The sequence below is a fragment of the Pungitius pungitius genome, chromosome 16 (assembly GCF_949316345.1).
Source record: "Pungitius pungitius chromosome 16, fPunPun2.1, whole genome shotgun sequence".
In the NCBI taxonomy this organism is placed as follows: domain Eukaryota; kingdom Metazoa; phylum Chordata; class Actinopteri; order Perciformes; family Gasterosteidae; genus Pungitius; species Pungitius pungitius.
In genome coordinates, this window is record NC_084915.1 from 1170271 (window position 1) to 1418279 (window position 248009).

Sequence of the window (248009 nt, forward strand, 5' to 3'; positions counted from 1 at the left end):
GGAAGCTGCCGGTGTACTGCGTGGCTTGCGTGTGTGTGTGAGTGTGTGTGGAGAGAGGGAGGGGGAGTGCCACAGCTGCAGCCCAACAGTTGATCCTGTCCCGGGAAACAGGATCAGCCAGGTCAGGGCAGGGAGGAGGGGGGGAAAGGTTGTGAACCCGTAGGGGGGGAGCTAAGGAACCGACTTTACAAAGAGGTACATCTTCTAAAGCAAAAGCCCGAACGGGGGAGACCAGTATAAGGTTGGGAAAATAAAGCAGTTTGACCTCCTTTCTGTGAGTGGGAGTTTCCCACAGGTGTTAGCTCGCCTGTTTATTGATGTCTGACTTGCGGCTGCTCTCGTGCACGTCTGCACTGCAGCAGCTTCACGTCACCTACACATATCAAGGCAGTCCTTCATTTTTCACTGGTTTCTGCCGTCGTAACACTCTAAATGGGGTCACGCGACTAATAAAATGCAAATGACATTATGGGTGTGTGTTTACATAACGTGTGAGGTCAGACCATGTGGTCAAAGTTCAAACCCTTGCATGAGGAGAGGGTGATTAAACATCTGTGAGCATATTTATCCCACCAATCACCATGACAACCGGTGTCAGTTGGCTCCGTATGGCCCCCATGTGAACAAACAAAGCCCCTCAACAAGAGGATATCTCATCAACCCTCCAATCTAAGCACAATGCTTTTGCAGATGGGCCTCTGATCCGACCAGGTTAAGTGTGGCTATTTGGGGTTTTTGTGGAAAGAATAAGCATTTGAAACTTCAGGAAATAGGATTTTTTGGAAAGGCCCTGTGGCTCGTGACTATAAAATGCTCGTTTCGGGACTTGCGAGGTCAATGGCCTTGCTCCGCGGCGCTCACATCCTTTGGGCCTCATGCTGAGGTCAGGAAATCAAAGTGAGAAGCCACAGACAAACTGGCGATTGTCAAGTTTTACACCTTGACCTCGGCTTAAACTTGCGAGCCCCCTCCTTCATGTTTGCCGCCCGTCTCGGCATTCAGAGGAAATCAAGGGGTTACTGGCGGTTCAGCCTTGATAAGAATCTTTGAAATGAGAGAAGTTCACAGAGGGGAGAGGTTACCGGGAGTTTAAAGAGAGTGCAGCCAGTCATGGGGAGTATTAAAGAAAAAGGGAAGTCAGGGTTGAGGAACTGTGCTGCGATTCTAAAAGTGCAGCGCAAACAAAAAGCCGTTTGTTCGCTCGCCTGGACTTCATTTTCAAACCCAGCACGAGGGGAAGTTCTGGGGTGAACTCATCTTCACCTTTAGGGACTCTCACAATATGGGAAGAAAAAAAATGATCTCAGAACTGAAGAAGAGTTAAAGTTCTGCAGGGATGGAGCAACAGCATCTATTTAGGTCTCCCTGCTACACATCTGGTGACCTCCGTGTGTCCTCCCTGCTTTCAGCGTCTTTCCTGCCTTTGTTAAGACTCAGCATGCTGAGGGAACAGAAGCAGACGTTTCGGGGCAAATACAGGACATCCTCTCACTCCAATTGAACTTGTCTGTGATTACATAAAGTGCCGTTTGGCTTTGATGTCTCTTTTTGAACAACATCATTCGTTATTCAGATATTGGGACGCTGCCTATTGATATGAAATTGTTGCATTTACTCAAAAGAACTATTAAAGGGACATCTCACATGAAATAGAACTAAGCTGCCATTTGAAAGGAGAATATAATCAAACATAATGTAGGGAGATATAAATGTTTCCCCAACCAACGTGTTAGGATCTAATATACACAGTCCACGTGTGTGCATTGGATAGAAAACATCACACTTCTGAATAGCAAACTAGAAAAAGAGGAACAGATTCATACTAGGTCATGCATTTTAGTACTTTATTTTTGAGATATCAGTGCAAATGAACACCAAAAAAATGAAAACATAAAAAAAAATGAAATTATGTTTCAGGTTTTCACATGAAACAATGAAATCCCATATATATATACGCATATATATATATATGTATACATATATGTATATTTTTTGCTACAAATGTATTTGTCAGATGCACAATGCAGATCTATGATTGTACGTCAACCCCCCACTATCGCTGGAGCTCTCCCACAGCTCGTGTTAACCAGTAACAGAAAAGAAAAATCACAAAAAATATTCAATGCACGTTTATTTTTCACACAGTTCAGAATCAACTTGCTCGACAGTCTGCGGTTATTTAGGGACTGTTGGTATTCTAAACGGACCTCTCTGTGATAAAAAAGACCTACTTTTAAGACTTGACATTTTCCCTCTTCACCAGTAGGGATACACAGGTAGTTCCCATGCGTCTGCATGCAACAGGCAGCAGTGAGGAGAGTCAGACATTATTACACAACACAGCGCAGGATAGATTATTATTTACCACATAGAGACACATGCAAAGAACAAACCAACCAAAAAAAGATGGGCATAGCATCCTCTGCCTTTGTATGTACACTTGTACGCATATAATTCATATTTACATATCAGGGCATTAAAAACTAGGGTAATATCTTTTCTTAAACATTACAAAATAGTCATCTTTCATACTGAAAGTACTATTTACACAAATATATTTAACCATTGTGAAAATGTATTAATAATTGAAGAGACGTACTTCATAGGTATATGTATTAAAAAGATCACAAGACTAAATGGATAAAGCAGTGTGTGACATTAACCAAAAAGAATACAGTACAATCAAAATAAGGAGCTAGATAGCGGATATCCCCCAAGACATCAAATGTCTCGGTGGTTATTGGGGGCAGGTACACACATCCAGCTGCTTGGGAAAAAAAGATGTACCCGTGGTCTTCTCTTAATTACCATGCAATTCTTTTGACATTTTATGAGTTAAGAGGCTGCCACAAATAAAAAAAAAGAGAAAGAAAATGTCCATAAAGCACAACAGTTGAAGAAATGATGAAGAAAAGAATCACAAACCGTCAAATTCTCAACAGATAACAATACTGACATTTCTTTTCTTATTACATGCCGTTAAATGAGTGTGGAAAAGGACACCGAGGGCTCGGCTCGCGATAGTGCAAACTCTAGGTGGTCTTTCACGTGAAATGAAAAGCAACGAAGCAACGTGCTTCCCACTTGGAGTTTTCGTGTGCACGAAGAGAGAAGTGGTGGTTTTGTTTACCAGGGTGGTGAGATAACTTTCAGCCTTTTAACTGTTGCTCCAGAAACCTGTTTACACGCCGTTGCTCAACGGTAAGCACCGCACGCTCCCTGTTGACCCATCTGCTCAGAACGGCACAATCTGCAAACGCGACACCCTGAGTTTGCACTGTCGAATGCCGCCCACAAAACGCATAACTCAACGATGTGAGCATTCAAACCTCCGTAGCTCTATCCCCCTTTCATTGGTAATTATACCACACGGTGAATCTGGAGAAGCAATGCGTCGTGGTAAGATCCTCACTGGAGCTACTGCAGTGTGAACACTTTTCAAGGTCCTCCTTTGAGTGAATTTATCATGTGCGTTGTTGTAATAGAGCGCCACTAGAATGGCTTTATTTGGAATCTTATCTAAAATTGATGGGCCTCTGTCTTATCTGAAAATGTTCTGATGGAGAAAATAAATAAATGTCCAGTGAACTGAGTACTAACATTTTTGGAGTCATCAATAATAAATGTTGCCTGAAATGTTCATTCTAAATGTTTCATGACCGGCAACAAAGGGCACATGGAATAGTGATATGTGTAGAATTCAGGGAAAAAAATAATGGTAAAAGGAGGACCAAATGAAATCTATAGTGCGTGATAATTACTGATGGGAAAGGTTAGCTTTGTGACAGTTGTGCAACGTTGCCAAATATTATTTAAACATTTTGCTATGACAGACCTGTTTTATACCACTCTGTGACGTCGCCTTTTAAAATTGAATAACCAACTTTCTCTATTCCCCCAAAAATGTCCTGTTTGCATTTTTTACTATTTGTCCAATCAAACCAATTTGGCAAGTTGTTAAAAAAAAAAAACGGAAATAGAAACGAGTCAATGAATTCAATTCCACTTTGTATTTTTCTGCAGTTGATACAACTTCTACTCATATGATTGGCTCAGCCCCTGGCTCTCATGGCTGTGCTTGTCACTGTGTTTCGGGGATTGGGGGGTGGAGCTCAAAGTGTGTTCATAAGCATGCATTTCACTGATTGGCTCTTCTTTAACTCTGACCATAGAGTGGGTTCCCTCTGCCTGATCCCGCACCTCCTTCCTCAGCTGAATGCTGCCCTTCTGCAGCATGTAGTACAGGATGGGGTTGGAGCGCGAGAGGCGGGGAGAGTCCGGGTTTGAGTCACAAGCCTCCTCCTCCTCGTCCTCGTTCTCCTGACTACTCCATCTCACAGGGCTCTCGGGCTCCTGTTTGACCAAAGTAGGCGGGTCCCGTTTTTGAGCAACCGGCCATGGAGCTGGCTGGTGGCTCCAAGGGCTGCGGATGGGGCTGTCGCCCGCAGGGGGGGTGGGCAGTGGTCGGAGATTACTCGGGAGCCCTGAGTTAACAGAACCGTGAGGGTGCCAGCCCGGCAGGTGGAGGAAGCTGTGGTTTTGGGCGGGCTGACTGAGATGGCTGCCGTTGGCCTTGCCGTTGGCCTGCAGGACGGAGGGACTTGGCGCCCCTTGGGGCTGCTGGGACAGCTCCTTCAGGCAGTTGTCGGAGAGCAGAAGCTGTTTGAGCACATTGAAGCCCCGACTCTCTCTGGTGAGGGTTTTGCTCGGTGGGCTCCTTGGTGGAGCTTCCTCTTCCTTCACGTTGTTCTGCTGCTCAGGTTCTCTCTGAACAGCAGAAGATGCAAAAACATGTATGTTGCCACTGTTCACTGCTCTTGGACAGCTGGCATGATCATTACTTTCAGTCCGGTCAGAGCAGAGGCGTCTCTTTTTAGGACCTGGGCTCGGGTACTCCCTCTGTTCCTCTTTAACTGGCCTGGGCTGTGCTTCCGCCTGCATAGCAGAGCTGGTATAGTAGGTAGCAGTCTGTTGTTTAAGCAGCTGGCTGAGGAGGCCATATTTTGCAATGACCTCTGTAGGCCGTGGTTCTGTTTTTAAGTCCTGCTGACAATCTGAGGGTGGGCTGCCCTTCTCAGAGCTACTCTTTCTGCCACTAGAGTCCTGAGACACGGCCAAGGAGGGTCGCACGTCCTCCGCAAACTCAGTTTTGACCTTCACGTCCCTAGTGGGCCCATTAGAGCTGTCACAAATAGGGGAGGCACCAGGACCCTTCTCACAGCTCCCCCCTGCCACCTCCGCACTCCTCCTGCCGCTGCCACTGGGCCTCTCTTTGCGGCTGCCTGCAGCAGTGGCCGAGCCGGTTCCTAGAAGGAGCTGAAGCACAGTGCGCCTTTCAAGAAGGTTCTCGATCTGCGTTGAAGGAGGAGAAGCTTCCTTCTGACTGAAAGGTGTGCCACTGCCCGAGGGTCCGTCCGAGAGTGGAGTGGTGGTCCTGTGGATTGGAGCATTGAGCCTTTCCAACAGGGCAAGGGGCCTGCTGGCATCTAGCTCCTGTACAAGCCCTTTGCCAGGGGGGATGGGTGGGGAGGAAGAGGCTGTGCCACACTGAGCCAGATTTTGTAACAGTTTGCTGGCACTGAAAGCAGGCTCTGAAGCCTTCTCAGCAGGGAAGGCTTTGGATTTACACAAATCCAACGGGCTGGACTGGACATGGGGGGAGGGGTAGGAGTACGGGGACAGTGCACCACTAGTGTCCCGGGTGAGTGGGGAGTAGAGGGGCTGGGCTGGCGCTACGGGTCTATCTACGGGGCTTTTTGTCCTGGTCTCCTCCCAGGGGACGTGTCCCTTTGGTTGGCCTTGAGCCATGCTGGCCATAATGATATCAACGGGTGAATTGGGGTTACCTACACTTTTATTAACCATCTCATTATTTCGGCGCTCAAGAAGAAGCTGCATAAGTGTAACTTTAGAGTGTGACTTGAGGTCCTGGCTCATTTCAGGCTCCTTGTTCCTGCACAGCTTTGATCCTGATGGCTCTGGCTTCCACTTGTTTATTAAAGATTCTGTTAGTTTGTCCAGGGAGGAGGTAGACATCGAGGAGGAGGAAGATGAGGAAATAGCAGTGGAAATAGAGGGGACAAGAGTAGAGGAAGGGGAAAAGGTTGTGGCGGAGGATTGAACAGAAGCGTGGGGAGAGAATGCAACTGGGGGGGAGGAAAACACTGTAGTGGAAGAAGAGAGGTTAGACGTGGAAGAGGAGAAGTAGAAGGAGGAAGAAGGGGCGCTAGTTTTCGGCCGCGTGCCTTGTGTGCCCCCCCGGCTTCGTACGGAAAGGTCAATGGGAGAGCAGCTCGAGTAGGAACTCTCTGCATCACTGCTGTCCTTGGCTAGGCTCCTCTCCTGGACGGAGCACTCGCTATCCGACGTGACCGAAGATGAGCCACTGGGCGGCAGAACACCACAGCTGTCCTCTAGGTGCCCATTCTTGGTCAGCTGCTTCTGGCTGTTGTGGTTGTTCAGAAGCAACAGCAGCAAGCTGCTGCAGGTCTGCGGGGGACGGGTCGGACGTGAGTCAAAGCCTCGCTTCTCCCTCGGTGGTTGGCACGGAGTGGGGTTTGGAGCATGTGGGGGGGTGGGCGGGGAGCCTTGGCTGTTGCCACGCAGCAAGGAGGGACTCTGGGGACTGGACAGCACTGTTCGAGGGAGTGTTGTTGTAATTGTGGTTGTTGTCGTCATGCCATTTTGGGTTGTTAAGGAGCTTAGCGCGTCTGGGGCTCCAGGCAGAGTCCCTCCCACACTAGGTGGCCTGCTGTCCTGGCCATACTGCTGGTTGGCCATGGCAGCTAGTCTCTCGCTGGCAGATCTTCCTGAGAGCTGGGCTTTGAGGGCATGCTCTCTGGAGTACTGCTGGAGATGGGCTTCGCTGGACAGCAGCAGGGCCAGCTGACTACAAGCCACACTGGGCTTGGGTGAAGGTGCGGGACTAGAACGAATTTTCACCATGTTTGCCACCGCCTTCAGACGCTCAGCACAGGACACGGATTCAGCAGTGGCTGGGGCGGAGGGAGGCGTTGCACTGTGTGCTGACCGAGGTGATTCTGGAGGCCTGTCCTGACTATGTCCCCTGCGGCTGTAAGGGGTGTTGCTGTGATTTTGAAGTTTGCTCTTCCTCATCAGGCCCTTCAAACGGCTTGAGGCTGTCCCATACACAGGAAGGGGGTCCTTATCTGCGGGCGGAGCCTTGGATGGAGAGGAACACTCACTAGGGGGTTTATTAGAGTGCTGAGACATTGCCACACTCTGAAGCCGTGAGCTGAATGACTGAAGCAGGGACGCCAGCAAGGTGCTTTCTCCGGCGTGAGGAGACCCCTCTAGTGTTCCATTTTGCAGGCCTCCCACTTGGCCATTCAGCTCCACTGGGGGCGAAGTCATCCGCTGGGTCCCTGGATCGTTCCAGACCCCAGACCGCAGTAGGCGGGCCTTCTTCGGGTGCTGCGAAGAACCCAGGGTGGGCCCGTTAGTCCCAGCTTTGGGAGCTGTGGGGCCATGATTGGGCAGTTGGAAAGGCCCGCCCACCTTGTCACCCTGCTCCTGGTTGCTGTGGGCGGCCTCTGACCTGCCGCTCGCCGTGGCCCCAGGGCCGGCTATCACTGGATGCATCAGTAAACCTTCCAGATAAGTTAGAACAGCTGAATCCTTGTGTGTTTCAGGGCCAGGCTCCTCCCCATGAGTCATGTTCAATACTAGGTTCCCCTCGTATGGTTCAGCTCTGCTATTAGGAAACAAATGTCCACTAGGTCATCTGGTTGACAGTGTCATGTACTTCCTAAATACAAAGAAAGAAGAGTCCCTTTCTTTAGTGGGCACAGTCAGCATTGTGGTGAGGCAGCAGCCATAGCTGGAGGCAAACTGGGGCAGGTGGGCCTTCCAGGCATTGTTGTACGCCTTTAAACACTGTGGGACCCCAGAAGGCCCAGCTCCGCGCTCAAACGAGTAGCAAGCGAGGAGTCAGCTGGATTTCACCACGAAGATGTTGACACATTCCGTGGCTTTGGGATTTTTGGGATGTCTGTCCTAAGGCCCGGCGGATGTCCTCTCGGTGGCGCCTTTCTGCTTTGCAGATCTCAATTGGGGGACCTATGGAAGTGAGAGAGGAAAGAGGGAGGGAGAGATGGTTGGGTAGAGAGGAGAAGGAGAAAAGGGAGAAACTGTAAGAAGCAGGGATTTGCACAGCACTCTATCACATTCATTTCACCACCATGTCTGCGATCCCTGTTACTTAGCAACATTTCAGATTGACTGCACACGGCTCTCTCTCCTCTCTGCACTCTCCCCTCACAGCCACCAAGCAGACGATAAATGTAGATTAGGCCTGATTGGATCCAAATTGAAAATGCAAGCCCGCTACCTTGAAAACATTCAGGTCTTGAGCTGTAAGCCCCTCACAGCGATGTCTTTCAAAAGTGAAGGGCCTTGTGAGAGCTGTGAATAATTTCGTATGCAGCTTGTCATTTCAGTAGATTATTCCCCCCACCTCCCCATACCACCTCTCGCTCCTTATGCACTTGAGCAGCATCTCACACGACGCAACCCTCCACACAAAGAAGCAGCCATCCGCCCACACAAGCAAGCAATATGCATGCATGCCTAAGCACAGGGATGAATGTGCATCAACCTACACTACGTAATCTTGCTCCTTTTACCCTGAAAGGTTTTTAAATAAGATACAAAGGCAAAACAAAAAATGATGCAACTCGTGTTTACGGCTTCAGTACAAAGGCAGTGGACGATCACACTGAGGATATAGCCAACAGGCTAGCTGTAGCTCATAGTCGAGTGTGTGTGCGTATTGAGGGGGGGGCTTAAGTATCAGGTGCACCTGTCACACCACACCACTGTCAGGAGGGCAGAGTCGGTGACACTGGGGTGAGCATTGTGCCAGTTGCCATGACAGTGTCAGTGGCGCGGCCCTGGGAGACCTCTGCTCTGAACCCTGTCAGCGTGGTTTCCGTGGATACAGGACACCTCAGACAGTCCTGGCCGCGTCCAGTAAAGGTTAATTAATACAGAGCTTCCCCCTTTGCCTCAGCTGCTGTCCGTCCTTTACCTGATGCCGCCCTCACCTTCGGACCGACATGGCAGGTCACACAACAGGACAGCAGCCGTTGATTACGACCAAAGGCAACGGCAACCCACACGGCCAGCGGCCTAAATACTTCTCAGAGAGCAGTGGCCAAGGCCAAAAACAACAAAGCAACAGGCTTCTAATCAGGCTGAAATCCATCCTGGTGGCCAAGGTCCACAGGTTGTCATGACAGTCAGGGCAATTCTGTGGCACCCTGAAAATGAGCTGGGATTTAGAGCCGTTTTCAAGCTGATTAGTGCGCAATTCAGTCTGAGTTACAGCAGGAAAACAGGAAGGTGCAGCACAGAATGTATGGAATAGCATCATTTTACTGAGATTGGCCCATTAGCGTCAATTACAGTCCGAGGCCATTTTTAAGCGGCTGACCTAAATCCGACAAAAACAAAAGCCAACCTGGTCCTACTGGGCCATCTGACGTCTGCTGTCATGCTAATCTTAGATGCTCAGGATTAGGGCTATTTTCCCGCCAGTGAGCTTAGAGCAATTATAATAGAATGCCCTGTAACAGCACGTTTGATCAGCCCGGTGCACACATGCACATGTTTACCTCCCTCACAGCTCGGCTACGTAACTAATGGGATCCTGGTTAGTGAGAGAAAAAAATGGAAAAGGACAAGAAACACTGCTTCAGACATGGCAATTTCTGTTAATCTTTCGGCAGTCACCCGCAGTGAACCTTTGGAATCACAGCTGACCTGTCGATGTTTTTGCCCAAAGAAATTTCAATACAGAGGAGAAAAGGCAGCGTAGGAACACTATGACACTGCACTATGGTTAATATACAATAGAGCTTTTGCATTCACTATCTCACGGAAAGCACAAATATCTTGAAACAAAGCGGGGACCTTCAGACACGGAATGACGGAGTAGCAAGGGCAAGAACAAATGTGCTCCCCTCAGTGACAGAACTCGGTGAACTTATAAATGACGTTAATATGGGGGAAAGCCGTCCTCTGTGCCGAGCCCCTCCAGCCCTCCTCTACCATTCCCCCAATGTGTGATGTGTGCATTACTATTACATTATCTCCCCCGGCGTATACATTGGAAATGACCTTACACATCTGTTAACATGTCATCTCGTTGGTGGTGGCACCCAAAAAGCTGACCCCCCTCCCCTCCGCTCGCCCCCTCCCTCACAGTGAGACACCACAGCACCGGTTTCTGTGGTGATTATCCATTATCCTTGACAATGTCAGCCAATGACAGAGCAGGCGCCATTCTAAAGTGATTTTTACCCTCACAGTGGGAGAGGGAGGACAAAATGATGTGTGTGGGGGGGGGGGGGAGGGGGGGGGGGGTGCGCTGGGGCTCTGTGCTTTGCTCCTGTTTTGCTTAGCAGACACCGGGAACAGGAAAGGTCACTGCACTCCAGAGCTACATAGAATTACCAGGAGGCATAACACATTACGTGGAGGCCCACGTAAAAACGGGCCGGTGCAGATGTCACCGCTTGGATCTCAATATGTGACCTTCAAGCCCTCCGTTGACCTCCAGACGACAACCACGTGCACACATGAACACACTTCCTCTTTAATACAGCTTAGTTTTTATCTTCAAAAAAGTGACTTCCTGATTGACCTTCATTGTCTGGAATGGTAATCCATTTAAAGTGTATGAGACCAAACAAAAGAATTAAAAAGGGGAAGAGAAAAGAGGAGTGGCAGTTAAAGTCAAGGTCATTCACTCCGCCAAGGCTTTTCCACTTGACGCAACAGCTGGTGTCCGTGCAAAGCGCTGGGCGTTAATAAAAAGTGACAATGCTGCCTAGGCGGTGTGTATTACTAATGTCTGACACTAGCCTGGCAGATGTGTTCTCCCTGCATTTAAGGAGAGTCAAGGTTAAAGGAATTTAAGGAGCGCCGACACCTAAACACTATTAAATCATGTAATCTGCGGCCCAGCTCTGCTGCACATACTCATCGGGGTAGCTCACTTACACATGCGGCGTGACCGTTATTTGTAAATCCAATATGGCCTGACGTGATTAAAGAAGACAAAGCATAAGCTACCTGACCGAGCGCCGGTGCTCCGGGCCTGCAAACAACAAGTGAGCGTGTGCACCGGAGGAAAGTTGAATTAAAAGCTCTTTGTTCACCTTGAGATGGAGCGAGGTAAACAAGAGGAACAACACGCTCCCAAACAGCGGGAGAGCCAGGGCAAGAAAATGTTCCTGCAGATAAGTCAATCAGGACAAAATAACAATGTAACGCAACACACACACACAAACATGCACGCCCACACAATGAGAACGAGGGCACTCTGACCCACTTCTAAGGATGCATTGACCAAACAAGTCATGCATAGCGCACATGCCTCCATGTGCGCATACAGATACACACACACACACACACACACAGAAAGCGTGGATGTAGCCCACATACAGGCGCTGTATACACATATAACACAGAACTGTGGTGTTAAGTAGCAGGGGATCCATTGGGGGGAAAGTCATCCCACTTGCGTGCGTGTGAGGAACAGTGTGTCACGACAGAGCGCCACGGTTTCAGAATTGGACAAAATGGGACGGGAACCAAGAGTTTTTGGGGTCGAGCGAGAGTGTAAAGGAATTTGCGCACGCTGGTGAGTCATCTAAACGTTTTGGAGCCCAGCTGACCGGTGGAGGACACGGTCAAATTAAAGCCAGAGCGACGATGCGCTCATTGCCCTTCATTGCACAAACCCCTTTTACTTGCAGGCTTTGCACAAAGGTGCTTACGAAAAATGTTTGTGTCCACTGTAAATATTTGTGCGCCATTTTGAAGACCCACCCAATGGACGTTTCCTGAGTGGCTGAGAATTAGTGCATTAAACACAGACACACACTCCTTCCTAATGAGCCGTGGCCGCCATCAATCTATACCTCATTCATTTCTATTGGGTTCCGAGGCAATCATCCCCTGCCATCGGCCGCCTAAAATGGAGCTCATTTCCCTCCCGGAAGAACACCCATTTTCCGTTTGTAAACACAGCAGCAGACGAGGGCCCCGTGGCCGGCGTGGCAGCGCGGCGCGGCTCTCGGGCCCGACTGCAGCCGTGTCCGAGGGAAATGGGCCACTGTGCAATCAAGAAGAAATGTCCCACCGTCGGGCGGCCCTGCAAGCTGGATAAAACCAGCTGAAAAGACATGGCCTTTAATGAATCATTTCCATAATATCCTTGGCACCGGCCCTAAGAGAGCTATGCCCGTGAGTCAGCAGGATGGCTGCCTTCATTGGGTTAAAGGAGAACTGGGAGTCATGTCATGGTTTGGAGTAACGCGGTGCGTGGGACGGGTCTAAGTGGCAGAAAAAGGAGAGGACACATCTTTGTTATGATTCTCATTGACCTACTTTCTATTTTTTAAATCACACTAATGCTTACTGAGAATGATAATACAGGGGACATTCCATTACGATCCAATTCACTACTTGGGATTTATTTGAAGGATTCAGTTCTATTCAGAGTCCCACAATTGATGGAATCAATTAAATCAATTGGATACATTTAACCCAACAATTATGTGTAACCTTTTCAGGGGGAAATCTCTCAAGCAGCACCGATCCAGTTGGCAGGGCGGAGCGGAGTGCATGCCAACATACAGGAGACTTCAATGAGGCTGGTCCTACACAGCGCCATGGCTGCCAGTCCTGAGCAAACCCCCCTGCAGAGACCAGCTGGTAACGAGGACAACACTGGATGCGCGGATATTATATGTCTTCATTGTCGTGGAGGGTTATGCATGGGCGCCGTTAAGAGCAACAGGAAAGAAAAGAGAGTAAGTGCCGCTCACTATTCTTTTTTGAGATAAGGTCGATAAAAAGAGGAACAATCTGCTTGCCCTCTCACTGCCCCGAGGGACCTATCCCCACCCTGGTCCCCGCTCCTCCGCAGCCCAGAGAAGACCTCAGGATCAGCTGGAGGCAGGCCACCTCGGCCATTCAGGGTTCAGACTGGTCGCTGCATCTGATTCCCTCTCCAGCAACATCCGTGCCAACCAGTCACTGATTCCATGGGAACCAAATAAGAGCCATTTAGCAGCGAGGAAGAAACAAACATGTTCACCATCTTCTTCTGCAAAGGTGGAGACATTACAACAAAGGACAAAGGATGATGACGATGTCCCTGTATAATTAGAGCTCCAGAAAGGATCTCCACCCTCCAATTGTGACCTGGATATTGCCAGAGATGCCGGAATAAAGAGCAGACCGTTAGAAAACGTGAGCATTGTGTGTACAACAAAGCTTAAGGTTTGCAGGATTTATTGTTTTGCTTGCTTGGTTTAATTTGATATGCTTAAATATTTAAAAACAAATGTTAGTATTGTTTTCCAATGTCTTAATATTCACTGCTAATTGCTTAATTTTTTGATGTAATTATACCAGTGTCTCACAATGATGAGGGAAAAACAAAAGGGAGTTATTGTGACGGGCCTTGTTGTATCACTAGTTTGAACCACTTGACAAAAGATGACCGAAACACTAAGTAAACACAAGCAAACATTATTATTCACAGAAAGTGTGTTACTGCAGGCAGGGGGATACTCAGAAACAAAAAGTGATTCTAAACCACCATATGCCTCTCTTGAAGCATTCCACTGCTTCTGGATCGGATCCCGAGTGACCCACTGCAGACTGGCGCATGCATAGTGACTTACAATGTTAAAACACTGCGGTATGCTGCCCCAATATTGGACATTTGAAGTGCTTCACTTAAAATCCACATCCCCATGTAGCATGACATTCAAAAGGTCCTAAGCAATTACTATTTCTACAAACACAAAATAACATTTGTAATAAATAAATAGAGACTCTTTGTTTCATCCATTTTAGGCTGATGGTATAGCTATGAAAACAAAAGTGTAAGAATATAAACCCATGATATAAAGAGCCTTTTCTAAAAGACAGCTTGGAGTTAAGGTGTTAAGATTTCAAACAAACTCTCTCTTTGTGTGCTTAAAGTCTTCTTTTCCTTGAAGTACGCCAAGATCCCCGTGATCTCCTCTTGAACCGGAGACAAATCCATTTTCTCCAAGACATTAGGGTAGAAGCTACTTTATTTAGCTTGACCTCCTCCGTATATTCACAGGAGAGTGTGAGACACACTTAGTGCTGCATGCCTTCTACTATGAAGAGAGGCCGGTATTTGTGGATGAGCTGTTCTGGTCAGGAACTCATCATTACAAAATATGACCTTATATATGTGCCTTGACTGCCTCTGATTATCCTACACCAGCATCATTTGATTGGGAGAAGACAAATGACGAGTGGAATAAACCACTTTGCTGGAGCGGAGAACATAACTGGGAATCATAATTTGACATTATTTTGACTCGTGTGTTCTGGGCGTAGAAAGTAATCACTAGTATGAAAAGATGGAGCTGTCTCTCTTTCTAATTAGGTCTGGTCTCCAATGATAAAGGTGGAGGGGCAGCTGGTGGTGGTTTGAACCAGTGGTGCCCAAACCTTTTTTCTGCCTCACGGACTGGTTTCATGTTATTTTTCAGTGTGAGTGGCGACCGACTAACGCGGGGTCACACGGAGTAGCAGTTGCTGCGCACCGCGAAAAAGCACTTGGGTGATGTGTGAAGAGGGACAAGCGCAAGTGATTGGGCGAAAATCCCATCATTCAAAAAAAATAAGGTGTCCCGCTGGTCGGGGAACACTGGTTTAAACTCCTGCAGGGAGTGCAGCTTTGGGTTGGTTGGGCCTCCTGTTTCATTTTACTCTCCGTCGCTGGGATACGAGCGGCCATGTGAGCTGTTGAGCACAGCCACAGCTGAAAGAAAATGGTAAATGGACCAGAAGTGTCTGGCGCTCAACTCAAAGCTTCATGTCATCATTCAACCCGTTCACACACTGATGACACGGTGCCACCTGCCCATCAGTAACCAACATGCACACACACTGTAGTCACAGCTACAGGAGCAACTATGGGGTCAAAGGTCTTGACCAAGAACACATCGACACGCAGGCGAGCAGGACCTGGGATCGAACCGCCAACCCTCTGATTGGAGGACAAAAACTAGAAAACTAGGACACATTATTGTGCAATAGAGCAGTCACCCTGCCATTAATCATTAAAAAAAAATGCTTGCTGAATCGCTCCGATAATGAATTTTACAAAAATGATCAGTTTAATCTAAGTCACATGACCTTCCTGGTTTCATAGTTGCGGTGAGGAGTTCAGGATGGGGTGTTCTGGTAAATCCCACCCATTTAGCTTTGTTTTGGTTCCTTTTTTTATGGAAGTGTCACACGTGATGTGTTCAGAGAAATATTCCCATACTAGTTTTTTTTTACAGCATCTGGCTCCATTGGGAAGCTTTCGGGGGTTCAGCAGGTGAGCTAGAGCAGACGTGTGCCCTGATTCAGCAGATGGAATGAAAGGCAACACGGAAAATAAAATACAAATGAATTGCCATAAAAAATGTATTGTTGTATTTTACTGCAACCAAGAGGAACACGGCACACGGACCTGGTAAACAGCACAGAGGCTCGTGGGGGAAAAGAGTCCTCGTTGACAATTAAATCAGAGACAGCACGTGACTATTTCCCTGTAATGAAGGAGACAGAGAGGAGGGGGGGCAAATGACTCGAGGTATATGTGGGGACAAAGTTCCCGACGTACTGTAGGAATCCCCAGTGAGTGTTGTGTTAACGCACAACTACAGACACGCTGCTGCGCACCTTGTCATCCTGGGCTGTGGAGGCCGATACAGGTAAAGTGCAGTAATCAATTTGCTCCACCGGCAGGAGTGCTCCTTTGGAATACTAATCAGGCCTCCTTTCACCCCCCCCCTCCACCTTTCTACTTCCTCATTCACCTTTCTCATGACTTGACCCCCCCCCCAAAGCCTCTCCAGTGCCCTAGACCTGACCAAATGCTAAAGGCGGGCGGGTTGTCTTCTGCACAGATAACTGCTGCCACTAATCAAGCCTACGTGTACCGGGGCGTGGGATTAAAAGAGCTCGCACAGCTTGACTCGGGCACTGAAATGTGTTAGCGTGCATGCTAACACACACACACACACACGCACACACACACACGCACACACACACACACACACACACACACAAGGTCAAAATAAAAACCTAAAGGGAAGCCAGCAGTGTCTTGTTCTAGAAACACACACAACACGGGAGCGAACAGCATAACAAGGTCAACTTAAAAGCTGATGTTGGGTGAACATTCCACGGTGCTACAAAAGAACACACACACACACACGCACACACACACACACACACACACACACACAAGGAGATTAGATCTAAATTTACTCCGCTAGTCAGAGCTCTCGGCTCTATCTCTCTCAGAACACATGTCACGCAGGGAGTTGCAGTGTTGTGCAGTGTCTAGGGGGGCGGGGAGGGGGGTAAGAGGAACAAACCCGACTGTCAATTGACAAGGCTTTAATTTTTGTTCGTTTTTCATTTGGAGGGAGGGCTTACAAGAGGGGGGGGGGGGGGGGGGGGGGGGGGGGCTCGACACCATATCAAACACATACCGGAGTTGCCTGAAGGCTGTAACAAAGCGCTCTCGATGTTACACAATGCGCACATATACCCCCCCCACACACACACACAGGAGACGTGGAGGAAAGTGTGTACCAGCGAGGTGGGGGGGGGGGGGGGAGAGACAACACCAGCCTATGCATCAGCAGGGATATTTCATTATGTACATAACGAGTGCCATTAATCGCTCTTAACAAGAGGACACCTCACCTTGGCAGTCCCGCACACACACAAACACACACACACACACACACACACACACACACACAGCGGGGAAGATGGGGGCAGTGGGGCTTTAGAGGTGGGGGGCATGGAAATAGCTACAGAACGCAGAGAAATTAAAATTCACCACACTGTAAGGATTCTCCGCCTACTTTTGACCGCGTGCACAGCCCTTTCCCCGGGGGGGGGGGGGGGGGGGGGCGGCCGTCACGTACAAGCTGCTCGTCTGATGGAGACGCGTAAACACACATTATGAGGCAAAATGAATGAAGACATACATAAGAGAGTGTGTGGCTGTGGCGGGAAATGCCGCAGTAGCGCTTGCCAACGGGGGCTTGTGCCCTTGACATACTGACACGGGTGGGTGGAGGGAGGGAAGAGGGGGGGGGTGGGGCATAGCCGGCATGTGACACTCTCGTTCCTTGCCTCATCAACCGCCCGCCTTGCCACCTGGCAGGCCCCTCCCCGACACCTTCTTGCGACCTCATCCTCTGCTTTGTTCCCCCCACCCACCTCCTCCTATGCCCACTGCCACCCCCTCCCATCCTGCACCTCTGCAGTCCAGGCACCCTGTCTGCCCCACCCCTAACGCTCTGTATCCCCCCCTCCTTCCCTCTCCCTCCCACCGCGGCTGTGCAGCAAGGTCAGCCGGGTCACCGTGTCCTCATCTGTAATCCGCTGCCATTCGTCATCAGTCCCGGCCCGGACAGGGGGAGAGGGAGAGAGAGAGAGGGGAGGGGAGGGGGGAAAGGCAGGCGCTTCGATGAGGGGAGAATGCCCAATTAGGCAGCTGTCACACACACACACACACACACACAGCTCAGCACAGCAGAGCAGGGAGCTACAAAGAGAGGAGTAGTAAGGCTGCAGAAACAGCGTACTGTCCACAGACGGGGAGGGGGGGTGCAGCGGGTGTACATGAATTCTTTCAGCTGTGAGTGTCTGTGTATTGTTGTGTGTGTGTGTGGGGGGAGAGGAGGGGGGGGACTACAGTTTGGATATATAGGATTGTTTTCATGTCAATGGCTTTTAATGATACAAGTGTCAAAATGACCCGTGGTCTGTTACCACTAGATGAATGAGATGATCAGGGATCCGGAGCTTGGTGCTGCAGGAGAAACACCTGATCCAAAGGATGCAAATATCAAATGGTTGACAAATATCCCATAATTGGATCGTTAATCACCAGCAAACATATCTGTTTTTGCGAAATGGGGAAAGTCAGTCAGTCATATACGTCCTATAGAGTTGACTCCAGCTGGGGGGGGGGGGGTATCCAAAACGACGGGCACACCCTGGACTGGTTCACAGTCATTCAGAGACACACCTACAGGCACTGTAGAGACACTCCCACTGACCTAACCCCCAGAACATGCAAACTCCACACAGATGGGCCGCTGGGGGGGTTCTAAGCCAGGACCTTGTTGCTGTGAGGCAGTAGTGCTACCCACCACACCACCGCGCTGCCGTAAAGGGGCAAGTAATCCAATGATACGGAGGCAACTTGACTGAGGGCGTGGGGGGTGATTTATGGGCCGATTCACAACTTGAGCCTGTAGCTATTGATTGCTTGGTTTAAAACGCTTCCTCAGCAAATCAAAAGGAATAGTTGAAATGGTCAGTGGGGATTGATGTTGCGACGAGACTCTGGTGTTTTCCCGGTTCCACTTCAAATGTCAGAGTTCACAAGGGTTCAGAGCTTCAAATCCAGCATTGAGTGGTTGTTGTTCTCAAGGATTGCATCACTGGAGTGAGGGACACTTATCCCGTAAATCCTGTCTGAGTAGAAAGTACACTTCAGGGGGACTTGGATGCATACGTTGACCAAGGTGTTTGGGAGGTGTCCTCGCAGCTCCTCACACAGAATTGAGGGCAGGCCAGTTGCATTGATGCAGAGAGCATATACACAGTGGCTAAACACTACCCCTCCCCCCCCCCCTCCTTACATACAACGTACAACTGTACCCACCGCAATTGGAATTTGAATGTATTAATTATTGCTAGAAGTGACCTTGTTCCACTACCTCTCACTGTACGTATTGTGTGGATGGACACAAAGGCCTTCACAGTCTACCATTACAGTCAAGTAACATGTTCTTGTTCTGCCATTGATACTCCATTACACTTCCAGTAACGCACCAGGTGCCCTCTCTGCCTACACCAAATAGACTTAGACTATAGCTAGAAGCTATAAAACGGACTTTTTATTGTCAAGCGTTTCCGACAGTCCAAATTTCCACTACTCTCAGGAGAACAAGTCAACAAGTGGGTGATGAAAAACACTCTTTTGCCTAAACTATTAAACTACTAAACTAAACCATTTCATGTGAAAGAAATGTGCTATGAACGAGTTGGCCGGGACAAACAGTCAAAAGACAAAAGCTCAGTGAAAGTTCAACTGACCTGAAGTCTGTTTACACGGAGCAGACAGAAGACGGGAGAAGTGAGCTGAGCTTGCAAAAATGTAATTGTTTAATAAGTTTAATGTGGAGCTTCACCCTGTACTATGAAAAATGCAGTTTTTGAAAAACAAATGATTAAAGATATTCAACTTTTTCTCATGAATGATGTTATATATAAGTTATATTTTAACTGTGTTATGCTGCCCAGTCATTTTTGAGTTTGCTGTACTCGTGTAGCCGTGACTGGGCTGTTTCCATGGAGGAGCTTTTCACACTGCAGGTAAACAAGGCCCTACTGAGCTGAGTTACTTATACAGTGGGGGAATCATCGGGGCTATTAACAGGCCGAGGGTGTGTGTAGCTAAGCTAGCTGTTGACTGTCAGTAAATCCCTCCCAACCGTAGGCTACCAGCTGGCTAAACCTGGGGCTTTGTTTTCTACTAGTGGTACATGCAGAAGATGGGAGGAGGGTATTTCTAAAGGCAATGCTGGGCTTGATGGCAATGCTAAACCTCACTTTTGCTGCCATTAGTTACCATTGAAGTAATGTAATTACTTTTGCTGCTCAGTAGCATGTAATCAGTAATTGATTACAGTATTCAAGTCACATGACCTGACTTAGTGCAACTACTACTAGTTTTGGGTGTATAGAAAGACGTAAGAAGGCAAGGAAAGCTGTGAATATGTTGTGATGTTTATTAGGGGGACTGTAAAAGCCCTATCGGGTCCAGTAGGCACACCACAAGGCCTTCTGGGAATACTTGAGTCATTCCTGTTGCACTCCTCCCACCTCTCTGATTGTTATTATAATGACTCAGTGTTTTGTCGGCCAGATCCTGCTTCGCTCCTCCAGCACTGAAAGTACCTAAAGTGCTCCCAAAGTCTAAAGATTGTGATCTGCGATGTCATATTGATGCATGGCCCGAATCGCCTCCATTAGCGGCTGGGGGGACTGACTTTGTGGGCTCATACGACGTCTGCCTGTACTTTATACATCTACAAGGGACTTTAGAAGATAGTCGAGCCTATTAGCTCTGTTCCGGGAACCGCGGCCTTATCTCCTTCTAAAAAAATCAGCCTCATTACTTTCACAATGTACTTCTTTTCCAATCCATTGTATGTTGGTGTGAAATCATAACTAAGGCAAGTATTCCCATAGTATGCCCTATACTGAAGACAAAGATACTTATTTATTTAGAGATGATGCTCCCATAACATTTCTTCTTTCAGACCAGTGAAAATAGATCATACAAAAGACACATGTAAGTGTTTATTTTAATACCTTGCTTATGTGTGACTGTAAATTTCTCCTAAAGTGACGGAAAGTTACTTCATATTGTATTCTTTCCCTAAAACAGTTTGTTGATCCAGAATTCCTCACTTCAGTGGCTCTGACATTCCCCAACCTTTACAGTCACATTCCTCTCCAGATTCTGAAGCTGTGAATAGTCTTCAACTCTAAATTGTAGACCACTATGCAATGTTTTATTGCTAATAACATGACAACAAAAGGATTGCTCTCACAGGGTGGGGACGCACTGCCTACCTAGTGAAGGAGTTTAGGTATCTCTGATACTGTTCAAATGCGAGAGTACGATGTATCAGGAGATCCAACAGGTGCGATTGCGGAGCAGGTCAACAGTCCGACCCTCAACCATGGTTGCCAACTCTGGGTCGTGACCAGAAGAACGAGGTCGCGGACACAAGGCGCCGAAATGGCCGGGCTCAGCCTTAGAGATAGGGTAAGGAGCTCGGACTTCAGGAGGGCTCTTTGTGTTGAAAGGAGTCAGCGGAGGTGGTTCGGGGATCTAACTCGGATGCCTTTTGGACGTCTCCCACTGGAGGTTCTTCTTCTGGTAGGAGACCCCCGGGGAAGACCCAGGACACGCTAGAGGGATTATATTTCCCCGCTGGCCTGGGAACGCTTCGGCATCCCCCAGAATGAGCTGGGAAATGTTGAAAGGGAAGTCTGGGTCAGCCGGCTGGGCCTGGTGCCACCGTGACCCGACCCCGGATAAGAGGAAGAAAATGGATGAAGAGAAGGAGGATGATTTCTCCTATTGCTTTGTAGGACAGTATTTTCAGATTTATGAAGTGATACAAAGAGATCTCATTTGCACATTTACACACAACATTAAGGAATCACATGTCTTAGTGTCATAGAGACATTTTTCTGAGTTACATAATTCTACCCCATTCAATTGTAGTGTCTGGTCTTACTCATTCAGTAGAACCCTCTGCTGGAAACAGGGATTGACACCCCCCATTGTCTGACACCCCCCCCCCTGACTGCGTGTAGCACAACACCCTGCTCTCTGTGTAATGGGCACTGCAAGTTGATCCGCCATTGAGCGACGGACACACGGATACGATGTAAACAAAAGGTGGACGAGCGAGTTCTCGCGGCTGCTGTTCTCTCAGTGCGACCACATGACCTGAAAGGGTTAGTCACCTGTTGGAGAGTGATTAAGAGATGCTAGGGCTTAGCTAGGAGATCGCATACATACAACAGATATATTGACCAATACGTCCTGTTTCCGTGTTTTGCGAGAGATAAAAAAATCATGTGTATCGTTCATTGTGTTTAACTTATTAGAAAAGACACCTTACAGTACACTAACTTCTCTGCTCACAGATCCTTTTCGTAGGAGGCAAAGCACAGGTTACCGGTGACAGTAACACGGGCAGGACCTTGAGCAGATGAAAGGAAGCCAGCCATCACCCCTTTTGTTACTGAGTGCGGTCTGCTGAAGGCCGTCAAAATACCTCATTTCAAAAAGAGATTCATGTCAACACTTCAGGAACTAACTTGGTGTGCAGGAGAACGCAGCTTTGCATGTTGGGAAATCTTCAAAGAGAGAAGGGAATGCACCTAGCTAACCAATGCTAGCGAGCTTTAGCTGCCATCTTTGGATGGACGCCTGATTGGCTGTAAAATGTTTACATTCACTTCAGCTAAATAACCTCTTTATAGTCTCAACCGCCAGCTGAGGAGCTTTTGGAAGCGTCCACCATTGCCTCTCTGTCCCTTTATATAACTATTTTTCTCTCTCTTCGATACCTCTCCCTATCCCCCTTGAGGTTTATCACAGTGACTCTCTCTTCCATCTCCCCCCCTTGCTCTCCCTCTCTCTCTCTCACTTCCCCCCCCCCCACACACACACACACTGCCTAGATGTGTGGCTGGCAACTACAAAGCAGTTAGCCAAGCATCTCTTGGCTCCGAGCAGAGAGAATAAGACGCTTTCATTACTGCCCTTAAAAAGCTCTCGCCCTCACAAAAACCCCCCCCCCGAAAGTCACGGGAAACAATTGACAAGTTGAAGGACATTCTTTTCCTATGCAACTTAATTCGGTGTGTGTATGCATGCATGTCAGGGGTTGATGGTTTCTGACCCCCCTCCCTCCCAGTTCCCCTTTCCTGTTCCTCTTTAATGTCACAGGGCTGCCTCATATGACCTTGAGAAACAGCGTGGGCACTGCAAGAGCGAGAGCTGCCTCGCCTGCGGGCGCCCTTGAACTGGATCTGTGCGACGAAAAAGAAAAAAAAAACGGCCTGATAGACATCTCAGACCCCCCCCCACCCCCCCGCTTTTCTCCACGGCTCTTTTATTCAATCTTTGCCTTTTCTTATCTGTTCCCCCCGTTAGGAAGACATTTATCAGAATGCTGTATCTTTAACCTCGCTGTTGGACCGAGATAGAAACAGAATTTCAAAATGTCTGACCGGCCTGCACAGATTTATTTTTAAACCTCCTCCTTGAAGGCCGAGTGCTGTGCCGTTCCAGGAAAAGGGTGTTGGTGGTGGGGGTCTTTTTATGGAATACACCTGCGTGATGAGATGGCCATCCCGTCCAGAAGTGTTGTTCACCAGCTTGGACATTCCAGAGTGTTTGTTCCCCCCCGCTCCGAGCTGCTGGCACACGCTGACCTGCAGCGTCAAAACAAACAGTCCTACCCCCTCCGCTCGGCTCCAAGGATGAGCTCGCCGGCCAATCAACATTCTCTGCCTGCGGGAAGGGGTGGAGGGGCATGTTGTGACAGGTTGATTGTGACCCAACAGGTCCCTGACTGAGGACCTTGGATTTTCCAAAGTAAACACATGGTGCAAAGTCCAAAGTCTGCCTCCGCGCTGAGAGCAAAGTCTACTGTAAAAGCACAAAGAGGAGGTTTTTTGTTTTTGTTTTATATCAGCGGGCAAATATTGCGGCACTCTCCTTGCGACGGTGACTGGGCCACCAGGGATCAAGCGATACAGGCGATATTTGCAATGTCCTGTTTCAGGCACTGTGTTCAGTACGGGGTGCGTGGAAATCCAAGGCCTTTTCTTTCTTTTGACCATGTGTGTAGGTGTGTAGAGGACGGCACCGGAGGTCGGGGCACTCTGAGACTGGCTCGGCCTTCCCGCTGGTTCTCTTCATGCCTGACCTTTTCAAAACTGTAATGTTATCACATGTCACACGCAGGCCTGCTGGAAACCATCTGCTAGAGGCACTGTGGCGACTCCCTATCACCCGGAAAAAAAGAGAAAAAACCCACCGGCTGGAGTGGCCTAGTACTGGTCCTGACTGGCTTCGTGCTCAGCGTGTCCCACCTTCACAGACTGCTCACTCCCCCCACAGAGCGACGTGAGCCACGAGCAGTCTCCTCAATTAGCGTTAAAGGGCTTTTGCACAGAGACATGGAGTTCTGGGGCTAAGAATAACACGAGACAGGTCTGCTGCCCCCGCAGCGTCAGGGCTCTGGAGCAGTGGCACCGAGAGGGGCCCGGTGCCTTTAGCTAACCGGAGTCTCGCTGCTGATCCGATCCCCCCCTCCCCCGCTATGTTTAGCCCCACCTCGGGGTATTATGTTATGCTTGCTAGTGCGACACCTTGGCTAAAAGGGATGGGTTTCTTTTTGCAAAAGCATAAAACAGGGGACTTGAATGTAGTTGCAAACAAGAGTGTGGAGGCCAGCTCAGCTGGACCCTGGAGGCAGCTAGTTGGGAACATGTTCTGCCAGAACCGTATATATAAAATGTTCTGTTGTTTTTGAACAGTTTTGAACTTCTTTAATACATTTTCATTTTCCGGTTGAAGCTATAGGGTCCAAGGGGAAACGCAACCAAAACCTAATTCAGAGTTGTGTGGAATGCTGTACATGCTGTGTTTCTTTGCTATTGTAAACCACTTCTTTTTTTAATCGTTGATGGCAGTTCCACATTGACATGAATATGTGCTTGTGAACTCACAGCAGAGAGGCAGGAAATGTTGTTTTGTCAAGGTAAATACTGTGAAATTACCCCAAAATGTAAACAGACAAGATTGTGGAGGCCCCGCAGCTTCCTGGAGAAATAGCATTGCTCCATCAGCAGTCGGATGCAGAAATAAATCCAGATTCTTTGCTCTTTGCTTCAACATCTCAGAACAACAGCCGCATCCTTAGCCATCCACGGCTTGAGGGCAATTTGCAAAAACATCAACACAAGCAAAATTCTTCTTCCACTGCGGATGCCACAAGAAGTTTGGTTGGGTAGCACATGGAAGTGTACAGTGGCACACGTGGGTACCGGGTCAGATCACAATCATGTAGAAAAGACCCATCCTTGACATTTTCCGTGACGATGTGACATGGTCTCATAAAATATTGTTTTTGGCAAAAAAAACCTTTTAATGAATCAGGTTTGTCTGAAGGACATGTTTTCACAGCGATAGAACATATTGAATTGAATTTTGACTCTATCCTAACATCCCTACTCAGACTGGCTTTAAATATGAATTCTGCTTCAGCCGGCGCTGGAGAACTACTGCAGCGCCTTTGAAGGGGAAGCAACATGCAAACTTGAAACATGACCTAACTTTTTTTTTTTTCTTGTTGTTTTGGTGAGACAGAAAATGATTACCTAACGAGGGCGCGTGTATGCAAATGTTCTCCTCAAATGTCTGCCACAGACGATATGCAAAGAGGCGGCTGCATCTGTGTCGGCCCTCTCTGAACACAGTTAAACTCGGCACGGTACATAACCTGACCTGAATTAAAGGGAGAGAGAGCAGCCTTCACTCAGAAACCAGCAGTCGGGGGGGGGGGGGGGGGGGGGTGTGTGAAGAGATCGTCGGGCTACGACTGAAGACAGAGGGGGGGGGGGGGGGCATGTAGGAGCTGGCAGCGCTTCAGAGGCTCCCGCGCTACTGTAAGGCTTACGTGTGTGTGTGTATGTGTGTGTGTGTGTATTGTCGTCTTTATAAGTGTGCGGTTGGGGGAGCGCCGTATAATCTATGGTCCATTTGCAGCTTCCCTCCCCAGTATGACGACCCGTTTACAAGACGCAGCCTCTGCTGCTGACCCACTTCTGAGTGGCTGCGTCCGCGCGACAGGGCCCTGCCTACCCATCAGGCACTGCTCCTCGTCTAACTGACGATAACACCGCCACCCTCTGCCTCCGTGAACTGTGGAAAAAAAAGAAAGAAAGAAAAAAAAATAGGTCGCCCTGACCCACTTTTCTTCTTCTTTCTTTTCTCTCTCTCTCTCTCCTCCCTAACATTGTGCGAGGAGTGCTGCAGAGCATGATCGAGGGAGACAGTACAAGGGAAGAGGAGACAAAGGAAGGAAAGTGGAGGAAAAAAAAGAGAGAGAGAGACTTCTGTGTGATGAGTCCCTGCACTTTGGAGATGCGTTACTGTGGCCTCTGGAACAAGAGGGGCGACCCTTATCAGCGCTTGGCAAAAACACTCCCATGCCTTGATGCAACAACTGCCCCCGGGCTGTGGACATGGCCATCTTCGTTGACCTCCTCGCCCCGCCTCCTGATTTTCACACCTCCTCTTTTAGGTGGCCCTCATCTCACATCTTTCTCACAAAGCTAAATCCTCTGACTAATTTAAAAACACACCGCTTGTCTGCAGGCGTTTAACAAAACAAGAAGGTATGACGTGTCAGAATAGAAATAAATGATGAACCTCTCTCGCTACATCACATGACACAGCCCCCACTCTCGTCAAATGCCTAGAGCTCATGATGAGTCTCATGTCATTCACAGCGCATTCATGCAGCCCCCCCCCTTCTTGTTAGCCACGCACGCTCACATCCATACGCATATCGCTTTTCACTCGATTGTAACAGCGGCACGCCCCTTGCTCCGGCGTCTGGAGCCATTGCGAGGACCCTGATTGACGTTGCACCTTTGCCTGCCGATTGAAATATTAATGCGCTGGCCTCAAGCCATCACTCACTCCTGGGCCTCGGCGTTGCTTGGCAACCATAGTTTAGCTTCTGTTGGAGAAGCGGCTGACATTTAATTAATCACCTCTTACATTTAACTGAGCTGAATAATTTGGTGCACCGCACAGCATAACTTGTTTTTAAAAAAAATGTTGTAATAGACTCGTTAAGTAAGTAATCGTTTGTCCCGCACCGGAACATTAGTCCCACCAGCTGCTAGCCACTACATGTGTTTGCATGAGTGCTCCTTTGCATCAGCCAGTTTCACACTCTGCTCTAAAAAAAAAACAGTGGAGGGGCTGACCTGCTGCTAAACTCTCACCGGCCCGATGCTAAGCCCCTGCGTGCTAATGGTGACCCAGTCCACACAGACACGTTGGTTCCTCAAGCCCGCGGCTCCGCTGCCGGTGCCTTCTTTGGTTTGAAGCATCCAGCATACGACCCGTGGAGAGCAAAATGGCCCTTGGAGAAAGCGGAGTAAGGTTAGAAGGTCTCGTTATTTGACAGAGGGGGCTGGCCACGTTTCTAGTTTCAGCTTAAGGGGGTGGATGTAGTTCAAGCCCTGCCTCCTCATAAGCACCAAGGTCAACGCTGAATGGAAGGGAAGGTGGCTTAGAGAGAGAAAGAGACAGAGTGAGAAACCACACAGCACCAGCCCCAAACATGAAGAACGCCCCAGGTACCATACCATCTTCATGTAAACAATTTGCATCGTCAAGATATCACACACCTGAAATGAGTTTGACACCCCAGACATTGGGGAAACACTGTGGTGTGTAAATGCCATGACGGTAGCTTCCATAACCTTTGACGCCGAACAAAGCTCGACTTAAAAAGAGGTGTACGCAAGCCACACCCGTGCCTCACCGTTTGCTTTTGACACGAGTTCTCATTTGCTGGAAATCAAACTTCTAAAGCTAAAGGTTCCTCTGGGCTGCTCTGTGTGTGTGTGCTTAAGGTGTATTTGGGTGGGCAGCAAATGTCTCTCTGATTTTGAATGTCAAGTCCCAGCAGGCGATCCCCTTTATTTAAGTTTTGTCGAACAAGAAAACTGTCTGAAGACAATCAAGGCAGCTCATGAAGCGCTGGGGGCCACAGGGGAGGGCCCTGCACGAACCATTTGGAGATTGGTTCACGCTGAGGCCATTGTTGGAAAAAGTCCAATAAGAAGAAAAATGTCAATATTTGTAAAAGAATAGACGAGTGTATTCCGGCATGGAGGGCACCACCATTTTTTTAAATCTTGAAATATTATTAATTTTATTGTATGCTTGGCTGAGATGAGGTTCTGCTCCACTGAGGTAGAAAATCCTAGATTAAATCAGCTTCCTCATCACTCCAGTCTAACTTCCACCTGATGTAACCTTCCTCACGTTAACAAATTAAACCAACCTCTAGGGCTGCACGGTATAGCGGTTCAAACGGTATACCGGTATAACATCTCCTTACGGTATGAAATTCTCACGTACCGTTCAAACCACGGTTACGCCATAACAACTGAAGTTGCTCTTCGGCAGGCGGCATATTTTATTTTCACACGTCATTGTGGAGCACCAGGCGGTTGGAGCTAGTTGTGTTACGCGTGCGTGTTGAGATTGAGTCATGGTTATGACAATGAATAACCCACAACAAACTCTCTTTAAAACAGCTTGTGACACATAAACATTTTGTAAAACTAATTGTACATTTGTAAAAAATGTCCCTGCCGAACTGCATGCTGGGTACAGCTCACAACAAGAACTAACTCGGAAAAGAGCGATACAGGAGGAACAACCAGAGACCAGAGATGCACCAACACAACTTGTGTCCAAGAGAGGAGCTGTGTCTGTTTGGAGGGTTTTTGGTTTTGGTAAATCCGGCGTAAGTTACGTTAGATCAGAAAACAATTTATTGCAAAGTCTGTGGTGGCAACACTAGCAGCCAAAACAAGCTAACACGCTAACTCGCTAACACGCTAACAAGCTAACTCGCCGGCCAGTTGCGAGCAAGTTGAAAAAGCAATACCGTGATATACCGGGATACCGTCAGAATGTTTCTTAATCCCGTCATATACAGTAGATTTCTGGCCATATGACTGCCGTTCATTACATCATTATTGACCTCTTCTTCCCACCATTGGATAATGGATCTTTCTAAAAACTCAGAATTTGCAGACTGAAATGAGAAGCGGTCAAACTACTTCCTGAATTCATTGCATCCGAATCACTTATTGTGTTAGACTGACAGCAGGGTGGCTTTATTGAAGTCTTTTCTAAACACGTCACAGCGGTTGAGAATCCCTGACATTCAGCTCCACAGAGTAAAGAAAACAAGAGTGGAAATGATTCTTTGCCTCCTTGTATGGTTGCCTACAGACCCTTAGTGCTAGCTCTCCTGTCAGGCACTGCAATACAGTCATATCAGGGCGTGGATTAACAAATGATCAAATTAACTTTCTTATTATTTATTATCTCAAGTTTACCAACTGACAGTAGTAGCACTGGTTGCATTGTGAGTCGTACAACATTTTAATTCTAATATTTCTATTTATTCCAATTCTTTACAGTACATAACACAACGTCATTCTGATCTTACCTTTAACGTGTTTATTAAAATGTGAAGAATCACATCATTGTAAAAATGTGACGCTGCATTTTCTTTAAATCGGAGGCCTGGATGACATTTTTTGCCTGTAGGGAAACTGTGCCTCCCTCCGATTGTCCAGTTCTAGAGCTACAGTGTATAGACACAGCCGTGTACACTCCTCTGACCCGCATGTCCAGAGACTCCGATGCATTGCATACAAAGTGGGCTATCCCGATTTACTCAGCCATATGCTAAACATATCCAGGGGGGAGGAAATGTTACCGTAGTTGCACATAAAAATACTCTGTGGCGAGACGCGTTGAGCCAGCGCACTTTAAACTGCGGGGCAGCTGCATGGGGGGTGGGGGGGGGGTTTGGGTTTAAGGCAACTGCAACAACACAAATCCAGCTCACGCGGGACATGAATCACTATGGACGTGAGACAACCCGTCCATCACACATATTAGTGATTGAGAACTGAGATGATATCAACCGCCCGGTTTGTCAAAAAGGAAAGGGGGAGGGAGGGGGGGGGGGGGGTGTGGCAGAGACTTGTGCTCATTCTGAAATTCAGACTTTAGAAATCTGCTCTTCCATGACGCGACCTTGACCTCTTTTGACCTTGGAACGGGGAGAGAGGGGGACCAACCCAATTGAAGGTCAGCCCCTTGGCTGCATGCCAGGGTCTCCGCCCCCCTCGTTTTTGTAGACATAGAAGGTCGGGAGGGAGGCTCAGGGGGTGAGGCGTGGGTGAAGGGTGTCACATGATTGGATCTCCTTCTGGAGAGTTGCTTGAAAAGCCTTCTCTGCAATCGGGTCAAGGTCATGCTCTCGCCTTAATGCCACAGGAAAGGAAGAGGAGCGTGTGCATGTGTGTGTAGAGTGCACAAAAAGAGGGAGGGGGTGGGGGGTGCACGTACTCTACATGTTCGGCAGTCCTTGCTAACTTGAAAACACAAGCTATGATTCTATAAGCCGTATTAATCTTCCTGCTTAGTGGACACTTTTATTCAAAGTCACTTACGCGATTATCACTCTTGCACATCTCCCTCCATTGCTGCAGCTGGATATTTACTAGAGGAATCCAGGTTAATTGCTTTTGCTCAAGGGCACAGGGCGAGCAGCAGTATGAGCCAGCAATCTTCTAGTCACCAGTCCATTTTCCCAAAGTAATAGGTCACACGGCTGCCCCGAGTCATCCGCTCCTCCCAAATCGCCTCTTTGCTGCTGGTCTCCTAGCGCCGTTATGTGGGAGCTGCACTCCTGAGCTTCCCGAACTGCAGCCTTTGTGGTCTGTTAAACCAGCTCCACTACCTCACTGACCCCTTCAAAAAAGGAAACGGCATTTTGGGAAATTCCAGAAACCCTTTTCAGGCAAAGAGTGGTATTGCCGTTGTGCCGAATGTTCGGGGTCCACGTTGGAGTGGTTTTCTCTCTTAACACTATTTAACCATGTTGTTCAAAGATTTTATTGAAGTCTTAGGTATTCATTTACACATCTTCTGTAATCCAGTACAAGGCTGGTCTTTCTGCACCTTAGCATCGGTGTGCTCAGAGTAATACAAAATGAGGTATTCAAGAGGGATTCAGCAACATTCCTCCAATAGAAACCAACGTGCTGCGCATCTATCTGAACTGGCACTGCTCCGACTCTCCACCCGGCCACCCTCACAGGTCCCTTGTTGCCCAGCAACCACACAGCTCATCACCAGGAGCCAAAGAGTATCTTCACTTATTGTGTAACATCCAGCTTCTATCGGATGTGGGTCTGAATGAACGCGGAAGAGGGGGGCACCCGGCTCCTGTGATTTTCACCCATCTTGCAGCGCCCAAAAATATGGCAGTGTGAAAAAAAATATATGTGTACACTGAGTGTGAAATAACCATGAGCTAAATGTCAGGCGTAGTGAGGAGAAGCTCTCAGGTACAAAGTTTGACGAGTAATTCCCACAAACTTCACCAGAAATGAAATCCATTCTGCATATGGTTCCCCTGCTCCCGCCCTCTCTCCCCCTGTCATCCCGTGCAATACATCCATCATTCATTCATAAATTCTGAAGACTCCTCTTTAGTTAATTGCCTAGGAGAATTTAATTTCAAACGAAAGCTTTTAAAAAGAAAAGGATATAATTAAGTTGCAGGGCTCGCTCCGCCCCCTCCTTGCCCAGGAGGGCCTCGGGTGGGGTGGGAGGGGTGCCAGCGAGCCGAGCGGTGCTGCACCGCACTGCTCCATGTCAGGGAAGTCATACACCCGTGTTTAAAGCAAAGCATTACGTAAAGCCTCCCCCTCTGCACAGGCTTACTGCACCAGACACTGCGTCCTTGCCTGGGCTGCTCAAGGTTTCCGAAAGGACAGACTGCTAAGAAGTTGGGAAGGACGGGGCCCTGTGATAGCCTGCAAAGAGGGGAGGGGGGGAGCTGCTGCCTGTGACAGCTCTGGACTTTGAATTGAGCGCCAGACAGGCTCATGCATCAATCCCTCAACTTACAAAGACAAGCCACTAACCTTGACGAGGCCAGGGACTCTTCAGGAATGAGTGGCATTTTCACTTAGCCCCCGCTTCTCCCCTGCACTCCCGCCACATAACCTGGTTAAAATAAGAAACAGTTGAGTAACAGCCGGCCTCACTCCCTGGACTTTGTGACCCAGTGTTCCAGCCCGCAAACCCTCAGGCCTCTAAGGCCACGTCAGGGACACATGCATTAATACGCGGGGAGCTTCGGCCTCGCCCGGTACCCGTTAGGAGCAGCCTGGTTTGACGGAGGCCCGACGCAAAATCCTCCAGATCGACACCACGCTTGGTCAACAACATGCAACAACACGGATGCCCGTCATCCAGTGTTCAGAGGCATGTTTGACCCGCCCACACATTGGCCTGCTTGTGTCAGATGGAGAGAACCTTCTCCCGCCGACAAGCACGCTCACCCCAAATGTGGAGGATACCTTCCTGCTGCACCTCCACAGCCTCGGGGGCAGCGAGAGAGGCAAACGGGGAGGGGGTGAGAACCACACCAGCACAGCAAAGACGCGTCAGCCAGGAGGCCTTTGCTCTCTCTCTCTCTCAATCAGTGGAGATCAATCGATGGGGATAATTGAGGGGCCAGGTCATTTCGCCAAGGTGGAGGGGAGGAGAGTTGGAGGTGAGGGGGGAGGAAGGGTTAGGAGAGCGAGGCCATTCAACAGATGCGCTCTGGCTGGTGTCTCACTCTGACGTCGCAGCTGAGGCGTCCATCTTTCTTTCCCCCGAGCACTTCATCATTACAGCGCCTAAGAGCAATGGCAGCGAAGACGCATTTAGCGGTTCCTGCCTTGTCATCAAAATGAGGCCCATTGACTTTGGCTGCCATCCGTTTGTGATAGAAGGACCAACAGAAACTCTGAATGAAATAGCGCTGCTATATCTAAGAGGCCTTCCTGGACGAAAGGGAAACTCACACACACACAGATCCCTCTCTTTATTTAAGTATTTTAGTGGCAAAATATTCAGAAAAAGAAATCCCCATCAATCATAAAGAGATTTTTTTTCCATGCCTGTTAATAGACTGTAATGTAACATGAGCACCGTGGAGCTTAGTATATTCATGAGGGCTGCTCTACTACTAATCATCAGTTGATCACCATCCCCATGTTTTTGGCTTCCCACAATTACACAAACGTCATCAACGACAATAAGAGAAAAGTCTGCTGTATATCAAATCAAGCGCTCCGGTCACTAGCACCAATCCAGATGTTATCCGGCATTCAGCTGCGTAACATACTCTACAGCAACAGCCTGTGAGAACCTTTACTGAATGAGTAGCTATCGAAGGATACTGAATATGACTCTTTGCCAGTCGGCTGAAAATAAACCAAATTCTGGCTAGGAAGGAAAAGTAACTTATTGAAACGTGGAAGTGAAAGCACAATATTCTGTTGATTTAAATGTGAATGTGCCATACAAACATGTTACTCCAAAATCAATGAATAATCATGATAAACTAATTGTGATGTCAATATTGATGAAAAAATAATCAGGGTAATAACTGGCTTAATATTAATTTCCTACTCCTGTAAAGGCTTGGCCTTTTCTCCTCGTCAAGTCCATTCAAAGACATTTCCCATTCAAATGTTATGCAACGTCGCCCTGTTGCGTGTTACACACCAGTGTTGCGTGTCCAACACTGGTGTGTAACACCCTAGATAAGCAGCGAGGAAGAGCTTGAGGCACCCAGAGGAGTCAATACTGAAAAACGATCCTTTCAAACCCTTTGATCAAGCATCATTCACTAATCTCATATTGGGTCTTTGTGTCATCAATTAAAGATAAATGTTTTAGTCCGTTTGGAAAAAACAAGTTAACTGCCACTATTTCTATCTCCTCCCAATACCAGAAACAGCGCTGAGATCTCCTATTTATGGAGTGTCTCCTCAATGAACAAAATATAAATAAAAGAGAAGAATACATTTGGCTTAATAAACGCTCCACACTAACATTATAGCTTGAAACAATTAGAGAAATTAGCTTGCTTGAATCCTCCCTGTGCCAAAGAAAGTAGATGTGAAATGCTTCTCCTCCTCAACATCTACCGTCAAAGTGCCCTTGAACAGTGTTCGATGGCCAATAACAAAAGTGCTGGGCAGCTCCCAGGTCTATAATAAATAAAAAACCCGCAGTAAATGCATGACACTTGTTCTGGTAGGCTGCACATTAGGTTTTTTTCCGTGTGCAAAATCAAAAAGCCACCCAGAGCTCCGTCATGTGCGTGTCTCGCGCTATTGTGTGACTGACGTGTTTACAGACGACGGGGCTCTGGGCTGGAAAAGTGGTAGTGGTTACAGAGATAAGTGCCTCGGCAGGTACTCCTGTATCTGTGGCCTCATCCTGAATAGAAAAAATAAAAAAACATTGTGTCAAATGGGGAGGGGGAAAGTGACTGCTTTTTAATGCGCGCGCCGTCGGATGAAACACAAAAGATGTGCAGAAGCTGCAGCAGCAGCAGCGTTTTGGTGGCAGATAGGATCTGCTGTCACGAGGGGCAGCGGATGAGAGAGGCCAAACTTGTGACTGCTCAGCAGCCTCCACATCATTTGCATTCTGCCATTTGAATGTCCTGTTGCAGGCTAGTGCACATCCCTCAGCAGCAGCAGCAGCTCCCCGGACAATAGCAGACGGCCCAGTCAAATGGAGCAGTGGCCAGCAGAGAGGCTCCTCTTGAGTCACTGGTCAGACACGCACACCAGTTCTTGAAAGTAAAAGTGCTACTTCGAGAAGTCGGGCTATACATGTGCAGGTTTGAGTTATCAGTGGCCAAAGAGGACACACTGAACTACCTTGAACATCTTGTGTAAGTTCAGGTCAAATAATTAAGCAGCTTAAATGCTCAACAAAAGAAGGGCTAAAAGGCCGACCTCCAGACACAGACAGCATTTAGAAGGCTTTAGAAGAAGTTTGACTTCCCTCCACCTTACTTTTAGATTGCCGGGTGTGAAGTTACAGCAGCTCTGTGAAAGTGTAGCAGCGAACAGAGCGCTTTTTGTTTTTCCTCATCCTCCCATTACGACATCCAAACAGGTTTGCCGCCGGGGAGCTCAGTAAATTGCCCTTTTGGAACATGAACTGAAGTTCTCTGATCCCTTTCCTGTAACTTGTGGCAAACCTCAGCCCCTGACCTTTTGCCTCAGCGCCGATCCAAAGTAATGAAGCAATAGGACATTTTAGGAAAAATGAACACATACGCAAAAGGTCATTCAAAAGAACACCCAGGTATTTTGAACTATCCAAATCTATCTGACATAATGGTGCAGCGATGTTGACAGGCTGCATTTTGCTCTCATATCCTTCAAGACATCTGAATGGACCTTCTAGGGGTTACACACCAGCAGTGGAAGTTCTGGGTTTGTTAAGGATTTGGCAGCAATAGAAAAAAAAATGAGCATCATTAAGAAGCCGTGAATCGAGATCATGGCTTCTTAATGATGAACATTTTGAACGGACTAAGACATTAGGTATTCACATTAGGAACTACCTTTGCCTAGACTGTATTTACTGTATGAGTAGCAGTGTCATTGTCACCCCCCCCCCCTCCCTCCCAGTGGGACTGGAACAGAAAATGCCACCGCAAAGGGAATATAAATATACTCAAAGCAAATCTAAGACTCTTTCAGACATGAATGCAATGTAACGTCCAACAGAAAAACCCAAGTGAACTTTGGGTCTGTGCATCAGGCAACCTGATATAGCCAAGGCATATATACATATATAATATACCTATATACACACCTCAATATCCAATAGGACTAGACTCACGGCCTTGACGTTCCTTCAAAACGCTTTTCGTTATTTATTCATGTGTTTTTTATAAAGAGCATTGGCGGTGCCAGCCCAGCTGCGTGCGCTGCCCCGGCGGGGGATGAACCGTACTGCCGTTAACGTGACATCATGCCCCGGTTGGTCCCCATGGGGTGCCGTTGACCACACACCGGGCGGTCGTAGTGACAGAAGCCTATAAATACACTGGGAGAAGGAGCAGCGCGCTCCGGTCGGCCCGTACGTCGCACACTCATTCCCTCGGCTACATACTGACACGGATGAGTACCTGTACCGAAGGCCCGACACGGAGGCTGACTGGGGGCTTCGACACGAGCCCGGAGCGCCGCGCGCACGCGGCTGCATCGGCGGCCGTGTGCGCGCCGTACGACACGCGAAGAAAAAAAAAAACACGCCAAGGTCTAACACCGTCCTGGACATCGCGTGTGTCATCCCCCCCCACCCCCGCCCCCGCCCCTAGGAGCTAATGGTGACCGTCCACATATCACAGTGCGTGTATTTGTTAGCACGCCAGCAGCCCCTACCTGCGATGTCCGCCCCGCACTCAGCCGGAGACGCGCATCGTCCCGGTCCCGGTCGGAGGACAATCCACTGAAAAACGGTGGCGTCCGTCTTCACACTTCAGGCGGCGGAACAAAGATGGCGAGGCAGGCTTTTAAAAAACAAAAATGTTAGTCCAAAAAGATGCTTTGGTGTTTTTGTGTGTGTGTGTGTGTGAGAGAGAGGATGTGTGGGTGGGTGCTGCGACTGCGAGCGAGGCCGATGCGTGTAGCGTGGAACTATTCTGCGGGAATTGTTTATTCTCGCAGTCCCCTCGCGGAGGACAAGTGAGCGGAGACAGCCACACTCCTCCTCCTCTACTGCCGCTGACACCACCCTTAAAGGAACAAGCCCACGATCTCCCACTGCACGCAGTTATCGTGACACCCCCAGCGTTAGAATAATAACAGAAGGAGTAATGATGATAATATCTCAATCCCACAACAATACTCTAATAATAACATAAATGATGGCAGTAGTAAATACTAATATCCCATAACACTGATCATATTGACACAAATGCTCTAATAACAATAATAGTAATAATATTACATCCCGTACTTCTGATAATAATAACAACAATACTGATGATGATAATAACAAGGAACCAGAAATGGGGAACATTTATTGCCAAAGTATGTTAGACAATGAATTTTACATGGTGGGTGGTGCATGGCATTGGACATGATGACAATGAGACATTGGACAACCATACAAATAACACAGTGTAGGAAATATAACTGTTACATTTACAGTACAATTTAGAATATTATAAACATCATTATAAATATAATAGCAGTGGTTATAATAGTATTATCCCAATTGCACTCATAATAATATCAGTTGTAATAATAATGAGATGATCCCAAAACACTGATAATCATAACGAAAATAATTACAGTAAATAGTAATAGAAAATAATAAATAATACCAGTAGCAATATTTAATGTCAATGATAATACTACAATAACACTAATACTTGTGATAACTATACTCTAATGAACAAAGATAACAAAAATAACAATAATAATGGTAGGAGCAATACTTCATTACATTGATGATCACAATAAGACTAAAAGTAAGGACAAATTACTCTTTATTATTGTTTATGTTCATTTAATTGGTATACTTTTTTCATTTTAACTGAATTATCTTTATCTTCTATTTTTATAAAGTAATACTTGTTCCACTAGTGGCAGAAACTGTTACCACGGGCATTACTGTCAGTGTTTGTGGGAAAAGTAACATTACCACACATTAGCAGCTGCAACAGCATGAGCAATATTATATTTTCCACTTTTTTGATGAAACACCGCCAAAAGGGTTTCACAGTAGATATCAGCATCAGACTCAGGTCAGTTGTAAAGGTTCAGGGGTTTACAGAATAACTGGAGGAGCACTCCATCAGTTTAACACATACAGTTTGATATTTGTAAAAACGCTTTAAGGTCTTCTTCAGGTTCCGCAGTTAAAATCTGGAGAAGCTCTCGTAGGAGCAGTTAGTTCTGCTTATAGAGCCCTGGTTGCAGATTGCAACCAACCAAATACCTCCGTTCACTTGGGTAACGTGAGCCACTGTGTTATATCGTGGTAACGTTGCTCTCCTCACTCAGACGACATCCAACGTACAATAACTAACTACAACAACTGATGCGAGCTAGCGGCAACATGGTTACTGCAGTTCCATTAGCATATAGGAGAATATTTAGGTGTGTAAAAACAACCAGTGTTTGGTCAATTGGTTCTGGGCTATTGAACACTATCAAAGTCATAGTTGTTAACATCATATTCAATTTCCGCTAATAGCTTCCTCTAACTGCTACGTACTGGCCCTTTAGGTAAAAAACCCACCCCTCATGATGTCTTCAGAGGAGTCTGGTGTGAGAGTATACCTTTCCAAAGGGAAAGCATGGGTCACACAACAGATGGTGAGCATTTAGGCAGGGAAGTTAAAAGGAAAAAGGCTATTAAGTTGCATTATGGTAAATGTAGGATTTTCTCCTGGGGCTGGGCCCATAGTTAAGACTAAAGATTGAAATATCCCGGCTTCAGCTGCGTCTGTTTTTATCAGTTGATTTATCATATCATGTCAAGTCTCCTAACTTTGTGGTGGTTTAATACTGAATAACCAAATGGGGTCTGCTGAAACGTGACATTTTGAATGGAGGACCTTTTTATTTTCAGAAATAAATATTGCAGAAAAAAATGTATATTTATTCATGATGGAGAGACAACCTAAACCCCAATTGTAGAAAGTTAGATCTTTTGCACACATTCGCTCATATTTAGTTTTATAACAAACAGTCAAATACAAATAAAAAGGCAGCCTGAAACCAAAAGCCTTAATGAAGACCACATAATAATTCATAACCTCCTCGGAACAACAGTAAATGAATAAAACGGCCATATGAAGAATTAAGTAAGAACCTTTCAGTGAGCCTCTCCAGGATATGACAGGTCAAATAATCTATCTGCTACAGCACTGAAGATTTACAAGTTTACAAGTGACCAAAGTGAAAACAGACCCACCGTCGTGGACGTGCCCTTGAACTGGGCACCAAGGCAGCCCCCCAGCTGTGAACGTGTGTTGCAAAGTTGTGAAGCGGGGCGTCACTTGTACAAGAGCAGATGAAAAGCTTGAACATAAGACAATTGTCCGTCTTCGCTGACATCTTATGCTAATCTGTGCTATCAGGTCCACTGGCCTGCAATCGCTCGTCTCAACATGGCCTTGAACAAAATGTCTCTAAGGACCTGGGGAACATCAGCCTTCTCATGAATTGAGAACACAACAACATAACCTACTTCTTCCCATCCCGGTCTCTGTGTCTTTTTTCAAGATGGAGGGAGAGAGAGGGGGGGGGGGGGGTGTCTTCCTCTCCCTCCTACTGCTCTGCTTTATCACATCACGCTGTGTTATTGGCTGCTCTCACTCAGCCAGTTGGATACTGTGCCTCCTAACCTGCTGCAACCTCAGCGTGATGTTTAAATAGTTATAAACAGAGGCAGCACGTAACGTGTCAGTCAGGTAAATTGGATAGTTTTCTTTTACAGGGCTGTTGTTCACAGTAGGTTACCTGCAATTTGCATTTTGATCGCGACAGCAGTTAAAAGTCCGATCAAACTCCTCGCCAAAGTGCCGTTCGTAAAAAGTTGATGTTAGCTGCTGTTTAGCGCCTTCGCCTGATTGCACCACGAGTGCAGCTCGGGACGTTGTTTTTGTTGAGCAGCCTGACCTCAGCATTTTGGAGGCCATCTCGCCTCGTGGCCTTTTGAACCGGAGCGACCTTTCATCTTTGAACTCTGACCCCGAATGCCACATAAATGGAGATACAATATCCTCTCATTCATTCCTTCCCCCAACCAGAACACGTTGAACTTTGTCCCGAGGAGCGTTTCACAGAAGTGTGCTTCAGGAAACTGTCCTTTGACCTCAAGTATACGGACAGATTGTGGCTGACGAAAAGAAGTCTGAGGCCGTGTTTGAACACACTGTGTCGTGATTTGTGTTCACGTATGCGGTTGTTAACCTGCTGGTTACTGATGTTAACCGACTGGTTTCAGTGTGTGGCTGCTGACAAAAGGACTGGAAGCAGAGAATAAAAGGGAAAGTCAATACAGCATTTATGAAAACGGACTTTGTTGTTTTACATCACTGACTTTTTACAATCTTGTTAACAAAGTGGACAGTCCTGGAGGGGGTAACAGCTGCAGAGGACAGTGAGAATGGCCATTTCTAATTTCAGGTGTTTGTCTTTTTAGGGACAAGTGAAAGGCTTGTCTTCCTGTATCAAAAAACGTAGCACTCTATGGCTCATTAATTAAAAGTGATTTTGTGAAGTAACTTCAAAATTCTAAAGGCAGAGGCGTCAGTTGACAAATATTCAAAAATAATGTGACGTGTATCACAGCTTGCTGTGATACAGCGCTCATGTCGGCAGAAGGCCACTGGGCAAGATTATCATTTAAATCTTGGGACGGAAAGTGAAGATTTGATTTGCTCCCTCCTTCCAGGAATAGAGGGATCTGACCTCTGTACACGCACGCACTGTAGTGAGCTGAATGCTTTTAACTGTAAAGAAGAAAGAAAATAGAGGAGAACACATGAATGCGATGGAAAAGGTCAGCCCCCTCAGACGGGGGAGAGCTTTGAATTAGTCGCCTGAGAGTCTCAGAGGGAGGGGGCTGGAGCGTCAGCAGACATTAACCCTCATGACCTTCGACCTATACTCCCCAATTTTTACAGCGGTGACTCCCAAGGTTTTTAGAGTGAAGGAAGGCCCTCATGGGGAGGAGGCAGGTGCGAGCTGCAGTGGGAGGGCCGGCTGGAAGTCACACCACACTGCGACCTTTGAACTGCAATGAGTATGGGAAGGTTGTGACATTCCCCACGTATAAGCGCTGTGGCGGGGGGGGGGGGATCCACTGCAAGCATGTGACGCTGCATCGAGACAATTTGGATTTTCTGACAGCTTTTGTTTGGGTGGAAGCCTGCCGGAGGCACGTATTTGATTCAATAAAGTAAACAAAGCAACAACCCACATTCACTTTTCAACCAGTTTGGACAAGGTCAAACTTGCCACGAATGTGACATCACTCACCACAGACTTGGCGCCGGCGTTTGTGATGAGCGGGTTACTCATTAACGAGCTAACTTGTCCTTATTGGCGCAACAAACTGTGAACGCAGACAGAAAATACGTGACCTCTGTTCAAAATAAACAGAAGGGAGTGATTATGACTGGATTACGGCAGACATGCTAAACAGCCATCTCGCTCATCTTGGTAAATATATTCCACTTTTGTCCTTGACGTGTGTCGGGGAGATGAAACCACGTCTGATGGACAAGAGAGATAATTCCTGCGCTAAGAGAGGAAAAAGCCACAGCTGCCACAGTCAGGCAAGGTGTGCCAAGCTGCTGATTCAGTGTGATGACCCCGTCTCACACCATCACATTTTCCCCTCATCAGACTCATAATCAGTTCGCACTGTGAGTTATTTAAGTTCAGGAAAAGTGCAGCAGAAAGAGCCCCATTTTGTTTGACTGAGGTCATCATGGGACGCAGAGGGACGCTCAGACAGTTGATGCTAGGCTCACAGTCGAGGTACGTCAGTGTTAGTTAGCGCAGCCCGTTGCGTGTTGAGTTTCTCTGGTGAGCCCTGCGGATGGATATCACGATGGTAGGCCTCACAATAGAGATGGTGTCCGCTTTCCCGTTCCCATTTGGCACCTTCTTCGGTTGGCTACAGAGAACAATAAACACCCATGCTTTCAAAAAAAGACAAAAAGTCTTTGAGGCCACCCTGCCTGGAGCTGTTTTGTTAAGGTATGACTAAGGTGTGACTGTGGCTGAACATTCCACGTGACCTGAACGCACACAACGTCAGGAAAAGTTTAGAGGTGAAACTTTGCGCCAAAGACAGAGATCTTCATGTGTTAAAACTTAATTTCATCATTTCTTTTTTGCCGGGCAAAGCAAACGTTCTGCCAGGGACTCGGCGGCGAGGCTGCTGACAGCAGTGGGAATGTTTACATCTCCCTACGCCTGTCCTCATATCGGATGCTTAACCCACACCCGCTTGCTCTGAAACAGAAAAATCAAGAGGAATTTTGGAGTTGTTTTTGGATAACTGTCAAAGTATGAGGGGGAAAAAAAACAGGTCACCGCGTAAAGCGTGGCAGCCTCCAGTGCTGTGTTAGCGTGTGTGTTTGAGAGAGAGGGAGAGAGAGAGAGAGACACACGGTTCACGCGTGTGAACGGGAAGGAAAGACTAGGTCGACTCGCGCGAGTTGCCTTGCGTCCCCCCCTCCCAAACACGCGCCGGCCCTGCATCTTGTTGACCTAGTTGGTGCTCTTTGACTAATCCCCGACGATTCCGCGGGGGGTCCGGGAGGAGTTCTCCTCCAGTTCCCTTTTCACATTTGAATATCAGATGGCAAGGGCGGGGCGTCACGAGAAAAAAGCCATCTCTGAACCGCCGAGGGATTTGACTGGAACGCCTGCCAACACAACATGCAATGTTTTTTTAGTGCTCCCTGCTGCTCCTCTCTCTCTCTCTCTCTCTCTCTCTCTCTCAGGGGTCTTCTTCTACCACCCACTCGTCAGACACAAAAAGTACCTATTCATTTCGATTGGTTTGATCATAACGACCCACTATTGCTGATACTTTAGTCGTGTTTGTGTGTCCAAGAGTGCGTGTGGGCGATGAGAGGCCGGGCTGTACCAGTGGTGGTCACCACTGGTCTCTCTCACGTGTAACGGTATTATTCCTGACGTCTGGGGGGGATCCGATTACTCTTTCACCTTGGGGTGTACGGCCCTCGTTCGCGCAGAGCCATTAACAAGCATGAGGGGCCACGCCAAATGACTGTCCCACAGCTTCGGAAACTTTCCAAAACACGCCACCTGTCCGAATCAGTGGTCAAGTTTCTGACACAGCGGTCATGTGTGTGTAGGTGACAATTGTAGCAGCAGAGCACCGCATAGTGTAGCCAAAGCTGCTGTATTGGTTGTTGGGTTTACTCTGGGCAAGCTGCTTTGTTTAACTGGGGCTTTAATGGGAGGACCCAGCAGGGGCGGAGCTAATGAGTCAGATATCAGGGACAGAGCCACCTTACTGTCCCTCATACTCACACACACGCACACACACACACAGATGGCGGTGAGCGAGGACATTGAAAACACAGCTCTGTGTCCCTGGGCCCTCATCCTTCCTCCACCCATTCGCCACGGGCCGTTCCCATGGGGCCCTTAACATCTTATTGACCCTGCTCGTTCATTAACAAATCAGCATGGAACACACTCAGGCACTTTAACCCCCGTGAATACGCATACACACGGACACACACACACGTCCTGACACTCCACGCGCACACCGGGTGCAGATTACTCTGCTCTCAAAGCAGTATTTTTGGACCTCTGCGTTTCGTAGCAACCCTTCAGAAACCACAGTGGGGCACTAATCCGGCGATTACTCGTCGCTGTCGTTGAGTTACGATGGAGTGCTACGCCAGGAGCTCGATGCCAGCCGGTACGTCCCACGGGACCGCCTCAGCTTCCCTCTGATTGTCAGGGAATATGTTGACGTAAATGTAGTATGGCTACTGCTAATGAGCTGACGACGTAACGGAGGCCGACTTCAGCTCAAAATGTCCAACTAATGGATTTAAACATGAAGATTACGGTGTTTTATTCATTTGAAGATCGGATCGTCGGTGGAGGGGAAACGTCTAACAGACATTAGATTGCAGCGTGGACAAGTGCGGCCTTTGAAGGCCCCCGTTCCGCCAATTGAAATTCACGGCAGGTCCGAGGTAGTGTGATACTCATGTAGGCACAAAGCCTGCTCGTCTAATGTTTATTGATGGCAAAGCCTACATAGGCTGTCATTATTTCCAGGCAGTAAGGGAAGGCTCAGCGTGTGTGTCCGTGCGTGTTTGTTTGTGTCACACAAAAAGCAGATTAGTGAAAACACTGAGGTAAAATAAGCAGCCTGACCTTGCTGTGAAACTGAAAGGCAATCCTCTGAATGATCCGCGGGTCAGTAGCTTTGTCCTTCAGACAGTTAAAGTCTATCCTTCTCATGCACCCCCCTCCAACCCCACCCCACCCCCGCCTGTCTCCTCCTCCGATCATCCCTCTATCTCTCTTTGTCTACGTCTACAGTAGCTACATTCACATTTAATCCCCCGTTTTCCTGCTCCTTATGTAAAACCTATCCTCCTCTGTTCTCCATCCGTGCAAAAACAATCTGTCTCACTGTGGCACGCACATCAACACACACACACCAACATGCACACACCAACATGCACTCGCACAGAAACTTGATTCAGAATTCTTGACGTGCACGTCATCGTTTCATGTCTGTTCTTTTGAACGCGGCTGTTTGTGTTATTTCAAGACACGATTGTTTCCCGTGACAGGCTGTGATGGTGCTGATGCGTCTGATCTGCCGCCTCAAAGGCAGACGAGCAAGACGCGGCGGGAAAGGCAGATACTACCAGCCGTATTAAAGACATCCCCCGCAAACTCTTTGAGCTGTGAAATGTTTGACGCTTTTTAAACCCCCCCCCTCACCCGTCCCCCCACGATGGGAGCTCATTTATGTTTGAAATGGACAGGCTTGTGTTCGTATTGAAAATAAAGGCCCAATTACTTGAATGATCTACTGAATATTAAATTACTGAAGTTTGCTGCCAAATGCCTGCAAATATTAGGTTTCAATTAGTTTTGAACCCATCAATCAATCAGTCAATGAACTAATCAATTCTATTCTTCATTTGTGATTATGTATTGTAAACATGTAATCACACTATTGTGCATTAACAAGAGTTTTCATAGAGTAGCATAAACATGTACATTAATGTGTGGGTAGTGACTCAATTTATTGTCCATACCTTCTTGTCGGACGTCAACATTGGAGAACAGCTGGATCCCTAAAGATTCTCCTGGACATATACTTCTTTAAATATCCTTATTGGGGATGAACGTTCTGCCATATAGTTTTTTGCAAATCTTTTACAAGTCATTGTTTGCTTTAAAAACTCCAAATGATATATATATATATATATATATATATATGGCCACTGCCAAAACCAAACTTCTGTGTTACTCAACTCACTGAAACTGATTGAAAGCTGAAGTGGAGAATGAGAGAACTGCAGCATGTGACCCCGATGAGCAAAGGGTTGAACAGTTGAATCACCAGATAAAGTCTTCCTGTCTTTGTTTTATCCATAGAAATAGGTGGATATCAATGCCACCCAGCACCACCCTCTCTTCCCATTATATGCTGTTTATTTTCAGTGGTATGTTGATGACATAATGGCACATGAAGCTATTGCACTCTGGACCTTTTTTGGAGGTAGGAGGTTCAGAAGAGGGGAAGTGGCAACTTGACCCCCGCCCCCACACCTTATCCCGATCTGGGATCGCGGCTGCTACCAGAACATCGGATAGAGAGTCATTAGTTAGAGATTTCATTGAGGACCACACAAAAACGTACATTGTTTTTAAACTTGACTGGTCAGCTGAAGCATACAACTGGGAGGCCGACATTCTCATCCCTGCTTGCTTTCAGTTGGTTCCCCATTTAACCCCTAATTCCCAGTCATCCGTCCCAGCCTGCCAACCTTCCTTTTCCATCCGTGACCTTTATCTGTGTCACAAAATCCTGCCCCCTGCCCACAAGAATAGCCCTGTCTGACCTATCACAAACAGAAGGCATCCATCACTCTACAATGCAAAGAAAACATAAACACGACTGCGGGAGGCGTGTCCTCAGCCGGAAATCATGTCCGGCCAAACAAAGCCTTCTTCCCTTCTAATCCAGAGCAATAGGACCATCACTGTGTTTGTGGTCACAAATACAGCTGCGTGTGCTGCTGTGTCAAAAAGGGCGCCTGTCTTATGAGAGCACACTGACCCCTCCCCAGCCTTAACCACCCCCCCCTCCCCCCCACCTGCTGTACCACTGCCACAGGATGACGGATCGATTGAAGAGTGACAGCGGCGAGGAAATAGAGAGATTCAGGATTTACATTGTGTCCTTTGACACGTTCATATAAACGCCCCCTCCCCCCCAATGATAAAGAGACTACACTGACAAGGACACTGGTCCTCGTTGGGCTGCTCACAAGTCAAAGATTTGCTATCTCCCCTCCCTCTTTTGCTCTCTGTCTCCCTCTCTTTTAGCAGATTTCAGCGCAAAGCATGTAACCTTTGTGAATTATTTAGTTTATTGACCTCTGCAGGGATTTAATATGAAGGTTGTTTTCTGCTGGCAGAGCGAGCGCCGGCGGGGTCCTCAGGTGACACGGCCAAGGTCGCCCGTCTCCCTCCAGTTAATAATATATTTGTCACACGCAGTGTGTTAGCCCCCAACACGGCGCTGCTGCCTTCCACTTGATTAGTGCAACCAATAAGGACTGCCAAAGATAATAAAGTAGACATTGGCTTAAGGAGATGTGTCAAATGTCCACAGCATCTCTCTCTATCTCCAGCCCACACAGATACTCACACACACACACACACACCAAAATTCACACCCTCTCTTTCTCCCTCCCTCCTCCACCTCCTCCTCTCTGTTCTTGTTTTATTGTTTCCTAGATGAAGGTTAAAGGGAAATGGTGAACAGACAGAACAGCCCGAGGGCCGTGGAGGGCCCGGCTGCGGCAGTCAGTGCTGTGGGTACCAGCAGCCAGCCAACCCCTGAACCCCATCTGTCCCTCCACAAGGCCATGCGCTACTCCGTGTGTGTCAAGGGGGCAAGAGGGTGAGTCGGCCAGGAGCCACAGGGGCAAGTGGGTTACAGGATGTGATGTGCATGGGGGGCAGTCGAGAGCCGGCGGTCCCTGACCGTGCCTGTCACTGATAATAATCACAGAGAGCTACGGGGCCTTATTAGCACTGCTGTTTGGTTGAGACAAAATGGCGCCCCATAGGTGAAAAACAGGTGAATTATGGCAAGGGAAAGGAAAGCATTTACTACAAGGGTGGCAAATGCGTTCTGGCACATTGCTGTAATACAGTTGGTGGAGTCTGGGAAGATATAGAGCATGGGGTTTAAATCTTTAAAGGGTGGAGAAGCCTGAATTGCAACATTATTGATCTGATTGTATGAGTACAGGTGATAATATAGAACACAGGAGGCCCGGCAATCATTATGATGTTGGTGGCAAAAAGATGCCACAGTCAAGGTTGAGCTGCACAATGTCCCTTGTTTTTCCTTTTACTGGAAGGTCACTGGAAGGGAAATCTGACAGTCCTATAGGGCAGACAGACACTTGGAGATAACAGCTGAGAATGTTAGTCAGCTGTTACACTGCTTTTCCTCATTGGGTTCTTCCTGCAGGATCTGAGACAAACACATTAATTATCATCATAGCAATTGCCTCATTTTTTCAGATGGGTGAGGAGTCAACAAATTCTAGTATTAATATGAATTAGTTTAGGTTACAGGGATATAGCAAATGAATGAATACCTAACGTTAAATTGCATTTATTTGTTATATGTAGAGTACACACACCTCCTGCAGAGTAGTACTAGTAGCCTACCAATTTCCAAAGCTACTTAATATTGACAATAGTTAGTACCTCGGTCGGAGGGAGAGAACCAAGCCCATTTGTATTTAAATTGTGTCATACATGCATAGCTAACCTTAACGTGGACACGTCAAACCACCATTAGAAACTCCTGGTTCATTCAGCTACATAAGCCCCGCCCACTATGTAAAAACTCGCAAATGTCTTTATTTGGAGACCAAAACAAGTCTCTGTTTTTGACTTACAATTTTTGTTTGCGATGCAAGAAATTTGCTTGCAAATGATTTTTTTTTGTTTAAATAATAAAGACACAAAGATACCTTCATAACAGACAGATTGAGCACGTTGAAGCTAGCATAGAAACATACAAAGCTAGACCACAAGGCCAACTCTGAATGTGGAGGCTATAACACAAAGGCTGACTCAGGTGAAAATAACTCAGAAAGTAGACAATAGCACACAAAGGCTAACTCTAAAGTGCAAGCTAAAACACGAGGAAAATGGAAGCCAGCAAAAAATGCTGACTCAAAAAAGGAAGCTAGTAATCTTAGCTAGCTAATGGTTGCAGACTAAACTCTACATCCATATAAATATAAATGATATATAGATATATATGTATATATATTGAGCTGAAATCCTAGAAGGCACTAACATTGGACCAACTAAATTACTGCACCCCCATTGTCATTATGAATGAAAAACTTCACAGCCGTTGGAGGTCCATAAAGTAGGAGGTGCAACCATGTCAGTTCATTACTACAAATTCAAAGCATTCTTTTTGGTAACCAAATAAAAACACAAAATGCTGTCTGTTCGTCGGGCTCATTTTTGTAAATGCAACATATGAGGGACTTTCATTACCTCTGGTACAAACATTTACTTGCATCAAGGCTGAATCAATTGAAATGCTTTTGGTCAAACAGCAAAGGTCAAGGCCACCGTGACCTCACGCCCATCCCATTTTAAGGTACACAATGTCTAAGGAAGGCAAATTCTTTATATTTGGCAAAAAATTCTGATGACCTAATCATTTGAATTTGATCAATTGAAGGTCAAAGGTCACTATAACCTCACATCAGTTCCATTCATATGGTTACGATATCACAGGAAGGGAATTACATCAGTCACAAGAAGGATGTAACATTTTTGTATACGTTGCCCAGAGAAAAAAACAGTTTTTGTCCTTTATTGGAATTCTAAAGGTAAAACAAAGCTCCTTTGAACTCAATGCATGTAAGAGTGTGTCAAGAGAAGCTGATGAAATGGATACCGTCCCAAATTAAACAGCTGGAGCTAGTCGGGATGTGAGGTGAAATCTGCCAGGGCATTAGCATGATCTGTGATTGATGGATGGACATGGTACACAATATGAATACATTTGTTGAGTCTATTGAGTCTAATGACCTTCTATTCCAGAACTCATTCTTTATTATCTGAACTGCACAGCGCCGTCCATAATTTGGATTCCTATCTTAAAAATCATTGTTACTCCATCATGACAATTAGGCTCAATCCTCGTGTTTGCTAAATCCAGATTAACTCATCCCACCTCTGTATCTAAGAAACAAATGAGGCGGATTAATGGAAACAATATGCTCCATTATGTTTGAGACTGTCTTGTGTCGGGAAAGGAATTAATATTGAAGAGGCCTTAATTGCCGCAGTTAGTCCTATTGCTAGAAGGTGACTCTCTTTCTATTTACTACAGCCATGCCATAAAATCACTCAACACTAATAGGCCGATATGATGACTGCAATAGCTAGTGAGCATTTTGCTATTTGCTTGCAATTTCTCTCTGCATGTGAAGATAATGACTCTCTCCTTAGGGGATTTCTCCTGAAGCTCCCCCCCCAGGCATCTGCCTGGAGAGGTCACCGGTGCAGACACTTATTGGCCTATTTATTAAGGTAGACCGGCGCAGAAGTCTACGCTAAGGTCTCCACTTCCAAAGTAACTCTGCGGCTCAGACCTCATTTGCAACCAGACAAGCCTATTGTAACACCAAATAAAACAATATTGATCCTCCAAGTGGCAACAGGGCTGTGCATCTTATTGATCAGGATCAAGCACTTATCACTCTCCAGACCCCGAGTGTGCCACTGATAAGCACAGGCACCGGGTCTTAATTACGACAGTGGCCTTTACACGGTTGCTCGCCTTATGATGCACCAATAACACCACTGCGTCTGACCTTTGCCGTCCACCGCTCTGTTCCTCCTACACCAAATAAAATGTTATTGTTCAATGATTTTACAAACCAAACTGACCTTTGTTTGACTTCTGTTCGGCACACTGCTGTTATTTAATCTTCAATGTCCATCCTTGGTGTTGTACCCGCTGTTTATCTCAATCACTCCGTCAGTACAGAGTGAGCAGGGGAGGTGTCATGATAACCTTGTGTGGAAAAGGGACTCCTGTGTCAGAGGAAGGTTACGGTTCTGACGTCACACGTTTGACCCCTACTGAAGCTGCATATTGTGCCGAAGTGCTGCTAGACAGGACCCCTGACTCCCGTAGTGGAAAGTAGCAAAGTATGTACTTAAGTATTGCACTGAAGTACAAATGTGCTGTTTGTCTGTGCTTTTATCCACTGCAAATAATAAATAATATGGTCAAACAGAGGTGCACACTGACTCACAGATCCTCACAAGATCCTTCTGATGAGAAATGATGTCAAATAACTCGATCTTATCATGTAACACAGACACACGCACCATATACTTTTTAGGGCTTTATTAATAATAATTATATGGAAATAATAATAACAATGTCATTGTTGCTAAAAATTGCTCAAAGTTTGCTCAAATGTGGGAACGCGGTGGATTTGAATGGATGAATATTATCAGAATTTGGCAGAAGACACTTGGACACATTGGATACATCAATGCTTTTGTCTTTGCGTGCCAACAACTGCAATATACAGTATGATACCTGCCAGATGCCAGATACATCCCCTAAAAAGTAAAAAAAGTTCAATCAAAAACTGCAGGTTGATAGTGCCCAACCGGCTGTTGGAACGGATTGCTGAGGCTTTCTCTGCCAGTGTTTTGCTTCTATAAGGAGCTGGAAAGGGCTTCAGATCAAAAAACAACTCACTAGTAAGGTAGGTTTTCATGTTTTTCTGAGAGAACTCAAGTTGTTAATACGCTGGGGTCACGATTGGCGAAATGTGTGACTTATATCACCCAAGTTCAACTCCATCTCCATGTCTGCTGTGGGGGAAGCGTTGGCTCAAGACATAATGATAAATGTAAAATGCAAATATCCTTTAATGGTCACCTCACAGCATTACACACACAGGACCGCTGCAGCTTGTAGAGTAATGAAATGCACTGTTTGCATATACATTTATGTTATCTGGTGAGGTAAAAAGGTGTAGTTTGGATTCTAAGAGATGTCATGCTGTGTGAATTATGCATTATGGAGTAAAATAAACCATTCAAAAACTTGTGAGTATATTTACTCAGCCATGCCAGGTCAACTAACCTTGATTAAACTATGAAAGAAATAAACATACTACGTGCACAGCCAACCATAATGACCACTTTCCTAACCAATCAATGTGTTACTCATGGTTATTAACGGCGAGTGCGATGTGACAACAACGGACTCTCACAAGAACAGCTCCATTTCTTTTTCTGAATGTCTCGACATGTCAGGAAGAGAAAAGATTTGGCCTCTGTTGGTAAGGATTTATAAAACAGTGCTCTCTGAATGTAGGGGGGATCTCAGGCATAGATTAGCGGGCTAACAGGGAGCATTGCCACTCAAGGTTCTGCTGTCAATCGTTGAATCTCGGCACTAGGTCAATCAATGGTTTTACCGCTTTCTCTCCATCTCTCTTTTCCCTCCCTCCTTCCCTCCTCTCTCTTTTTCCAGTGATCTTCTCAGATCAGTGGAGGAGGGAGAAAAATCAATGGAATAAAGTAATCACTTGGCGGAAGATACAGCGAAGCCCCGAGGCCTGCCCAGCTACCTGAGTTCCATTTCACGCATCAGCAGCTGCAACACAAACACACCGGCCTGTGCTCCCATCTTAAACAACACAAGCAGCCCGACACTCCGTGACCTATCCCTCCCCGGAGGAAACTCCCAGATTGCACCGCAGCACCCCGCCACTGTCTACCCAATAGCTGGCTATTGATCTGCAGGCCCAAGCGCTCAGGCTCTCTCAGCACCGGCCACACCACATTCCCAAAATGCCAAAGTGGCAAAGGTATGCCTTCCTGCCTGTGACATCATTGCCATCGGCCTCCTGTTTCATCAAGCCATGGTCTTACTACTCTGGGTCTACAAAAGGGTGCAGTGAGCCATTTAATGAATTAAACAAAACCATTTGAATGAAGTCATTCATTGTCGAGTTAAGGAGCGTTTTGCATGTTGATGCAAAGTAGTTCAACTGTTATCCCTTTTGTTTGAGGATTTCTTTCACTCACTTACACAAATGATTCTAAATCTGATCCCACTCGATTGGGCCAACATTTGGCGCAGCCTTCACCGTATGCCGGTTATTAACTTTGGCTGCCTTGACAGGAGAGTGGGTGGAGGATCACAGCGGGGGGCAGGGAGAAGGAGCCATGGGTGGGTATTTGCTTAACAATTCTAAAATGCAAATTCCTCTATATACTGAAGAGCGGCTGTACTAACAAACGACCTAAGGGAGAGGTCAGCAGTGTTTCAGAAGGGCCAGGAAATGGAAGGATGCCCACTGCATTGTCCCCAGGTGTCAGCCCCCATGTTAATGTACAGGGTCAATACTAGTCATTTCTAGTGGGGTTATCCATAATTAGCTGCTCTGGCTTTAGCTTAGCAAGCTTTATTAGTTTGGAGGTAGAAGGGAGGTTGTTGCAGTTGTGAACTATATAATGTTATCTTTGGGAGAGAGTCCGATTTTAATACATTTATCAGACATGCTAAAATTTTGCTTTCAGTAATATTATAAATATGCAATAGCTGGTCTAAGTGGGATGAAAAGGGAATTTAAGATAATGAAATGCAAATTCAAATGCAACATTTTTTTTTAAATCGATCGGCTCTAAAGTTGATCATCCCGAGGCCTCATCCTCTGTCCAAGGTCATTTTCTAATGGCAACTTCTCTTAAAGTCTTTGAGATATTTAAGGCATTGCCATTGATGAAGCCTAGTGATCTTACATTAATTTATGAATGGTTCATTCCTACTACACCCAAAGAGGGAAGAAATAACTTGATCGGTGAGTAGAAGGGAATCAATGTGCATTTCAGGTCATGTCAGGTCTGATCATGTTCACTCCATTTAAGTATGGAGTTTGTGTTGGCTGCATTAAACCTGACATGTATCAAAGCTGTGATATTGTTGCTCATGTTGCTTCCTTCACATCCGCTTTAAATGGAATTCTCTCACCACTTGAGACTGCACAGAGGCTTGTACACTGGGCTAAACATGCTGCGAGAGCATGCCAGGCATCCTGGAGAGCAGCAACGCCACTTTCTGCAGGAACGTTGTCCCCACCGAGGCCAGGAGGTTGACAAAGGAGAGATCGCTCAGGGCAGACTTTGGGTTTCTCCTTCAGCTTGTAGGCAGAACATGCTCCTGAGTGGCGCGAGGTCACCCTGATCTCTCCCTCCCTCTCTCCCTCCCTCTCTCTCTCTCTCCATGTCTGTGTTTTTTTTGTGATGTTATCTTTTCACTCTCCTCCCACTCGCTGCTGTTCCCTGAAGCTGTCTCAGGGATGAACGCATCATTGTTTTTTTGCCCTTGCATCGCCTTACAAAGAGTGCCTTTTCGGAAGTGGATGTCGAGCAGCTTCAAACTCTGTTTGACCTAAAAAAAAAAAAAAATAGGAGGTCATGCCTAGGACAATTGTTTGTTATGCAACTGTACACCTTGATTTGAATACATCCCAAAAAGTTTTCAGATGGGTTTTTAGAAGAGCAGGTTTGTTCACAGTTTGTGGCCCGTTTACTTTATTTCTCTCTTTGTAAAATAAAGACATGGTCATGTTTATGCTTCACACAGCGGAATTTGCAGCTCTGAACTCTATTTTACCACACTATCTGATACTGTACAAACATTATATCTTGGAAATGCATGCTTGGTGTGGTTTGCAGAGCACCATATTGTTTTTGACAACTGCCAAGTTGCTAATCAGTCGCCTTACAGTTGTTGTGAGTTCCCTAGGAGCTGTCTGCCGCCACATGTCGAGGTGCTACCCATCTGTTTACCCAGGTTGAGTCTGTTTATTTTTCTTTATTCCAATCATGCGCGGCACCGAGGCTTCACACAAATCAAATGCACCTTCACATGTCGTTTCTCCACGGGGGGCTGATTGATCGAGGAGGAGACGCAGCGCCTCCTCATGAGGGCTCTAAAATTGATGTGCCCTTTTGGCTCTAGCGAGGGTGACCTTAAAGAAAATCAGAAACACTCAGCGAACCGCAGAGCCACTGTCTTCCAGCTGATCAATCTCACTCCTCTGCTCAGCATCCAGACTCTGGCGCGTTTAAATCTCCGCTGAGGGGAAGCGGCGTAGCTGTGCAGTCAGGTAGTGGACGGGAGTGAAGGTGCACAACCACATGTGTTAGATAGTGAGACAGCTCTGATGGGGGAAAAAAGCTATTAGACAGGATGTATGAAGCAGCAGCTGGGCCCAGAATTCAAATGTGGCAGGTCTTGACTAAGACCGACAAGTATCTTCTCCGACTAGGGATTCTGGAGAAGAGAAGTCGCTCTCCCAGCCAAAGGAAAAGGATGTAATGAGGATTATGCGGAGGGCTGGGGAACAAATATTTTACTTTGGCTAGCTTTGCATTTGGTCATTTGACCACCATTGACATCTTAACTCCAGGCCGCAGCGTGCTTGCATAATGCGCATGCAGGGACACTCTGATGGCATTGTCCGCTGAGGGCCTACTGGAGCAGAAAAAGGCAATGGAGGAGGTTCGGGAAGCGTGGATAAAAAACTGAGTGTGATGAAGTGCTGCAAGGGCAAGACGTCTTCAACGACCCCCCCCCGTGCGTCTCGGCTCCAACCAGAGCGCTGACACACACACACACAAGGTTTAAAAAACGCCAGGACACACACACTCTACTCCCCAAAGCCCATTACCTCAACCTGCATCTCCACCTCCCCCTGACCCTGTCATCCCATCTCTCCCCCCTTCCACTCATTACTCCCTCATCACCTGCATGCCACCGCTCTCCAGCCCTCCACCTGTTCCCTCCCCTGGTCTCGTTGTCTCGCTGGCTCCTTGCAGGTCGGCTCGCTGTGCAGTGAGTAATTCTCCCCGTGGTACCGGTATCCTGACCTTTCATTGCACCTTAAGGAGAGAGGGATTTCTTTCCCTCCTTACTCGCCGTCACTCCTCATCGGCCGTGACGGCTCGCGGTGCATTATGGGTACGTTAGCGGGGGCGGGGGGGGTCTGCTTGTGCTGTCAGGACACACAGTGTCAGGCCTGACCCCCCAAGGTGGCCTACAGGCTGACAGCAGACAGACCTGCTATTTGTTACCTGAAACATGTCTGAGGAAGATGTCAGGCAGCATCACAGCAGCACATCACCTGCCCCGGAGGCCTCACTCTTATGAACAACCTTCATCCAAACACGGTTCGAGTGGCGTACATCCCGTCTGCCGCCTCCACACAGTCAGGGACGTAAATATAGACGGGGCACGCCCTGGGGCTGGCGGAAAGGGGGGGGGGATTAGAGAGTGAGCAATTTTGCAAAGCCACACTAACACTTAGTACACTCCATTGGGAATTGTAGTTAAATTTATGGAAAGGTGAGTTCAGAGAGAAGCAGACCGAAGGGTCTATGTTCTGTTTTAGGAGGATGAATCCAGGATGTTCAGCGGATTGAGGAATGAAAATAGGATAGAAAAATAAAGATCTACAGACCCTGGTGTAAACATGAACCATTACATCCCTTGGACATGAAGACGGAAAGCAAGCAAATTTAAAAGTAGATTTGACTGATTCACTGTTATAATCAATAAAAATCTAAAGCAGCATTCAGTGTGACTCAGTGGCTGACCCTAACCCTAACCATTTCAAGAATTTCAAATAGATACCAGAAATATGCAGTTCAAGACAGAAATAAATTTATATCAAGTTTTTTCCATTTGCTATGTGTATAAAATACCCCCAAGAAATCTGTTTTCACCGTGGCTTTTACTTCTCAATATGCCTGTTCTGCCAAACCGACAGATCACATGGCATGAGGACATGAGGCGAGAGACGTCGAGTGGAACACTGAGGGTGTGTGACTGCAGTACAGTTCACACAGGGGTTAGTTAGTGGAATCTGCAGAGCTAAAGTGTAAGAGTACAAATACATCCCACCAATGTCCTCCCCTCCCCCAGGCCTTCAAAGCTTCTTCTCTGCAGCCTGTCATGGAGGAATGGATAACTGCTGATCAGAAAACGGGTTTATTCTGATATCCCATCCAAAAACACACATGGTGTCGGTGTCCTTCCTGCGTCGCTGTGCATTCAGAGAGGCGGCGCTAATGCTCTCGGATTCACACATTTCAATGCACACGTAGAGGGGGGGGGGATTTCAAAATCAGAAGTGGTATGAAGAGCATTTTCCGTGTCTTTTTTTAAGGATGGTGGTTGTTGTACAAGGTTCTTGTTCAGGAGTCCTAATTTCCTCATGGTCCCTCAGTGACACCCGTTGACAGAGTGGGGCTTTGTAGATATTTAGGTGTCTGGGGAGAGCATTTTTTGTATTGTTTTCATTATTCCAAAAATGAAGCTCACACAGGGACAGAAATGGGTCACAAATGGATTATCTATTTTGCGTTTGTTTGTGTTTTTCGACACCGCTTTTATTCTCTTCTAAATATAGATGCTGTGAGGAAGCGATTCATTTTTGTGCCTTTGATGAAATGGTGGCTGAGAAGTGCCGTCCTAAAATAAAAAATCATATGTGCCATAGGGAATTATATTGACTTAGGCAAAGAGGACTGTGAATATCTGGCCGTGTCTGTTCTAAATTAAAAGTTGGTCATTCAGGATCATTCATTCAATAAGAGCACATATTAAAAATAAATCTACTCCAGTGACCACTATAGGGCAAAAGATGCATCTTGTTTTATAGTGGTGTTGAAAATTTGCACCATTTTTACAGTAGCAGCCGTGTGCCACACTCAACGCATTCATTTTGTCTTTTTAGCGAGATATCCCATTCCAATGGAAATCACATATATAGAGATAAAGATCAGCAATTGGCACCACTTCAGATCCTGGCCAGCTGTGGATATTTTCATCATGTAAGTGAAAATAAAGTACAGAACTTCCTCGGTTTGACTGGTTATGAAAGTATTGAGCAATATCACTTAGAAAATGTTGTCATGACCGTTGATAACAATGACAATACCGCTCATACTGTGTGGCACTATGTGCAGTTGAAAATAAAATCAAAGAAGAGTTAAGTGGCCATACAGTGGAAATTAGGCGGTAAATAAAGCTGTATAAGCTATACATTTACTGGCCACCAGGGGGCAGCACTAACAAACCGAGACCTCGTTGACATATACTTTTTAAATTAAAATGACAAACTTAACCAGCAGTGGACTATTACTCATTGAACAGATGTGGAGCAAAATAAAAAATGCATATAGTCGTGTTCAGGGCCTCTGAACAGCAGGCCCCTGAACCGCCATTCAACCACTGCAGCTCATCCAGAATGCAGCAGCTCGACTGGTCTTCAACCTTCCCAAATACTCCCACACTGATCTGCTCTCTTCACTGGTTACCAGTGGCTGCCCACATCCAGTTCAAAACATTGGTGCTCACGTACCATGCTGTGAATGGATCGGGACCAGTCTACATCCAGGACATGGTAAAACCCCACATCCCAACCCGCACACTCTGATCTGCATCAAGCGGCTTGTTCCTCCCTCACTGAGAGAAAAGCACTCGGCGAGATGGCGACTCTTTGCTGTCCTGCTCCCAGATGGTGGAACGAGCTCTCTGATGACATCAGGACCACAGAGAGCCTCTACATCTTCTTTAGACTCTACCTTGACCAAAACACTAACAAACCGTAGCACTAACAAATGGTAGCACTTATACTTATAATGGCACTTTTTCTATAACATGTTTTGAAACTGTTTATTTGACGAAAATTGTACTTTGTTGTTCTTGTGAGTATGCATGGTATGCACTTATTGTACGTCGCTTTGGATAAAAGCGTCAGCTAAATGACATGTAATGTGATGTAATGTAATGAACAGTAAATAGATGAACCATTGGTCACTTTGAAGCTCGGTAGCTTTCAGGGGTCCGTTTTCCGTTTTCTTGCTACACAGAGTTATTTAGTTGAGTGCTTTTTTGAACGTATTGATTACCCATTTGGGTAAATGCTTTCAGTCCTGCCACATTTTCACTCTCTGTTAGCTCAGTTGTCAATGGGTTAAGAATACATTTTTCATCTGGACTTAAATTAATCTAAACTCTGCTTCCTGCATTTTTATTCTATTGCCATTAACACTAGGTCTCTTCCGTTCTGACACGTTGGTACACTCCCACTGCGGCCCACATCTCATTTATCAGAACTAGTGCACCACCACATGAGCACCAGCACCACAGTGTTTGGTCACCCGACCACCATAACTCCGTTTACGATTCTCACAAACAACACGGTGTGTGTAATTAGCTTGTCTGTCACCACACCAGTGGGAATGAAAGGGCACCTCGTGACCCCTTGGGCCGGGCCTGTTCAAAGGTCACCAAAGGGTCAGCTGTGTGACCAGTGAACACACATCATCTGTGAGCGTGAGCCTCGCACAAGCAAGCTCACACAGGTCGTCGGAGGCTCATTCGAGTTTCCAGTGCGTCTTTGAGTTTAACGACCCACAGTGACACAGGGGATGATGTAAAAGAAGGCTAAACAGCCGCCTATGTGGGCCGGACACGAGGTCTGGCCGCCCTCTCCTCTTTGCTGCACTACTGTAAGGTTGAAGGGGTGAATGTGGCCCTGGGGACGGGAGCCAGTAGATGATGATGGGCTTTATTGAGAGTGACATTTAAGATAGGAACGACATCTAGTGTGGCACCGCGGTGCCCTGTGGCAAACCACCACATGGAGACAATGTCAGCACAATCTGACTTAAGCCCTAAAACGCAGCAGATCCACCATCCCCACCACCCCCCCCCCCCCCCACACACACACACGCACACACACATATCTCTTACACATGTCAACCGAATGGCATGTCAAGTGACAGTAAACAAGATCTGCCACATTCCAGATGTGGATGTGCTGTTATTGCCTTGAGGGTGGATTAAGCAGCATGTGATTTGTATGAAATACATAAAAAACTGTTTTATTTATTTTTTTAGCATCAAAATCATCAAAGCTAAATCCCTTTAGGTACATTTGAAAACTGAAGCTAAATTCGGCCAAGCTAAATGTGCTCAGGACGAGCAGAGGTGTCCTACTGCACCAGCAGGTTTCATATCCTACCGGAGCAAAACAGGCAGCGCAACGCAAGGAGCGGCATCACCCGGAAAAGGCACCCGGCACGTCGGCGAGCCTCAAAATCCAATTATGGTATACAGACATGGCCCAGTGACCTTTGACTCAACATTCAAACGGTCAATTTCAGCAGAACTCACAGAGCCACGGGAGACGTGAGAAACACTTCTTTTCCCCCCTCTCGCTGAGAGCTTATCTTGAACCGCAATATTATTTTTATAAGGGATCTGTTTTGTGCCCTACGTAAGTCATCAGAACTACAACTCCCAAGGAGAATGGAGATCAGATAGTGAGGTCTGGGCAACAAGGACGGGGAAACCATTTAAAGGTGACATTTCAGCCAACGCAGCAGATGCTGCCAATCTATCTTCCCTCGGCTCTATCTCCCGCCCCTGTTTCACATCCCTCTCTTTCTCTCTCTCTCTCCGGCTCTATAGCTCCCTTTTTTGGCTTTCTTCTGCTTCCGTCCTCATTCCTCCCGCCGCCCATCACCCCCCGCCCCGTGACGTGCTGACGAGGCAGCAGGGGAGGAAGCGGTGTAATAAAAGGAAGAGCTCATGAAAGGTCAAGCGGGGTCAACGCGCTCACATACCTTTGCCGGATAAAGGGTAAGAGAGGTCATTTATTCCTAGGGGACAAACTGTTTCACTTTTTGACGGGCAGTGGGGGTGTGTTGAAAGTTCGAAAGGTCGCAATAAAGGACGGCGGGGTCATGGCCTATGGACTGAGATTCGGCACGTCCTGTGGTCACAGGTCGTCACAGGAATGCTGGGTAAACGGAAGGTTGAAAGGGGGGCCAAAGGTGTGGTCTCTGTCCCCCGTTTGGACGGACATCTCTACAACTAGAAGTCAGACTATACCTGCAGCAGCAGGCTGAGGGTGTAACTCTGATTTGATATCTTAAACATAACGTGAGATGATGAATGACATTATGTTCAAATCAAGAAGCATTGTCACTGCGTTTTATAAAATGCAACTAATATGAAATCCCTTAACACTCATTCCTCCAAAACTCACAATTTAAAAGATTACTCTTTACAAATGGGAGGGATGATTTAAATAAACCCATGTGGAATATTTAAGATTAAGGAAGACACAGCAAAAGACATGTTCACACACATGTCATTAGTAGGAAGTATTGTTATTACCAGTGTAGAGCTCAGATCTAACGGCAGCTGGAAGGAGCTCACTTTGAATCACTAGGTGCGACACTGCCACCTACAGGACACGTTTGAAACAGGCAGCATGCTGGACCCGACTGTACTGTGTGACACCACATATCAGGGGAATGACACAATGAATGAAGAGAGGTCAATGCAGGGTTTTTTTCTTCAATTTTTAATCACTTAAGAATTGAGAAATCACCTAATTACCAAAATAGTTGTTGTAATTAGGACACCAGGCCCTAATTCAATGCAATGAGCAAGCTAAAAGCGATACACCTGTGCTAGAAGTGGGAAACTCGCGTGGAAGACGGGTATCGCTAAAGCTGGTTTAATCAGGATTCACAGTAAATGAAAGGATTAAAGACCCCAGAATGAATTAAGGTGGGAAAATGTCATACAATTTGTACTTAACATGGCAGGAAAAGGTAATAAACACAATGTAACATTTTGACCACAGAAAATGAGAATTTCCTGACTAAGACTGAAATAACATTATTACCATCAATTATACTTTTAATTTATATAATTTTATATTTTCCAGAGATGAAATCTGTTAAAAAATATTACTGTTTGAAGTCGGGAAACCTGACACTCACAAGAAATTGGTATTACTTGGTTTATTATTTCTTTATTTATTATCCATCCAATTGAATATGTCCTCGTGTTTGACGTACATTACCAGGAAATATGTCTTTACAACATCAGTGGGGACATTTTTAACATTATTGGTTGAGTTATAATATTATTGGGTTTTTGATTGGGTGCAAAGTGCAAATTTTATTATTATTTTTAATGACATTTTTAGCAATGACATAAGCATTTCAATATCCAATTTACTATTGGATTTTGAAATGCTTATGTTATATATAAGAGGATTTGGGGTAACAAGGTGAAAACTATAGCATTTAATGAACAATAAATCTCTTCCAGAAAACAATGAGAGGCAAATATCATTTCCACACATATTATGTCTGTAGGATATAAATATATTGCAGGTATCTTAGCCTCTGCAGCTCTAACTCAAACTAAAACATCCATGCAATATGATTACATTTAGTTGGGCTGACTCATTTCTATCAAATTCATCTCAAATAAAAGAATACCATCAATCAAACGTAATTGATTTGTGTTTGTTAGCAGAGCTCCGATCACAACAACATGAAAGGTCATCTTTGTCTCTAGATGAGAGACAAAAAGACAGAAGGTGGACTGGGAAAAGACGGGGGGGTTCAAGGAGAGATTAACAATGAGCCCAACATCAATAACGATTGTGATAATGTTGTTTTCTGAAGCCTGTTCACGGACTGAAGAGTGAAGAGTCGAGCTGAGAAGAAGCGATGTGAGAGGGTTGCATTTAGAGATTTGATGGATTTGCGTTTCCTGAAGCACTGGGCCGCTACTTATGGAACAGACACATGTTTCTGCCGAATCACTAGTTCTGGGAGATGAATCATACCTGAAAGCTGTTTCCCAATTGTCCTCGGAATGATGGCATCCATGACCTCTACCTGCCAGTGAAAGATGTCGAATTAACAAGTATTCCTGGATTACACGTGCATTATGCAAACGTGTTCAGAGATGTAAAAACAGGTTACCAACCCTGTAGGGTGTTTGTATTATTTGCATGTAAAGTGGTCTTTTTGTGTTTAACCCTGCGTATTAATCTCCATCAGGTCGTGATCATGATCACTTGGGACACATGGCTGTCATTGTCTTGTTGTTCGCGGGCGGACAGCGACGGCTCACTGCATAAATTGGATTATGCGAGGGATTTGAGACCGGGATTAGGTCTTTGGCCCGTGAACAGAGTGGGGGCTGCGTGTGTGTTCGAGTGGGAGGGTGCTGGTGCGTGAAAGTGTGTTTTACGCACCCCAGAGGCCCCGGCGTGTGCGACTTGTCTCCACTCGGCTCTATTGTCTCTTTGGCCGCGGATCATGAACCTTTTCTGCTTCACACTGGTAAGATACAAATGAGTTGAGGTTCGATGTACCGGAGGGGGGGGGTTGGGAATGATGGACGCGCAGGTGAGCGGAGGAGACTCAGCGTGTCCCGCTGCGGGGGGAGACTGCTGATGTGCTGGTTGTTGACAGGGGTCTCCCTGGGGAGTGGGACAAAGCCTCCCCGTCTGGAAGAGTCTTCCTGTGCTGCATTAGGATGGCGGCATACCTGTGCAGGTCATTAAGAGGCCGAGGAGATTATTTCTTTGTATCTGTTCATTGTTATTTGATGGTAATCGTGTCCACGTGACAACATCCCAACTGATCCACAACAAGTTGTAAATCGGCTTATTTGATGAAATGGCACTTTGTTTCTTGTTCCTCTGGGTTTGTAACCTTATGGTTGAAATGCATTTATTGTAAATTGATTTGGATAAAATCATAAAAGAGAAGCCACTCTTAATATGAAAATGATAATGACAAGAAGATCAATGAATGCTAATTGAGCATGAAGTCTTTGTTAATCAGAAAACATGCTATTTAACAAGCCAATCACCTTTGTTTCCCGTGCAGGCATATCAGAAATATGCCACCCACTGCTGCAGGACTACCTTTGCAAAGGTGCACTATATTTTTCTCGCAGGCCAATCAAAGGCTCTGCTTCTTGGGGACAGTGTGGGACAGGCACTAAAACAAGGGCGCAGAGCAGGATGTGAAAAATAAAAACTGTAACACGTAAACATGTTCTACTTTAAATTCACCTGAAAACAAGCAAAAATAATAAGAACCTTAAGTGTGAAATGTGTGTTGCTGTAGAAAATACACTTCTTTTCATGACTCAAAACAGTAATTTGACAAGAAGGATTTATCAGGAATTAAATGGTGATCATTTATTTGCAGGATTGTATATTTGATGATCACAAGAATTCAAGCTGAAATAAATGTGATGATGATGATGAACAAATTTGGAAAAAAATAGTCAAGTTACACATGATGAAGCAATTTTCACTTACATGGCCAGACTTTTTGACTAAACGGATGTGTTGATGGCAGACTGTATACCTCAGACCTAATAAATGAAAAGCAAAAGTTTATTGAACTGACAATTGAACAGGCTGTTGGAGCAGAATAATAACATCAGTGTAGATGCTGGACCACTTGAAGACATGCCGGTCTCTCCTTGATGTAACGCTTTCAATTGATTTCCTATTGTGTAGTTGGACTGATGATTGATTCCAAACAACTTCTCCTTAAGGAGCCATGGCAAGAGGATACATTTAGCTGGAGCATTTGAACGCAGCCCATCTGTGTGGTGTTGTGTTTCAACCAGGCTGCAGTTACCATGCACAACGTATTGTCTCTGTCTCAGGATGGCTCCACAGAAAGCATGTACGAGCCGCCCTACGGGCCATCACTCAAGGAGCCACCCCCCAAGTACCCGTGCAGCCCTTCTCTTCAGAGGTGTAAGCTCGGATGGGGCGGCTCAGATCCAGCCATCAGTTCTGTAAGTTTATCGTCTATATGTTTAATTCAGATTTAACTGTGACAACGCACAAAATGTTTGCTTACTAAACATTCAAACTGCTGGGATTGGAGACTTGTGACACTCCTCAGATCACTGAGGGGCTGCAATACGGCTCAGTGATGGAGGATTTTGTGTCTTTGGGCGAGACACTTAACCCCAAATGCCCCCAGAGGCTTCGCTGATGTTGTGTAAATGTGTTTCTGCTCTGCAACCTCGTACGGTGCCACCTGCCCATCAGGATGAATATCCTCCAGCTCAGGTTAAATCGGCTGAGGTGGTGCAGAGACCCCCCCACGCCTGCTTGGACGATACTAGTGTCCACAGCAGCTGGCTAAATGCTAGTGCATCCAATTATTCATTTATTATTTAGATTTCTCTTTCCTTTTCGATTTTGTGAAGATGTGTGTGTCTTTGTTCTTCCAAGGGCCTAACTCAGGCTACAACAAAAATGAAGAGGAATAACAGAAGGTATGTGAGTTTTGTTCACTTTAAATAATGAAAAGATTTATTTAGATGTCTCTAGTTTTGTTTGTGTTTTACTCATTGGAATAAAATATATGTCATCATCATTCATCATTTAGGTCATGTTTGCCAACATTACCCTCGAAAGATGACACAATAGGTTGGTACAGAGTGTTTGCAGTTCCTTATACTCACATTGCTCCTATTGATTACATTATGTTGAACCTTTCTGTATGCAGTTCAAATGAAACCACTTTCCAACTGCTTTTCCCTTCCGCCACATTGTCTGCTGCAGACAAAGACAGTGACTACACCTGCTGGATGTCAAGAAGAAAGAACTTTTCTCATCATCTGAGAGGTAAAGAGCTAATATACACAAACCATCTATTCAAATTGGAGATTAGAGTAAAGACACGGTTGCATATCAGATCATTTCTCAACCAAAGCACCAACCAATGTATGCAAGCATTCAGCTCAAAGATATAGTATAATACACTACAATCTCTCATGATACACGTAATATACAGTAATTGTGCCAAAAGTAGAATAAAACTCACAAAGCTATCTGCCATCTTAGCAGCGACTCGGTGGCAGACATACAGCAGTATTGGGATGGGCCAGCAGACAGTCGGTGGTGCTGTTAACAGGCAATAAAGGTGTTTTCAGTCTCAAGATGTCCTTGAGCATGCAGCTAGAACTGGGCACCCAAAATACTCATCAGTTTGTTCCAGCTAGATGTAAGAAAAGCCGTGGACAGACACAGAGGTGCACTCTCACTCACATGCTCCTCCTGGCTGGAATAACGCGTTGTCTGATGAGTGTGGATTGATCCTACAGAGATGTGTAAAGCTCCACGTCAGAGCAGCCCGTTGACACGAGACGACGGAGCAGAGGAGCCGAACTCTGACAGGACACGGACAGATCTACCAGCTCAGGTAAAAGCACACGCCTTTTACGATGAAAACATTACAGTATCCATGTTAAAAGTGGTCGAAAACTATGTTCTCCAAAAATAAATCACACCATTGTTTGGAGTTTGTGCATACAGAGCATAAAATGTACTTTTGTCACAGTTCATTCAGTTACTCAAGTACCATAAACAGTAGTTATTCTCAAGGGTGAGATACCTGACATACCTGGATGTTTGTGCACGTTAGTCTGTGGGAGTTCTTCAATGCTCATCCTCCATGCACGGTTTATGTAACAGAGGCAAACATGAACTAGATTGTTACAGTACAGCAAAGCCATGCTAGGTCCTTTTACAGTTGATGATACGGTTTCTTCTGTTATTTGAATGTGCGAAAAGGTGAATCTGAGCAATATTGAATAGTTAACTTGCTGAGAATGTGCATGTGGGATGGACAGAAGTTGGTCTCGTGAGTCTATAATAGCAAGGTCAATTGATAATCACTTTGACTAATGCTCTTATGGCTGCCATGTGTTCTTCTGGATTTTGTACTGTTTGGTGCTTTTCATGCCAATGGCTGATAGTTGAGAGGGGGACAGGACAGCAATTTCTTCCACACAGCAGAGAACAAAAAGATCAGTAAGATAAAGTGACCTTTCACTGAACCTGAGGTTTGGCTATGTCATCAGCTTACTAGTTACATTACAGTCATCAAGAAAAAACACAGAAAAAGGACACATATTAATCATATTAAATTGTTAAAGGTCCCACATTGTAGAAAGGTTCCATGTCTATTTTGATTATAAAGCCGGTCTGGGTACAATTTAGATTCTGTAACGCTCAATCCACAGAGAAATGCAGACCGTCTGTGATTTAGAAGCAGTGTCTTGACTCATGATTTATTTTGTGTCTACTCACCTGTTGTTACCACACATGTACTCAGACGGACAGGACGAGAAGCAGAACGTGTTTTATCAACATTAAGGCATTCAAATGTGTAGAGGAAAGAGTTGTAGTTATTTCTTTTAATACCATTACATACGGCTTATGCTGAAAGGGTGTACTCATATGGTTGCTTCATTGCAGGGCGTTGAAACTTCGGGATCAAAATACACAACAGAAAGACAAAATAAGTCACAGAACCTGGTGCCAACAAATAAGGCCCATCAGGACGGAGCCGGTCGTGGGAAAAGGGCCACGGAGAATAAGGGTGAGTCATCGTGGATGATGTTGCACAACCTGCTCAAGAGGCTGCGTGGAATCCATATCAGTAACTTCTGTTAATCTTCAGATCAATTGGCCGATGTGTTGAGTAACAACAATCCGGTGCTAACCTGCATCGGCCTGGGGAGGAGAGCAGAGAACAAGCCCCCGCTGAAGACTCCATCACCACAGCGGCACCAGCGGCCGACCAGAGATGTCCATGACGCTACAGAAGAGGAAGGGCTTTGTTCGTATCTAGGAAGTGATCAGTGGAGCCCCTTTGAGTGTCCACAGCCCTGGACTCCCCTCTACCACACCTGCCGCCAACCTCCACACCAGACGCCGCTGGCCGGTGGGACCTTGTCGCTGCACCGGACCCCAGAGTGGGATCGCTTTGAGAGTTTGATCCAGGAACTGGACAGCAAACAGTGTGATCTGTCTCCTTCAGAAAGGGTCAGCTCCTTCACAGATGTGCCGCTACCTCACAACACAGTAAGATGTACCTCAGTGACGTTATCACCAGAAGATGAGACCAACGAAAGTAACACGTAGTGCAGTATAGTCCAGCTCCTCTCAGCAGTTTAATAAAGGTCAATGTGGGGAAAGAGCCAAGAGCCAGTTTAACAGATGCTTTGTGGGCAAAGCTGACCGACGGCTCAACTAAAGCTAATGGCAAACAATAGGGAATGACTGTTTCCATTCCATTCATGGAGGAAGATATAAGAGATGCACACAGAGGTGCAGTTTATAGAAATGATGCGGGTTGGAATACTAAAAAAAGTTGACCTCTCCCCTTAAAAAACAGAGATTTTTTGAAAAGCACTAAAAGGTACAAGATCAGCAGGACAAGATCACTGAAATACAAGCTGCAGCATTTATGTATATGAAAAACAACATGTTCACCAACCACATGGCTGCCAGGGTTTGACCTAATTCACAACACACATTATAAACAGGGAATAATGTTTGTGTTGAGTGGTCACACGCAGGCTGATAATGGGCCCATCTGTCACCACTAAAACGCACACGCTAATCTCTCTTTCCCCCAAACAGTTAACTAGATTGGGGGGATCTGACGCCTCCGGCCTGCCTTCGCCTCCAATAAAACCATCGGATAAAGGAAGCGCTCTGGTAAGAGACCCGACATCCTCCATCTGCCGCTGTGTCCATCGAAGAATTTGCACTTTGACGCCCACCATCAACATCATTCACAACCAAATCCGATTTTTAGAGAAAGTGCATCCACGGTTTGCGGGGTAGCCATCTATTTACAGTGTGCTTTGTTTCCAAAAGCTAAAGCAGGGGGGGAAAAGCGACCCAACCAAACCGAGGCTGCAGAGGAGGGAGACGGGGACCTCACCACAAAGTGACAGGAAGCAGGTGGAAGCCTCACCTGAGAAACCGCTGACAGCCATCACTGTATGTCCCGCACTCTGCACAGCTTTTACTAATGCGCCACGTTTTGGGTGCGGTGGCTCCTAATGAAACAACATCTGTTAGCAAGCAGACAGTTGTCAGCCACACACCTGCTCTGCCACAGCGCAAACTATCAATCAAACTACCATTATTTTACACCAGCAGTTAAGCAGAAAAGGCGCCGACAGATCCATGAATGTTCACTTAAATAACTTAAATAAGTAAAAGACTACAGCTGTGATGTATGTGTTAACACAGCAAGGCATCTGGGCATCTGGTGGATCGATGAAGAGACAGACACACACTCTGGGATGACACCTGAGAAGCCATCATTTAGATACCATTAGTTATAATAACAATTTTAAAATCTGAGACATTTTTCACATTTCTTTTTTCTTCCTTTAAAGACATGCCACCTTATGAAACATTGACACTACAAAACATTTGCAATTCATATGAGTATTCCAATCATTAGTTAGAATTAGGAATAATAAGTCACGATGATTTTATCAATAAATAAAATATTTTATTTTAATACACTATTTCACTGGGAATACATGCGTGACAAACACATCCTCAAGCTACATATGTCACCTGCATTTGTCTAATAAATAAAACATAAAAATGAAAAGCTTAAGACGACAACATGTATTTTTTTAATTCTTTGGTATGTTTGAACAATGTTTGCAAGGAAGGAATAAACATATGTGCATTCTAAAAACATGTAATATTACTTTTGGATCTAAGGATATCACATTTTGAGATGCTTTTACAGGAAGTGTGTTAGCACATTTAACATATGCCACGATAACATAAATGGAACAAAGCCACAATCAAGGTTATTAATTACGCCTCTGTTTACCCTGCTCTGACATGTCAACATGGCTGCTGCACATGTTATAAAATCTGTTGGCTCACTGGCAGTGACGGTGTTGCATTTATCACTTTGCACATGTTTAAGTTTTCCTCCACAAGGTTGAGACTAATTTTCGAAAAACGCCAGTGATAGCTATGTCGTTTAGTCAGGCCAACTATTTCCAGCACCGTTTCCCCTCTGAAAATTTGACTCGACAATTCCTGGACCCAATCAAATAAGGTCATATATTTTGCAGTTTAAGTGCAGCTCATCCACATTCCCCCACTTGAGAAACCACACATGACGCATGATGCTGATGCAACATGGCCGGCTGTGGGGACGTCCCCGTACAGGAAGAAGAAGTTCAAACCTGAGCGCAGGTACCGAGGGATTATTCCCGCCGCCGCACACATCCTGTAGGTCTTAGCTATAAAAAGCCAGGCTACCTTTGTGGGATTAAGTGTTTTGCCTTCGTGTCCCAGGGACATTGAGCCTGCTCTGTCGCACGAGGAATCAAACGTGGCCTGACTCAGCGCTGGGGTTGATTAGCTTTCTCTTTTGTTTCCCTGAAGTGGAAGACAACGGACGGCAGGGATCCCTAAGGCACTTGTGGTGTTTTTTACCCTGCAGACACAGAAAGATGGAGCACAGAAGAAGGAAGCTTGTAGGCGACCATTTCGTAAGGGACACGGGCTGTCCAGCAACTCCCTGGAAAGCCTCTACAGCCTCAACAGTGGACAAAGCTCCTCAAGTAAGCACCTTGGTGCACAGATCCCAGTGCTCTCTTCCCATCAGGGCCTGGACAGATGTGCAACCTTTGCTTGTTTACTCAGGTGTCCCGTTACTCTCATTTAGAAGCACTAGTTTGTAGAACCACATCTACCTCGGGAATTAAAAAAATAATCATTTGTGTGCATTTTCTGTAGCTCAGGTAGATAGCTGGCTTGCTCTTTGATGTTTGTCTGCCCCTCCCAAAGGTGGAATCACCAGTGGGTCAGGCTGCTCCAGTAACAGAGACAGTCTGAGGATGGAGGAGGATCTGTTGTACACAAGACCGCTCTGTGTCAGAGCAAAAGTCCACACAGACTTCATGCCAAGTCCATATGACACAGAATCACTTAAACTCAAGGTAAGCAAGTCCGGAGTGTGAATGGAAATAAACAGCCACAGGTTGTAGGATGACAACTAAGGGCCAATATATTTGGGGTTAGCCATGGCCGTGGTGGTCAGTCTGGTTGGTCCACCAACGATAATCTTGGAGATACGAGGACCATGGATTTTTGTCTTCCACCCATATAATTGGAAGCATGTTTATGAAGGAACAAGACTACTTGGTCATGTACTAGCAGTAAGTGTTTGCGTCAGTGAGAGCAAATGGAAAGTAGCTATAGTTGATCTGGTTAAAAACATCTCTTCTTAGTTTTTAAGATCAATAAAGGTAATGAAACTAAATCTAAGCTTCCATTCAGGTGGGAGATGTGATTGACATCATTGCCAAGCCCTCCATGGGAATATGGACCGGCATGCTGAATGGCAAAACAGGAAATTTCAAGTTCATTTATGTGGATGTGCTAACAGAGGAGAGTCCTCAAACCTGCAGCGTGAAGCAGAAATCAACTGTCAAGGAATTTCTGAAGCGTCTCAGTTTGGAGGTTCTTTGATTTTAACGCAGCGATAATCTTCTATACCAGATTGTGATCTTTCAGCTTGTAAACGCTGTCTCCCCCTCGCCCCATCTTGCTTCCTTAGGAGCATTTCTCCTCTCTCCAGCTGAATGGTTTCCAAACTGTGGATGACTTGATGAGGCTGAAGGAGCATCACCTGACGGAGCTGAATGTGACTGACCCAGAGCACAGGCTTCGTCTGCTCAGCGCTGTCCGCTCCCTGCAGAAACTGCGCAGTGAGTAAAGGACACTGTCACACTTAGGCATTTGAAAGGGAAAGGGACAAGTGATATTGCAACTTTCAGCAGATGAGACTGGGATGGTATCCTGGCCACAGATAAACAGGCTAAGGATAACAGGATAACCTTAAAGAGTGTTACTGAGAATAGCGCAGGACTGAGCTCTGATGCACAGGAATAATAGCTGGGAAGGATTACTTGCTTCTCAACCGTTTAACTCTGGGACTGAAAATCCAACCAGCACTTCTTCTCTGCTTCACAGCTGACAGTCAGCCGGAGAACGTGTCCAACCAGGGGGCCGAGACGTCTGTTGAAAACATGAATGCGCATAGGAAGAACTGCCCGAGAGACTCTGGCTGCCACATGCCATCTGACAGCCCCGACATCAGCACAGAGGACACAGAGCTGCATTTGGTCTCTGAGTACTCGCCACAAGCGAAGACGGCCGCTTTATGAGAATAATCAGTCTTCTGTTTGTTATTTATGCTGGTTTTGAGATGACTTGTGAATAAAAACCTGTTTTTGGATGACTCAGAATATTATCATTTCTCATCATTTCTTTAACAGTACAAGTGGCTTGCTGGTCTAGAAATGTAATTGTTTCCTGAAATAAAACATGTTTATTATTTTGTGTTCCTTTTAGTATGCGGCAATTGTAATTTACTGCAGTTGATAAGACGTCCAAGAGAATAATCATGAAATTCAGAAATGCTTTCCATTTCCATTCCATGAACTTGGGGATGACTCCAATGACCCTAACAGCTTATTTAGCTATATTCACCATGCATTTATCCCCACCTTTTTTTTTTAATTTCCTGATTAGTTGGTTAGTCTGTTATACATAATCCTAACTATTTAAACTGATTGTACAGTTGTATGCTTGGACCCAACCATCATCCTCGATAATTATAGGAGAATGTCACCACTTCACAGGAAGTAATAAAATAGGATAAAAGTAAAATACAATTTGCTGCTTACAACTGTCCTAAGACTGCAGAGCGTGTACAGGCAGCAGTGGTGCATGCTAGTGTCATCGTGCCAACATGCTCCCAATGACGCTTTGATCATTGCGGCGTGTTAGCCCGCCAACAGTAGCTTACTGGGACTGTCCTTATTTTTGCAGGTATTTAGTCCCCAAAACTAAGTAAAAGTAAAAGCTAATGGTAGAATAAATGGAAAAGTAAAGCACCTCAGCTTTTTGTATAATAATCCAAGAAATGTTGCTTTGTAACAAAAGACAGACTGGGCATTTTATCCAAAGAGAAAAAAATCATTTTATTGAACAGCCGATGAGTCTTTGGCTGCAAAAGTGTAGCTGTAACTAGAAATATGTACCCATTATTTAAATCTAAAAAAAATAATTACGTTTCGATACTACTACCAATCCATCAATTCAACAAAAAGGCAGTCCTGTGAAAGATGTAATAGCTAATATGACTATACAGTAAACCAATCATGGCATGCAGCAAAGAACATTTATCACAATATGGTCACAATACAGCCAACTTTTCCCAAAAAAGGGTTTGTCTTCCTTATCAGTCACAGTGGTAATACATGGTCACAGAAAATACACCATTCATGTGCAAAGCAATGAAAAAGAGAATAAAAACTCATATTTACATCACCTTATAATAAAGAACACTACAACTCTGTTATAAAACAGTGAAAAATGAAAAAAATTACAACATTACAGCCAGAATTATTTAATCGAACGGATTCTCCGTTCTGTGATCTTCAAATGGATTTTGCCCCAATCCCCGTCACATTACCATATGTATGTGGGGAAAATGTGGATGATAATCTTAAAATATTAGGAATTCCTGATTGATAATTGATTTGGGAATTTGAGAAACAAGAATTCACTTTGCCAAAAGATCAATTTCACAAGCAAATGGCATCTGACTCATGAAACACTGAAGTGATGACGACAAATGCAAACTCCAGCCGTGTTGTCCTCACTGACAACAAGAGAAGGATTCTTTACAACAATCTTGAAGGTAATTGGTGAGCATTTTCAAAAGGAGATTCTGACAGTAGTGAGGAAGAAAATACATACAAAGTGATATTACACATACATGTATTACATGAAACTTACATTAGTGAATTAACATGTTTGTTTTTTAAACGTATGTATTATAGGGCAAATACTTTAGATACAAATTGGTATCAACTCTGTCATAACTCCTGATCTAAGTTGAATAACAGAACGGTTCCACCATCTGTCGTCATCCTCCTTCTTTCCGATGACAAAATATTGTCCAGTCAGCAAAACTCAGAGATCAGAGTTTGTCGTGTATTTGGTTCAGTGACTGAGATCTCCATGAGAGTATGTGGCATAACCGTTCTCAGGGTACAGACACAGCTCCTCTGTACTGCTGAGCCCATTGTTGAGTTCTGAAAAAGATGACAGCGTGATGATTAATGAGCCCACTGACGGCTCGTTGATGGACCTCTAAAACTAGAGGGTAAAAGGCCTTTATTTGACGTCACATTTAGTCACTGTTACAGGTGACTAAATGTGACGTCAAATAAAGGCCTTTTACCCTCTAGTTTTAAGTTTTTTTTAGGAAGGAATGTAGTAAAAGCTGCACCTGAGATTATTAGCTTTTCCTTCATGATGTTCACGTCCCGACTGGACCGACGCGTCACGGCGCTCAGCATGATCTGCTCTGGGTTATAGTTCTGCATTCCTCTCATCCTCCACCTGATCCAGCACACACAGACATAAACAGTAACAAGATGTAGAGGCAAAGGTCTCCATTACATCAAATAAATCAATAGTTATGGGGCCCAGACTGGGCCTTTAAGATACAATTACACCTACATTGAAGGGGATGCACATTGATAAACAAGAAGGAGACAAGAGGAGGGAAAATGTCCCCGGGGCGTCGGGCAGAAAATGCATAAGTAGGACAGACAAGGAAGCAGAAACAAAGGCAGAGGAAGTCGCAGCAGTTACCTGATCATATGATAGCTGACAGATGCCAGGGGGTGCAGCAGAGGGGAGGTTGCATGCAGATCAGGCAGAGCACAGGACAAAGTACAAATGTCAAAGGAGAAAGAGGACTGAGAGGACGGGTTATAGGAAGGCAAAAGACAATAGGAAAGAAAAAGAGTGTCAAAGAAGGTCCAATCCCGCTCAGGGGCTGATGTTGTAGGAACCCCCTCAATGATAGGATCGTTTGGATGTGGTTTTGGGAGTTTCTTCTCCTCTTCTGTATTACTGATGTTGGTGGACTTTGGAGAAACAGACAGAAGAACGTGCTCCGGAGCCGACCAACCCACTGCAATGGATGTGTTTTAGACATCACTTGAAGTGGGAGCTGTTTAAAGTATACCCACCTCTTGTGTGCCAGTGTTTCCCCAACCAATATATATTATATTAGGGGGACCCCGCGCCACCAAAAAGGTACATTTTATTTTATTTTAGCGCCCGATAAAAACCTAATTCATTCATTTAAGGTTACCCTTTGTATAGAACCGCTGTATAGCTTTTTGTAAATATGTGACCCTTACACCCCCTTACACTACACTACTTGTAATATATAAAGTGATGTTCTGCTCTTGTAAACATACGATTTTTGTTCAGTGAAATACCAATTAAAACAAAGTATAAGGAACAGAACATATCTGTGTTTTATAGGTCAAATTGTTAAATTAAATTATACTAAAAACAATACTCAGCCATAAAAAAAAAAACAAGATACTTCAGTGAGGAAAAAAACCAGACTTCTTGAATACCACTGAAAACATGATTTGATTTCCTGTCTTTTTTCCAGTAAATAGAAGTTTCATATTAGTGCTTTAGATGTAATATGCCTGTTCGGTGTTTTCAGCAGCTACTCATAATCACTGCACTTACTTTTGAAAACCAAAAATCCCGATGACCACGGCAATGGAGACCAGATCTGAAGTGATCCAGATGAAGCGGTAAGCATTCCGACTCTGCAAGAGATGTAAAAAGAAAAAGAGGGCAGTTCCCAGTCAGTGCCACCGGAGGTCCCCATTAACATGCATGTCAGCTGAGGCTGCAAACACAAGGCCATCGCTGCACAAAAGCCAGCAAGACAGTTGCTTTTTAGTTCAGATCTGTGGCCTTGTCTCAGGCTTCTTTCCCAGGGTCCCGTTGTTCTCCAACAACACGCTGAACTCGCTCATATTACGCTGCGTCCTTGGCCTCAAGTCTTGCTGGGCCCTAGTCAGTTTCTGTCCTCTCGTCTGTCTCTCTGTGACCTTGTCTGTCGGTGTTGTTGTGTGCATGTGTGTGTGTGTGTGTGTGTGTGTGCGGTGTTAGAGGAGGGACAGGGAGAGGAGAGCTGTTTACCATGAGCCAGATGGGGTAAGGCACCTTTCGGATGACTTGGGGGGCATCGGAGGACACAGAAGGCACCCCGCTACACCACAGGATGGAGTAGAGCCAGGGCTCATTCACTGGGTACACAGTCACACTCACATTATTGGCCAGATACTCCCTGGGGAAAGAAGAAAACACGACTCAGCATTGAGAAGAAAAGGTCGTCTTCCTTTGGAGTGCTTTGTTCCGGTCGCTGGGTTTTGTGAATCAGAAACGTATGCACTGGGAATAGTATTATAATGTGATTACAAGTGTGTTCATGCATTTTCACATGCAATAAAGGCCAAAGACCACGTTGCATAGCCTGCTCAAGGTGGAACAGTTGTTCCGCACCGCCTTTGAAAGGTGAAAGTTCCACGTCACCCACCGGTATCCTCCCCCACTCAAATACACATGCTTAAACCTTAGGGTTAAAGGTAAGGCCTACGGTAGCATTTTTCTGTGAAGCATGGCCTACATGGCCGGACGCTAGCACCTCATTTTCTTCTGGAATGATGGCCAGTTGTTTAGTTCAGTTAAAAAGAAGAGGCCGGCGTAAGGTAGGATCTACTTTATGGTAAGGTTGCAGGATCTCTGTATGGAACAGGCTTGTGACTAATGGGGTTTCATTTTCTGCCAAAGCACAAACAGTTCAGCCCCAGTTTTCAGGTAGGTGAGAATCACTTGGCAAAAGGTGATTTTGAACATTTTAATTCCCCAATCGTTTTAACAATATTGAAATCAATATCTTTAAGTGGTTGGGTCGTTTTTTCACAACTCTTGACGGACAAGTTAGAAAAAATAGAGCCAGTGATATTGTGATTATCCCAAGTCCTCGGCCCGCAGCTGAGGAAACACATTTCTGCTGAAGGAACAAGGGCACCATTTGATATTGGTACAGAAATGCACTCATTTTCTGAGGAATTTAAGTTAAAAGGACAACAATATGGCCTTCTTTTCTCCTTTCTATTTGTTTGTTTGTCACCGCCTACGCGCTTGCTCTTACTGTATGTCTTTGGTGGTCGCCTTGCTGTAGTGGAGGGTGAGACTCGTTAGTCCCCTCTGCTTTATCTCCTCCACGGACAGCTTCTCATTTGCGGTCTGCTGAAGACCTCGCACCCTCCCCCTGTCAGTGTCGGGGGTCCACGTCACCTGGCACAAACACATAGGACATGGACAGACTGCAGTGTGTGCACTTTTATGGTATGACAAAAAGTGCTACATGCAGTATTTAAAACATCAATATCATTTTAACAACATTTATGACCCTGTGTTTAGCAGTCAGAAGTCATAACCATTCCTATTTGGTGTCTTGGTTGAATAGGCGTTTTTGTGCTTTCAATCCCTTGAAACTTTTTTTGGTTTGCTATCAGCTGAAAGAACACTACGGTTTTGTGTCAAAAACTAGTCCTGCAAATGTCCCAGAGTAGTAAATATCTGTTCACTGTGTGACAATCGTAGGTGTAGGTGGTGTAAAGTAGTACAGCCAGTTATTTTAAGCAATCAAAGGATGAATGTGGAATGACCTACAGTCCTCACCCTCTTCTGAGTGATCCCCGCTTTCTGCACTGCCCACAATGTGTCCATGAACCAGGTCCGGTAGCGCGGGTGCTCTGGCGGAGGCCTGCGGACCTTGAGCAGTGCAGAGCTGTTGGCCTTGGATGCCAGACGCAGCATTTCCACCAGACTGCAGACCGTCTGGTTAGCTATTCTGCTGCGGTCCCTCGCTGTGAGGGTTTCTACTGTCCAGTACGGGTCACTCTGGAAGCACATGAGACGCCGACACACCGATTTTACACACACTTCTGAATAGCATTGTGTTCTTGTATGCAGCTTGTTTTATTGACTTTAAGAGAATACATTTTTATGTTCCTTTTTTTGGCATCAATAGTGAGCTGAAAAAAAATGATCACAATCATCTCCAGTACAAACAATGTTGGGTCTGCCAGGCATACGCCTGTGTGGAGATAATGTGTGTGTGTGTGTGTGTGTGTGTGTGTCACCTGGAGGACACTTTTAGCGTCTCATGGCGTGTTACATGACATCTTCAGAATCAGCAGTGTTCCATCGCAATTTGAATGGCTAACCTTAAGAGCTTTGCAAGGTAGACTATTGGAGAAGCTTATTTGATTATTCACTTTTAACATGTTTTATCTTTTCCCTGAATTGTAAGTTTAATCATACTTTGCAGTCAGTGAAATTCCTTCAACTTCCTTCCTCCTGTCCTTGGGCAAGACTTAACTCCAACTTGTCTCCCGTGACTGTGACTACATTGTGTGAATAGCGTGAATGTTAATTACTGATGGGCAGGTGGCAGTGTATGGCAGCTCCTGTCATCACCTTATGAATGGGTGTTAATGATGACATGGTCGGAAGAATACAAATAAGAACTGTAAAATGATTATTCACCATCATTTAAAATTCCTCCAGGACTGCTAAATTGTATTTTTTTTGTGTGTAAACAGAATACGTGTGTGCTGTGCTCAAGTTGATTTCAGTACCTCCAAAAACCACTGGCCTGCATTTAGAGAGCGAATCTCAGTCCAGTTGAAGAAAGAGGCATCATCATACTGTCTGGCTGGAAAGACCTTACTGACGTCTGTTGTTCGCTTCAGTGTGCGGTCCCGCATGAGAAAGGGAACACCATCCACACTGGAAAATGTGGGAATATAGAAAAACATTATTTACTAGATACTTTGATAAAAAATAAGGAGTATAATAACCCAACATCAAAACGGCAGCTCAATAAAAACATCCAAAAACAGAGGAGCAATGTGCAGAGAGCCATTACATCACATGGAAATATTTATGTGCATCTCTCTAATTGTCAGTGCTTCCACCAATCAAACTAAATTAAAGCAGAGGGATCTATAAATGGAACTTCAGTTCATTAAAGATAAATAACCTGGGATTAAAAAGCCAATGTGTGCTGGATAACCTGATTGTGACGTCTGCCTCCAGGGAGCTGGCTCCATACTGCAAGGCTCTGTTAAAGGACACCATGGTGTTTTCTGGGGCCACCTGGAGCAGAGATGGGATAGAAAAGAAGCATAAACAACATTTAAAAAGGAGCCATGTGTAGGATTTAGTGGCATCTAGCCATCCAGGAACAAATTGCAAACAATATGGGCCTTCATTTAATTATGTGCAGTGATATACTGTCTCACAACAACAGCAATCAGACGGTGACGTCTCTCAGAGCACAGACTCACCATCGGGGCTCCGCGTCGACCGATGACGTCTGGTCGCAGTCGGAGGCTGTGGCGGTCCATGATGCAGGGGCAGGTGAATGTAAGCGGTGCCAAATACACCGTCAGGAGGATGACCATGTAGATCAGCAACATCATCACCTGGAAGTCTAAGAGGGAAAAATACTAATAGGTCTTGACCAGTCACAAAAACATACAGAACCCTATTTATCTGTCATTGAGAGAAGAACCAGTAAATATACGGACTAATCCAAGACTGAGACCTTCAAACAACAGTCTTGAATACGTCAACACTTGTTTCTATAAGCCAAATCTAAAGCTGAAGTTGGCCTGGCTGTCCAAACTTACTGGATCTCTCTCTGCGGACCACATATCCAGCTACCAACCAGCTGATGGCTGTGACTGTCGTCAGGGCTCCAATGTGCAGGAAGGGTGCAGTGGACTGGGAACAAAACATAAATGGAGAACATTGATGTAAATTGTAGGTTACAAGGTTAGAGGGATTACAACTTTTAAGACATGTAGATTACAAACATAGGTCAGAAATAGCTTGTAGAGCTATGAAAAGGAGCTCTGTCTGTGTTACAGGAGGAATACAGTGAAGGTAGTCAGGTCTTTCCCTTGTGTGCTGTAGCTTTTCAATCATGTTGGTTGTTGGTACGGTTAATTCACTTCCGGGGATTAAATAGCAATTGTTGGCCTTGAGGCGTTATGGTAGTAAGACCATTTTGTCTTTTAATTTTCAACAGCCAAAGTTTAGTTTGAGCAAGACATCAGTTTTGGAGAGAGGTATTTAGATAACCTTAAAACATCTGGTCTCATATCCGTCTGTTAAATAAACTTAAATAAACGTTAGCAGCTGGTTACCTTAGCGAATACGCAAATCAGGGGGTAAACAGCTAGGCTGGATCTGAACGAAGAATAGAAGGAAATCTGCCAAGTGACCCCATAAAAGATCACTATGTTGTGGTTTTGCAAGGTGTGCCAGGACTACTTCTTGGCTGAGAGCAGTGATTTTAACTCCTCATGCTAAGCCAAGCGACTGCCAGTCCACTGATAATGGCCAGACACGAGAGTGGGATCAAACTTGTCACCCAACTTCTAGAAACAACACAAAAAAGGTGGTAAGAAAAATCATACAGAAGTTTAAATAGTAAGTTAAAGAGTAAGAAATTAAAACAGAATCCAATATCCATGACGAGGGATGAAATTGTGACTTACCTTGTACCATTTTACAGACTGAAAAAGTGGAGACGGTAAGGGTAAAAGACAACTACAAAAAACATGTCCTGATTGTGAACCAACCTGCAGTGAAACTAGAATGATGTCCCACTCATCTCCCCATATGTCGTCGACAGAGATGACGCCAGAGATGGTGGTGAGCAGCAAAGCCAACACTCCAATCTGTGGAGTCATGAGGTTCTTTATTTTAGAAGTAGGTGTGAAGAAAACCCATGGCAGAAATGTGCGATGTAAATCACAGCACCTTGTGGACCCAGTAAAGGTTCAGCTGCTGGCCCAAGGATATGTGGAAAAGTGCTAAAATCTGAAAGAGAAGCAGCATTCAGTCAATTTCGGGATAACTGAGCAATGAGCAAGTTGGCCAAGATCTAGGGGCGTAACCGCTACCAGTAAGAATGTGATGTAGCTGAATCCCACGGTGGTGGATGCGAGGATGGGGATGGTCTCGTCCTTCCATTCTCCAGAGCGGTTGTATACAGACCTGGAGTGGGAAGAGGTGAGGTTTGACTGTCACAGCCTGGACCCCACTAAACAACACTGAAAGTTTCCCTTGCAGTCCTGCGTCGCTGTTGGCAGGTCTGGTTGCCGCCAAAAGGTCAGCACCCTACTTTTCACCCTTATCAAATACGCTGACCAGACAACTTGCAATCTCATAGTGAGATAACTTACTCACCAGTTGAACTCGTTGAAATCATTTTGAGCCACCAACCAGAAGTAGGCCCAAAAGAGGAGAAGGAGAAAGGAACTGCACAAGATGACGAACCATGTACACTCCCACTGTGAAAGAAAGCACAAGCAACAGTTAACTCAGGCATACACGGCCTGTTTCATGAGAACATGAAGTTTGTTCTGGACTAATTGCTCAACAATTAACAGCCGGCTGACTAACAATAGGTGACATTCAGTAACCCCATGGTAGCGACCTCTCAGTCACAAGGTGACAAGGCCAAACCCTAAAGCCCACTGTTTGACTCAAAATGGACCATCATTTAATGGTTGAAACCAGAGATTTATTCCATCAACTCAGGATTACAATGTTTACTTATGGGAAATATCAGGAGATGTATTAGTCATTTTCTCATAACCCTCTGTACCAGTGGTCCCTAACCACCGGCTCTCCAAACGGTACGTGGGCCATTTGGCACCGTGCCACAGCTCGATTCTGCTGCCCTAAAATAACTAATAAAGTCAATAGTATATTTTGGATGCAGAAAAACGTACAACTTGCCAAAAATATTTTCAGAGGAATCCTCTTGAATATTGTCAGGATAAATTACATTCAAATGGTATGAAGTCAGACCCTCACAGGGGGGACAGCAGTCGGTTTTGTAGCTTCATCTGTGTATGCAATGACATGTGAACATTGACATGGTCGCTTTGCACTGCACTTCCCACAGATTACTTTAAAATCACATGGAGTCTTCTCATGTTTGTGGAACTCCTTCCCGTGCCTCTTCATTCATGATGACTATCTCCTTATACAGGCCAAGTGGTCTACTCATTTCGGCTAATTTCTCAAAGCATTTGTCCATGACCTTAACTCCTGCATGCCATCACAAAGAGAAAGATAAGGCCAGAGCCAAGTGTAAACAATAGCATATGAAAAAGTGTAGATTACCTCAGCTAAGAAGGTTGTTTTTTCATCTTGATAAGTTGGTTTATTTGTCTGCGGGATTAAAAAGGATTGATTCTTTCACCGCTCACGCTACACCAAGCCAATCGCATTTTGGAGTGGATCCAAACCCCTCTTTTTACTCGTGGAAACAGCCTTGCTGGAGGTCTGGGCTCACCGAGGGCCCTTCCAGCCATTTAGACATGTGTTCCATTACCAGGTCTTTAACCCCCTGTACTGTCCACATTGCCATGACATGTGGTACAAAGGTACAACAGGGAGCTTATGTAGTACTCAAGGACTCGTCCCCTCAGTAGTTAACAGGATTAGGAGCTAGTGCCATGAAAGGGGAGGCGTACAGTATGATAGGCCACCACTAAATCTTGCAGAGCATTGATCAGCTTTGTGCCACACCGTGCACACCACTCCGTTTTTTCAGGGGCTTATGGGTCTGGGAGCTCATTAGACGTGTGAGCAGGTAAAGAGCATATGGCTGCACTGACCAATCCGTCAAGTCTACACAGAGAGAAAGCTTTCACCTTTTGCCAGGAGGGAATGCATCAGGGACGGCCTTCTATTGTGATGCAGCCACTACCAGTGGCTGTGTTGAACTGGTATAGCAGCAATCTGGAGGTCAGGTGACTGTTCTCGACTATGAGCCACAGTTGTGTGGTCATTGTACCTTGTACACCAATTTAAGCCACTTGTACATGCCCTGGTTGTGGTTAACTTCCCTGTCCAAGAGACCTTGCAGTAGAGGTAAATATCTGAATACAAAAGTGAAAGATTAGAACCTTTTTTCTTTAATACCCTCATATTCTCAGAGAAAAAAACAAAATTCGACATAACTAGTTTTAATTAAAAAATGTGGAATTGGGATTAGACATACCCTAATAATGCTGTACATATCTGTACGGATTCATTGTCATATATTTTTATATTGCCTATAAAAACTCAGAATGTCCTTGATACAGATTCCGGGGCAGTTGCTTCATTGTAAACTGTTGCGTTTGGTCCATTAAATACACAAGGATCAATTTCTCTTTGTACGTCTCCCTTTATTCAGTCAAACTTCCACCACAGCAATCACCTCCAATTCACATTTTCAGACCCTTAGTAGGCCACTCTGGCTGTGCAGTACAAGCCAACCTGCTTTAAGAAGTGCTGCTTGACACCTGACAGTTTCTCCTGAGTGCTACATGGCCCTCAAAGTTCGCTCCTTCTCTCGTATTAAAACTGCTGGTGCACGACCTCAGACAGCGCTCATAAATCCTGATCACGTGCGGGCTAACACCTCCCCCTCCGTCCTTCGTCTGCCGATTAATACTGTACAGACGAGGTCACTGTCTGTGGGAAATGGACCCCGATGAAACAAATACGCCTGGGCGTATCAAAGTCAAAAATATGAAAGGCAGAACAGAAAGGGAAACACACAATAACTACATCATAGGACGGTCATTTGTTGCATGAAAATACTCTCTCAAAAACCATATCCAAGTATTCGTTAAACATCTGGGGGAAGCGCGACAAACTGAAGACAAAACATTGACAGTGTATACTTCAACACTCATTGAACAATTATTGTGAAAATGAAAATATTCCGAATTATACAGGACTCATCGAAACATCCCACTCTGCTGGGATATTGTAAATGGACCCCTGCATCAAGGTATGGGCCCCTGTGTTAGCAGTGCAAGTCAACATCCACATGGCCACTGGTTTTGCCTGCGTTTTAATAGTGGAGCATTGACTTTGCATCATTGACTTTGCATGGAATCTACTCGTGGGAATATTTTTTACTTGGCTTTTGGTGTGCACGCACTTAAGTCTTCTCATGACTCTAAATAACTGGGGACTTGGCATGATAGAGAAATCCAGCACTTTGACGATTGCCTTGAAAAATGACTAGACAAACTTCTTTCTTTGATCCTTTTTGAGAAAAATGGCTTCATGAGCAAAATGTATTTCTAAAATGGACTTCATGTTGCTGAATGATGGTCCAAAGGGGGAATCAGTAAACAACCACACATAGCCACTTGATTTAAGTCTGATTCCATTTCTATCCCAAGCACTTGTTGAAAAAAAAAAAAAAAACCCACAGAAGACGTATAAATTGTCAGAAAAGTGTTTCAGATGTGGTATCGAGGTCGTCTCCTTCCTACATTGTACCTATCGTCGCAGAAAGGCGAAAGCCTTTTGGCATGCTTTTTGTTATCCCTTGACTAAGATCACAGGAGTTACCTTTTGTTAGGCCCTGTGCTGTGCTTACAGGGACATTTCAAATTTCAACAAGTCCCACATTAAAGTAGCAGAAAGCTTTGTGTGTGCCAGGAAATGTATATCAAATGACATGAAAGTCTGCCTCTACAGTCTACAAGTGGTATGTGGAAATGAACAGTTGAATACCTCTTGAAAATATCAAATATAAATAAGCCAGAAAGAAAAGATATAATTTATTGTTGGAAACCTGGAAGCCTTACTTGGTACATGGGTACATTATTAACAGTTCCATAGTGGTAACAATGTGTCAATGTGGTATCTCCAAGTGTTGTACTACTCTATGCGCAGACCTTTTTTGTATTTTAAAAAATATATATAAATTGTTGCTTACTTAACTTAGCTTCCATTCCTACTTAAGTTGCTATGTCATTTTTATGTAACATTGACTGTGCTCAATAGACCCTGCAAGTTACCTTAAGGCTAAAACATGTGGGAAAAATCAAAATAACAAACTGTTTCAGATCAAGGTGCCTGCAGTTGGCTGAAACCCCCCCCAAAAAGGTTTATTTTTAAGATTTCCTATTTTGCAACCCAATCAATGTGTTAACAGCTTATTAACCTGTAATAAATGACTTTTGTAATTTACGGGCCTTGTACAAAAGCAATGACGTAGTCCATGAAAATGATACGAGTTTATGGATAATTACAATCCCCCATTGTCGAGGTTGGGTTATTGCTTGTTACCAGTTGCACGTATGGGTTACACTTATTGGTTTCTCATAGTTCTTTTTGATTGTTTGCTTTTTGGAATTTTAAAAGAATAATGCAGCGCACAGCCCATAGTATAAACCCTTCTGTTCACGTCAGAGCCACACCAAGGGTGAATATTAACAAAGCTCAAACCTCTTCCAAGTGTTAATAAACAATGATTAAGGTATCTTTAATGTGTCAGGAAGCAGAAGAGACTCAGAGTACGGACTGTGTCTGAAACCTAAAACCCTGAGGATTTAATGTGTCCTTAATAATAAAAGACAAAACCAGCCACACATCTCAGTGTTGCTGTGTAAACAGACAGTATTTTAGTCTGTGAATGGTAACCTTTGTGTTACAGTGTAACCACTGTGTGTATGTATGCGTGACTATATGAATCTTTGGAAATGGAGGCCGAGAGGGGAAAGGAGCAGCTGTGCGCTTGTATTTCTTCTTTTGGTCAGCACATCAGTGTCCGCCTCACACATTCAGTAAATGGACTAATTTACGGCAGAGCCGCTGGCTCGCTGTGATAAAGACCGAGTCCAGCAGCAGTTGCTGTGGCTGCCCGGTGGGGGTCCAACACAGCTGCATGTCTGGCTCGGCTTTTACTGCTTCTGCTACTTGCTTCATTGTGGGCGGTGTTGTCCCAAGTTACTATGGCCCCGTTAGAAATCACTGAGGAATTCAGTAAACAAAAAAAAAGTATTCTAATAGAAAAGTACTGTTTTTGGAAAGTATAATAACTATTTAACACTACATCTTTTATGATCAAAATCATTTTAAACTTTATAAAAAAGGACCATCATGCAATAAGCAAAATGACTAAATGCACTGACCTTTTTTCTGGCCATCAGAAATGCAAAATAGAAAATCTAATTCATTCCTGGGGTGCAGTTTCAGCACAGTACATTATGTACAGTAAGACAATGCCTACCCTCAAACGTACGCCTATGTAAATCTACATGATGTAGATATATGTAGCATATTTTGGATATACAGATAAGGATATCTGGTGATATTGAATGAATATTTCATCCTAGAGGACTGCAATTTACATTTCCTTCAAAAAGCAATACACCTTTCTGTTTAGACTTTCCAGTATTTAAACTTGTCCAAGTTACAACTAAACAGCACAAGAATTTAGCAGATAGACTGTAAATATTGTGGCTTAAGCACCTATAACTCTTTATGCCGATAAGCAGTTGAATGATGACACTTTTGGCTTCTTTTGATCAACGTAATGGATTTAGAAGAAAAACATGCAAGTATCAAAAGAAGTATTGTATTGGTAGTAAAGTAGTCTACCCCAACAGCAAGCGACTTGATGCTTGCTTGATGATTTGATAGCCCATTAGCAATATAAAAAGGTTGGGACAGTATTACAGAAAGTAGTTTAGTACTGCACCAAGCAAATCATTTGAGAATTCATGCATTATCAAAAAAAATCCATATTTAATGATTTGTCTTACCCTGGAGCTGTCGTCTTGGGAACGCTGGTAGCGTTTCCAGCGGCAACCATAGATCCCAGTGACAAAGGACACAAAGACCTGTTTCTCATAGACCTGCAAGGGTTGGTGTTTCACCATGCTCCTTCAGCCTCAACGCGCTTCCAGTCCGTTAACATCCCACACGGGACCGGGAACCTTGGAGGAGGAGATGAGAGGGTTACTGAACAGAACCAGCTTTCCGCTGTGCGTACATTTACATCTTTCATCAACACGCTAGGTCATGTTGCGCAGGTATATTTTCACAAAACACAAAGTGTTGACGTTCCTGGCCCCTGTTGAGAGTAACAACACCTACTGGAATAAGTCAACACGCTTTTTAATAGTGAGTCATGTCTAGGACTGAGATAATAATATGGTAAATGGTTTACAGTCACCGAGTCGACCTTTAACCTCTCGAGTTTTATGAGGATAGAAGGCATAGCTAGGTATCCATGAGTGTGACTTGATCCTTCACAAGAAGAGCATAAGCATAAAGGGAAAGAGTAACGTGGAATCATTGTGTTGACTCGGAGCAGGTTGCCTTGGTGGTGGGTGAAAATGTCTTGGCACACAAGTTGTTGTTCTTTTCATGGCTTTGTGGAGGACACGCTGCTGTGCCATATCTTTCATGGACTCCTTTTTCACTTTCTCTGCATCACTTCAGAATATTATTGCATTGCACAGAAGTAGATCAAGTAGCCCACAGTATTTGTATCGAGTAATTATAAATTGGAAACTGGGAGCAAGCTTGTGTTTATGAAGCCCAGGTGCCCTGGTTGAGTGACAGTTCCTGAGAAAATGTTAATTTAGTAACCAAGTATCTCTGGTCCTTTGGTTTTTGTGCAGCACGTCTTAACACTATAGATTTCAATCTCATTAAATACTGTATGGATAGCACAAATGAATTTGACAGAAGTAGGTAGTTTGCCATTTCTTTTTTCTTACCACTACAATGACATGATCCACCTTACTCAGACAGGCTTATACTGAAACTTACTCTAAAGCTGACTTATCTCATGCCTAAATCTAATCAACCAAACAAATGAATGCAAAGTAGTTGGACTAGTAGGACAGAAAACAGAATGGACCGATGATGTCATTCTACATGGATTATTAGTTATGTGCATCTGTTTGTTGTTGGAAAGGGATTCTTTTGGAGCAAGGGGGCTTTCGGCACAATTGCTTTTGGTTTTATGGGCTATGACAAAAAAGGTGATTACATACCTGAAAACTAGGCTAGCTAATCCCTTAATGAATGCAACAATCCAACAAATCCCATATTGCCTCAACATCTCCAACAACTATTTGGGTATCAGGATAGTGGGACGTTAGAACCATAGTACATCCCCATTGTATTCATTGTCTGGTTTATTGGTTGACTGACAATACGGCTGAGGAGGCTAAGGAAAGACGCTTGATGGTCAACAAGCCAAGTTGCCACCTGAGTGCAGGTCTGTGCCATGACAAATCAGTGTCTGGACACTTAGACGTCATGACATCATTTCGACGAGCTCACTCCTTTGATGTAGCACAGATGACTACAGAATGACAGTTGGGAAAATGGATCCAGACTAGAAGAAACATTTGGTTCTGAGGGTCTTGATGTAACCTAATCCACAAGCATGGATAACTACCTACACCTGACCAAAAAGACAAGATTTTTCAGACAAACAAGCAATTTGAATTCAAGACTAGAATATTTTATTTTATTTTGAAAAATGACCAGATTTACTCCCAATTGCATGCGCTTGTCCCTCTTGACACATTCCCAAAGTATCCCCCAAAGTGTTTTTTTTTTTGCCATCCACGACAACTACTACAGCAAATGTCATCAGAGAAAACATAAAGGTATTTACCAGAATGATTGTACACGTCTCTAAACTGCCTCTTTTAACTGTCGGACAGAAACTGCTAAACTACAAATGCTGCTTTAAAAGCTTTCAAAGAATATCTGTTCCATGGCTCAATGTCCATGTACTCCAGTAAAAGTACAATTTGGTATTGTGTGTGTTGCTGTACAGTACTTTAGCTGTGCTTCCTTTGCAGGGGTTCTCATGGGATCAATGTGACCTTTCATCTAGGATTCAGTGTACATTCATCCAAACAACAATCTTCAAGCAGATCTGCATCCTTTCACTAGTGACTGGCTATTTATTATATGAGAACTGTCGAGCCTGAGGGAGCTTCCTCCCAGATTCAGAGGAGTTTGCAGATTCACAGCATTCACATCCTGACCCCATCTTTAAAACAAGGGCCAACTGGAACTGAAATCCTCAGGGCCGTGTTCCAGCCAGATCGACCTGTTGTGTCATTGTGGCTTTTGTAACATTGCAGTGATGGTAAACAAGGCCCGGTCAGGTTTGAGGGGCTTCACTCCTCTATTGCTAGTTGATTTCAAGCTTCTGTGGTGAGACAACCGAGAATACAATCATGTCAAGTTTGTCTTCTCATTTAAACATCATCAGTAGCACAGGATCAGCGTTTTCTGGTGCATGGGCTGTAACTCTTAAAGGGCGATCTTTCTAAAGCAGACCGTCGGTGTGCATCTCATTCAGCTGGCTTTCAGAACAGTTCCCACTCACGCCTTTTACACTTCACCTGCCTGCCAGGTACCTGGTTACTGTCAGCGTGCCCCGAGGCCCCTCGCTGCGGCAGAGTTGTCGGTGAAAGTTGGATTAATTTGCTCCTTGAATGATAATGCAATATAATCCGCTAAGGCTCAGTCGACCAATTGCCACAGAGCTTCCTCCATATGTGCCTATTATTAGCCTTTCTATCTCTGTCGCTTCCATCGTTCACATAATTCATGAATTTTACATATGAATGAATTATTAGTATCATTAATCTTTCAGGAGGATTTTGCCAGAAATACAGTACAGAAAGAATCTTGTTAGATGGCAGAAAAACACTCAACATCCAAAATGTTGTATGGAAATAATGATGGAAATCGAGGAAGATCCAACATTGTTTTTTCTTCCAGGTAACCATTTATCCTTAGCAGCAAAGACTGCTGCGCTTCCTTCTAAAGACACCTATTGTGACCGGAAGTACCACAGAAGAAGTGGGCCAGCTGTTGATAGGTCTTTCACCTGATAGCCGTGTAAGATCCAGTCATGAACCTGGACAGGTGTGCCGTTGAGACCAAAAGATCCCGAGAAGGCTTCCAGCTGTAATAGACTCAGATGTGCAGCAGGTGTCACCGAAGTTCCACTACTGTCAGGCAACCAGTAGACACCTGTAAACCAATCATCTAGTGTCTTCCATCTTCCATATCACACAGAAAACCTCGTGAAGACATGTCATATTAGAAATCATGACACTGTTGCATTACTTGAAGTTATGATAATAAAAACATTTATTCATTTGAAAAAATTCCCAACCAGTGAGGACAGATCAATCCACTGATGAATAAACATACGGTAGAGAAAAGTGTCAGATAATCCGAAAAAGTGCGCACAAACAGCGATTTTACCTCCACGGCGGCCCTACTCCTCGCGGACAGCGTCGGACACGTGACCAGCTCTCGGTTAATCACTTATCTCCGCGGATGTTGACATATTGTCCTCTCTTCACGGTATACCAATTCATAGAAGTCGGTGAAGTGACTCATTGGCCTGCGGTCCAGTCCAGCACAGCAGAGAACTGAACTAAGTCATGTTTTCACGAGGCAGTATAGTTTCTCCTCGAGGACAGACGTACCTTCAGTGGGCACAGAGGAGTTCAAAAAGCTGTAATCCGTCGCACACGGTGTGGGTGGAGCCCTGGAGCACACTGCAAGAAGTGCTGCATTCAGGCGCCTCTGAGCGAGCATACACAGCGTCCTAAAGCGGATCTTTTACAGTGTGCACGACGTCTCAGCCCCAGGTGAGGGGATCAGAGCGGGTAATAAATATTGTGGGTAATGCATTTTGTGTATATCGTATACGCACTAAATACCACACTTAATTATCTGTCACTGGTAGCCAGAATGCACTTGTGAAAACACCTGGGACCTGTCAGATCCCAGAGAAATCACTGGTTTGTAAATTAGTAAATTTATTTGTTTCTATCTTAGTTGAATTTGTAGCTGTCTTTATTCATGCCTAATAAATTGCATTATGCAATGATGTCAGTATTATTTATTTTATTAATATTTCTTTTAGTGTTCACAAATTTCAACTTTTATTCTATGATTCTTCTGTTATTCATCTGTTTGATTGAAGTTCTTTCTCATTTTATTTTTACAATATAATGCATTTGAGAACAATACACTAGTTATGTGTAAAGTTGTGTTGGAAATGTATCACTAGTGGAAGTTGATGTAGTTTTAAATGACGTGTTGATTTTTTAGATTTACGACATTTTGTGTTTATCAAATTGCATGTGTAGCGTTTAAAGTTGCTACTAACACCAGAAAGAACCAGAAGGACCCAATCTGCCAACCCAAAGAGGGTTCATATTCAATTACTTACATCCACATCAGCGATTGCATTTGTTCAGGAACTCTATGGAAAAGGGAAAGACTGTCAAGATGATTGCAACAACAAGGTGATTGCTGATATCAAACAGTATGGAAATGTGAAGCTTTTTAATCGCCAAAACCTTTTTTAGTTTCATATTTCTGGATGCCTCCGGATAAAACGCACGGTTATTGTTTGAAGTCTCAAGAATCATCGCTGCAAACATATATCAGACGTCGGTTTCATTCCTTCCTGCAGACGCCATGTCTCATGTGCTGGAGATGAGGGGTGTGTGTCTTTGAGGTTTGAATCAATGCCATTTTGAAGCATGGAGATGTCCAGAGGGAGAAGTCAAAAAGGAGTAAGAGAGAAATAATTTAATTAAACTTCACTGCGGGGTGCTGAAGACTCCATGGAGCGTTGGCATTCTCCCCTCTATAGGAAATGTTAGTGTTTCCTGGAATGTACCAGGCAGAGCTATGAGGCCAGTGGGTTGGATGGCTTTTACTGTGACGCAGTGTTTCCATGGAGGCCGACATGAAGTTAGAAATGTTCTTATGAGATTCTATCCAAACCACACTCTCAACAGAGTTCTTATTCAAACGGTGCTTGAGCATGACAATGCTGTACTCCTCTCCTTAGTGTCATTAGAACATTGATCTGAGCGGTTGTACCTGACTGTACACGAGCCAGCACAACACCTGGCAAAGAGGTAGAGTAGCGTCCTGTAGCCTCGGAGATCTATTCCAGGCCCAGCAGTCAGGGATTAACCCTCGACCCTGGGATCATTACGTCAGATCCCTTTAATCCTATACTAATTAGTGGCATTGACGGCTGCGCAACTAGAAGTTTCCTTGCACAAAAGATGCACGTTGGTCCTGTGATGGCGTCATAGTGGTAAAGCCACACATCAGGAGAGGCATTTGGACCTGATAAAAAGTCATTGTGTTTAAATTAGGGCTGTCAAAAATAGCGCGTTAACGGCGTTAATCAGCTGTTTGTTGTTAATTACGTCCATTTTTTTGACGCATTTCACGCATGCGCAGTGTGACAAATTATTCAGGTCAGTAAAGTGCCTCTTCCTCTAGGGAATGCACTTCATCCTATACAACACATTACTGCCACCTGCAGGCATATGTCAGGACGTCAGGTTCAGCAAGTCGTTTGCGCCAGAGACCCGCACCCCCCCCCCCCTCCCCGTTCTCGCGCAGCAAAACAGAGAAAAAAAGCTCCGCCCAGCAGAGCTTGGCTAAGAGCAGCGCTGAGGTAGAGGACCATCGGAGAGACCCGTAATACTGTTCTGAAACATGCGGAGGAAGGGAAGCCAATGCGATCTAAATCCTCCCAGGTATGGGGATATTTCACACTGAAATGGGGGGTGGTAGCGGATTTCTTTGCAGCGCCAGTCGTTCTAATCGCCGCGCTCGACTTCAAGGTGTAACCTTTATTATTGTTCGGTCTGAAACGGCGCGCCCAGTGACGGGTGGTGCAGCAATATTGTTGTTCGGGTGGAAATCGGGAGAAAGGTCGGTCCGGGAGATTTTCGGGAGGGGCTTTGAAACATCGGGAGGGTTGACATGTCTGGTCATGTCTGGTCATCGCAGCCCTGAACCATCAGGAGCACAAACTCACAGCAGAGTGGGATAAACTGCAGAGGCTCGAGACCCTTCTAGAGCCATGCAGGGAAATCAGTCTGTGACTTATCAAATAACATTGCTTTGATTATTTTCTGAAATGAATTAAAAAATCAAATATCAATAACATGTATTTATGTAAAAAATAATAATGATGATAATAATGATAATTATGTATCTGTGTCCTGTTATTTATCTTTAGTATGCATTTCAGAAAGAAAAAATGGTTAGGATTCAGGTGTGATTAATCATGATTAATCCCCTGAAAATTCTGATTAATTTGATTAAAATTTTTAATCATTTGACAGCCCTAGTTTAAATGTATACTTTTTATTCAACTCATCACATTGAAATGACTATGTCATTAGTGTAAACTTATAGCATGTTGATCAGCCTATTCTAGTTTCTATTAAATCTCTTATTTAGCCGGGAAGGTCCCATTCAGATTCAGGACCACTTCTTCCCAATGAGTCGTGGTAGAGACTCGGCCGCTCAAGCTGTTCTTCACATTTCTAAAATGAAATGTCACACATAGAGTAAAAAGAGGCCTGTAGGCTATGCCACATATATACATGGCACATTGTAACATCTTTAATGGTGAAAGAATGTAATGAGGTATTGATATTTTGCTGCTCCTTCTAAGCTCTCATCTCACCTTTGGGACATGTGAAATGATTCATTTTGAGATTAAGTCCCGCTGTATGAAAGAAAAGAAGAATGTGGATCAAAGTCAACAATGTTTATCAATGAATAGCAATGTGCCTTTCCTCTTACCCGTACAGAGAGGACCGCCCAACGCATTCATATAAAATGCAATGATGAATGTACAAGTCTGTATTTTTTTTCAATAATAAAAATGTTTGAGCATAAATAAATAACTTTAAGATGCTTAAAACTGGTTTTAAATATATATCTAAATCTGCTTTGCAAAATGTTCTTTCTCTTATGGGAATACATCTTAATTGTGAAAGTCATATATTCAGTCCTTTTTAGATTTAGTTTTTTTTTTATTCTAAAATGAAAGCTGCAGTGATTGAAACATCTTTATTGACAATAAAGGGGGTGCTGGTGGTGATAGGGACAGTAAGCTAGCAGAAGCTCCCGTACCACTAGTACAAAGAGAAGCCTATTTAGCCTTGTTTTTATATTGTTAGGTATTTGTTGACCTCTTGTGGCCGTACAAAGTACTTCTACTGTTCAGCTAATCTATTCCAAAGTCATATACTGAGCCGGTCCAAAACTGGAAAGGCATTAGGCACCTGGATTAACATGTTTGGAATCATTTGGAATTATGTTTCTTAAAAGAAATTTTCTGAAAAATATTTTAGTCTGAAAAATGACAAGATTCTCTCCCAAGCGATTGACCAGATGCAATATGATGTTTGAGCTCAGAGGGGAATTGACATCAATTATAGATTTTGTTCAGTAGAGGGCCAGGCCCTGCTTCAATGGGCAGATAGAGACCCAAGAAGCTGCCGTAGCTGTGCCCACAGTGTGTGGATGTGGCAAGTTTGGTGTTGTGTATTATTATTGTGCAGAGACTAGGCATCCTGAAACCTTAAGAACTGGGCTCAAGCCCATACCACCTTCTGTGTGCCGCGCTAGTCTTTCTAATGCAAGGATTCTCCAGTTGTTATCCTGGAGTCTCTTATGCTAATTGGGAGGAGGCCAGCTGCCAGTTAATACACGTTATTAGTATTTATCAGATCAAATAAAATGTTGCCACACACACACAAGTTTCTTCCTGTTTGGCATCTGCCTATCTGAGATCAATTGAATGCCATTTGGGCCCCTCTGCCTGTGCCCGGTCGGCCGGTTCAGTGATCCATCCATGGGCTAAACCCCTGCTTTGCCTCAAGTAAAGTGGCAGAGTTGGGGATGGGCAATTACAGCAGTGGCCCAGATTAGAGGAACACATTATTCATTGTGAATGCCCACACTCCAAACCAGATTTAGAACTGAGTTCTTAACGCATTTTCATTAACCTTTTTTTGCCTAGTAGATGAGTAGAATGAAGGAATGTAAGAGCATACACACTTTTCAAATGGAACGACTCTGTTTATAAAGTATAAATTCCCCAAAAGGTTTACGCTTTGGACAACAAATATTCCTTTGAAGCACCGGAGGGAAACTATTACAGTGCAGACATAATAAGTAAGTAGTGGGGGAGAACTGTATCGTGGCTTACTGACTGGTAGCTGTGGGCTGAGGGCTCCAGCTGGGTTACAATCTCCGGCTTTAGGACCCGGAGGGGGACAACTGCTCGCCCCTGAATAGTCTGGGTGGGACCAGTCTGAGAGGAAGATCCCAGTGCACGGACTTTAATGGAAACTCCTGCAACTTTTACTCACAACTCTGATTCAAACTATTGCATTCATGAACTGCACATAGAGCAGATCAGCACGGGTGGATCTATTTGTACGCAAGCTTGAGGAGAACCTGCTTGAATCGTTGAAAGCCCAACAAAGTGAGTGGTGAGTACTGAGAGGAAGAGAGGGGGAAGGGAGACTGCAGAGCAGTGTTCGACTGGTGGGAAATGCCCAGGCATGTGAAAAGAGGCCACAGAGTCACATCTGTAATAATCCGTTCAACATTCTGCCGCAGTTTGGTTTTTCCAATTGCTATATTTACATAACAACAAAGAGAATAAAACATGAAAAGTATGTTTCTCAAAGTCAGAAAAGAATGATTCAAGAGAGTTGGCAGCAACTTTTCAACTGGTTTCATCTGAAACATTTATTTTACCGTAGTGGACAAATCATACCAACATATTTCAAATACATTATTTTTTATTGATGACCGCTACATTTACAGTGTCTTTTGTACTTTGAAACTTCACAACATCATCTTTCATTCATCAAGGAATGGAGCTGATCTGGACCTAATAACGAAATTACACCCCAACCAAATGTAGCAATGTTAATCACAGGGTCATTTATAGACATGTTTTTATCATGTCACAACTTCGATCAAATCATCAGTATTTGATGAATATTTTTATCGGTATTTGGTCTGTTCTAACTTGCAACGCAGAAAAAATGTATCTTCAAGAACTTTAAACAAAAGACAAGAATAATGGAAACAAAATATCTGTTTTAAAGGGATCTTGGTGGGATATCTCTCCGGTCTTTCTTTGTGAGCCTGTTGAAACTTGTCTACGACGCTGCTGAAAGGAGACTTTGTGTTTGCCACTCTACTCTTTTAATTCATTTGACTTGGAGGCTGCTGCTCAGCCACTTAATCTATCTATGCACACCCAGACATGTTCTTATAGCTAGAGAAAACTAAGACAATCACTAGCTACATGCACAAATGTGCTCTTACTAAAAGCACTTTTGCCCTCTATATACGTGGACTGGACCTTGGTTGAGTGTGTGTCAGCCTGTGGTCACATCTCTGACACAGTGAGGAGCCAATCAGCATCAGCCACTCATATTCCCCAATAGACACTTTTCATAATCACAAATGTTTTGTGTTGCTCAGACATGAAGAACTCGGACCAGGCTGACCATTATGTTAGGCTTAGTTGCATCCTGCAGCTGCCTACGTGGCTGTTTTGTAAGGCTTGCCTTGAGGTCGACTAGGTTAGATTGCACTGTAGGGGTATCAGGTAACCCAGCTCGCCCCTGCTATTAACCCCTAGCATGTAAACTCCTTTGGGAAATCAAGTGTCACATTATCCAACTTCATCGGACATTTGAGCTGGTATGTGCTGATCGATTGTTATAAATTTGTATTTCATTATTATTACATTACATTACATCACATGTCATTTAGCTGACGCTTTTCTCCAAAGCGACTTACAATAAGTGCATTTCAACCAGAGGGATACAAACAAGAAACAAGAAAGTGCAATTTCATCAAATAAGCCGATTTACAACTTGTTATAGATAAGAGTCATTATAACTTCACTTTAAGTGCTACAATTTGTTAGTGTTTTAGAGGTATAGTCTGAAGAGGTCTGAAGATGAAGGTGGGATTGTTTGTTCCTAATGTGTGTTTCACAATACATTGAAAGACAAAAAGTACTCATTTTGAGTTATCGCCGAGGCCTTCTTCTCAGGTCAGCACATGATTGACTGATGTTTGCCTGCATGTCCTCTCGTGGGTTTCCTCCAAGGCGTAGCACCATGTGGGTCCCCAACCTGGCAGCCCTGGTCCTCCTGGCCACTACAGCAACCGCCGCCACCTCGGCCTCACCAGAGCAGGTGCTGAGTAAACACGCCACCACCCTGGCAGACACCAGTGCAAAGCTGGCCTTCAGTCTCTACCAGAACATGGCCAAGGAAAAAAGCGTGGAGAACATCCTCATATCCCCCGTGGTCGTGGCCTCCTCTCTGGGGCTGGTGGCTCTAGGGGGCAAAGCGGCCACTTCCTCCCAGATAAAAACCCTTCTGAACGCGGCTAAAGTCAAAGACGAGCAGCTACACTCGGGGCTGGCAGAGCTCCTGACCGAGGTGAGCGACCCCAAGACCCGCAATGTCACCTGGAAGATCAGCAACCGCATGTACGGACCCAGCTCAGTCACCTTCGTGGAGGATTTCGTCAAGAGCAGCCAAAAGCACTACAACTGTGACTACTCCAAGATAAACTTCCTGGATAAGAAGAGCGCCGCGAGCTCCATCAACGAGTGGGCGGCCAAGTCTACCGATGGCAAGCTGCCCGAGGTCACCAAGGATGTGGAGCAGACTGACGGGGCGATGATCGTCAATGCCATGTTTTTCAAACGTGAGTCCACCGGCACGTGATGTGTGTGTGTGCAGCGGTATTTCTTGGAATGCCCTTGGAAGGAATTGTTTCTGTTGTGTCTCACAGCTCACTGGGATGAGCAGTTCCATCATAAGATGGTGGACAACCGCGGATTCATGCTGCCCCGTAGCTACACCGTTTCAGTGCAGATGATGCACCGCACAGGTAGGATCACACGGATCAGACGCAACACATTGGACACTTCAAAGAATGCATCCACATTTTGGGAAAAAAATGGAAAATACATTTTTTTTAAACTCAAAAATCATACATTTTAAAGTTTATTTTCTTGCAGTAATCAAAAATGCGAAAAGAAAATTGACGAGGAAATCAGTGTAACCTGGGCTTGGCCTACAAAAGAATGTCATCGCTGCAGCGCTCATTTACATTTACATGTATTAAGCCCTAAACATTTTGAGATTCTGAAATGTATCAAGGACTGTATAAAGAGAGCCTAATTATAATTAGAACTTTCCTGTCAAAGCCCTAATTGCTCCTGTCTCAGGTTGTATGTATGATGGCTAAATGGGACTTGCTTAGAATCAGTGTGTGAATGGGTGAACGACATGTTGTGTCAAAAGCGCAATACAAGTAGAAGTCAATTTACCATTTACCATGGAATACTGCAAATAACCACAAATCCAACCCAGCAATTTATTTCCCTCGATGGTATTTTAATCTAATGCTGTTTGTAGTGGTCTTTAACAAACATCCTTTCCTTAGACCACATATGTCAAACTCAAAGTGGATTTATCTTTGGCCCAAAGGATGATATAATTATTATTACAGCTGGCCGGACTGTAGATAGTATATTATAAATAGCTGCTATCCCCAATTAGTCTCCCGGGGGTCGCACTGTGTGAGTGAGCTGCGGGTGAGTAAATTGTAGGCGAATCACTGTGAGAATGAGTGCGTGCCACATGAAAATGACCGGATATACTGGCCTGGTCCACTTGATATCAAAGTGGGCAGTCTCTGGCCCAAACCCAAAGTGAGTCTGACACCCCTGCCCTAGACCATTGCAGATAGAACATCCAGATTCCGGCCGTGTCTGTTTGAGTGCGAAAATTACAGTTGGGTAACTTCAAACATGTCAGCGATGACTCACTGTGGGTAGCCTCATCAATGCTCAAAATAGAGTCACATGTGTGTCTTTTAGACAGAGGGCGTGAATGATGGAATCTGGGATGGTCCATCGTAGACACACAACCGATTAGGGATATTTCAAAGATCTGTTTTGTTTCCTCAGGACTCTATGGCTTCTACGATGACAAAACCAACAAGTTAACTGTGCTTAGCATGCCTCTGGCTCATAAGAAGTCCACTCTGGTGGTCATCATGCCCCAGCAAGTGGAACCTCTGCAGAGGCTGGAGAAGATGCTGACCAGGAAGCAGCTGGATACGTGGATGGGGAAGCTGAAGCAGACAGCGGTGGCCGTGTCTCTGCCCAAAGTCAGCATGGAAGTCAGTCACAACCTGCAGGTAGGACATGCAAAAGAATGACACCTCAGTCTCTGTGTCAAGCTTCTTTTACAAAATCCAAACATCTGCTCCTGTTCAGAAACACCTCGGGAAGCTGGGGCTGACGGAGGCCGTGGACAAATCCAAAGCTGACTTGTCCAAAATCTCTGGTAAGAAGGATCTCTACCTGGCCAGTGTGTTCCACGCCTCGGCCATGGAATGGGACACCGACGGCAACGAGATGGACATGAGCCTCTTTGGCACGGACAAACTGAAAAACCCCAAACTGTTCTATGCCGACCACCCTTTCATCTTCCTGGTGAAGGACCAGAACACAAACTCCATCCTGTTCATAGGCCGGATGGTTAGGCCAAAGGGAGATAAGATGAAGGATGAGCTGTAACCTCACTCACTTGAAAGCCTCGCTGTGTAGGTGTCTATATATTTTCGACATACTGAGAGTGAAAGTGAAAAATGAAAGCACATTCCTTTACGTCACATGCCAACGTTCCACAGCACATGGCTGAAGAGATGTAAACATTTGATCCTGTGTTTTTGTGATCAAAGTATTTCTTTGCAGTCCCTTCCTCTTTTAACTTGAAGAATTTCAGATATCTATTTGTTTGGCCCATTACAGTATGGACATAAGACTTACATTAAGTATGATTCCCTTATTAAGCAAGTCTTAACAATGTTTGTAAAAGGTGTACACCTACTTGATGGTGCTCGTTGTTGTATGTTTCATTTTTTGAGCATGGCTGCTTTAATTTGTCAACCCCGAGGATATTCGTATTTGTTTACCCATCCTTTGCATTGCTTTCTGCCACGAGTACTTAGTTTGAACCAAAATGCTACGTTGCTGTTATTCTTAGTATTGGCCCATCTTTAATGCACTGGAGTACATTGTCAAACAAACCAAAGCATGGCAGATTTAAGGACAACAATTTATAACCCATCTAGCATAGACATGCATTGTTTTAGACCGTTACAAATTTCCAGTTTTTGCAATAAAAGCGTGGGAAGAAACATAGCTCATCATGATTTCAGATAGTATGTGCTGACATGGTCCGTCGTGTGAGTTATTCAAACAGTTTACCTGTTTAATTCGCTGACTCAGGTGCTATTTGGCCTAAGGTGGGTCGGGGAGGCTAAGGTCGGGTGGGAGTTCCCAGCTCAATAACACGAGAAACATTCCACCAGGGCACATCTTGTGTCCTTGTTGTGGTAGAGCTAGACAAAACACCAATGTTAGCGAACATCCGGATAGGTCTGGCAGCGGCTCCAATGAGCAAGGCGCGGGTAGAAGCCACATCATCAACCTCACATCTGACTGATAGCAGGAGGCTGACTGCGAGCACTCAAACACTGGGCCGAGACCAAATGGTTTAATATATAAAGAAAACCAATTGCATAACTATCACAAAACAATTATTGGAGTACTACATATTGGGGGTACCATGTCAATAGTTATATTTTGCTATACAACTATGACGTGAAGGGAGTAGATTTAGGCCTTTACATTGCTTCCTAAATGTCTTTACTAGTATGACTTTGAGACTTATAATGTAAAACATTAAATAAATGTAAATGATCTTCAGTTGTAAAGTGTTTCTGTCACATGGAAATTTCTCGGTTAAGACTGCGGCAACCACATCATAAATCGGGTGTTCCCGTGCTTTTACTAGAGCTGCTTTGCCTGAAAAGAGATCATAGGAGCTGTTGATGTTAAATGTCCTTCACTAATGAGTGTGGAATAATTCAGAAGCTGAATATGATATGCGAGACGTCCCATTGTTCCTCTTTACTGAATAGTGGACCCGTGTTTCTCCTTTGTCGGAACAGCTTGATAAATGATATCAAACTATGGCTGATATTACAATAAAGAACAGGTGTGAAACTATTTTACAGGAAAAAAACAGTATTTATTTTCAGTTTGTAAGTAAATAAATTACTTTAGAGGTGTTTTGTGTAATACCCTATTATAATAAGAATTGTATGTCACCAGGGTCCACCTCCTGTAAACATCATAAACATAAAACAAACAGTTGTATTTGATTCAGGGTTCTTCCAATATTACCAGGTTGGCTACAAACGTTATGCATTATATTTAAATACAGTTGAATTTGTACCAAAGTGTTGCCTCCCCACAATCTGCATTTGCAATGTTACTGTGAGTCGCTAATGACACATTTATCTTGTGATAAAGGGGCCGCGTCACAGGGTTATGTTTGGTTAGGGTTGTACCCGCCTTAGTTGCACTTGTACTGGCATTTGTTGTGTCCCTATCGCACGAAGAAAAGGTGGAGGTGGGGCGGGAATGGGAGGAGGAGGAGGTGGGGAGGGAATGGGAGGAGGAGGAGGTGGGGAGGGAATGGGAGGAGGAGGGAGGAGGTGGGGAGGGAATGGGAGGAGGGGGAGGTGGGGAGGGAATGGGAGGAGGAGGAGGTGGGGAGGGAATGGGAGGAGGAGGAGGAGGTGGGGAGGGAATGGGAGGAGGAGGAGGAGGTGGGGAGGGAATGGGAGGAGGGGGAGGTGGGGAGGGAATGGGAGGAGGAGGAGGTGGGGAGGGAATGGGAGGAGGGGGAGGGCTCGCGCAGTGCTCCGCCGTGCTGATGCCACTACGAACCCGTTAGCAGCCGCAGCCTCCTCCTCTTCCATCATGGCTCCCTCGGCGGACAGGCAGGGCTACTGGGGCCGGCCAACCTCAACGCTGGACTGGTGCGAGGAGAATTATGTCGCCTCCTTTCACATCGCCGAGTTCTGTAAGTGAAACATCACGACCTTTGTCCGCGCTGGGGACGGTGGGCAGACACGGGAGGGGGGACCGGCTCCGTCGCGTGGCTCCTGGTGCGCGAGCTGCAGCTGGAATAATAACGTGTTGTCGTTTTACCTCGGCTCGTTACGTAGTACAACCTAAGCTAACTGTTAGCTCGAGCTAAGGAGGGCTCGCTGACGCCCACACATTACGGACGTATTACATGGTTTTACGTTCGGAAACATGTCTAGTCGTGTAGTGACCAGGCGGTGTTACCGTAACGCGGTCCCGTGTGTCTCTCATCGCAAGGAAACCTTTCCTCCCACCATCCGGGTAAAGGCTTTCGTTTTCTAATAACAGGAACCCAGCTTCCCAGGATTCAGAGGTCTGAGATCCAAAGATCGTCGAGCCGATCCAAAACCAGCTGTGTCCGCGAAACATGAAACGCCTCGAGCCAGACTACTACTGGACACACATTCATTACACCGAGCATAACTAAAGGCAGTGTTTTACACCATGTTCTTCTGTACAGCGCGTGTATTCTGAATAACGGCATTGGATTGACAGCTTGTAGAATTGAAGGAACACTCTTGTCCGTATCATTGTCAGTGTACTGTATGCTGAGGACCAACGGCTTTAACATTTAGTCCAAGTGGGTCAGAGTTGAGTTACATTATCGCTCTTTTATCTTCTGTGTATTTTGTTCACGCCCCGCCCTTGTAGTGAAACACTTACTTTTACATTTGACACAAAGCCATGTTTGCAGGCCTCCTGGCCCTCACAGGATGGACATTGGTTTCATTGTTTCTACAACACAAGCGATGGTGTGAAAGCTGCGCATCAAGAACCATGACAGTGGTTCAGCTTTTGTTTGCACAGATGACACTGAGCAGACATTTTAACAGGGACTCAGGTTACAAAGGCTGGAATGTGGCATTGTTCACGTGGAAAAGACCAGGTACACCGATGGGATTTAATCCTCATTTGGTGCATAATCTGTATCGCATTGGTCAGGAAGAGAGTCTGTCATATGGCACACAGGCGGCTGATTGCATTCACATGTTTGCTGTTGTCATGGAAATGTGAAAAATATAATTCTCCTATGTTGAATTATTATTACTATTATCAGTAACCAAAGTCCACACAAACAGACAGGCAACAACATCAGACACCTTTAGATTAAGGGGACGTCTACATACCAACAAGCACGGGCAGAATGAGTTTAATATTACTACTTCCTGGTTCTAGTGGCATGTAGTTTTCAGTTTAGCTCTTAGAGAATTAGAGGGCTACCATTCATTTGCTGTACAATCAAGTAATGTTTCTCACTGAACTCCGTGATGTCACAGAGGGACTTTGTGCCAGGAGATATTGTTCTGATAATGGATGAAAACTATGCGTTGTGTTTTATAGACATAACTCTAGTGGAACAGTCAGGCAAGTCAGTGTGAAAACCAGAACCATCACACCCTTTGCACAAGGTGCAAGCATGATTACACATACATATTGAATCATGTTATGGCTCTTTGTAATACTATTTGATAATTGTTTTGCCTCTACAGACGTGTCATTTGTCTCTGTGGTTCTTTTGAACAGGGAACACAGTCAGCAACCTGATTATGATTCTTCCTCCCATTTACGGGGCCGTCCAGACGTTCCGAGACGGCCTGGAGTTCCGCTACATCTGCTCTTTCCTCGGACTGGCAGGTCAGTCTATTGAAGCCACACAATTCATTAGCTCTTCTTTACATATCGTACTTATTATCCAACATGGAGTTGTTTATGCTGTGGCTGTCTGTCCTGTTTTCGTACACTTGAGAATGTCCTGACTATCAGATGTAAAGTTTTGTGTTGTTGTCTGTGCATCGGCCAGCTGTTGGTGTGGGTTCCTGGTGCTTCCACATGACGCTGATCTATGAGATGCAGGTGAGATGCTGTGCTAAACAAAAATTGTATTATGTCAGCAAAATGAGAGACTATTATTTTTTTAATCCTTTACTTCATTCATCACACTTATTGTTGTCTTGCGAAATATCTGTAATGGGTTTATCAGGTCAAACCTCTTCTGCCAAACACCATGTGAATTTATGTGGAAGCAATGTAATCTTAGATTGACAGTAACATGTGTTTCTCTGTTTTCTGCAGTTACTGGACGAGTTGCCAATGATTTATAGTACATGCGTCTTCGTCTACTGTCTGTAAGTGGCTTGCTGTTAAAGCAGCGACTGACTCTCACTGAGAACAGAATTCTTGTGATATTGGCTGTTAAACGAACCAATTAATCCCTCACTGATTACTTTATGGACTCCAAGAAAGTGGTGTATCATCTTCTCGTGGCTATTGGTTTTAAACTGGACATGAGAACGTCTTCCATTTCATCAGTGTTCAGGTCCATGTTACAGCTGTTGTCCTACATGTGTGCATGGTTGTAGGTGAATTGGAACACCGAAATGATGCATTGAGCTGTGTTCATCCAGAGACAGCTGGTCACCACGAGAGCTTGACTAGCCTTGCAACATCACCAGCGGTCGCAGCAGTCGGCCACCTAGAGAATGCTTCTTTCAGATTCAAAATGCTTTAGAGCTCCATCTCCTTCTATTCTGCACAATATGGGGCAATACATATTGAACTTTCAATACCATAATATCACATGTCTTTTTCTGGTTTTAAAGGCTACAGTAAAGTAACGTTTCTGTTGGATCAGATTTATTATTTGAGGTTATTCATTATTCCCAAATTACTGATGATTTTTTTCTTCAGAAAGCTCATTGTGTAAATGTTTTATAAAGGTACTGATGGTTGACCCTGCAATATTGTTTTGACATTGAGGTATCTGGGGAAATTTTTGTGATATTTAATTATGTATAAATCGCCCAGCCCTACAGCCCAAACATTAACAAGGTGGCTGGAGGCAGTCACGTGACCTTTTGGTTAGAAAGGTCTTAGAATCCTAAACTACTGTAAAATAACAACTGGGTGGTAGGTGCTTGCTGTGGGAAGCAAGGCTAGAACAATGTGGCCCTTAAAGCAGCCAGATCTGCACCTGTGCAGGTTATTACATGCTCTGTATGATTAATGTTTAGTTAAGAAAAAACACAAACTTTTCTGGGTTTTTTTCAGATACGAGTGTTTCAAAGAAGAGAACAGAGTGGGTTTATTACCTATCACGTTACTGTTAATCTTCAGTGTCTCAGTCACTGTGGTGAGTACCCACTTCCACTTTGTGACATTGGTGATCTTTTTGTTCTCACCACAATGAAAACGAAGCATGTTCATAATCATAACCTCTTGAGTAGCTCCTGTGTTTGTGTTGGCAGGTGTACCTGCAGTGGAAGGAGCCGGTCTTCCACCAGGTGAGGGTGTGCCCTTCGTCACGCTCAACTGGCTACGATTGCTCGGTGTTTGCTATGAGGGCTCAGTGTGCCTCCAGTCACACTTTAATTTGTGTAAACATATTGGGCTTACCAACAAAGCACCTAAACTGCTTGTATACAATTCAATTGAATATGCTAACTAATGCAACATCTCACATTTTTTACTGTTTATGTAGCATTCGCTATGTTCCAAACTCAATGCTGAATCCTGTGGGATCATAACAGGGAACACTGGACCTTGTGAAAGAGCATCTTATATTCTTATCTTTGCTTTCTTTGTGCTCATACGAGCGTGCTGAGTTGGGATAACAGAGGGAATGACCAGCGTGGACATGAGGAATGCACCTTGGTGTCAATGAGTGCTTTCAAAGCCACGAGTCCTGCCCCATGCGTCTTATACTGAACTTCTTAATTCGGAGATACAGAAAGGAGAGTCTCTTGTTACAACAGGAGGCAGCAGAATTAAGGGACCTAGCACTGTTCATGGCATGTCACCAAAGGATCATACTCTTTGAAATAATGAATAGTTCCATATGAAAAACGTGGCAATGGAGACGCGCCATTATTTAACAAAGTTGTAATTATTGTGTTGTATAAAATCATACAAAATAGTTGCTGAAATAGTTGCCATTAGTGAAAGACCTCAGCCTGGATAAGAACAGACAACAAGTCTGGATGTAAATGTTCAGTCTCAAGGTGTGTATGTGTTGCTTCATAGCAGCAGCAAAGTGTGACAAAGCTCACTCCGGTTTCCCTTTAGAACCGACTTTGTTTATTGATCATACAACTCAATGGGGTTTGAGAAGTGTTTGGTTTTCAGTAGATAGAATAATGAATGCATGTAGCATTTAGGTTGACTTTGCTAATTTAAGTGGATTTGTGGAATGTAACAAGCCACTCATGTACACGTGTGTGTGTTTACTTCAATCAAACCAGCTCTACTTGTCACCTCTCATTTCACACAGTGACTTAGTTCACAGCTCAATCAAGTGATGCTTTCTTCCATCCCGTAATCATTATCAGGATTATTAAACCTGAATAAAGTTCCATAATATAAGAGAATAGTTCAATTCATGTTTACTATACAATGACTTAAAGCCCACAAAACTAAAGAAGTGGTTTTGACTCGATGGTTGTTGAACCCAAAGAAAGTGTTGGATGTTTGAACATTTGCTTTTTATCTTCTAGGTCATGTATGGCGCTCTCGTGGCTTGCCTAGTAATGCGATCTGTCTTCATTGTTACATGGTAAGTTTAAAAGGACATTACCATATCAAAGAAATGCATGCTCATTGAGCATGCATTTTAGGATTTTAGGATCATACGTTTAAAACGACATCTTGCTCAAGGTGTTTTCCTCTGTTTCCCTCTTAGGATGTACCCATGGCTCCGGCCACTGTGTTACACCTCCTTAGGAGTCTTCCTGTTAGGGTTCCTACTGTGGAACATTGACAACATCTTCTGTGACACATTAAGGTGAGTATCTGCATTAGAAAAACACCTTCAGTCTTGTTATTATGTATTGACATGCTTGATTGTGAGATTCTGAGTTGGTCATCATCCATTTAAGCAGTGGTGTGGAAAATGTTCTGTGATATTAACCTTTATGTCACATCTTAAGAAAAATCTCCTCAAGGACAAGTCAGGCAGCTCAAAGTGGCATCAGCTTGTCTACATAACATGTGTACATGCAGGGTTGTGTTTTCATTCACATTGCAAAAGAAGTGGTTGAGTGTGGACTTCCTTTGGTCTTTTAGAACCAGTAGGCAGATGCTTCCCTCTGGTGTTGGAGTAGTGACCCAGTTCCATGCTTGGTGGCACATCTTCACAGGCCTCGGGTCCTACTTGCACATCATTCTCAGGTGAGATTGTGTTTCAGCAACAGGAGAGAGCTGTAGTGACTATCATGCCCGGCTGTGGAATGATGTTTTCAGGTTGTCTGTCCGACAATTCTCATGAATGTTACTTCAAACGTGTCTCTACTTTATCCGTCTTGGGATTCTAGACGGGACTAGGATAGAATTATGAAGGGATGACAAACGGACTGGTTTTTGGAGGAATACAACTGTAATGTGGATGTAGTGAGACGTGCTCATTGGTTTTCAAATTGAATGTTGATCTTCTTTTAGCCTCCAGATCAGGTCAACCTACCTCAAGCACAGACCAAATGTAAAGGTATGTCCAGCACTCAGCCGTTCTCTACCCTGCACCTTTGATTTAAATGCATTCATTCATTTGTGTATGGATTCCTACATGAACTTCCCTCTCTTATCCATGTCCAGTTCCTTTGTGGAGTTTGGCCCACGCTGCACATTGACCCACAGAAGACAAGTTGAATTGACGGGCTAGGGACCGATTGAAGACCGGTGACTGTTACACCCAGACACCATCAGTACAGGGACCTGCCAGAGACACTGACGGGAACTCAGCCCACAGCTAGAGGGCACCCCGCTAGGGACCCTTGGGTTCTGCACCGTGGAGATTCTTCTAAGAACAGTAAAGCACTGAATCAAGTTTTAAGAAACAGAAGATTTGTTTCATAATTTGTTGAATTAGCATTTTTTAAATTTGTGTAAACATTGTAGTTTCTCATTCAATTGAAATGCAATTATGATGTGTAGGACAGTGGTATATATGGGTTATGGTTGTTATTTTACATAGGGCTTAGGGACATGGAAAGGCTAAATACACTGACATAGATCTCTTAACTAAAGTGTAACTAAGACGTTTTCACATGTCTACTTTTTACACAGTGTTGTCATCCGGATTCAAGGAGTATTCTATTGATTTTAGATGTGATCACTACATTTCGGTAGCAGGTGCCAACTAGAAAGTGAAAGTGAGAATGTGTTTATTTAGCACAGCTGTCTGGACTGGAAGACCCTCCATAATTTTTTACCGTACCTTACTTTAAGTTTTCCTCTTAAAACATGCCAAGAAGGGAACAATCAATTTGTCTTTTCTTCCTCCGCCAAGTCTGCTGTGAGATTCAAAACGCTCATGTAACATGGCAGGCTTCTCAGTGTTTTACCTCCTTGTATTCCAGAAAGAAATGCAATGCAACATCATCACATATGGTGTTATTGTTGTTAGGGACAAAGTTAAGGTTATCAACATGAGGAAAATCACACACAGATTTAGTTTCCGAGGACACACGATTGCTTTCAGTCTTTAAAGTGACGCTGCACATGTTGTCTCGCACATGTGTAACACAAAGGGACATTAAAGGGAAAGATGTCCTTTTTTTTAATTTATATTTTCCGGTAATTGAAGGTGTTAAAGTAGAACTTAGGGTTAGGGTTACGTTTTATTGTATGCCGCTTATTTAAGTCCTTTTTTGTTTCATTTATTTACACCGTTGCATTAAGCTGAAGAGTCCACTAGCACATATTATCTTACATCATAAGTTCTTTCCGGGAAACAGTTCACGATACGACCGCTAGGTGGCATCATTCTCCAGCTGATTTCAGACATTGCCAAACACGCCAGTGTGCATTGATAAACCTTCTACCTGCAGTAGTGCTCGTAGTATCTCTGACATGGCCCTCCTGTGAGGGCCCTGTGGTGTGGAACAAGGGGAGGATTTATAGGTAGTATGTGAGTACGTGGATAAGTAATGGTAACAACAGAACCAGGAGCCTCCAGGAACTGGTGGCCATCGCACAGCTTATGTTTGTTTGTGGGCCTCCTGAACTGCTACAGAGACAGCACGCATTATGCATGTACACACTCTGTCACACTGCTTGGGTGTAACTACAGGGTAAAACAAGAGTTACTCACAAGCACAACATGGGAAAGAAACAGTATTAATATTGTTCAAATGTCTATGTGTAACTATCATTAACATCCCTGTCAGAGAGACTTGTTATCCTTGCAGTCAAAGGTAAAACAGAACCAATCAAATGTTCAATTTGATTGGTTCGGTTTTTCTCTGTTATTCATTTCTTGTGTCCAACATGTTTGCCACAGGTCCTTCTCATGACGTTAACTGTTTCTGTTAGTGCAAAACGTGTTGATGCCGGAGGAGCAGACTCTGGTCATGTGCCAGACTCATGTCCTGTATTGTCAAATAAAAGAAAATGTGTTTGACCATTCGTCCTCTGTGTGGAGCCACATTACGTCTCTCATTTCATGCAGAGCCGCCCCGAACAGCAAATGTATCTCAGTAACACCAACGTGTGAGTCACGCTTCCTTTATCTACAGATCTTATCACATCTAATGTTTTACCGTTTGGAGGGTGGATTGAGTCAGCTCCAAGGAGTCATTTTGTGGCCCACTTAAGGTGCGGGCAGGTTTCCATTGTTGACCCCCATGGATCAGCTTTGCTTTGTCTGACTGGCAGACTAGATTCAGATATCTCCCTACGTTTTTTTCCCTTGTTCCTGTTAAAGATTATTTTTTTGGGGGGGGGGGGTTAAACTGTATACATGCGAGGGTCCAAGAACAGAAGAGAAAAGGTGCAGTTAATGTACACGGGAAAACACCCTCTCAACAAAATGAGTCACAGTGTGACCAACCACCAGTGTGCATACCACTTACCAAACAGCAACCCACTCCATGCAGAAGATGAGGAAGTTTGTTTTTGCCTCACTGCGGACTAAAAACACCACAGCCCGCTCAGGAATGTGTGTCACCTGGACTCTTACTCAAGGTTTTGCTCCTTCGTCACTAGCTCCTTAGTCATTGGCATGGGTTTGTCATGAGGAAGTGGCCACAGACTTCAGAATGGATGTAGGCGTGTGTTTACACAGGGTTTGTGATGATGGCTCTGTGCAGTAAAGCGTGTTGGTGCAAAGACACTGACTAAGCATAATGACAGTTGTGGGAATACTACTGGACACTGGGAACAATTTACAGATGAAGTTAAAATCCTTTTATGGTGTATTATGGCTTTTGATATTAAGCGCAGTGTTATATTACATCTTTGATTACAATGAAAGACACAATTGTATGTAACAAACCTATCAGCAGGGACTTTGATTAAATGCTAAAGAGCCAGGCTTTTCACTATTTGCAGATTATTAGAGACCAACATAAGTACCACATAGTGGTCGTGAAGAGTTCAAACAAGTAATAAGTAAACCACTGTGTGGCTTGGATCTAAATCCTTTACAATTTGAAACAAAGGCAACAGCTTACCATGATCAAAACCTTTTATTTAACTTAATGGAGAGGGGTGAATATAATATTAATAAGCATTTACAATTTACAATATATATATATATATATATATTATCTTACATCTATTAGAATCGTGTAACACCTTTCAGCCAAGTGTGTAGGCCTACTGTATATGGGGAAATTCCATCTATGGTCTTTTTTTCAGGAGATGGGACGGCTTGGACCACTATAATATATATTTTTTGTTTTAGTTTAGTTACTTTATTCCATATCATAAGTCATAATTATGATTTTTTTTTGTTTTTGTTTAGTATTGGGTTGAACCAGTCTTTTTCATTATTTTTTTGCAGAATATCTGGACCAGTGTTCTATGTGTAGGTTGTTTGATGTGGTATTGCTACACTGCTTTGCATGGGTTGAAAGTAAATGTATTTCTTCTAGTACTTGATTGTGAGATTCTGCACATAAGCTCTTTAGCCCGATGGGTTTTCAAATCAATAGAATGCTACTTCGTCACTCCAAGGTTTAGTAGAATCATCTTGATGTCATAATTTGTGAGATCTCAGTGTCGGTATATTTGATAACAGTTCAGAATAAATGACGATTGAATACAGATTAACTGTTAGTTAGTTCAACTTTTGAACTGTAATAATTGTAGTTTCTCATTCTTTTACACTGTGGATGCAGTTGTACATCAGTTGGTCATTAAGGTTTTCATTGTATTGGCAACGTTACCCTACCTGCAGTTTAATGTTACATGCATATTATTTCTATTTTAGACTTTACTTTATTTTAAAATGTACTTCTTAGCCTACTTCCACACATTTTGGGGACTAATACCAGATATTTTACAGATGCAAATTAATAAATATATGAATCAATGAATACATTATGTTGCATTATTGTACATTGAGCAACCCACCATGTAGATAAATAATGAGCACCAACTTCAGCAGCAACTGCGACATTATAGTGATGAATGGACTCAATTTCAGCAAATTAGTTTTGGTACTTTCATTTTATTTTGAATAAATTAGTACTTTTCCTTAAGTATAACTTTGAATGCAAAACTACTTGTACCAGTATTTTGTTCACTGTAGTAGTCAGTGTTGGGAAAGTTCACTTTCTACATGAACTAGTTCAAAGTTCAGTTCACAAATTTTAAAATGAACTAGTTCAGTTCAAACTTAAATATTTTGCCGTTCACAGTTTCAACTAGTTCAGTTATTTTAGTTATTTTATTTTAGAACCACAGACAGCAATTATTTGATCAGTTTTAACACTGAAGCTATGCATCAGATTTAATCTTCATATCCAATTTTGAATCCTTATCCAACCAGGGTTTACATTAGCATTGAGGGGACATTGTTGCTTTAATGTTGCTGTCCATTCACTCCACACTAGCAGCAGCTGCAGCGTTCACCCCTACAGTACATTCTCACACACATGCTGCTTGAATGGTCTTTTTTAAATAAGGAATTATTATTATTAAAAACACGACAGTAATCATTAAGGTGCAAATGTTTGCAAAGAAAGGTCAGATTCCTCCTTCATAAAACTCATTTAAATTATTATACGCCGCCTCTTTGCTACACACAGCTGTCCTCCATGCATTTCTTTTTTTTATGACGCATGCGCGGTGCGACGCTGGAGGCTGGTGTTGCCAGATTGGGTGTTTATTCCGCTACTTATTAAGACGCGTTTACAGTGTGTTTTCTATAGAAATCTGGCAACCTATTTGAACGATGTTAACCTGAAAGAACGCGCCGTTCAGACACCAGAATGAACGAGTTCACAGTGACGTTCATCGGGCATTAATACAGTACGTTCAGTTCACGTTCACCCAAAATATGAACGAGTTCATGAACTATCGTTCAATGAACGCGTTCAGGCACAACACTGGTAGTAGTGCTAAGTTTACTGAAGTAGAAGATCTCACAATTGTTTTATCCAAGACCTCATCTGGATATCTAAACACTTCACTCAAGCTACAACATTTCCTTCACTCCGTTGTCTTCGCTGAGCTTCAACCTGTGATACAGCGGCAATGAGACGAATAGTACATGGACACGTAGTATGCACTCTATATTCCTTGACATCCATGTACCATCGGTAATTACAGCAATTATAAGCACCATCACATTTTTCTCTGTGCATCATACGTAAACAGAGCGTATTGTGCGTAACATTCCATATTGTTGTCATTTACTGTATGTATGTTACTGTATGAACAGTCAACATGTGATATTTTTTATGGAACAGACCAGTCACTCGTCGATGCTGATAATATAGCGGTGCTCTCCACGCATCAGTCATGCTGTCACAGGTTTTCATGGCCTGGCTTGAAACAACTGCGTTGGTTTATTGGGAAAAGTTGGAAAAAACCTCTGAGATGTGATGACCAATCTGTAGACCCCACCCAACCTCACCCCACCCCCCCTCTCCTCCTTCTTCCTCAAACCGCCTGGCATGCAGATAGCTCTTTGCTGTTCTTCCTGATTTTCTAAAAAACTGATGGGAAGCTTTAATGTCATAAAAGTTACACAGCAAAATCCTTAGAGTTTATTTTCCGGTGTGAAAGTGCAGAGTTGAAATCAAACTGCAAAAAGATTCAACTCTTACAGAGTCAATTGTACGAAAGAGCTGGAGTCATTATTATGTCAAGATCAGATTCATTTGCAACACTTAGTAGAGTTATTAACACTTTGTTGAGTGATTTAACACTGACAAGATTGGGACAATATAAACACCAGCTTAGATTTAAAAGTGAATCTCGCAGAGTCAATTTAACTCTCTGAAATTTGCTGTGTAGTTTTGAAATGACTTGGCATCTTCATGTTGACCAAAGGAGTTCGCAGTGTACTTTGCACCATGTGTTTTCTGATAAAGATATCAGATTTGATGAAACCCAGTCTGAGCCTGAGGCGACAAAGGGAAGGTGACTCATTCTCGGCTGTGTGTAATAGCTCTAATCAACATCATTCCCTACACTTCCTTCGACTCTGTGTCACAGTAGTTGTTTTACTGACACTTGGATTTAGATTGTGTTTATGCTGTGAGCTTTGGTCCCAGGTTAGAACCGGTTTAATCTGGGTTACGACTCGTCAACACTGAGCTGACTCATGTTGGGAATGCCACAGTTACTGAAAAGACGGATCAGTGGTTTGACAGACCTGCGGAAAGACGTCACTGCTGATGTTGCCACATTTCTTTGTTCTCTTAGGAATACTAAAAAAAAAGATATATATATATCTTTTATATTCTGTTTTTTTATGTGCGTTTGAACACTCTTGTGCAATTTTATTTCTCCCTGTTAACGCTAAACAGTGACAGCAATTGTGTTGAAATCAGCAGGAGAGCTAGTCAACTTTAGCTGTTAAATGTTAGCATTTGAATATGTATGCATATTTGATATTACTTATGACCTCTTCAACGCTTTTTAGTTTTCAATGCAATGGTATTGTATCAGTATTGGGGGATGAAGTTAATAAACCGTTATTGGAAAAGAAGAAATAGTACATGGCATCTTTCAATCATAATGCACCATGCCAAACAGACAATAAAACATTGATCGTAAGTGTACACAAAATGGATCTCTCAGTAGTGCAGCCTCCACAAGTTTTGCCAAATAACCTTTTTTTTTGTAACAGTTAACTAATAACACGGTGACAGGTTTGCCTCCACTGTTGTGTGGCATTAGACAACTAGTTCTGTGTTAAGTTTGAATACATGGATTCATTCAGTCCCAAGCAGGAACTCTAACTTTAAGTGGCTTTTCATTGGATTGTTTTGATGAGAGGTCAAAGTGTCTACATTACAATGTGTCTGGAATGATTACACACAATTATTTGCCCCTTTGAACATTACATGAGGAAATGCAGTTTCATCCAGGGCACAGCACCATCCCCTTGGAGGGCTTTCATCATCATTATCTTAATCATTATTATCAGAAATGTCAAAATAAGCTTTTTGTCTGTTCAGCGTAATCTTTGGATTCATGTTGACAATCCTGATTTATATAGTAGTTCCGTAAGCTCTCACAAGTGAGGAATTAGAGAAGTTGATAGCTGCAGAGTAGAAATATATGTTTCACCTAATCATTTTAAAATGCCAAGTCCAAACCTGCATGTGTTAGGGAAAGTGACCTATTTCACTAGCTGATGTTCAGCTGCCACTTGAGGTCCTGCAATGTAATGGAACCAGGGAGCGGAAGGACTCCACAGTGTCGACAGGGAAGGTTGGGCTGCATTCCTTCAGATATCCACAACCATTGTTACATCCACATCACTAGTTGGACAATGTGCGACCTGTAGGTGGACTCGGATGAGTCCACCTACAGTCCGATGGTGGTTTCATCTGCAAACTTCAGGAGATTGACGGACTGGTGACGTGAGGTGCAGCTGTTGGTGTAGAGGGAGAAGAGTAGATGAGAAAAACAGAGCCTTGGGAGGAACCGGTGCTGATGGAGCGAGAGGCAGAGACATGTTTCCCCAGCTTCATGTGCTGCTTCCTGTCAAAAAAGACAAGAAAAGAAAAATACAGTTCCATATAAGGCACAATATCCTTTCCCACTAATTTACACAAATTAAATTAAAACATATATTTATGTGGCCATATTTTATTTTATATTTTGGAACAAATGATATTTTGCCAAATAACCTGATTTGCACCAGATTTAAAAAAAAAAAACAAGCAGCTTTTGACATGCTAATTTAATGAGATAATTGAACTGAAGTTCCTAGTAATGCATTGGTAAGGTATGTGCCACTTTGCTCCCAAGTCCATCTGACAAGATAATGTTGGAAATATCTTGATTTCAAGTTTCAATAATTTTCTTATTCATTCTGATAAGGGTTTTCTTCACTTGGACTCATTTAGTTATTTAGGTATTGAAATGTTAATTCAAAAGTGCTAAATCATGTTTCAGTCAATTTTATCTCTAGATGCTGTTTGAATGCATTTTGCACAATACCAAGAAAACTCAAAATATTCTGAATACCATCTGAAATGTTCCCTAGAGTAAAAATATAAAACATTGGTTTGATATTTGATAAATTGTGTAAATCAACAGAAATGTCAATCATGTTTGTATGTTCCTTAAGTTAGGTATCAAAGGGCGACACCCAATCTTAGTTTAGGCATACCATCAATAACTGTAATGCTGCAGTTTTGTGTAAACTAAACTCACTGATTCTTCTCATTATGAAATGCGTTGCACATTTAAAAAAATGCTTTCATCAAATAAGATGTTGAAAACAGCTACAGTTAATCACATGGACAATGGGTGGTGTACTTTATTAGCAGCATTATGTGGTGGCACAAAAAGAATATGAGGTCAGTTAAATGTTCAATGAGTAAACGGAGGCTGTCATTCTGGCTGTATAAAGTGGTTTATTACAGTTAATTCAAGCTTTTAATAAGATGGTTCAACAGTCAATGACATGACATCATCGCTGGAAACCCCATTTATTGCAAGATGAATGTCGACAGTGAAATACTGGCAGGGAAGATAGTTGAAAGAAAGGTGCTCGTTTGAGATGATGTGCATCTGCTGTGTGTGTAAACACAAAGTGTTACGAAATCCTACTTTCAGCCATAACCACAACGTACCTAATTCCAAAATGGGAAGTGATAAATCGCGAAGAGAAAAGATGAAAACACTTACAATACCAGTACCTTATTATAAGTATTACTTCCTAAACCAATTGCAAGTAACACTACCGGTTTTTCAGTGTCCGCTAATGGTTAACATTGACAACAAAGAAGCTTTCCACTAACACTGATGCAAACAGCAGTTTGAGATTTTTAGACAAAATAACCACCTATAGATGACTCACACAGCACACAGTTCCTTAGCTCTCAAAACTTGTAATTGGAAATAACACGTCATATAACACGACAAAACATGTTCGTCCAGAAGCATCAATAGCTTGAAGGGATTGTAAGTCAAAGCTCAGGCCAAACCAGAACAAAATGTTCGTTTCAGGATCCAGTTCCAAATGTTTTATAAAAAGTTTTATTCAAAGATGTAATTATTTTTTTTTCAAAAGTCATATAATGAAGATACAGACTGAAAAAAAATTGGTTTTGACCAATACAAATGACAAAGGTGTTGTCATAATTGGAGTGTCTTTTTATTGGAAACTTTTTCTGTGCTGTGCAATAGAGGCAAAACATCCCCTCTTGACCATAAAAGGATTATTGAGTCACTGACTCAAGAACAAAATTGCTCAACACGCCCTGTTCTGGGCCTATAAATTGGATACCTGCAGCACAGAAACACAAGTTGTAATCAAGGAAACATGAAGATGTTCAACCTGTGCTTTCTACTAAGCCTGGCAGCCGCAGTTTACTGTGTGCCAATATCGCATATTACTGTGCAAGATGAGAAATTTGCAGAGGTATGTATTCTTACTTTTTTTTCCTATGCTTTCTCACTATTTTACACAGCAGTTAATTTGGAAACGTCATTTCTGAAAATTAGGCTGTTCTAAAGCTAATCTAAATAAGCTTCAGCATTTTAATAGAGAAGAAGTGGATTATATAATGTACATCCTGCAGCTGATGCATTTTCTAAGTTTAACTTCTGCTCACTTTTACAGAACTACCTGAAGAAATTCTTCAACCTAACAGAGGAGACTGGTCCAACTCACAGACGGGGGATCAGCCCATTGACCAAGAAGCTGACTGAGATGCAGAGATTCTTCGGTCTCCAGATCACCGGGACGCTGGATACTGACACCATGGCGATGATGAAGAAGCCCCGCTGTGGCGTTCCGGACAGCAAAATTTCCCGTTTCTCCACAAGTGGAATTGACTACAAGTGGGACAGAAAAAGCCTGACCTTCAGGTAAATGATCTGAAGAGAGACAGTGTGAAATAAAGAATCATAGAAAATAATATTATTATTATGGTATTATTTTAAATATATAATAATTATTCCTGACTTTTGTTCGTCCATCAGGATAGAAAACTACACACCTGACATGTCTCAGTCAGAGGTGGAAGAATCCATAGGTAAAGCTCTGCAGGTTTGGGCCAAAGTCACTCCTCTGAGATTCACAAGGATCTACAGCGGCACGGCTGACATCATGATCTCCTTTGCACGCGGATGTGAGTACACAACCAGCTCTTCACTCCTGCTAGTTTATTGGTAGGGAAGTTCCATTGAACTCCTTTTACTTGAACTGTCTCTGTGTCCTGAATCACATTGAATAGCTCAGTGGTTCTTAACTGGTCTGGCTCCGGGACCCACCATCACCCCGTAATGACCAGCCGCGACCCAAATCGATCGGTCGACGGGGGGGTGCTTTCGCGTTCCAATTGCCGCGCTGACTGAAAACATGGACGGTCGAGCCGGGAAAAAAACCGACACTCCGCTGCATTAGAGGAAGTCCCTTCAAAATTAAATCACAGGATGAATTTTTTTTTTTTTCATGCAAAGGCCCGCGACCCACCAGTTGAGAAACACTGGAATAGCTGATTAATGTTTCAAACCCAGCAGATGTTTCTGATGTTTACACTAACTCAGTGGAAGCATTATTTGTGTTCAACATGAGTATGTTTTGATCTACAGCACATGGTGATAATTCCCCCTTTGATGGCCCTGATGGCTTTCTTGCCCATGCCTATGCCCCAGGACCTGGCATTGGAGGAGATGCTCATTTTGATGAGGATGAGAGCTTCACTTATCGCTCATTCAACGGTCAGTTTTATCTTCAGCCACCCATTAACGACTGTTGCTGCGTATATTGACATTGTTAAATCATAGAGTGGAGATGTTACTGACCTGTAGTTCTTTGTTTTCTGCTGCAGGCTATGTCCTCTTCTTGGTGGCTGCTCATGAGTTTGGCCACTCTCTAGGCTTGGATCACTCTGATGACCCTGGTGCCCTCATGTTCCCCGTCTACTCATACAGAAACCCTGACACTTTTGTTCTCCCCCGCGATGACGTCAACGGCATCCAGTCTCTCTATGGTTCGTACAAACTCGCTAAGTTTTCACACGTAGCACTAGACCAAAGATGTTTTTTTCTGTTTGGACCATTGTTTCTTATGTGATTATAATTTTATTTAACATCCAGGTCCCAACCCTGACAAGGATCCCTCTGTAGATGAACCTGAGCCCCCCACCACCCCTGATGCCTGTGATTCCAACATGGTGCTGGATGCTGTCGCAACACTACGAGGAGAGATGCTCTTCTTCAAAGACAGGTATTGTAGACACAGTACAACGCTCAACAGTCTGAACGCTGAAGTAAATCGAGGGTGTTTCCTCTTTACACAGCAGATGATTTATGAATTTGATCATTTATGTCCTTGTATGTTCTCAGCTTCTTCTGGCGGAGCTACCCACAGAGCAATACACCCCAGCAAATTCTTATCACAACCTTCTGGCCCAATGCCCCCGTCAACATCAACGCTGCCTATGAAAGCCAACACTCAGACACAGTGCTTTTATTTAAAGGTAGGTCATCTCATTATCTAGCTGAGGCTCCAATTTAAAGCCTTTTTACCTTTACATGCAAGTACTAAGTGTGTTCTGTTGATCTCTGTATAGATCGGAAAGTGTGGGCTTTCAGCGGCTATGATCTCGTGCGTGGTTATCCAAAATCAATTTCCACTTTTGGTCTGCCAAAGAGTGTGAAGAAAATCGATGCAGCCCTTGTAGACGTGGAATCCAGAAAGACTCTGTTCTTCGTGGGCAGTGAATACTACAGGTGTGTTCAAATGACCTGACTTGAATTGAATTCAGGCAATGGACGATGGTTCACAAATGGTAGATCGGTCTAATCTTCTTTCTGTGTTTCTTCAGTTATGATGAGGCCAGAGAGACCATGGATCAGGGATTCCCCAAGCCTGTGGATCAGACATTCTCAGGTTTGACCAGCAAGGTGACTGCAGCTTTCCAGTACAGAGGTGAGTAACTGTTAAGCTTTTCCAAGTCAATGAGAAAAGGCTTGCGCAGAAACTAACATTGAATAACTCTCTTCTGCAGGTTTTACTTACATCTACAGTGGACCAAATATGTTTGAGTACAGCCTGAGGACGGGGACCCTGTTCCGGGTGCTGAGGAACAGCTACTTCCTACGCTGCACCAACTTCTAGAACAGTTTAGCTTTGAAGTTGTATTTGTGAGAGAGACAACTAATAAGTGGTAATTTATATCATAGTATTTAGTTATATTTTATTTATGTTTAGTTATTGCCGATACAAAATATTTTTTTCTGTTATATTTCTTTGTTTAATGTAGTTTTACTGTGTAACTTTTGAGAGTGTTACTGAAATGTATTTCCCATCTTCACAGATTTGTACACCCACTGTGACAAACTGAATGTATGCATACAAATTAAACAAAAAAAAACAAATGTGGCACATTGAAGAGAAATTGCCAAAATGATAAGCAAATAAAAGTTGTTTAAATATATTGCTGAGTAAGTTTTCTTGTTATTTGACAAAATCCCGGAAGAATTTTTGAGAATAGGTATTTGTTGAAGTGTGTCTTGAAACAAAGTTGCTAAAAAGAATAATCTCTACCCTCTTGGCTAATGTTCGGAAGCCCCTGGAGGAAGATCACACTACGCTGAATCAAAAGAGTCACCTGGCTCGATTTTTAAAAATCAAAAAGAATTGAATAACTAAATAAAGCAATAAGGAATGCAATTTACAAAGTGAAATACAATGTGAATAGTGTTATATTTCACTAAATAGAGAACTCTGACCAAGTCAAAGGTGACTTATCAAAGCGGCTGCAGGAGAATTCTAACAGTTCTTCTCTCAGTTTGGTATTTGAAAAACTCACGGGGGGGTGTCTTTTGTTTCATTCTACTGTCATTAGCTTCTTCTTCAAAGTATCTCCTCCTGGTTCATCCTCTTCACATCCAAGTGTGAAACTGCTGCAGTAACCTGAAACCTCTCTGTCTTATCTCTCCCTCACATTCCAATACACTATATGTAGAAACATTTGGCTTTATGCCTCAATGAGTGAATATAACATCGTATACATAGTTTGTCTTCATCTTATAACTAGTATACTTCAATTACAACACAACACATAAGATCACAGTTCTTAATGGTTTATCACAGTTTATCTGGTGCAATACATTGCATCCAATTGCTTAACTAATACCTGACAGGAGAAAAAAATCCCAAAAAAACCCTCTTTGAGGAAAGTTGGGAGAAATCCACAAAGGACGGCAATTAGCTTCCGTCCCCAGGTTTAAACATTACATCATGACAGGATGTTAATGTGTACAGTATTTATATGATTTACATGACTATAAATTGTTATTGACTTTAATGCATTCACTTCATTTAACATACAAATGTTATATCTACTATCTAACATCACACAAACTATTATTTTACACAAAGCATTACTACATTTAATATACTTCACACCACTTGGGGAGCACTTCTTCTACAATCCCTAACACTAAATAGACTAAAACATGTTAATTTATCATATTTTACATCTTATATTAACCTGTTAACATGCTCGCAACTGCTCATTAGCACTTAACAGAGAGCGCAGTTCAGGCTGAGGAAGACATTAACATTTCCACCAAATATAATAGTAATCCTTCCAACTCTTTTTTTTTATATTTCCTTCTTAATTATAGGTATAGGGCTCATGGTGGCACTATAAGCAGAGTACAGTATAAACTTAACTTCAGTGTGAATTTCAGGGAACCATACAAATAAGGCACCACATTGAATGGCAATCCAATGGAAATTCAATAAAGTTTCATGCACACAATCAAAGTGTCAAACCAAGTCAACATCAGCAATAAAAACGTTTCCTGTCAAATGCCTCAAATTAGTTTAGACCTGTTGGATATGCAAAAATTAATCACAGTAAACTGCACCTTAAAGCATAGCAAAGTGTATTAACCTCCCACAATACTAATCGGATCAATAATATATATATAAAATCAATAAAAACAATTTACAACAGCCCATCCAAACAACACATAAAAGCATGTGGAGGGGGAAGACTGTGTGTTCATGAGGGCGAGATATGAGTAAGGCGGGGCTAGCTGGTAGCTAAGCTAAGCAACCACATGGCTGGCCACATACCATATATGTTCCTAGTGTAGTTAAACCTCTGTTTGTGGGCAAATCTATATGTGTGTGGGGGGTAATTGGTAACCACGTCACCAGTTGGACAATCGGCAACCTGTCGGTGGACTCGGATGAGTCCGATGAGGGTGTTGTCATCTGCAAACTTCAGGAGATTGACGGACTGGTGACTTGAGGTGCAGCTGTTGGTGTAGAGGAAGAAGAGTAGATGAGAAAAACAGCCTTAGGAGGAACCGGTGCTGATGGAGCGAGAGGCAGAGACATGTTTCCCCAGCTTCAGGTGCTGCTTCCTGACAAAGCAGACTAGAAGACTAGAAAAAAAAATACAGTCCCATATAAGGCACAATATCCTTTTCCACTAATTTCCACAAATTAACGGCAACATAAATGTATGTGGCCAATCTACATTAAGATATGACAGAACAGTGTTTTGTGAGAGCTTGTGACCTCATTTTTCTTTATTTTATATTTTGGAACAAATCAGGTTTTGCCAAATAACATGATTTGCACCTGCTTTTTTTAAATCAACCAGTAAAATAAGATCTTTGAGGTCTTTGTGATGAGGAAAGCTTTTGACATTCTAATTTAATGAGATAATTGAACTGAAGTTCCTAGTAATGCATTGGTAAGGTATGTGCCACTTTGCTCCAAAGTCCATCTGACTAAAGTCCCTTCTCAAGATGGCAGAATAAGAAAAGCAGCTGTAAATCTTGTTGTGTCAGGTAAGGACGTCGGGGCATAAAAAGCAAGCAACCACAGCCACCCACAGAGGCTCCTGCCTTTAATGGCTGCCAAGTCTGTGTTGCATTGATGATATCTTGATTTCAAGTTTGAATAATTTTCTTATTCATCCTGATAAGGGTTTTCTTCACTTGGACTCATTTAGTTATTTAGGTATTGAAATGTTAATTCAAAAGTGCTAAATCGCTAAATCAATTTTATCTCTAGATGCTGTTTGAATGCATTTTGCACAATACCAAGAAAACTCAAAAAATTCTGAATACCATCTGAAATGTTCCCTAGAATAAAAATATAAAACATTGGTTTGATATTTGATAAATTGTGTAAATCAACAGAAAGGTCAATCATGTTTGTATGTTCCTTAAGTTAGGTATCATAAGGCGACACCCAATCTTAGTCTAGGCATACCATCAATAACTGTAATGCTGCAGTTTTGTGCATACAGTAAACTAAACTCACTGATTATTGTACTCCTACACGGAGATCAAACTGAGTTGCTGGTCAGTTAAGTTTGATCAAGATACAGTGATCCATGACAATTTTCTGCGATGACCACATTTTAGCACTTGTGTGATGTCATTACAATTTAAACATTTCCTGTGTGAGCAATGGCGTACTCTGCCCTGTCATGTTATTTCTCATCCAACATGGGTTATCAGACACAGTAAGATTGTAATCTACTAGGGAAACACAAAGCTTCATCCTCTTTTCTTGATATACCGGTACAATAAGCAGCAAGATGACGCTGGTAGGATCTGCGACACGTGTAGAGCAGCAATGGCAAGCGATTCATACTCCTTTAGAATCAGATGTCTTCTACGAGGCTAGTTACGTTAACTTTCTCTCATTATGAAATGCGCTGCACATTTAAAAAAATGCTTTCATCAAATAAGATGTTTAAAAACAGCAACAGTTAATCACATGGACAATGGGTGGTGTACTTTATTAGCAGCATTATGTGGTGGCACAAAAAGAATATGAGGTCAGTTAAATGTTCAATGAGTAAACAGAGGCTGTCATTCTGGCTGTATAAAGTGGTTTATTACAGTTAATTCAAGCTTTTTGTCATGGTTTTGGGCTCCTCCTGTCCCTTTCCCCCCCCTACTGGTCTTTAGTTATTCATACATCGTGTCCACAACTCACCAGCTGAGTCCCATTTTCCATCCCCCTCCTCTCACACCAATTGTTACACACCTGTTCCCCATGACGTTAATTATTCCTGCTATTTCTAGCTCCCCTTTCCCTTTGTTCCCTGTCAGATTATTTTGCCACCCACACAGGAGACACACTCCTCAGTCTTTACGCCGAGTTTTGTCCTACCGTGTCTTGTGTTCATTGTCTAGATCCAGCGTCCGGTCCCGCCGAACAGGAGGAGTCCCAGCTGAACTACGGCCAGCCGGCTTTGTCGGGAACGACGGGCAGAGCGCTCCTCTCCCCAGCCCTCGACCTCTAATGCCCCGTTTCACCGGAAGATCTTCTGTTCCCCTTTTTCTCTGAAGACCTCAGTTGCTGTTTTTGTGCCTGCCTTCGCGGCGTCCTCTAAGTTTGCACCTTCCTATTAAAAGCATTATTTTTCCTGCATCCCGCTTTTGGGTCCTCTCTCTCTCCACACCACACTTTTATTAAGATGGTTCAACAGTCAATGACATGACATCATTGCTGGAAACCCCATTTATTGCAAGATGAATGTCGACAGTGAAATACTGGCAGGGAAGATAGTTGAAAGAAAGGTGCTCGTTTGAGATGATGTGCATCTGCTGTGTGTGTAAACACAAAGTGTTACGAAATCCTACTTTCAGCCATAACCACAACGTACCTTGTTAAGAGTGTATGGATGCATGTAACTGTAACTGGAGTCACGTGATATCAATAGCACCATGTTCCATATAAGGGCAATGCCTAGTGTACCGAACACCGATGTATTGACTGACGGTACACAATCTGCATCAGAGGACAACCGTAAGAAGCACCCTAGGGTGACAGCACACGACAGTGCACGACAGTACATGGCTCTAGCTCTGACAATACAGGAGTGTATTCATTTGGAGCAACTACTGGGAGGGATGGATTCCTATGTGTATGAGAAAACGGTCATCTACGAGGATAACCAGGGGACAATTGCGCTTGTTAGGAATCCTGTGTGTAGACAACGGGTTAAACACGTGGACATAAAATACCATTTCATCAGGTCTACCATAAGGGAAAACTAGATGTCCCTTGTCTACTGTCCCACAGACGACATGGTCGCAGACATTTTGACTAAGCCCGCCCCCAAACTTAAGTTAAGGAAATTTGGGGGAATCATGTTTGGTGTGTAAAATGTTGACGTGTGACTATGCCATGTTTTTGTTCTGTTTTGTTTATTTGGTCATGTAAGTGTTGCACAGTATACATGTCATTCATAAGTGGTAGTGTTAAGAGTGTATGGATGCATGTAACTGTAACTGGAGTCACGTGATATCGATAGCACCATGTTCCATATAAGGGAAATGTTTCCGCCCCTTACTCTCTCTCTACCGGTCTCTCCCGAGAGCGGGCAGTTTAGCATGTTTTGCCGGTAATAAACAATGCCAAGAGTTCAATGGCTGAAGAGCTAAACGCCTGGACGTCCGTTCATCCTCTGGTATTATTATTTCGCTGCAAAGGTAGGCCAAAGGAGTAAGCCTACCTACTAACATACCTAATACCAAATTGGGAAGTGATGAATTGCCGAAGAGAAAAGATGAAAACACTTACAATACCAGTACCTTATTATAAGTATTACTTACCAAACCAATTGCAAGTAACAGAGGTGGGATCAAGTCACTGTTATGCAAGTCACAAGCAAGTCTCAAGTCATTGCCCTCGAGTCCCGAGTCAAGTCGAGTCAAAGACGAAGCAAGTCCCAAGTCGAGTCACAAGTCACAGCCAACAAGTCTCAAGTCGAGTCACAAGTCGTACCATTTTAGTTTCGAGTCATTTCGAGTCCTTTTATTATAGTGGGGACGGGGAACCCTGGGTGATGGTGCGCTGCCTCACAGACCTAGACTACGAAGGGAAGGGTAATGGTGGATCGACTGTGACTGTGTTATAGTACTGTAACGCTCACCCCAATGCTGCAGCGTAAAAAAGGAGGCGATGACTGGCTTGCAACTCCGCTGCATTTATTTATATAAAACAACTCAACTTCGGTCACTTGGCCGTCACCACGCCGAACGAACACTTCCGCATACACAGCCCCCCAAAACTCGGGTTGTCTCGCGTAACTACAGCTGGTAACGGAGCATAACGTGAACACATGCAACATCTGCATAACTGATTAACTAATAACTTTAACTCAGCTCATTACACTACTTTAAAACGGACGTTGACATAATGTTGGCGAGGATTTCCATCGGAGTCTGAATCCGGGTTCAAAAATCCCGATTTTTGTAACCATGAACGAGCTGTCTCGTTGATACGCTCAAATGGACTGCAGTGATTGGATGTTGTTCAGGCAGCGCGCGCTCTCTGCATACAGGTGGCGCATATTTTTTTGACAGATGCAGATAAACAGAGCGGCGCGGTGGTGTGAAAATGTTTTCCCCCAGTTTTCATGGGAAGTAGCAAGTCTTCTCGAGTCAAAAGGCTCGAGTCCAAGTCAAGTCACGAGTCATCGGTATTCAAGTCCAAGTCGAGTTGCAAGTCTTTGTACGTTTTGTCGAGTCGAGTCTCAAGTCATTAAATTCATGACTCGAGTCTGACTCGAGTCCAAGTCACATGACTCGAGTCCACACCTCTGGCAAGTAACACTACCGGTTTTTCAGTGTCCGCTAATGGTTAACATTGACAACAAAGAAGCTTTCCACTAACACTGATGCAAACAGCAGTTTGAGATTTTTAGACAAAATAACCACCTATAGATGACTCACACAGCACACAGTTCCTTAGCTCTCAAAACTTGTAATTGGAAATAACACGTCATATAACACGACAAAACATGTTCGTCCAAAAGTATCAATAGCTTGAAGGGATTGTAAGTCAAAGCTCAGGCCAAACCAGAACAAAATGTTCGTTTCAGGATCCAGTTCCAAATGTTTTATAAAAAGTTTTATTCAAAGATGTTTTTTTCAAAAGTCATATAATGAAGATACAGACTGAAAAAAAATTGGTTTTGACCAATACAAATGACAAAGGTGTTGTCATAATTGGAGTGTCTTTTTATTGGAAACTTTTTCTGTGCTGTGCAATAGAGGCAAAACATCCCCTCTTGACCATAAAAGGATTATTGAGTCACTGACTCAAGAACAAAATTGCTCAACACGCCCTGTTCTGGGCCTATAAATTGGATACCTGCAGCACAGAAACACAAGTTGTAATCAAGGAAACATGAAGATGTTCAACCTGTGCTTTCTACTAAGCCTGGCAGCCGCAGTTTACTGTGTGCCAATATCGCATATTACTGTGCAAGATGAGAAATTTGCAGAGGTATGTATTCTTACTTTTTTTTCCTATGCTTTCTCACTATTTTACACAGCAATTAATTTGGAAACGTCATTTCTGAAAATTAGGCTGTTCTAAAGCTAATCTAAATAAGCTTCAGCATTTTAATAGAGAAGAAGTGGATTATATAATGTACATCCTGCAGCTGATGCATTTTCTAAGTTTAACTTCTGCTCACTTTTACAGAACTACCTGAAGAAATTCTTCAACCTAACAGAGGAGACTGGTCCAACTCACAGACGGGGGATCAGCCCATTGACCAAGAAGCTGACTGAGATGCAGAGATTCTTCGGTCTGCAGATCACCGGGACGCTGGATACTGACACCATGGCGATGATGAAGAAGCCCCGCTGTGGCGTTCCGGACAGCAAAATTTCCCGTTTCTCCACAAGTGGAATTGACTACAAGTGGGACAGAAAAAGCCTGACCTTCAGGTAAATGATCTGAAGAGAGACAGTGTGAAATAAAGAATCATAGAAAATAATATTATTATTATGGTATTATTTTAAATATATAATTAATATTCCTGACTTTTGTTCGTCCATCAGGATAGAAAACTACACACCTGACATGTCTCAGTCAGAGGTGGAAGAATCCATTGAGAAAGCTCTGCAGGTTTGGGCCAAAGTCACTCCTCTGAGATTCACAAGGATCTACAGCGGCACGGCTGACATCATGATCTCCTTTGCACGCGGATGTGAGTACACAACCAGCTTTTCACTCCTGCTAGTTTATTGGTAGGGAAGTTCCATTGAACTCCTTTTACTTGAACTGTCTCTGTGTCCTGAATCACATTGAATAGCTGATTAATGTTTCAAACCCTGCAGAGTTTTCTGCTTCAGTGGAAGCATTATTTGTGTTCAACATGAGTATGTTGTGATCTACAGCACATGGTGATTTTTCCCCCTTTGATGGCCCTGATGGCTTTCTTGCCCATGCCTATGCCCCAGGACCTGGCATTGGAGGAGATGCTCATTTTGATGAGGATGAGAGCTTCACTTATCGCTCATTCAACGGTCAGTTTTATATTCAGCCACCCATTAACGACTGTTGCTGCGTATATTGACATTGTTAAATCATAGAGTGGAGATGTTACTGACCTGTAGTTCTTTGTTTTCTGCTGCAGGCTATGTCCTCTTCTTGGTGGCTGCTCATGAGTTTGGCCACTCTCTAGGCTTGGATCACTCTGATGACCCTGGTGCCCTCATGTTCCCCGTCTACTCATACAGAAACCCTGACACCTTTGTTCTACCCCGCGATGACGTCAACGGCATCCAGTCTCTCTATGGTTCGTACAAACTCGCTAAGTTTTCACACGTAGCACTAGACCAAAGATGTTTTTTTCTGTTTGGACCATTGTTTCTCATGTGATTATAATTTTATTTAACATCCAGGTCCCAACTCTGACAAGGATCCCTCTGTAGATGAACCTGAGCCCCCAACCACCCCTGATGCCTGTGATTCCAACATGGTGTTGGATGCTGTTGCAACACTACGAGGAGAGATGCTCTTCTTCAAAGACAGGTATTGTAGACACAGTACAACGCTCAACAGTCTGAACGCTGAAGTAAATCGAGGGTGTTTCCTCTTTACACAGCAGATGATTTATGAATTTGATCATTTATGTCCTTGTATGTTCTCAGCTTCTTCTGGCGGAGCTACCCACAGAGCAATACACCCCAGCAAATTCTTATCACAACCTTCTGGCCCAATGCCCCCGTCAACATCAACGCTGCCTATGAAAGCCAACACTCAGACACAGTGCTTTTATTTAAAGGTAGGTCATCTCATTATCTAGCTGAGGCTCCAATTTAAAGCCTTTTTACCTTTACATGCAAGTACTAAGTGTGTTCTGTTGATCTCTGTATAGATCGGAAAGTGTGGGCTTTCAGCGGCTATGATCTCGTGCGTGGTTATCCAAAATCAATTTCCACTTTTGGTCTGCCAAAGAGTGTGAAGAAAATCGATGCAGCCCTTGTAGACGTGGAATCCAGAAAGACTCTGTTCTTCGTGGGCAGTGAATACTACAGGTGTGTTTAAATGACCTGACGTGAATCGAATTCAGGCAATGGACGATGGTTCACAAATGGTAGATCGGTCTAATCTTCTTTCTGTGTTTCTTCAGTTATGATGAGGCCAGAGAGACCATGGATCAGGGATTCCCCAAGCCTGTGGATCAGACATTCTCAGGTTTGACCAGCAAGGTGACTGCAGCTTTCCAGTACAGAGGTGAGTAACTGTTAAGCTTTTCCAAGTCAATGAGAAAAGGCTTGCGCAGAAACTAACATTGAATAACTCTCTTCTGCAGGTTTTACTTACATCTACAGTGGACCAAATATGTTTGAGTACAGCCTGAGGACGGGGACCCTGTTCCGGGTGCTGAGGAACAGCTACTTCCTACGCTGCACCAACTTCTAGAACAGTTTAGCTTTAAAGTTGTATTTGTGAGAGAGACAACTAATAAGTGGTAATTTATATCATAGTATTTATTCATATTTTATTTATGTTTAGTTATTGCCGATACAAAATATTTTTTTCTGTTATATTTCTTTGTTTAATGTAGTTTTACTGTGTAACTTTTGAGAGTGTACTGAAATGTATTTCCCATCTTCACAGATTTGTACACCCACTGTGACAAACTGAATGTATGCATACAAATGAAACAAAAAAAACAAATGTGGCACATTGAAGAGAAATTGCCAAAATGATAAGCGAATAAAAGTTGTTTAAATATATTGCTGAGTAAGTTTTCTTTTTGTTTGACAAAATCGAGATAGAATTTTTGAGAATAGGTATTTGTTGAAGTGTGTATAGAAACAAAGTTGCTAAAAAGAATAACCTCTACACTCTTGGCTAAATAAACTAAAACATATTACTTTATCATATTTCCCATCTTAGTTTAGCAGTAGCTCCACCCAGTCTTGACACCTCTGCAGTTCCTTCACCAATTGGATTGATTGGGAACCACGCCCAGGCAGCTTATACTTTCCTCTCTGACTCCATCTTGTGACCTAACCTGGAATCCCTACTAAACTTAGATTATAACCTCCTACATAACACAATACACTCAAATCAAAACAGGTCCTACATAATCATATTTCATATCATGAACATAATGTTTGATGATGATACTATCTGATACTTACAGACACATTAGCAGTTAGCATTATCGCACAGTCACGCAACTTGGAAACTGAATTCCCCCACTCTCAATAGATACAAGTTCTAAACACTGGTTTAGTTTGTGGGGATCGCTCAAGCAAATCAACAGAATATTACAGCGGCAAATTCTGTGATTTTTACGTGAGCGTGTACCGGGCTCTGGGCACACACCCAATAGCACATTATACCCCAGAATAATATACACACAGCATTCATAAACATACATAATCACTTGTTAAACAGTACAGTAAACCAGTGTTAATTTCGTTGACGAAAACTATGGTGAAAAATATTCGTTAACCTTTTTCCCATGACTGAGATGAGACTAAGACAAGACGAAAACGGATCTTAAATAATAAAAACAATGACTAAATCTATAAAAACACTTTTTAAATGTGTTTCTCTGTAAAATTGTTATGGAAATTTCCTGTAAATTTATAGTTCTCGCACTTATTTTGAGTTGAGTTATTTTACCTTCATTTTACGGATTTTAATGTAATTTAAGAAAATAATAAAACACTAGAATAATTACAGTTTTTCTTCTGTAAAAAAAAGGAGAAAAAACTTTCATTTGTCATTATTAGCATTATACTTAAATTTACAGTTGGATTGTTAATTAACAGATGACATCTTCATTTTTACAGAGTTTTGCAAATCAATTTAAAAAACTAAAAAATTACTGTAAAATGTAAAGTTATTTTCCGTCGAAGTAGGATCTTTTTTATACAGTTGTTGGGATTTTCAATCCCTCCGAGTTGGTTGATGAGAAGAATCCGACACCTCAATCAATTAAGTTAAAGGGTTTACATTTATTTAGAAGATACAGTGAGCAATTTGCCGCAGGTACACCTGGAGACTCTACACATGTATCAGAAAGCGATTCATCCAAGAGTCTGCCTGCTGTCCGACTCTGACCCTTTTTATAATCTCCTCATGTCCTTGGTTTGAGCCGCTTGTGTCTCAGACGGTTGTTGCCCAGGATGTTTAGGTGTTCCCCTCTCTGTACCATTCTGTGACAGATAGTGATTTATCTTCACGCTTCCTATACTCCTTCATTCCTCAGTTCCCATATTTGCCTTATATGGTCACAGTGTCATTTCCTGCATTGTCACAACATCTGCTCTATAGAAAAAAATGTAAAAAGTACATGAGTGTCTCACACAGTGTAGGCTTAAGATGATTTGATAGGGTGTGCTGTGTTTCCTCAAGTCCTATTTAACTCGACATGTGCTCCGTCGTTTATTGCGGAAATTGATTTGGGTTTTTTTGTCATGTAGCAGCCTTTGTTTTGTGCGGAGCACAACCAGTTAAGGTATATGTATTGTAATGTCACAGGGGGGGGGGGGGGGGGGGGAGGGGAGTCCCTACGGCCAGCTAGGGTGGGACAGTGCAGCAAAGACAGTTTATTGTCCTTAAATAGCATACAAACGTAAATAAGGCCTTCAGTCATTTGGCAGCTTTCACAAACAGAAAGTGTCCCCTTTCCTTTGGGAGAGTCCTCCCTACTTACAAGTCTTTCTCGTGGCCTCCTTCTCCAAGGATTTTTGGGTGCTCCATTGCACCGTTCTGGCCTTTCCAGCTCGGTGCTCTCCTCCAGTCGTCTCTATTGCCAGTCAGGTGCTCTGGCTTTTAAGCCCTAGTGTAATCAAATGGCTTTAACGCCTACAGCTAGGTGGCATTCTGGAGGCTGTGGTGTGTGTGTGTGTGTGGCAACTGCCGTTTTGGGTTGGGGCAATTGATCCTGTGTGGGAGCGTAGCAGAGTTTCACCACATGTCCCCTTGTGATGCCACAGTATCAACGTTCATGTTCTTCACTCACCTACAAAAATATTAATAGACACCTTCATCCATCTGTCTATGTTTGCTGTGTAGGTTTACCTGACGCAAAAGTTGCGCAACAAAATCTTCTCAGTGGGCGGTGTTAGGAAACAACGGCCATAATGTAGTTTTCCACATAGGTAAATATATACATACATATATATTCATTTTGATTATGTGATGAAGAAAATAATATGGTTAATTAAGAGACACGATTGGCGCCTTTGAATGCTCTACAGCATGATAAACATGTCCCAGTATAGAATTAACTCAATGCTGTTATACAAAACACAGAAACGTATTTCCATAAACCAGCTTGTTACAGCTATAAAACTGTTGTGAAGCTGTCCATTACCCGTCAGATGGACCCATGATGTGTAGCAGCATGTTGGTGTTTTGTCACAGCGCACATTGTCCTGTCAGTAGAAACATTTGCCTGAGGGCAAGAGGAAACAGTCTAAGGTTAAACACTGGTGAATCTATGACAGACTGCCTCAGACATCTGAGAAGGATATACTTGAGAATACATTCTTAAATTATATATTAAGACATCCGCAAACATACTCCCTCTGTAAACTCCACCCGTCGAACTTACATGAAAAGACAACAATGATGACCATTTCCTTTTCACTTCCCTTAATTATTTTTTGTTTCTAAATTAGGTGATTTTTTTCTGTATGCAGTTGTGATGAGTCATGGGGATTTCTTTGGGGGGCTGAGCAATCAAAGTCAATCATCTTCCTCTTATCTAGAAATCAAATAGTTCTTGAGTCATCTACCCTGTAAGGTTGTTTCTCAACGCCTCAGGGTGTCTGCTCCTAAGCCTATTTAACAGCTGCCTCCAGAACAGACACACAATATGCATTCAACTAGTAAGTATGAAGTCCTGCAGTGTGTGCAACATACTGAGCCTGGCAGTCACAGTCTACTGTGTGGCTGCATCACAAGTCACTGAGCAAGATGAAGGTTATGCAGAGGTAAGTATATTCATTGCTTTGCCTTTAAAACTTTTTCAAGGTGTACATTTGGTGTCATTCATTTACTGACTATTCAGTATTAAAACATAGTATTTCTTTTACAGAGCTATCTAAAGCAATTCTTCAACCTAACAGAGGAGACTGGTCCAACTCTCCGACGGGGGATCAGCCCGTTGACCAAGAAGCTGACTGAGATGCAGAGATTCTTCGGTCTCCAGATCACCGGGACGCTGGATACTGACACCATGGCGATGATGAAGAAGCCCCGCTGTGGCGTTCCGGACAACAATATTGCCCATTTCTCCACATTTGGAGGTAAACCCAAGTGGAACAGAAAAAGCCTGACCTACAGGTAAATGATCTGAAGAGAGACCGTGTGAAAGAAAAATTATAGAAAATAACTATTTTGACTATCGAACTAAAAATATTCCTGACTGTTGTTCGTCCATCAGGATAGAGAACTACACACCTGACATGTCTCAGTCAGAGGTGGAAGAATCCATAGGGAAAGCTCTGCAGGTTTGGGCCAAAGTCACTCCTCTGAGATTCACAAGGATCTACAGCGGCACGGCTGACATCATGATCTCCTTTGCACGCGGATGTGAGTACACAACCAGCTCTTCACTCCTGCTAGTTTATTGGTAGGGAAGTTCCATTGAACTCCTTTTACTTGAACTGTCTCTGTGTCCTGAATCACATTGAATAGCTGATTAATGTTTCAAATCCAGCAGATGTTTCTGATGTTTACACTAACTCAGTGGAGGCATTATTTGTGTTCAACATGAGTACGTTGTGATCTACAGCACATGGTGATTTTTACCCCTTTGATGGCCCTGGTCGCACTCTTGCCCATGCCTATGCCCCAGGACCTGGCATTGGAGGAAATGCTCATTTTGATGAGGATGAGAGCTTCACTTTCCGCTCAAACAGAGGTGAGTTTCTCATTTCTGCTCCATGTGGTGTATCTTTTTTTCTCGCAAACTGTCAGCAGGTGTGTTGACCATGTATAATGATGAAGAGCAGCAAGCTTGGAATTGCCTGAATTTGACCTTTTTCCACTGTTCATACGTGGGTGATTCCTCTGGTTGTGTAGATGTCTACAAAAATGACAAAATGTTTTTACTTCTTTCTTGATTTATTCCCTGAGTAAATATTTTAAACATTGGGTTACTGTCTTAATCTCTAGTTTTGAATCTTCTTTAATATGCCTGAGGTTCATTGTGTAAATCATGGTCCATTAGAGTTAAACACACCACACAGGAGGGTATGTTTTAGGGTGGGGCTGTCTTTAGATTGAGAGGTTACTACAACAGTGTTGTCATGTTGTGTTCCAACTTTAACCCTATGTATTGTCAGTACATGAATGTTAACAGAAATGGGCAAAAATACATCATACTTTCATTAAATGGACTTCAACAATAAAATATTCACACATGCATAGCATCACTTTATCATTTGGCCTATGCATACTATAATAGCAAAATATAGAATTAAAACCAGTTGTACACTGTTAAAAAGCCTAAATCCCATCCAAGACAATAGACGCAGGCTGGTTCCCTCTTTGCTTGTTGATGGTGATGGTTGATGACAGTAGAACGTAGGAACTAATGAAACTAAGAATACTATCATAATATACCTTTTAAATAAAATAATTTGGATATTTATTGTTTAATGAATGGAAAAGTATTGTATAAGCTTGGCTAACTGTCAACTATATTATTTGCCAGTAGTTGATATGGCTTATGACACATTGAGAAGATACAGCATAGCTTGTACCACTGAAGAAATCATGAACTGTTTTTGAATCATAGAGAAAGTATTTTGAGAATTTTAAATACAAAATTACTCCACTCTGGAGTATTTTGTTACAGATTACATTGTCTTTTTTTATTGGCCCTATGAAATACAAATACTCTAAAGTGATTGAAATACGTATTTTGAATACAAGTAATAGAAATACTGCCCATCTCTGAAGGTTAATCATAACAGTCACGCTTGCATGTCGAGATTGCTAGTAAAAAACAAGTTGGTGGTGGCCAAGACAGTAACACCTCAAATGCCCAACCAAGGGCTTCCACTACTTTTCTACAGTTGATGACTGTAAATAACATGTAGTTCTGTGTTTTCTGCTGCAGGTTTTGTCCTCTTCATGGTTGCTGCCCATGAGTTCGGCCACTCTCTAGGCCTGGACCACTCCAACGATCCCAGTGCTCTCATGTACCCCACATACTCATACAGAAACCCTGACACCTTTGTTCTACCCCGGGATGACGTCAACGGCATCCAGTCTCTCTATGGTTCGTACCAACTGGCTGGATTGTCCATGCCGGTTGGACAGTCTCTTGTACAAAGTTTGTCGATAGTACTTAACTGGTCGTTTGTTCAGTGGCTTACTAAATGCTTGGGGACTCATTTTGTTCCAGGTCCAAACCCTGACAAGGATCCCTCTGTGAATAAACCTAACCCCTCCACCACCCCTGATGCCTGTGATTCCACCATGGTGTTGGATGCTGTCACAACCCTGCGAGGAGAAATGCTCTTTTTCAAAGACAGGTATTGAAACATCCGGATCAAATGTCCTAAGATTGTTCTTCATTTTAAGAAGTCTGGCTTATGTCCAAAATGTCCTTGCGTTCTCAGCCACTTCTGGCGAAGCTACCCTCAAAGCAGGACAGCTCAGCCAAGTCTCATCATAAATTTCTGGCCGAAAGCCCTCACCAACATTAATGCCGCCTACGAGAGCCAACAGTCAGACAAGATTTTTCTCTTTAAAGGTATGTGATCTAAATATCGTTGAGAGGATTTAATATGACACAACTGTACATATTCAAGCTTTGCTTGCAACCTTATTTTGGATTGTTTTCTGCCTGCAGATCGTAGAGTGTGGGCCTTCACTGGATATGACCTTGCTCCTGGCTATCCTAAAACACTTACTAGCTTTGGTCTGCCGAGAGGCGTGAGAGAAATCGATGCGGCCCTCTATGACGCGGAATCTGGCAAGACTCTGTTCTTCGTGGGAATCTATTACTTCAGGTGTGTTTAGAGTATGCTGTTTTCCATATTCTAAGCTCTTTATTGTTATTGAATGTATCTAAATACTGTCTCTGTTTCCTCAGTTATGATGAGGCTAGGAAGACCATGGACCAGGGATTTCCCAAGCGAGTGGATCAGACTTTTTCAGGCCTGACCACCAAGGTGACCGCAGCTTTCCAGTACAGAGGTGGGTAGCCTTAATGCAGACCTGAGTTTTCCAAGTCAAAACTGTCAGAAAACATATGCATTTGTTCTGTCAAATGAATGAATCCTCCTGCAACCATCTTTTCAGCCTTTAACCAAAAAGTGACATTTGGAGTAGTAATTAGTTTTTTTGCTTAGAAGGACAATGTCAAGATCCATATCGCTTTTACACCACAAATACTAGTTAGTTAACGTTTGACAGAGCCAGGTTACTTGTTTTCCTTTCCACCAGCTGAGCTACGTTAATGTAATAAGTACGTTCCTATAACTAACAAGAGAAACTAACATTGTGTGTTCTGCAGGTTTTACTTACATCTACAGTGGACCATACATGTTTGAGTATGACCTGAGGACTGGGAGGTTGTTCCGTGTGCTGAGGAACAGCTACTTCCTGCGCTGCACCAACTAGAACAGTTTACTAGCTACATTGTTTAACTGTTAGTGGAGTATATTTTAAATATGTATTAGTGCTAGGCAATAATTACAATTTGTAATCATGATTATGATGATGTATTGGCTATTTATTGCAAAATGTAATATTTAAATCAATGCAAACACTTTAAACAAATAAGGTGCTTTAACAGCAATATTTCCGTTACACATTAGCAGTTCAAATATTTCTTGTAAATCTCAAGTAATTTAATTAAATCAAATATTAAACCAAAGCTATTTGGCCTGCCTCAACTTGCCGATACGAGTGATTAAACCCCTCCCAGGCGAATACTGAACAACATCCCGAGCGGTTTGTAGAGTGGCGAGTGTTGGAATAAATGTCTCTAACTGCTGGCATTTTATTACTGTATGTTTTAATCTGAAACCAACGCTGTATAATAGTGTCAATGCATTTAAGGCATTTAAGCCTGAAGTGCTGCAATCAGGGAATGAATGTTTCCTTATTCTCTTCATGTAGGAAAAATTGACATATGTTTAAGATTGCAAATATTATTGATGCATAGAATAAAGGAACTGGTGTTAAGCAATTCATGCCTCATTTACTCATGTTTGTTTGACTACTATCAATAAACCTCTCATGGGAACATCTTGTCTGGAATGCATTCTAAGCAATGGCCTAAACCTTTAATGAACAAGTAAAATTATACAGTGCTTTCCAAGTCAACAAAGCCGAGGCTGTTCTTTTATTTATTTTTTGTCGCTGGTAACTGTAATCATGAGACGGTATGAAACCTCCCCTTACACTAAGATATGATTTACACCCCATTACATTAATCAACATTGCAAGGATCACCTGTGATTTGTTTGTTGGGGTTTGTCCAGAAGTGTCTGTCAGAGGAGATAAATACAGGTCCCCATACTGTGCATGAGAATCCTCTTCAAAGGTATTTGTGGTCAGCCATTAGATGGGAGCAGCTCGTTTCGTCATGACGATTTCACATATGTGTACCAGAAATGCAGCATCCAGAGCCTCTGACTGACCTGGATGGGCAGGTATGTAGAATGTTTATGTCTGTTAAGGGTTTATGCGGGCGTGTTTGTGCTCAGCTGCAGAGGAGACAGGGAGGGGCCAGGAAGAGGCAGCTGATATGGATCTGCTGATTGTGTCACTGGGTCTGAGACAAGTCCCCCCCATTAGTTTTTATTTCTCTTTGTTGCCAGGCTGCACCAGTGAGGAGTTAGGCATCTATGATTAAGAGTTAATTGTGACACAATCGTCACTTTTATAGTGGGTAAGATGGGATGAGAACACAGACTGTTGTTGGTTTGATAAGGTCCTTCTCACCTGAGTGCATTCCAGGTATTTTGTTTGATCACTTTGATGAGGATCCATTCATCAGGTTTCACTGCACGCACATCCTATGCGTAGGGGAAACAACAGATGATGTAAAACATTTTTGCCATGTATATTGTTGGTGTGTTTACCTTGTCTGACAAATGGTTTTAGTTATGACAATGAGGTCTGCTGAACAGTTTGATCGGTGAGAGCTTTGTCACTAGGCAGTATGTGCATACTTGGCATTACTCGAGCTACACAATGTAACTGAATTGGGTTACGATACGATTTCTTCGAAATTGTATCTAGATGAGTTATTATTTTATTAACAAAATATTTACTATTATCACAATAATTGTATGCATTGAGTATGCCCAACCGTCGTATGATTTTTTTTATCATGGCCTTTGCCACTGTTTTTGCATTTAGTGTCTTTATTGGAAACACTTCAATCCATTTGGAAAACATTTCCAACAATATGTATTGCCTTCACTTTGGTTTCCGGTAATTCACCTCAAGCGGGTCTCTGTTGTCCTTGTGGATAGTGTTTTGCACGGAGCATGCTAAACAATGTTCTTACAGTAATTAGGAAAGCCATGCGCTGTAAACACCCTGTTTATCACAGATACCATCCCTCCTGTTGAGACATGTCTAAAAGAGCCGAATACCTACTGTATGGTGAAACTAATGTGCCCGGGGTCACCTCCTTAACCCTTCAGTGTCAGTCTTCATTGCTAGTCACTGCAACACACCCTGTTTGGAAACACAAATGTCTGTGTTGCTAGGGAAATACCATAATCATTGATCAGAATTCCTCTCCAATTGAGAACTACTGCTTCTATGTTGCTATCGCATCGTTACGCACACATTTTTTTCCGTAATCAAGTCTTCCATATTTTCAATGCCAGCATAAGGTGGCGTTGGGTTTAATACCTTTTTATCTGTAATTACATTCAGAAATAATTATTTGGAACTGATTAATAAATAATCTAGCTAAAAACTTATATTTATGTATGTCACGGTTTGGGTTCTTGTCTTGTTTTATTTTGTAGTTTCATGTCTCTTGTGTTTCTGGGTAACTTCACTTCCTGCCTTGACCTGTCTTCCTCTGTGATTGTCTGCTGTGCCTGATCGTTTCCACCTGCGTCCAATCACCTGCACCTCCTTGTGTATTTAAGCCTTGTGAGTCTCTCGTCTCTTGCTGCGTCATTGTTGTCTACTCTACTCTACTCTACTCTACTCTACTCGCCATCGCCGTGCAACGTCTGGAATTTATGTTCGTGTTGTTTACTTTGTACGGTCTTTGTTTTTTTTCCCCTCCTCCCCCTTTTTCCGGTGGAGTGGTTTTCGAGTTTAGTTTTGGATTCTTTGACTATTAAAGTCCTTTTATTTCATATGCTCCGCGCCTGAGTCCTCCCTCCTTGCCCACGCACCCCCCATATTGACAATGTATTCAGATCTTATCCAGTTATTCTACTATTACTAGGTATTCATCTATTGTGCCAGTTGTCTGTTGTATTTAGCTAATAATTACTTATGTGCATTCTGTAATCGTTTCATTTAATCATGTTTTACTAATTGCCCATATTCACTCTCTTCTGATACGTGGTGTCATCTCAATTAAAGTTGTGAGTGGTGTTGTATTGTTATACCTGGTAAGTAGCTTGCTGTCCATTCTTTATTAGAAGTGATTCATACTATTGTATTTTAGCACTCATTGTAAGAGGACCACGGACACCAGGTTTTATATGTTGTTTCATAACCTAGCTCTTCATGCAACCTCTTTTGGTCCAAGATAGATTTCTTTCAAGAGAATTCCATAAGGTTCTGGTCCTCAACTTCGGCTGGATAAAGAAAGATTCTTGTTTTATGTTGGTCTGTTTTTTTTTGCTTTCATTTCATTTATTTTTGGATTTTGAAGGGGACAACAGAACCATGGATCACACTTTTTAGTCCGCACAAGGACATAATGAACACATTGCTTTTGTCTCTGAGATATTCCGCTACTTTATTGCCCACGCAGCTCAAGGGTTATAACTCAATAACTTAAAGGATCGTTGCGGACTTTACTGTGAGATCTGTTTTGTTTCTTTCTTTGTTTTAGCCATAATTTTTTGTTAACCAACGACCCGTAACAACATACACAGATTTGGCCCCACACTGTGTAATGTAATGACGATGTCAACAGTATTTTTCACATGCCGCCATTGAGATCCTCCTCTTGCCGAATAATGTGGAAAAGTTCTCCCTCCCATCTTAACTATTGGTTAGCAACCGTTGTTAGTGACGCACTTCTGTTTTCCTCTGCTGCTGGTTAGTAGTTATTATTACAACCATCCTCTCTCCTGCCCCCTCTGCTGGTTGGTAGTTGTTACTACAGCCATCCTCTCTCCTGCCCCCTCTGCTGGTTGGTAGTTGTTACTACAGCCATCCTCTCTCCTGCACCCTCTGCTGGTTGGTAGTTGTTACTACAGCCATCCTCTCTCCTGCCCCCTCTGCTGGTTGGTAGTTGTTACTACAGCCATCCTCTCTCCTGCCCCCTCTGCTGGTTGGTAGTTGTTACTACAGCCATTCTCTTCCCTGCCCCCTCTGCTGGTTGAAAGTTGTTACTACAGCCATCCTCTTTCCTGCCCCCTCTGCTGGTTGGTAGTTGTTACTACAGCCATCCTCTCTCCTGCCCCCTCTGCTGGTTGGTAGTTGTTACTACAGCCATCCTCTCTCCTGCACCCTCTGCTGGTTGGTAGTTGTTACTACAGCCATCCTCTCTCCTGCCCCCTTTGCTGGTTGGTAGTTGTTACTACAGCCATCCTCTTTCCTGCCCCCTGTGCGGGTTGATGTTGTTGTGCCACAGCCCTCCAAACAGCCTATGCCAAAACCACAACCTAGATCTGAACCAGATCCTGAACCCACACCAGAACCTCTTCCAGATGAATGCAACGGGAATCTGATAATTGATGCTACATGTATTATAAATGTATTATGTTTAAGTGTAGTTGAATAGATTTGGCTTTCTTTTTTATGTATGGGACCACCATTACCTTCTCATGGGTTTTTGTGTTACTTTGTCAAACATTTCTGGAAGAGGAGCATCTCCTCCTCCGGCATCAGTACGACAAAGATTGGCTCTGTCTGGCTTGGAAACAGAGGAGTTGATGCTGCTTATGAGTATAAGAAATGTAACACTGTCATTCTGTTTGAAGGTACAACTTTTATTTTACTAATCTTGCTTAATAACTCAAGTATCAAATACACAATGGGAGCAATAAGGAGAAAAACTCCACCTTCATTGTGTCACAGGGAATGTTTACTAAAAGCTCCGTAAAGGCTCCCCTGCCTGGTAATCCCAAACCTCTCAGTGATCTGTCACAGAGGTAGATGCTGCTGTCTATGTCAGTCACAGGCAGAACCCTGCTCTTTGTGCAGAACAGATACTGTACGTGTGCACTGTGGATAGCTATGAACTTTCAGAGGCCACATGTTTAAGAACACGCCACCATGTTATTTGTGCAGCTACAGTGAAAGGAGGGGAAGAATGGATGGTGGCTACCCAAAATCCATTCACAGAGAACTGCTTGGGATCGGCTCCAGAGTGGATGCTGCTTCTGGGAACAGAGATCAGAGAACACAATGATCACCAGGTATACTTCACTTACCAATCTCAAGTAATTTAAGGGGGCTCTTCTGCAGAAATATGAACGATAGTAAATCCTTTTATGAGTCAAATACCATTTTAATCATGTGGGCAACATGTGTTGAATAGCAAATGAGCACAATCTTACCATGTGTTTAGTTTGTAACGAATGAATCCAACATTTAGTGTAAATCAATCCAGTATTCAGGGAGGACTGTGTAACAATCAGCAAGTGAGCATCATCTAGGTATGGTTGTGTCAACTAAAAGGGCTTGTTTGACAACATGGATCAGGAACCCTACGGAGAAATACACTGGTCTTTTTTCTTTTTTGTAAATATACATAATATCTATTTTTTCAGTTTTGAAGAGGAGAATAAAGAAAACCATAGAGGTGATCCAGAACAAGTGACAGAAGGGCCACATGCAAAGGCATCCTTATACATAAGGTAAATGTCTTGTTTTTCTTTTTAAATGAATTCTATCCATGTACACAACAAGATACTGTTTGAGATAGAATGCTTCATTTAATCTTGGCACTGATATTCTTTTACTCAAAGCAATGTGCTGTTGCTTGTGTGAAGGCAGAGTATAGTGTGTATACTTAACGGTATGAACAGACAGAGTGAAAGGGTGGAGCTGCTCTACCAGTAGTTGGCAGCATGAGTGTATTTAGAATCAGTTAATTAATACAAATTAAATTAATGCTGTCCATTTCTTAAGGTATTGTGCGACTTCAAGGGGTTGAAGGAATAGAATAGATCAGCCTGTAGTTCCTTATGTCTCAGATATGTCCCATGTCTTTGAGAATGTGAGTACAGATAGTGGGGGAAGGAAATGGTATTCCACCTGATAGATTAGGGTCCCACATAGTACTATGTAGTCATCATGATATCATATTATTATAATGACCCCCTATCACATGAATGAGTTTGAGTTCATCTGACCTGATAAATAATTGATATATTTGTATTTTGTAAGGTGTTTTAATACCAGTTTATAATGGTATTCTTTTGATAAAAGAATGTTTATATGTCATGTGCATTTATTCTTTTAGTCACTTTAAAATATGTGGGTCTTGTGCCTAGAATTTGGGTCTTAGTACTTGCACGTGAGCAATAAGCTCAACACATCTGTGAAAACCCGTGTTAGCATAAATGCTCACTATATTTTTGAATGAATTTGTGGTTCTAGAGGAATGCATGTTGTATAACATCCCATCTTCCCGTCTGGGTTCCTTTCAGTATTATGGCTGACTGTACATTGTTTGCTTGTCATATATCTGTGGACCTTTGTCTCAGTGTTGTCTGAAACCTTGCTACACAGGCTTCTCTTCACGCGAGATTTGCGTTGCTCAGCAACCGAAGACAACATCTCCATTGATAACGTTAACACCAGTGAAAGGCTGCTTATAAGGATTCACCAAGTAGATATAATTCGTCATTTCAGTTATTTAAATGGAGGTAAGTGCTATTCAATATATCTATCAAAACAAGTTACAAAGCTACTTAACGTCGGTGATTAAATGGTACATTATAACATTACTCGAATTAAATTGTAGAGAAATTGTAAGAAAAATAGGAGCTAAATTAGGCTAATCTGGCGTTGAGTAGACGAAGTGGAAAGTGAACTTCTAGCATTGAGCTGAGGTGCATTCGAAGAAGAGCCGCACTGTGGTTTCTCGGTCCAAGCTGACGTTAGTTAAGACCCTGCTTGTGTCCTCCCGGTCAGTCTTGTGACCCAGCTTTGCGTCGAACCCTGCCTCCCGGTCGAGGTGTGTTTCCTCCTCCGCTGAAGCGAACCTACCCGTCCGAACCTCCAACACTGCACGGGACCGAAGCCCTACGTGACGGAGGAGCAGACTCGGACTGCTGTGGCAACTTCCGGTTCTCCATATAACGTCACATGTCAGACAGCGTGTCGTCATTCTTCTGCTTGATGCTGCATCAAGTGAAATACTATGGCAGCCTGACAGGCTCTTTAGGTCCAGATTTGAGTGCATCAAGTAAGGTAGCCTCAGGTCACGTGTAACTTTACCGAATTGTAAGCACTTTGTCCCAGCCTGACGTTCATGTCCACTCTCTGTCTGTGCCTTTGCTTTGTCTAGGACACAAGACCACCAGGGGAGGACATGTTTGAGTCCTTGGAGGAGTTTCACATAATTCTCCATGAGCTGGTCGGGGACGAGAGTATGGGCAAGGTCCGGGCGGAGTACGAGAAGCTCTTACATGCACTGCGGAGGTCCAGAGAGAACGAGAAGAGGCTGATGTCCAAATGCAGGGAGTTGAATGCAGAAGTTGTGTCAACCTCAACTAAAGTAGCAGCAGCCCTCAAACTGTCCCATGAAGACGAGACGACTATCGCTTCACTAAAGAGGGTAAATGGCCAGAACACTGCTGAACCGTATCTACTGTATATACTGTATCATGTCCTTTGTTCTGTGTAATTCTGTCCAAGAAAATGGGCCATTACATTACATGTCATTTAGAAAGCGACTTACAATAAGTGCATTTCAACAATAAGGCTACAAGGATATAAGGATGGACCAGAAATACAAATGGATGGAGTTTGTTTATTGAAGTTATATTTGATCAAAAATGTGATTTCCTTTTTCCTTTTCCTTCTCTTTTTGGCTCCTCACATTACATTTCACCAGCATGTTTTGTCAAAATGTACCTTTGTTTATACTTTAGGAGCTGGATAAAGGCTGGAAAATGGTTGATGCTGCTCATGTTAAGGAGAGGAGAGACAAAGAGACCATCCAGGACTTAAAAGAAGAAGTCTCCAACCTGATGAAAATGGCTGAACAACAAACCGGCTTCTCCATGGACCAAGAGCGAAGGTGAGCCCTGTGCCCCTAATCATTAATGTCTAGATGGTACTTATTGGAATCTGTTTTTCAGCAATCTACTAAAAATGAATGAGGAGCTGACTAAGGAAAAAGACGAACTGCTCTCAACTGCTGAGGGTCTGAGAGAAAGACTAAACAAGGCCATCGCAACCCAGCAGGAGATAGAGGCCCAACACGAGAGTGCCTCAGAGAGTATCGCTCAGGTAAACACATGTAGACAGTGTGTGTTGACGCAACACTCTGCCCTTGAGTGCAGGGAAATGCTTATGTTTTACAACTGTTTTCCCACAAGTCTGCAGAGGAAAATCCTGTATGTAAATTGCTTTGCTGAATGTGAAGTCAAATCTGTCTCTGCTGCAACATGTTGCTGTTCTTTGCCTCAACCATCAGCTCCAGCAAGAGCTCCAGGTTCAACAGCATGAGAGTTCACTGGAGATGAGGCTGAAGGAAAAGCTGGATAAGGAAGTGAAGCAACTGCACGTTGACATGGAGGCCAAGATGGGCGACATCAGAGCCCTGAGTCTGCAGGGCCAAAGGGCCAGAGAGGAGCAGCAGGTACTGGAGCAGCAGCTGAAAGAGCTAAAGGTGGGCACAGGAGTGTAATGCGTTCTTGTTACAATGTATGGTTCAATCAAAATATACAGTATATATAGTATATACTGTATATATATAGTATATTTATGCTGTTTACCCAATGTGCTTCTTCCCACTGCTGAATCCCTTGCCTGACTGACAGGTCTTGAATGAGCGATCCAGCAGGGAGCTGGAGCAGATGCAAGTGAAGAACAGCAAGCTGCTGCAGGAGTGTGAGCAGCTCTCTTCAGCCAAAGAACATCTTTCCCTGGAAAATCAGCAGTATGCGAATGAGCTGAAGGTACACGTTGCCCCAGGGACATACAGCTGCAATAGAGACAGACCCACTGCCTCTCGAGCTAATGTAACAGAGAACCATATGCCTAATTGGTATTGGGTATTAGCTGTGTTTGTATGCATGATTGTGATTGTAAAGAAAAATGACGATACCATACATGCTTGGCACCAATCATTCCTGCTTATTGAAAACCTAGACTTTCTAACTTATTCATATTTTATAAACCACATACAGAAGGTGGTTTGCAACGCCAGATTTAGTTAGACATGCAGCATACAGTGACAGAATGACAAAGGTGGTGGATCTGTACAGGTAATCATCTGTTTACCCTCTATATGTTACTATTATTCTTCAACCAAATGTAAGTCACAGGACTAACCTTCTTCTCAGTGAAGTTCTCAGAGTGGAGGATTCCTGATTATAGGTCACATGATTTTGTCCTAGTGATCCACAAGAGGGCGCTACTCCAAGAACGTTATTTAGTACTTTCAAACTACTTTGAAACAGAGTAAGAGGTCTGCGTTTGACTCATAGGCCTCACCTCACTGTCCCCTCCTTGCAACTTCTCTATAATGCCTCATGTAACTCCTCCCCTCCCAACTGGCAGATGAGAGAAGAGAAAGTAAACCAGATGCGTCAGGAGATTGCCAAACAAACCAAGATGAGAGAAGCCATCCAGAAGAAGTTCCACCTGATGGAGGATCAGAAAGCAGACGTGGACGTGCAGAGGGAGAACCTGAGAGCTCAGATTGCTGGTCTGGAGAAAGGTACGGGAGCTCGCCATGCTGAATTAGACAATCTCAATGCTCCCCCCCCCCCCTTGGTGTGTCTTCGGCTTGATCCCAGTCTGCAAGCTCATAAGCTTAGAAAGAGTGGTGAGGTGTGACATGAGCTGAGGAAACCTAAATTTCCCTAATAGCACAATGGCATCATTCAAAAACCACCTCAACACATCTATACACTGGCCTTCTCCAACCCACCCCCCCCCCCCCCACAAAGGCCGTAGGCCACATTTTAATCTACAGTATGTAAAGCATCTTTGAGAAAAAAGGAATATTATCTTTTTGGTCAGTATTTGTTATTATTACACAACATCCTTGTCTTTAAGAATTAATTGGAAGTTGCCTGTTTGTCTTTCATAATTTGGAGAAATAGGCTTCTTGATTCTGTACTGCAATGCATTTTATATTCTGATATTATTTTCACACAGCAGATTGCTGCTGAATAACTGACATCTGCTCTGGTTACACAACAAGGTCTCACTAGTTTAGTTGAACACATTTTACCATAAATTACTATTCAAACCTCACTGAGATCCCTTCTCATTGCAAACAAGGCCACTTCGGCATGAGGTGTTTTTAATCTGATGCCAAGGCGAGCAAGAGCTTAAGATCTTCTGCTTACACACTCAACAGTTCTGTGAAATAGTTCAAATGAAAATCAAACACTATTGGTTTGATCGCCTATAAAACTTTCCCTATCTTTCTCCATCAACAGATCTTGAATCTTCCCAAAAGCAAGTTGAAACGGACAAGAAAGCCATCGAGGAGCTTCAGCGAGAGAGAAATATCTTAAATAAGGTATGTGATGCAGAGAACCGTAGGTTCATATACTGTATCTTCCGCTAGCTACAGTCATCATCATGTACTAATGCTCCTGTATTTGTGTGTCTGATCCCATTTAATAGAACATGATCAAAGCTGCACAGTCAACTGAGAAACAGCAGAACCTTGTGAAGCTCCTGGAGCAGGACAAGAAGGCCTTGGAACACGAGATCAGTGGCTACCGCCAAGAGGCCCAAAAACAGCGTAAGATCATCCAACAGCTGGAGAACGAGCGTGAGCGCTACATCAACGAGACCAGCAACCTCTTGCAGAAGGTAAGTTATGCAGGAGAGTAATTGTTTACACAATTATTGAAAGGTATTTATCATCATAAGGTTAGCAAACGTTTCTGTGTCTGAGGGGAACTCGTCCCCTTTCTTCAGGTGCAACAAAAAATGAGTGACGTTGAAGTAAGAGAGATGGAGATATTTGATTGGAGGAAGAAGGTCACTGAGGCGGAAAGCAAGCTCAAACAGCAGGAGAACCTGCTGGAGTCTGCCGTGTCGGAACGGAACCTCTACAGCAAAAACCTTATCGAGGCTCAGGTACGAATACAGGACAACAAACACGCCTCATTGGGGTTCAAATGGACTCAAAGGAACAACTGATTGTTTGTCAAAAGTCACTCTAACCGTGATATACCGTAAATGCTCAAATAAAGACCGGGATTCAATTAGTGGCTGGGGGCGTGGTCGATACGGACAAATAAAGGCCGGGCCCCAAATACAGGCCGGGGGGAAAAAAAAGTAAAAGTAAAGTAACATAAATACATGTTCTCCTTATGTTTAATGTTATTGGCTAATTTCATGGACTGTTGGCAATAAAAAAAGACATTTTACCACGTAGGCCTACTAGAATTTGTTATTGTTCATGAAGGCGCTTCAAAGCGGGACAGCCATGCGCCGCTGGTAGGGATGCGCTGGCGCAGCTCCCGCAGCGGGGGGGGAGGAGAACCGCACGCAAGTAGCCCAGGATGAGGAGAACGACGAGGAGGAGCTGCTTAATAATGAACTTGTTGTTCTCGATGATGAGGATGAGGAAGAGGATGTTGAGGGGGACGCCGAATAGCTGTACAAATGTTGCCTCATTACTGGTGAGCTTCGGATGTAGACCTAAGTATTATGTTTAGATGTAGACCTAAGTATTATGTTTAGATGTAGACCTAAGTATTATGTTTAGATGTAGACCTAAGTATTATGTTTAGATGTAGACCTAAGTATTATGTTTAGATGTAGACCTAAGTATTATGTTTAGATGTAGACCTAAGTATTATGTTTAGATGTAGATCTAAGTATTATGTTTAGATGTAGACCTAAGTATTATGTTTAGATGTAGACCTAAGTATTATGTTTAGATGTAGACCTAAGTATTATGTTTAGATGTAGACCTAAGTATTACGTTTAGATGTAGACCTAAGTATTATCTTTAGATGTAGACCTAAGTATTATGTTTAGATGTAGACCTAAGTATTATGTTTAGATGTAGACCTAAGTATTATGTTTAGATGTAGACCTAAGTATTATGTTTAGATGTAGACCTAAGTATTATGTTTAGATGTAGACCTAAGTATTACGTTTAGATGTAGACCTAAGTATTATCTTTAGATGTAGACCTAAGTATTATGTTTAGATGTAGACCTAAGTATTACGTTTAGATGTAGACCTAAGTATTATCTTTAGATGTAGACCTAAGTATTATGTTTAGATGTAGACCTAAGTATTACGTTTAGATGTAGACCTAAGTATTATCTTTAGATGTAGACCTAAGTATTATGTTTAGATGTAGACCTAAGTATTACGTTTAGATGTAGACCTAAGTATTATCTTTAGATGTAGACCTAAGTATTACGTTTAGATGTAGACCTAAGTATTATCTTTAGATGTAGACCTAAGTATTATGTTTAGATGTAGACCTAAGTATTATGTTTAGATGTAGATCTAAGTATTATGTTTAGATGTAGACCTAAGTATTATGTTTAGATGTAGACCTAAGTATTATGTTTAGATGTAGACCTAAGTATTATGTTTAGATGTAGACCTAAGTATTACGTTTAGATGTAGACCTAAGTATTATCTTTAGATGTAGACCTAAGTATTATGTTTAGATGTAGACCTAAGTATTATGTTTAGATGTAGACCTAAGTATTATGTTTAGATGTAGACCTAAGTATTATGTTTAGATGTAGACCTAAGTATTATGTTTAGATGTAGACCTAAGTATTACGTTTAGATGTAGACCTAAGTATTATCTTTAGATGTAGACCTAAGTATTATGTTTAGATGTAGACCTAAGTATTACGTTTAGATGTAGACCTAAGTATTATCTTTAGATGTAGACCTAAGTATTATGTTTAGATGTAGACCTAAGTATTATCTTTAGATGTAGACCTAAGTATTACGTTTAGATGTAGACCTAAGTATTATCTTTAGATGTAGACCTAAGTATTATGTTTAGATGTAGACCTAAGTATTATGTTTAGATGTAGACCTAAGTATTATGTTTAGATGTAGACCTAAGTATTATGTTTAGATGTAGACCTAAGTATTATGTTTAGATGTAGACCTAAGTATTATGTTTAGATGTAGACCTAAGTATTATGTTTAGATGTAGACCTAAGTATTATGTTTAGATGTAGACCTAAGTATTACGTTTAGATGTAGACCTAAGTATTATGTTTAGATGTAGACCTAAGTATTATGTTTAGATGTAGACCTAAGTATTATGTTTAGATGTAGACCTAAGTATTACGTTTAGATGTAGACCTAAGTATTATGTTTAGATGTAGACCTAAGTATTATGTTTAGATGTAGACCTAAGTATTATGTTTAGATGTAGACCTATTTTGCAAGGTCCATTTAGTTGGGAGTTTGTTTGCTCCATTTGACCGTAGCTTGAAGGCTGTGCCCATTCAGATGTTGCTGATGAATTTGGTAGTTGCGTAATATGACAGACCCAGTCTAAGTCCTGGCCATTTAGTTTCATTTTGGTTGTCTCCTGTTCGTTCTGTGATTGCTGTCCTTTGACAGGACCAGATATTTATTGTTACATTGACACTGCAAATAAAGCGCTATAAGCGATAAACTTAGCGATAAACTTTTTGGCCGAGTAAAATTTTTGATTTGCTTGATTGTAATTCAGAACATTGGAAAATATCTGCAATTAACGATGTATCTTAAGACTGACACTATGGTTTATTACTGATTCATTTCTGAATGGTTAGTCTCCAGAATGTTGATTAGCTCTAGGTCTACCGGTAGCCTATCGGTAAATGGTTGCAGGAAGTGCTGAACGCATATGCAATGAATGATATTAGCCTACTGGAATTATGCCCATTATTTTATTTAAATAATACAATTCTGCCCCTAATACAAGCCTGCCCCAAATACAGGCCGGTGCGCTGTGCAGCCTATGTAAATAAAAGCCCCGGCCACTATTTGAGGATTTACGGTACTAATTAACATAATTCTACAAACATTTTTAATATCATAGTTATTTTTATTAATATGAATTCATTTTAGTCTATTTATTTCTGTCTGTTTTCCTCAGGAAGAGATTGCAGAAATGAGGAGGAAGATGAAGACCATGAACAACCAGGTCACCAGACTGAGAGATGAGATCACTGGGAAGGAGCTCGCCCTCACCAAGGACCAGCAGGAACACAAGCGTTTGGAGAAGGATAAGGAGTCCCTCAAGGTATTGCAGCCTGGTTCATAGTGCGCTGTGGTCCAAAGAGTGTGTCAAATGTTGGTCGGGGCCGGACAAGAGGATATCTAATGTCTGAGTCTAATGGCTTCATAAACTTTACAAGGGAATTACAAACTTTATGGAGTGACTTTGCTGCTGCAAACATTACATTGCTACTCTAGAAGTTATATTCAGTTAATTATTTTCACCACTAGACATCACTAAATCTCCTACACTGTTCCTGTAACATGAATGCATGTTAATGTATGAGCATGCACTGTATTTAATATGTTGAAAGGTGCCTTGTAGAAAAGGGATCCATTGACCAACTGAACCAGCCATTAACCATGACTGATTGTGTGCATCATCTCTGTCTCCTGCTACAGGGTGAGCTGAAGCTCATGAAGCTCCAGCTTGAAGAAACAAAGCAGCGTGTTGACAGTCAGAAAGCAGAGCAGGAAAAACTGCAAAAGATTGTAGCCGACAGTGATGCTGAGCAGGTCCAACAGAAGAAACAACTGGACCAGGTAGAGAAAGAGAAGGAGTCAGACTAGAAGAGGTAGCGACCTGAGATGAAAAGCAGCGACTTGTATCTGATTTATTTGTTGGAAAAACTTTTCTTAAGGTCCTCAGGGAGCGAGACATCCTGGGGAAACAGCTGCTTCAGCGTAACGATGAGCGGGCTCTGCTCTACGAGAAGATCAGGATCCAGCAAGCTATTCTAAGCAAAGGGAACTTCCATTACAATCAGCGGATGGATGACATCCGCCTGCTCAAGCTGGAGATCAAGAAGCTCCGGCGCAAGAAGAGCCTCCTGGACAAGACTGTGCCCAACACAGAGGACCTGAGGTAAAACAGAGAGGAGAGCCAGGACGCGAAAAAAGCGCAGGAAGAGGAGTTTGAGGTGAGACAGCCATCAGTGAATGGCTCCAAGAGAAGAATCTGGTAGAGAGGGAGGACAGGATGGAGAAAGAATGAGTTGACCCGCAGAGTGCAGTGTTGAGAGTAGAAGCAAAGATGGAAAGAAAGATTAAGCAAGTTGGACGGATCCAAAACCCCAGGTAGGAACATCTTAGTTCGCAGTAGCCCGAAGCTTCTGATTTTGGTTGGTATACATCTGAGGAGTCCGTGAATTCCTTAATTCAGAAAGAAGGACAATTTCTTCAAAATTGGCACAAACATCCACCTGCACGCAAGGATGAACTGAATAGAATTGATGGTGAAAGGTCCCTGGGGGTTACAAATCCACCTTTCAACCAGTTCCACTAAATCGTTCACATCACTTCTGGACAGTTGCAGAAACTCTGAGGTTCTCCTCAGGTCCTAAGTAACTTACTGGCAAGCACGTTTATTACCACTGAGTTTAAACTAAGCTTCAGTGTATTATTTGTTTGGATAATGTTGTGTCCAGGCGAGAGCTGTTCCACCTGCAGAGGGAGCTGCTTAGAGAGAGGACGAGGAACAGCGTCCTCGAGGAGCAGTTGAAGCCCATAAATATTCACCGATGGAGGCAACTTGAGGTTCCTCCTTTTGATATTGTCAAATATGAGATATTTGTGAATTAACTTCGCCAATTCAACCGAGTTCGGTGTTTCCCTTTTTCAGTGACATGAGTGTTTTTTCTAAAAAACATTCCATTTCTGGAACAGCTTATAAAAAGCTCAGAGCGTTGACTTTCCCTCTTCAGAGCAGTGATCCCAGCAAATACGAACTCATCCAGAAGGTTCAGTCTTTACAAAAGCGACTGATCGCCAAGACCCAAGAACTTGAGGAACACGAACTCCTGCTACAGGTAAACACTCGTCCCTTATCCTTGTTAGGGAGCGATGTGACTGAAAAATGTGCAGGTTTGGGGGCCATTACTTTTGTGACTGGCCTATGTCACTGTGTTGGTTCAAACAAATGATTGCCCTGTAGGAGGCTTAGATGACGATGATGATGCGAATAGAATAAAAATGGAATAAGGATCATCAATTTGAATCTGTGGTGATACCATGACAAAATAGAGCGTGTCTGGGAGAGAATACTTATGCAAGGGACTGTATATAAAGTTGAATATATTTAAAAGGCACAATTATTTCTCAAAGGTCTGACCACTGTAGTAAGCTGTAACCAAATAAGAGTCAATCGTGGTTCTGAGGCAGATTAATCCACATTTGCTGTATTTGTTGCATTTAGGTGGTGTTGGGATTGAGTCAAAGTAAACTACATTGGGTTTTCATTGGGATGAAGAAACATGTCAGTAAGAGCTTCAATGGGGCTCACAGGTGTGTTTTATTGGAGCTCTACAAGAAGAGGAGAAAAATATGCAGCTATTAGTGACAATTACAAAGATGTATCACCAAAGTTACTTTGTATGTATTCTGCATAATATCATTGTGTTGGTAGTGTTGTAGTAATTCTGTATTTTAAAGCCTCTATATGTGTAGACTTGGTGGGCCCATTTACTCAGTCATTGTACCTCTCATCATGTGTTGAATTCTCTATTTGTCCTTAAGGAAAAGGAAAAGCTGTATGTTGAGCTGAAGCACATAATGGTCCGGCAGCCGGGTCCAGAGGCTGCTGAGCAGCTCCAGCAGTGCCGATGGATCATCAGAGAGAGAACTAAAAAGCTCAAGGTCCTCACACAGCTCCCTTTTTCACTAGTTGGAGCATACAGCTTGTCTTATCAATTTATGCCTCTGTCCCTCACAATCTTGTGCAAGCCTTGAGAGGCAATACAAAACAGATCCTGACAATGACTCATTGTTTAAGTCTGATTTAAATAGTTTTCTCTCCAGTGCTGATGTTAAGAACAGATATAAGTCTTTAAGTTCATCCTCTCGGGACAAGCTACAACTCACCTCAGAGTGTTATTGGGATGGAAGAAGGAAAGAAAGTGTTCAATTGTGTTGATTGTTTATTATAAAGTTGACAGACCATTATTCTGTTAACAAAAGAAGAAGAAAAGTTAACTCCAGCCATACTTTAATTTTTAATTTTCATTATTTTTTTCAAAAATAATTTTAATTTAATAATGTTTTAGCTGGAGCACTTATTCTACTTGAAATGGGACAACATTTAATTAGGTATTTCTATGTATTATTTATAATCCATGATTCATTTTATATATATATATTCTGATGTCTCGAGAGGTTGGGACCATGAGGTGAGGCGTGGATGCAAAATATAAGACATAATAATATAAGACAACGATCAATGATTGGAAAACTTAAAGTCTCGTATTCATCAAAAAGGAAATCTCAAATAACCGTCGCTACAAAAATCAACATGAATCTCTTTGTTTCAGTCCTTGTTCCTCCTCTGTAACGTGACGTCAACCTCTCCCTTTCTTCTCCCGACTCCTGTCCTCTTCTGCTCTTCAATCATGCCAGCTCGCCTCCGGGCAACCAGCGTCATCCATTCCAGCCGGGCCTGGCTGCCTGGCTGCCTATGGGATTTGTAGTTTATCTCCCCTGCTGCCCTGACGCGTTGTAGTCCCTGCTGCAACCAGCGGGTGGGGACGTACCTCCCATTGATGACCAACCCTCTCATGACATCGCCATATAAATAATATGTGTGTGTGTGTGGCATTGTATTTGAATAGCCCTTCCTGCAACTTGGCATTTGTCTGCTTCTCTAGGTTCTAACACATAAGGATGTTTTCTTTTTGTGATTCCACAGGCGTTGATCGCAGAGCTGAGAATGCTTGACTCAAAGATTAACGAGTACAAAAGCGAGAATCAAAGATTATCTGATGAGCTTGCAAACACAAAGAAGAAGTACCTCAGCCAGAAAAGGCTACACAGGTGAGGCTGATCTTTGTCGTATCAAGTATCCATCTGTTCAACATCCACCATTCATTTGATGCCGGGAGCAACATGTACCGTTCAGTGATGGTTTTCCTCACTCTCTGATGGCCTGGATCTCTGTGTCTCATCAGCGAGCACATGACCAAGACCACAGAGGAGCAGCTGGAACCCCTGCCCCCGCTGAGCAGCAAACCTCACTTCACTGGAGGAGGCTTCAGGATCAACAACCCTGTGAGGAAATAATGGCCTTTATTTAGGGCAATATTTTATTAACCATCGGGACCTTTTACATCATTTGAAATGAGAAAACTTTCATGATCACAATACATTGTCACCAAGTGAAAGGTTTGTAATTTTTAGTCATCATGACATTTGGAAAAAGTCACAATGTAAATGCATGGTAGGAAATGGCTGTCTTTACTTCATCATGTTCTAGAATGTGTTTTGGATGAAAATTGTATTTTGTTCTTCTGACAATAATGATAATGAAGTTGAAAAGATGACATCATGATCTCTTTATTTGGAAATGACTTTTAATAAACAGAACCATAGAAGAACATCATTCATCATATCATGGCTTAAGAAATACATACATAATCAAAACAAATATGATCTGGTTCCTAGTATGAGATACAGAGCTGTATCGACCCTCAGTAAAGCACTTTGACCTCTGTGACTGCATCAAAGAGGTGCTCTTTAAAGAAACTGCTCTTTCCTTGTTAACAATTTATCAACAATCTGAGAATATCCACTGTCCAGAAACATTTAAAATTGGATGTGTATTAGGGAGGTTTTTAAATCTTTGTCAAGTCTGATATTTGATTAGAGAGCAGAACAGAGACATGTAATCAGAGATCGATCCAGTCTGAACAGTCTAATACGACTTTGATATTGAGAAAGAATTAAAGGAAAACCAGCAGTTCTCTGAGAGAACAACCTTTCATTGTTAAAATCCTCATAGAACTAATATTTATGTCCCAGGAAACGTGAGTGATGGGGCAGTTCCAGGGATAATAATAAAATGCGTATGAAACTGCATTGGTGCCCTCTGCTGTTGTTCCAGCATCAATGCAGGAGCCATATTATTGTGAATGAAACATGCAGCAGGGACTGTGAATTGTAATAATAATATATACATATTTTCCAAATATTAATCAATTCATCTTTTTAAAATCTTTCATGTGTGGTCAGCTGCTTGCTGATATGCTTTAAAATGTGTCTATTTCATTGTGTATGTATAGATAATAAATACTATGTTAATCATGATGTCACTTATATAACTGTATGTACCCACATTGATCACCATATTATAGACATAAAATACTATAAGGTTAATCTCTTTGGATGTTGAGACACAACTGAGGCGCAGGTACATTTAAAATATAATTTAATAGTTATATTTGTGCATTTAACTGGACGAGGACTACAGCACTGAATGTCGTCCTGTGTTTGAGTAACAAGACAAGCAGTTTGTGTAATGTAGCCCTATTAATTCAAATCTTAACTAATTATTGTTGCTTTATCAAACCAAACCATGTACTATATGCAACCTTTATAAAGCTAATGCAGTGTGGTGTTATACAATATATTCGATATTCACCTGTCAGTGTAATTCAGTAAAGTTGAGCAGCATCACAAACAACAGCTGCTCCTCCTCAGTGTGGTTTACTCTGGGGCTTTATCATATATACCATTTTTCTATTTTAAATGAAAACGCAATAAGAGCTCGATAGTAAAAATACTTAACAGTGAAGAACTGGAAATTCATTCATTCAAGTCAGCTGCTGTTCCAATAGTGGAAAGGACCGTTGTCCCACCATGCTCCCCAGTTGATCCATTGTTTAAGTCATAGTCAAGGTGTGCTGATGAGGGAAGGTAGTAGCTGAAGTCAATGAACACATACTAAATATATTTCCCATTCAATCTTATCCTTTTGTTTCAAAACTATTGTCCATTTTGGATGACCTTGACCACTCTCTTCACCACCTACTGCAGGGAACCATTAAAAAGAACACCCTTTTTGCATTATCAGGTAATGTGTGTGGGGAAAAATGAATCAAGCAGTACTATAACACATTTTTGGAAAAAGTGAAGCGCCATGAATACTTTTCGGAGAACTTGTATTCCCCCGACGCCCTCGCCAGTGCAATTACGGTATAACCATGGGAACTGTACAAGGCGGAGCTGTGTTGCTGTAGAATGGGAGGCCTCTGACATCCCCTTTACTCCCCTTTACCCCTCTTTCACCTTCTTGTGAGGAGAGCCAGCAGCTGCTTGCAGAGACTAATGACGTTGGTGTTGTTGGCTGGTTGGTTTTGATGCATCACAGTAATGATGATGAGGTCAAACCACAACGTTTTATTTAATGTTGAACATTCCATTAAAAAAGTGTCAGACTGTAAAGAAAAAGAACAGAGGTGTCCCTATGACCACCCATCACGTTTTCATAATGAATACATATTTTTATAGGTACATAAAGCAAAGCATTTTCATCAGTAGAGTCAAATTGCTTTTTAAAATCTGAAAGGGGCATGTCTGGATTGTGATAACGTCCTCCCTCAAACAAACAGCTTATTTTCTTAATTATTCCAAAGCCCCCAGGCTGCAAAAAGCTTAATCCGTCAAATCTGCTAACTTCGGAGAGCTGGATGTCCCAGGCAGCAACGAAAGCCATGGTATAATAATTCTATGTGCACTCAGTGTTTGTTAATAACCAGCTGCTAAATGGTGCAATAAGCTCCTGAATGACATCAGGACACCCAAAAGTCTATTCAGCTTCCAACGCAAACACACCTTTTGCCGACTATACTTGGACCGGCGCTTATGATGGAATTTACCTACAGCGCTCTGTAGTTTGGCTGTCCTAAAAAAAATCTGAATTCTTGTGGCTCTAGTTCAGTTGAATAAATGCATTCAACTAATAGGGATTGCTTTGGATAAAAGCGTCAGCTTTCTACAGCTAAATGCTGAATGTAAGTGAGGCTGCATGTGTTTATGCTCACTAGTCGGAGGCTGCAGACAGGAGGTGTAACCACCAACCACAGATTAAAAACAGGGATTATGCAGATTTTGGAGAACAGGCTGGAAGGAACACAGGGGTCAGCATCCAGTTACTGATTATTTGTCTTTTTTCATTAGCATCTACATTTTGTGTTGTTATATATTGACATTTGAAATTAATTTCAAGGGGATCCTGTGCTGTGATTTTTATACCCATATTTTCAGTTGTGCCAGTAGTTTATTTGTGTTTAATCTTCCTCTCAGAGCTGTCTGGGAAATGATGCAGTGCAACCAGACGCTTCAGTGCCAATCTCATAGCTTTCCTTCATGCACTGTAAAATTCAATTTCAAGTATTTTATTTTGCATAGCCCAAAATCACAAATTACAAACTTGCCTCATAGGGCTATACAGTGTGTTCACATGCTACATCCTATGTCCTGAAAAGCTCACGTCGGCACAGGGAAACTCCATCAGCTGAGGAGGGTCCTTCTCCCGGGATGGACAGAATGTCATGTATACAGAACCTGTCACTACCAGGGGTGCGTGGGCAAGGAGGAAGGACTCAGACACGGCGTTGAAAAATAAAAAGGACTTTAATAGTCAAAATTCCAAAACTTATCCTCAAATACCACTCTACCCGAAAAAAGGGGAAGGAGGGAAAAAACCAAGATCTTTACAAAGTTGACAGAAATGACTCAAATAGTAGTAAGCCATGGGAAAGACAGGAGCACTGGAGGAACAACCACCATCAAATAACGGTAAGATTCCTTACAGTGCTGCTGCATACCAGAGCAATGCCAATAAGAGAAACTATATCACTACTAGACTTGAATGGCACTCTGGGCCTAATAAAAATAACCTCAGTCTCATAATAATATAACATCTCCAACAATGACTTAATTTTAAATTATTTATGAACCTAAAGTTTTCACACACATAGAATAGTTCATAATAATAAGTAATAATGTCATTTCTAATCAAGACTCATTGCAGAAGATGTGAGCGATGAACAATGTGCCACCTTGCTACAAACACTTCCTTCCCCCAAACCTCCTCCCTCCTACTCCCTCCTTCTGTCCTCATGAATATTGGGGAATTAATGGGTAAGGAGGGAGGGAAGTAGGAGGAGGGAGGCGGCAGGGACAAAGGCAAAAGCAGAGGAGAGTGAGGGAAGCAATGGATGGAGGGAGGGGGGGGGGGGGGGGGGCTAATGTGGTTGGAGGCTTGGCAGTGCGCAGGCTCAGTGTGAGCTGAGCTGGCTTCCATTGATCGCAAAACAACGGGCTGTGGGAGGAATGACAAGGGCGCCTGTGGGCTAACGGGTGAGGGAAGGGATACAAACCAGAGCTCACACCACGCTGCCGTCTTCACCTCACTGATTCTGTTTCTCTCGCTTCCACCCTGGAATGACAGTGACAGCTGGTGCTTTGCAGCGGAAGGAGGCCTGGGCACAGATTCTCCTCTTGTGAGAAGATCCTGCCTCCACACCGCGCTAGAACAACAGCGGCACATCTCCTGCAGGTAATCTGTCTTCCTGCTCTTCCTCCTCACAGCCCTGACCTGCTCTCGGTCTTCCTTGTTGTGCCTCATCTTCCCTTCATCCCTGCCTTGTAACCATGGTTTCCTCCATCTCTCCTTCCTCGCTCTTCACTGCTCTGCTTTCCCTCCCCCACTCTCCTCTATTTTTTTCTCTCCCTCTGATGAGCTGATCACATGCACTCGCTTCCATTTCTGCCACGGCAGTCAGAATAATGGTTTGAATTACAATCTGTTTCAGTTATATTATTGTGGGACAGAGTTATTTTACAAACATTTTTAACACAGACTTTATTTTGGTCAAGCCAGGTATCATAATACATTTAATTAATAAACAATGATTTCATTGCATGTTCTTGATGCAAAGCGGCTTGATTTAAATAGCCCTTGTCAAAGTGTCGGCACTGTTCTCGCACAAATAACAGTCTTCATTGGGAAATAAGTAACCCACATTAAAAATTTAAAAGAGATTGCGCCTTTGACAAGGAGGATGGCGTCATCCATGCAATCCTTTTAGTTGAATAGGTGTTGGATGTGTTGTTTGGACAGTAGTAGTTGTGATCATCCATGCCACAGAGTAATTGGATGAGTTTTGGCTCCATTGCATTAAATAACCTCTGATGAGCTCTTGTGATTGGCTCTTTTTAATACCTGCATGCATGTGGAGCACGAGGACACACCTGAGACCACCACCACTTCTGGCTCTGAAGGTCACATCCCAAAACAAACAGTATTGTACATTGAGTCCCTGTCCCCCACAACAACACTCAGCATCCCAACCAACGCCTGCTTTAATGTGGATGCTGTGATTTCAAACCGGCTTTTAATGCTAGAAGAACATCTTCCTGAGTCAACGGAGCCAGTACTGGAAATGTTCCCAATATGAGCACAGAAGTGCCAGCAGTCTCTGTGGCAAGGTTATAGTCAGTTCCAAATGCTCCTCATGTGAGACCAAACAACAAACATGGTTCATTTCTCCGCAGCAAGGATTCACTCAACATGGAGTCACTTTCTCAGCAGAGACATTAGAGATCGACTGTAAGTCAAAGATGAAGCAGACGCAATTAAAAAGGGAACCCACAGTATGGAGAGGAGGGAGATGTAGGGAGACTCTCAGCACTTTGCTGAGTGGTGTGATGGGGAGGAAGAGGCTTGCACAAGCTTGTTTTTAAATGACTCCTCTGTACTCACCCTCTTAGGCCAGGCCACGGTCCAGCAAAGCACCAAGGAGAAGGTTCAGGCTTTACTACTGTAATTACACTGCGTCAGACAAACCGAATGAGGAACAACTTCTCTGAAAAGTCGGACTGCAGCATGAAGTCTTCCACAAGAAGGATGCTGCTTCTTTAATGGTTTACATCCATTCATTCTGCTTAATAAGATACGATTTCATTTCCAATTCAAGATAATCAATTATAAAAAAATATATATTATTTAAAATCATATTAAACTCATCATTAAAGATGAAGATGAGAAGAAAAAGTGTTAGTAGAATTAGTCGTTGGACGGCACAACCCTCTGATTCCAAAATGTTTTCAACCGTAGTCAAGTCCTGGAAAATAAGTTGGAATGATGACACTGACTACTCATTGTTTTATGTTTACTGGTGTGTTGTCATGGATGCTCTTTTGGAATAATAAGTACACTGATTCCTGATGGGACGTCTACAGAACATCGTACACTGCTCTGGAAAGTCTCCCTGTTTCTTTCGACTTGTCCCGTCCAAATATACTGATAGGTGAAAGGTAAATACAGAAAGGATGTGTTCAAATGCAAATTAAAGAAACTTGCTATATCTTGTTTTTGTCCTTTTTCCATTTTATTTTTAAGTAATTTTGTCCTAGAACCCCAAACGTGTGGGGAGATCATTGATGTGGAAGTTTATCCTGGCAGTTACATAAGTCCATCCCTCACTCCCAGAGAAGCATTATAACCATTTGACTCCATTTATGGCACAACTTCTTGAAGAAAAGATTTTTAGACCCATACATCTAAATATATATTCATCAAATTTCTGAAAGGAACACTTGACAAGCACTAAATACTAGCCTTACTCTAATATATTCTACACTAATATAATGCCAACACTTCATGTCCCAGAATCTTGAAAAACTCATCAGTTTAATTCCCAGAGGATGCAGTTAATTAACTGTGGTTTACCAGTAAAGCCAACTGGTCTGGCCCCCTCTGGGACCTGGTCCCCTTCTGGCACATCTACCTCCATCTCCTCTTTGTCTCGACCACATGGTGTCATTCCACATGAGGTGAGGAAACCTGCTTTAGGAGATGCCCGACAAATCCTTCTGGGATGTCTGTGGATCGGATCCAGACTTCTGTACTCTTTTTGATCAGGTTTTTCCCTACAGGCCCAGTGTTCGCTATGATGGCGCACATGCTTACTTACTACTTCTTTCTCCATGTTTGAAGGATGGCTCCTTGCTTGGATTGGAGATATGCTCAGCTTGCCCCTGAACTAGCCACAGGATATATTGTATGTTTAAAGGAGACTTGCTACTGACAACAACGACCTAAATATAACCCGTCAATCATCGTTGCACATCCGCATTTGTGTTTTATAGTTTTATGTAGATTTTAATTGTGGTATTTCTACTGACCATTTTACACAAAAATGCAAATTATGGAGGAAAAGTATTTTGCCTTTTGGAGAACTGTAATAGCAAATGACCCCATTGAGTAACTGAAAGGTTGGTCAGATCTGTGTTACACACTTTACAGATTGGAGCACTCAATGCATTAATGGACCTTGCCCTCCCAAGTTGATACTGTACTGCCAAGAATTGTCGTGTCTGCAACAGTTGCCATATTTCCTCAGGAAACTTGTGATGAAATTTGAAACACTAGTTTTATAAGGTGTGCTGACTTAGCAAACAGAAATGTCTAAATCGCCACTCTTTCTGTGCAGGGTTCAGAGACAAACACCATGGAAGCCCCTCTCGTGTGTTTGGATGAGGAGTTTGAGGACCTCCGTCCCTGCCACATGGATGAGCTGGACCGCCCAGCTCTCAAACACACTTCTTACTCCACCACCACCGTCCCACTGGCTTCCATCACCCGCGAGGATTTCTCTGAGCTGGAGAACTTCTCTGAGATGATGAGCTTCAAGTCGATGGAGGACCTGGTCAACGAGTTTGACGAGAAGCTCAACGTGTGCTTCCACAATTACAACACCAAGACGGAGGGCCTGGCACCCATACGCAACCAGTCGCACAACCAAGAGGATGAGGAGCGGCTGCAGGATGAAGAGTGAGTGACAATTGATGTGATATGTCAAGATATTCATAGTATTTGCATTGCTTTCGTCAGTATGTTAATATTATATTTCAAGCCTCAATGTGCATATTTTATGTAAAATGCACACACTAAAATGCAGGTATTATTTGGCTATTAATACCATGCACAACACACCCTCAAAGCCCAAAACAATGGCTTGGCATGTCCCACACAACAAAGGCCTAAATATTTCCACACATGTGCTCCACAGCCATTCTGAATAATTGAATGTATGCAGCGTTGTACGCCTCTGTTAGCTTTGGCCCTGTCGGTGTGTCTCTGTCTCTGCCTCCCTCTTCACCAGCTGACTGCCAGATCCTCCTCTCGCTAGCAAGCTCTGAGGCGGAAACACACACGTCTTCACACTGTGGGGATATGAATCGGGCTAAAAATAGCCCGACCGTAGGTGTAAGAGGAGATCTTTGCGGATGGCAATCATATTATTAGTCAAACACTATTAAACTTCCTTTTTAAATGAGTTTGTATTGATGACTAGAGCTTTGACTAATTAGTGAGTGCAGGCCATGGGGCTGATGGTGGATGTGGTCCTGTAGTACTACAGTGATCGGCATGTTAGGACCCAGACAGATACCTATTGCCCTACAGTGAGCTGCTGTTGCACTGATTAGGAAATCACTCCAGTCAAACATAACAACTGTTGACATTAGCGATGACTCATTGTTCCCCCCTGTTCATAACAATCCATAATCCATAATCCATACTGGGACATACTGGGATTTAAAAAAAAGTGATTCTCATTCACTACATACAGTATATGTTCAACTCTATATCAACATAGAATAGAAATTAATACTTTAATGATTGAAGAATATTGCGTTGTGTTACGGCATTAAGGGGAAATATCTGTTCTCATTTAAAGACTCGTACACACCCACATAAATAATAAGCAGAAATGTAAATCTGCTGTTTGGCTGAAAACAGTATGCTGGAAATTTTGGCCTAATCCCCAATTGCTGATTTGTCTTCTTTGGCTGCGGCCCAAGAAATAAAGCAGGACCAGATCCAGATCCTGCTGGCCTATGTGACCAAACATGTCCCTGATGCGCCTACATTCACTAGTGAGATTACTCATATGAATACATGTGAAGCGCTTGCATATGTATCTAAACTATTTATATCTTTGTAATCATATGCAAGAGACTCAGTAATGCATGTATAAGTAATCAACAATATTTAATATATATATATATATATATATATATATATATATATATATATATATATATATTCATACAACCTTTTCAAGGTGCATGCATGAGTGTTTCAAATAGATACATAAAAATGTTTCACTTCTATGCATGTAAGCATTTCATGTATGTGTAAATGACACAGCAGTATATATGTATGCGCGTGTTTCTCATTTGTACGTGTAAGTCTTTCAGATGAGTATGTATAATATTTTATATTTGTGCGTGCATAGGTATATCAGAGTATGTGTAAGTGTCACAGTAGTGTGCGTGAGAGCATTTCAATAGTTTAGTGGTGATTACAGAGTAGGATATAAATTAGTGCTGTCAGATGATTAAAATATTTAATCGCGATTAATCACATTTATGTTATAGTTAACTCAAAATGAATTACAATTAATTACACATTTTTATCTTTTTTAACACATTTCAGGTAAACAAGGACTCTATAGTGCAGTTAAACCATGTCTTAATATTTTCTTTTTTTCAAGTTTGCTGTGAACAAGCAGCAGTCAGGCCTCTTATTTCTCAAACATTGAACCGTGACAGTTAGGTCACCAATAAAATGTAATCCTACTACTTCTTTGCTTTCTCAAACAGACAACCTGTTGACATTTTCAGTCATCAACAGTCATCCACCCCCCCAATAAAAAATTGAAATGTCTGTGATGTTAAATGTTTGAAATACACTTAGTTTGACAACATTTTCAATTGTTGATCCTGAAACAGTGTAAGAAGCTACAGACGGCCTGCATAACCACTTTAAAACAACAAATCCTCATTTCACAGGTCCGTAGATGTGTTCACCTTCAGCCTGAGCCAAGCAAGTTTGCCATTGTTTTCCTGTTTTATGTTAAGCTAAGCTAACTGACTGTAGCTACATTAAGCTCACAAACTCATCTCAACTAATGTTCTGAAAGGGACTGTGATAATGTATTGCAATATATACAGGAAAATGTTTACTAGGGTTAATCATATTTTCATTCTGGACAATATTTGTTATTACTTCCTTCTTTTGAAGTTGAAGCTAAGCGAGTGGGAACTTTGAACCTGTCTATGTGCTGGTGCAGGCAGTAATGACATGCAGGCATGCCTGGTGAGCTCAGCGTTTGGCTGAATGGTGGCCACTGTGAGTCCGGGTGTGGGCAGTGCCACTTGGAGCAGGGGGTAGGCCTGAGCCAGCCTCTTAGCGGAGGAGGGAAAAAGCACAAAGGAGACTTCTCTCCCAGTGCCATTCGTCCTTCGACAGGCGCTTGCTACGGGTTGCAGTCACAGTCGGGTGGCACGATGATGTGAGAAGCTTTATCTAAATCTCTGCAAAGGATACCTTTTCCTGAGTAGTAAGCTGATTTTTTATTGTTCCTCTACAGCCTCCAGCTCTTTGTATTGACCTCCATCATTGACTTTCCACATTGAAATATTGACTATGTTGCAGGCTGCTGAATAGAGGGCTCTGTAGACATCCTTATAGCCAGAGAGATGAAACAAAACACTAAACCTCGCCAAATACTTTTTTATTACTATATCACTGTATGTGCCTTCACCAGCTTGAGTCCTTTATATATGTTGCCAGAATAGTATATTATTTTCTTCTATATTTCTATGGTTCTTGCCCCTGCTAATGTGTGCATGTATGTGTCTATGTGTTGCTCTGCAGTGTTTGGGATGCTCTAACTGATAACTATAGCTCCACCTGGGACGGCAGCGACTCAGAGGGACTCAACGGCAATCTTTCTGAGCTCGAGGTAGGTGTTACACCAAATATTTCTATTTTTATTCTATTTTCATCTGCTATTGGCCCAATTTTGAGTGGCATTCTTTTTGATATTCGGAAAGACAAATATAATTTGGGTATTGCCTTTCAGACACACTTCCTTTACTCTAAAATAAGCCTTATTTTCCATTCGAGGTGCCAAAACTAGAGGGCTGATTTCTTCTTTCTGAGGCTTGATCTAATGTTTACTCCAAAGACATGGAACCCTGCCCCTTTCAGGCCAACTCGGCCTCCTCCTCCCCTCGCTTTATTGGCTGTTTCTCGCATGGAACATGGAGAGCAGGCACTTAGCAGGCTAGGCCATGTTTGGACTGGTCAAGGCCAGAGCAGACGTTTAAGCCCCACAGGGCTCTTGTGACAATGCACTGTGGGGCTCAGATGCTGCGATCAGTTGAATGGTCGGCATTTCTATTTATAGGTATATACCAACACACGCCTATATATCCCAAGACATAGAGAATGTTCTCATCATGTGCACACTTTGTGTTATTATTTTTTAATTATCTATTTTTTAACAACTATCTATCTTTAACTATCTTTAACTAACTCAATCTTATTTCACAATCTTTTTTACTATTATGCTAAATAAATAATCAAGGGGGATAACATCTACAGCCGTGCTTGTATCACTGGAAGGCTGTTTGGCGAAGCAGGGCTTTGCAACAAATTTAACATAATGCTGTTTAGCAGGTATACTTTTTAAAATGTATGAGTTTAGCATGTTAGTTGTTAGTTTCCTGAATGCTCATTAATCCAGAAAACACTTCCCAATGAGGTGGGGAGATGGAGAGAGATGTGTAGACAGCTACCGTGCTTACCTATGAGACAGTGTAGGTGTATACCACAGTATGCATCTTTTTTTATAGGGAGAATTATGTCATTTTTTCAAGTGGTGGAAAAATTCACAGGTTGCCCTGATGATGGCACTAGATGACACTGAATCAATATTGTGATTTTACATCAGGGAACCGTCTAAACCAAATCTCTGTTGACAAAGGTGGCCACCTCCATTTCTGAATAGTAAAACCAATGTTTCATGTGTTAAGCCTGCATTCTCTTTAACGCCCACAGTTCAAGCAACTCCTCTGGTTGTGTAGAAGCAGTAAAAGAAGAACAATGTAGACAAGAGTTTCAATCTCTAGTTTCAAGTCTTCAATACAACATGATGTTTACTTAGGAAGTGATGGTCAAAATACAATCAAATAGAACCAAAAGCAGGCCATGATTGAGGCTACCTTTGGATTGACAGGTTATAACCACTGTGTTCTGGAATCACCGTCCCTACAGACAATTTCATAGATTTCTATACATGAAAGATTTCTTCACTATCACACTGTACAAAGGTTCTATTTAGCAAATAATCAATAAATAAAACATTTTCACAAATGGAATATTAAATAGTTTATTGAAGTGAGACTGAATAATGTCAAACCTTTCAAATACTTAAGCATAAGACTCTCCTTTCCAGCAGAGTTCTTTTAGAAATATATTGTGGATTTGGTTTATTACTCCAATGCAGATGAAATTAAAAAGACACGCCGTCAATGACAATCTGTTTGATTTTCACATGTTTCATCTCACATTCCGCAGATCCACGAAAAAGAGGAAGAAGAGATGAACGAGAAGAATGACAATGCCAACTGCCTGAAGGAAGAGCCACTCATCACAGCTGATCAGGTGTGTGTGTGTGTGTGTGTGTGTGTGTGTGTGTGTGTGTGTGTGTGTGTGTGTGTGTGTGTGTGTGGGATCGAACTGCAGTTGGTCAGTGTAGTGGTTTTTATAAAGAGAATAAAGAAACTACGGTGTGATGTCAGAACTTCAGACAGCGCACATTTTTGTTTACAATCATTTCTGTGTTGGAATTAATAATCTTATTTTAGGCAATGAGTAACATTAGGAAATCAACTTGATTGGATTGAAAATGTCACAGGTAACACGGGTGGCTAGAATGGTAGAAATGTGCTCATGGCCCGAGACGAAAGCATGTTAGAGATATCATTTAAAAAGAGAAGGAGCGAACAAACGAATCGAAGGTGTTCAAAAATGTGCAGCCTGGATGGGGACGTCTGGGAGAATTCAGCCCAACAACCTCTCTCCTTCTGGGAGATTTATTTGTCAGATCATCAGCGCTGCGTTTGCAAAGGCAGGAGCAGTTCTGTCGGCCCGCAGGCCGGAAGGACCACTGACTAACATGAGGAAGAACGTCATGTTTTATAACCCTTGTAAGAGAGAAAAGGAAAGATTTCTATTGGTCCTAAACTGGTGTTGAGGGGAGCAAGTTCTTCCCCCACCACACAAGACCCAGTCACATGCGAGTTAAGGGTCTTCTAATCGTCCCTAACTCCCTCTTTGTCAGACTCGTGTCTGCCTGCTCGGCACATCCTGCTTGCCCTCTGACCTTAAAACCTTCAGCAAAACAGGGCAATGATTCTCTAACTTAGCACTATGAAAAGGCGTTTGATTATCAAGCCAGAGAAAGTGTTTTTCCATCAAAAAGTGAAAGAAAATCTCTCCTCTTGGTATTGCTCCTTGTCATTTACAATGTAAGCATGACAAGAGAAGAAAGCAAAGGGACGTAAATTACCCCCAAGACACGATTTGGATTCGGTCTTTCTCGCCTGCACACTTTTGAAAGCAATGCTCTTCATGTCCAACTTGTGTCCTGTAACACAGCGAGGCGCGCTGGAAGGCACTACATTGTTCTGGTAAAAGACATGGGCAGACGACTAAATCAAATTTAAGTTTGATATGTACACTTATCCACTGACATGTGGATGGTGTTATGGATGCATGTTTACTCACCCCTAATCTCTCTCCTTTTCTATTCACCTGTCTTCCTGTATGCTTCCATCTCTCTCTGCCCTCAAGGTCATTGAGGAGATAGTCGAGATGATGGAGAACTCTCCAGATCCTGGGGAAACTGAGGAGGAGGAGGATGAAGAGGAGAGCAGCCCTTGCTCCTCCAGAACCAACCCCTCCCTGCTGGACGAGATCAGGCAGCTGTCACTGGCTTCCAACAACAACTGCTCCTACGAAGGTAATAAATAATCCATATTACACCAATTAATGCAAGAGGTTAACTAACACTTTGGCAGCAGATGATCATTGAGTCATTTGTTCATTTTGTCCTGTCAAAACATTGTTCCTTTTGGAGTTACTTTTGTGGAAGGGAATCTTTTCTGGCCCAGCCTTTTGGTTACAAGTTGAAATCCCCCTCAATGCCTTTGGCATTCATATTTATAGATTATCCCACACAAAAGAGTTAAAATGAGTGCATGGAAAAGGGGTCTGACCTAGTTAAGGACAAACATGTACAAATTGCATCCATCTCACAAGTTGTTTTCACTCATATTCAGTGGCCAACTCTCAATTTTACACTAGCATTAAAAAGTCAAATGTCAAGTATTTAATAACAACAAAGTCACTTGCGACCTCTGGTGACCTCCATAGTATAAAAGTCGGGATTTGAGATCAGTCCTTTTTCATCTTCTTGCATTGCAGGATGCTACCGTGGTAGCATTCACTGAATTGCAACTGTCTAGTGACGTTTGTTACCTGTAGCCTTGAGACCACCGGTCCCAGTTGCCAGTTTTTCCCTCCAAAGGCTGCGAAGCTCAGTCGCTGGGACGTCGCAATGTGAGTGTCCCGTCTCACATTGGATGGCAGAACCCTTAGTGCCATGAACGACGCGGCTACATTGGCCCAGTCTGTATGCCACCCGTTGAGCCGACTATTGCGTCCCTCGTTCTTTCCCCTGAGGAGACTCTACATGCCCTCGGCTCACAGATGACCTACACTCAAGGGCCCAAGCCCACATTGGCCCTATTGGCAACTCCCTTTCTCACCTCACGCTGGCCCTCTCAACTGTCCTGCAGCAGGAGACAGCCAAACGCTTCTGCAGCCAGTTTGCACTAATGTAGAGTCCCTGTGGAACCGGGGAAACGTTCTGGTCGGCAGTCTTAAAGGCACCAGACCAGGCAGGAATTAGACTTTGTGGCTTCTTGGGATCCCTCGTTGGTATAAGTCACCCGTTGTGAAAACCCTACCTCTGGCTGTCAGTAAGGAGGAAATAGAAATAAAGTTCCAAAGTATATCTAGTGTGTAACCTCCAGGATTCGTAGAACTGTAGTTACATAATGTGTAACTTTTGTTTTTAGTTGATAATAGCTGCTTGAATATTAAGTTGTGTTGTTTGCACCACCCAAAGTACATCACAACAGTAATGTTTAGCTACAAGGACTTCTCTGCAGGCCTCAGCCTGATGCCCAGCTCAGCACTCGTCGAACTGCTGCATAGGGTAGAGGCCGCCATCCTTGAGTACTCAGAAGAGCTCGTCAGCCAGCTGGCTCGGCGGGAGGAGCTGGAGTTTGAGAAAGAGGTGAAGAACACGTTCATCACAGCCCTGATGGAGGTGCAGAACAGGCAGAAGGAGCAACGGGACAGCAGCAAACGCCGGCGCCGGGACAAGGCCCTGAGCCTGCAGGGGGGCGTGACATCACCCGAGAACGGAGGGAATACCACCTCCGCCGGCAACTCAGAGAAGGCAGGGAGCATGCCTGTCAAGGTGAGAGACAGGAAAGGATGGTCGTGCCTGTTTTACACACCACTGAATTATTTATATGAGGTCACTGTGTGTACTACAACTGTTTGCTCTCAACTTTGTTAACTTTGCTTCCACTATGGTGTTGTGCACATGTGCATTGTGGTTTATTACTAAGTTAAATAAGAAAAAAGGGAAACCAAAGTGGCTGACAACTCTCCTCTTTCCTCCCTCGGACTGAGCATAATGGATCTCAGGCCCATTAGCCTCTTAAGGATCTTCCAGGAAAGACGCTAAAGTGACCATTCCTCTGTATACAGTAACAGCCTAGCCGGGATCTAATGGACTTTCCCGCCATGCATCGCAGCACTAGTGTTGTTATGTGGCGACTGCTTGGTACCTGAGGCTGAATGACTACATTAATATGAATGTACAGATTTATAAATGACACAAAAAGTTCTGTTTCCACGAGATGCTGCTAGGCGTGTACTGTCAGCAAAATACTGCAGATCAGCTTGATCAAGACATGATGATCAGTATCGTGTATCAATGGTCTGTCTTTGTGTCCTGGTTGCGACCTGCAGCGTTTCAGCATGGAGGGACTGTCTAACATCCTGCAGACGGGCATCAGACAGACATTTGGAAGCACAGGAAATGACAAACAGGTAAGGTCACAGGTCAAAGGCCATCTTGTAACACAGTTACAATGGTTACATGATAATATATACTAACAATCACCTCACAAGTGCCCATTATGTCTGTTTTTAATAATAATTATCATGTATCTAGTAATGTGGTTGCAGTTTTACAGAAAAATGTGCATCCAATACAGACTGAAAGTATTCAATGAATTGGAACTGCTACTATGGTAGTGTGACTGGAAGGTAGTAAGTTAGTGCACTAACCCTCTAAGGTCACAAACCCCACTCCAGTAGTAAATGTACATCATTGCGTCCAATCCACATGAGGTCAGAGACAGACAAGGTTGATCTACTATATATAATTTGATGTTGAAAGTGATAGCAGTATGCTATGCTACACTGAAAGAAGGTTCCAGTAATTGCTATTTGGAAAGTAACAGAATTCAGCATTTTGTGTTTGTCATGTGTTTGTTCTTTTTCTTTTTCGCTCCAGTCTTTGTAGTTTTTGCTGGATGTAAATAAAATTATCATCATTAGATAAGATACAAAACGGAAGCCACTATAAATAAATATAAACTGTCTACATAATTATAATGAGAAACATTCTCAAATAATCCAATGGTAAATTATTATTCTGAGGAAAAGGACCTGTGTTTTCTTTCATCAGAATGTCAGCAATGATCTTTAAAAGAATATAGTTTAAAAAAAAGGGTAGGCTAGATTTGAAAAATAATCCATTCAAAAATCCCATGTTGACAAATCAAGATTTAAAAACTGAAAAAGGAGCCTGAAGTGAAGGAGAGCACAGTTCAAGGCAAGCCTTTCAGTCTACAAGCCAAGCTGAGTTAGCCTATCGAACACAAATACATGGAACTGCAGTCAATCTTTTCATTTCACTCTTCAATCTTGAAGTAATGTTTCAACATCTGTAAAGCATGAACCCTTTCTGTCACTAGTATCTAAACACAGTCATTCCATACGAGAAGAAAGTCTCCCTTCCAACTGTTGACGACCTGCAGATGCTGACAAAAAGTAAGTATGCGGCCCTGAACGTTTGCATTGAGGGCCAATCCTTATAATTACTAGCTGAAAGGAGTTGAGACGTGGTTTATTTCCTCCATAGTTCTTTATGCGATGAAAGAGGACAGTGAGAAGGTGCCTACACTGCTTACCGACTACATATTGAAAGGTAAACACAAGTTTGAGCAGTAAGTAATAAATGGATTAGACTGCTGCCATGCAAATTCAGCTATTGCAAAATTAAACTTGCTCATTCTGCAATAAGAGTCATTAGTAAGCGTATTATGCATTTTCCAGTAGGAAGTTGACAGCGATCCACTGTTGTTCCCCCTCAGTCTTGTGTCCTACCTAAAGCACGGCTGGGCCGGAGATCTCTTTTCCAACCATCCTTGCCTAGGGCCCCGAGCTGCATGACCTCCCATCTTCTACCATTATCAACCGTGGATCCTCACCATCGACATCATGTACTCACCTCAACTACGACTACTGCCTTTCGCTGAGCTCACCCTCTCCCCCTCCCGCACATCAAGCTCAGGCCAGACACAAAATGGCCACCATCTGAACTCTTAAAAAGGACTTCACTAACGGAGCATGGCATACTATTAAATGTCCCAACACCACTTTGATACAGGGATACAACTTTATTTTTGCTTTCTTTTCTATACTTTCCATTCTCTGTCCTTTGTTTTCCTCTAACAGAATCTCAACGTTGCCAAGTTTTGACACCTATTCATAAAGTGACCTCTTAACCACTGGAGTCTGTCTGTCGTATTCACTGGTTCATAAGTGCGTAACTGTAAAGAAATGCATCCACACATAATCATCTCCCTGTATGGTTTCAGATGACAACTCATTTGAATACAAAAGCCATGCACCTTTTTCTGCCAACTGAGTACTGTAGCTCCATGTGGACAAAAAGAAACATGTGACTATTACGGGTGCAGTCCAGCGCATTATAGAGCTTTTTACTTCTTTTTTGTTTCGCTTCACTATCTGAATATCCAGTGCACTTTTTTTTAAAAGTCTTTTCATTTGTATCTACATATTTGATATAAACTCTGTTGATGATTTTCTACTCTGGTTAACTGTTTCATTCCGCCCTGTTCAGCCACGAGGTGTATAACTGACTTTTCCTTGGATATGTCATTCCCTGATGAGATGAGCTCATGTTAATTAAGGCGTGCATATTTGCATATTAGCGTATTTATTAATTCCTTTTGCGCCATGTAGTTGAATGTTACATCGCTAATCGCAAATTCTAATAAACGATCTACCCTAGGGGCGACGACATCTGCTTCTTTCTTCCTTCACCTTCTGACACAAGACAAGGAATTTATTTTCACAATTTCAATTTAAATATTAGTGGGAATGCGTAACTCGGGGCAACCTAAATAGCTTTGTTGAAAAACCCCAACACCCAACTCATCTTTTCTCTTTTAATTGAAAATGTCTTACAAAGCCAACATAAATATGGAGGATACAAGTGCACACTGCATTTCAATAACCACAGTTTAAGCCTGCAGTACCATCCATTACCAACTCATGTGTTTTATACCTCATCACTGTATAAAAATAAAGGTGTGTCTTAAATACATTCTAATGTTCATAATGTACACTCTTAAATGACCGTTTCACATGTCATTTTTTAGGTGTACAAACTCCAACTAATTTCCTCCACAATTCCATCTTCCCACATGAACTCTTTCTGTTTTAATTCATATAAAAACAATACAAACATGATGCAGCAACTACTGTCGAGCTTGTGTCCATTATAACCACTGTGTAAAGGATGCTTTACCTTCACCGAGTTTCAAATGATTCATTACAGATCAGACAATTCGTTTGGTTTGCACAAACATTATACTCCAGTGTAACGACAGTACAGCAGTATAGATGGGAATATGTCTATCAGCATATGTATACTGTATATCTTATTTATATCCACGTCATTTTTCAGTAGCCATTTGTGTGTCAGAGTAGGAAATTCAAAGTGAAGGTTGCTCTTGTTTTGTTGGAAGCGGTATTTAACGTTTCATGTCACATGCTCACTTAGTTCAGTCTGCAGCCATTTGGAGAGCTGCAGACTATGAACAAAGACACGTGAACCTCGCCAAAATGATGTTGTTTATACTGCTGTTAACATTGTGTCTTCAAAATGAAACAAGAACTTTGGAGACTGCTGCGAGTTATTTTCGGGGACTTTGTATAAAGTAAGGAATTGCTTTTATGTAGTTATCAACCGGCAAAGTTTCATGATGAATTCTATTAGAATTAGTTTTTTCTTTTTTTACCACATTCACATTTAGTGTATCACGAGGCACCTTTAACAGTATTCACAGAAACTCATATTAGCTTTCTGTTTCTACTACTTTGTAATGGAACTACTTTGGAATGGTTACTCTATACATGTCATGCTTATGGCTTTTGGTAATTAATCAATATGCTTCCATTGTTGTCTCCCCACCAACCTGCACTTTCAAACAAAGCAGAACAAAACTTCTTTAAAGCAATGAGTTTAACACCCCTGCTCTAAAGAAGTTTTACTGGATACCTTTGGTTCAGAATCTGGTGTTGTAGGCGAACATATGACCTATATTAAAGGTTCCATACAGGCTCTGGCCAACAATTAGCTACACATTAATCAGATAATAAATATCATATTTACAATTTCAATTCTGCAGGCAACTTTGAAAATATTACATTATTGGACTTGTGTTTTGGCAAAGTCACCTTACTGCAGTTCTGCAGTTCTGAATGGTTCTTAATATTCTAAGAAGCTTTTGCTAATCTGTATTTAAAGTACTGCGTCTAAGAGCATTTTATAAGTTGAACATCGACAGAAGTAGAGCCAAAAAAAGAAAGGATTAGGATACTTTGCTAAACTTTATCCCATGTATACGGTTGTTTTGTTTTTCTTTCTGCTGCATATGCATTTCAACATATATCTCAGCCAGGTCTATCTGTATGCTCATTCATGACACACACACACACACACACACACACACTGATGGTCCATTTGTCATTGCATTAATGTAAAATAGTAATTATAATATGTAATTTGAAAGCAAAATTTGACAACAAATAAAATAGAAATGCCTTGATAGGGTTGAAAAGAAGATACTAGACAAATGTATGTATGAACATTATATCTATACATAGTTTGCAATGTATGCAGTATAAAAAACTTAGGTCTGCTTAAGGTAAGTAAACAGTCTGTGTCTGAAAGTCTTTTTGGCGCAAAACTAAGCGTCAATAAGTGGATTTCGTATCTCGATCTTCTGTGATTCTGCTAAAAGTAGTATCTAAGCAGCCTGCACAGAGTCGGCCAGAACGGTCAGGCGTTAGACCAGAGATCCGGCCTGGTTCTGTGCCGGCACCATGATGGGCACCCCTCCCATGCGGGCGATGTTGGAGGCTGTGACGGTGGAGGTGGGCAGTGGGGGCGGGGAGGGAGCCCCCTGGAGCTGCAGCTGATGCTGACTGTAGGTCTGCTGCAGCACCTGGGCCTGGGGCAGCTGGGTGTAGCGCTCGGGTCTGGGCAGGGAGCTCCCGTTGGCGCTGCCTTCAGAGGGGCCGGCCTGTCCGCGTGGGAGGGTGCTGTTGTTGTTGTAGCCATAGTGGGTGGGGGTGGACGCTCCGTGTTGGCGGGACGGGCGGTAGCCGGCCATGCTGCCTGTGGCGGTGATGATGGAGGCGGTGTCAGAGGGTGGGCGCTGGGGGTACTGCTGCGGGTGGTGGTGGTTGTTGTGGCTGTGGGGGCGCTCTTTATGGTGGGGGCTGGAGGCGATGGAGGACAGGGTGCCGTTTTTGGAGATGATATCTGAACCCATGCCGCTCTTCGCCCAGGACACACGCTTGGGAGCCTGAGCGTCCTCCCTGGAGGAGGAAAGGACACTTAATTAACTCACAAGAAGAAGAAATAAGACAGGAGGGGAGGGGGGCATATGCAGAACAATATAAGGAGCCAAACCATAGTGACAGAGAACACTGTGGAGCACTACTTCTCAACTCACTTGATTTCGTTTGCCATGTCGTCCTCGTTGTCCCTCCGCCTCTTCACCAGGAAAACAAAGCAGAAGAGGAGGAGGAGGAGGAAGATGAAGCCAACCACTGAGCCCACTGTGGCGCCAACGATCATCCCCACATTAGTGGCTACAGGAAGAGTCATGGGACACACAACGCTTACAAATCACCAAAGCAGAGCATGTCCACATGGCATCAGCACGTTTCTTTGGGGAATATTTTCCTCTTTCGACAAAGGCCTCAGATGAGTTTGTAAAGTGGCATCGGAAACACTAGCTTCTAAAAAAGAAAAAGATCAGGGTGCAACCTTTGGTGTGGTGTTTGTGTTTTGCTACGTACAGCTGACAATCTCCAGGTTGATGAAGCAGCTCTCGGAGCCGGCTGCGTTGCTGGCTGTGCACACGTACTTCCCCGACATGTTGCTGCTCATGTTGCTCAGCTTCAGGCTGCCGGTGATCTCGTCTACGAGCACCAATGAACACGGGGGAGCGCGCGTACACATTATTATTCCATCAAAACACACGACAAACAAAATCAAAATCACACTGCAGATGGATCCAATACATTGACAGATTATACATTATGGATATGCGTTATTTAATTATCCAGAACAATTTACTCTTCGTATGATAACTCCTCGCTAATTCTTAATGTTGGTTATGATACAATCTAAAATAACAATATTATTAATATTGTTGCCTGTGGATGGGGTGGGTTGGACAGGTTTGTTGTTTTTATGGAGTATGTTAACAAAAAAGTGCGAAAAAAATAGCAATGTAATTCAAAGTAAATGTTCATGTTCAGGACATTCTTTATCCGCAAATATTTATAAAGAAAGAACGGATATAAGGACACAAATATATAAGTATTACTTGCTTCAGCTTTGGTTTGTCCATTATGCTGATTATCTTAATATCTCATTTTATAGAGTAGTGCTCTCTTTAGGATTTTCAGACCACAATTATAGCAGCGAACAATCACCTACTATTCATAGATATAGTCAAGTAATAATTCATAATAATCAACACTGAGCTCACTTCTGTCCAAAGGTTGACAAAATAAATATACTAATCTAACTCTCAGCAAACAAAGTCCAACTATTTCTTTAAAATCAACCTCACAAGAGCTTAACACAAGTGGGAGATCATGGACTATAAATGTATTGAATATTTGTTGACTATCAGCAGTACTGTGCAAAAACTGCTGCTTATTCCATTTAAATTATTTGCTACAATCCCATAAAAGCTCCACACATTAGATTCAATTAGCTTCTTGTAACATTACTGTTCCCTTTCCCAGAGATGCACCGTGACTGTGCTGGGTCCACTCACTCAGCATGGGTGAGAAGAAGACCTCCGAGGTGGGACTGGTTTTCTTCCACTTGTACAGCGGTACAGGCTTCCCGGAGCTGGTTTTGCAGCTCAGAGTCACGTTCCCCTTCAACACTGGCTTCCCAGAAAGAGAGCATTTGGGAACCCCGGGGGGGACTGAGACGAGATGATTCAAGAACGTTAATTCCGATTATACATCGTATTTCAATGTATGGGGTGAAACGGTGACGTTTCCCAAGCAGGATCTGGTTCTCACCCTTCACGTCCAGATTGATCTCAGCAATGATGCCGGAATTAACTGGGCTGATGACCTGGCAGACGTAGCGTCCGGAGTCAGACTCCTGCGTGTTGTTGAGGTACAGCGACACGTCCGGCGATGGCATGCCGTTTAAGAAACCCACGCGGCCCTTAAACTTGGAGCTGCCCATGTTCGTGGAGTCCTTGGTGTAGGAGATGACCTGGACCACACAACGGTGGGCAAGTCCCACGACGCGGCAGAGGGAGCAAAAGGAGGAATCAGTGTCGTCATCATCCACGTCAGTAGGCTGTTTATTCATCCACGTTCACCCTCGGTCTGAAAGGCTCTGTTTCAGCTCATGTATTGTTATGCTTTATTATGCTAATTTAGTCAACACTATTTTTTATTTATTTTGGTGTCTGGAGGCCAATTAGTTGAGACGACACATATAGGAGGACATATAGGAAACTCCTTATTCCTGGAGGACTTTCTACCTGCCAACATCCTGAAGAATAAACAAAATAAAATACTAGACTGAACTGATTTCTCCATTTCAACTAACTAGTTTATATAAGCTGGGCTGTAACATAAGGCCCCCAGGTTGGTTTGTTCTTTTTATTTATCATTTTGGCTACACAAGCCAGCAGAGCAGAGTGAGACACTGATGGTTATCTGGGCACATGACAAAGAAACACTTCCCCTTTAATCCACTGAGGCTTTGCCAGCTCTCTGAGTTCTCCTTCCTCCTCTCTCCTCTTTGATTGTGATCCTCTATGAGACGTCCATCCGTATGGCCCCAAGATCAGACCAGGGCCATGGGCCAGGTTTTTAGCTCACGTAAAAAAAACCTCTGCTTTATTTCATGTTCTACCACATAAATAATCAAATTTGGAAAAATAGTTTTCTTAATTTCGTATTGTGGAAATCCTACTGTGTGGTATATACAAGTGGAAGATGAATCATATATGGTATTCAAAGCTTAAACGGGTTTTGTCTTGGATTAATTTCCAAGGGTTTACAAAAGGAAGAGCTTTACCAGATTAACAGCATAAGAAGATAACTTTAAAACCTAGATATTATAGCAACAGAAAGCACCATAAAAGATGTCCGTGCTGTAGAAATGAAGATGAAGAAATATCCCATTCATTCGAGTTCTTACCAGCTGGGTGCTGTTGGTGACATAGTTCCAGACTATGGTGTCGCTGCCTGCTGTCTGTGCGCTGTACGTGGCCCTCAGCTCCACCGTCTTACCCTGGTTCACATCGATACTCGTTGGGGGCATCTGGGCCCATATGCCTGGATGGAGGAAGGAGGGAGGGAGGAGACCCGTTAGTGTGACCCATGTCTTCATCCACACTCACTATGAAGCTGAATGAATGGTATCTACTTTACCACACAATAATATCATTACATCAGTACTCATGCAAAAATGTCATGAGCTCACATGAGTGTTGGATCCAATATTATTCATAAGTAGAATGTTTTATCTTTATGGAAACTTTCAAGCACAGAATGCAGCACATAATGCAAAACAAGTCAGCAACAAAATCACCAAAAACACAAGTTAAAAGCATATTGACAAATGAAATGTTACAAAGAAACAGAAATTCTTTTTTGTGAGGGACTATTTAAGAGACCAGTCTGGGAGACTTGACATGCCGTATATAATATTTCAAAGCACAATTTCTAGAAACATGGTCCTTTGTGTTGATACATTAAAAACATTAAAAAGCCAAAAACATATACACAAAAAAACTGTTTCCGTTTTCAAGCAAAGGAACAGCAGGGCAGAGTTCCCTCTGGAAAAGACCACGTCAAAATATTTCATGTCGGTCTTCATTTAATTAACCACATGCCCAGTAAAACTGACCTCAATAATGGTGGTAATGCAGTAATTAGTTTCACTTGGATTGATCTCATTATTGCAGTTAATTTCAAATAGCTTGCATATCTACTTGACTACTGCATTTAGTATATCAAGGTTAAACTAAGAGCTAAATGAAAAACAAAGAAAAAGGAATCCTGAGGATGATAACTAGAAGCAACTGTATTATCTGGAGCAGCATGCAATAACCTAACCAGACTAAAATGTAGTGTGCATGTATGACCAGAGAGGGGCAGCAGAGGGCCAAAACACCTGTGCTACTCACAGAAACAATGATTACATTTTCTTTTCTTTTTTAAGTAGAATTTTATACACCCAGTATAGAATCATATAATGTGTTACTGGTCAGGCAAATAAGTGACCTTTTTCTTCATCAATTAACTCATCTAATTGATTCATTTTCTTTCTGTAATTTGTTTTCTCAACAATGCACATTTCTTTTCCACTTTGTGTAAAGAATGTCTCTAATTTTGGATTGCGTTGTTACGGAAAACTTTAATCTGCGCTCCCATCCCTGTCCATCCTATCAGGAAAACAGATAATCGGATAAGAGTAGAACGGAGGGTGACACTTCTCCCCTCTCGTAGCCTTCCACTGGACCTCCCTCCACCTCTCCTCCAGGCCCTTCAGAACTCTTACCCTTTAAAGGATTTTCCAGAGGTTCCCACATTGAGAGAGTCCCGTCTGATCCATCTCACAGGGAGCATCACCAAACCTTTTAAAGAACCGGTGGGATTTCTCTGTGTGTACTGTTGTGTGACTGGCATGACCTTTGTTGAAATGCTATAACAAAAAAACCTGGACATTTCTACTAATGGTACCCGTTGTCCAGTTGCCACAATTGTCGCTCCCAACAATATTTCTCCAGTGATAAAATCAAATGTACGCTACGTGTGAAGCTGTGTCCTGTCCAAACTGAGAGCTGAACTTGTCCACTGCTTCGGCAACAAAGACAACACTTGGAATATTGGTCTCAGGGAGCATGACTTCTGGTTAGTGAAGTTGTTAGTACTGAAGTAGTTGCCCCAGGCCTTCTGCCAATTGGGATCACCAAAGTATTTCAGATGTTTTGCTTCAAAAATACCCCAGAACAGTAAACTAGAAGTGTCCTGCTTGTTGCATTAAAGCTGGTAACACAATGATGAAATCGGCAGGATACCCGCTGATGAGAAAACCATCAGAATTGCGCAGATATGACTACCCATACCAGGAAATGACTCTCAAAAGCTTCTTGATGATGCATTTGAGTTTTTAACACTTTACAGAACGTGTGGCTGATTCTACCTTGGGGAAACACACTTCTGATCCATCCAAGATCCATGCAAATGAAGTCCTAATGATAGATGCAGAGGGGAGAAAGGGGATGGATGGAAAAAAGGTAAACAGAAAGAAAGAAAGGTGCAGAAAAGGAGAAACAAGGAAGTACAAGGAACCGAGACAAGGTTCATTGTGTAAATGACTCATTAGACCCTAAGAAGATTTGCCATAGCAGTGAGAAGTAGACCTCTTGTCTAGAGAGGTTCAGACTGATGGATGGATGGCTGGATCAGTGGACATGTAAAGATGACACAAAGAGGCTTACACATAAACGTAATGAGTCAGAGTGGAGGTAACATACACTACTGAGAGGCTGCTGCAAGTCTCCAGGAGAAGGATGCAAGGCTGGATGTACTGACTCAGAATAAAAGGCCGGGGTCATGAAAGACAACACAGCGTCAGTTTCACAAGGGACGCACAACAGCCTACGGGTCCTGTGTCCTGTGTATGGCTAATCCATCACCCATCCCAACAGCCGCTAGATACAATAAGATGTGTATAGTGAAACAAGGGACAAGTTCAAAAAACTGAAACAGGAAAAAAATCCACAATAAGTGAAATATGATGTATACAGATTGTAATACCTTCCTTGGTTTTGGTATCACATCACTTTCAATAACAGTCACCCTGTGTACTACGTCGCTTATTCTGACGCAATGCAAACACTCCGGAAAATGTAGTGTTTCTTTGTGCTAAGCTAAGTCTCCTGGCTATAGCTTAAGCTGTGACACATAATTAGGACCAGAAAGACACGCGGTTGAGGTGTTGCCTGCGAGTGCAGCATTGCGTAGATGGGTGCTCACTGTCGTGGACATGTAGGACAATTTGTAACCTGTAGTGTGCACCCAAGCCGTCACAGTAGGGATCACTCAGAGAGCATCATTTCACATTTTCACAGTAAATATGGGCCAAATGTTCAGCTCCTCATTAGTGTAGATGGGCTGCCCTTCATGATTTAGCGTGAACAGACAGCTGCATCCGCCACATAAAAATCTTGCCAAGTGCTGCTTTAAGAAGCTTTTCTGACAGAAATCTCTCCCTCTGATGAAAGCCCCCCCGTCACCCTCCCCCATGAGGAGAAGAGTAGTGAATGGAGGGATGGGAAACGGAGGCAGGAGAAATGAACAAGGCTACACAAGTTACACTCATAACATTCACCTTCACTCTTAATTTGGTCAGTGAGCCTTCATCTTTCAGGTCTGGAATCCACTCGGGAGGCTTCACCACCATGTTTTTTGAAATATTCCATGGGGACAGAGCAGCTGGGAGCCACTTTGCTCAGTATGTAGAGAACGGAAGGAGTAATGAGGTTTGGATGTGTCTCACTGGAGGGCATTGGGCAGTTTCATTAGGTTGTTGAGGTTTAACAATGCGCATCATAGTGGCTTTTAAAGGTGAATATGCACTCCTTATTGGACTCTGGTACTGAGGAAGGGTGTATTTGAACACAGCATACTATGCTGTTTCCAAATATACCCTTCCCTGCAGTACGTAATGAACTATAGAATAGATATATTGTGAGATGCAATCTACATTCAAATTCTTCCATTTCTCTCACTGCTGACCTGAAAAGCATGTTGTGGCAAGGCATTAGCTGCATAGTCAGAGTTGTTGTGCAGATGATGATGTCTGTTGCTTTTCATCTTGTTTGATATGTTAGAAACGGTTACATGAAGTTAATGTAGTTCATTTCAACCCTGGAGATTTGATAAGGATCAATAAATGGCCAATGCTAAATACAAATAGGGTAAGATGGTCGTGTTTTCCCACGCGGTGTGAAAAGCGAGTTGCAGAGAGTTCTGTAACCACCATCCCTCCCACTCCCACTCCTACTAGGTTTTATGCCCCATAACTCTCAATAACCATTAGCTGGACTGCACTTTAACAGAGTATAAGAGCCAAGTGTTAAGATGTAAATTAATAGTAGCAGTTAGTCATAAACGAATTGGTTGAATTACATGTTACATCTAGGTAGCAAAACAATGAGGCTGGGAAAGACTATGCTATTAGGAGGTACAGTCAGATGCAGCACTTTGGAGCTGGGATCAATGTTCTGCAATAGGAAGCACAGTTTCAAACTTTGGTCTAGTTCTAATGTACCTATAAGGACACCCGATTCTTGTGGTGAGAGTATGAACCTCAGAGCCAAGCGTATATTGTACACATGAGTAGGCTGGCGTTCTGCGAGTGCTCTTCTCGCAGATGAAACGTTTGCTCTGTGTGTGTGTGTGTGTGTGTGTGTGTTTCTGTATGTGCAAATCTCCTAATTGCAGGAAACACATCAGATTTAGCCTGTTTACTCCAGGCCTCGCTCTAGATAAAGCAGAACCCCAGCAGCGTCCGATGGAGTTCCTCCTTAATGTTGAAAAAATGGGTGGTGGTGTCAGTTGCTTCCTCCGAGAGCGTTATCAGCATCTTTGAGTAAACTCTAGTGGGAAGGGGTGTAGTATATGGAAAATAGGAATGCCAAAAGTAAGACGTTGTGTTGCTTTTTTGCCACCACATTCCAATTTTCAAATAAACGCCTTCTTAACCCTGAAAACGCCAGACAGAAAAAAACAAGACAATATTATCTGGATGATCAGCGTTGACGCAAAGATGTCCCGTGGAGGACAACCGACTCCTCTCTCTGGAGACTGGGTTGAGACGTCAGACCTTCTCCCTTAAGGAGATAAACTACTCCTGGGACAGCTTATCCCAGTTTCACCACATCATCAGTTAGAGAGAGAATATCAGTGAGCTCCACTAGCTAATAGAGCAGTTTCACGTTGTTGTGCCAATATGCCAAAATCTGGGGTGTTCCAGAAGCTTTCAGGCAGAGAGAACTTCAGCTTCTCTCACAGTGCTGCCAATAAGCTGCAGCTCTGCTTCCTTCTTTAGGAGCGTTGCATGTACTTACATATGCAGCCGTCTTGGTAAACATTATACAGTATGTAATAACTGGTGCTGAACACCTAATGTAATATTGGGACACTTCCACATAGTGATGTTTCACTTTCTCAACAAGTAGACACATTGAAAACATGAAAAGGAGCAAATGCCGATAAAATATATCTTTTTAACCATACATAAATAATTCAAAGAACGTTGAGCTCTTCATTCCCTTAAGGCAGTGGTTCACAGCCTGTTGTCCGGGCCCCTTTTAGGCACACTTGAGTCTGCAAATAAAGCTTTTTTTTGAAGATATATTCAATGTCCTATTGAGTTGAATTAATTAAAGTATTTTTCCAACGATTTGTTAATCTTTTTAGATGTGACTGAAACCGTTTAGAAATTCTATACCCGAGGTGATCACGACGCACATCAGAGACCAAAAGGTTAAAAATGCCACGGAGGCAGCTTCTTTGGCGGCTGACTACGTGTTGACGCACAAGCAGAATTTCGGGCCGTGGCATCCTCGCCGTGCTGGCTCTAGTGAGAGTGCTGAAGTCGTAGGTGTATCCTGGTTATCAGCCGTTTAAACCTGAGACAGGGGGGCCCGCCATAGGGAGTCCAGGGAAACACAGGGCGTTCTGTTCCAGTTCGGAGAATGGGGATGAATGTTTTTTCTCAGTTTCACGGGAGGACCTGAAGGTTGGGAAAAAGGCTGATCCGTCTTTGAGGGGTTTGTTTGAGCAGGTGCTTCTTGGGGAAAAGGTGTGAAATAAGTGGTGAACGGTATTGCCAGTCAGATTCAGAGAGTCTGCCCCGAAACTGGCTCATGATGAATCTTGTCACTTGGGGGCCAGCAAGATTGTGTTCTACGGCATTTCTTTTGGTCACATATGAAAAAGGATGTTGCTGCTTACATCAGAGGGAAAAAAAGGGGAAAAAAGAAAGCAGGGAAATGGTCGTTGTTTAGGATAAGTAGAAAATGATATGTGTGTATTGGTTTGGAACCCAGCTATTTATGGAGGGGGATGTGACAGCCCTTTGGTTTTGAGCAGGGCCTACCGTGTGTCTGTGTGTTGGATGTGTCCCTTTGTCCTGTCTTGCAGGTCCATTGGGAGCACCCGGCCAGTCTTCCAGTCCGCCTAGCCCTCACTCTTTTGATTTTGGGAGAGCCTCTCAACGACCATCTTACCCTATTTTTGTTATGGCCCGAGAGCCAGCTTTTCTTCAGATATAAGTAGGGAGGGTTTCAAGGACATCAAAAAAGCCCCAATATCAGATCCTTAAAGGACACTTCATCCTTCACCAAGCAACTGGTCAGGTTCATCATCTGAGAATCATGACTTAGACACCCATTTGATTGGACACAGCGAGTCACATCCTGGCCTTATGACCGTTCTCGGCCATTTGCAGACTTTAAAATTAGAATAGTGCTCAAGCTGCGACTGATGACGAGTCCACGTAAACAAAAGTACACACATATTGAGGAAGGGCTTCACACTCACAGGGAAAAGACACCAGGGCAGGAAGTGACGTTAACCCAGGAACACGAGTGGCAGGAAACAGGAAACAAACCCACACACTGACACAACTAACCTGCTGAATGTCTAATGTTGTTAGAATCTTTCTTTTATTGGGTTTTTTAATGTTTGGAACGTTTCCGTATCTCCTCTCCTTCACATAGTACTGCCACCTACTCCCCTCCCGCCAGCTTACAGATCAACGTCTCTCCCTCCTGATTCACGGCACACCTCTCCAACCACTCAACGTGTAAGGTAAAAGAGCTCTTTAAGAGTAATGCTTAGTTAATCATTTATATAGAAACACTGAACTATTTTATATGTAGCGCTGAATTATTAAGTCACATCTACATTCACATCTCCACCACATGCACAAGCTGCTTTGACTTGCACCCTTTACCTCTGACGTGTAGAGATGTTTGTGTGAATATTTAATAGCGCACATTAAGAACAAACTAGCCAACAAGCGTGTCCACTTTAAACTAGAATCGCCTCGCCTCGTATGGCTCAAACAACTTGTCGTGGACATATCGTTTCTTATTAACCTTTTATTTAGAAGTCCAGGCTGATGTTTGTGCCAAAAAGAAGGAAAAAATTCCGTCGGAGCAATCCTGAGATGATGCCTACTAGAGGGCCAGTGGCCCCGGCCCTAAGCAGCCCAGACGCCTTACTAAACAATACACACCACGCAGTGCAAAAATAGCCACTTAGAAAAAGGTGGGGAGCTTTTGGTGGTACATTACCTTAACAAAATGATTTTTATATAATGATCTTCTTGGGCATTTATATCTATTTCTGTCTAAAACTCACATACTCCAAGAGAAAACCAAGCCACAAATGTTGGAAAATAGAAACCCAACCCAGTCTGGGAGAAGTCAAAATGTCCAGGTATCCTATTAAAAGGAGATTTTTTTTCCTCCACTAGGGGGCTGTGTCTGTCATTGTGACCCCCCCCCTTCCTCCTAAACACCTGGTATCCTCTACTCACCTTCACAGAGAATTCATGCAGCAAAAGAATCCTCACTTTTAGTTTTTCTTCTAAATTTCACAATTTTTATGAAGAGCGTTGGTGCTCACTGACACACACACACACACACACACACACACACACACACACACACACACACACACACACACACTCACAAACAGGGCTCAGGGCCAGAAGTTGAGGCAGAACCCATCATGTGGTAACTGCGAGTATCATTCTTACAGTATAATCAAAGGGGGAAATACAGCAGTGGGACAGTTAGAAAGGAGAATGTGTCATCTTTGTCCTCGAGCTGCAAAACTACAACCACTCGTCAGATGAGCGAGAGAGAGAGAGAGAGAGAGAGATGTATCTGCTTAATTGGGGAAGCAGAATTGTGTGTGAGTGACACAACCCACCCACACAAACCCTCAAATATGTCTTTGATACAAAGCTTGAGTTTGTGACAACAACATGTATAGATTATGTATCTATGTACCATTCTGTGGCCCTCGCAGATTGTATGTAATATTTATCTTCATCCCTATTTTCACCCACAGATGATCATAAAACTGGCCTCATTAATGCTTACTTGTGGCATTCACTGATGAAGAATTGATATTTTTCTTCCAAAACAATTAGTGAGATTGTTATTTATTTTCAAAAACTACTTTTAAGCTAGTTTAAAGGTAAACGTTGCTGTTAGTGAGTTAAATTGGCAAAGAATGAAGTTGGCTTTATAATGAAACGTGCCTGTTCCTCCATGTACCCTGACGGATTCGGGTCGGTTCCATAACAATAACTACCTTTTCTTTCCCGCTATCAACATGGAGCTGGTGATGTCCCCCCTTTTGTCCCCTCTGAATTACAACAACAATCACTAGATGCTTTGCCCTGACATTTGGTGCAGAGCTTCATGGCGCCACCAGTAGGTCCCTGGGTGGATTGTGCAGACATGATGAATCCTCATGACCTTATTAGCCGTGTGCTGATTACATTGTTGGTAAGCAGGCTACATCATCAGACCATAATAGGAAATACCTACTACTATACCAACAGCCTGTCTATGTTAGACTCACATCCCTCCCTCACACAGAGGAAGGACCCATAAGGCAACATCGAGGCTGAACAGTCACATTTCCTGGCCATTCTCTCGCATCAACATATTGTTTGAGGCTGTTCAAACCCTACCAACTAATGGACTAATGGAAAGTGTAAAACATATCAATAACTCTGTTTGCCAACCTCCTAACCACATGAATAGGGTGCTCGCTTGTATCACAAACAAAGGACTGCAACAACCCAACACAACCATGTATAGTCATGTGATCATAATCCCACAAACAGTGTTTACACGATCCCTGTCTCCATTGCACTGTTGTCATAATCCCATCACGATGATGAGTGCTGTAATAAACTAATACTTCTAAACTAATACTCCTTATAGCTGAGAAACACGGAACCGTTCCTTCGTGTTCTTTGTGCTTAATAACACCAAATTCATTCTCATAACCCTGTCCTCACATCTTTATGCAGCAGCACTCATGCACCAGTGTGACGTGCAAGTTTCTCATATCAGCTTTGCCGAGAACAGGAACAGAGCGCTTTGGTTAACTGGAGCAGCCGTCAATCTGATTGAGACGCCATGAGAACTGCTGCGAATCTGTCAATGCCAGAGCTCCAGGCTCTTATTGAACGGATAATAAAAAGCCAACCCTGTCCATCCAACAATATGAGTCTTATCAGGCAACTGACACAATGGCACGTCGATTCAAATCCAGCTTTAAACTAAAAAAGTGTTCCCCGCAGACGCGGCTCTAGTTTAACACCAAAGAAGTGCTCTGTCTTCATTGATTAGAAGTGGGGCTCCGTGTCCATGCAAAAATAAAGTAGCAAAAGTTCACATGGTCTACAAAAGGGATATAACCAATCAAAGCGAGCGTCACACCCAGCTCCACACACTCACACATACACATTTCCTCTGCATTGTGTGGAAGACCGGGGGGAGGAAAAAGCTGGGCGGCCTGATAGCGCTGGGATGGAGCGTTATTCTGGGATTGGCCTGTTTGTCTAATGTCAAAGTGAAGTCCAGCAGTTGGGGGCAGACAGGAAGTAGCCAACTCTGAGACTCCATCTGCCTTCAGCACATTCCCTGCTGGCTGACTGCTCCCACATTTCAATACTGAGTCTTTGACCCACACTTACAACAAGTTGTTCATTTGACAAATTGCAATGGATGAAGATCAAATACCATTATGAATGCGAGATTAGAGAAAGCTCATGGTTTCAAACATAAAGAATTATTCTTTACTCATATCTAAGAAAAGCAACTGCATTACCTACGGGTGGGAAGTAGGTCTGCAATAACAGGACGTTGGATTCAGAGGTCCAAACTCCTAAGAGCAGGTGGACGTTGCTCTGTTATTGGGCAACTCGTCACACACCAGCAGTGGGTCAGTGGACGCCTCTTCAAACTATGAAGCGCTACGCACCGCACATTTGAAAACATAACGGATGAAGAGCTAATCACATGATTAGCGGTAACCGACTCTTCATCCAATACATGTGATTCACATATTGGATTGTGTTTATGTCCCTCTCACCCCGGACATAAACTATTTGTGCCCCATCCATCTGGCATGAGGCTGAGGTCCATCAGGACTAAAACCTCCCGCCACACTAACAGATTCTTCCATTCCATTCCATTCCATGTATTCAATTCAATTCATTTTATTTTGTATAGCCCAAAATCGCAAATTACAAATTTGCCTCAGAGGGCTTTACAGTCTGTACACATGCAACATCCTCTGTCCCCAAACCCTCACATCGGCACAGGAAAAACTCCCCAAAATATGAAAAAACCCTTCAATGGGGAAAAAAGGGAAGAAACCTTAGGGAGAACGTCAGAGGAGGGATCCCTCTCCCGGGATGGACAGACTGCAATGGATGTCATGTGTACAGAATCAACAATGTAAAAGATGTCTGTCTGACATATTATGGCAATAAACGATTCCTGATACACTTTTAGTGTATCATAGTAGGTCTGATTAGTTGTGGGATTTGCTTTGTTAGGTATAGGCAACACAAGTCCTTGGCTAGGCTGGAGAGGAGATTGTGATTTGAGGTCAAAGTAGCTCCATTTAAAAAAGTGTTATGTGGACAGCCTAACCATTCTTCCTATGTGCAGTGTTTTGAAGTTGTTGAAGAGAGTGGAGGAGTGGAGTAGTGTGTGAATTTAGGAAGGTTAAAGACCAGTCCAGCTGCTGTATTCTGGATGAGCTGCAGAGGTCGAATGGCGGTAGCAGGGAGACCTGACTAAGAACAATCTTTGGACATCATTCAATTGAACTTTCAAGTCATGTGACCTTGGTCAAAGTCACGTATAACTATTTTAAGGCGCAACGGCTTCAAAAATCATTGAACAAAACGTGTGACCATCATGAATTGTATTTCTAATGTACACTCACCGGCCACTTTATTAGGTACCCCATGCTAGTAACGGGTTGGACCCCCTTTTGCCTTCAGAACTGCCTCAATTCTTCGTGGCATAGATTCAACAAGGTGCTGGAAGCATTCCTCAGGGAGTTTGGTCCATATTGACATGATGGCATCACACAGTTGCCGCAGATTTGTCGGCTGCACATCCATGATGCGAATCTCCCGTTCCACCACATCCCAAAGATGCTCTATTGGATTGAGATCTGGTGATTGTGGAGGCCATTTGAGTACAGCGAACTCATTGTCATGTTCAAGAAACCAGTCTGAGATGATTCCAGCTTTATGACATGGCGCATTATCCTGCTGAAAGTAGCCATCAGAAGTTGGGTACATTGTGGTCATAAAGGGATGGACATGGTCAGCAACAATACTCAGGTAGGCTGTGGCGTTGCAATGATGCTCAATTGGTACCAAGGGGCCCAAAGAGTGCCAAGAAAATATTCCCCACACCATGACACCACCACCACCAGCCTGAACCGTGGATACAAGGCAGGATGGATCCATGCTTTCATGTTGTAGACGCCAAATTCTGACCCTACCATCCGAATGTCGCAGCAGAAATCGAGACTCATCAGACCAGGCAACGTTTTTCCAATCTTCTATTGTCCAATTTCGATAAGCTTGTGCAAATTGTAGCCTCAGTTTCCTGTTCTTAGCTGAAAGGAGTGGCACCCGGTGTGGTCTTCTGCTGCTGTAGCCCATCTGCCTCAAAGTTCGACGTACCGTGCGTTCAGAGATGCTCTTATGCCCACCTTGGTTGTAACGGGTGGTTTTTTGAGTCACTGTTGCCCTTCTATCAGCTCGAACCAGTCTGGCCATTCTCCTCTGACCTCTGGCATCAACAAGGCATTTCCGCCCACAGAACTGCCGCTCACTGGATGTTTTTTCTTTTTCGGACCATTCTCTGTAAACCCTAGAGATGGTTGTGCGTGAAAATCCCAGTAGATTAGCAGTTTCTGAAATACTCAGACCAGCCCTTCTGGCACCAACAATCATGCCACGTTCAAAGTCACTCAAATCACCTTTCTTCCCCATACTGATGCTCGGTTTGAACTGCAGGAGATTGTCTTGACAATGTCTACATGCCTAAATGCACTGAGTTGCCGCCATGTGATTGGCTGCTTAGAAATTAAGTGTTAACGAGCAGTTGGACAGGTGTACCTAATAAAGTGGCCGGTGAGTGTATATCCATGCAGTAAGAAACAACGTCAACATGTGAACCACTACAAAAAGCACCATCTGGACCCATCAGTAATAAATATGCTCCTTTCGGTTTGACCTGTGACTGCCCGGCCTCCCTGGGTTTATCATGCCATTTAGAAGAGGCAACATTTCCTGCAGTTATTCAGGACACAGAAAGCACAAGAAGGGGGTGGACAGATGGACGTGAGTATCATGCCACACGGCATGTGTCAAACACACACACACACACACACACACACACACACACACACACACACACACACACACACAGATACAGTAAAGACATTTGCCATTTGACCAAGGAGTCACTCAAAGCTGTGGAGATCAATCTGAATGATACGTACGGATGACATGTGACGTGATCTTCTCAGGACACCGTTACGCTCCCCTCCTCCTGCTGCTAGAGTATGGTGTTTGTGTGAAAGACACACACACACACACACACACACATGTAATGAGTGTGTTGACATTTATAAACCCAACAGCCTTGACCCTGTGAAACTGGTTTTAATTGTATTGCTTAAATCAAAAGATGGGAAACAACATGGTGTGACGTGACTCCGTCATGTCAGAGAAGACGGATGGAGACGCTTCGTCCCCGGTGGCAGTGTGTGGGTGTGTGTCAGTGGACACCATTAAAGAAATGTGGTGGCATGGTTGGAGGTTGACAGGCGGTTAGGTGAAACCAGAAAATATGAGACGGTGAGGTACGGAAGGCTGTAGACAATGGCGGCATGAATGGATGACGAGCAAACAGCGGCGTGTACCTCGGCGTGGTGAGGGTTTCTGCTGTGGTGCAGCATGTGTTGTGTATGTGTGTGCAGCTGCTCTGTTACCCTGGCATCACACGGCCTCCATCATGTATCAGTGCTGCTTCCATCAACGGACTGAGGTTAACCGATCGCTCACGGTGACCATTGATCATCGTCCTGAACTTTTCATTTCGACTCGACAAAATGCTTTCATCACTAACTGGAAGAGAGGTGATGGGATTTCTGCCGACCCTCTGGGGAGCAGCACGCTGCTAGAGACGCGGGAGCAGAAGAAGAAGGACGTGGTTTTTTGGAAAGATGAAAGCAGTTTGTCTGGCACTGAAGGAGCCGACGAGATCCGTAGTGACGCCACTTGGTCCTCCCATGGTGCAATGCACATGCTGCACTCGGTCCACCTCCCCCTCTGTCAGAACTAGCAAGCGCAGATGTTGATGTTTTGGTGTGTACATCTTAGCTACCTCCCTTTGTCAGGTATCACGTGTGCAGCACAGACACACTCTGCTCATCTCCATCCAAGTTCTACAGCTTCCTCTTATTACTTGTATTGAAATACTTTCTTCAATCAGTCATGAATACCCTGCAGTCTGTTTGAATTCTTTGTCCACAACAAAAAAGAGGCAAAAATGATGGACTGGCTACATGCGAGATGTCAAATAGGTGGCCAGAGCTGATTTGATTAAAAATGGTAACCTGCTGGCCAAATGGGGACAGTTGCTCATCTCAGTATTGGTTAGCATGCTGGGGCTGAGTGCTTTGTTCTTGGAGGCCACGTGAATCGGCTTACCAGGTGGCATTTTTGTTAATGTTGAATCTTCAAAGAAACCTCTGACTTATCTTATATTTTCTCTTAAGATACGACTATTTAGTGTTGAAAACTGCAGTATTGAAAGCCTCGTCCTGAACACCCTTGAAACAAACTCAAAGAAAGCGAGAGGGGGATGATGCTTGGAATCAAAGATAAGGGCTCAGCAGGGAGAGAGGGAAAGGCATTTGTCTTCTTTTGACACAAATACTGATAAGGAGTGGTTGTGTTCGGCGTGGTAATCCTAATAGAAGCTATAGGACGATCTAAAAATGCTAATGTGAAAGAAAGTGGTGGAAACTGCGTCCTTGATTGGAATGTGTCCAGAAACAGAAGTCGGCTTTTTAGCAATGATAAAAGAAACACTGGAACAATAGCGCTAGCAACAAGAGCAGGTGGAAACAATGTGGGTGAAAAAAGAGACGCATGGTTATGTTTGGATAAGTTGTAAAAAGACACCGAGGGGTGGACTCCGTCAAATTCTCAGAAAGAGTCTCATCCACATTGTGTCATAACAATGACATACTCAGTAAACATTTTGGCACAACCACATAGCACATACACATGTAAACTGTACTCCAGCATCTTAAAGAGGATTACTGGTAAAGGTCAGAGTGTAAATACACTGTTCCTGTTACAAAGGTTAGTTAGTTAGCATATTTCCTATAATGCTCAGTTAACATATTAGTAATGCAGTAATATTTGTCAGGATTTTGTTCACAGACAGGATGACTGAATCGCAGATTCACAGAAAGAAACCAAAAGGCTTAGTGGCAAACGGGGCCGAGATACAAAGGCAAACCACGCAGTCACCAACAAGACTCACCGACGTTCATTCATGAACCCACAAGGAGACCCAGGACCAGGTGATTAGACACGAGGAAACAATCACGCATTACAAACATTGTAGTTGATAGAGTTATTGCTTTAGCTGGTTTTATCCACGACTTGTAGAAGTTATTTTGGCATGTATGTTCTTTGTCTGGATTTCTAAAACAAACTGTTGCTTAATGGGTTAAAGTAGCAGCTTTTAGCTGTGACACTCTAAATCATTTGAATGTCATCGTCTTGTTGCATGATGTATACGGACATAACCTCATTCTTCATCATTTTTATCTTTATTATGCTATTATATTTTATAATAATATCAGATAATATTTAGACTTGTGACAAACATGTAGAGTGATGAACTGAGTGATACACTCAGTCACCCTCAGAACATCTTGTCTCTCCTCCTAATAGAAGACATTGCAGATCTTAATTAAAATAGAGAACATGGGGACGTGGGGCGGGGGGGGGGGGGGGGGGGCATCAAAAGCAAACAAAAGAGCTCTGGAAAGACTGGTAGTAACAAGCAAAGTGCACTGGCCCCAAAGAAAAGTGTTATTTTCTGATATCCCCTCCAGCCTCAGTGCAATAGAAACCACTACAGTGGACAGCCAGTGACTGAGTCACACAAAGATGAAGCCATCAAAGGTGGGATATTTGCTGGGTATTAGCCTCAAGACACAGCAAGAAAACCAAAGTAACAGTCTCCGTACGTATTCATGACTAGTTATCAAAAGGCTACTTGCGGACAGATTATTCTAAGGGACATCCATCTCCGATAAAGCTTGGAGGAACTGTTAACAGAAAAATACCCATTTGCTCTCTGCTGGCAGAGGGCCTAGAGTCACAACACAGACCAAAGATAGACATTTCAGGCTGTCTATATTACAGAAATATCTTTACAAAACAACTTGTCTCGGCTTTAAGATGTTTGAACTCTTGTGGGGTTCTGATGAACAACATGAAAGTAAAAGAAGGAAAGGTTATGTTGTCTATGAAGATCACACATAAGTTGAATATTAAGGGGTTTTTTTTTCTCTAGTGAGGGACTGTCTGTGTTTTCTACATGACTTAATAGTGCCATGTTGGTCCAGAAGAGTGGAAGGGACCAACCAAACACTGGTTCTGGAGAGAGCCTTACACGGGGCAGGTATTAAGGTCTTTGCAATCTACAACCCCACAGCTAGATGCTGCTGAATCCTGAACTCCAATGAACTTCAAAATGCCTTGATCTCATAATATAAACCACTTCTGTTCCTCTCCAGCTCGACAGTTGACTTTATCAGCGAGTCAAGGGGATTTTGTGGTTGTCACAAATAGTTTTGGCAATAAACATAAAGCTTATCTGTGTTGACTGAGATCCAGAGCCAAGTCCTTTGGTCCTTTGAGTACAGGGGAAGGTATGGCTCATACTGAATGGAATAATCAGTGTTCCAGCCATAATGTATGAAATGTGTATTATAATAATAGCAGTTGTGCCACCTAATTATATAGATGTGGGTGTTGTGGCCTGCAGGGGGTTGGGGTTAGCTTGGTCACAACAGGCATTATTGAAAACAGTAAAACAATGAATTCCAGGGAGAAAATTCCATCTTTATGTTGTAAATATTGTTGTTGCCGGAGAGGATATGATTAGCCTACTACAGCCCCCCATACCTAATCCCTAATGTTTGCTTAATATCATAGGTTGGTGTCCTGTTTCTTCATAAATTTGCATACGCAGGTAGTTTTGATTAAATCAGTGCTCAAAACCCACCTGTTCAAACTAGCTTTTTCGTAAACCCCCTTTTTTGTTTTTTTCCCCTATGTAAAGCGTCTTTGAGTGTCCAAAAAAGCGCTATACAAGTTCGATTTATTATTATTATTATTATTAAATCCTCCTCCTACACTTTTATTGCTGCTATTATTCCTAAATGGGCACAACAGCTTGATAGTGGCTTTTTCATTTGAATTAAGATCCCAGAGCTATCAATTGTATTTCTTTCTCCACGATGAGTTCCATTTATATTATAACATGTTCATCAATTTTGACAGTTCCCCATAAGGACAAGTAAAGTTTTAGTTGTAACATACAGATATATGTAGGTCAATTGCATTTAGCACTTGTACAGTACAAGTTCCATTTAAATGTCTATTCATAAACTAACTGTGATGACACATTCAGTGCATTAGTTTTATGCATTATGCATTCAAACATGGAGACATCATTTCCTCCCACTGAGGAGACAATCAGCATATGTTCACCTAGGTCCCATGAAGGGGAGTTTGATTGTGATGTACGGGCAGCTACAATCCTGAATAGAGTGGAAAGTTAAGTTAAGAGAGGTCTTCTGCTATTTGTTTACTTTGTGGACAGGAAATACTTGACGCGGAATGTTTGGCCTAGTATGAAGATCATTTATATCATGACATTTAAGACAACGATAAAAGAGTTTCAGGCTGAAGCTGAAGCCTTTTAAATACTTCCATTATTGATATTTAAAACAGCTGTATTAGCTTTCACTGCAAGGATGAATAACAGCATTTTGGATCAAATACATGATTGTACTTATTTCGGTTCAGTACAGTAGGACATGTCTTGCTTTAGTCATTAATATGTCTGGCTGAGTCGAAGGACTAGCGATTTTTCAGAGAATTGAGTGAGTGTGTGAGTGTGTGTGTGCGCGTGCGACATAAAAGTGTGTGAACAGAGGTGCTGGCATGGTAGCTCTTCCTCTCATCTCTGCTGCACTCACAGTTGATTGGGTTAGATGGCAAAGCGGCGAGGACTTTGTGCTAAGCCTCAACACTCCTAATCCTATCAGCGTTCAAAGGCAGCGATAAAGGTAAGGCTCCCCCAAAGAGACAGGCACATCTGGCGCCGGGATGGAGGGACGGAAGCAGCAGACGGACTGGGAGTGAGACACACACACACACACACACACACACACACACACGCGCATGAAGAGACACGGAGCCGTGCACAGACTTCCACCTGCTAACACGTGTCACCTAACTAATGAAACATATAAAAGGGGTTTGACAGTAAAGGTGTCACTGATGGGAATCAGACTCACGGTTAGAAGTATGACTTACTAGGCTGAGCCCTATCAATCATTGAGCATGCTGTCTGTCATCCAGCAGCTCGCCGTTTTAATGAAACGAGTGTTGTGTACTACAGCGACGGATGATGCCATTCGATGGAACAACTTTAAATGGTACAAGAGTACCAAGTGTGCAGCCATGCTGGAATGCTCGGTGTGTAGGAGGTGAGGTGGTTTCATTTACCTCTGTAACACGCTCTGCGTCAAAGCTACGGCCAGTTGTTTACCACTTGGCAGCGTTACTGTACACAACCAAAATAAACTGCAATACCCTCCATATCTGGAGTACCCTTCTGCAGGCAACATCAAAATGGCATTTCATAGGAAGTGGTGTTTCATGTCTGATATGTTTAAAAGTGTCCATGTTAGTGTTACATTTCCTTTGGAGAACATCAGTCAAAAAATTAAAAAAAACACACTTTCAGTGATGCAAGTGATTAATAACTTTGGTTCTATCAACGCTGCCGTCTGGAGAAGATGTGGAGATTCCACTTTTCTCTGCCAGATCTTCCGTGTTTTGGGTCATCTGAGAGCTGCAGCAGTCTAACACGTGATAAAATAATTAACAACGTTAATTAATTCATGCAATAATAACGTGTTAAGTTGCACAGTTCATTTACAACGAATCCAAACTCTGGGTCGAGTCCCAGTTTTCCTGTGCACCTAGTCCCCAGAGCTCTGAGACACCAAACAGAAAATATTGGCATGCTAAAGGCTAATGGAAACGTATTTGGTGAAAAACTAATAGGGTTCTGCTGGAGAAATGTCAGTGTTAATCGGAAGATGTTGCTCCATGAAAAGTCAGCCAAAGTTATTCAATTTCATCAAGCCAGCATGAACATCTGAACCAAATTCCATGGTTATTATAATTATAATATCAGAGATAATGCTGCAGCTTGATCTTAGTTTTATCTTTTGCGTATGTTGGACTAATGTCCTTGTTTGATCCTCACAATGAGAAACATTAACACCATCTTACGTTACCACATGCAGGGCTAAATACCCGGGCTTGGACCATCACCAGGTGAGCTCCAACAGGTAGCGCTGTTGATGGGATGTGTTCTGTCAGCATGAGCAGACTGCCTATCTGCTAGTGTGGCCTGAACGCAGAGGCAAGAATGGGAGTGACCTCCCCCACACTGCTGGATGAGAAAGCAGCAATAAAACAGGCTTGTACAACTGTCTCTACCTTCAGATCAGGCAATAGGTCAACATCCAGGAGTATAGACGTCATCACGTACTCCTGGAAGCTCACTCGTTCACAGGCCGTTTGGCATTAGGTGTTTGGTCAATGACGGCAGCACTCAATGCTAATGGCTTCTTACCTGTTAGAGCATACTTGGGCAAACTACGGTCCGCGGGCCATGTACGGCCACTTGGGCTTTTTAAGCCGGCCCGTTGAATACTGGTACAACATTGTCCAAATTCATTCAGCCTTAGCATTAGCCAGCGTTTCAGTTGATGCCACTAGTGGGGGCACTTTTTTAATGTGCTCTGGTCTATTCCCTTTAATAGATGCTTTGCCCCCACATTGAACCCTTCTCTAACAATGAGTGGAACAAGGAAAAAAACAGTCCACAGTGAGTGCCGACTGTTCGATGAGTGGACAGCCAAATATTGTTTCACTGTAGCGCGATCAAAGGTTTATCTACCAAGAAAGGGAGGCGGTTTTGATAGAGTATGATATCAGAAACTCGTCATCCTTATAAGAGCGAGGGGACTTCAGCATCGTCAATTGATTCAATTCCTTGAGGAAAGTGATCACCAGCACTTGTTTTATCACTTTCTTGTTGACCAGTGTGGGAGCTGAAAAGGGAAATCGGCTCCACCTACGTCATGTCAGTGAGACGTCACACCACAGATCCCAATTAACTGATGAACACCTCAGATCTGTGCTGAAAATGACTTCAGCCAAACTGACACAGAGCTTTGATATACTGGCAAAAAAAGGTCCCACTGAAATTAGATGTAAGTTTTCTTTTTTGTTGGGTAATTGCTTTTTTACTTCTAATTTATAGTAGTTCACACAAACACTCTTCATCAATCAGGTACTGGACCGGGCTCTCCTTATTATCTCCTTAAAATTTGAAAACTCACTGTGCCCCTGAGCAGAAAACCTTATATTGTGTGTATTATTTCTTAGAATTATTACTGTTAATAGGTTTCTACGAGTCACATTAGTGACAATGTCCATAAGCTCTCAAGATTTACACTTTCCTTTATTAAATGTACTTTTTCATATATATGTATATATATAAATTTGGGAAACTATGCTTAATTTGCCCTTAAAATAATGTAAACATGCAAACATCTGTTATATGCATCTCCACAAGCTCCTGCGCACCATTTTGTGGTATTTTCATGAACATGTTGTCCAATGTCAAGCTAATGATCAAAGTTAACCAAACAGACCCCTCCTCCATTTCAGTAGTCTGCTGGATAATGACCATCTTCTACACAAACACTCCATCCTCAGTACTTTTCTTCTCTAAGAGCCTCCCTTCTCTAAATCGAGCCATTGTATGCGCCGCAGACCGCTCCGCTACCCAGAATCCCCTGGCACAATGGACAATGGGGTCCGATTCCAGTTACCAACCAACTGGTACACCTGCGCACATGAGAAGGAACCGGAGACAGGTCGCACACACTCTCCCCGCCATGTCAGATCCCCCCCAGGCTCTCTTCTACCTCAGTGGGAATCAGGTTGCTGGCCGGATGGGCGTGGTGGGACCCGCTAAAACCACCTTACACACCCGTCACCCACAAAAGGTCACAAAGTATTGATCTGTGTTTGCTGAGCAGCTGAGGTCTGCCCCACAATCAGCCCATCCCCGGCATTGGTTGTTGTTTCCTGCCCCCCACCACTACAATACAGGCTGTTATCCCCCAACAGCCTTTTGTGCTATGATGTGCAGAAGGCAACATGTATTTATTTATTTTGATGGCCAAGCCTTATCGGCGCGATTGATCGCCACGGGGCTGGAACTGGTGCTGGAGGGAGGGGAGAGCGACGACCGGAAGGAGGAATGTGCTGGATGGCCTTATCTGGGAGCTCCAGGCCTCTGTGACGGGAAGTGAAGGCCAGGAGGGGAAAGAGGAAGCGGGCCTGGATGCAACGCGAAAACACACACGTATATTTGAGCACACACACAAGCACAAAGCATTTCCTGCCTAATAAACAATGCTGGATAGATAGAGAACTCCCATATTTCTCATCTCCTGTCTGGGAGTTCAGTTTGATCTCCCAATTTATTTGCTCCCTTCACTTTCTCTCTTCCTATAATGCTGGGTCCTTATCAGAAGGTGTGAGGAATAATGGAATGGAGGCGGGGGGCATAGGGAAATTTCAGCATTATGGAGATTGTAGTCCAGTGAATATAAAAAGACCAAACTGGAGACAAAAGGGTTGAGTGCGACCTGTACATGAGAACTGTGGCACTAGGCAAGTCTTAGCATTCATTGCATCCTTCTTCAAAGCAGCTTTTTACTCGGCTGAATTGTGGAGCTCGACCTTTTTTAGTGTGTTCACATCGCTGAGCACGAGCTCAAAGCACTAAGATGTTTCCAGCTAGCATGTAGTAACTTAATGGCCACGTTGAATAAATGAATACATAAGTAATTAAGTAGTGGTTATCTTTGTGTCAAGGCTACAGGATGCAGAAAATCAGGACCAAATATGTCCAACTAGCACAGAACTCTGACAATCCTCTTCTCGATCTCTCTATGTTATCTGTGGGGAAGGATCAGTGTGTCTCCCATGTTATTCGTATATATCTGCTGCTACATCTAATGTGTCCTCCGTTAGTTCATGCTACATCCTTCCACCAGGTTTCAAGGAAGTCAGGCTGACCATGTTTCTGTAACCCTGCAGACAAACAAACCTCCACCTCCTCGGTGGAGGACATAAGAGCCATGACTGTGCCCAAAAGTACATCTTTTTAGTCATCAGGTATGGTGTTAATCACCCTTGACATAATGATTGAAATAGGACTTCATTCTGTAACAAGGTCATTATTACTGATTTAATAGGTTTATTTTATCATAAAATACCCGTTACACCGTTTTAAAAAAGTGCCTCATAGTTGAGTTTTTAGAAACTAACTTTACTTCTCATATAAACTAATACCTGAGTAACTGAGTGCTTTGAGATATGGCAATAGCTCTTCTTTTATTAAAAATGGCCTTAAAGATTTATTCCAACAACTTCACTAAATCCCGTCCAGCCCTAATCTAGGTTATTAGGCTGCGTAGGAAACTGCATGCTGCAAGCCGTTACAGTAGCAGTGGCATAAAGCCGGAAAACACACACACACACACACACACACACATTCATGAACCATGTGCACATCAACACGTCAACACACACACCTCTTGTTGACACCCTGGTGTCTGTTAGCATGTGTGCCTGTGTGCGGGGCTGTCACTTGCTGTGTGAAATAATGCATGGGCTCCAGTGCAGGGCCACTACCACCCCCCCCCCCACCCCCCTCCCCTTCCCTCGCGCTCTCCTGAGTGGCCTGAGAGCCAGGGCCCGCTTCGTACCAACACAGGGATCAACGCACTCATACACTCTTAAGACAGGGACCGGTTAATAGAACCCACTGGGTCTCCTAACCCCGTCTCGATAACGCAGTGGAGGCACAGAGATGGGGGGACTAAAAGAGGTGGTTTAAGTAGACACCAAAACAGCAATCTGTGAACACACTGCAATTCATGCTGACGGGGCAGGAACGACAATGACGCCTGACAGCACCATGTGATGAAAATAACAACCACCATGCATAATGCAGGACACTCTCCTTCCTACTGAACCAAACACTCCTGACTCTCTAGGACATAGCTGTCCCTCCTAAAAAGGCATCCGCCACTGGAGGCTTGGCAGGTTGAAGGTCTCAGCCGCAGGGAGAAGGGCTTGTAATTTTACGCAAAGGGCGGTGGCAATAGCGGCATCCTGCCCCATGCCTCAGAAGTGAGTGGTTTTCATTTGATCTGCCCGGGTCCCGAGGGTGGCAGGAATTACCCTAACATGTTGTTCCACTGTTAAACAAACAAGTCAGCGGAGAGGATCCAGCAGCTTGAGGCTTGTCAGATAGAAAGTATGCAATTATGTTCTTTCTACACGGTGAGATATGCAGAAATCTCTGACCTCGAGGACCTTGTGCTTGTGTTATCCACGGCGATCAAAGTCCTGCATTTGCAAGAGGGAGGAGAAAAGACACCAGAGGAGGAGGTGAAGTTAACACATGGGCACCAGTAGCAAGGAAACACAAAATAAGACCAGGACAACCAATACCAAGGCAAAAAGGGAAGTCAGGAGTAGTATAGGCTTGAGTTTTTTGGCATAAGATACACACTGGTCTCTCCTCATCTCCAACCACCTTCACCAAGAGAAACACTGTCATTGTGTCAGTTTGTTACATTTGAGCCTTTCTAAAAGCCTTTATTGTATGATGTTATCGAAAATGGAGAAAAGATACAGGTGTGCAGTAAAAACATTGCCTTTGAAAGGCTTAACAACAAGAGCTATGGAGTGAACCTGAATATTTCTGTTTGTAGTTTTCTGATTCCACAGACTGTGTGTCTACACACACACACACACAACATGGGAGAAAGGATTTTGTGTTGCTTAACTTGTTACATGCAGTCTGTGTTTGTGTTGGCTTGTCTGGGTTTTTGCTTTGTAAGATTGGCAGGTCATGTGATCTTATGTTCACTGAATGGGATTTAACATTAAGATAATTAGAAGAGTTTCATTTCTATGACTCAACAGTGAAAGTGCTTCCATCACTTTATTATCTGACGTACTGAGGATGTTCTGAGATCACAGTGAACCTAACAAAGAGTAGTTTGTTTTTACAGCTTTCTCAAACCTTTGCAGTCAGGACCCATCCTCCCGAGGAGGATGTAAATGGGTTAGAAGAGCAGCAAACAAACACAAGCACTTGTCCAGCATTGACTAAGTTGCGCTGGCATGGTCTCATGAAAACAACTACCTAGCAACCCTGCAGGTGCAGTGTGTGTGTGTGTGTGTGTGTGTGTGTGTGTGTGTGTGTGTGTGTGTGTGTGTGTGTGTGTGTGTGTGTGGTGTGGTGTGTGTGTGTGTGTGTGTAGGAACATGAGAGGAAGTCTCCAGCCTGCAGAGGGGCCTGCCACGTGCTGGGCTGGAAAACGATACGCGCCGAGTGGAGAGACTGACTGGGACCCAGCTGAGGTACTGAGGTACTGCTGTAGAATGGAGGTGAGCTCTGGTGTTAGTAGCTCCACCCTGTCCTCTATAACACACACACACACACACACACACACTAGGATCTCCTCTAAACCCTATATGTCCTTATTCAGAAGTGCATAGTCATTTGGGTGAGGCTCCTCCTTCCCCGGCCATCAATAAAAGTGCTCCAGTGGTGTGTGTGTTTCACATTAAGTGTGCATTACCTGTGCAACCCACTCAGGTGTGAGGTGAGTTGGTGGAAGGTACAAGCATGCATGTGTGACCCTTTTGATGTGAGTCAGTGAGGAAACTGGAGTCTAAAGCTTTTGTTCCAAATGTGAAAAAGTAAAATATAGCTCATAGGTGGCGAGCAGGGTTTTTTGAGGAGGAAGAAGCAGAATTAGGATTAAAAGTAGAAGCGTTGTGTCTCCAACTCACACAGCACAATGCCAGAGTAGCAGCAGCATGTGTGCTCTGGTTTATTTTTACAAATTCTGATTGCTCTGGAAGTGAGAACCGATTGGATTGAGAAAAGATTTTATTTTCATCAAGTGCAATAGTTTAAAGTTTATCGAGTAGTTTATAGGGATAGAATTCAAAAAAAGTTTTTGAGATTGAATTCTCACTGCAGCCACCATAACATCAACATTTGGGAATTTATTTGTATGAATATTTAAGATCTGCCGTCTAGCCGTGATTTGCTGTATTTTTATGGACTGTCAGTTCAGTTTATTTTTTTGTTGTGATGTCTAACTTCTATCTTTGATTGAGCTTCTCTAATGGAGTACTAATAGAAGACAAATACGTTTTCAGGTTTCAACTATTTCACATCGCAGCCACACACACACACACACACACACACACGCTGCTGTCTGGTCAAGCACTTTGGCATTATCCGCCTCTCAAATTAAAGCTACCAAGCTAATTTACTGCTATGTCGCAATTCCTACATAATCCGGCTTTAATCCTCGCCGACTCGATTAAACAGCCAAATCTCCAGCTCAGTATCTGGCTCTTTCTGCCGCTCTCCTCATTTGTGGCCGCTCTCCTCCACCCCCCTTCCTCGCTCTCCCTTACACTCCTGTACTCTCTCAACAAACTTGTCTTTATTCGCCTCCCTTCTGTCACTGATTCTCCCCTGTCTTCTCTTTCTGCCTCAGCTTCTCCCAGACACCGTTGCATCAGATAGATCGATGATAGATGGACTGATTCAGGAATTCACCTTCACCGAGATCTGAACTCTTGAAGAGCTTCAGCTGTGTCTCTTTTGTCCAAAGAAAATACGATGTTGGTCCAACAGTGGTCCTTTATAAAGTATAAAGTTTTTTTTTTTTTAAGTTAGTCACGCAGTCCAGAAAGAGATTAAGAAGCGTGTCCCCATCACAGTTTGAAAGAGCATTGATCAGAAATGTGACAGCTGGCGAGTCACACTAGTATACTAAGACCTCTTTGTGCCACTAGTGTACCAACACAGACTTGTGTGTCCCTGTTCTCAGCTTCAGTATCGTCCACAGAAAAAGGGCTTCAAAACAGCGTGGTCCCAGTGAGTGACAAGCAGCCCTCCAGCAGCCACACGAGTTACAACTCCTGCCGGAGTGGCGTTTTCATAGAGTGATAGGGTAAAAACGAGGATGTGCCGGATGGATCGGGCCCATATTTTGACCAAGACCATGAGTGTTCTGTACCCTTCTTAACTACACATGGTCATTATTGTAGCCATCACAGCAAAGGTCTTCTAACCTCAACGGAGTTCATGTTTACCACCAAAACCAAGCACATTGTTTATGGCCCCGATACTTTGAACAATGACATGACGAAGAGAAGTGATGTTGTCCTGCCGAGAATATAGCTGAACATAGTCAAACAAACACCATCAGGAAAAAAGGCCAGGGGAGGATGTGCTTCCTGCGGCTCAGGAAGTACAACCTGCCACAGGATATGCTGCGGACTGCAATAATCCTGACGTCCTTGCACATATGTAACGAGTGGTTTGGACCAGCCACCAAAAAGGGAAAGGATGGGTTAAAGCATAATGGTCTACATACTAAAAGTCTATGAAAAAAAGACTCTTCTCTCTTGATTTATTCCCTCAGTAAACAAACATGAGTTTATGGTCTCAATCTCTAGTTTCAAGTCTTATTACATTACATGTCATTTAGCTGATGTTCTTATCCAAAGCGACTTATATTACGCTTTAACCCTTATCAATACTGAGTGATGTTCATTTAGTAAAAGATGGTTTAATCTTGAAAGTCAAATACACCATAAAGCAGGGTATGCTTTGGGGCGGGGCTACCTTGTGATTGACAAGTCATTATCACAGCAATGTCTTGTGTGTTTTCATGTTAGTACCCTTTCACAGTGTCTTTTTGAATTGTGTTTTAAATGTTTACAGTTTAAAAGGACATGGCCAGTGCAGACATGGGACCTCTGGGACCTCATAATAATCGCGCAACAAAACCAAATAAATTGTATAGATTTTATCGATTTGTTGTCGCAGTCCAACAGATTGTCCCACTTTTCAGTAAATTCTCCAAAAAAAATGTGGCTAGCTTGGCTTATATGAACTAATGTAATGACATGTATAACATATACAGGAAATAAATTAGAAAAATAACTAAAACAAGATGGATACAGCCAAAATCCAAGATGTCTAAAACAAAACCAATAACATGGCAACGGCCAAAACAAGACAACACTTTATAAAAAACAATCGACTGACCAAAAAATTGACATTTGCACTTTTGCTTTAAATACCAGACCCAAAGCATTCACAGCATCCCCCAGTAAGAGGTCAAAGGTCATTAAAGGTAAGTCAGTTTGACCAAGGACCTTCGTATCCAATGTTTAAAATCATCTCAATTCCATTCGAGTCACATCTCTTAAACTAAATGAAGACACTTCCTTGGCTGAAGAAGACCATGATCATTTAGAATTCAAGACTTGTAGTACCATATTGACCTGAAGCTCGGCTCGTGAAGAATCTTCTTTTCCAATGTGCAACTTGGGAAAATGTATGCATGAACTATTGCAGCTCTAGGGTCCAGGTGAAAGGGTTTCAGAAGTGCAAAATTGTGCATTAAAATGACTTATCATCCACCTGGAAGTCCATGTGCTGGATTGGGACACCCAAATGTGCATCACTATGTTGCCCCTGTTCTCAAATGTTTTAGATGTTCCATGAAATAATTTGCCACCATTTCAGAAATAGTCGGACATATTAAATCAATGGATGCTGTGATGACTGGGTCTTAATAAGTTAACATCTGTGCTTCATTTGCTTTCATGTATGCGTGGGAACAGGTGAGAAAGCTTTGGCTTTTGATTGGGAAGCAGAGGTCAGCTCATTACATTTAAAACATCTCCACAATCACAGTAAATCCTTTGTGGATCTCAGACGGATTTCATTCTAATTTATATCATGCAACATCCTGTTCTTCTCCTCCTCTAAACCTAAATATGGATTCATTTTTCAACAGACTGGAAAAAACAGAAGGTCCCTTTTACAAATGTTACTCTGATTCGCTGTCTATGAGGACTGTCTAGTCCTTATACAAGCAGTGTATTCGTATTCCATAATAATAATAACAATAATGAACCTTTAACATTGAGATACACCAAACATTCTATCCAAGTGGCAGAAAATGATACATTCTCACTCATATTAACAGTTGTTCAGTGATCTCTGGGATAAGTTTTGGACGAGCCATTTGATGTCACATGAAGCAGGGTCTGCTTTAGGGCGGGGTAACCGTGTGATTGACAGATGGCCGGTATGAAAGCTGTTCATGCCACGTGTAAAGCCACACCTCTTCAGTCTAAATATGGTCATTTCCGTTCCCTGGGTCACATATGTGTCCACCCGCTGCCTGTGTAAGGGCTCCTTGGTCACTTTAAGGTGATTTCCATCCGTGTCTTGTCTTGACAGGCGAAACTTTTATCATTGATTGACTTGGTGAGAAATCTGAAAACAGTACATCATGATGAGACACGCAGGGTTCTATCAGATGCCTTGTAATGACCAAAGAATCTGCTGCAGCCAGCCAGTTATGGTAAGCTGAAGAAAGTGAAGAAAGGTTGTGGTTGGCACTTGGGCATATTGGGCATATTTCTAACACGGGGAGGATCGCTGTCAGGTACTGTCGGGGTGGGTGGGGAGCCGGTGTACTCCTGCATATTCCTCGTGGGGTTCTGGGTGCATACCGAAGCTGTTATTAAACGGAATGTGTTTTTCTTTTCCTGATAATTCTCCACAGCGGAGGAGGACACTCGAGAGAGTCAGCAATTACGGATCAGACGAGGCTTGCCTATGCGTCCTCCCAGAGGATGAGTGTGTGTGTGTGGAGGCAGGCATACTGTATATGGATCTGCTACCATGATTAAAGTGTTACCATTGAGGGGACCAGCTGGACTGTCATGGATACATGGTGAAGAAGTGTATGTTGTATTTTCATTTTAAATGAATATATATATATGAGTATGTGAACACAGGATCCCTCCAAGCACTACCACCACTAATGATAATTCATCCTTCCCCTTCCCCTTTTTTTCACTGAGTCCCATCCACAGGAATCCACGTTGCTGGGGAATGCAGCAGTAGAGTGCCAGGTGGTCAATTTCCTGCCTTATGTAGAGTGCCAATTGCCCTCCAGCATGTCCTGCATTCATCCAGATAAACAATATCTGCAAAAAAAGTGAGCACTTTTGCCTAATTACTCTTAATGTCTGGGGTTAATGGGCTCTCACTGGCCTCAGGAAATCAGTGAGCGTAATGAACAGTCACTAATGAACGCTCAAAAACATTGATGATGTTCCTCAACCGAATGCTTTTCCTGTCTGTCGGGGCTTTAAAAAAAATAGAAGAGAGGGTTTGTCAGAGTGGTTCAGTGATGCGACATGAGAGAAATCGGTTGCGTTGTGGTTCAAGTGCAGTCGTTTCCAAATTTCCACTCCTGAAACAGAGTCAGCAAAAAGCTAAACTGCTTCGAACCAGGCCGTAATCCTCAGAGATCCTGTTTAGCATTTAGTTGAGAGACTTCCACCTCTTCAAACACGTATGCAGGGGAGATTATGGGGGCTTTCTGTGCCTCTGCCGTACTGGACTCCAGAGCCTATGTACAGTAGCGCTGCTGCATACACGTCTGGTTCTTACATGATAGTTTGTATGCCATTGTTCGTGGCTGGAGCGTCAGGCCGAGCTTGCGTCATACATTCCCTGCAAGGAAACTGGTCGAGCCTTTCAATGGGCTACGGGTCCTTGGTGACTTTCACAATCAACAATGGTTGCATGTAAGCACAGCTGCACCTCAGTGTTTGAGGAGTGTTCCCGCAAAACAAATGTTTATCGCTCCCAACACCCTAAATACGGCAGCTTGGAGGACAAAAACTCTTCATGTACCTCTCAGTCCACATGTTGGGACGTACAGGGCTGCTGCAGACAGTCATTATGTAGGGAGGGAGCCGGGTGAGGAACTGCCTGATAGAGTTTGGAGGACGTCGGGGTGTATGGATCATATATAGAAGCTTACGGCCATCAAACAGGCATCTGTGTTCAACAAGTTTCCACGCCAACATCATGGCAAAATAGAAATGTGTCCACTATCCCTTCAAAAAGAAGGCCATCCTCCCTGTAGGTGCAGCAGAATCAAATCTTTCGGCAAGGGCCAAAAGGAATGATGTCATGTGACCCTTGGAGGATGGATGTGCAAAGCAAACATTATTGCACGATTGTGATTCCAAAGTAAACTTCTTTACCCCATACCACCATGTCTCACTAAATCTAGCCGATTGGCTCACTTGGTAACTATTGACTTGTCCACATAATGGGTGTTTCGCAGTCCTCTGTTTCTTGTGTGTGTGTGTGTGACAGACTGGACACGTTCATATTGGAACTAATTAGTGTCCAAGCTTCAAGTCTATTGTTGTGTGCTGCACATGTTACTGTTGTTTTGTGTGACCAGCACTGAAATAATGTGCCTGAACGCAAGTCAGAACGAGCAGAGGAGCTGCTACTACAATGCTGAGGTGCTTTGGTCACTACGCACGTAGATGAACCTTTTCTTTTCCAGTGATTGGATTTGTCTTTTAAAAAAGCAAGTGGCAAAAAATGGCCGATTCCGTTGGTTCATTCTGAGGACTTTCTGTGCAAATTAATGTTGGGATGTGCGATAGATAGATAGAAAGCACTTTGGCACCACATCTGGTGACAGCACACATGTTTTCACTGAGGGCTGAAAATGAGTTTTGAGAAATCCAATTAGGAGTGTTGGCAGAGATCCCCCCGCATATAAGGAAAAAAAAGGAGCATATTACCGGCCTATTAAAACATATCAGCTCTTCTGACGGTCCGTGGGAGAGGGTGCAATAGCCAAAAAAGAGCACGGGGGAGGGCGGTGGAGTGGGATTTATTTTCAATAAATAGCAATTACATGTTGGAGCGTGGTTAAGATTGGAGGAGGGTGGAGGAGGGACTGCACCTCTGAGCCATTATCGTAGATAATGACATCAACTGAGCTCTCTCCGGAGTGTAGTTATGTGTGACAGAATAATAGATAAGAACTTATAATTACACACACCACCCAGGGAGGAAGAAAATGTGAAGAGAGATGGAGGAGAGATGGAAGGAAGGAAGCATAACACATTGAAGTCTTAGGCTGAAGGGCAGAGTGTATACACACGCACACACACACATAAACTAAACATGGACACACTCAAAAAAGACATTTGAAACAAAATGATACACACACACACACGCGCGTATAAAACGGCAGCACACATGTTGGAGTAACAAAGCCCCCTCGCTCTCAATCTCCTGGCTGAACCGACACACTGATGCTGATGAGATGCCGGAGCTGCAGCCCCCAGGAGAGATGGGATGAAGGAGAGGGAGGAGGAGGAGGGTTGGGGCGACAAGATAAAGAGGAAAGAAGAGGGCGAGGGGGAAGAGGAAGGGAGAGATGTAATGATGTTGATGAAAGACATCAAGGAATAGAGGAAGAGGGAGGTTTAAAGGAGGTTTACTGTACGAACAGATAATTGCCTCTCTCTCCATCCATAAACAGTGACAACAAATGTAATGCAGCCAGGGCAGAGCTGAGTGGAGGTCCTGACCTCTGGAGACATCACAGACACAAGCTAGAGGTCTCCAAGCAGAGGAGCTGAGCTCTGAGGCCGCCATCATCTAAGGGGATAAGGGGGGTTTCACCCTGCACTGAATGCCTCACAGTCGGTGCCATCATTTATTAAGCTGGCACACAGTGACTGCCAATATTATGTCACAATATTTCTCCCTGGTTGAGCTACGGTATGACCAAAAGACCCGTGTCAAAATCAGGCAGAGAGTTAGTTAATGCAGGTGGTGTTAAGTTACATTATGAAGGGGTAACTCATAACTTTATCAAATGTGATCCCGTTAATGTTTTTGGTGAGAAACTTGAATGAATACAATGTTTTCATAGTAAGACACAATAGAAATGTGAGAGGGAATAACCACATATAGGACTGGTAATCAAGGATTGTGGGAAATTCAAAAACGAATGCTGTCTAACTGGTCCATCACATACCCCTCTGAAGAAGAGTGAACATGATATGGATGAATGATGTTTGGCGCTGGCAGATGTTTCCTGTAATCACCTAAAGGAGACAAGCGGTGAAGAAAGCACGTCTTCACTCGTTCTGCCTCACTGAGGATACAGGCTTGACGCCCTAAAGGCCTCAGCTTAATAGTTAGACTATAATGACTTTTTCCCACATAGAGGTCTGCTGCAAGTGTCACCTTATACACAATTACTGCATGTGGCTTTCAGCTTGGCCACCCTAATTATACTTCTGCTAATGTCAGATATTCTCTGCACAGAGGTGTCAGCGTCTATGACAAAGTCTCTGTGTTACTGAGTGTGTGTGTGTGTGTGTGTGTGTGTGTGTGTGCCATCACTGTGTTAGCCTGTCGCCCTGTGAACACGCACTATGCTCAGTGTGTGGAATTACCATCTGCATAAAAGGCTTCTTAAGTGATATATTAACCTCACAATGCCTTTTTTAAATTAGATATGAATTGGACTTTACAATCTAACAGATCTGAGTTCCGTCTCGTTGTTTTTGGATCCCACTTTTTCCCGGCAATATCGCCCACAGCGTTTTTAAAACTGCTAATGAAACAATCACTATTAGAGGACTGTAGACTCAACATTGTGTACCTCATTGGGCTTTTTGAGCACATATTTGAAACTATTCGATTACGCTTCAGGGAACAACAAAGACTGCCACTTCATCGGCCACAATCTGGAATGTTACAATGGATTGGCATCAGGCAAAATGAATTCTTTGTTGTAAGCTGAGCTCTACAATCCAGGTGAAGAGTAAATGTGTCTGGATGTGTAAAAGAAGGAGTTTCGGGAGAAGCTCTGATGCTAGCGGATCTTTCCTAATGTTTTCCCTTCTTCTCTCTCTCATTGTAAAGAGCTATGAACATAGACATGTCACATCAGCTGTCCCTGAATAAAGTCAAACTAAGTGCATGGCATGCCAATGGTCAGCTGGAACCGCTCTTTTAAAAATAGTCCCCTTGAAGGTGGGGACAGAAGCTCACGGATGGATACAGGTTTGGCGTGTGATTATGAGCCTCGCAGACACTTGAAGAAGACCGGGATTAGGTCAGTGTCTCTGAAGTCATGAGGGCATCAGGCTCCCCGCCCCCACCCAAATACCCCCAAGTAGGAAGTATTTAACAGCCTATCTCGTCTAAGCCCATGGCCTCAATTCCCGTCTGTCCACAGTTTTTATCACTTCTATTTTTGAAGGACAGGTTTAGAAGGATGTGGCTGTGGTCGTGGTTGACCTCTGCAACATCTGTCGGCATCACAGGAAGCATGCGGCGCTCTCAACTAACCGGGAGGCAAGGCTGCCGTGTATCCTTTACCAATATCACGGATTGGTTCTAGTTAATGCACTCCCCTATCACTTGGTAATATTCAATAAACCTTGATCTGTGGGGAAGTTTTTAAAACCCATTTGATATCAGTAATTATCAGTAATACATTTTTAAAGACAAACAAACATGAAATCACCCCACTTCAGATTGCAGAAATTAGTTATGAGCTGATTTTTCAATACAACAACATGGCTGTTATAATTCTGAAATCAAAAAGAACGAAGAGCATTAGTATTTATGTGAGTCAGTGGCTTTGCGTCTTGTGACATAAAAAAAAATTAAACTTTTGGTTTTAACCATACAGCGGTGTCCTCATGAAACATATCCTCAACAATAAATCCTCATACAATGTATCCCGATTCAACATATCCTCATATCATATGATACAACCTTTCTTCATAGCACATAAACCTTGAATAACTATTCATTTTTGGTGGGTATAGGTATAGGTATACAAATGCTGGAGAGAAACCCGCCCACCACCCCTCCCTCCCTCCATTAGCTTTGCTATTGCAAATTCTGACCATCATATGCATCTATATATAGATCTTCCTACAAGGCTTTAAGTCAGCAGTTGCTATATCACAAAGTTAGACAACTATTATTGGTGGTTCCTCTTATATTTCAGGGATAAAGGTTCCTGACATCAGTATTCGGATGTGAAGCGCAAGAGTGGAAGGAGAATACCCAGAAAAGCAACCAGTGGCCTTAAGTAGCACCTGAGAAGCCTGTGGCTCTCTTGACCATAAATAGTTGTTAGCCATGTGCTGTCCCTGCTGGTAGCGTCACAGGTAACCCTAAATTAAGTTGGGTTGGGTGTGACACTGACGCTGCAGTCTAGTATCTTGTGTGCAATTCAGCAACAAGGGCCATTATTATGACTTGCGGCAAACCCACAGAAATCATAGTAATATAAAGTACAACTTTTTTTTATTCATATAAGCCATGTTGAGAAACTACTATTGTTGACAAATGGCTGCAAGAAAAAAACCAGCAGGGAATTGCTTTGTTTATGTAGCCCATATGCAAAAGTCCATGTTATACTGTCCTCCAGAAATTTCTATTCACTTGCAGGCATATTTTCAATGTCAATCCCTTTAGGAGGGAAAACATCAACACCCAGACAGCCCCTATGCCCATGTGTACAGGGTGTAGGACTCTTCCTTTTGAAGTGAGGAGGATGGGAAAGAGAAGAAAGACGGGACGAGGGAGAGAGAGAGAGATGACGTCACAAAGTGTGTGCGCCTGTGCCTTTAAGAGTCCCCAGGCCCGGGGACGAATGTTGAGAAAGTCGCCCAGTGGCTTTCTCATGACCCCTGAGAGGAGGCCTTCTTCCTTCTGGAACCATGGATGGGGATGGGACATCAGAGCAAACCCAGCAGAGACACAACCCAGACAAAGTGTGGATAACTTACAAATGCTCTTCATAATAATAATAATAATAATAATGTGTCAACACATCTCCAGGCAACAAGCTACTAGTTATGACACTCCTACGCCTCTTTCCCACAATTAAATATGAATGTTTATGTATACTTAAAAATAGAGTATTAACTCAGTGAATGTGGGGCAAGAGTTACCAAACCTCTACTGAGTAGTCTGTACATGGTCATTAGAGGTCAAAGTGACCTTTAAAACACACAGCTAATACTGCAGCGCTTCATGTTCTTTAATCACTGCGTTAATCGTGGGAATGTTGAACTAATATAAGTAGGTTAAGGTGTGTAGATGACTGCAGACCTATTCACTTCAAACTAAGACTGAGTGTTGATGTGCATAACTGTATTTGAAGTGATTTGACCATTCTCATGGTCAATGCAATTAAAACAACACCAAATAGAAACTAGATGAATACAAAGAGATACAAACAACCAGGAATGAAACCAATACGGATTAAGAGATGGAAGGGAACACAATGGTCTATGAAGAGAAGCAACAAAATGTCTACAAAGACACGCAAAACAACAAAAGAGAAGCCCTGCTAAAGACAGGTATGTGGACACTTTGAGATGCTACTGAACAATTTAGGATTTTAGGCCAATAACATGTTGACAAACCTTGGAAAGATATGTGGGAAAAGACTGAAAGAGATAAGAACATCTTTCATGCTCTCCATTTACCCGTCACTCTAAGGTTGAACCTGCAATAATCTCTCCTCCTGGCTCTTGTTCTCCTCGGTGTAAATACATGGGATTACAAGCGGCACCGGCTCACTTGAACCAGACTGCGAATTGCCTCCCAGGAGACGCAAAAGGTCACCGTTGTATTTCTGTGTCATTACTCATGTACTGATAAATCCCTCAATCTCTCTCCTCAAATCAAAATTGCACCAGTTGCTGGGGACACACACATGAGGTCTGCAGGCTTCAAACCACTGTAATCCCGGCCCAGAGCAGAGAGGGGCTTTGAGGCACATCCATTTGGTATTATTTTAAGAAATAGGCAATTAGAGATAAGGCCATTGCTGTAAGTTGGGCTAACTGCATTCCATGGCACCTCCCTGGGGACATATAATATATTTTAGGATGACGTGTCATTGGGATAACAATAGGGAGTGAAACAGGAAACAAACCAGTTGTCTGATTGTCATATATAGAGTATGTCAGTATGCCAAGCTTTAAGGCCTGTTATGTTATAATGGGGCAAGGATCAGGGCCCCGAATCACCTCTTGTTCAAATAATACTTGTAGCTAAAAATAACGCTTGTAGCCTTCTCATTCACTTCTCTAAATCCCTGAGAGTCACCACAGAAAATCAGCAGTGGCAGCACAGATCCCCCCCCCCCCTCCCCCAGCCTCCCCTCCCATTCGAATGGAGTCTTTGAAGCTTGTATGGATTGACCTTGTTAAATATCTTAAGTCCACTGTGAGACCCACCTGGATGATAAATGAAGATGCTCCCTGGCCAAATGGAGTTTCCCTGACAGAGGAGTAATGGTCCAACTGTTGGTCAAGAGATATGGCTTGCCCACCGTTGCCATGAACAACTGTCCTTTGATAAGGGACATCTAGTTTCCAGATTACACATGCACACACACGCACACACACACACACACAGACGTACACACGCACACCGCTAAAACACAGTGCCAATGGCAAGAAGGTGGCAAAAAGCATTCTGCTGTGAAACTGCCAAATACAATAACTTCCTAACATTTTGACAGGGCAACGTGATCTAATATGAAGACCTATACATTTTACCGCGCCTGTAGTGGAGAGTAAATGCCCATAAACGATGGTTACACACCTCTGGAATTTTGGAAATAGGGTTTTTGCACCTCTAAGCTCCCTGCTGTTGGAATATTCCTAAATACATTTTAAAACACCTAAGACAAAGTTAAAACATATAAACACTGAAGTCTGAATCATGTTCATCTGCGCTGTATTCTGGTCTGTGAGCCTCCAATCAGTGCCTTGCAGCGGCTCTGCATCCATGGGTGGCCCTGGCTATCAGGCGAAGCAACCATCAAGGTCTCCTTCCCAACGATGCCAGCGTAAGGCCTCAAGTAAGACCAAGTGTTGATGATGCATTGTCCTCATATCAGAGGCTTTATGAAATGTGCTGTCAGGAGTATTTAAAGGGGGGACCCTCACTCCCTTTTGCCCTTCTCAACATGTCTCTCGCATAGAAACGTGAGCGGGGAGCCAAGCTGTTGCTTTATTGAACAGGTCTATTTGCTTAATCAATACGTTGGTGAAGCACAGGGGAGCCATGAACCCCAGAAAACACCCTGAAAGGCAGGACGTGACGTGGAGGACAAGGAGGCCCTCTGGCCACTGCTGTGAAAAGGAGACTCCATATCTAGATCGTTCATAATCTAGCAATTGTCTTGTTGTGCTGGCATTGGAGTTAAACGTGTCACAGGGGAGTTGCTGGTGCGCAGGGAGGACTCAAACACAGGACTCCAGATGTCAATCAAAAACAAGGCCAGACGTGCACCAACGACAGGTAAACTCAACAATGACGCGACAGGGGACAACAGGGCTTAAATACACTAGGGAGGTGCAGGTGATTGGACACAGGTGGAAACAATCAGGCAATCACAGGCCAAGGCAGGAAGTGAAGCTAACCCAGGGACACGAGAGACATGAAACTACAAAATAAAACAGGAAGGAGAAGCAAACCGTGACAAAACAGGAAGTTTTTAATCACAGCATGGTTTCTTTTTATATTATACTTTTCAGCTGTAACACCCTGGGCCTGTTTACAGAGGCCTTCATTTGTTTTCTTAAAATTGTATAAACTACAAACAATGTATTAACTGTCATTGTATGTAGAAAAGTTGTTTTGGAGTGGCACAGTAACGCCGGCCCCTTGGGAGACAGTGACGCCTCTATCTCTACCTCACGTAGCTGCATGTAGTTGCGTGTGGTACATTTTGGAAATATCCGCTTTGTGTTTGGTGTGAACACAACATGCATTAGACACACGGTTGTTTCCATTGACAAGCCCAGTTCACTATTATGCAGTGGCATCTCATATTGCTCTGTACTGAACCTTCATGTGTTTGTGTGTGTATTTCCACCCATGGTGCTTGTGTCTTAATATATCTTTTGAACACACTAATGCCTATCATTTTGTTTGCTTCATTTAGAGCTAATCACGTTGTAATATCCTGCAATGTTCATATTGCAGAAGGAGTCATATTTTGTAAAGGCAAAATGTGGTTATAATGAATCAATGAATTTCTTAACCTATATAACTTTAGGAAACTCGGAAAAAGCCACATCACAATTCCCTAGAGCAGGTGTCGTCATCTTTGCCCCCCCCCCCCCCTTTCATTAAGGAAACGCAGCAGATGTTTACAATAGACCTAAGGATGTGCCCCTGTTGTACTCAAGCATCTGCTATTTGGGATTCGAAGCGAGCAGAACCAACTTCCAGGGATTACTGTGTACTTTTCACAAACAAATACATGAATGTTTCACACCGTTTGAAACTTTGCAGTCTTGGCTACAATATCCCCCTGCATCCGTTTCAAAACACTCCAAACACAACTCCAACAAGCTCCAACAAAAATATGATACGCAAATTAGTCCGGAAAATTGCACACGGTGGTGGTTATGCACAACTCCTCAGAGAAGCAAGTGAACAAAGAAAACGAGACACCGAATCGCTAGCCGAGACAACGTGGAAGATGATATAAGTATCATTTCTCTCAGAAAAAACTTCTCCAAAACCACAACAACAAAAAACACCAGGCACCCAGCATACGAATCATTAATGCCCCTCACCTTTGATGAACAAAATTATGAATGAGTGTCTTTTTACGCTCGAGGGGTTTTTTTCAGAGCAGCTTTCCTGTTGCCACAATCTGGTATTCATGAACAATTCCGGACTGTATTTTGACCGCGGCATGTTTTGTCGGGACACACCTGCGGAGCGATTGATGGCGACTCGACCATCGAGGTCAAGGTCAGCCACCGCATTGTCCTGATGTGCAGCGAGTGACCATGAATCACAGCCTGTTAGTCAGTGGGAGGCATTACTAGCAACCCCTCCTTGTCATATGCCTGAACCTTAACTCCTTCACAGGCTTCTGTGTGGTAGAAGGGTAGCGTTCCTCACGTAATACCCCCTTGACAACAGAGCCTGGGATACTGTGTGTCAGCACACGGGATTGTTTTGGCAACAGCTCGGAAAAAGCACACACGGGCTCCGGCGATTCTGATCAATTGAAGGAAAATGAGAAGCTGAAGGTGAAAATGCTTTGGTCGACCGAGGCCAGATGGAAGTTCTCTGGTTGAGCTCATGCGCACACACCTGAAGCAAAGGGTGCTTCCTGACTTAAAGGGGTATATCCTGTCTTTCCAAATGAGAGCAGGGTGGTTGGTGAGAGACATCCAAGTAAAAAGTGAACGAGGGAGGCATTGACGAATGTCAGGAAATGTTGATGCTGAGTGCCATGGCGGTGACAGATGAATGCAAAGTCAGAGCAATCCCTAGGCGCTATTTTGGGATGATGTTTTTTTTCTGTCAAATCAAAAGCAGGTGCCTTTACTTGACCTTGAGTCGTATTTAAAAAAAAAAAAAGACCATTTAAACACCGCAACCATCTGCTTCTGTAGTGTGTAAAAAGATGATCGCCTCTAGGTGATGATGTTATCAAAATGATTACCTGATTAATCATTGAATGAAACTTTCATTCCTTGAAAGATTCGCAAAACACTCGTACCGTGGCCCAATTTCTGAATCCCAGAGATGGCAAGGGGGTGTGAGAGAAGAAAGCAGGCTGCTTGTGCTGTACAGCTAGGAGTACATTGCTAGAGAAAGTGACGGCTGGGCCAATGTTACAGCTGCTTTGAAGGGATTATTTTTCCCTGGAAGACATAATCATGTGTAGCACACTCAAATCCTGTAAAAAAACAAACAGGTGTTTCTGCTATAAATCTCTCCCAGCACCTAGGAGAGAACCCCCCCTGAAAGATCAGCCATTGGACCTGTGGTGAGGGGTGTAAGGATGGTTTCACCCCCATCCAGCAGCGCAGAACACTCACAGGGATCAATGACTGTCACCTTGACAATAGACCAGCTTTCGGTCCTTATTGTAAAGAATATATCGCAAATAGAGATGTAAGTAGCGAAGAAATGAGGACATATGTAAAAATGAGCGGTGCACTGACCTGAGAGCCCCCACAGCAAGCTGAACCAGAGCAGAGGAACTTTCCTCGGAGCAGTGCTGACCTCCATGGTGGCCGCAGCCTCGCTGTCCGCAACCCCGCGTTCGGCGTCCTTCGTCCGGCTGTGAGCGAGCTCTGAGTCGCCTCGAGCGGAGCTCTTTCAAGTGTGTTAAGTGGCCGGTCGGGGTCCCCCGCAGGGACGGTAGCTGGGGAAGGTGAGGGACACCACTCCTCCGGGGTAAGGGAATCTGGGGAGCTGTTTCGTTCCCGCAGGAGCCCCTTTCGCTGATGGGGAGATAAAGTGCAAATTGTATATCAGCCACACCGACACGGGAGGTGTCACGCGGCACTTGTCCTCCTCTCAGCGCGGGGCTGCATCCGCACTTACCTCCGTGTCAAGATGGCAACGAGTGACTACTTCTCCGTAAGTTGTATTGTTTTGTCATTCAGGGAGAGAGAAAGAGGGGGAGAGAAAACGAGGGGGGGGGGGGGAGAGAGTGAGAGAGCAGTGGAGACAGAAGGACCGCTCTGTACCACCTTACTTGGCATCAATTCCGCAGCAGTTCAAAGACAACTACCGGTTATAAGCTTCAAACTAAAGACCTCTATTCACACATACAGTCTTTATTGAATCCTTTGCGCGGCAGTCCGCTCTTATTTTGAAAGATGGCCGGACAACCGCGGGTTACTTATGTGTTCCAGCTCAACTCAGAAACACCTGTCCGGTTCGTCATGCAGGTGCAGGGGCCATTTCTTCATGTGCAATTTCGGATATAATTTTTTAATTTAATTTGTCAAACTATCACAAGCCTTAAACATGTAATGCAATATGTAAAAATTATAAATATAACTACTTCAACAAGTTGAAGGATTTTCCCAAAGGTTCATTAAAAACAGGAATGTGAGTTAAATCAAATGATCAAAATGTGCATAGACTTTGGAAATAGTTCATTGTGAAAAACACAGTGTCACGCTTTCTCAGAAAATGCAGAAATATTTTTTTTGATAATTTGATCAATCAAACACACCATACTTCAAATGTCTCACCACAAACTCATTTGGGGGGAAATTATAAAGGTTTTTTTCATCCTTACAGTGTGCTACTTCGTCCCCGTGTGCTATTTCCTAATTTCAAATACCCTCGCTCAAGCTTTTTTGACAATAAGCCTATTTTCCAAACCCACACAACTAAAGCTCTATCCTCTCCCCAGCCTCCCCTTGAAGATCTGCAGCTCGTGCTCCATCATGTGTGAAGAGGTGTGGGTCTGAAAGCAGACAAACAGACTGGACTCAGCTTGACGTGAATTCCCAAGGTGAGCTCACCCCCCCCCGATGTAAAAATATGGACTGACCTGTGCTCTCCGCAGTGGTCAGAGCGCTTTATTTCATTTTCCAAGGTTGCCTCAGCAACAAGGGTGAGGCTAATGCAGGACGAGTGCTCAATTATGAGAGGTGAACAAGGGTTATTCCTGTGATTAAATCCAAAGAAGCAGGGTCCAAGCCTTATGGGAATGAGATTTTGTTGCGTTGTTGTGAATTGCGTCTGCGCCTCCAGCTGGAAGCTGCAGCAATCAGGGGCAATCTGTCAAAACAGGCCTGTTTTTATTTTGCTGCAAAAATAGTTTGAGCAGGCCAGAGAAGCTAATACTGGATTCTGGACCACACTACTAATCCCAACAGGTCTAGTCTGGTCCAGTGGCGAGCAAACATGACACCTGCAGGCCAAAGCTACTGCTTTGTGCAATCACAATGCACAATGACATACTTTTCAGTGCATCAACGAAGCATCAAACAGCTGTTGTAAAGGTGTAATGGAGTAATACCTTTGCAGAGAATGAAGTTTCTCTCAGAGCGTCTATGTGCATTGTTAGAATAACGGCTCCTTCACAGCATCGCCGTGGAAACACAGGACCAACCCAGCAGCTCCCCCTCCCTTTGGCCAGTTTGATCACATTGATCAGATTTAATATTGACAAGTGTCTATCAGTTTCTCAACGTCCAATGTGACATCTTAACAAGACTTCTTCGGTCCCAAAACCCAGAGATGTTCAGTTTAAATATAAAACAATAAAAACATGCATTTTCTGCCATTTCTACAACAAAACAGTTTCTTTAAGTTGTACATCCGACCAACATTTACGATCCTCTCTACACCCAGTGCATATTGCTAACTTATCATTGCACACCTAAGGACCTTCACTTTGATTATATCCACAGGAAATACACAATGAGGTGGAGCACTGCATTCATCCGCAGGGAGAAGATATCACCAAGTCCAACAGGACACCAGTTGGCATGTTTGCTGTTGCTATTCTCGCGGCAGGCAGTCCGATGACCAGTGGACCAATACTGGTCCTTTTGGTAATGACAACACCAGCTCCTCAAAATTGAGGCTGGACCGACCTCTAGAGTCTAGTTGTGGTTTATGTGTCACGTCCATCACTCCAACCTGTCCATCAAGACTTTAAACACTTCTCTCAACACTAACAAGAACACTTGGTGAAATATATACTAATGAAGTGGATCTATAAAACACTAGGAGGTCACTGGTCATACTGGTTTATGGACCAGACACATGCTCTTCATCTTGACAGACACACAGTGGCTGCACTAGAGGATACTTTGATCAGTTCAGGTCCATGTTTCTATGTTACAGAGGAGTTCACCTCGTTATTACACTGCAGTTTGACAGTATAAGTTTGATCCATGATGATAATGATAAGCATTAGTATTGACTTTTCACATGGAAAAGTTTAATTACATATGCATTTTGAATCAAATATACCAAATACACAAAATCCTAATGGGATATGTATGTCATTTAACATTGATTCATTCCATTCACTTGCTAAAGTCTCAGTTAGAAGAGGTTGATGTGCTGACTGCACATAGCTCAGTCACATGGACATGCTGAGGAGGAACCTTTGAGTTCATCACTCAGCCTGCTCTCAGTTATTCACGCCTTTCAAACCCGACTCGTTGCTCCACACTGACGGCTAGTTGAGTTCTTTTCATCAACAAGTCTCTGTCACCACCTGCTGGTCACGTGGTGGAAGTACTCTCATCAGGTGCCATGTCAAAGCAGTGATTGATGGTCTGTCAGAGATCACGCACCGTCCTGATTTAATCTGCAAATTGAATGTTTTTTCTCTCAATTTTGGCTCTGTATCGTTCCTATTATATTCACACATTTGTCATAAACAAGGTCATCATATAGATGTTTGTGGGGCATTTATTCAGCCTTTTCTTCATTCAGTAGTAAATATTTTACCTCTACATGTCTTCACAGTCCAGCAACTTAGTAGACCTGAACTTTTCATTTGAACATTGAATATGACATGACAAGGAACTTTAAATTGATCCGATATTCTAAATGAAGAGATTCCCTTTTCACCGTGTGGCAAATGACAGTAAGGGCCCCATTTATTGTTTTTTCAAACATGTAAACGTACAAGACGGTGACTTCAAGACATTCACATACGAGACACGGTGTCAACCAATAAAATATAAAATATCATATTCATCTTCATAGACTATATACCAGAAACAAATGAACATTGCAAGTTTTCAAAAGCCAAAATGCTTAAGAACATCAATATTTTTAAATATATATGTGTATATATATACATTATAGATATTTCAGGTAGATTTCATGTATTTATAGATTCAATATGGACCTGTTGATTCTCTCCTGGTCCTCTCCTGGCACATTGCACGTTGATTTTCTTTACCTGACTTCAAGTCTCATCTCAGGGCTCGAGGCCCGGCTCCCGCCCATCAGAAGGAGAGTGCGTGTTGGTTTACCACTGCAGCTGGGGAGGCTCCAATGATGTGGTCCATTATGCATGGATGCAGTGACCCAACGTTACTGCGAGTTGGGTTCCATTTCAGCTTAGAGCGAGTCTCTTTACTCTCTCAGGACACAGCTGTAGACGGAGATCGAACACTCGATGACCGTTAGCTGTTCTTTTCCAAAAATGTTCAAAATAAGGAAGAGGGCTCACACGGATGTTTTGAAAGCACTTTCTGAATTACAAGCCAGTTGAGATTTACCTGAGTGTGTGGCAGTGTTCCAGAGTATAGAGCTCTCGCTTCTGCAGGAGCAAAGCCCTCAACACCACAGACCTACCGAGGCATGTGGATGTGCAAGGTCTGGTATGTGATCAGGAATCACGTCACATCTTATCAATCATCATGTCGTTAACACCACACAGGCATCCGGGTACTAGGGCTGTCAGCGAATATTCTATATTCGAATATCTATTCAAATAGTTGTTCAAAGCAGATAATCAAATGAAATGAAAATGAATATTCAAATGTTTTGAAAAAAACAAAAACAACGGCGACGGACTGTCTGCTCACAGAATGAAGCCTGCCATATTTGACACAAGAATCGCGGCCTTAAATTGCTTGCACAGAACTCAGCATTTGTTTATTGTTGTCGTTCATTTAAACCCCTATGCGCAGAGAGCGCAACGGTGGGGGGGGGGGGAGAGAGAGGCCAAGGTCTGCGATCTTGCAGAAGCGTGCATTATTTACAGCGCCGTTGGCAACACGTGGCGTTTTATTTACTTGCTGCACGGAGCTGCCGCCCCAGTTCGGCATGAAGCGCCACGCACGGCTCAGCGCTGAATTGAAATGGAGAGGAAACCACCAAGGCGGCCCGGCCCGATGGGTTCGTGCACCACCTCCCGGGTGCCTCCCTGCATGGAGGCATCCCCAGCTGCAGCTCTGTTCCACATGCTAAAGACCAGCACGCCACTCCTCCGTGAGCTCAGGTCCAGACCTCCGCAGTCATAGCTAACGGCAGATTTGAGAATAAATCCACCCCACGATGCCTTATTCGGCACATCCCACGGAGGTAAACGGATGCATGCTGCAGTAGTTACCTAGCCAACCACGCGCTCCCTGATGAGGGAATACTTATCTACACTAAACGAGCAGCAGACACCTTTGTAGTGCACATAAGCCTTAAATAATAAGTACATACTTCTTGGATATTGCAGCTCTGTTATACTTAAGTTATTGTAGCCACAGCTGTGCACAATACACCTGCTGTGCAGTCACTCCTTTTGGACCTAACGAATGGTCCCATGAGAAATCAAACAGGCGGTGAAAATATGGCAGACTCCTGCACACACATGCGTTGGAAAAAGACAGAGCCCCCCCCTTTCTGGGGCCTGACCGGCGCAGAACGCTGTGCTCATCTTCAGTCGGTACAAGATGCGAAACGCCGTGTTTGGTTACGATGCGTCTTTGTTGTTGTACTTCAGGGGACAGCCCACAGCCGTCTCCAGGCACTCCAGCAGGGAGCCCGCCGACAGGAAGTCCAGCTCCACCTCGATGAATTTGATGTAAATGGCGAAGCGCTGCGACGAGTCCTCCGCGCCGTCCCCGTTCTGATTGGCGGCGGCGGCGCCGCTGCAGTTCTCCTGCAGGAAGCGCGTCACGGCGGGGGGCTCGGCGTGGCCGTAGTGTTTGCCGGGGCCCTGGAAGTGCTGGAAGAGGCTCTGCTGTATGGTCCTCTCCTCCGCGATGCCCAGGTAGCAGTAGGTGACTTCCCCTACAGTCCTTTCCCACTTCTCCGAACCTTCTCCGTCGGCTTGGCTCGGCGCCCCGTTGGGCCGAGGCCAGCTGAGGTCTTGGGCTTCGTAGCCGATGGCGTACAGTCCGTACGCCTTTGGGATGTCCCCGGGAAGCAGGTAGTGGGATGTCGCCTTGCCGCAGCCCGGCGCCCTGGACTGGGACACCGGGATCCAGTCCACCTCCATGTGCAGCTCCAGGCAGCGCGCCTCGCTGATGGTGATGTCCAGGAACTTGTAGTAGACATTCTTCCAGTTCATCTTCTGCACCCGGGTCATGACCACGCGACCCTCGGGCTTCTCCGGGTTGAAGTACTCGCGGAGCCTCTTGCCGAGCGGTACCTGCGAGCTGATCTCGGCGTAGTGGTACCGCACGTCCTCGCGCCAGCGCGTGTTGTAGCCCACGCCGAAGATGGCCAGCTTGTTGGAAAGGTGCAGCCGAGAGAACTCGGTCCACGTCTGGAAGTGCTCCCATTTGAGCTGCACCGACTCCAGGATGCGCATCACGGTCTGCATGGTCTCCCTTTTCCTGCAGAGACCACCGGGCACAGAATGGTGACGCAGCACTACATGTTCAAACAAGGCTAGAGCTACCTCACTAACTCAATGGCACCTTGTTGGCCTCTATGAACCATTAATGACCTTTGACACAGTGCATGGGGCTGAAGACACCCAGAAGTGACATCTGGGGAAACAGCTCTTCAAGGCCCATTGCATTACTATAACATAATGGTTAAAGCACTGTATGATTATAGTAATAAGCATTCAGAAATATTCATCATGCTTAATTAAAGCAGTCTTGACACATGATTAAGGATTTTATAACAAATGATATTGTCAGGTATCATCATGTTTCATAATTGCTGGTCACTCAATGACGAGTATGTAGGATTTCCATTATTTTACATTACAATCAATGTTGAGTGCTCTATTTCAGGTATAGAACAAAGAGTTTTTTGTTCTATATTCTCACCACGAGGTCTTGTCTCGTACACACAGTTTGCTCTATCTAACATTTTGAGTTCTTGCATAGATTGAATGATTGTTTACCACACTATTTAAACACTGAGCCCATATTGTAATAACAGTAGTTATAAGGCGAGAGAGCGGTGCTTCATGTCACCCCACCCTCCTTTCCTCCTTCCTAAATACACTCCACTAATGAAGGCAGAAAGGCCCTGAAAAGGACCACTAAGACCGAAAATACTATCCATCTTTGGAAAATAAAAACAACAATTATGATGTTTTATGGTACTTAAAAGGTTTTAGAATGCGTTTGTTGAGTTAAAGAAATATGAATATATATATATATGTGTGCATCTAATAATAACTATAGAGTGTTATGATCAGATTATAAAACATTATAGACGTGGGAGTCATAAAGTATTAACATTCCTAGCTTCTCTGTCTCTCCTTGGCACTATTACAAAGATCTAACCCATATCTATGAACATATTCAACCTAACTTCATCTTAGCCTGTCACGTGGCAGATTCAGCACATTCACTCCGAGGAATGGGAGACACACACCATTTAGTTCACAACTTGATAACAGACATTTCACTAAATCATAGTTAACTTACTGGATTTGTTCTGACAGCTCTATTTGGATCTGTAGGGCACGGTCTTTAGGCATCTGGATTTCTTCTGGAGAGGAAAAGAAACACACATGAGCTTTACGGGTCGTTTTCACTGCTATCTGCTCACTCCCTGCCAACGCACTCACCAGTCTCCATGTCCCCCTCCTGAAAGGCAGAGTCCAGCACCTGGTTGCACCAGTCCTCCTGGGAGAAGTCTTCCAGGGTGCTGCTGTCAGACTCCATCTCCTGGTACAGCCCGCTGCTGTTGATGAGCACGGGGGCACAGCTCTGGGAGTCCCAGCCCCCCTGTCCGAACACCTTCTCCAGCTGCTCTATGGTGTAGCTGCTCTTCCTCTTGCCAATGCCGTGCTCCTTCACGCGGCTGTAACAGCGCCGCAGCGTCTGTATGCCGTGGTGGGACAGACACGGGATCCGCTTAGCGGTTTGTGGCTGCAAGTTTGTTGGCACAATTCTACGGAGCAGCGGCTCACAGGAAATAGAGACATCGCCGCACTAAACAGCTAACATTAGGCCACACGCCAGGTCTCATCGAGCTAGCTAGGACCGGTAGTCATGGCAATGAGATGGTTTTTATTGACTGTATTATACAGTATGCCGGAAAGAAAGACTGAAACATGTTTAGCTTGACTTAACAACAAAGCTGTTTCAAACATATAACCAAGAGCACGTGGACCGAAAGTCAAAATGCTGATTTATTTCCAAGATTTTACTTTATAATTGATCAATTGAGCATTTATTAGGTCTAAAAAAAGTTGCTTGCTCAACTCTAGTAAATGGTAGTGGTTCAAAACCAACCCACGCATGTCACGTGACTTTGCCACCTGGCGTTTCCCCTGATGTCGCCTTAGAAGGAGAGTGATAATATAGGGCTTCCAATTAGTGGCAGCTGTGGTGGAAATTTGTGGATTAAGCCCTTGTGAAGAATCAAAAGTATCTTGAACTCGCTTTGTGATTAAGTATTTATTACTAACTAGAATATAGAAAAATCATAAAGAATACAGAAATCATCAGACAGACAGAAGTCAAATGACTACAATTCAGCTGAAAAGGGAAAGATTGTTCCTTCTCCCTCAGAGGAGCAGATCTGACAAAGCTTCTTGGGGAGAACAGAAGCTTTCATACACTTCGGAGAGGTTTGTGTTTGCTCAAGACAGAAGACCCCCCTACAAAAGGAATGTAAGAAAAGAAGAGAGACACCCGTGTCCCTCCCATAATGGGACCGAGTCAGGATATGGATCAGTCAAGGCACATGTGAGTTCCATCTGCTAAGACAAGATGCCATCGTGAACTAGGTCAGGTCACAAGTTTCTCAAGAAGTTCCTGAGAGACTCACAATATGCAGCTCAACAATTCTCCCCCAAGAGCAGCATCACACCGGAGAGACGACCTGATCTCCTGATGGACACAAGGATCGTTTTACCTTTTTGAATTCAAATGATGACATTTAAAAGGGAAAAGCGTGTCCTTTTTAGTGCCATCTAGTGGTTTGTGGCAGGTTGCAATCAACAAAATACCCCTTGGCTCAGCCCCTCCCTTTCCTAACCTGTCTGACAGACGACAGGAAGGGGGGGGGGTATCTTTGTTAGAGGTGTATTACAATTATGGGCAACCATTATCAATATGTGGTTCTTCTACTTGACTGAATTGTTCTGAAAAAGATGAATCCCATATTAAAAACAGAATTATAAATTATACAGCATTTTGAATGGGAGCAGCAACAGTTGTGTTTCCAACAGCAAAGTCACTATAAGTCATTACGATCTCACTGGAAACAAAGAAAAGATCGATGCAGTTTACAGAGAATGAAACAGACATCCACTCTTTTTGGCTGGTTTGTCTAAAGTTCACGGAAACAACGCTTTTGGCCGATGGAGTTCGTTGTTTTGGGGATTTTATTAGAAAGCATGATCCTCTCTTGTGGGACCTGAGGATCTTTTTGTTACTGCTCATTTCTTTCAAGCTGTTGGAATTTACATTTGTATATCTAAGAAAAAGGGACGGTTTATTTTATTTAAATAGACAAGGCAATGGTAGCAAATGCATATATATGCCCCATAAATATGGAAAGATGACACAAGGTAGGGCTGTGCTTGAAGGCGACACGAATGGAAAAATAAAAGCTTTGGTCACGTCACGTGATTTCAATTACAATCTCAAGCAATATGGTTGGAAACACAACTTATGGAATCAATGGTGTTTATGTGTGGATTATAACGAGGAATTAACGTAACTAAATGTAAATAACAATCTATTGAGATGTCATATGCACGGCGTGAGATGATGGCCTCTATGGTGCGTACCACATGATGTCAGGTCATCAACGTGTGAGGACGGAGGAGGACATGCACCGCCTCGTTTACCTTCATCCTCTCCCGGCACTGGGACGGGGTCCTCTCGTATCCCAGCTCCGACAGGGCTCTGGACACCCGCTCGTACATGGCGGGCCCGGGGGCCTTACCGGAGAACACGGTGCCCGCGACCTCCAGCTGCTGCATCCGCGCCTCCGTCAGCCTTTCGTTGCCCCACACCGCGATGAGAGCGTTGGTCTCGGACGGGGTCCACGACATCCCCCGGCAAGCCGTGAAGCTGTTGGAGGATGAGGCCGCCGTCCGGCCCGCGGTGCCGGAGCCCACGTTCAGAGGCGAGAAGCGGTTAGGCGTCGAGGGGTTGGAGTGGTATTGATTGCTGTCACTCAAATCCTCCGACTCGGGTGATGCCACCTCGGTTTTCGGTATCTTTAAAGGCGTCGATATCTCCGGAGAGTGCTCCGCTGTACTGGACGCCGCCATGTTTCTTCTGTTGCTAAGGGGAGGGGGAGGGAGGGTGACGTCTGGGGCTGTGCGCTGGGGGGGGGGGGGGCAGGGAGAAAAACCCGGGCTGGATCCGAGGGGGGATTCGCAGAGGGAAGAGTTTGGCTCCATGGTACACAAACAAACAAACAAAGTAACAACCAAATGGCGTCTCTCGCCTCTGACGACGACGCCGTCGAGGGGGCGTGGTTCTGCGTGACTGCCTCCTTTAAAGAAGCCATATAAAGGCTTAAATATTCATTATTGAATAATAGATGTTAGAATTATGAGCCCCCCCCTTGTCTACGGAAGTGATGTCCAGAAGTGTCTTGTGTGGCAGCGAACATGGTTTTCATGTGTTTATGTTTTGTTCATCATTATAAACGGCAGTTTTTCTTGGATGACTTCATTTTGTAATTTTCAAAGGTTTTAATTTTCCACAGACTATTTATTCACCGCAGACATTTGGAGAACAGGGAATATCATCGGTATTAGTTTATGAACTATAAATTATTTACTTTTGATACACGCTTTTGCACATCTTTACACATCTTTCACCACTGTGTTAATAATGCTTTTAAGTAAGCCATAAAGTCAGCTGTATTCAAAGCTAATGCTCTGCTACCACGCTTACAATGATGGCGCTCCCAATTAAAGTTTAGTATGTTAATGCTCATTCTCAGTTAAGATGATGCGGATGACATTATTTTTGTGAACATATATTGTAGACACATTTGCTTATTTAAATGAGAAATGTTCAGTTTTAGGAAAAATGTTGGATGTTTACAATATATTTACAGCGTATGTTGCAGAACTTGGGAGTTTTTGTGTATGAAAGATGACTATTGACACAAAAAGTCCCGTGAGTGGATTCTGTAACACTCCCAGTGCTGTGTTGTCCAACAAGTCCATTTAGGCACTAAATGACAATGATTTTATTGGATTTTTAGTGTATAATTGGTCGTTTGATGACCCGAGTGATGGATTGTGTCATTGTTTACTTCATCTTTTCCATGACAACGTGTGATCGGCTTCCCTCTGGGACTTCAAGTCATTCCTGCCTGCTCTGCCATCTGTGCACGTTTCTGTGTGTGTGTGTGTGTGTGTGTGTGTGTGTGTTTGTGGTCAGTTTGGTCCTGACCTGGTCAAAGCGCCCGTAGGATCCTTCTTCAGATGAGGCTTATACACTAGCTGTCCAATACTGGTCAATGACAGGAAACAGTAGACAGTCTAACCTTTATATGTCAAAGCTGCAGCTGTCGATGAGCTGTCATGTCTGACATCAGGATGAGACGATATGTGCCTGAATCTCGTGTCATCTACGACTGATTTCTTCTGGAGTTAATTCACTTTTTGAAAATTGTGCACATTTGTATAGAAATGAAACAATGATTCCGTCGAAGTGTGCTTAAAAGACTGAAATCTGACAACGAATGAATGTGTTGTGTTCTTATGGAAATAGATCTTCTTCCTCCTCCGTCAATGAGCCCCACCTCGATATGTGTCTTCATGAACACACACACTGTAGTTTATTTTGAGTCAATCCCACATCCACTCTCCTACTGCACCAAATACCGAGCAGGCAGCAAATCTGTAAAATGTACTTACTTCTAGCCAAGTACTATTCAGCTGTTTTCTTATTAATTAACACAACATAAGGTAATAATTTAAATATCTGTATGCAAGGATAAACAGATGTGATTACGAGCCACAATAATACTATATATTTGTCTTTCTTTAAATACTAAATCACTTTTTTGAGCAGCAAGCACACACACTCTCAACATCTGTAGTTCCACTGTAGATATTTCAAATGTTAAGATTATCTGCTGTGCTCTAACATAAAGACGCATGGTTATGCTAGCAATTCATTAGAGTAAATACATCTGGAAAGCAAAAATTCGACTTTATTCCCCCTGTACCATAGTGCTGCAGGAATAAACATTGCTCCCGTCCATGTGGCTGATATGAAGACTAGAAAGTGGGCTTTGACTGGATTTGCCACTGGCACATTCCAAATCATTAAGGTCAAGTCTTCTGTGGCCTCATTTGTGTTTTAATATTCCTGAAAGCGCAGCCGAACAGAATGGTGAGGATCTGTTAATCTATGTGCCATCAAGAGTCGCCTAGTATGTTCCAGGAACATGTATGGACATAACTTAAAGTTAATGAGAGGGGACATTATTTGCACATGTGCAGGACACTGGCTTCACCTTTTAGTACCACCAGCATAGTGACACCTCATGAATTCCAAGTTTTTTCTTTGTTAATTAGACAAGGGTCGTAATCCTCAGCTTATCATCAGAGGGACGAATGGCATGTTTGGAAGCGTAATTGAGGGCTCCAACTGAATTTTACAGAGATGGAGCGAGGATATTGTGGGAAAGATGTTTTTTATTGTCTGCAACTTAGAAATGGTGGTTTTCCTCATTGTTAGAATGTCAGTGGGCTAAAAGAGCTGGCCACAATGAATCATTAAATAACTTTAACATTGACTTAAACATGAAACAAATTGTCCAAAATGTCCAAAATGTCCGTACTCATAAGTCTGACTCTGAAAACGTATAACATAGGAGGTCTAAAAATCAACCTTTGTGTTGCTGACGGCTTCAAGATTAATTTCCCCCTTCAGTCAGGTGATGGATTTATTTCTGTCTCCATGCTCATCTTTGATCGGGCCGCATCTGTTACCCATGAGCCTCAGTATTAATGACAGTGCCAGGAATGCCCTGGAGTGTTTCCATTTAAGCGCATCTGAGGGAAGTCCTACTTATTATGACTACAAACTCATTACTCTACTATGTATGAAATGACACAAAGCTTATTAAGTCAAAGCGTGTCCCACCAGCTTACATGACGTACATCTGCAGGTCTTTTTTTTTGTTTAGCTCAGTGGTAAAAGTGACAGACAGTAACATAGCATTAGATGCAGCAGGCTCACACACACACACACACACACACACAATAACATAAAACAACATTAAATACTGAGCATGTATGTCTACTGCTTTGAAACTGTTGTGTCGGACACAGAGATGAATCCAGTTCCTGTAATAGAGATGTTTAAGAAACACCTTACTTAATTGTTAGATAAGTCAATAGGCCTCATTCGCAACCTCATCGACTGAAGGAACCATTTAACTACACGTCCCACCATCAAATGGAAGCTACCTGGCTTTCTTCCCTGTTCTTGTATCATCTCATTGAATATTCAATCTGCATTTAAATGGTGCAAAGCAGTAAAAAAGTTGCTCAGCCATATTCAGTCATTTAGAAGCCCCCCTCCCTCCCTGCCCCTCAGTTTTGCATGAAGTCTTTTTGGGAATGAGCCATCAATTTCAATGAAGACTTTTCATGTCTTCCACGAGTTTCAGTTGCATCTAATTCTCATCATCACAGTGCTTCTCCTGGATCCTTACCAGAGAGGTGTGAAATCAGGAGAGGCAGGAGACGTGTCATCTTGAGCACACTAGACTGAAAAAGAGCAGTTGTGGTGGAAATCATGTGACTGTCCCCTACATTTAAACTGCAGCACACCAGGGAATCAGCCAGCAATTTGAATGAAATCAAGGGAACTTTAAACTATACTCTTATGCTGTAAAATACTGCTTCTGCCATGTTTCTTAAAAGTCTAAGAAAATAATGACATACCAGCATTGTTTATAGGTCATTATTTGTCATATATGAGCCCTTCTGTCCTTGAGATTAAGTACCCTGTATGGCTCCATCTCCAGCTCGGCCTTTCTTGTTGTAATAACAAAAAATGTTAATACATAGTAAATGTTTTTTATGCTGATTCAAACATTGGTGAGTTTGATTCATAAAGCTTTGCAGCTAACTGAAAGAATGTGTTCATGTCAACTCTGGAATTTTCCACTGCACGGTTGGATTCTTAAACAAAAGAACCCCCATGAGTCTCCCGCTGACTCTCCTGATGGTGGAACTCAAACACCTCTCTTATCCAAGCCTCCCCAATCAGCATTTAGCTCTTTAACTTCTTCCAGCTGGGTCCTTGCGCCCCAATGCCCCCCCCCCCCCCCCTCCCCAGTGGATTCCCCTACCCTGAGCTAACCTCCCGGAGCGACAAGGAGGCCCAGGTGCTATCACTGAACGAGATGTCGGGGTAATTTGGCTCGGTGCGCCCTAACACACACGCCCTCCATACATCAGGGGCGGGGAGGGACTCTGGACATTAAGCAATGTCTCATTAGGTTTGTTTGGAAGAGACAGGACATCTAATGAGAGGCAGTGTAATGACCAAAACCATCTGATCTCCACCAGCTCTAAACAAAACATCCAGGTAGGGCCCGGGGTCAGGGCCAAAGTCATGTCAAGCCTCCCTGACTAAAGGAAGCAGGAAGATATGAGGGGGGGGGGGGGGGGGGGCACTGAGGGAATCCAAGTTCAAGCATGCATTAAGGAGAATGGGGAGTGAAAATGCAGCGTACTTATGTGGAGGGATGCTCTTTGTCTTCTGGATGCTCAAGAATGAATCCCTTGTTTGGTGTGTCTCATGAGATCTGGGTTTTATCTTTAATTTATGTTAATCAATGAGGAGCCTAAAGGGAATTTGAACATTTTTTTTCAAAATCAGCCACATTTGCAAGTTTGTGAAGCAAGATGGGAAGGCGGACATGAGGAAAACAATGTTGTAACCGGAGCATGTGAAAGTTTGTGCGCCACCCAAAACGGCCAGCAGCTGGGTGCCATCACCCAATTAAATCTACAAGACAGCTTTTTGAATTAGGGGCATTTCTCAGCTCATTAACATCTCATGAATGTTGAAACAAAAGGCCCAACATTTTCAGTGATGATGATGTAGTTTGAGGCGTCACCACAGATGATATTCATAAATCACAATCGGAATGATGTGCATTGCTTTAGTTTAGATTCCTTTTCTATTACGAGGCTGCACGTTGTTATATTTTATGAGAGAGGCAAAGAGATTTCGGAAAGAGAAAGTTGGTTGGGCACACTCCCAAATCCTCCATTGAGTGTTCCTGCAGCCAGCTATACGAGAGGGACTGCGTTGGCTTGCAATCCCCCAAAAGTCAGGCATCAGTGAAAAGACAAAGGAAACAGTTGACAGAAATGAATGAAGGACTGCTAATGGCCGTTGCTGTCTTTTGATCCTCTGTCCCCTCAGAGAGCTGTTTGGAGGGGAGGGCGTTCAGGAGATTGGAGAGGCGGACTTGATGAGGGATGATGGTCCCTCTTCATAGCAGAGAGCAGCGCTGCGATCTTCCACCTCCTCGCTGCTGGACCCCAGGTGTGGAGCAGCTGATCCACCTAAAGGCCCCTTGACCCACGGCCTGTCCACAGCTCAATACACCATTAGCCTGTGCAGCTGACCTGACCAGTGCGGCCCCCTCGCTGTCTACTGTCCACGCTGGAGACAAGTTAAACAATGCAGGAGTGTACCAGTTGTATTAATTAGTTTAGAATAGTGTTTGCGTGTACTCTCATTTAATACACAATTGAGTGGGATGTTTCTTGTGTTGTAGAGTGAGGATTGGCTAATCCCTAAAACCTGCGCGGAAAGTGCTGAAATGGAAATTGCTATATTGCTCAAAAAAAGTATTATTTTATGGATCAGTTTACTTCATAATTTAGTTGGGTATTTATTTGGACAAGGTTTGTCTTAGAGAAATGATACTTGCATCATCTCGGCTAGTGAACGGCTAGTCGATGTGAAGCGAGATTTGTTCACAATAATCCTGTTCTGCCTCGGTTCTGCATCGTTTTGGAGCCCAAATGGTCGCCGCTCGGGTGAAACAGGTTTTAGCTTATGTCACTGAGCTTTTGATTGAAGCTGTACAGAGGAAGAAAAGGAAAACATCAGATTGGTTAAATAAATGAGAATTAGGCTACAAGTCAAACTGCACGCAGGCTTCAACAGCTCGGAGACTCTGCACCACCCATCCTCCACACTCGCTATGTATCTCACATATCTTTAAATTGGCCCTTGCTGAAAAATTGCACAGATGAGTGAATATTGTCATACATGTTTAAAATGTATATTTCCAACCCGAGGATTATTTTTTAGCCACAGCACCGAGCCAAAGAGGTTGTATTGTGAGCGTTACTGAATCTCTCCTTTTATCTTCTTTATGCAATCAAAATGAAACGGATAAGAGTGTATTATTTTTGACCTTCATCTATCAACCACCCCCCCCCCCCCCTGACATCAGCTCATAGGAAGTGTGCACCCGGCAGGTACAAATCACTGCACTGCCCTAACTCACCACAGTCACATCGATAAAAAACCAAAGTCTAAGTGCTCTTTGGGTTTTGTCCTGGTAGGATGTTTCCACAAAGGAAGGATGTGCAGATGAGTTTGAATGGTTCTACCCAATGAAAATAAATATTTAGGGTCTGTAACTTTTGGTGTTGTGACATTTCCTTGCAAGGTTAAAGGTCACTGACCAAATGTCAGGAGAACAGGCAGATGGCCTAATATTGATCTTGTTGATACATCAAATGAGCTGAGATACTAAAGTTTATCCTTCATGTTTATGGAGGAGAATTGTAATAGTAAATAGTACATTTCCACCATTATTACAGATAATTTAAACTACTGTTGGAAGAATAAGGAAATGTTGTTGAAGTGAGTCATGATTTAATCTTGAATTTTTCATTTATCTCCAGAGATAAAGAGTTTGGCTTTAGAGGTTATACATTTATCTAATCCTTTTGTTAGGACAAAAAGCCCATGACTCAGCAGGATTATCTGAAAGAAAAGGGTCCCCGAACATCAGAACACCGCAACCCCCCCCAATCCAACAGAAAGATGGATCTGGAATAATAAAGCAGGAAAAGGTATGTGACTGTCAGTTTATACATCTGTGTGTGAGTGATGAGCGGCGCGTGTGTCTGTGTGTAGTGCGGCGTCCCTGCTGTGAGCCTAATTAAAAGGAACTGGGTGCAGAGGGGCTGCTTTGGCGCCCAACCGAGTCCCTTTATATCCCTGCTTCCCTCCCTCTCTATCCCCTGCCTTTGATTACCGTGGAGCACTAATGCCCCTCAATCTCTGCCGCACATGTGACCCCTCTGTGCCTGAGAGGAGGACAGGAGATCTATGTTGTGCCTTTATTCGCTCCATTCTTCTGGAGCTGAAATTGAATTGAACTAAACTTGACTAAGTAGGTGAAAAGGTGTTATGATTGTTACATCAGATTCATGACTGTTTTCCCTCTGCTGCTCCATCTCATTCAAACCACCCAGCCAGCATACCCACAGCAACTCATGCTTCTTTTTAAGTTCCTCATCCTACAAATGAGACGTACATGTACCTCATTGTTTGCACAAGACCAAAAGAGAGCTTGTGGCTACCAAGCTGTCTGAAAGAAAAAAATGACTTCAAGTTGGGTGACCCGTGTGCAATTTGGGACAGGGGAGATGGGGGCGCGTTCACGTCCTCACAATGGGTGTGGACTTAACATATTCCATTCAGGGTCAACCGTTGGCTCCATAAAATATGAACGTGGTTCAAGTTATGTCACCTATTAGATCCTGAAGAGTGTGGTTCCGACGACACAGTGACAACAACGGTCCCTACAAATATCCAAAGAGGTGGTCGGTGTGAAAAGCTGGGCGGGCCACGCCCCTCAACTATACCACTTAAAATAATGATATTATTGAATGGAGCAATTAGCTGTAGCTGTTTTGGTTCCAAGCTCCAAACTGGTTTCTTTCTAATGCAGTGGCGGCTGGTGAATTTTATTGTAGGGGGGGGGGGGGGCTAAATAAAGTTGTTTTTTTTCACAACGAAGCAGTCTGGTGCATTCTGACAAAAAAATAAAGACAAAATAGAACATTTAGACATTAGAACAAGGCAAATGGGGCCAAGGAAAAAGTTTTAACTTAATTTATTTGCCTTGTAGAATTTAGTAAGAGTAAGTGCAAATACATCAATAGAAATTGGGAATTATACACAAGTTAACATTCTAACAAGTTAACATGAATGTGATTCTAAAATGGGTGAGTGTGTTACGGCCAATCTATTGTTGGTAATATCCCCCCCCCCCCCTCGCTCTCTTTGCTCAGTTACGTATGACGCAAGCGCGTAACTGCGAGCACCAAATCCTCATTGAAAATGCATTGAAGGCTCGATTTTCAAAAAGCAAAGTTTTAACATGAGAGTCAACGGGAGAATGTTTGGGCAATTTTCCACGTCAATGAATTCGCCCCGATAGAGGCGGGACCATTTGAAACGTGACCTGAATCTGACGAATCTGATTGGACAATGACAGATAATATGTGTAGAACACTGAAAACTACTTTTGCTGTGATGTGTGTGCTGTTGGTGTTGCATTGCCCAAATTGCCCCTATACACCATCCGCCCCTGTTCTAATGTACACTTGGGCATTGTAACATCTATGGAACTACAATTTTTGGAGCTTGTGTATTGGTTCCTCTTCTCAGCAGGATGCTGCTTAGTGTCTTTAGCACAATAGGATAGAAACAACATATCCTCAAACAAAGGTTTGTATGATATTTATTTACCAAAAGTTATCATCTTCTGTGCATTTTCAGAGCAGCACATGTTCATTGCTGATGAATACGGATCGGGAAATGAGTCAGTATTTTTGCACTTTCAGTTTCCCTTGTCCCAAAAAATGTATTATTGATCAAATACTTTTAATCATGTTTATGTAACATAACGCTTGTCTCTTTTGTCTCTTGAAACAGTGACATATTTTACCAACATCGATTGATATCATCGACCAACTCATTAAGAATCCGATCATATGGACAAAGAGACCAAAGAATGAATCCAAGAACGTGTACTTAAAAGACAGCACACTCACCTGATATTAAGGTAGCAAATGACATTTTGCACTGAACACATGATGACAATACATATTGCTTCAGGATAAATTCTGTGTAGAACTCACCACAATATCCATTTTTTCATATTAAGACCAACCAGTATTTCTAGATTACAATGAGATATTCCAAAATATGTAGACACGTCCTCAATGACATCATAGTCTGAAACCAGAAGAAACTACCATCAGCAGAAAAACAGCCCAGATACAGGAGAAACTGTCACACAAAATACAATATGAAAGCCTTCAGGAGTGTTTACCAGGCTGCTCAAGACCAAACAGGAAGCCTGGCCAGCATCATGCAACAGAGGAGTTATAGTGGGGGGGGGGAGATCAGCTGTCAATAACGGGCCCTTCCACTTCCACATGCAAAAAAACATACACTTAAACACACACTGGCCAATTTGAGTTTATCCTTGTGTGGAGTAAGGGACATAATCCCCTGCTGTAATTGCATTCGGGGGGTTTCTGAGAGGTTTGATATACCACTGAAGCCACTTTAGCGGCCGAAGACGCATCTCAAGGCTCTCCAAGGTCGGAGCTTGACAACATATGTCTCTCAATTCCTTAATCCCTCTATTCCAAAACAGGATGGTTAAAATACACGCTTCAGGGCTGGTAATTACTCCGACCCCCCGATGCCCCTTTTTGTTTTGACTCGATTAAAAATAAGGAACACCGGCAGACACGTGAAAAAAGAAAATCCACTAAAGAAGAGAAGGAAAGTAAAATACAGAAAGTTATAGAGGGAGATGTGTCCATTTTCCCACCCTGACTTTTAATTAGAGCAGCTTTCAATGAGGCACAGGAATGGTATTGAAAGAGATCAAGCTTGTCCTTGGCAGGATTTGGAGTCTACGCTGTGATGGGTTCACCATTCTGTAGCTTTGGTACAAGAAAAATAGGTGACTTTGACCGGAATGACTTCATATGGAAGAAATCACAGACAATTTCACAGTTTACTCTGACACAGACAAGTCATTTTGCATCAGGGAGAGCTGGTAACTACCCGATTCAGGTACTTAGCCATCTTCTCCGAAAGGAGGGATCCCTTACAACTCAAATTCAGTGAATTACATGCAGAAGGAAACACATCCTCCAAAATTACCCTCGTCATTTTAAACTGTTTAAAGAAATTTGGTTATTGTTGTATACTGAAACAGAATAATTTCTCTGGTTTGGTGAAAAAATGGTTTGATGTAAAAATTCCTAGAAATAGAAGTACTTTTGAAAGTTTAAAATTGGACATGAATGTATCCTCCTCGTTGTCTTAACTTAAAAAAGAAGGTATTCCAGGATATGAAAATAGTTTCCTTAGAACCCGAATTGTCTGTGCTCTTTCATTATATACCAGCAATATCCTTCGGAGACCAGGCTGCTTGAGCACGCACCATCGCTATGAAACAGGGAAGCTTTTGTTTCTCACTAAGAACCCCAAGATCCAGATGTTTCAGGCCCATCTTCCACATCTAGGGTGGCATTGTGGAGCTCCCTTTCATCATAAATGTTTCATCACAATTTCTTCATTAGGTCCAACGGAACTTGCATTTGTTTTGTTGCGGTGTGACGGACCCCAGATGATACCAGACCCTACCAGACAGGGGTGGTCATCCATCACCCGTGTCACGCATCCCTGCACCCCCTCCAACTATTCCACAGCCCACATCACAGCATGCATATTCACAGGAGCTGGTGTCCCATCTGAGTGAGCTAAATCGCCCTACCCTGTGCTTCTCTTTCCTTACACTCAATATTAAAATGGGCTAATAAAGAGGGGCAAGATTCCCCGTGGTAATGGCTCCCTGGAGGCCACCCGACTAATTAAAGGGCTGCCCCTTCCAATGAACAGTAATCACTCACAGCTCAGGGTGGACAAATACACAAGCTTTGTGTGGCCGAACAAACATAGGATGAGAGAATGAAGAGATAACACACACACACACACACTAGTATTAAGTCAACATTTTCTTTTGTTAAGATGCCTCAATGAAGTACCCTGATTATGTGGATTCAAGTTCAAACCTGCATTCGATTCAACTCTTGGAAGAAGAGACAAAGAGAAGACAATGAGTCTAGAGGTTTTTACTTTTTACAGATGACCTTTGTTTTCATTTTTGTGTCACTTTGATTTATATTTATGAGTGAAATATTTCATGCACTTTCTTCTATCGGAACTGGTGTTGACGGGCTGTGGTGTTTTTAGTGACCCATGAGAGAATATTAGATTCTTGGGGACCATTTTTTCTTAAACTTTTGTCTGAGGCGGTTGTCATCCACAAAGCTACTCAGAATGTTTTATTGCTTCCACGCCATACGCTAAAAACAAGTGGGTCAAAATGACCCTATTTTTTGGTGAAAATTTGACCTACTATGTTCTTTCTATCACTAAACAAAGGTTGAGAGTCTTACGTCTAGAAAAAGCACTCCCTCAGTGTTAGAGTGCATTTTCATCATAACATAAAATGTGTTTTGCTAAACTCATTTTAATGTCAGGATTAAAGTTCTCTTGATGAAGGACGAAGGGGTGGTTATTATTTTTTCAGTGACCGCTGGAACCAGCCAACTGAAGAAGTAAAAATGGTTCCATCTGTGAAACTGTCCACAATTTGCATAATTGATGTGAATGTCGGTGTGGCGTACTGTTTGTTTATAAGTATCATCATGCATTGGGAGATAATGTTTTTTTGTTTATTCTTACACAAAATGCTGTCCTAAATAATAAAAACCTTGGTGAAGGACAAACTGTGTGAGTGGGTACTGGACTGAATGGAGATCTGCCTTATGATCCTGTTACAAAGGCCACATTGCTGCAATAATAACAATGCAAATATTATCTTTATTTCTTCTGGAAAACTAACACTTTATTGTAAAGAGTCTCACTGATGAGTCATCCTGAATCAAGAAGTGTTTTTGTCTATCTGGGTCAGACTTGTTCATACATGTTTGTGTCCTGCTGGGAGGAATAAACAATAAAAAAGGGCAGAAATCTATTTAAAAGCTGTGTCGTCACAGCCCCGGTGAAGAAACCCATCGGGCATGGAGTCTGCCATTAGTGAGACATTCATCATAATATCCTTCAGCTTTAAGCTCAGGTGCGCTTTGTGATGATGTGAAATGTGCAAGGTCCATTGAACCAGCGCTCTATATGGCATAGGGTTCCCCTTTTACACCTAGAACATAAAAAGATTGTCAGTGTCAGACACGGTCATACCAAAAGGAAATACTCTACAACATGCAGTTCATTAACTGCTCACCCTCTTGGAACACGGCCTTTCGTATTTTTGGAATCAATGAACAGGCTTTTTCTTCTTGGAATGTGAAGGAGTGAAGTAGAGACCCGACTGGGGGGCTGAATTGGCAGTTTGACAATTATTCCACAAACTTTTGACTCTGGTATAATTTCTTTATTAGCTCTATCTAGAAATTGTTATAGAGTCTCTTATTTCATCAAAACTTAAAGTACTACACCAGCATTCAACAAGAACATATTTCTTTGGCAAACGCACGGGCATATACTGTATAAAAGTCCTGCCTAACGGAGCTACACACATAATATACACATATTTCTCATATTGTATCTGGTGGCAGATTCCAGGCTGCAGCTTCAGGGCTGGTTGACCATCAAATACTAACAAGGCTCTCCTAACGATCTCAATGAAATGCTCAGTGACTTAATTAGATGATGTGCTGTGCATTTTAAGGGGTTCACTTAGGGGCACGGTCTCTAAAGAGATCAGATTTATTTTTATTACATGTGGGACAGGCCTTCAGTGCATTTCTCCATCATCAGACAAAATAAAACACTGACAGCCTTTTATTAAGATCCGCTGAAGTTATAAAAAGAACAATGTGGTTTTGCCTCATCACGTATGTCATCTGGCCAATCAGACATGTTCAGTGGTAAAAGGGTTACAAAAGGGTTAGGGCATGGGTGTCCAAAGTCCCGCCTTGGGGCCAATCACGGCCCAACGTCAGATTTCATTCTTCCCGCAACTTTGGTCCTATATTGTATTATTCATGGCCCGCACATTATAAAACTTTATGCAATTCCTCTTTCAACAGACAATAGATAGCATTACTTATAATTCAATTCAATTCAATTCATTTTATTTTGTGTAGCCCAAAATCTGCCTCAGAGGGCTTTACAGTCTGTACACATGCAACATCCTCTGTCCTGAAACCCTCACATCGGCACAGGAAAAACTCCCCAAAATATGAAAAAACCCTTCAATGGGGGAAAAACTCATGTTTAAATGTCGAGGTCAAGATATTTATCATCTTCATGGAAGTTTAATGTTAGTTCAATGTTTTCTGACCCTCCAGGAAATGGATGAAAATCAGAAATGTGTTTTTAGAGTTGTCTTTTTTCTTTGGCTCCTCTAAACTCGAGGAACTACACTACGGACGGCCTTCACCTTCACTAACACACTCACACCCAACACCCCACCTGCAACCTACCCTCTATTCTGTTAATCCTGTCATGTCATTTGTCATATTTAGTTCGGTCCACTCTCACCTGTCATAGGCTGTCCATCAAAAGTACAAATTAAGAACATATGAATAATAATGTCAAAATCAATTTCACATGCGCAAATACATTTTTTGTCCACTATATAATTCTTGATAATACATATGCATTTTAGTGTAAAAAGTGATGTCTTGACTAAAGTCTGTTTGTGCCGTGCAAACTGAGGCGTTGCTAAGGAACTGCAGTGAGCATCCGATCCTTATCAAACTGGACAACATACCGTCTGGAGCCACGTAAACAAGTCTTGCATGATAGAAACTGAACAGCAAACAACCTGTAAATATGGACAAGCAATAACCCAACGGATGTCCAGGATTGTGCCAGTAAAACATGGGAAGACGAGATCAAACTGCTTTTATAAGTTGAACGCACAAATGTCAATAGATGGCATCTGAAACTGTTCCATTAAAAAAAAACACGGCACCACCTCCCGTCATTGTAAAACCAACGGCCTCTGATCTCAGGAGGCTCTAAATGACCATTAGAGCCACTGTTACTTCCTGAGAGGCCAACAATTAGTCCCGGCCGGCGGGCAGCCGTGCTAATGGCTTCAGTGTGGAAGATGTGAGAGCCCTGGTACCAGCGGCCTGGGAGGACCGGTGGGTGCCTGGAAAAGAGCCACCATCCTTCCATCCTAATTGCTGTGAAAACTCCATCTCTCTGGGTTTACGACGGGACGTGAGGGAGGGACGGGTGAACGTTGGGAGGTTTTTGGCAATCTGGCCCTGTTAACCCCCTCCAAGGAACAGAAGAGGTGCAAAATGGACACCAGGTGGAAGAAGCAAAACAGAGAAGCAGAGGACGAGGAGGCAGGGCGTTTGGCAGGGGGCCTGGTTGGCCACTTGGCCAGATGCATGATCCGTCTTTTTCTAGAGTTGTACAGTTATATGTCGATGTGTAATTATGACTTTGGGTTTGAAGAAGGCTGCGTTGTAAAAACCCTTCAGCCAAATGACTTTTGTAAGGAAAATGAATCTGGGGAATATACCCCATATATTATCTGTACATTATGAGGTTTTGAATGGAAAAGGCCCGGATTTCTTGGCACACGCGCCTCACCTACTGTGTTTTTCCAAGAGATTCTTTAGAGTTTGACTGGCGTGGCGCAGTTAACCAAGCAAACCCTCGCATTTGCATCACAGTGGTGGACCGAAGTGGATGGGGATTAAATTGAGAAGGAAAGGTTGACAGTGTGTGTCTCTGCTGTGTTGTGCTGTCTGTTCATCATTACCAAAGCCCCTCTGGCTTCAATAAAGGAGAATAAAAGAATATAAAAGAACAATTTGGGCTGCCCCAGCTGTGAATAACCAACCCATCACACAGAACAATAGCCCAGTCATGCTTGCTATAACTCAGCTTGTGATCTCAGACACGCCCCTCTCTCTTGCCACATCTTTGTTAAAGTCGTCTGTCAGGCATATCAATTCTCCTCTCCCCACCCCTCCTGCAGGACCAGATGGTTAAGATCCATAATTTAGGCCCCCCCCCCCCTCCAAAAAAAAAAAACTCGGACCCCCACTTCCACATCGTTTCATGCTATCACAATCACCATGGCTCATTATTGGCCAGTAGTAGCCCACCCCCTTGGCTAATTAGGCTCAGCTTTGTCGAGCCGGGGAGCAATAGCTTGGCGAGCTGGGAGGGCGTCCCAGCACCTGGGGAGTCTACCTGTTACAGCGCCCGGCTCATCAGCCTCACAGAGAAGAACAGGCAAGCCAGGAAGGAAGGGGGGGGAGGGGGAGGGGGAGCGGGGGGGGGGGGGGGGGGGCAGCTGGCCGGCCCGCACTGGCACTTACAGAAGAGGCGTGATGGTAGGCACTGGTGCATGATGCAGTTGTTTTTGCAGCCCTGGGGGCATTTTAGGCAAAACACACCCCAGTAGCTATGCATTTAAAAGTGGGTTTCAAATGTGTAGGGTGCCCACACGCTCAAGTTGCTAAAATGCACTTAATCCCTCCCAGGAACGCGGAACGTATGAAACCATAAACAACAATGATTTTTGTATCTGTGAGCTTTACCGTCTATCATCATCTGTTTTGACTTGTTTTTACAACTGAAAACTGCTTAAGCACTCATTAAGCTGAGAATCGGGCTTACCATCGATCCTCCCCTGCAATGCCCGGTTGAAGTTGGCCGTACTGTGGGAAAGATTTCAAGCTCAAAGGTTTTTCTCCGCCCTCCCATTCTGAGGCTGATAAATGACTCCAATCAATATGACGCAGGCCCCATCCCTCTATGATTGGAATGAGCTCCAGCGTCTTAGAGGCTCTCACACTCTCACACACTCACACACACACACACACACACACACTGATTGTGAGAATGTGAACCAATTGGGTCAAATGGTGCGAGGTCCTCACCCACACTAGTCACATCGGTCTTGCTGCAGCACAGTGCACAAGGTCTCCAAGAGGCACTTGAAGAAGGTTAGTGCTCCACTGCAGAACAGGGGGCTCCCACCCGGGGGGGGGGGGGCATAGCCAGTATGGAGCTCGCTAAAATTACCACCTTCCACTTGGGCAGGTGGGGCTGGTCATACTAATACTAATGCATATTTAAATGACTACTTTGCATTTATCTGCATTCATCGAAACAAAACTATGAAAATAGAAATAGAATAAAAAATGATATGTAAAGTTGGGTAAGGAATTCATGAGATGCAAATATGCGTTGAGATAAATGGCAGGTCCATCTTTTCCCACTTAATATCCGTGGGGTCGCGGCTAATTGTGCTTTTGTTGTGCAATTACCCAGAGTTTGTTCGGGGTTTAGATGGGCGAGGTGCGGGGGATGTGGCTTGCGCTTTGTTTGACTCACCCCCTCCCATCCAGGCCCCCCGTGTAACTTAAGGATAATCCCCTGACTAAAGCATATTGGCTCTGTCACTCCCGTTTACGCTTCCTGCGATGTGACTGTGACTGTTGATGAGAAGAAATAGATATAGATGACACCAAGATTGCTGTTAAAGAGGCCCGGCTGTCTGGGTTTTAGTCGCGTTGGCGGGCGGTCCGAGCGCTTTGAAGTCGCCTTTGAAGTCATGAGGCAATCGGAGGAAATGAGGAAAATTGGCTGCAGGGTTTCTGAAAAGCCAGTTTGTGAGAGCCCTGATTGGACACAGAGCCCCAGAGAGAGAAACAGCGGACCTTTTGCTCAGGAGACCTGTCTTTCTGGACTGCAAAATGTTCTTCACCTCAAGAACTGAGGAAGGTGTTTTTGAATCTAAGGTGAAACGATAAAATAGTTTTTAGCTTGAGTCGGTAATGTTAAAAACCACAGACCACAGTAGGAACCTGTTATAGGCAATGATTTAAGCAATGATCTCAAGAGGATGTTGAAAAAATCCGTCCATGCATTTATTGTCCGAAGATCCTGTTCTGGTGTCTTCACAGGTCTCCCCAAACGCTCAACTCCTCACTGAGAAAAGAGAGTGGATCTCATTCCCAAGTTTTTACATTTGACATCTTGGCAGTCGGAGAATGGATTTCAGGATATCACTGTAATAAAGCATAATACAATATGAATACAATATGATTTATTGATGTACAAAGAGGAATCCATCAACACCGACCGTGCGAAAATCATAACTGACGAATTTGCTCCACAGTCTCTTTTGTCCCGAAACTCTCACATTGGTACAGGAATAAAGTCTATGCCAGGTAACAAACTTCCTTCTAGTTAACATTCTCCTGCTCCTAGTGGAGCAATAGAGTCCAGCGTCACCCTCATCGAGCCTGCAGCACTATCCACAAGATGAGGGATCTGGGACTCTGTTACAGGCTGATCGTCTGCTGCATCATGATCCAAACAGCTCTATCCCCAGAGTTCAAACTAAACAAGACCTTTAAATCAAGACTTTTATCAAACTATGTGTTAGACTGTGTTTTTTTTAGTTGTCTTGTTCTATTTCAAGTGGTTTTATCATTTGTTATTGTATTTACATGTCCAACTGTAATGTGTGTCTTTAGCACGTTGTTATTTGATGTAAACCCCTATTGTATTGCCTTAATGATATGTCCTGTATGGCCTTGCCTACTAGATGTATAGGACAGGCACTAATTATGGCACTTTGGCATATGGGCAGTGCCGAGCACCCAGCTCTGTTGGATGGAACTGCTCCAGGTTGGTGACACATGATGTTTATTGCCAAAGAAAGAGCCCAATTAATGCAAGCTCCTTTGCTGATGGCAGTTGTTTATCAGTGTATCAGATGTATCAGAGCAGGAGGCAAAAGGCGAGGGGGGAGTTTTGTACACCTGCAGCCTGGATCTGGCCGCCTGCCACTATTTTGCCATCCAGTATCCAGCTGGGAGAGAAGAGGTGGGGGATGCGTCCGGCTGTCTTTACCCCAGCCCAGGTTCCCAAAGGTCTGCATGCGACCAGACTTGGGCCCAGATGTTCCACTCTGGCGCTGCGCTGCCTCTCCAGTTCTGATGCCTGTCCGACTGCACGTTCTGACAGAAATCACGTCTCACTGTTTAGGACGGGTCCGACTTTTAACCACACTTCATCCCAGCTGACAGGCATCCAGGGGAGTCGGAGCCTGCACCCTGTCATCGCTCAACAACAACATGACAATGAGCTGCTGCGATGAGGCCAGTATCTTCTCCTTTGGAGGTTATATTCAAAATCAGCTTCATCATTACCTGCCAATGCCACAGGAGGTAAAGCTCCCCAGACCCGAGTGTGGTGCATGAAACATGCATGTGCTGGGGAGGTAGTAATAATTTAATTTGAATGGTTCTAAAATGGTCAAAGCCTTAGCCTACTATAATACAGCTCTTTCATTAAAGTCTTTATTAGCAGTTTGTAGTAATGGAATTATCCTTCAAATAGTTCAAATGTCCACTTACTTACAGACAGCTACGGGTGAACTGTCATGAAAAAAAAGTTCTAATGAAAATGTATGCCGTGGTGCTTCATGGAAACCGTCGAACTCTTCCCCAAGAATCAACTATTTAATAATCTTGTCTGGCAGCTTGGCATCATGCAAGGTTCTGTAAATAGATTTGTGCTATGTGAAAGGAAAGTGCATGATGATAAGTTGAATCGATACATTTACTCAGTGCACCTAAGAAAACCCCTGCAGAGTTTAGGCAACCGATAACTTGCCTTTTTAGATTAAGGAAGAAATTGTGGTTTTAGTTTAAATAACTGCATGCGGCTTCACAAAAGAAAATATGGAAATAAAGTGATGTACAAATCGGCATGAATTTCTTGTTTCACACAGGAAACAAGAGACCACCACAGTGGTTTCCCAGGTGAAAGTGCAGTGTTTCTTCACCCTTCACTCCTCCGCATTCCAGATATGGTTCATTTTGCTCACTGGTTCCAAAAATCCAAGATTGGCAACATCCACGTCTTATATACAGTCTTTGCTTTTAACCCATGAAACTCTGTGTGGATCCCATGGATGTATAAAGCTAACTGGATACACCATCAAAGGTGGCAAACCTTTCATTCTTATAAAAGTTGGTCATTGGCACGTTGTTCGTAACATTTTTGACATCCTAAAATAAATCTGGATCTTTCGCATCCACTTCCTCTAAGGTGCCTCTCTTGATGAAGCGTGTTTTTGGACTCACAGTGGCTCAGGATTTAGATATCAGTGCATCTCACACCCAGGAACTACATAATGTACAAGCCCACACCTATAAATCTGATATGGGTCCAATCAAATAAAATATTTGATTAAAATCCTTCTGTAAACTCTACAAATATTTAGCCAAAGTTAAGAAGATAGGCGCTAATTTCAGTTCACTGGGACTTAAAGTTGATGTTTCATAGACAACGCCGTGATGCTAGGTAATAACAGTAATATCAAAAATACTAAAAATAACACAACTAGTGAGGATAATTAAAAGTAAAGTTTGCTCTATTTGTGTTGTGAATCTCAGAGATTCAAGTAATCACACTGAAATGGAAAAAGGTCTGTGTTTTAAATTACTTTTCAGGAATATGCAAAGGATTTAAACACACTCTTAGAAAGCCACTATTCATCTGTTTGAGGGACCCGCGTGAGGTTTCATGCCTCAAACACAGTTCCTCATGTCCCTGACACAAGTTCCTCAGAGCCCCCCAAAAACGACACCATGCTGCTGTGTGTGTGTGTGTGTGTGGGGGGGGGGGGGGGTCTGTTCAAAGCTGCGCTCACACTCACGAAATAACTAGTGTCACAACCTTAATCAAATAATCGTAAAATCATATCATCAATCATAAAATATTCTTTTCTGATGACACCTGTGCACACTGATAAAACAAAACATGACAGTCCGTAGAAAACAAGAATACAAAAGCCACGAAGCCCGGATTAAAATTAAAATGTCCCCATCGATTGAGAACGCGCCTGAGGTCTTCACTGAGGATAGTTTCTGAGAAGAGGAACCAGGAGCAGGCAATTACTCACACGTCTTTGCAGTAACACTTCAGAGCCGCCTCATGACGACCAGCTTATGAGTGAGACAAGAAAAGGAGACAATTGGGTTTCAAAGATAATTGCAACAAAATAAAGCAAGTCATGATTTTCTGTTTCCTGTGTTTTCTCCAACATACAATGCTGTGAATATTGATTTATTTCTCTTATACAGCTTTAGGTCTTAAAATAAAGGTTTGTCCATCTCTACCTATACTTGTTTCTAACCTCTTCTTCTAATCAGTGTTCATTTTGGCAGCTATCTTTGATTTAGTCTTAGTCTTTTAGACAAAAATGCATGTTAGTTTTAGTCACATTTAGTCATCTTTAATCTTAGTTTCGTCAAGTTTTCGTCGACAAAGCTAATTACATTTTAGTCTACTTTTAGTGACATTTAATAGCCATTCTAAACTCCTTTTCTTCCCTTCTCAGGCCAGGGACCCTCTGTGTTGTGTCTACAGCTGCATAATAGTCTACTTACAGTACTTAGGTTGGCCATTAGATATCCCTCCTAGGACAGGTCTATAGCAGGGCCACAATGGGTTCTAAAATCTGATAGAGGGGCCGGGCCAGAAAAAAATGGATGAAGTTTTTGTGTGAGCTAATATGAATGACATGTGAAAAATCATTACATGAAAGGATTTGGCTTTTAACAGGTAGCAAAGCATTTATTTGCAATGGTGTAAAGCTCCGCCGACCTCATGAGAACCGGGGACCTAAACGCACTTTGTAAAAAGTCTGTTTACTCGCACGACTTTTGACATGGCTAACGGGTGGTCCTTTATTGTTTCCACTGCTTGCTTGTCCCAACAAAAGAGACCCATTAACGTCCGACAATCGGTGCAGGACATTATTTTTTGGGCTGGATCATGAACCAGCCATTCTTAACTGGACCCGTCTTTGATTTCTCTCCTCTTTTTTTATTTATTTATTTGTCTTGTGTCTGTCCTCCGGGTTTTCCTCCACCCGCTCTGTGCCGCCACATCCTTCACCTGCACTGAGCAGCTCTATCAAAAGCCACGTCACGTGTGCTCGTGCGTTCTTTGTTGCTTAGTAACGAACGTACGATGGCGACACGTCTTCTCGAGACTTCTCAAACCGGTTGAAGTGCCCGTGTCTTAAAACGTTTGTTACCGCCGCCAGAAAACGGAGCAGCCAGGTCGGCATGAACATCTCTGCTGGCCGACCAGCCCCGAGCTGTTAAACTATGGAAGAAGTAGTGGGGGTTGAAATAAAAAGGTGATTGAATTTCTAGCACTGAATATTTATGCATTGAAATAATGTACCTGAATGTTTTTCAACATTAAAATACTGCAAAAAAATTCAACCTAAAAAAAACACTGTTAAAATATTCAGCCGCAAAAGAAATGACGGTAACAATATTCAACCCAAAAGATTCAGCCGTGAGACACCAACATCCGGGACACTAAGGAAGAGCAATCGATTCTAGATTGAAGATCAGGAGCGTGCGTCAAGCTAAAGGAGCGAGCACCCAATACACCTTGGGCTTCGGATTGTAGCCATGTCCAATAATAACGGGGCTTTTTTAGAACAGATTTAATCATAGTTTTTATTTTTTAAGATCCGTTTACGTTTCGTCTTAGTCTCGTCTTAGTCATGGGAAACATGTTGTAAACGAATAGTTTTCGTCATAGTTTTCGTCTACGAAATTAACACTGCTTCTAATCTGCAAAACCTTTTCCAAACAATGTAACTTAAGGGTAGAACCTTCACGTAAAAACATTTTTCATGTACCTTTGAATTCAGATATTTGAAGGTATATCGCTTAGATGAAAAAAATATAAAAATGTCCCTTGTATGTTTTGATTTGACCATTTTTTGTCTTCTTTGTATATTTCAGAAAGATACTACAAAAGTGCAACAACAAACAATTGTATTAGCGTAAGTCATCAACTGCTGAAGTTGCATGGGGATGTTCCCTATTAATATGTACTGTCTTCATAGTGGATGCAATTCTACAATGTGTTTGTTGACAGTCCATTCTGATTCATGTAGTGATTCAATGGGATATCCAAAGCCCCCTCTGTGTAAATCTTGAACTGAAATATATGTCAACAAAATCAAAGAATCACATCGCACCCGGCTACATCCCTTCTTCCAATTTGTATTGTGGAGATGATACAACAAGGTCTGCGTTTTCAGAAACATCAAAATGCTTGTTGTGATGGGCTTAACCAACAGGGGAAGTCTCATGGGGACATGCACCAGTTTCCCTTGGGTTAACAAGGCGTTCTTCTCTCAGACAGCTGACCTACCTGAACACTTACCTGTCAAACAACCGTCCTACTATGTGGGACCCACTCACCCTCTGCGTCTTCTCGTATTACAACAACACTCACAGCACATCCATGTGAAACATCAGGATAATGCAGACCACTTGACTTCATCCCAGCTATTGATCTTCTATAGCATGTAGTATGTCCACAGAGCACCCGCATTAGCATGTGTGGGTGGGGCAAAGATGGCCAATGAATGGAAGGCCCTCTGAAAGGAGACAGTTGAGGGCAGGAAGCGGAAAGGACTCCACAAGAAGGGCATGGGACAGGGGTCGTCACGGCAACTTTGTCGGCGGGCTGGCTTCCATTGTCCCAGTGATGAAACGGGAGGACAGGGCCCTGATGGAGGACGGGCATCGTTAATAGGAGTCACACTGAGGCTGTCAGTGGGCCGTCTGAGAAACCACATGCGACCACATGTCACGTGCACATCATTGATGATATGTAGACTATGCATTAGGGCCATTGCATGCTTTAGCACAGTGGTTCTCAACCGTTCTGGCTCCGGGACCCACCATCACCCCTTAATGACAAGCCGGTCAACGGGGGGGTGGTAGCGGTTTTCTTTGCGGCGCCAGTCTTATCTTTCCCCGTTGTAATTGCCGCGCTTGACTTAAAACATGGGCGGACGAGCCGGCAAAAAAAAAACACTCCGCTGCATTAGAAAAAGTCCCTTCAAAATAAAATCACAGGATGATTTTTTTTATTTTATTTTATTTTATTTATTTTTTTCCTTTTTTATTTTCCCATGCAAAGGCCCGCGACCCACTAGTTGAGAATCACTGCTTTAGCATGATTTAAGGTATGCAGCGGGATTTGTGTTGTCCCAATGAAAGCACGCTCTCCTTCCTTAGATGAACAAGAAACAACAGCTCAACTGCTGGAAGTTTGACTTTTAGCAGATTATTTGTTGATACTTTAATGTTTCTGTTCTATTTTCCACTTTAAGATTATGAGGATTATTAAAAGGAACCATTGTTGAAATTCTTTAAAATAATCCCTAAATATTTCCAAATTTTCCTTGGACTACATTTTGAATTCTAAATCCTTTTTTGGGCATTGCAAATTCATATACACACGTTTTTTTTTTTGTCGCAATATACAGCATTATTAAGTCGATTGCTAACAAACCTGCAACTCGC

General features: G+C 43.4%; 10 protein-coding genes across 18 annotated transcripts; 6 read left to right on the top strand and 4 right to left on the bottom strand.

Moving 5' to 3' along the window:
• Positions 1-2113: 2113 nt before the first annotated feature.
• nrip1b (nuclear receptor interacting protein 1b) lies at positions 2114-36160 on the bottom strand. Of its 2 annotated transcripts, XM_037466866.2 has the most exons (3): positions 35800-36160; positions 31474-31555; positions 2114-8079 (listed from the first exon to the last, which is right to left on the bottom strand). In XM_037466866.2, exon 3 carries the CDS (start codon positions 7675-7677, stop codon positions 4036-4038), a length of 3642 nt encoding a protein of 1213 aa, XP_037322763.2. In that variant the 5' UTR covers positions 7678-8079; positions 31474-31555; positions 35800-36160; the 3' UTR covers positions 2114-4035. The 2 variants fall into 2 exon arrangements, with proteins under 2 accessions (XP_037322763.2, XP_037322762.2); XM_037466865.2 differs by lacking the exon at positions 31474-31555.
• Positions 36161-61387: 25227 nt separating this feature from the next.
• samsn1b (SAM domain, SH3 domain and nuclear localisation signals 1b) lies at positions 61388-70188 on the top strand. Its single transcript, XM_037467738.2, has 15 exons — positions 61388-61446; positions 62795-62929; positions 63375-63418; positions 63532-63572; positions 63708-63770; positions 64250-64347; positions 65406-65529; positions 65611-66014; positions 66576-66653; positions 66816-66941; positions 68425-68545; positions 68772-68923; positions 69264-69446; positions 69544-69694; positions 69960-70188. Exons 1-15 carry the CDS (start codon positions 61423-61425, stop codon positions 70151-70153), a joined length of 1938 nt encoding a protein of 645 aa, XP_037323635.2. The 5' UTR covers positions 61388-61422; the 3' UTR covers positions 70154-70188.
• An 847-nt stretch (positions 70189-71035) lies between these two features.
• On the bottom strand, positions 71036-88311 carry gdpd5a (glycerophosphodiester phosphodiesterase domain containing 5a). Of its 3 annotated transcripts, none has more exons than XM_037467900.2 (17): positions 88026-88311; positions 87643-87788; positions 84536-84709; positions 79155-79258; positions 78869-78962; positions 78726-78785; positions 78545-78643; positions 77588-77681; positions 77243-77388; positions 76969-77051; positions 76532-76682; positions 75561-75791; positions 75037-75182; positions 74022-74169; positions 73560-73642; positions 72289-72401; positions 71036-72091 (listed from the first exon to the last, which is right to left on the bottom strand). In XM_037467900.2, the coding sequence occupies exons 3-17, from the start codon at positions 84650-84652 to the stop codon at positions 72000-72002; spliced, it is 1761 nt and encodes a 586-aa protein (XP_037323797.2). In that variant the 5' UTR covers positions 84653-84709; positions 87643-87788; positions 88026-88311; the 3' UTR covers positions 71036-71999. The 3 variants fall into 3 exon arrangements, with proteins under 3 accessions (XP_037323797.2, XP_037323800.2, XP_037323798.2); XM_037467903.2 differs by having other exon boundaries at positions 75570-75791; positions 88026-88306; XM_037467901.2 differs by lacking the exon at positions 87643-87788 and having other exon boundaries at positions 88026-88307.
• A 4597-nt stretch (positions 88312-92908) lies between these two features.
• Positions 92909-98500, top strand: serpinh1a (serpin peptidase inhibitor, clade H (heat shock protein 47), member 1a). Of its 2 annotated transcripts, none has more exons than XM_037468175.2 (5): positions 92909-93100; positions 94747-95354; positions 95442-95540; positions 96625-96857; positions 96937-98500. In XM_037468175.2, the coding sequence occupies exons 2-5, from the start codon at positions 94757-94759 to the stop codon at positions 97237-97239; spliced, it is 1233 nt and encodes a 410-aa protein (XP_037324072.2). In that variant the 5' UTR covers positions 92909-93100; positions 94747-94756; the 3' UTR covers positions 97240-98500. The 2 variants fall into 2 exon arrangements, with proteins under 2 accessions (XP_037324072.2, XP_037324073.2); XM_037468176.2 differs by having other exon boundaries at positions 92909-93093.
• An 886-nt stretch (positions 98501-99386) lies between these two features.
• Positions 99387-108939, top strand: acer3 (alkaline ceramidase 3). 2 transcript variants are annotated; one of them, XM_037467872.2, is made up of 11 exons: positions 99387-99598; positions 101188-101298; positions 101465-101517; positions 101737-101789; positions 102712-102793; positions 102909-102944; positions 104154-104212; positions 104339-104440; positions 104722-104826; positions 105094-105139; positions 105247-108939. In XM_037467872.2, the coding sequence occupies exons 1-11, from the start codon at positions 99496-99498 to the stop codon at positions 105298-105300; spliced, it is 804 nt and encodes a 267-aa protein (XP_037323769.2). In that variant the 5' UTR covers positions 99387-99495; the 3' UTR covers positions 105301-108939. The 2 variants fall into 2 exon arrangements, with proteins under 2 accessions (XP_037323769.2, XP_037323770.1); XM_037467873.2 differs by lacking the exon at positions 99387-99598 and adding an exon at positions 99839-99924.
• A 5429-nt stretch (positions 108940-114368) lies between these two features.
• Positions 114369-134294, top strand: LOC119215412 (uncharacterized). The gene is given in 29 exon segments (XM_062558188.1): positions 114369-114487; positions 114689-114936; positions 115051-115199; positions 115663-115791; positions 115902-116063; positions 116170-116299; positions 116419-116552; positions 116646-116805; positions 116901-117004; positions 117084-117190; positions 124226-124354; positions 124556-124803; positions 124918-125066; positions 125257-125385; positions 125496-125657; positions 125764-125893; positions 126013-126146; positions 126240-126399; positions 126495-126598; positions 126678-126773; positions 130339-130678; positions 130779-130927; positions 131130-131258; positions 132462-132623; positions 132750-132879; positions 132967-133100; positions 133200-133359; positions 133443-133546; positions 133866-134294. Coding segments are annotated over 29 exon segments (4278 nt in total). The 5' UTR covers positions 114369-114388; the 3' UTR covers positions 133973-134294.
• Positions 134295-140262: 5968 nt separating this feature from the next.
• Positions 140263-152989, top strand: cfap58 (cilia and flagella associated protein 58). 2 transcript variants are annotated; one of them, XM_062558233.1, is made up of 18 exons: positions 140263-140385; positions 141030-141299; positions 141616-141764; positions 141826-141976; positions 142164-142358; positions 142510-142647; positions 143252-143411; positions 144142-144224; positions 144332-144523; positions 144632-144793; positions 147795-147941; positions 148319-148459; positions 148558-148781; positions 149344-149452; positions 149620-149724; positions 150431-150550; positions 151596-151720; positions 151855-152989. In XM_062558233.1, exons 1-18 carry the CDS (start codon positions 140380-140382, stop codon positions 151964-151966), a joined length of 2589 nt encoding a protein of 862 aa, XP_062414217.1. In that variant the 5' UTR covers positions 140263-140379; the 3' UTR covers positions 151967-152989. The 2 variants fall into 2 exon arrangements, with proteins under 2 accessions (XP_062414217.1, XP_062414218.1); XM_062558234.1 differs by lacking the exons at positions 150431-150550; positions 151596-151720; positions 151855-152989 and having other exon boundaries at positions 149538-149697.
• A 2937-nt stretch (positions 152990-155926) lies between these two features.
• Positions 155927-170022, top strand: fez1 (fasciculation and elongation protein zeta 1 (zygin I)). Of its 3 annotated transcripts, XM_037466815.2 has the most exons (11): positions 155927-156046; positions 156138-156245; positions 159184-159524; positions 162417-162504; positions 164124-164210; positions 165402-165570; positions 166784-167097; positions 167658-167738; positions 168671-168746; positions 168838-168903; positions 169070-170022. In XM_037466815.2, exons 3-11 carry the CDS (start codon positions 159202-159204, stop codon positions 169084-169086), a joined length of 1221 nt encoding a protein of 406 aa, XP_037322712.2. In that variant the 5' UTR covers positions 155927-156046; positions 156138-156245; positions 159184-159201; the 3' UTR covers positions 169087-170022. The 3 variants fall into 3 exon arrangements, with proteins under 3 accessions (XP_037322712.2, XP_037322713.2, XP_037322714.2); XM_037466816.2 differs by having other exon boundaries at positions 155975-156245; XM_037466817.2 differs by lacking the exons at positions 155927-156046; positions 156138-156245; positions 159184-159524 and adding an exon at positions 161834-162051.
• Positions 170023-170271: 249 nt separating this feature from the next.
• esama (endothelial cell adhesion molecule a) lies at positions 170272-215320 on the bottom strand. Its single transcript, XM_037466814.2, has 8 exons — positions 215219-215320; positions 214834-215115; positions 175486-175622; positions 174345-174546; positions 174089-174244; positions 173097-173219; positions 172748-172886; positions 170272-172610 (listed from the first exon to the last, which is right to left on the bottom strand). Exons 2-8 carry the CDS (start codon positions 214898-214900, stop codon positions 172076-172078), a joined length of 1359 nt encoding a protein of 452 aa, XP_037322711.1. The 5' UTR covers positions 214901-215115; positions 215219-215320; the 3' UTR covers positions 170272-172075.
• Positions 215321-218189: 2869 nt separating this feature from the next.
• On the bottom strand, positions 218190-224808 carry LOC119215050 (myb/SANT-like DNA-binding domain-containing protein 2). Its single transcript, XM_037466813.2, has 4 exons — positions 224373-224808; positions 222138-222393; positions 221995-222058; positions 218190-220941 (listed from the first exon to the last, which is right to left on the bottom strand). Exons 1-4 carry the CDS (start codon positions 224799-224801, stop codon positions 220074-220076), a joined length of 1617 nt encoding a protein of 538 aa, XP_037322710.1. The 5' UTR covers positions 224802-224808; the 3' UTR covers positions 218190-220073.
• Positions 224809-248009: the final 23201 nt, after the last annotated feature.

What these genes read in the sequence shown, in the direction of transcription:
- acer3 (XM_037467872.2), top strand. Translation starts at nt 99,496, where the DNA reads ATGGCTCCCTCGGCGGACAGGCAGGGCTACTGGGGCCGGCCAACCTCA. An exon ending in CGCTGATCTATGAGATGCAG is followed by an intron (nt 101,518 to 101,736) that starts GTGAGATGCTGT and finishes TGTTTTCTGCAG; the next exon opens with TTACTGGACGAGTTGCCAAT. An exon ending in AGCACAGACCAAATGTAAAG is followed by an intron (nt 105,140 to 105,246) that starts GTATGTCCAGCA and finishes ATCCATGTCCAG; the next exon opens with TTCCTTTGTGGAGTTTGGCC.
- LOC119215050 (XM_037466813.2), bottom strand. Translation starts at nt 224,801, where the DNA reads ATGGCGGCGTCCAGTACAGCGGAGCACTCTCCGGAGATATCGACGCCT. An exon ending in GGAGGGGGACATGGAGACTG is followed by an intron (nt 222,059 to 222,137) that starts GTGAGTGCGTTG and finishes TTTCCTCTCCAG; the next exon opens with AAGAAATCCAGATGCCTAAA. An exon ending in GAGCTGTCAGAACAAATCCA is followed by an intron (nt 220,942 to 221,994) that starts GTAAGTTAACTA and finishes TGGTCTCTGCAG; the next exon opens with GAAAAGGGAGACCATGCAGA.
- cfap58 (XM_062558233.1), top strand. An exon ending in GATTGCTGGTCTGGAGAAAG is followed by an intron (nt 143,412 to 144,141) that starts GTACGGGAGCTC and finishes CTCCATCAACAG; the next exon opens with ATCTTGAATCTTCCCAAAAG. An exon ending in AGAGAACTAAAAAGCTCAAG is followed by an intron (nt 150,551 to 151,595) that starts GTCCTCACACAG and finishes GTGATTCCACAG; the next exon opens with GCGTTGATCGCAGAGCTGAG.
- serpinh1a (XM_037468175.2), top strand. Translation starts at nt 94,757, where the DNA reads ATGTGGGTCCCCAACCTGGCAGCCCTGGTCCTCCTGGCCACTACAGCA. An exon ending in CAATGCCATGTTTTTCAAAC is followed by an intron (nt 95,355 to 95,441) that starts GTGAGTCCACCG and finishes TGTGTCTCACAG; the next exon opens with CTCACTGGGATGAGCAGTTC. An exon ending in GCAGATGATGCACCGCACAG is followed by an intron (nt 95,541 to 96,624) that starts GTAGGATCACAC and finishes TTGTTTCCTCAG; the next exon opens with GACTCTATGGCTTCTACGAT.
- samsn1b (XM_037467738.2), top strand. Translation starts at nt 61,423, where the DNA reads ATGAACCTTTTCTGCTTCACACTG. An exon ending in ACCTTTTCTGCTTCACACTG is followed by an intron (nt 61,447 to 62,794) that starts GTAAGATACAAA and finishes TCTCTGTCTCAG; the next exon opens with GATGGCTCCACAGAAAGCAT. An exon ending in TGAAGCGTCTCAGTTTGGAG is followed by an intron (nt 69,447 to 69,543) that starts GTTCTTTGATTT and finishes TTGCTTCCTTAG; the next exon opens with GAGCATTTCTCCTCTCTCCA.
- gdpd5a (XM_037467900.2), bottom strand. Translation starts at nt 84,652, where the DNA reads ATGGTGAAACACCAACCCTTGCAGGTCTATGAGAAACAGGTCTTTGTG. An exon ending in GCTACATCACATTCTTACTG is followed by an intron (nt 78,786 to 78,868) that starts GTAGCGGTTACG and finishes CTTCTCTTTCAG; the next exon opens with ATTTTAGCACTTTTCCACAT. An exon ending in GTCGACGCGGAGCCCCGATG is followed by an intron (nt 77,052 to 77,242) that starts GTGAGTCTGTGC and finishes TCTCTGCTCCAG; the next exon opens with GTGGCCCCAGAAAACACCAT.
- fez1 (XM_037466815.2), top strand. Translation starts at nt 159,202, where the DNA reads ATGGAAGCCCCTCTCGTGTGTTTGGATGAGGAGTTTGAGGACCTCCGT. An exon ending in CAACAACTGCTCCTACGAAG is followed by an intron (nt 165,571 to 166,783) that starts GTAATAAATAAT and finishes ACTTCTCTGCAG; the next exon opens with GCCTCAGCCTGATGCCCAGC. An exon ending in CCTGCAGATGCTGACAAAAA is followed by an intron (nt 168,747 to 168,837) that starts GTAAGTATGCGG and finishes TTTCCTCCATAG; the next exon opens with TTCTTTATGCGATGAAAGAG.
- esama (XM_037466814.2), bottom strand. Translation starts at nt 214,900, where the DNA reads ATGGAGGTCAGCACTGCTCCGAGGAAAGTTCCTCTGCTCTGGTTCAGC. An exon ending in CAACCTGGAGATTGTCAGCT is followed by an intron (nt 172,887 to 173,096) that starts GTACGTAGCAAA and finishes CTCTTCCTGTAG; the next exon opens with CCACTAATGTGGGGATGATC. An exon ending in GACATGGCAAACGAAATCAA is followed by an intron (nt 172,611 to 172,747) that starts GTGAGTTGAGAA and finishes TTCCTCCTCCAG; the next exon opens with GGAGGACGCTCAGGCTCCCA.
- nrip1b (XM_037466865.2), bottom strand. Translation starts at nt 7,677, where the DNA reads ATGACTCATGGGGAGGAGCCTGGCCCTGAAACACACAAGGATTCAGCT.